The sequence below is a fragment of the Berkeleyomyces rouxiae genome, assembly GCF_048999995.1.
Source record: "Berkeleyomyces rouxiae strain 22BRR77 chromosome Unknown BrBRR77_ptg000001l, whole genome shotgun sequence".
Taxonomy (NCBI): Eukaryota; Fungi; Ascomycota; class Sordariomycetes; order Microascales; family Ceratocystidaceae; genus Berkeleyomyces; species Berkeleyomyces rouxiae.
This window is the reverse complement of record NW_027396491.1, coordinates 4,690,258-4,915,193: the sequence shown is the minus strand read 5'-3', so window position 1 is coordinate 4,915,193 and position 224,936 is coordinate 4,690,258. Positions and strand designations below refer to the sequence as shown.

At 52.1% G+C, this 224,936-nt stretch overlaps 64 protein-coding genes across 64 annotated transcripts; 30 read left to right on the top strand and 34 right to left on the bottom strand.

The window, feature by feature from the left end:
• Nucleotides 1-4,397: 4,397 nt before the first annotated feature.
• On the top strand, nucleotides 4,398-6,323 carry BROUX77_001375 (uncharacterized protein; the record flags this gene model as incomplete). Its single annotated transcript, XM_073745797.1, has 3 exons — nucleotides 4,398-4,402; nucleotides 4,499-4,551; nucleotides 4,714-6,323. The coding sequence occupies 3 exons, from the start codon at nucleotides 4,398-4,400 to the stop codon at nucleotides 6,321-6,323; spliced, it is 1,668 nt and encodes a 555-aa protein (XP_073609610.1).
• A 991-nt stretch (nucleotides 6,324-7,314) lies between these two features.
• On the bottom strand, nucleotides 7,315-9,417 carry BROUX77_001374 (uncharacterized protein; the record flags this gene model as incomplete). Its single annotated transcript, XM_073745796.1, has 1 exon — nucleotides 7,315-9,417. One exon carries the CDS (start codon nucleotides 9,415-9,417, stop codon nucleotides 7,315-7,317), a length of 2,103 nt encoding a protein of 700 aa, XP_073609609.1.
• A 751-nt stretch (nucleotides 9,418-10,168) lies between these two features.
• BROUX77_001373 (uncharacterized protein) lies at nucleotides 10,169-13,191 on the top strand (the record flags this gene model as incomplete). The annotated part of the gene is made up of 2 exons (XM_073745795.1): nucleotides 10,169-10,726; nucleotides 10,798-13,191. The coding sequence occupies 2 exons, from the start codon at nucleotides 10,169-10,171 to the stop codon at nucleotides 13,189-13,191; spliced, it is 2,952 nt and encodes a 983-aa protein (XP_073609608.1).
• Nucleotides 13,192-13,668: 477 nt separating this feature from the next.
• On the bottom strand, nucleotides 13,669-14,794 carry BROUX77_001372 (uncharacterized protein; the record flags this gene model as incomplete). The annotated part of the gene is made up of 2 exons (XM_073745794.1): nucleotides 13,669-13,776; nucleotides 13,847-14,794. 2 exons carry the CDS (start codon nucleotides 14,792-14,794, stop codon nucleotides 13,669-13,671), a joined length of 1,056 nt encoding a protein of 351 aa, XP_073609607.1.
• A 521-nt stretch (nucleotides 14,795-15,315) lies between these two features.
• BROUX77_001371 (uncharacterized protein) lies at nucleotides 15,316-17,798 on the top strand (the record flags this gene model as incomplete). Its single annotated transcript, XM_073745793.1, has 6 exons — nucleotides 15,316-15,466; nucleotides 15,755-15,875; nucleotides 15,953-16,141; nucleotides 16,240-16,621; nucleotides 16,684-17,283; nucleotides 17,349-17,798. 6 exons carry the CDS (start codon nucleotides 15,316-15,318, stop codon nucleotides 17,796-17,798), a joined length of 1,893 nt encoding a protein of 630 aa, XP_073609606.1.
• A 1,292-nt stretch (nucleotides 17,799-19,090) lies between these two features.
• Nucleotides 19,091-20,479, bottom strand: BROUX77_001370 (uncharacterized protein; the record flags this gene model as incomplete). The annotated part of the gene is made up of 4 exons (XM_073745792.1): nucleotides 19,091-19,247; nucleotides 19,307-19,925; nucleotides 19,992-20,252; nucleotides 20,323-20,479. 4 exons carry the CDS (start codon nucleotides 20,477-20,479, stop codon nucleotides 19,091-19,093), a joined length of 1,194 nt encoding a protein of 397 aa, XP_073609605.1.
• A 797-nt stretch (nucleotides 20,480-21,276) lies between these two features.
• BROUX77_001369 (uncharacterized protein) lies at nucleotides 21,277-24,074 on the top strand (the record flags this gene model as incomplete). The annotated part of the gene is made up of 2 exons (XM_073745790.1): nucleotides 21,277-21,348; nucleotides 21,408-24,074. 2 exons carry the CDS (start codon nucleotides 21,277-21,279, stop codon nucleotides 24,072-24,074), a joined length of 2,739 nt encoding a protein of 912 aa, XP_073609604.1.
• Nucleotides 24,075-24,115: 41 nt separating this feature from the next.
• Nucleotides 24,116-25,183, bottom strand: BROUX77_001368 (uncharacterized protein; the record flags this gene model as incomplete). Its single annotated transcript, XM_073745789.1, has 1 exon — nucleotides 24,116-25,183. One exon carries the CDS (start codon nucleotides 25,181-25,183, stop codon nucleotides 24,116-24,118), a length of 1,068 nt encoding a protein of 355 aa, XP_073609603.1.
• A 1,788-nt stretch (nucleotides 25,184-26,971) lies between these two features.
• On the bottom strand, nucleotides 26,972-27,264 carry BROUX77_001367 (uncharacterized protein; the record flags this gene model as incomplete). The annotated part of the gene is made up of 2 exons (XM_073745788.1): nucleotides 26,972-26,981; nucleotides 27,053-27,264. The coding sequence occupies 2 exons, from the start codon at nucleotides 27,262-27,264 to the stop codon at nucleotides 26,972-26,974; spliced, it is 222 nt and encodes a 73-aa protein (XP_073609602.1).
• Nucleotides 27,265-28,576: 1,312 nt separating this feature from the next.
• Nucleotides 28,577-29,776, top strand: BROUX77_001366 (uncharacterized protein; the record flags this gene model as incomplete). Its single annotated transcript, XM_073745787.1, has 1 exon — nucleotides 28,577-29,776. One exon carries the CDS (start codon nucleotides 28,577-28,579, stop codon nucleotides 29,774-29,776), a length of 1,200 nt encoding a protein of 399 aa, XP_073609601.1.
• Nucleotides 29,777-31,040: 1,264 nt separating this feature from the next.
• BROUX77_001365 (uncharacterized protein) lies at nucleotides 31,041-35,590 on the top strand (the record flags this gene model as incomplete). Its single annotated transcript, XM_073745786.1, has 2 exons — nucleotides 31,041-31,511; nucleotides 31,583-35,590. The coding sequence occupies 2 exons, from the start codon at nucleotides 31,041-31,043 to the stop codon at nucleotides 35,588-35,590; spliced, it is 4,479 nt and encodes a 1,492-aa protein (XP_073609600.1).
• A 590-nt stretch (nucleotides 35,591-36,180) lies between these two features.
• On the bottom strand, nucleotides 36,181-37,308 carry BROUX77_001364 (uncharacterized protein; the record flags this gene model as incomplete). The annotated part of the gene is made up of 1 exon (XM_073745785.1): nucleotides 36,181-37,308. One exon carries the CDS (start codon nucleotides 37,306-37,308, stop codon nucleotides 36,181-36,183), a length of 1,128 nt encoding a protein of 375 aa, XP_073609599.1.
• A 1,061-nt stretch (nucleotides 37,309-38,369) lies between these two features.
• BROUX77_001363 (uncharacterized protein) lies at nucleotides 38,370-39,537 on the top strand (the record flags this gene model as incomplete). The annotated part of the gene is made up of 4 exons (XM_073745784.1): nucleotides 38,370-38,405; nucleotides 38,564-38,585; nucleotides 38,856-39,223; nucleotides 39,367-39,537. 4 exons carry the CDS (start codon nucleotides 38,370-38,372, stop codon nucleotides 39,535-39,537), a joined length of 597 nt encoding a protein of 198 aa, XP_073609598.1.
• Nucleotides 39,538-44,740: 5,203 nt separating this feature from the next.
• BROUX77_001362 (uncharacterized protein) lies at nucleotides 44,741-46,204 on the top strand (the record flags this gene model as incomplete). The annotated part of the gene is made up of 1 exon (XM_073745783.1): nucleotides 44,741-46,204. One exon carries the CDS (start codon nucleotides 44,741-44,743, stop codon nucleotides 46,202-46,204), a length of 1,464 nt encoding a protein of 487 aa, XP_073609597.1.
• Nucleotides 46,205-47,216: 1,012 nt separating this feature from the next.
• BROUX77_001361 (uncharacterized protein) lies at nucleotides 47,217-49,309 on the bottom strand (the record flags this gene model as incomplete). The annotated part of the gene is made up of 3 exons (XM_073745782.1): nucleotides 47,217-48,536; nucleotides 48,640-48,878; nucleotides 49,021-49,309. 3 exons carry the CDS (start codon nucleotides 49,307-49,309, stop codon nucleotides 47,217-47,219), a joined length of 1,848 nt encoding a protein of 615 aa, XP_073609596.1.
• Nucleotides 49,310-51,319: 2,010 nt separating this feature from the next.
• BROUX77_001360 (uncharacterized protein) lies at nucleotides 51,320-52,089 on the bottom strand (the record flags this gene model as incomplete). Its single annotated transcript, XM_073745781.1, has 2 exons — nucleotides 51,320-51,684; nucleotides 51,756-52,089. 2 exons carry the CDS (start codon nucleotides 52,087-52,089, stop codon nucleotides 51,320-51,322), a joined length of 699 nt encoding a protein of 232 aa, XP_073609595.1.
• A 546-nt stretch (nucleotides 52,090-52,635) lies between these two features.
• Nucleotides 52,636-53,342, top strand: BROUX77_001359 (uncharacterized protein; the record flags this gene model as incomplete). Its single annotated transcript, XM_073745779.1, has 2 exons — nucleotides 52,636-53,088; nucleotides 53,172-53,342. The coding sequence occupies 2 exons, from the start codon at nucleotides 52,636-52,638 to the stop codon at nucleotides 53,340-53,342; spliced, it is 624 nt and encodes a 207-aa protein (XP_073609594.1).
• Nucleotides 53,343-55,691: 2,349 nt separating this feature from the next.
• On the top strand, nucleotides 55,692-56,597 carry BROUX77_001358 (uncharacterized protein; the record flags this gene model as incomplete). Its single annotated transcript, XM_073745778.1, has 1 exon — nucleotides 55,692-56,597. The coding sequence occupies one exon, from the start codon at nucleotides 55,692-55,694 to the stop codon at nucleotides 56,595-56,597; it is 906 nt and encodes a 301-aa protein (XP_073609593.1).
• Nucleotides 56,598-60,623: 4,026 nt separating this feature from the next.
• On the bottom strand, nucleotides 60,624-62,232 carry BROUX77_001357 (uncharacterized protein; the record flags this gene model as incomplete). The annotated part of the gene is made up of 2 exons (XM_073745777.1): nucleotides 60,624-62,080; nucleotides 62,169-62,232. 2 exons carry the CDS (start codon nucleotides 62,230-62,232, stop codon nucleotides 60,624-60,626), a joined length of 1,521 nt encoding a protein of 506 aa, XP_073609592.1.
• Nucleotides 62,233-62,938: 706 nt separating this feature from the next.
• Nucleotides 62,939-65,277, top strand: BROUX77_001356 (uncharacterized protein; the record flags this gene model as incomplete). Its single annotated transcript, XM_073745776.1, has 4 exons — nucleotides 62,939-63,215; nucleotides 63,332-63,657; nucleotides 63,728-65,106; nucleotides 65,172-65,277. 4 exons carry the CDS (start codon nucleotides 62,939-62,941, stop codon nucleotides 65,275-65,277), a joined length of 2,088 nt encoding a protein of 695 aa, XP_073609591.1.
• A 344-nt stretch (nucleotides 65,278-65,621) lies between these two features.
• On the bottom strand, nucleotides 65,622-66,779 carry BROUX77_001355 (uncharacterized protein; the record flags this gene model as incomplete). Its single annotated transcript, XM_073745775.1, has 1 exon — nucleotides 65,622-66,779. One exon carries the CDS (start codon nucleotides 66,777-66,779, stop codon nucleotides 65,622-65,624), a length of 1,158 nt encoding a protein of 385 aa, XP_073609590.1.
• Nucleotides 66,780-68,622: 1,843 nt separating this feature from the next.
• On the bottom strand, nucleotides 68,623-71,061 carry BROUX77_001354 (uncharacterized protein; the record flags this gene model as incomplete). Its single annotated transcript, XM_073745774.1, has 7 exons — nucleotides 68,623-68,679; nucleotides 68,797-70,361; nucleotides 70,427-70,511; nucleotides 70,597-70,645; nucleotides 70,770-70,791; nucleotides 70,872-70,908; nucleotides 71,053-71,061. 7 exons carry the CDS (start codon nucleotides 71,059-71,061, stop codon nucleotides 68,623-68,625), a joined length of 1,824 nt encoding a protein of 607 aa, XP_073609589.1.
• A 637-nt stretch (nucleotides 71,062-71,698) lies between these two features.
• Nucleotides 71,699-72,189, bottom strand: BROUX77_001353 (uncharacterized protein; the record flags this gene model as incomplete). Its single annotated transcript, XM_073745773.1, has 2 exons — nucleotides 71,699-71,941; nucleotides 72,142-72,189. The coding sequence occupies 2 exons, from the start codon at nucleotides 72,187-72,189 to the stop codon at nucleotides 71,699-71,701; spliced, it is 291 nt and encodes a 96-aa protein (XP_073609588.1).
• A 715-nt stretch (nucleotides 72,190-72,904) lies between these two features.
• BROUX77_001352 (uncharacterized protein) lies at nucleotides 72,905-74,780 on the top strand (the record flags this gene model as incomplete). The annotated part of the gene is made up of 2 exons (XM_073745772.1): nucleotides 72,905-73,142; nucleotides 73,237-74,780. 2 exons carry the CDS (start codon nucleotides 72,905-72,907, stop codon nucleotides 74,778-74,780), a joined length of 1,782 nt encoding a protein of 593 aa, XP_073609587.1.
• A 523-nt stretch (nucleotides 74,781-75,303) lies between these two features.
• On the bottom strand, nucleotides 75,304-76,639 carry BROUX77_001351 (uncharacterized protein; the record flags this gene model as incomplete). Its single annotated transcript, XM_073745771.1, has 3 exons — nucleotides 75,304-75,678; nucleotides 75,744-76,427; nucleotides 76,493-76,639. 3 exons carry the CDS (start codon nucleotides 76,637-76,639, stop codon nucleotides 75,304-75,306), a joined length of 1,206 nt encoding a protein of 401 aa, XP_073609586.1.
• A 1,104-nt stretch (nucleotides 76,640-77,743) lies between these two features.
• BROUX77_001350 (uncharacterized protein) lies at nucleotides 77,744-78,963 on the top strand (the record flags this gene model as incomplete). The annotated part of the gene is made up of 7 exons (XM_073745770.1): nucleotides 77,744-77,773; nucleotides 77,892-77,945; nucleotides 78,087-78,182; nucleotides 78,275-78,454; nucleotides 78,569-78,613; nucleotides 78,673-78,775; nucleotides 78,854-78,963. The coding sequence occupies 7 exons, from the start codon at nucleotides 77,744-77,746 to the stop codon at nucleotides 78,961-78,963; spliced, it is 618 nt and encodes a 205-aa protein (XP_073609585.1).
• A 2,529-nt stretch (nucleotides 78,964-81,492) lies between these two features.
• BROUX77_001349 (uncharacterized protein) lies at nucleotides 81,493-83,038 on the top strand (the record flags this gene model as incomplete). The annotated part of the gene is made up of 4 exons (XM_073745768.1): nucleotides 81,493-81,702; nucleotides 81,773-82,582; nucleotides 82,642-82,683; nucleotides 82,763-83,038. 4 exons carry the CDS (start codon nucleotides 81,493-81,495, stop codon nucleotides 83,036-83,038), a joined length of 1,338 nt encoding a protein of 445 aa, XP_073609584.1.
• A 661-nt stretch (nucleotides 83,039-83,699) lies between these two features.
• BROUX77_001348 (uncharacterized protein) lies at nucleotides 83,700-85,085 on the top strand (the record flags this gene model as incomplete). The annotated part of the gene is made up of 1 exon (XM_073745767.1): nucleotides 83,700-85,085. One exon carries the CDS (start codon nucleotides 83,700-83,702, stop codon nucleotides 85,083-85,085), a length of 1,386 nt encoding a protein of 461 aa, XP_073609583.1.
• A 174-nt stretch (nucleotides 85,086-85,259) lies between these two features.
• On the bottom strand, nucleotides 85,260-87,521 carry BROUX77_001347 (uncharacterized protein; the record flags this gene model as incomplete). The annotated part of the gene is made up of 2 exons (XM_073745766.1): nucleotides 85,260-86,647; nucleotides 86,702-87,521. 2 exons carry the CDS (start codon nucleotides 87,519-87,521, stop codon nucleotides 85,260-85,262), a joined length of 2,208 nt encoding a protein of 735 aa, XP_073609582.1.
• Nucleotides 87,522-88,063: 542 nt separating this feature from the next.
• Nucleotides 88,064-90,684, top strand: BROUX77_001346 (uncharacterized protein; the record flags this gene model as incomplete). Its single annotated transcript, XM_073745765.1, has 2 exons — nucleotides 88,064-88,231; nucleotides 88,306-90,684. 2 exons carry the CDS (start codon nucleotides 88,064-88,066, stop codon nucleotides 90,682-90,684), a joined length of 2,547 nt encoding a protein of 848 aa, XP_073609581.1.
• Nucleotides 90,685-94,552: 3,868 nt separating this feature from the next.
• BROUX77_001345 (uncharacterized protein) lies at nucleotides 94,553-94,753 on the bottom strand (the record flags this gene model as incomplete). Its single annotated transcript, XM_073745764.1, has 1 exon — nucleotides 94,553-94,753. The coding sequence occupies one exon, from the start codon at nucleotides 94,751-94,753 to the stop codon at nucleotides 94,553-94,555; it is 201 nt and encodes a 66-aa protein (XP_073609580.1).
• Nucleotides 94,754-102,935: 8,182 nt separating this feature from the next.
• BROUX77_001344 (uncharacterized protein) lies at nucleotides 102,936-103,874 on the top strand (the record flags this gene model as incomplete). Its single annotated transcript, XM_073745763.1, has 1 exon — nucleotides 102,936-103,874. The coding sequence occupies one exon, from the start codon at nucleotides 102,936-102,938 to the stop codon at nucleotides 103,872-103,874; it is 939 nt and encodes a 312-aa protein (XP_073609579.1).
• A 766-nt stretch (nucleotides 103,875-104,640) lies between these two features.
• Nucleotides 104,641-105,345, bottom strand: BROUX77_001343 (uncharacterized protein; the record flags this gene model as incomplete). The annotated part of the gene is made up of 1 exon (XM_073745762.1): nucleotides 104,641-105,345. The coding sequence occupies one exon, from the start codon at nucleotides 105,343-105,345 to the stop codon at nucleotides 104,641-104,643; it is 705 nt and encodes a 234-aa protein (XP_073609578.1).
• Nucleotides 105,346-110,744: 5,399 nt separating this feature from the next.
• On the bottom strand, nucleotides 110,745-114,722 carry BROUX77_001342 (uncharacterized protein; the record flags this gene model as incomplete). Its single annotated transcript, XM_073745761.1, has 3 exons — nucleotides 110,745-110,848; nucleotides 110,936-113,909; nucleotides 114,048-114,722. 3 exons carry the CDS (start codon nucleotides 114,720-114,722, stop codon nucleotides 110,745-110,747), a joined length of 3,753 nt encoding a protein of 1,250 aa, XP_073609577.1.
• Nucleotides 114,723-115,975: 1,253 nt separating this feature from the next.
• On the bottom strand, nucleotides 115,976-117,127 carry BROUX77_001341 (uncharacterized protein; the record flags this gene model as incomplete). The annotated part of the gene is made up of 1 exon (XM_073745760.1): nucleotides 115,976-117,127. The coding sequence occupies one exon, from the start codon at nucleotides 117,125-117,127 to the stop codon at nucleotides 115,976-115,978; it is 1,152 nt and encodes a 383-aa protein (XP_073609576.1).
• A 1,617-nt stretch (nucleotides 117,128-118,744) lies between these two features.
• BROUX77_001340 (uncharacterized protein) lies at nucleotides 118,745-119,499 on the top strand (the record flags this gene model as incomplete). The annotated part of the gene is made up of 2 exons (XM_073745759.1): nucleotides 118,745-119,046; nucleotides 119,337-119,499. 2 exons carry the CDS (start codon nucleotides 118,745-118,747, stop codon nucleotides 119,497-119,499), a joined length of 465 nt encoding a protein of 154 aa, XP_073609575.1.
• A 611-nt stretch (nucleotides 119,500-120,110) lies between these two features.
• BROUX77_001339 (uncharacterized protein) lies at nucleotides 120,111-120,918 on the bottom strand (the record flags this gene model as incomplete). Its single annotated transcript, XM_073745757.1, has 2 exons — nucleotides 120,111-120,587; nucleotides 120,709-120,918. 2 exons carry the CDS (start codon nucleotides 120,916-120,918, stop codon nucleotides 120,111-120,113), a joined length of 687 nt encoding a protein of 228 aa, XP_073609574.1.
• A 902-nt stretch (nucleotides 120,919-121,820) lies between these two features.
• On the top strand, nucleotides 121,821-122,916 carry BROUX77_001338 (uncharacterized protein; the record flags this gene model as incomplete). Its single annotated transcript, XM_073745756.1, has 3 exons — nucleotides 121,821-121,915; nucleotides 122,115-122,695; nucleotides 122,777-122,916. 3 exons carry the CDS (start codon nucleotides 121,821-121,823, stop codon nucleotides 122,914-122,916), a joined length of 816 nt encoding a protein of 271 aa, XP_073609573.1.
• A 578-nt stretch (nucleotides 122,917-123,494) lies between these two features.
• Nucleotides 123,495-124,011, bottom strand: BROUX77_001337 (uncharacterized protein; the record flags this gene model as incomplete). The annotated part of the gene is made up of 2 exons (XM_073745755.1): nucleotides 123,495-123,692; nucleotides 123,826-124,011. The coding sequence occupies 2 exons, from the start codon at nucleotides 124,009-124,011 to the stop codon at nucleotides 123,495-123,497; spliced, it is 384 nt and encodes a 127-aa protein (XP_073609572.1).
• Nucleotides 124,012-125,066: 1,055 nt separating this feature from the next.
• BROUX77_001336 (uncharacterized protein) lies at nucleotides 125,067-125,839 on the bottom strand (the record flags this gene model as incomplete). Its single annotated transcript, XM_073745754.1, has 3 exons — nucleotides 125,067-125,241; nucleotides 125,309-125,435; nucleotides 125,509-125,839. The coding sequence occupies 3 exons, from the start codon at nucleotides 125,837-125,839 to the stop codon at nucleotides 125,067-125,069; spliced, it is 633 nt and encodes a 210-aa protein (XP_073609571.1).
• A 996-nt stretch (nucleotides 125,840-126,835) lies between these two features.
• On the top strand, nucleotides 126,836-127,350 carry BROUX77_001335 (uncharacterized protein; the record flags this gene model as incomplete). Its single annotated transcript, XM_073745753.1, has 3 exons — nucleotides 126,836-126,838; nucleotides 126,904-126,948; nucleotides 127,039-127,350. The coding sequence occupies 3 exons, from the start codon at nucleotides 126,836-126,838 to the stop codon at nucleotides 127,348-127,350; spliced, it is 360 nt and encodes a 119-aa protein (XP_073609570.1).
• Nucleotides 127,351-127,688: 338 nt separating this feature from the next.
• Nucleotides 127,689-129,221, bottom strand: BROUX77_001334 (uncharacterized protein; the record flags this gene model as incomplete). Its single annotated transcript, XM_073745752.1, has 3 exons — nucleotides 127,689-128,229; nucleotides 128,312-128,684; nucleotides 128,753-129,221. 3 exons carry the CDS (start codon nucleotides 129,219-129,221, stop codon nucleotides 127,689-127,691), a joined length of 1,383 nt encoding a protein of 460 aa, XP_073609569.1.
• A 2,750-nt stretch (nucleotides 129,222-131,971) lies between these two features.
• Nucleotides 131,972-134,911, top strand: BROUX77_001333 (uncharacterized protein; the record flags this gene model as incomplete). The annotated part of the gene is made up of 3 exons (XM_073745751.1): nucleotides 131,972-132,017; nucleotides 132,098-132,279; nucleotides 132,362-134,911. The coding sequence occupies 3 exons, from the start codon at nucleotides 131,972-131,974 to the stop codon at nucleotides 134,909-134,911; spliced, it is 2,778 nt and encodes a 925-aa protein (XP_073609568.1).
• Nucleotides 134,912-135,157: 246 nt separating this feature from the next.
• Nucleotides 135,158-138,611, bottom strand: BROUX77_001332 (uncharacterized protein; the record flags this gene model as incomplete). The annotated part of the gene is made up of 6 exons (XM_073745750.1): nucleotides 135,158-137,316; nucleotides 137,374-137,602; nucleotides 137,683-138,066; nucleotides 138,127-138,323; nucleotides 138,399-138,517; nucleotides 138,598-138,611. 6 exons carry the CDS (start codon nucleotides 138,609-138,611, stop codon nucleotides 135,158-135,160), a joined length of 3,102 nt encoding a protein of 1,033 aa, XP_073609567.1.
• A 693-nt stretch (nucleotides 138,612-139,304) lies between these two features.
• BROUX77_001331 (uncharacterized protein) lies at nucleotides 139,305-140,132 on the top strand (the record flags this gene model as incomplete). Its single annotated transcript, XM_073745749.1, has 1 exon — nucleotides 139,305-140,132. The coding sequence occupies one exon, from the start codon at nucleotides 139,305-139,307 to the stop codon at nucleotides 140,130-140,132; it is 828 nt and encodes a 275-aa protein (XP_073609566.1).
• Nucleotides 140,133-140,912: 780 nt separating this feature from the next.
• Nucleotides 140,913-144,382, bottom strand: BROUX77_001330 (uncharacterized protein; the record flags this gene model as incomplete). Its single annotated transcript, XM_073745748.1, has 3 exons — nucleotides 140,913-141,491; nucleotides 141,559-143,476; nucleotides 144,378-144,382. 3 exons carry the CDS (start codon nucleotides 144,380-144,382, stop codon nucleotides 140,913-140,915), a joined length of 2,502 nt encoding a protein of 833 aa, XP_073609565.1.
• A 5,055-nt stretch (nucleotides 144,383-149,437) lies between these two features.
• BROUX77_001329 (uncharacterized protein) lies at nucleotides 149,438-150,654 on the bottom strand (the record flags this gene model as incomplete). Its single annotated transcript, XM_073745746.1, has 4 exons — nucleotides 149,438-149,671; nucleotides 149,753-149,911; nucleotides 149,972-150,178; nucleotides 150,268-150,654. 4 exons carry the CDS (start codon nucleotides 150,652-150,654, stop codon nucleotides 149,438-149,440), a joined length of 987 nt encoding a protein of 328 aa, XP_073609564.1.
• Nucleotides 150,655-151,063: 409 nt separating this feature from the next.
• BROUX77_001328 (uncharacterized protein) lies at nucleotides 151,064-152,380 on the top strand (the record flags this gene model as incomplete). Its single annotated transcript, XM_073745745.1, has 2 exons — nucleotides 151,064-151,469; nucleotides 151,671-152,380. 2 exons carry the CDS (start codon nucleotides 151,064-151,066, stop codon nucleotides 152,378-152,380), a joined length of 1,116 nt encoding a protein of 371 aa, XP_073609563.1.
• A 118-nt stretch (nucleotides 152,381-152,498) lies between these two features.
• Nucleotides 152,499-153,692, bottom strand: BROUX77_001327 (uncharacterized protein; the record flags this gene model as incomplete). Its single annotated transcript, XM_073745744.1, has 6 exons — nucleotides 152,499-152,882; nucleotides 152,942-153,077; nucleotides 153,141-153,269; nucleotides 153,330-153,405; nucleotides 153,480-153,520; nucleotides 153,589-153,692. 6 exons carry the CDS (start codon nucleotides 153,690-153,692, stop codon nucleotides 152,499-152,501), a joined length of 870 nt encoding a protein of 289 aa, XP_073609562.1.
• A 901-nt stretch (nucleotides 153,693-154,593) lies between these two features.
• Nucleotides 154,594-157,934, top strand: BROUX77_001326 (uncharacterized protein; the record flags this gene model as incomplete). Its single annotated transcript, XM_073745743.1, has 2 exons — nucleotides 154,594-154,603; nucleotides 154,663-157,934. 2 exons carry the CDS (start codon nucleotides 154,594-154,596, stop codon nucleotides 157,932-157,934), a joined length of 3,282 nt encoding a protein of 1,093 aa, XP_073609561.1.
• Nucleotides 157,935-158,311: 377 nt separating this feature from the next.
• BROUX77_001325 (uncharacterized protein) lies at nucleotides 158,312-159,184 on the bottom strand (the record flags this gene model as incomplete). The annotated part of the gene is made up of 2 exons (XM_073745742.1): nucleotides 158,312-158,999; nucleotides 159,078-159,184. 2 exons carry the CDS (start codon nucleotides 159,182-159,184, stop codon nucleotides 158,312-158,314), a joined length of 795 nt encoding a protein of 264 aa, XP_073609560.1.
• Nucleotides 159,185-159,805: 621 nt separating this feature from the next.
• Nucleotides 159,806-165,994, top strand: BROUX77_001324 (uncharacterized protein; the record flags this gene model as incomplete). The annotated part of the gene is made up of 3 exons (XM_073745741.1): nucleotides 159,806-160,012; nucleotides 160,089-164,081; nucleotides 164,195-165,994. The coding sequence occupies 3 exons, from the start codon at nucleotides 159,806-159,808 to the stop codon at nucleotides 165,992-165,994; spliced, it is 6,000 nt and encodes a 1,999-aa protein (XP_073609559.1).
• Nucleotides 165,995-166,238: 244 nt separating this feature from the next.
• BROUX77_001323 (uncharacterized protein) lies at nucleotides 166,239-168,146 on the bottom strand (the record flags this gene model as incomplete). The annotated part of the gene is made up of 3 exons (XM_073745740.1): nucleotides 166,239-166,495; nucleotides 166,597-167,759; nucleotides 167,827-168,146. 3 exons carry the CDS (start codon nucleotides 168,144-168,146, stop codon nucleotides 166,239-166,241), a joined length of 1,740 nt encoding a protein of 579 aa, XP_073609558.1.
• A 7,906-nt stretch (nucleotides 168,147-176,052) lies between these two features.
• BROUX77_001322 (uncharacterized protein) lies at nucleotides 176,053-179,083 on the top strand (the record flags this gene model as incomplete). Its single annotated transcript, XM_073745739.1, has 2 exons — nucleotides 176,053-176,291; nucleotides 176,590-179,083. The coding sequence occupies 2 exons, from the start codon at nucleotides 176,053-176,055 to the stop codon at nucleotides 179,081-179,083; spliced, it is 2,733 nt and encodes a 910-aa protein (XP_073609557.1).
• A 621-nt stretch (nucleotides 179,084-179,704) lies between these two features.
• BROUX77_001321 (uncharacterized protein) lies at nucleotides 179,705-180,434 on the bottom strand (the record flags this gene model as incomplete). Its single annotated transcript, XM_073745738.1, has 2 exons — nucleotides 179,705-180,089; nucleotides 180,223-180,434. 2 exons carry the CDS (start codon nucleotides 180,432-180,434, stop codon nucleotides 179,705-179,707), a joined length of 597 nt encoding a protein of 198 aa, XP_073609556.1.
• Nucleotides 180,435-180,989: 555 nt separating this feature from the next.
• Nucleotides 180,990-182,249, top strand: BROUX77_001320 (uncharacterized protein; the record flags this gene model as incomplete). Its single annotated transcript, XM_073745737.1, has 1 exon — nucleotides 180,990-182,249. One exon carries the CDS (start codon nucleotides 180,990-180,992, stop codon nucleotides 182,247-182,249), a length of 1,260 nt encoding a protein of 419 aa, XP_073609555.1.
• A 254-nt stretch (nucleotides 182,250-182,503) lies between these two features.
• BROUX77_001319 (uncharacterized protein) lies at nucleotides 182,504-184,060 on the bottom strand (the record flags this gene model as incomplete). The annotated part of the gene is made up of 1 exon (XM_073745735.1): nucleotides 182,504-184,060. One exon carries the CDS (start codon nucleotides 184,058-184,060, stop codon nucleotides 182,504-182,506), a length of 1,557 nt encoding a protein of 518 aa, XP_073609554.1.
• An 8,035-nt stretch (nucleotides 184,061-192,095) lies between these two features.
• Nucleotides 192,096-194,033, bottom strand: BROUX77_001318 (uncharacterized protein; the record flags this gene model as incomplete). The annotated part of the gene is made up of 2 exons (XM_073745734.1): nucleotides 192,096-193,595; nucleotides 193,695-194,033. 2 exons carry the CDS (start codon nucleotides 194,031-194,033, stop codon nucleotides 192,096-192,098), a joined length of 1,839 nt encoding a protein of 612 aa, XP_073609553.1.
• Nucleotides 194,034-194,555: 522 nt separating this feature from the next.
• Nucleotides 194,556-196,644, top strand: BROUX77_001317 (uncharacterized protein; the record flags this gene model as incomplete). Its single annotated transcript, XM_073745733.1, has 2 exons — nucleotides 194,556-195,897; nucleotides 195,959-196,644. The coding sequence occupies 2 exons, from the start codon at nucleotides 194,556-194,558 to the stop codon at nucleotides 196,642-196,644; spliced, it is 2,028 nt and encodes a 675-aa protein (XP_073609552.1).
• Nucleotides 196,645-199,000: 2,356 nt separating this feature from the next.
• Nucleotides 199,001-201,311, bottom strand: BROUX77_001316 (uncharacterized protein; the record flags this gene model as incomplete). The annotated part of the gene is made up of 2 exons (XM_073745732.1): nucleotides 199,001-200,074; nucleotides 200,139-201,311. 2 exons carry the CDS (start codon nucleotides 201,309-201,311, stop codon nucleotides 199,001-199,003), a joined length of 2,247 nt encoding a protein of 748 aa, XP_073609551.1.
• A 3,799-nt stretch (nucleotides 201,312-205,110) lies between these two features.
• Nucleotides 205,111-206,012, bottom strand: BROUX77_001315 (uncharacterized protein; the record flags this gene model as incomplete). The annotated part of the gene is made up of 4 exons (XM_073745731.1): nucleotides 205,111-205,263; nucleotides 205,343-205,493; nucleotides 205,558-205,669; nucleotides 205,796-206,012. The coding sequence occupies 4 exons, from the start codon at nucleotides 206,010-206,012 to the stop codon at nucleotides 205,111-205,113; spliced, it is 633 nt and encodes a 210-aa protein (XP_073609550.1).
• A 3,441-nt stretch (nucleotides 206,013-209,453) lies between these two features.
• BROUX77_001314 (uncharacterized protein) lies at nucleotides 209,454-210,920 on the top strand (the record flags this gene model as incomplete). The annotated part of the gene is made up of 1 exon (XM_073745730.1): nucleotides 209,454-210,920. One exon carries the CDS (start codon nucleotides 209,454-209,456, stop codon nucleotides 210,918-210,920), a length of 1,467 nt encoding a protein of 488 aa, XP_073609549.1.
• Nucleotides 210,921-211,711: 791 nt separating this feature from the next.
• On the bottom strand, nucleotides 211,712-214,333 carry BROUX77_001313 (uncharacterized protein; the record flags this gene model as incomplete). Its single annotated transcript, XM_073745729.1, has 3 exons — nucleotides 211,712-212,816; nucleotides 212,874-213,273; nucleotides 213,337-214,333. 3 exons carry the CDS (start codon nucleotides 214,331-214,333, stop codon nucleotides 211,712-211,714), a joined length of 2,502 nt encoding a protein of 833 aa, XP_073609548.1.
• A 1,273-nt stretch (nucleotides 214,334-215,606) lies between these two features.
• BROUX77_001312 (uncharacterized protein) lies at nucleotides 215,607-217,017 on the top strand (the record flags this gene model as incomplete). Its single annotated transcript, XM_073745728.1, has 2 exons — nucleotides 215,607-216,362; nucleotides 216,484-217,017. The coding sequence occupies 2 exons, from the start codon at nucleotides 215,607-215,609 to the stop codon at nucleotides 217,015-217,017; spliced, it is 1,290 nt and encodes a 429-aa protein (XP_073609547.1).
• Between the last annotated feature and the right edge of the window lie 7,919 nt (nucleotides 217,018-224,936).

The window sequence follows — 224,936 nt, the reverse complement described above, 5'->3', positions numbered from 1 at the left end:
TACTTAGAAAAATGAAGAAAAAAAAAAGTTCCGACAATTGTTCATTTTCCCGCAGTGCGACACGGACGCGGGCGCCACGGACCACACGGGTTTACTTTTACTTTGACTCGTGGGCAGCCGAGGCGGAGTGTCAGAGTCTCAGTCGGCAACGGGCGGGCGCAGAACGGGCACACGGCAAAAGGGATGACGAGGGGGCGGTGGTTGAAGACCAAGTAGGGATCGGAGGGATATTGTTGGACGTCAAGGGAGGGCATGTTGGAATGGACTAGACCGTGGAGCGGGGGAGACGGAGGGCCTTGGACAAGGGGACAAGCATGTGGTTATATATTTCAATTTCACGCTGGCGTAGGGGGAGAGTGTTTGGTGTCGCGGGGGGGGGGGGGGAGCATAGAGAGAGAGAGAGCCGGAGAGAGGAGAAGAGGGGATGGGAGAGGAGAAACATGCATATGCGGGCAACGTTGACGTGCGGAGCGGGCAAAAAGAGAGACTAAGACTCGGACCGAGACTCGGGCAAAGGAGGGGAGAGGAAAGGCATGGAATTGGCAGGCAATGAACGGCCGTGTCGAGATATGGAAATGTGATGTCGGTGTCAATGTCTAAGCCGTCGGGATCACTTTGGGCGCGTGGCAGGTGAGGGAGCAAGGAAGGGCATGTTGTGTTGTTTCAGAAGAAGTGAGATGCCCAAGCAGGCTAGCGAGCATGTGCTGGGTGGTGAGTGAGTGATAGGAGGCGAGCCGGCAGATAAATAATGTGCTGCCTCTGGGTAATTTGCATTTGCATCTGCAGGTAGCATTTCATGCAAATGCAATGTACATATGTACATGTATGTAACTATGTACTGTGCGGACGGTACATGGAAGGCTGTACCAAACATGCATGCTACCTGACCTGCAGCGCACATCTGTCTATGTCTATACTTGTGGGGAGAATGATTAGGAGAAAACGGAGTGGAGGAACGAGACGACCGAGAGGAACGAGTGCTTCGGTGCCAAGGTACGAGAGCCGCCTGGCTGCAGATTGTTTTGGGGCAGAGGCAAAACAAGGGCCATGGCAGCAGGCTGAAAGCAACCACCAGAGCAGAGCAAAACAGGCCAGACGGAGTCGTGTGGTGCCGACCGAGGTGCATAAGACGGCGATCGGGGCCTGTCGGATCTCGGGGGCCGGACGTCGGCGCGGACGACGCAGATCGGCGCAGCGGCAGGTGGCGCCACGACAGTGCCAACAATGAAGTGCCAACAATGAAGTCAGGAGGCCCATTTCGACAGACGGGTTGGCTCACAAACAAACGGCCATGCTTTGAATCACTGAGCCGATGTCCGTCTTCCGTCTCGCAGCATGACAATGCTGACAGCGTCGATGAAACACCTCCGTCGTACCAGGTACAGGTACCCAGTACCTGCCCCCCGCCCCCCACTGCCCTGGCCGCTACCAGAGTCCGCCGTACCGAGTACATGTGGCTTTGGCCGCCTGTGAACATAGTTCCATTACTGTGCAACGCCAGCACAACCAACGGCGTCGTCTGATTGGTCGAGCGAGAGCAGCGCGCCCTGGCTCTTTGTACGGGACAAAGAAGTCAGAGGTACGCCAAATGGGCCACCCGCTCACAAGACAGCCACAGATGGCATGGGGCTCGAAAGATAAAAAGAAGAAAAAAGAAAACAGGGAGCAGAACAAGCGGCTTCGTCGGCAAAGAAAGAAAGAAAGGTAGCGGGTACTTGGACAGGCACACCAGCCAGGAGCAGGGCAGCGCATGTATACTCACATACTACAGACATACTACAGGTACAACGGGGACATGGGACAGGGGACAACAGCACAAACTAAGCACAACCTCATTCGCCTTCCCTCTCTTGCGTGGCCATGTGTTTGTCATCTCCGTCGTTGGACCCGTTCTGCAAGGAGATCTTCATCTGCTGAGAAAATGCCTTTGCCGCGTCGTCTTCCGAGCAAACTGGGTGACGCTGCTAGTTCAGCCCCAAGACAAAGAAGAGCCTTTACGCGCTGGCCCGCTGTTCCGTTGCCGGCTAGTAGCCCTCTCATTGTGCAATGGTGCTAGCTGATAGTTAGCTCGCTAACTGGTTGTAGTTGCTGACTACTAGGCAGCTAGTTAGTCGACTATGTAACTATGTAGTTAGGCATACTTACCTCGAGTCTTACAGTGGTTGCTCTTGTCCCCTGACTAAGGAGACTTAACTTACAAAGACTGCAGACTTGGTGGGTGGCAATCAATCCCCTTCGGCCCAAGAAGCCATACTCGGATAAGCTAGACCACGTCAGCCAGGCAGGCTAGAGCTAAGATGCGGTGCCCTATGTCAGGGTCAGGGACAAGTAGCTGTACACCGGAGCAGGTAGAGACGCCAGTAGCAGTACAGGTACAGGTACAGACACAGATACAGACGCAGATACAGATATAGGCCCTGTGCTACACAAGGGAGCCCCCAGGGCTACACTGGAGGCGGGCCAGGCCAGGACAGGCCCAGTTACAGGTCAAGCTGGATAGCGCAGCCCAGTGCAGACCAGCGCAGATTTAGCATGGCTTTTGTGTGTGTTAGTGGCTAGTGCGCGCTGCTGACAGCAGCCAAGCGGTGCAAAGCAGACGGTCTGAGACTCGGTGGTCTGCAAGCTGAGCGGATGAGCCGTCCCTCTCGTATTGGGCCTTGGGGTTATAGTGATATATATCCAGACACAAGGCGATTTTCCGTTCTTCACTATAGCTAGCTGTAGGGCACATGTACAGGCGGCTGCAGAAAGAGGAAAAGGCCCGCATGGGGCATGGCATGATCACGATGCGTGTGTGTGTATAATATAATACGGGGGGAGGGGGATTATCTGGCATGGCCGGCAGAAGAAAAGCGAAGACTAAGAGAACAAAAAAAGGGACAGGCCAAGAGGCTCTTTTTTTTTTCTCTTTTTTTTTTCTCTTTTTTTTTTCTTTTCTTTTTCCCATTTTATCTCCATCAACCCCCCCCCCCCCCCCCCCCCCCCCATCACCAAAAAAACTGCAGCTTTATTTACATGCTGCGCCGCTCTGCAAGAATTCTATGAAGAAGAACATCGGCATCCTCCTTCTGCTGCTTGATGCCTGGCTTTACTTGACCCTTCTATTATTGACAAGGGGAAGGGGGCCGGGAGGCAGGCACAGACACCAGAGCAGAAGGCACGGACGTCGACAGAGGCAGGTACGCATCAAATGTGTATGTACAAGTACAAGTAACTACAAGCAACTACAAGCAACTGCCCAGGTACCAAGGTACCAACAATTGGTTCATTCTACACCTCTAACCATCCAAATTCCACTGCCCCCATTTACTTGCTGGCAGTACTTACTCGACTTGCACACAGATGCTTCCCTCTCCTTCCACCCGGAGGCGGCGTGGTGCCCGCGTAGCAGGAGTCTCCTCCCAGACCACCGCGCTCCAGTTGGTTATGTGCCCTGGATCGTAGGCTTTTAGTGAATGCTGGCACAGTTGCATCTCTCCTGTCGTCTTCCCTTCGCTTCCCTTCTCTCCCCCCTATCTGCAGGCATCAAGCCCTAGCCGGACCCCCAAACCCTGGGCCCACTCCACCGCACTTGCTGTCTGGTAGCTGCTTGTACAAGTACATCTGCACTTCTGCACTTCTGCGCTAACGCCCGCCGACCGCTCTTTGGCTTCGCTGTTTCGCGCAGGTGCAAACGCCCACGCTCGTAGCTCGTAGTCGTAGAGCAACTGCCCACCACGACGGCTTCTTCCACACAAAAATTGTGCCTGCTATAATTCTCCTCTCACGAAAACCTCAGTCCATCTTCAAACTCTCCCTCCTACTTTTCTTTTCTTCGTTTTTTAGGTGCCCTCGTCCACCGCAGAAGTCGCACAACTCACGCTGCACCGCGGCCACCACGACAGAATCCCGCCTTCTTGTTTGTTGCTGGTCTGTTACGCTGCGCTATACATAAAATCTACCTGCCAACCACATTCTGCCTACCTCCATTCCCAATTTATCCTTTTTCATCCTCTGTTTTTGTTCTTATTTGCCGTTCCTCCTTTTTTCTCCCTCTTCTTCTTCTTTCTTCTCTTCTTCATGGCCGACACTTGAACTTCTCTCTTCTCTTCTCACGCCGCAACGCCGTTCTTCACTTCCTGTCATTCTTTTCCGTGAATTAATTTTTTACTCTTACTTTTTTTATACTTCTCCAAAGCTCTCCTTCTATTTTCTTATTCTATTCTCTTCTCTACTCGACTTTGCTCTCATCTCCGCCATCCACGCCTTTTTTCTTCTTCTCTTCTCCCTTCTCCAGCTAGTCTTCATCTTCTCGCTGCAATACTGCACTGCACGCCAACATTTTGCTCAGCCCACGGAAACCTGCTTGATCTACACGAAAAGACACGCGTTTATAATACTCGCTCACGACTACCAACATGTCGTAAGTCACTGCACTATCTATACATCAGCCACTCGGCCCTTTGACCCTTCGACCCGACACAACAAATCGCGCCTGCTCACACATCCCAATTTTTAGATTAGGAGACGCCTTCAAGTCCTTCTGGCATTCTATGACCAGTTACGACCGACGTAAGTTGTATCCCCTTTTCCCACTGCTCTGCATCACTTTCCTATACTACTACCTACTCACTTCTCCTGTCTTTCTTATCTTGCATTGCCTCCCCCCTTCTCCACCTCCGCTCTATTTGTTTACCCATGAGTGAAATTCTTACTTACGTCTCCCCTCGTCAGACTCAAATCACGATTCACCCTACAGAACTGGACGCCATGTGCCCCTTGACAGCGCCCGTGGCTTAACCTCTGTGGCAACTGGTTTCGAATCTCGCCATGACCTCTCCTACCACGATGACCGCTCCGACTTCGACTCTCGTCCGCCTTTCTCTCCCGCTTCTCCCTCTGGCTCCTACTCTCCTGGTCTCCGCTCACAATCCGCTCGCACCAACGGCGAAGGATTTGAGGTTCAATCCCCCGGGGATGTCCCCATGCAGGCATTCCGGGATGGCCTGCCCCCAGCACCCCCTGTTTCCCACTCTTGGCACCGCATAGATGCCTGGGCTGAAGAGCACTATCCCGAATTGTTTGATCAAGTGTGTGAAGGTGCCACTCGCAACGATATGAACGATCTCGAGCACCAGCTCGATAGCTCGCTACCTGCCGACGTTCGCGAGTCTTGGATGTGCCACGATGGCCAAGAACGTGGCGGCTTGCCTACTGGTATTATTTTCGGCAACATGCTTCTCGATTGTGAGGAAATTGTCCAGGAATGGGAGAACTGGCGCACCGTCAACACTGAGTTCCTGCAACGTCAAGCCGCCATGCCCCCCACGCCCCCGAAAAGACATTCCGTGTCCGAAGATGGCGGTGAGCCCTCTTCTTCCAAAACCAACTCGCCCAATGCCGCTTCACGCAACAACCCCAATTGGCGCAAGGACCTCATTTCTCGCCAGGAGTGTGTGCCCGCCGGCGCTATTCAGCGTGCCTACTCTCACCCAGCTTGGATCCCTCTTGTGCGTGATTGGGGTGGCAACAACTTGGCTGTCGATCTTCACCCTGGTCCTACCGGCCACTGGGGTCAGATTATTCTCTTTGGTCGCGACTACGACACGAAATATGTTGTTGCTCGCTCGTGGGCTCATTTGCTGGCTATTGTGGCCGACGATCTCTCCAGCAACAAGTGGTTCATCAATGAGGAAACTATGGAACTAAAGCTGCGCGAGTTCAAGTCCAGCCGTGTTGAGCCTAGCTACTTCGATATTCTCCGCTGGCGTATGGACCAAAAGTACAACCGCCGTCCTCCTAACCGCAAGTCCATGGCGCCCACTCCCCGTGGTAGTGCTCCCCGTTCAGCCGCAACCTCGACTCACACTTCTCCCACTGGTTCACCTTATATCTCGCCCGTCGTTGACAACGTTTCCAGCGACTCTCTCCGTGGCCGCAGTTTGCAACGCCTGTCAGTAGCTTCGCCTCTTGCCAACTCCCCGCTTGCTAGCCCCAGTCGACCTGGATATGCCAAGGCGTCTCCCCTTGCACGGGTGACAGAAGAAAACGACGGTAGCAATTCCACTATCAACAACTCTCTTGGTGTCAACACTTCCACATCAACAACGGTATCGCCCAAGCTTCTTGAGATTGACAGCCCTGTGCTCCTCATGGATGCTGCCAAGAAGACCAAGATTCCACTATCATCAACGGGGAATGGCAGCGAGACCGCAGCTTCCATCAAATCAACGGCTAGCAGTTCATCTTCGGAGGAGGAAGACTCAGATACCGAAGACGAGAAGAAAGTGGCCAAGAAGGTGGTCAATGAGATTGATGACGGCATGAAGACCATTGAGATTTAGATTTTGTTTCTTTTCCCATTTTTCTTTTCTTTTTTTTCTACCTCAGCTGTAGTAATGTCTTTCTTCTTTACTTCCTCACGTTCCAGCAGTTCTTTTTTTTTTTTACTTCGTTCTTCTTTTTCTAGCCTTCGGCTTGCTGATTTGTCGCGCTGCCTTTGGTTGTATTTGCCTGTTGCATTTCGTCCTGAATAATGTTCAACATGCCCTACAATGTCTACCTCGTTTTTTCTCTTTCCACTCATACAACTTGTAATCCTAAAATTGTAAAAAAAACAAAAAGGAAAACCTCATCGAGCCTTTCTCAAAAAAAGTGTTTTCTCATGAACTGGTGCATTATCTATCAACTTCACTTGTGCATGTATTTTGTTGTCGGAGAAGCAAAGGTTGTGGCTAAAGAACCTAGAGTTTCTCCTACACACGTAATACCACACGCTTAGGTGAGGGTTATTCAGGGGTACACTCTTTTTTCCTAACCCAAAAAGAAAAAAAAATACACATGCAGAACTGAATGCTGCAAGGAGTGAGTGCGTGTCAGCGCTTAATTTTAGCGACACGATTTTCTAAACTAAGCTTAAAGAAAGAGTTTGATTAGGGTCTCTCGTCACCAGGGGGCTGGCTGGCTTGATTGGCGTCTGGCAATGGGGGGAAGAGGAGCAGGATGGGCATGGTTAGACGGGTATGTATGCGTGTACATAATACAAGTTCACGGTAGAGTCGACTTTGACATGTGCTAGTAGTGGCAGAGGTGACTTGGGCGTCGCTTCATTTGAGGCTGGTTTTGTGTGTTGGGCCATGTGCTGGCCAACTCTTCTTGCCTTGCCATCGTACTAAACTCGAATACCTGGCTATGACTTTTTTATACCGTGTGGACAATGTTGAACAGTCGTCTTCCTAGTAGTATTTGTATTGTGTGTAAAAGACAGTGCCACATCTATATCCCGGCTCCTCCCCTGGCCTCTGGCCTCTACCTTCCCTTCCCGTCCATCCTCTCCTACTGCTTACTCAGCAGCAGCTGCCACAGGGCATTCGGGTCGACAAAGTCGTGGTGAATCACATTGACAAGGTAATAGTCTCGGCGGATGCCTTCAAGCAACTTCGCCGACGCCGTGCCGGGCGGGTATACGCGCGCCCACTCGCCCCAGATGCCAAAGGCTTCCTCGCCCCACGCGCAAAACGACACCTCCTCGATAATCGTCGGCGTGACAATCTCCTTGCCAGGGAACACGCCCCAAGTGACCGCGTTGGTGCTGGGCTGCTGCGGGCCGGCGCGCGCCGGCGCTGCTGCCGTCATGCCAGAGCCAGAGCCAGGGCCAGCGTTGGCGTCGGCGGCCACAGCAGCCAACCTATCCGACGAAACAAAGTCTCCGCGTGCGTTGCTGGCATAGAAGCAGACCTGATCCTTGACGCTGGGGTCTGTCAGGCGCGCGAGCAGAGTCTTCCACGCGGCGCTGGGCAGGAAAAACTCGACAAAGGCCTTTTGGAAGACGAAGCCGTTGGGTGGGCCCCAGCCAAAGGTGGCGTCGCTGCTCTTGGCGCCGTTGACGGCCGGCTGCGACGCGACGGTCCACCAGCCGCGTGTGTCGAGTGCCTCGAGGTGGTGCTGGATGGCCGACGACTCGGGCCGCAGCTCCTCCTCGCTCCACGGCAGCGCGGACAGGTCGCCGCGAATGTGGCGCAGGAACAGCGTGTTGATGTCGTCGGGCGTCACGGGGTAGCCCCAGTGCTGCAGGGCCTGCGAGGGCGTCATGTGCAGGCTGACGCCGTAACCGTCGATTTCGCCGTAGGCGGGCGAGCGAGCGTCGCCCCAGCGGCCATTGGGGAAGTCATCCCATGTGACTTCGCGGCCGAGCACACCTTCGCCTTCCGATGCGGCGAGAGTGTTGGCACGCGTGTTGATGGGGTTGGATAGTAGGGAGGCGTCGCGTGCAGACACTACGTACTCGCTGTTGCCGACGGATCCGGTCGAGACAATCACACGGTTGCGCGGGTCAGAGCCGATGGAGGACATCCGCCGTGCTACGGCATTGGACCGGCCATTTAGGATAACAGGCGGCGCTAGGCTGCTGCCGTTGGCGCGGATGGGCATAGAGACTTCGTCGTCGCCTATTATGGCTTCTTCGTTGTCATCATATTCATCCCTGTCAGGAATCAGACCTGTCTTTTCCAGAATAAGGCTCACGGACTTCTCCAGGTTGAGCGTGTAGAAGTGGAAGCCCTGGGGGGTGGATGTGTCGGTCTTCATCCTCTTGATCTCGGCAATGATTTCGCTTAGTATATCTACGCCAACAGACTTGACCTGCTCGTCATCAGCTTGGACAGCATCTAGCCTTGACATCAAGGCCTGAGGCACCTTGGCGTGACTCAGTTTGGTGGTTCGTTTGATCATTTGGTAGCTCTGGATGGGCATTAAGCCAGGGATAATGGGGATGGAGTTGAAGATGCCGCTGGGATGGGCCCTTAGCTTGGCCTCAAAGCTGGCATATGCAGAGACATCGAAGAAGAGCTGGGTCATGATGAAGTCGGCACCCGCCTGTACCTTTTCGACCAGCATTGGCAAGTCATTATCGAAGCTCTGGCCGGTGGGATGGCTGCCGTCGGCGTGGCCCTCGGGGTAGGCGGCAACACCAATGCAAAAGTAGTCGCCATGGTTTTTGCGGATGTAGCGCACAAGGTCAAGGGCGTAGTTGAAGTTGCCAGCATCTTCGTCCTTAGCGTCAGCGCCCGCATCGGCATACTCGGCGGTACGGGGCGGATCACCGCGGAGAGCCAGAATATTTCGTATTCCAAGCGCCTTGGCATCCTCTAGGGCCTTGTCAATAAGCCGCGGGCTCATGTTGGTGCACGTCAGATGCAGGCACGTGGTGAGACCCAGCTCTCTCTGGCACGTCTCGGCCAGCTGCATTGACTTTTGCGCAGTCGAGCCGCCGGCACCCCACGTGACATTGACAAAGAGCGGGTGAAGCGCGCGCTCCATTCGGTCGAGACGGTTGCGTAGATTGGAGAAGCCCATGTCGGTCTTGGGCGGGAAGAACTCGAGGGAGAAGTAGCAGGCGCCGGCCGGCAAGGCGGCGATTTTGTCTGTGATTTTGTCCATTTGGGCAACTGGCGGTTATATACGGCTGGGAAGCAGAGGGGCTCGAGTGGTGGTGATGGCAGAGGGAATAACGGGGGAGTCTGGGGTCGGGATGGTCGTAGAAAGCCAATCGCAGAGGCGCTGCCGGAAGGGGAGGACGAGCCAAGGGAGATGGCTAGAGGATTATATAAGCAGTGCCAAGTCAACAGCCTTGCAGATAGTGGTAGTGCACGAGGTGTCGTGATGTATTTGTATATAAGTGAGTATGACTCTGCAGCAGGATGCGATGACGTCTCGCAGTCTTACGCAGAAGCACAGACAATTGGTGGGCAGAAGCTCCCAGTAGAAGGCCGGCAACGGACGGGGAGCAATTGCAGGCCGAGGAAGAACGGGATGACAAAGAGAAGAGGGCCGGAGTTGGTCGCGACTGGCGGAAAAAAAAAGCGCGGGCTTCTAGCTCGGTGATGCAGAATTTTAGGTGGTTTTAGATGATCGGCTTCGGTGGTTGCGGAGGGGCTACTGGTTTATTAGAAGGCCGGGCCCGCATTTTCTGACTCGGCATATAGATGTTGTGTGATCTGGAGGCGCCAGCTGGCAGCCAGCTGGCCATAAAGTGAATGGTCATAGGTGCTCTTCACGACAGCTGCCGGCAGCTTCCCAGCAGCTGCCCCTACAAAAAACCCCCAAGCTGTGCCCCGCCGTCCGCCGCGCTGTCCCGTCTGGAGAGTCCACCAACACCGATTGCCGGACTGCCTCCACGTCTCGAGCCGCCATGCCGATACCCTCCCGCCCGGCTACTGGGACACTGCCGGCAATCTGCGCCGTGCCCAGCCGCCGCGCGCCCTCGCAAATGGCGCTTCCGCTGCGCCAGAGCGTCTACCGGCGTCTCGCCCAGCTCTCACAATGCTCGGCTCTTCACCTGCAAGCTCGGCGGCACTATGCGTCGCAGGCGCAGAAGAAGCAGCTGGATTTGGCTAGCATTGACGAAAAGTGGCGCAAAGCCTGGAAAAAGATCCTCCCGAACGGACCCAAGGCTTCGGGTCCTGGGCCTGCCAAGGGCTCGCAGCTCGTGCTGCCCATGTTTCCCTACCCGTCGGGCAATTTGCACCTGGGCCACCTGAGAGTCTACACCATCGCCGATGTCATGGCTCGGTTCCGGTCTATGCAAGGCTACGAAGTTGTATTACCCATGGGTTGGGATGCCTTTGGTTTGCCTGCTGAGAACGCGGCCTTGGCCAGAGGCATCCCGCCTGCCGGCTGGACCAAGTCCAACATCGCAAAAATGAAGGAGCAACTTGAAGTCATGAACGGCTGCTGGAGCTGGGACCGCGTGAGTTTCTACTACTTGGAAGATAAGTCCCGTATACGCGCGCGCCCACTAACGCTGGCTTGCATATCCAGGAACTCGCCACATGCGACCCCGAATTCTACAAGCACACCCAGAAGCTTTTCCTCATGCTGCACGAAAAAGGCCTTGCCTACCAAGCCGATGCCGAAGTCAACTTTGATCCTGTCGACAACACCGTCGTGGCCAATGAACAGGTCGATGCCAACGGCTGCTCGTGGCGATCTGGCGCCAAGGTCGAGAAGCGCAATCTGCGCCAGTGGTTTTTCAAGATCTCCGAGTACCGCGACGCGCTGCTAAACGACCTTGAAAGCCTGTCCAAGGACGATGCCTGGCCTGAGAGAGTGCTCGCCATGCAGCGCAACTGGCTTGGCAAGTCCCACGGCGCGCAGGTCCGTTTCCCTGTGTTGGGCGCGCCTGGCTCTGACATCGAGGTTTTTACCACGAGGCCCGACACGCTATTTGGCGTACAGTACGTGGCGCTGGCAGCGTCACACCCCATTGTTGTTGATCTGGCCAAGAATAACCCCGAGCTTCAGGCCTTCATTGACACCCTGTCTGCCGAGCCCCCCGAGAGCAAGGCCGGCTTTTTGTTGGACGGAGTGCGCGCTATAAATCCGTTGGCATTCCATGAAGAAACCCCACAAGCCACCAAAACATCAATCCCCGTCTATGTTGCGTCGTATGTAATCGGCTACTACGGTGAGGGAGCTGTCATGGGTGTTCCCGCTCATGATACTCGTGACTTTGCCTTTTGGAAGCATCACCACAAAGATGCGCCAGTACGTGTTGTTATAACATCAGAAAACGCTGAAAGCCAGCCTTCAGACCCATCGGAGACTACTGAATCTACCGTCTCTATTCAGGTCCAGCCCCTGACTGGCCACGGTGTCATGGCCGAGACGAGTGGACCATTCACCGGTATGCCTTCCAAGGAAGCGGGACAAAAAATCATACAGCTTCTCGAGCCCGCCAAGCTCGCTCAAAGCGTCGAAAAGTGGCGGCTGCGCGACTGGCTCATCAGCAGACAGCGCTACTGGGGAACCCCCATTCCCATCATCCACTGCCAGAGCTGCGGCCCCGTCCGCGTGCCGGACCAGGACTTGCCCGTCACACTGCCCGAGGTTGACAACCATTGGGGATCAGGGAAGCCCGGAAACCCGCTGGAAAGCGTCGAGGACTGGGTCAACTGCAAGTGCCCGTCGTGTGGGGGCGCAGCCAAGCGAGATACCGACACCATGGACACCTTTGTCGATTCTAGTTGGTATTATGCCCGCTTTGCCGATCCACATAACCCCGATGTTCCCTTTACGCCTGAAGCTGTTAAAAAATACTTGCCCGTTGACCTTTATATCGGTGGAATCGAGCATGCTATCCTGCATCTTTTATACTCTCGCTTCATTTACAAATTCCTCTCTACGACCACACTCTTTTCAGAGTCGCCCTTGTTGCCGGAGGAAACCCAGGCTGAACCCTTTAAGCGACTCATCACTCAGGGCATGGTCCATGGCAAAACATACACAGACCCTACGAACGGCCGCTTTCTCGAGCCCGAAGAAATCGACCTTTCGAACTCTAAGCAGCCGCGGGTCGTGGGCACTGAGCGTGAAGCAAGCGTCAGTTATGAGAAAATGTCCAAGAGCAAATACAACGGCGTCGACCCGACCGGCTTTGTGGCCAAGTATGGCGCCGACGCCACTCGGACTCACATGCTCTTCCAGGCGCCTGTGGCCGATGTGTTGAACTGGGACGAGACCAAGATCTCTGGCGTGACGCGCTGGTTTGCTCGTCTTTACGACTACATCAACACGCTCCCCGCCGCCGACCCAGCCGATTCCGCCATGACAGCCGAGCAGTTCCTCGAGAAGCAGCACACCACACTCGCCTCGATGGATGCCGACGCAAAGGCCACGTGGGACGCCAATGTCGCGCTCTGGCGCCAAGTGCAGGCCACAATCCAGTCAGTGACGGCGTCGTTCGCCAATGTCTACGCGCTAAACACCGTCGTCTCCGACCTGATGGTCCTGACTAACACGCTGACGCCCAGTGCCAGTGCCAGCACGTTAATCCGCCGCGAAGCTGCCTCGGCGCTCGTGCGCATGCTGGCTCCGCTGGCGCCTGCGTTTGCCGAGGAGTGCTGGAGCATTCTGTGCCCTGCGGCCGGAGCCATCTTCGGTAAGGCAGCGTTCCCGGCGCCGGATAACTCGAAGCGGCTGCTCGCTGTGTCAATGCAAAAGTGCGCTGTGCAAGTCAATGGGCGGCTAAAGGCGGTCGTCAGTGTGCCGGTGGCGGGCAAAGAGGTTCGCGGCGAGGCGCTGCAGAATTATATCGTTGGGGAAATCATGAAGACCGACGAGGGTCGGGCTAAGGTGGCGCCTGTTGTTGATCTGGCGACAGTCAGGAAGATCATCGTCGTCAAGAACGGCGCTACGGTCAATTTTGTAATGTAGCGGGAAGAGACGTGTACGAGTAAAGATTTTGTCAGGTCCGTGAGAATGACCATGGCGTGTACCATTAATGTTTGTAATACATACACAACAACATCATAACATCAACTCATAAAGTCACAAGGATTCAGCGGTTCACCGAATAGCGTTCTTGTCATCTTCACATTCCCATTCCACACCTAAAAGAAAAAAAAAAACAACACACACACCCTAATGTACACAGTTGAGACCTCAACCCACGCCTAGCCCTCGTCGTTTTTTTTTTGAGAAAAGGAAAAGAGGAAGAGTAGAAAAGGAGAAAAAAAGAAATGGGGGAAAGGTGATATAAAAACAGCAGAGAAAGAAGTTGAGGGAAGCGTGAAAAAACTAGTGGGAACTGGGCGGTATTACTCTCCCTCTCTTCCATGGGTATACGCAGTGAAAAAGAGAAGATCGCGGCATCAGCTTCCAAGAGTCATCCAAGCGGTTCAAGCGGCAAGCTTAGAAGGGGACGTTGGGCATGGGAGGGGGGCTGCCAAGTTCGGCAGCAGCCTGCAGCTCCTCAGACTGAGACTCGACAGACAGACCGAAGCCAATCTTGGGGGTTTGCTGTAGAAAGAGGAAAACATGATGTTAGCAAGCACTCGAAGACGCATAAATAGAGCACTTTGAAACTTACAGTCCAATGGTCAAACTCAGCAGCAAAGGTTAGTGACACGGGGGCCTGAGTGCGCTTCTCGATCAAGCAGCCGATCTTGCCGCTGGAGTCGATCTGGGCACGGAAGGTGGCCATGCGGAAGTCGTACTTCAAGCCAACAGTGGTCAGGCCCTCCTTGGAGATACCACCACCCATCATGGCAGGCGAGGGGGCTAGCGACAGCTGCATGTCAACACCGGCTTGCACCTTGTCGGATAGACGCTTCCAGTAGGTGGCGATGAAGGCGCCCTGGGCCTGCAGCTGGGCGGTGGCAGCCCAGTCCTCGGCCTTGTAGCGACCCATGAGTGACACGGCGGTCTCGGGGCCCTGGGTCATGGCGGGGCGCTGGTAGACGCTCTCAAAGCCAAGGGCCAGCTTGGGAGTAATGGACTGCAGGTAGCTGCCCAGGAAGATGCCGGTCAGGCCGCCGCTCAGAGCAGAGGGGTTGATCATCTTGAGCGAGGCAGTGAAGTCGCTGCCAGAGTAGTCGTGGTCGAACTGGGCCATGTTGCCGTTGGGGCTCATCTGCACCTGGGCCTTGGTCATGAGTGCGGGCGTCCAGCGATAGTTCATGCGCGCGCTGCAGGTGCCCTCGTTGTCGAGTTGCGACTGCATAAAGACGTCGTCGGTGCCGTACAGCGTGGCAAAGGCGTAGGGGCTCTGGCGCTCGCCCATGGCGAACTGGTGCGACACTTGGAAGAAAGGCGACGTGCCGACAATCTTGGTGATGTCGGCCTTGATGCCTGAGAACATGTAGCCCGAAGGCAGGACCTCACGCTGCACCTCCTTGGTCAGTAGCTCGCTGGTGCCGGGGTTGGGCAGGCCCAGCTTTTGTCTGCGTTCCGAGTAAGACTCGAGGACATCGGCCACGCTCTTGGCGAGCGGGTTGGTGGCCAGGAAGCCGTTGATTGAATCCATGATGGTGGCCATTGTGTGGGGGAGGAGAGACGGAGCGGGGGATGTCTGGCGGATGAAGCAAGAGACAGGCGGATTGCCGGGAGGATGTCGCTGTGGCCACGGAGAAATGCGGGAAGGATGGCGGAGGTCTCGGTGGAGGGCAGACGATGCAAGAGACAAGAAGACGGCGTCGAAGTGGCTTTATCGCTTGGAGGCCAGGCCAATGGTGATTGATGGAAAGTAGAGAAGCAGACGAAACCCTCCAAAAACTCAATGACACGAAGACGAAGTCAATAACACCAAAAGGGAAGAGAAATAAAATTACAAAAAAAATCAATTAATTTCTTTCCGGCCAACGAACAGGCTCGCAAACATGATCCCAAAAGAAAAATATTCCAAGCACAGGCACTCCAGGCGATGATGGGCCCCAAGGCGGTGATGGCTGGCGGATGGCAGAAAAAAGCGGGCTTGAAATTTTCTGTCATTAGGGTTAGTCGGCGGATTGAGGCACCACCCACTCTGCTCTGTCCAACGGCGGGCGCGCTAATTGGCCAATGGGCTCTGCTTACTGCGCCGATGTTCAGCCGGTGGTTGCATGGATCACGTGTAAGCAGCACATTCCGCATCGTACCGCCGCCCCCACTTTTAGCCTAGCCGGCCTGGACTTGACCTGGAATTGGATGTATGTATGGGCACAGGTATCAGGTACTGCTGCAGCCAGCGCCTCGGCGCTGCTGAGTCCGATAGCCCGGACTTTGCTTTTTCCCTCCACGTCTTCTTGGAGCTCCAGCCTCCCCTTAACCCTTGCCCCCACGGCAATCACCCCTAAATCCAAACCATCCACGGCCCAAAATCGCCTAAGCGCTATCGAGCTGACAGGCAGCTGCAACGCAACAACGGCTTTGATCCTGGTCATCAATCATTCTAAGCTCCAGATATACAAGTGACAAGCTATACCCCACCGCATTGTCGTCGCCGCTTGTGGTGCCACAGCCAAAACATCGTGTGCTTCCGTGTTCTCGGTGCTGCTCTCCAACTGGCTCAACGTCGCTGCCATCCGCTCCGCCATCCGCCTCATATCTTTGCAGCCCTTCGTCAAAATGGACACTCTACTGTGAGTCCACGTCTTCTCCTCACATGTCTTCTCACGGGCTCTGGCTAACCCTAGCATCTCCCCTCGCCGCGTCCCAGCACGGCTGAGATTGCTCTCAATGCTCCGCGGTACCGTCGCCGGAGTTCGACGTTTCTCGATTCCATCCATGATACCTCAGATGACCAGAGCATGGCCCCGGCCCAGCTGTACAGCACCATGTCCGGCCGGCTGTTCCACTCGGGCCGGATCGCCATAGTCATGGTCGGCCTGCCGGCCCGCGGCAAGACGTAGGCCTTCCGCTCTTTATTGCCCTGCGTTTTCCTGGCTTTGCCTACTTTACATGATTGCTGCCTCTGCTATAACCCCGTCTTCTAACTTTGCCTAGTCACATCTGCGTGTCCATGTCACGATACTTGCAGTGGCTGGGCGTCAAGACCCGCATCTTCCATCTGGGCGACTATCGCCGCGCAACTGTCGAAGGTGGAAATGTACCAGAGGATTACTTTTTCCCTAATGCGTCGCCAGCCTCTGTTATTCTGCGCCAGAAGATTCTCAAAAAGTGTCGTGAGGACATCTACAACTGGCTAAATCACGCCAACGGTCAGGTTGCCATCTATGATGCCGTAAATCCAACGAGTGCTGGCAGAAGAGCCCTCGCCAAGGAGTTTGCCAAACACGACGTCCAGACGCTTTTCATCGAGTCCTTTGTTGATGACGATTCAATTCTTCTCGAGAATGCGCGCAATGTCAAGATTTCTTCGCCCGACGTAAGAGTTGCTCCACGCCCATCACCACGACGTCAATAACTGACTCTGACGTACCCCGACAGTTTAGCGGCATGAATCCTGATGAGGCTGCAAGCCTGTATCTGCGCCGTATTGAGGCAAAGATCCCTGCTTTCGAAACCATGGACGAGAGCGAGCTCAACTATGTTCGGATGATCAATGCTGGCCAGAAGTTTTTCTACAACAACGTCAGCTTTAACTATCTTTCGCATCGAATTGTCTTTTACCTCACCAACCTACATATCAAGTCACGCGCCACCTTTTTCGTGCGTGCTGGTCCTACCAGCGAAGGCGAGTCATACCTTACTGATTCGCCGCTCTCTGAAGAGGGCCTCGACTACTCGCGCAAGATGGCGGACGAGATCCTCAAGCATCGTGAACAAGAACACGCCGAGCTTTTAAAGACACGCCCTGACGCAAGAATGCGCGGCTTGACTGTGTGGACTTCGACGCGCATGCGCACTATCCAAACAGCCGACTACTTAAAACAACTGGGCTACAAAGTGCGCCAACGACCGCAGATGTCCCAGATCAATCCTGGTGCTTGTGAACACTTGTCTGAGACCGCCATTCGTCACCAGTACGCCGATGAAGTCGAGAAGCACGAGATAGACCCATATCACCACCGATACCCACGTGCCGAGGTATGTCTACTTGATCGTGGAGCTAAAATTCCCCCGGTATTGCAAGATTCTAACTATCTACATAGTCATACCATGATCTTGCCGTCCGTCTTGAGCCTATAATCCTGGAGCTTGAGCGTGAGCAAAATGATCTGCTCATTATCGCCCACGAGTCCGTACTACGTGTTCTCTATGCCTACCTCATGCACTGTTCTACGCGCGACATCCCCACGCTTCACTTTCCCCGCGACGAAATCATCGAGATCATTCCCGCCGCGTATCAAAACGAAGCTCGCTGCATCCAAATCACCGGCGTCAGCGAAAACATCATGGCCGGCACTCGCGTTGCTTCACCTGTCGCCATTTCTGCTGCAACGTCTGACGACGGCTCTGATCTTCAAGACAATGATGACGCAAAGGTTAGCCCTGGTGCTAGCAATAGTCTTTTAACACCCCCGACGGCAGTCTCACACACGCATACAGCGAGTGGCATGGATACCCCGGAGCTGGCGGATTCGTTTAGGGATGACGACTAGATGGCGCGGATATGCTGCGGTGCTTGTTATAATTTAACTATGTAATACTGATTCTTCAACATGGCAATATGTGTGGTATGGAGTGATTCTCATTTCATTTAGTGGAAGACGAGTTTATGGCTATAGAGATCAAGGAGAGACAAAGGCTGATGAAGGGTGGTGGTCTCAAGTTCGGAGGGTTTCTGTTGGTGTAACATGAAGTTTTCATAACTAGCGAAGTTGATTTGTCGCAAAGACAAGCCCTGAAAGCGGACCGAGAAAAAAACCCCCATGCTCACAACTTGTGTGGCGGCGATGCCAGTGAGCTTTGCCAGATTAGACTAGGGCGTTGCCAGCCTTGGCGAAGATATCCGGTGGCGGGGGCGAGGGTGGAGACGGAGGACGCGGGTTCCTTTCTTCCTCGGGGTGAGCCATGAGCATGTAAAGCAAGACGAAAGAAAGTGGCGATGAGATGCACGGTAGAAAAGACGAGAATGGGGCTGGCGAGAAGACGACCAGCGGAAACAACGAGTGTGCAGAAGGTGTATGGCAGTGAGGCCCATGAACTACTTACAATGCGGCTGCAAGCACAAGGGCTCTTTATATACTCGTTGAGACTGTTGTCCTTTGTAGCGCATAGCCGTGTGACGCTTTGGGTATCTACACATAGAGACAGTAGGTTATCACATGGCATAATGTAGAGACATTACACGGCTGGAGACAACGTGGAAGGAAAGCCCAATAGTTAGTCAGTTAGAGCAGTTTGGCGCAAGTTCTGCCCGTGTGGGCTGATTACGTATGATGTGGATGATTCTTTATGCACATCAAAACCCTTGGAGCCCTTGCGAGATGCGCACTTTTGGCAGAAAGGACTTGATTTCTTCTTTCAAGTTACAGTCTATCTGAAACGAGTACAGCGCTTGGTCTCGAGTACCCATCGTTCTTTTCTTCCAGCCATGAAAACCCCCGAGTTCACTCGGTAATCAGAGTCACCCTTTTCCCCTTATTCCATAGACCAAAGAAGCCTGCGATGTTTCAAGTGCGCAGCCATGATTCCTGGGCACGAGCAACAGTGCCATTCGAGACATGCAGGAGGCCAGTCTCCTCCTTGCAGTGGCGCCCAGCCCAAAAAGACCGAGCTTCAGTCACATTTGCTCAGGCTCGTCGGCATGCCACATGTAAACTGGGCTCAAAACCTTGTATACCTGCTCGTTTCCATGGCGCATGCGTATTTTGACGCCAAACAGAAGAAAAAGAGACCAAGGCATATGACAAAAAAAGCACACACACAAAACAATTACGCGTCAGCACACTCAGTCGGTTCCAACATACTTGAACCAGTTCGGGCGGCAGTCCTCCTTGAGTAGGAAGTTTTCACCATCAAACATCTTGCCAGTCGTGCAGCCCTTGCATTTAGGCGAGTTGGGGCAGTTGAAGAAGGGGATGTGGCGGTATCCAATATCACGGAACCTGTGGGTTGCTGTTAGTATACGAGTGATTGAGTAGTAGCGATAATAGAAGTGACATACCAATGGATGCGGCTAGCATCCTCAAACAGGCCAAGGGCAACACTATGTACGGGAGCATCGCCCCAGCGCTCGTAGAAAAAGCCTCCGGCACGGTCGAGATGATTGAAGTAGTCTTCGTAGGCCTTGCTGCGCCAAAAGTTCAGGTTACCAATCTCAAAGTTGCTCCAGAAGTGGCAGGTGGAGTAGCCGCCGGTGCCAGCGGCATGATCGGGGCGCTCGGTGTCGTCGGTCAGCCACTTGATAGCGTTGTTGTCGTGGATATATTCAGGGTGGTCGGCCATGAACTTGAGCGTCTCAGGCCACAGAGTGCGGATGGTCTTGGGGTCGTCGTACAGGTTGATAGTGAAGCCGTAGGTCTTATTGTGGTCCTGCATCCAACGGAACACATCATAGTCGACGTCGCAGAAGAAGTTGACCTTGGGTTCCACGCGCCAGTAGAACTCCATGTCTTTGAGCGCCTTGTGGCGGTAAAACATGCCCGAGTTCCAGCGGCACATCTGGTGGTATGAGATCTTGGAGGCATATTGCACGTTCTCAGACTCCAAGTTGGAGGAGGCGTCGTTGAAAAGGCTCTGGTCAATCCACGAGGGGGTGTCCCAATGCTCCTTGGGAATGGTTTCTGTTGCAAGCAAGGGTGTTAGTCTGAAGCTTCTTATACCCGAAAACTGACTGGACATGTACGTACCGTATCTGCACTCGGCCTTGGTGACAGCCTGAGTCCGGCGCTTGAACTCTTCGGTGAACGGGACGTCATTAAAAAAGGTCCACGGGTAGTTGAACTTGTGGTTCCACGTCCGCTCCAGGTCCTCCATCGACGAGACCATATCCTCGACCTCTTCGTTGCGAACAAGGGCCAGCAGCGTGGCATTGATGCGATCCGAGTTGGCCGCGTCGTGGGCATAGTTGGGGCCTGTGCGGTGGAGGGGCCCTTCTGGTTCGTCATAAGCTATTTGAGGAGAAGGTGTTAGTTGATTGGGCCAGACAGCAGCCAGTCAATTGAAGCGGAAGAGACTCACGGTCCAGCATGGGGTCGTCGAGATGGTATTCTTGTGAGTTTACGCCTTTGTTCTGGCCAGGCAGCGAAACGGACGGCTCAAAAACGCTGAACATGATGTAGACCCAGGCGATGATGGCGAGAAGCGCCAAAACGCGGACTGGGCGCGCCAGGACCATTTTGGTGGTTGTGAAGCGGAGCGAAGGATAGAGAAAAGGGCCGGCGGCGGCTGTTGGAGTGTGTGGTGGTGGGGCGATGTGAAGACAGTCCAGGCGTGCAACTGGGAGCCCGAGCCGAGAAGAACAGCTTTGGGGTCGCGAGATGTCGAGGTGGCTTTGTCGGGAAAGCCGGCGACTGGCAGGCAGACAGACCGAGGTCGAGGTTGATGTCAGGAGAGAGGCGAAAGCTACATGCAGGGTGTTCCTGAGAGATCGGTAAGGGGGATTTGGGGAGACAGGCCAAAGGTGACAAATAATCAAGACAAGGCTGGCAGCAGGCGGTAAACTACCATTTAGTAGAGTAAATGGCTATGGGAGAATCCGCTTGGGCTGAAGTTTGCCTGCACTTGGATGTACGCGTTCTCCTGAAGGCGGAAGCCGGGTGATCCTGACGGAACAGCGCCGGCAAATAATGGTGGCCACGCCTTTACAGTTGTCAGAACATATATACACTGTGTTTGCTCGGGCAGGTGCAACTCTGCACTTGCCTGCAAGCTCCCCTAGAGCTGGTCCCCACTCCGTGCGGCGCACTGTCTCTATCGTTATCAGATCTGCCAGTCCAATGTTTGCTCCTTTGCGACGTTGGCCATGCCAAACTTCAGCTTTAACTGAATAAACACTCACGGCCTAACCCCGCGACTACAACCGCAGTCCCGACTGCCCCGTTGCTACTCTCCTCCCGCCGATTCCTCCCCCAGTCGCGGCTTCCACCAACCCTTCGCCGGGCCTCCGCCCCAAGCCGGGACTCTTTAGATGTGATGGCCTATGCGGCTGAGCTTGCGGCGCTCACCGATGGGCTCGTCGAAGCCATTGCCGGATTCTCGCCAAAGGTGCCGCTTTCTTGTGCCCTGACTCTTTTTCATCTGCGCCTCTAACCCTATTCGTGCAGACCCAGCCAAGACGCTTTGAGGCTCTTCGCGACGCCACCGCCCGCAAGCTCCGACACCACACTTTCCTCCGCACAAACCAATTCGACGTCGCTGCCCAGCTTGAGGGCCTCGAGGAGCGCTTCCGTGTTCATTGCCGCGATGGCCTTGCAAACTCGCTAAACCGCAGCCGTCTGGAGCTGGACGAGATCGAATCCAAATTTCACCCCGATATCCTGCACTTCCTCCTTGAACTGTGCGACCAACCAGTCTCCAAGACAAATCTCGACGACGTCAGGGCCCTCGCTAAAGACGAGGAAGAAGAAATCAAACCCCTCCGCTGGGAAGACATTGCCCAGGAAGATGGCTGGGATCAGGACGATCCGTCAATTTGGGATACTATCCAGTACAGTGATGGCTCAGACGACGATGTTTCAACTGTAGCCGACTGGCCCAACTCTGATCACGACAGCTCATCCTCACCGGACTTTGACGATGGAATACTAGAGGCCAAGAGAGAAGGCTTCTTGGTTAAACCTGATGATGGTGGTCAGCATATGAGGATCAAACAGGCCCAGCAATGGCGTTGGCTCCAGCCTACCCTGAACTCTACCGGCCGCGTTCGTAAAGCGCCCATATCTGAGTTTGCTATGATTCGCGAGGTGCTCTTCATGCTTCGTGGGCTTCCCACAACCCTCTTCCGGTCCGACTATGGACCCGATCCAGCCTTCCAACTAGAGAATATCGCCTGGGAAACTCACAAGAACCTGGCACAGATATTCTCCGAGTCTGGCTCCAAGCTGGCCATTCTCCGTCAGTTTGTGCAGCAGCAGCATACAGCGCATCATCTGCAAGTCTTGAGTGACGCAATAGCAAAGCGCTTGCGAGATCTGGATATTCTATTATCCGCCATAGAACAGCGACTCATAGCGCCTACTTGTGATGTCACGGTCAGTCTGCTACAGATCCAGCACGAGCTTCAGGACCCTCTCCAAGGTCTCGAAGTGCTGGGAGAAATTCTTAGGGAACTTAAACACGTCCCTAACATGGGCGCCTTTCGCTACATTGAAATGCTTTTCCATGAAATCGCTACAGCCCAGACCATCAACCGCCCTACAGTCGCGGAATTTCTTGCTGGTGTTTTTCTAGAATGCTTCCAGCTCTACTTGCGCCTGATCCGAATGTGGATGGAAGAGGGCCGGCTAATGCCTGGGGATCAGGTGTTTTTCATCTCCGAGTCCCCGGTCCAGATGCCGCTAAACCATCTTTGGAGAGAGCAGTTCAAGCTGCGCCAGACTAGAGACGGCAAACTGTATGCGCCATCATTCGTGAATGCGCCTGCTAAGCAAATCTTCATCGCTGGAAAGAGCATTGTAATTCTGAAAAACCTCGGGCGCTCCGAATCCTTTAGTGCACATAGTAGTGAGGAACCGCCGCTCACACTACAAGAAATCGCTCCCGATGGCCTACATCTAGCATCCTTTGCAGACCTTTTCATGCATTGGTTCGACAAATGGATCAGTAGCAAGCTTGGACGGACATCAAATACTCTCAAAACCGTGCTTCTGGAATCCTGTGGTTTAAGATCGTCATTACTAGCCATGGAGTCTATCTACTTTATGTCTGATGCCACAGTCTCTGATGCCTTTTCCCTGGCTCTCTTCCAAAAGATTGAGGCTCTCAGCCCTGGCTGGAATGACCACTATATGTTGACATCTATAGCCCAGGAGGCTTACGCCTCCACCACGCACGCCAACCGAGTCAAGGTGTCTTGTGGAAGTCGCGCCCAACATCTCTCTGTGCGGACCGTCCGAGATTCCATCACCAAGGGTCTAGCCGAGATCAAAATCACATACCGCCTCACATGGGCCATCCAGCTCGTAGTCTCTGAGCAAAATATCGGCGGCTACCAAGCCATCTTCACCTTCCTTCTCCAAATCCGCCGCGCCATCGACCTTGTCACACGAACCCGTCTCTTGCCTCAACAAGCACAGGACAAAGACGCATGGTTCGAGTATTCTGCATACTACAGTATCCGGACGCGTTTACTTTGGTTTTGCACCTCACTACGATCGTACCTCACTGGCTTCGTACTCAACCCCGCCTGCAAATCCATGCATCATGACATGGAACAGGCTTCGGATGTCGATGGAATGCTGCAGGTGCAATTTCGCTTCATGCGCTGTGTGCTCAACGAATGCTGTCTCGGCCCCAAACTTCAACCCATATATGAAGCCATGGTCGACGTTCTACAGCTGGCCGTAGCTCTCGAAAAGGCCCGCGCCCAATTTGCAGCTCGTGAAGCTCAGGAACAAGCCGAGATTTCCCGGGTCTCTCTGGCATCCACGCCCCAACGCGGACCAACGCGATACAGAACCCCTGGTCGCGGAGATAGTCACACACCGGGCTCTATCAAGATAGTCGCCAAAAAGCAGCGTCATCCCGATAGTAGTGACGATGAAGCAAGCGATAACGGTCCTGCAGAAGCTATGGTAGAACAGGAACCGGAAAATACTTCGTATTTGGCGCAGCTGCGTGACATATCGGTCAAGTATGAAGGCAATTTGCGGTTCATTACAGATGGACTACGGGCGGTAGCAAGAGCTACAACAGACGCAGCGTCTACGAAGTGGGACTTGCTTGCTGAAATGCTGGAGATGAACACCAAGACAGACCGTGTATTTGACTGATGTCAGCAGCAGGAGTTGATAGTATTACAGTGCTCTCCTATTCATGGTTCCGTGATGATGAATATACACCGAATGTTTCCACTCCCACGACAATTAACGAGCCAGCTTTCCCCACTGGCCTTTTGAGTTTCCAGTACGTCACTTTCGTCTTCTTGTCTCTGCATGTCCGGATAGTCTCGCCAGACTTCTACTTTGCTGTGCTCTTGTAGTATTCCACTCCGGTCCACTAGAGTCAACACACGGCGCGCCTGGTCCGCATCGCCCAATTCCAAAAGCATAACGCCGCTCCGAAGAGTCTGTGCCACCTTTAACAATCTCTCGTAAAACGCGTCCTCATGCCGGCAATTCACTGAATGCGAAATTCCGTCTCGTGGCACAAGGGCCAGCTTCGGCTCAAACTTGCGTGTGGAAATGGATAGCCCGCGATTACCCTCTGACCAGGCCTCGCGGGAGATGTACGGCGGATTCGACACGAGGACATGCCACGGCCCAACATGCGCAAACTTCTTTATCGCGCCATCATCAAACAAGTCAGCCTGTGTGAAGGATAACACTGACTCCGGCGACGGCGCCGGAATCGCTTTCGTCACAACACCATAGCGCAGGTTTTCACCACTCAGCTTAATAGCTGCCGGGGAGATATCAACTCCGCGCACCTCGGTAGGCGGCTGCCCTCCGCGGCGCCGCAGCTCTGCATACAGCAGCAGTGGTATACACCCCGTGCCCGTGCAGAAATCCACAATTCGCATGCCCTGCACTCCCAGCCCTCGCCGTAAAAGCCCTGAAAGATATAGCGTGTACGCCTCTGTCTCCGCTCGCGGGACTAGCACACCAGTGCGGCACTGAATTTCTAGGTCACCGAATGGCTGCGAACCCAGGATGTACTGCAGCGGTTCGCCGGTGCGTCGGCGCCGACACAGGTGGCTGAGCCGCGCGGCTTGGTGGGCTGTGAGACGCGCAGATGACGTCTGCGTCTCTGTGACGTGTTCTGTTAGCCAGCGCAACTCGTTGCGGGCTGAGGCAAGGTCTCGGCATATGGGCAATAGACGAGCGAGGTTGGGTGATATTCGGCTGGCTTTCATGAGCAGTTGCGGAGGAATACGGGGCATGGTTGGTAGGGAAATATCGATTTAGTTCTTTAAAAAAAAAGATGATAAAAAAGGTCTCTTCACGGTTTCATATAAACCAAGTCATTGAAGTGCCATATAGCCACATGGAGAGTTGGACTATACTGAACCCGATAGTATCACTCTGGCTCTACGAATACATGGCAGTTGTGCCTGGACTCTGGCGTCAATGTCTACCGTCTACCGTCTACCGCAGTTGTACAGAGTTTTCATGGTAGCACAAACTGTCACGGAAAACTTTTGGGGGCCCACATATGAGATTGGCTCTAGAAACAACACGGACTTCTTCGAAACTCCATTCCTACACAATGGCTTATTTACTTTGGAAATACACACTGGTGTTCAAGGATATCAATCTCGAGAAGCAACTCAGAGCTGGTATTATAGTAGCAGTCTGTTCCATGATACTAAAGTAATCTACACAGGCATCAAAGCTGCTCACAATATATATGCGGCTCCCGCAACTACATAAACTGCTCTACTACCAAGTATCTAGCCACCTAGATTCTCCAGTGCATCATGATATTGCATAACTCAATTTGATTACTATAACAATCATTTATCACCCAATTCAATGAAGTTTAATTCAATCACCAACACGGAGCTAGACACTCGCCTGCCTTGTTGAGTTTTTGAAGTTCCAAAATACAGTGTGTGGGTTATCACAACCCTAACAAATATCAACCTGCAACTTTGATGGTTTTAGCGTCTATTGCGCTTTATTCTAACGTGCGATATCACATCAAAGAATGGAATAAAGGTAATAGCAGACTGCATATGAGCGAAGAGCTGTATAACCTGCTCATTTGTAATATCTAGTTAGTTGTCATGCAAAACCTGAACAAATGTCAACACTACGGTGCCACAATTTGGATGCTGAGGTCCATTCTTTTCTGTGGACGCCACGTCTAGCAAGGCTCGTAGAGTGGTCTGTGGCTTTTTCCCAACCTCGCCAATAGCGCAGAAGAAAATTTATAGTATCCACTTGTACCCCACTTGACTTGGTATAAATATCTGGCTTTCCACCGTTGAAATTTCTTTCTCTTCTTTCCTTCTTCTCTTCTTTTTTTCTCTTCATCAAAAAGCAATAACATAGTTTGCCACGACCAGCATTCAGTATAAAAGATTAGCATCTTTTCCCCACGGTGCTGTGTTGCCATTTCTCCTTGCTTCGGCTTGGGGGATATACTTAGAAGAGCAATGTCCCTGGAACTAGGAAGTCTCGCCCCGCTGGCTCAGTCGGGGATGAGATGCCATACGATAGGGCACATCATATAACCAGTAATATCATTTGTGTAATTTATGCAATGTGATTCGATGTAAGGACGTCGTATTCAAGACTTGAATCAAGCGACCTCGTACATGTTGGTAACCTGACACAGAATCGTAGCTGATGACGTGAAGGCTTCGTTCAGGGGGATGGCCCTATTTTGCATGACAGGGCTCGCTTGAAATGTGAGTCGAGTTCATATGCGTTGATATCTGGATGAAAGTGCCTGCAGATCAACTCTCCCTGCCGTCGTATTGATACAACAGTAGGTAGACGTTAAAGAATACAATCGATCAACCCTACATGGGCATTAGCCTTGATCAAGGTCACATATAGACCAAGAGGAAAAAAAACGTGCTGAGGGTCACAACTAAGTAAAGGACTCGAGTTTTGGTTGAAGATTCACGTATTTACTACTCATCCATCGCCAATTATTGACCAAATCCAACTAAATTCCGTCCTAGCATACACCAAAATCAACAAGTGTTATGCACATAACGCTACAACTGCCTACAAAATCCACGTTAGTCACAGAAACTTTCACATAAAAGAACATGAATGAACGGGATGTGCCAACTTACGGACTCTCAGGCGGGGTTTCGCCTCGACACTCAGAACAGTCCTGAAGAGGCTCATCTTCCTGGAGAATATGAACGCCTTCACGCAGCGCACATACCAGCCCGTTCGCCTGGGCCAAGTTGCAGCGGACAATGTGCTTGAGCCGGATGCCTTCCTCACCACAGGCTTTATGGAAGATAGCACAGCGAAACTCGGCATATACGTTATCGCACATCTGTTCAAATGAAGGAGGTTAAGGAGATGTTAGGGACTAGTGTAAGAGATAGACGACGATGGCAGGTAACGGACAGAAAAAGGGGAAACGAGGTCGAGGCTTGGACTGAGACATACCTTGTGTATTGTGCTCAAAGCTGTCCCCGTACACTTGTGTATGCAATGTGAGTGTATCGAAAAAGAACTTTAAGGTCCAAGACAAATAGATTAGTGACATCCAGATAGACGCACCTTATTGATATAGAGATTAGAAGGTGACCCAACAAGAAAGAAACAAAAGGACATTATGTGAGTCAGTGTGATCAGTATCAAAAGTCTATTCTATCCATATTCCGAGCGGTTGGGATATGACAGCCTCTGACTCGCCACGAAGAACAAAGCAAGGCGGAAGTATGCGTTGGCTCAAAACAAGGAGGCAGAGCTTGGAACCAAGCATCCGAACTATCAAGCAACAGGTGACCAAGCCGAGCGGAAAGACACTTCTAGGGCCACAAGGAACAACAGAACGAAGCATTGTTGTACTACACTACGTTGTCCTTTTAACGTTACACAGACTAAGCTTGGTCACTCGCGTTTTACTGTCTTGATATCTGTAATCCCTCTTATATCAGGCCACCCAATGGAGGCAAGTACTCAAAAAGGTTTTTGAAGCGTAGGGGCCAATGAGATCACAGCGTGCCATCTTTAAAAAAGGAAGAGGGGAACCAATCGTGCGATGATATAAACAGCCGGATATTAACCGTAGCGAGTAACTATCACCTAAACACTAACATCAGCAGTTTGTGTACGACCACGCTGAGAGAAAATCTCTCTCAGTATCTGACCATGACAAGACACCACTGCGCTGGTGGTGGACCTGCATCTACACACGTCCATTTCTTTTTTTTTATCTCTCATCTGTTGGCCTTTTTTTTTTTATTTCTCCTTCTGGCTGTCGCCTTCACATTTGCTCTGTGTTTCGGCTGCTTTATTCTCCAACATTCACTTTCCTCTTCTGGTGTAATTGCTGCCGATCTCTTTGGGCCCGGTTGCCCTTTGCTACACACACTATCACTGCTCTTTTATAAGAGGCTCTTTGGTCAGTAGACCATTTTGCGCCGGTCCGCCTCGTTGGTCACACTGCTTAAGCATCACGCTAGCTTGTACGAATGCTCGCTTGATCTTTTGTTCTCTGATTGGCTTCACAGAGCTCGTCCCGTTTTCCTAGAAAATATAGGCCAACGGCATCGATCGACGTAACATAACTTCCACACCGAAACAGGCTTAGAGAAAACAAAACAAGTCAACCTGCTAAAAAAGGGAATACTTTCAGTATGACTGTCACAGTTCCTGCGTCTGCCTCTACCCCGGCAGCACCTGCCAGTGAGGTTGGCTCTGCGCCCATTCCGATTACTATCGTCACTGGCTTCCTGGGTTCGGGCAAAACCACCTTGGTTCTCAACCTGATTCCTCAGCTTAAAGCTGCCAACCCAGATTACAAGCTGGCTCTCGTCAAGAATGAGTTTGGCGATCTAGCTGTTGACTCGCAGCTAGCCGCATCCAGCGCCATTACCGGTGTACAGGAACTTCTCAACGGCTGCATCTGCTGCAACCTGGTGGGCCAGTTGGGCCCTGCGCTTGAAGAGCTCACCGCTTCTATCCGGCCAGATCGTTTTATCATCGAGACCTCCGGCTCGGCCTTCCCCGCCACGCTAGCACTGGAGATTAACCGTCTGGCGCGCGAGACCGGCCGCTATGTGCTGGATGGAGTAGTCAGTGTCATTGATGTTGAAAACTGGAAGGGTTACGATGATACTAGCTACACGGCTAAGGTCCAGGCACGCTACACTGACCTGGTGGTGTTCAACAAGTGGGAGCTTTGCGACGAAGATCGCCTGGATGAGTGCCGCGACCGTCTTGGGGATTTGGAAATCGATGTTGCATGGTGCAAGAGTAACAAGGGCTGGGTGGCCATGGGTCTGGTGTTTGGTGTTGACGGCGGTCTAGCCCAGACCCTTGACGACGCTGAACTTGCCAAGAGCACTCTGAGCGATAAGCACAAGCACACCCATGACGCTGAAGGCCACGACCACTCCAAGTGTGAAGATGACCAGAAGGCACACAATCACCAGACCGAGGTCGAAGTGCTTTCTGTCGAGCTGAAGGGCGGCTCTACTTCATCTGCCGTTGCTAGCACTGCGCATCTCATGCGCCTGCTTGAGGCCGCTCCCAAAGACGAAGTCTACCGCATCAAGGCAGTCATGAGCCTAGATGCTGCACCCCACAGCTCTGAACCCATGCAGGTGCAGCTGGCCCCCGGTCGGCACATTCTCAACTGGGCCTTTGGCCGGTGGACATTCACGCCAGTCTCTGCCCCGGCAGAGCACGAGTCTAGCGAGAACTCTGTGTTGCGCATGACTGTCATATTAGCCCGCTATGAGGCAAATCAATGGAAAAAGAAGCTAGAGGCGGGAGGATTCATAGAGCTGGCAGGCGAAGCGAAGGGTGAGCTGGCGGTCTCGCGTATTCTTTAGATGCTTTTCATGGGTTAGAGGTGTTAGGGTCTAGACTTGCACACGTAATAATTATAGAAAGATGGATTTCAGCTAGCCTTGAGAAGACTCCATAAATCCTCCGTTACTACATTAGGAGTAGGAGAGATGACAGGCTCCATTTTTATTGTTAGCGGGGAACAGGGTCTGATAGGCCTCCACGTTTTGCCAAGACGGATTGTCCGCCTTCCGCACGTCACTTGTCAGGCTTTTCTTGTTATAAATGTCTAATACTGCAAAGATCTGTATCACACAAACTTGTGTTGTATGGAGACTCGATGTTTTTGTTCTGGCATAACATCAACTATCTCCTTGTGACGTCAAGAAAGTATACGGGGCAGTTTCTATTTGGCATCAAAACAAGAAGTCAAGTCCGCATACGAGCTGCTCGGCGCCTGGACATGCATGCAATCACGTGTTGGAGATAGCCCTCGCAAAAAATAGCCCGGTTTGTAAGTGACCTTTGTCTGGCACCAAAGGCCCACGATGACCAAGCCAGAGTTTAGATTTCAAAGCAAACCAGGGTCGGCACCGAGTCGGCGCCGCGATTAGTGGCAACATTCCAGGCATGGCAGGAAGGGTAACGGAAGTTTCTTGTTATCTTAGATTCGGGGGGTTTCACACGGCCTGTCGCACTTGCACTTGCACATGTGTATACATACGCGTATAAAGCAATGTAAGCGATGCCCCGTGACTTGCCATCGCATATATACAAAGAGAGAATCTTTGGGATAAGAAGCTACTGTTTCTAGACCTTTACAGCCCCAAGACCGAACAGAGCGTAACTACTCTGCTAGCTACATCAAATCTGCGTTTTATGTGCTGTAGTTGCGTCTGACTGACCTCAACCAGCCAGAGTAGCTTCCCTCTTTGACATAGACCAAACGCAGGAAGCTCCAACTAGACTGCTGGGTTTGTCATTCGCCTTCCACTTCGTTCTGCGCTCTTCTTGACTGCCTTGCCTCGTTTTGTCCATCAGCCACTTCTTGTTTCTATATTCTTATAATACCAGCCATCTTCCTGTTGTTGTCTTTAGTGTCTCTTGGAATTATTTTCTTTTAATCTACTACTGGATTTGATATTTGGCCGTTCGTTGGCCCATTGAAACATCCTGGATCCCCAATGCTTGGCAAAGCTCCGTCTTCTCTGTGACAGCCATTTACGACATCAGCCAATCACCTTGAGGGTGTTTTAAACACATCATATTTTCTCCAATCACCAGCTTAGCCTTTATCTTGTCCTTTTTATGGAAAACCGCAAGACAGTCCTGGGCTCGGAGTCCGTTACTCCAGTCTCAGGGATACCACAAGAATCTCCGGCTGCGAGATCTCCGTCTTATGAGTCTTCTACACAACACAATACTTCTGTTTCTTCGACTCAGTCACAGCACGGCGAGGACTCAGATAACACCGAAAGTTTCGGCGGAACTCGAGCTGGTACCACAAAGAATGGCAACAATGATAGCACAGACGCCATTGATAATGCGGCGCCCATCTTGACCCATACTTCTACTACTGAAAAAACAGCATCGGCTGTTGCTACCCAAACAACATCTTCTCGACCTCTTACACTAGAAAGGAAGCCTTGGTTCAAGAGACTCAATCCATTGAAAATGGGGACCACCCCCTCAGTACCAGACTCAAGGTCTCCATCACCAGAATCGTCTGCAAGCTGGCTCAGCTTAGTATTGTTTCACTGGATGACGCCCATGATGAGTGTAAGTCTTCGACGATATGCCGGCAGCTCCCTCTTGACTATCCCTAACGTTGCTAACATCATTGCATGTAGGTTGGTTACAAACGATCTCTGGACAAAAACGATATTTGGACTGTCAACCCCAGCCGCGCTGTTGAGCCTATGAGTCTTAAACTGAAAGAGTCACTCAAATCCCATGCTGCGAATGGCTCTAAATACCCACTGGCCTTTGCCATCTACGATACCTTCCGCTTCGAATTCATTCTGGGAGGTCTACTACAACTGATATCCTCTGTTCTGCAGGTTGTGTCTCCATTCTTGCTTCGCTATCTGATTCGATTCGCAACAGATGCTTGGGTCGCCAACAAGACAAATCAGCCTGCACCCTCTGTTGGAAAGGGCATGGGATATGTCATTGGAGTGACTGTCATGCAGATAGTAATGAGCCTGGCTACAAATCATTTTCTCTACCACGGAATGATGATTGGCGGACAAAGCAGAGCCGTGCTTATCAATCTGATTTTCGAAAAGTCCATGTCCTTGAGTGGCAGGGCCCGCGCTGGTGGTTTGATTGAAGCTTCAGAAAATTCGACAGATGCACCGCAACTGGAACCAACGGATAAGCCAGTCAAACCCAAGAAGTCCAAGAAATCGAAAAAGACTACTTCATCTGGTCCGACTGAAAAGCCTGGCGTTAATGGAGATGGTGTTGGCTGGCCAAATGGTCGTGTTGTCAACTTGATGAGTGTTGATACCTACCGGATTGACCAGTGTTTTGCGCTGTTCCACGCCCTTTGGACAACTCCTATTCAGTTGCTGATTACACTCGCGCTTTTGCTTGTTAATCTGACATACAGTGCTCTTGCTGGTTTTGCCTTGCTTGTAGTCATGATACCGCTGCTCTCCAAAGCCATCAAGTCTTTATTTTTGCGCCGCAAGATGATCAACAAAATCACCGATCAGCGCGTTTCCCTTACCCAGGAAATCTTGCAGTCAGTGCGCTTTGTCAAGTTCTTTGGCTGGGAAAATGCCTTCATGGAACGTCTAAGCAGCATTCGCAACGTGGAAATTCGCAGCATCCAAACTCTGATGGCTACTAGAAGCGCTATAAACTCTGTTTCTATGTCGGTTCCAGCATTTGCCAGCATGCTCGCATTCATCACTTACACGCTGACCAATCACAACATGCAGGCTGCCGAGATCTTCTCATCTTTAGCCTTGTTCAACAGTCTTCGAATGCCTTTAAACCTGTTTCCCATGGTTCTTGGTAATGTCATTGATGCCTGGTCGTCAGTTAAGCGAATTCAAGAGTATTTGCTTGCTGAAGAAATGGAGGAGGACGTCCGCATTGACAAAGTGAATGAACATGCTATGGAGATCAATAATGCAAGCTTTACGTGGGAACGAACCCAGACACAAGCTTCGGAGACCGTACCCGACAAAAAGAACACTAAAGAAGAGGCTAACCACCCCCAAGACCATTCCGGTGATCGCAAGGCCTTCCAATTGAACGACGTTAACATTTCCTTTGGCCGCAACGAACTTGTTGCCGTCATCGGCTCGGTCGGCAGTGGGAAGACATCTTTACTGGCAGCTTTGGCAGGTGACATGCGCAAAACGAGCGGCGAGGTTGTACTCGGGGCCGATCGTGCCTTTTGTCCACAATACGCATGGGTCCAAAATGCAACCTTGCAGAACAACATTCTGTTTGGCAAGCCAATGAATAAGGATTGGTATGACAAGGTTGTTTACGCTTGTGCCCTGCAACCCGATCTCGAAATGCTTCCCAATGGCGACCAGACCGAAATTGGTGAGCGCGGAATCACTATCTCTGGTGGTCAAAAGCAGAGACTCAATATTGCCCGTGCCATTTATTTTGACGCCGACATTGTTCTGATGGACGACCCCCTGAGTGCTGTAGATGCACACGTGGGTCGCCACATTTTTGAACATGCTATTAGAGGGCTTCTCAATAACAAGTGTCGCATTTTGGCAACCCATCAGCTTTGGGTCCTGAGCCGCTGCGATCGTGTGGTATGGATGGAAAAAGGCAAAATCCAAGCCATCGGCACCTTTGAAGAACTGTCAGCTGTCAACAGTAGCTTCAGAACTTTGGTCGAAACTACCGCCCAGGATGAAAAGAAGAACCAGGACGACGAATCCGGAGAAGGTGGCGACGAAGAGGCCGAGGCTGATAAACAGAAGAAGAAAGCTCTGAAAAAGAAAAAGCTAACCAAAGCACTAGGACTCATGCAGCAGGAAGAGCGAGCTGTAGCTTCGGTTCCTTGGTCGGTGTATATTACGTATGTTCGTGCATCAGGAACGTTGTGGAATGCCCCATTACTGTTGGGTCTGTTGTGTCTTGTTCAAGGAGCCAACATCACGATGGGGTTGTGGCTATCTTACTGGACCAGCGACCGCTTCCATATGACTACTGGACAGTATATTGGCGTGTATATCGGACTAGCTCTTGTGCAGTTAGTGCTCGCCTTTGCCTTTTCTGGATTGTTGGCGGTTATTGGGACACGTGCTTCCAAACACATGCTTGCACAGGCCATAACCCGTGTCTTGAGGGCTCCGATGTCTTTCTTCGACACTACTCCCCTGGGAAGAATCACGAACCGCTTCTCACGCGATGTTGATGTCATGGATAACGCACTGGGTGATGCTATGCGCATGTACTTTTTCACAGTGTCCATGATTATCGGTGTATTTGGCCTCATTATTGCCTACTTCCATTGGTTCGCAGTGGCCTTGGTCCCACTGACAGCTATTTTCTTCTTCTCCGCAGGATACTACCGCTCGTCGGCTCGTGAAGTCAAGAGATTTGAATCCGTGTTGCGATCCGACGTGTTTGCGCGGTTTAGCGAAGGCCTTAGTGGTGTCTCTTCTATCCGCGCATACGGGCTGAAGTCCCGCTTTCTGCAAGAGCTTCGCTATAGCGTTGATGAGATGAACGCAGCATACTTTATAACATTTTCCAACCAGCGTTGGCTAGCAGTTCGCCTGGACTTTGTAGGCTCACTGCTGGTTTTCACTTGCGGTACCCTTGTTGTCACTTCACGATTCAGTGTCTCGCCATCTATTGGTGGCCTAGTACTCTCCTACATTCTTAGCATTGTGCAAATGATTCAATTCATTGTGCGCCAACTAGCCGAGGTCGAAAATGGAATGAACGCCGTTGAACGACTAGATCACTATGGCACGCATCTAGAGGAAGAAGCCCCGTTGCACACAATTGACGTGCGTCCATCATGGCCTGAGAAGGGCGAAATTGTGTTTGACAATGTCCACATGCGCTATCGCGCTGATCTGCCTCTGGTCCTACGGGGCCTCAGCATTCATGTCAAGGGTGGTGAGCGTATCGGCATTATAGGACGCACGGGTGCGGGCAAAAGCTCAATCATGAGCACTCTTTTCCGTTTGGTGGAAATCTCCAGCGGAAAGATCACGATAGATGGGCTTGATATCAGTACACTGGGTCTGTACGAGCTGCGCTCCCGCATGGCCATTATTCCCCAGGACCCCACGCTATTCCATGGCACGGTCAGGAGCAACCTTGACCCCTTCCATGAGCACACAGATCTTGAACTATGGTCTGCTTTGCGTCAGGCCGGCTTAGCATCCGAAGCTGGAAATAAAGACTCATCGTCTGTATCCAATCCCCATTCCGAGGCTGAGGTTGATGCCGAGAAGGCGGAGCCAACACACAAAGACGCCTCCAACGGAATTCACCTTGATACCGTTGTCGAAGAAGAAGGCCTCAACTTTTCTCTTGGCCAGCGTCAGCTTATGGCACTTGCGCGAGCATTAGTACGCAACTCTCAAATTATCGTGTGTGACGAAGCCACATCTAGCGTCGATGTCGAGACCGACGACAAGATCCAACACACCATCGCTACGGCTTTCAAGGACCGAACGCTATTATGCATTGCACACCGGCTGCGGACGATTGTTGGCTACGACCGCATTTGCGTTATGGACCGTGGTCAGATCGCCCAGCTTGATACGCCGCTGAATCTGTGGAAGGAGGAAGGTGGAATCTTTAGAAGCATGTGTGACCGCGGTGGTATCAGACTCGAAGATATTGGACGAGTGTAGCAAGTCGGAGAAGGCGAAGAGAAATGATATAAAAGGAAATGAGGTTAATCATGTAGACATTCCACTTCAAAATGGAAACTTTGACACTAGTTATTTGCAACTAACTATACTTGTTAATCTGTAGGTTAACTACTTTCTTTCTCATTTCAGCTTGACTTTTTGATTCATTTGTTTTGTTTTGAAAAGATAGTTATCACTATTAGTTACGTCACGTGCAAAACGAAACGACAGTGAGCAGTGGTCAACCAAGCTACACAGAACAAGAAATAAAAAGTAAAAAAAAAAATAACCAAGGAAGGAGAAAGGGGGACATGAAAAGCTAAACCATCAGTAATAAACTCAATTCCTCCCTCTTCCTTTTCCTGCTCGTGAGTGACCCCTCTCGCAGCAGTACACACATTACAACAAGCCAAGACAACAGCAATAAAGCCAATGGCCAAAAAGAAGAGCCGAAAGGGCAATATGAGATCATCAACAGCATAGGTACATTACCACGCCAGAATGCCTATGAGCAGTCCAGGCTATACGGTAGCAAAAAGAAAAAAAGAAGACACAAATAAAGGAATTCACAACGTCCTGCCTAGCCTATTTCAAAATCGGTTCTGGCCCGGGCTCATATTGCCCTGGCGGGGCGACTGGCCCGGGGCCTGTTGCGACGGGAACATGTGCGGATTCTCGTCGAGCAAGTCATCGAGGTAGGCGCTGGGCGCACGCACCGACGACGGGCGGTTCAGGTTTAGTGTGCTGGAGCTCATGTTGCGGCGCTGGGGCGCAAAGTGCGGCGAGTTCTCGGGCGACGGCTCAGCCACGAGGTTGGAACGGCTGTAGTTGCGGGCGTCGGGGTGCAAGTTGGACATGCTAATGCTCTGGCCGACGCTGGTGCTGCCCTGGGCAAAGCCGACGGGCGGCGCAGGCGAGTTGGACGAGGCGTAGAAGCCGGCGGGCAGGAAGCGCGATTCGCGGTTGGCGTTGAGGCCAGCGCTGGGCGCGGCAGTGGGCGAGTAGAAGAGGTTGGTCATACTGGGCGTGCCGGAAGGAATGGGGCCACGAGTCGTGCGGCGTACGCCGCGGCCATTGGCGGCAGCAGATCCCTCAGGGTTGCGGGCGGCAAGCGATGGCGACGAGTCGTGGTCGGTGTACTTGTAGAAGGGGGCAGCAGGGGGGATGGGGTAGGCGGACTTGTCATTGCTGAGGGCCTGGGCACGGGCGGCACGCTCAACGGACCGGTGCAGCATGCAGGCTACTATGCCACGCCACAGCAGCACGGCCAGAGCAAAGGTGCCGAGGATCGCACCGACGGCAATGAAGACGGTGCCGTCGGGGGCACTGGAACGGTGCATAAAGGGCGCCTCGCTGGTAGGGGGCACGGAAGCGGCAGGGTACGAGGGAATAGCAGCAGTGTTGGTGAGGGTGGGGAGACTGTTGGAGGTTGTGGCGCTGCTGGTGGTGGAACTGGTCACGACGGATGACGAGACGGACGACGTGGCGGAAGTCTCGGTAGTGGCAGTCTCGGAGGCAGAGGAAGTTGAAGAGGCGGAAGACGTGCGAGAAGCCGAAGACGCAGATGTGGAGGACGAGGCCTCTTCGATTGTTGACGAGGCGTCAGCCGAGGAAGCGGCAGATGATGAGTCCTGGGCAGCAGACTCGTCCTGGGCTAGGACGCTCTGGGTGAAGGCCGCCAGAAAGACAGCCGAGAGCAGGAACTTGGAGTTATCCATGGTGTCGCTCTACAAACCAACAATCGGAAGCGGCTACTGGGCAAGAAACAGAAGTGTAGTCTGGAGCTCAAAGGCCAATGTGGGCGGCGTGGCTGCTGTGTGACGTGACGAGGCCGTGCACGCTCCGGAGTTCTTGCTGATGCGTGATGCGGGCTCTCGCGTACCGCGACGCGAGCTATACGGGCGGGAGAGGAGGCAGAGATGCTTGGGGCCAACGGGGAACTGGTGCTGGTGAAGCGATATCCCGAGGGGCAACGGCGCGCGTGTTTTGGTGGTGGGTGAAGAAGCGCTGAGAGGACGAGAGTGGCTGACGATGGGGCGCGAAAACGAGGGTCCGAAAAAAAAACAAGATCAAATAATCAAAAGAACCAGAAATGGCCAGCGATCGTCGAGATTTCGATTAGGCAAAGAACAAAAAAGCAAAGCGTGAACGAACGGGGGGGCCGCGGTGCGAAGAAATCGGGATGAAGATGCTGAAATGAAGTCGAGGCAAACACGAAATTCGTCAAGACGACCGTCACAGTTGAGACAGCGACAAAAAATAGAAGCAAAGCCCCTACAGAACAGAACCCCTAGGGCCAAGCCTTCATTCCAGTAATTCTAATGGGCCTGCTTTGCCTCCGAGTTGCAGGGAGGCCCCTGAACAAAGGAAAAATAGAGCCCTGAGAGGGTCGTTGTTGTGGGTGATGGAGATACAGTGCCACACAGGGTCTTTGCACGGCCTACAATACACTAAAATCCACTACATGCTGCCGGTTCATTACAGTGCAACTACAACTGTGTACTTCAGCCACCGCAACTGTGGCGTCTGACAGTACCTTTTTCTTATCGACAAGCTCAAGCCCCACTAAATTTTGGCAAAGCGAACCAAGAAGCCATCGTCAACATCACCACCGCAGCAACAACCGCCCTCCAAGCTTCAAGGCCCATCGCTTCTGACCGCCACCCTTCCACGTCTTCTGAGTCGCCGCTCTCTCACGAATCCAGTGGCCCTACTACACACACGACCCCTCGCCCACCTTCGCCGCGCCACCGCCGATCTCACGAGAAACAAAGGAACAATGGGTGTTGCGAAACGCACAAGAAAGTTTGCGCAGGTTCGTCTTTTTTTGCCCCAGTCGCCCTTGTCCCGTAGTTCAATAAAGCTTTGATTCTGTGGCTGTCGAAAGGACTTGTCACTTCCACAACAGAGGCATGCTAGCTGTAGCCGGCCAGTTTGCATGTCAAGGGTAATCGCTAACTGGAGATACTATAGGTCAAGCGCATCATTGGCAAGAGTAGGTGCTTCATTTACTAGCAATGCAGGTCTTGTGCTAGGCTCTTTTCGTTGGACTATTCTGCATAGTATTTTAGAGTGGGAGCGCCTGAGAAAGATATCTGACCATCTCTATCAGTCGCATACAAACACGTTCCTCTCTTGGTGGCATCCTACTTGCATCAGCTCTGCGATACACCTGCCTTCCTTTCTTCTCTCCTTCGCCTCTCAACGTCCCTCCTCACGTAAAGACATAACAAGCTAACCACCAGTCTCTGCTCCCCATCAACAGATGATGCGCGCCTCAAGGAAAACAAGCTAAAGGCCGACGAGGCCAACAAGAAGAAGACGGAAGAATCCAAGACGGACGAAGTGGTGCGCGAGATTGCGCAAATGCCATCCAACCTGTTCTTTCAGCACAACACGGCCCTGGTGCCGCCTTACAACGTGCTGGTCGATACCAACTTTGTCAACCACTCCGTCAGCCGCAAGCTCGACTTGCTGGGCGCCATGATGGACTGCCTGTATGCCAAGTGCAACATTATCATTACCGAATGTGTCATGGCTGAGCTGGAAAAGCTGGGCCCGCGGTATCGGCTAGCACTCAAGGTGGCGCGTGATGAGCGCTGGGATCGGTACAGATGCCAACACAAGGGAACAGTAAGTTTTCTCGTCGCCTTGTTCTTGTTGTTTCCAGGAGATGAGGTGGGAGGTTCATTACCTTTGTCCGTCTCAAGAAAACCTCATTGTTTCTTTCTTCCATGTGCCTGAGCCTCGGTTTTGTTAACCTTATTACATTCTAGTATGCCGATGACTGCATCGTACAAACAGTTCAGGCGGCGCGTGTGTACATTGTGGCCACCAACGATAAGGATCTCCAACGCCGGATTCGCAAGATTCCAGGTGTGCCTCTGCTCAAGGTCGGCCGGGGCAAGATGTTTATCGAAAGACTACCCGGAGCTCCCGACTCATAAACCAGCGACATGTCGGTCGGTCGGTCGGTCTGGCACCCTTCTGTTCGGAGTGTCAGTTTTGGGAAGCCCTGCCCTACGTCTCTCAGCCAAGGACATCATTCCGGCCAGATTTGTCTACATATTGTATTCCCTCTGTCATTTCTGCTCTTTTAGTCTTTTTTTTTGTTTGGCTTGGTTTCTTTCTTCCATTTGTGGTTCATATCTGACTTGTCTTGGTGTCAGCTAAGACAAGTCAGTAATGTTGGCGTTGTGTGTTCGTTACTTTGGGCGCAAAAAAAGAAGGACGATATCTTTTTTCTTCTTATCTACATATAGTTATAGACAATATCGCGTACTTGCAATCCAGTCATACGTGTATGTACATCTCGTCTTGGGGAGCGGGCTCTCAACAGGTTGACTAGGTCAAAGTGACGTGTTGGGTTAGGGTGGTACAAGCACAGACAACCATGTGTGCTTGAGTTTCTCTCTTAGGGTTGGGCTGACTGGGCTTGGCCATGAAAATTCTTGCTTCCAGACCAGAGAATCGGAGCGAAGCCATTTCAACATCATGCGATATGAGTTGACTTGTATAAAGCAGTAAAGTTGCTAAAGGATTCGGGGAGTAGGGTTATAGCGGAAGATCATGTCTCTAGGGTTCCCATGAGCCTCCTGTTCTTCTCTCCGTGTACGTAATAGATTGCATGATTTCTGCGAAGGAAGACGAAAAATGGACAAATAGCGAGAGAATTGCACAGCGCATTTTTTTCTTGTTGTGAAAAACACGGGCGCCCGTGCCGTTGCATCCATGCAATTTGGTGCAAGAAGAATGAGGCTCGGCGATATAGGCCGAGAGGAGAGAAAGTGAAGGGGAAATGGAAAGCGGCTCAAGGATGGAGACTACGTCTGGAAAAGAAGCATCCCAATATGTACTGCAGACTTGTAACTAGACGTGAAAGATAACTAGTTAGTTACTACTACAGACTTGTAGTTAGTCAGTTAGCACACGTTCATACAAGCCTCCCTCCCTCTCCCAGAGATGGCGACCGAGTCTTCTTCGGCGCCTTCTTCAGCAGCCAGCTTACGAAACGCCACTTGCTGTGCCGGAAAGACGTCCCGGATACTACGCTCTGCAGTTTTGACACTTGGCTTTGTTCCGTGATTTTAAGTACTTGAATTTCTTTCGTCCTTTTTTTTGTCGTCATTTGGGTCCCAAAGCATGTAAACCCTGTAAACCCGGCAAACTTGGGATCAGAGCAGAAAAAAAAACGTGAGCCGACCAGCTGATGGAGCAAAAAAAAAAAAAGAGAAAAAAAGAGAAAAAAAAAAGAAAGAAAAGGCCCATGAGCTAACTTCTGTGGTTATCCTAGATATTAATACTCCTAGTTTTATCTGTGGCTCCCCGTACTCTCCCGCCTATTGTCACACAGTAAAAATACCTCCAGTTGGTTGGGTCAACCTCAACTAACTAGCTGATACATCTCTCATCTCTCTCACATCTTACATCGCCAGGCTGCCCTTAGATCAGACCAACCAGAGAACCCCGGAAAAGAGACAATGGCCCAATGGGGTTGGTGTTTCCGGTTGTGAGTACCCAAATCAATCTCATAATCATGTATCACAGCCATAACACTTTACACATTGTTATCATCAATCAGCAACTCGGCTGTCTGTCTGTGTGTGTTCTCCAACATCTGACCAGAACCGTGGACTGCGACGCTACAAGTGTGTACGTACTTGTACATATAAATGTACTTGCATAGACATGGACGATAGAGACACCGACTTATACAGTCCTGTCGTTCTCCGTTTTCCTTTTCTCTCTCCCGGCCGTGGTCTGATAGGGACGCTACAGCATAATATATGCCCTTGTATGTATGTCGCATGCAGCCTCTGTCAGCTCACCTGTGGCCTCATGTGAATGTATTGTATGTTGTATGTTGTATGTAGCCAGCTATGGACATTTTGCAAGCCCCCCTGATGCAACGCTCTAGGCCATATTCTTTTACCCCAGACAAACTCGGACGACCACCCAACCACGTCCATATTCCAACGGTACAGGCGGACAAGACCAAGCTATTAAATCATCACCAGAAAATAAGAGGCCAATACTGGTAGCAATACACCGGTAGAATGGCAACATCAAGCCGTAGGGCCACACCTAGAACCCCACGCCTAGAAATACCGGCTCCTGATTGGCTTTTGGTTTCAAGCCCAGGAACAGAGATAACAGACAGCCCCATGTCGAGACAGACTGAGAGACATACAAACAGACTGATTGACTGACAGGCCAGACTGCGCCGTCTTCTCGGCAGCAACGCGAACTCGGGACAACCAGCCAGTCTGCCAGTGTCTCGGTTTCTTATCTCTGGTGTTTTGGTTTTATCTACACCATATCACTACAATATCAATCCGGGGCTACTTAGGGTTGATTGTAGCTACCGCTCTGCATAGTATAGCATAGCTAACATAACATGGAGAAAAGGTTCTGCTTGGTCTCGTCTCGAGAGGGGAGGGACTGTTATCTCTGGGTTACCCCAAGGCCTAGGATGACAGGGCAAACCGTGCGGACACAAGACTATTCAAGCCAGAGGAGGGAAAGTCGAGAACCAGAGCGACTTATAGTTGGTTGCAAGTACATCCATACTGGTGCATGGTTATTTGAAGAAGCATTAGTTAGCACAGAATTGCATCACACCAAGGACCGGCCTAGAAAAAGACAGGACCCGGGCCAGGACAAGGAGGACCCCATCATTTAGTAACCTTGAAATTTTTCATGGCCAGGGCGGGCGATTGATAAGAAGAACCTGCGCTCCTTTTCCTTCCCTCTTGCGGCTGGCTGGCTCCCCCATCCCCTGTGACCTTCCATGCCCCGTTTTCTTTGCTGCCACCAAGCGGGCTTGCTTGCTTGCTTGTATAAAATGGCTGCCTCGCTTTTCAAGAAGCTGGCCAGCAATCAACCTTAACCAAGCTCAGCTTACACTAGGGCACGTGCGGCGTTCTTGTCCAGCACGCAATCAGGTCCAAGAACAGGACAAGCAGAGAGCGTGTGTGTATGTGTGTGTGTGTGTGTATACCTGGAGGCCGTAGATTAGCAAACGGACGGACAATAAAGGAGGCAGATCAAGGGCGCAAAGATACGAAGCCCACCAACACATGTATTCCGGTGCAGAAAGGCCGGCGGTCTTGTGGCTGTTCATGCAGTGCAGAGCAATTCCCGGCCTGCTTATGTAACTATTACCGCTGCTGAATTTACAGCAATTTATCGACGAGATCCGTTTTCTCTCCGGGTTTTGCGCTCGCTTGTGCTTTTTTTTTTCTTCCTAGTGTAGTGCATGTGCAGGTCTTTGTTAACCAACGGACGACAATATGGGGCAAGGCATTTATATGTGCAGAGGCAGTTGTTGAGGAGGGAGAGGGATTGGCGTGCTGACAGGTGTGTGAGGGCCTATGAAGATATGAAAACGTGAGAATGAACATGTGAATGTGAAAAAAAGCGTAAGATAGGCGGATGTATCAACTAACTATGCACTTGTGCCCTTTTCTTTTTCGGGCGAGCTGTTATCAGTTCCCGGTCATGTGGCCACTACCACTGCCACTATGTACAAGTCCAGGCTAGCTAGCCAGGACTTGGTCTTGGGCTTTGGCCGTGCAGTTTTAAGGAATGCGCTTTATCGGAGGAGGTGCCATGCCATGGTAGTTATTGATTGTATTGCCGGCGTTTGGAAGGTCATGCCGTACGTAGGGCGTGTGTTTTGTGTTTTGATGTTGGGGCGTTTTGGACAGCCAGGAAGGGTGGCGTTTTCCCTGTGCCGGCCGGCGTTTTAGCTTTGGCTGCGTTTTCGCGCTGGCTGCGTTTTCGCTTTGGTGGCATTTCTTTGGTGGCATTTGCCTCCCTCCCCGCGTTTGCCTGTCGTCCCTGCGTTTAGCACTGACATTGACGGCGTTTGGCTTGGCCGGCCGGGCTTTTGTGCAGCTGTGCTACGCCGCCTGGATGGTCTTTACCGCTCGCTCTTTCTGCTTTCTGGGGTTCCTTATCTTCGTGCCAACGCCAACAAAGAAAGAGGCAACTACTGGAAATGAGTCCCTTCTCCTTCTCCTACTCCTTCTCATTCTCTGTATCTATCTTGTTCCCATCTCGCTGATATCTGGCCAACTTGGCTTTGTAAAAATTCTCCTGGCTCTTGTTTTCTTGAATTCTTCTTTTCATCGTCATCGCATCATCCCCGAAAAACCTGTTGAGCCGTCTTCTTCTTTTCGCTGTCCAATTTTTGCTGCTTCTGGCCACTTACAGTCGCGTTTGACGTCCAAATAGAGCACAATTATTCCCCGCCTTTCCAGTCTGCATTTTCTTCTTTTTTTTCTTTGATATTTTGACGCCAACTTGCCTTGACACTCCCAAATTCTCCTCCGTCGATAAAACCTACCGCTCCTGATAACACCGCTGCTGCTTTGGTGTCTCAAGTTTCTGTCTCTCGTTGTCTTGTCCTGTCGCCGTTGAAGAATATAAAAAAAAGGACCGCTGCTTCACCAGGGGTCTCGTCTCCCCCTTGATCAATACTTCCCACGATACTCGGTCCTGTGGAAAATATTTATGTTTTCCCTCTTTCCACTACTCTGTCACCGCTCACTCAACCATTTTTTTTCTTCTTCTCCCATCCCAGCTCCAGTCAGCCAGCCAAAGTCCAAAGGCCCAGGCCTCCATCATCGCAAGTCAAGCCTGCCGCACCCTTGGAATTTGGCTTGGAACCACTTTCAACCCCACCGCCTAAACTAAGAGCCTCGATTTTTTTTCATCTTAATTTGCCTTTTCTTCCTCCCAGCTTGATTTCAACTTGATTTTTGCTTCTTTCTCCGTTCTGCTATTCCTCTTACTCAAGAATACGACTGCAGCACCTTCAGCGCTTCTCGCTCACCGGCCAATCTCATCCCCTCTCTCAGCTTCCTTGTTTTCTCTTTTCATCACCGAACCGGCCAAGATATATCAATCCTCGTCTCGTCCGTCTTCGCTTGTCTTCTCCTCACACGTCTTTTCCCACTTCTGTCGTCTTCTCTTCCACTGCTGCCTTTTAAACGCACGCACGCACGTACGCACAGCACACATACACCCCGCCATTCCTTTTGACAGCATACCTTGTAGCGTGCGAAAAAAAAAATCACTAGTTGTATTCTTTTGACTTAACAAGCTTCTTCCAAATTAAGAGTCTCGAAAATAATACTCGAAAAAATGCCTGCCCAACTCTCCGGATTTGGTCTTCCCATACGGCCTGCACCCTCTCGCGAAACAATCCGTGTGTCGACCGTTGCTCCCATAAATGTTCCTCTGGCTTCCAAGCCTCGCACTCACAAACATTCGAGATCTTCATACTCAGAATCCTCGCCTCTTGTTAGCCGGAATAGCTCCCACGCTTTTCGCCCATTCAAACGTCAAATGTCTACCCCCGACAAGACCATTGCCGTCATCAACGCCAGTGGCCGCCAAGCGGCTTCGCTGATTCGGAATTGCACTGCTGTTGGCTACTACGTGAGAGCTCAGCTGCGGAATCTTGAGGGCGTTGTCGCGACCGAGGTTTCTACCAATCCCAACGTCCATTGCATTGTTGGCGAGCTCTACACCCGTACCAAACCCACCACCGATGCGAATCGCGATGTCACACAAAACGGCCCCATCTCCGGCGTCGGCATCAATCACAACATTATCGACGATGTCTTCCGCGACGTCGAATTAGCTTTCATCAATACCACCTTTTACGGAGATGAAGTTAATATTGGCAAGGCCATTGTCGATGCTGCCAAGCGCGCTGGTGTTCAGTATCTAGTCTACTCGTCTATGCCCGACCATTCGAGCTACAATAAGAACTGGGAAGCTCTCCCACTGTGGGCTACCAAGCAGAGAGTAGAGGAATACATTGTTGAGTCTGGAATTCCCTCCACTTTTGTCTACACTGGCATCTACAACAACAACTTCACCTCCCTCAAGTACCCCCTCTTTTGTATGGACCTGCAACGTGACGGCTCTTTTGTGTGGCAAGCTCCTTTCAATCCCAACGTTAAACTCCCATGGCTGGATGCCGAGCATGATGTCGGGCCTGCAATTCTTCAGGTCTTCAAGGATGGTCCGAAGAAATGGGGTGGTAAGCGAGTTGGACTTGCTTACGAGCTTCTGACTCCCATTGAAGCCTGCCAGGTCTTTTCCAAAGGAGTTGGCCGCCCTGTCAAGTACATTCAAGGTCCCATTGAGGTTGAAGTTCCCATCCCCACCGGCTACCGCGAGCAATTGGAAGCACTTGGCCGTCTGTTCAGCCTGGGTAAGGAAGACCCCGCCAAGCAACCCCCTTACTTTGGCGATGCCATCCTCGAAAAGACCTGCATCGATCAGTCAATGCAGCTTTGGGAGGGCCCTCGTGGCCTTGAGGAATACGCACGTGAAGTTTTCCCCTTGGAAGAGCAGGCCAATGGCATGAGATGGATGGACGAAGAAGAGTCACTGTCAAGAGCAACCAGTGCCCTCAATATTAATCGTGCGACAATTCCCTTTAATGGCGGTAGCAATGGTGGTATTGATGCTACCATCCAACAGCCGACTGCCGACGATGAGGACCAGGATGACGACGAGTACTCAGATGACGACGAAGACGACGGCCTGGTAATGAAGGCTCGCAAGCGGGATGAAGAACAATGGCTTGCTTAGGCTACGATTCCGTGTTTTCCGAGTTCCTGATGTGAGCTCACACGTCATGGAAGCACTCAATCGACTTTGGTCGAAACGAGTTGCGATTGCCCTTCATCTGGGGTTGGGTCTCGAGCCACGAATGGTCATGCCATCATAGCTGCTATATTGACGGAATGAGGCCCCCCGCCCAGCTCTCCCTGGGTCTTGGTATGAGTTATGAGAAGAGCCAGAGCCAACATGTTCTTCTTATTTCTGTGAATTCTGACTTCACGCTGTGTTATTTATTTATTTTTTTGGGCTGCTTGTGCCTCCCCGATTTCTACCTCCTGCTCTTCCTTTATTCTCCTCTCTCTACCATTCCCCCCCTCTCCCTCATATCCTATCATTCTGGAGTCGTGCATTGGGTTTTTGTATTTCTGGCTGTTCTTTTGGTCGCCATCATTGCTTTCTCTAACAGTTTTTTCTTTTCTTCATTTTATTTAAACCAAGCGAGATTTTTAACAAAGGCGTCGGTCGGTCACCGGCAAACAACGAAAAGCAAAAAAGTTTGTTTTATGGGGGTTGATTTCTTGTTTTTTTTCTTTTTTGGTGAAGAGGGAAGCGAGGACCTTGTGAAGGTTATCTTTTGTTTTTTTCTTTTCTCTTTTGTGCCTTGTCTTTCGAGAAGTTGGACAACTTGGAAGTCAGGCCTAGCATTTTTCCTCCTCTCATTGAAGTAACCTTCATGTACTCTATCTTCTTTATTGTATTACAGCTCAACGACGAAATGACATTTAACCTAGAATCAAACCTAGTGAGACTATGATCATCACTATATGTATGTATGCACATAGCAGCCGATGAACCCCAACCCAACCCCTGAATCGTAGGAACTACACATGTTCTTGGCTTTGAGGCATCTTCAGATACAGGAATACACACTCATGGGGGATGTTGATTCTTGAGAAAAGATCTGTTTTATTAAGTCATTATCAAACTACGGGTATCATTTATCACAAAGCCCAGACCAAATTTTCATTACCCGACACTCTTACGCGTTGACTTTTTCAGCTTGTGATTCCACTGGTGCAGAAGGCTGCTGGTTAGCCTTCATGTTGCCCTCGCTCAGCTGGTTCAGCTCATCTTCCTGGTCATCCAGATGACGGAACTGAATCCAGAACAGAATACCCGCAATGAAAGCCAAAACACCAACCGAGGCGTAGTTCCAAACCAGCAGCGGGTCTTCGGACAGGGAAACCCAGGCCTGGCCAATGGCAGCGGAGATGGCACTCATAAACAGCGCGATGGCCTGCACCATGGAGCGCATGTTGGCCGGGGCCTTGGAGTAGGCGTACTCGAGCGACGTGATGGAGGCAAAAATCTCGGACAGGGCAATCAGCACGTATGCGCCAGACTGGGCCCACACGGAGATGTTGGGCTTGGTGTCGCAGGTGGACGGGTAGCGGCCGCAGTCACTCTGGCGGTAGATGTAGTACTGCAGCACGCACGAGTAGACCATGGCCAGGGCGCCGGCCATGAAGCCGGCAAAGATCTTGCGGATGGGCGTGAAGCGGATCTTCCAGCGGCGCAGGGCGGGGTAGAAAAACATGTCGCAGATGGGGATGAAGATGATGAGGGCCAGCGGGTCGAGGTTCGAGACAATCTCGTTGGGCAGGCCGCCGAGCTGCAGCGTGGCCGCCTGCGACACCAGGTTGTTGTTGAGCTGGTTGTACGTCAGCCAGTAGATGGGGTACCAGCAAAAGACGGAGCAGGCCGAGAATCCACGGCGCAGCTCGTCGACCCACGCGTCGTCAAACGTCATCCACTGCGGCTTGGTGCCGGGCGCAAAGGAGCTCGGCTTGACCTTGTCCCAGAACGTGCCGTCGTGCATGTTGCGCCAGGTGGCGAAGGGGTTGATGGACCAGCGGCCCTTTTGCGCAAGCATAAACGTCTTGAGCGCGGGGCCGAGCACCGAGCCGTCGGGCTCGCGACGCACGTAGCGCCGGCGGCCCCATAGCATGACCAGCGGGCAGAAGGAGAGCATGACGGTGGGCAGCAGGAAGGCGAGCCAGAAGCCGACGTATTTTTCGGCAAAGGACATGGAGATTTGGCCCAGCAGCGCACCGACGTTGATGAACATGTAGAACCAGTTGTACACGTGTTCAACGGTCAAGGTCGGGTCAACGATGACGCGCTCGCCCGACTTGGTGGTCTCGACGCGCATGTGTTGGTTGGGCAGCTGCTCGACGATCAGAGGCGAGATGTTGGGCTTGAAACCACCGGTACCAAAGCCAATGGTGATGATAGCAATGATCATAGCAGCCAGCGAGCTGTTGGGTTTGGTAATGACGGGAGGCAAAGCAGAGATGATCTAGATGGTGGATGTGGGTGTTAGTGGTGTGAATGAAACTTGTGTAACAACGCTTTCTTCGTGTAACTGCGTGTGTACCAGTAGACTGGTAGTATTAACTCACCAAAATCAAATGGCCGATCAGATCAATACTAAGAGCCACGCAGATCGTCTTGTAACGACCCCAGTACTTATCGGCCACCCACGAGCCAAAGAGCGGCATGGTGTACTGCCAAAACTGGTTGAAAGTAGTGATACCAGTGGACGCACGCTGGGACATGCCGAGTGCACCGGGCTGGCCATGTTTGCCGCTGGCACCGGTGTTGGAGCCCGGAGGCAGGGGCTGCTGAATGAAGTTGGTGACTGTGAGGAGAGCCGGCGGCGTTAGCAGGGGCAAAGGAATCCGGGTGGGCGTCGGGGAGTGGCGGATAGGTCCTGGCAGGGCGGAGTCTTTTTTTTCACTTCTTGGCGGGATGAAAGAACAGAAGCGGAAGAGACTACTTACAGACAATTACGGTTCCGTAGTAAGAAAAGCGCTCGCACGCCTCGACAATGGCAATGGTGAACAGCGACAGCGACACCTTGTCGGCAACACGGCGCAGCGTGGCCAGTTCCGCCTGGGTGGGCGAGTCGTCAAAGATGCGGCTCTTGACAGACATTACCTGCATGTCCTTCTTATCGTCCGACACGGTCTTGACGACATCGTGCTCATCGACTTGCTGGTCATCGACTTGCTCATCGGCATCCTGAGCGACAGGGACCACCCGGCTGTTGCTGACGCCGTCGGGGGACATGGTGGAAGGACGAGAGGGAGGTATGGAATGAAGGCGGGTATAGAAGGAAAGGGCAAGGACGGAGCGCGACCGGTGTTGTGTGTTTTTCTCCTGTTTCTTTTCCCTCTGCTGTGACAAAAGGGCAAAGGAGAATACGAGATAGGAAGGAGACGAGGTTGGATGGGAGCACAGCAGCAATTATATGGGCTCTGCGGCCTCCTATGGGGTCTTGAGGTGATAGTGTCTGCAAGATATTGCACTACTTTAGCCGGTTTCTCGATGAGGGCGGGCTGTCGCCATGTCCAGATTAAGGCATCATTTTTTTCGGGCATAGTGGAGGCACGAGAAGCCGGGGATTTCAATCGATACAATATTATTTGTCCCTCACATCCACCGTACATCGACGAGGCCCTCGGCAGTAGTGTGCGAGTGCATCCAGGACAAACTAACCGATCAACTCTAGCCCGCTAAGCTTTTCTACTTACAAGCACATGTTGATTTAGTGTCCATCAGAATCCCTGTAAGCTGTCTCGGCATTACCCAAAGAAGCAAAGCCAGGAAAGATAGGCGCGGGTTCCTTTGTTGTTGTTTGCAACGTTGGATCTGACATGGCATGGCTTATCCTAGGAACTTGTGAAACTTGGACCAAATCAAAGCTTAGTTATTTCTTTTTCCCTTTTGGCTTCTTCTTCTCCTCTCTTGGTCCTCGCTCATCCGGCACTAGAGCGTGAAAGATTTGTTAGTGCTCGCTTTAGACACTAGACCCCAGCCCAGATAGGCCCTCCAGCCAGGCCCTCGGCATATAGACCAGCACTGGGATACACAATCACAATATAGGTGCAAGCATATTTCTTCAGAGAGCGAGCGACGACTACCAAGACAAAGCAGAAAGGATCCGCTGTACAGTACGCTAGCCGGCTGCCAAACGCTGCACGGGCTGCGGTTAGTTATATTTGCCTGGGCCCTGGCCGTCAAAAGTTCCGCCGCCATTATGGAAGTCCCCTGCCGCTGGGAAGAGGGAGAAGGAAACCAGAGAAGGAAAAAAAAAAAAAAAAAAGGGTCGCGGTTATATCGTCTAATGATGCGTGTGTGCGTCGCATACCTGACTCTATTGCACCGTTGAGCGTATCTCGCCCCTGTTTAGGAAGGCCGTCGTGTAGCTGCTGATCACATCATTCTCTCGGATTACTTATCGCCGGCTGGACGTGCACTATCGCCGTCCTTAAAACTTGGATAGATAGACAAGTGACAGGCGTCACCTCACGTGTAACTGTGGGCGTGGTGGTATGTCGGTATCGCCATGTAAGCACAGACGAGCTGGCTGGCCATAGCAAGATAAAGGTATTACAGCTAAGCAGGAGAAGAGACGACGTCTTAAATGTCATGCCAGAGAGAAAAAAAACATCAGGAAATGGGAGACGCCAGCCCAGCACGACTAACATATAGCTAGCATTTCTAGCTACGGGGACTTTGCGGGGCATCGCCGGAGTAAGAAGCAATATGCCGCATTGGGAAACACTGAGAATCTAGCACCCAGCTTGCACAAGCTTTGAACAGGGTAGCAGCGCCAGATTCACACCCGGCAAACCTCCAGCGCCAGTCCCACCACGATTCTTGGGCCGACATGTTTCGATCCTGTCGAATTCCAAGTGCCATTTTCATTTCCCTTGGCCCCAATTGTGTCGCGTGTCCAGCTGCGGAGAGAATGATAAGCCCGCCATGGTGGCTAGTCGCAAATAGGAAGGTGAAAATGGTCTTATGAGCACGGCAGCAAGCTGCAACACGATGAGAAGAGCATTGGGGAATCATTGTATGATGCTATTATGTTGCATATAAGCTACTTGTAACTCCTGGCTAGCGCCCTCCCCCCACCTCTCACAGGCTTCCAATTACCACTGTCTTGACTGCTAGTAACGTGAATACGAGCCAGTGACACCCAGTCTATCTGTATCTGCCATCCCAAGCTGTGCTATATGTCCATATATACATGTACAAGAGTGCAGCATCGCGCCTTTTCAACGACACGCTCGCTTAGAACTTGAGCTGCATCAAGTTTCCAATCATCTCGCGGCCAGTCACCCACGAGGTGGTCCACAGCGTGGGGAAGTCGAGCGTCGACGACAGACCGTCAGCAAAGCCAAAGAACAGCATGGGAGGGATCCATCCACGCGCGTACTCCAGCGCAAAGCAGTTGCCGGGCATCTTGTACTGCTTGACGGTGCCACGGCGCAGGTGGTGCACGCTGCCAGGCGCGTATACTTCGGGGACAAAGTCGCCAGCCGTGTATGCCTCCTGAGTGCCGGTGAGAATGTGGAAGTAGTCATCGGCGGTGTGGCGACCGGTGTGGCCCTCGGTGCCGATCGTGGTGCCGAAGATGATGAGATACTCGGTGATACCTAAGAAACAAGACAAGAATAATTAGCAATTGGTCTTTATCACGACGCGATTGCAGAACCTGTCTACTTACTAGCGTGGATGACATACATGCCGCCCATGGCTCCGCCGGCGTTGTTCATGAACCAGTCCTCACTCTGACTGACATAGGGGCCAACCTTGTCGTCGGCACGCAGCTCCGAGACAATGTAGTCAACAATGGCGCGGGTGTCATTTCCGTGCTTCTCAACAGCAGTCTTGGCCACCGAGTGCAGACCCTCGGGCGAGAAGACATAGAACTTGTCCAGGTTGGCGTCGAGCAGGTAGTACAACGGCGACAGGAATCCAAGCAGGATGGCCAGCATGGCCAGGAGTCCACCGATTCCGGGGCCCTTGGAAGCGGCAGGCTTGGACTTTTTAGGAGCCATTGTAGTCGAATCAAGCGAGTAGAGTTAGGGAGTCAAAGAGACCGGAGATCAGCAGCGCAGTCGGAAGCAGCAGCAATGGCACAGCAATTGAAGAGCCAGGCGTTTCGGGACAGCAAGGAAGAGCCGAGAAGGACAGACTGTGCAAAGAGCGCTTGACGACAAGACACTAGAGTGGTACACGTAACAAGGTCAACAAAAACAAGATTGGCAGACCTACGCTTCCGAGGCCAGGTTCAGTTCTGCCGCGACTCACCGCCTAAATCTTCGCGTCTGGAACCATGACATTTAGTACTTAGTCGCGATAGCCGCTGAAGATTAGATAAGCTTAGCCGCGATAAAGAAAAAGTTCACGGCTGCTTTGGTCAGCGTGTCTGTCAAGCTGTTGCCCAAGCTGCTGTCCTCAAAGTCGAATCTAGATCTTGTTGCAACAGCTACTCTTTGGCCTTGGAGCTATTTCTTCGCATATTCTCAGACTTAGCCTTTGTCTCACCTTTTTTTCCGAATACCTGCTTCGCCACTTTCCAGCCCCGCCGCCTCCTCCTCGCCATGTCTCCGGTCCCCGAAACCGCCATGCCCGGCACCCAGCTTGGGCCTGTATCACACTACAACCCAGGCCCGGGAACATATGTGCACAACGGCAGCATTGTAGCCTCTGTGCTGGGGTGCGTCAGCGTCCAGCAGCCCACCAAGTCACAGGGCCTGGTGAAGCGGCTGACGAAACTCAGCGTGCTGGCGCAGCCACACGAGTACCCGACAATTTCCGTGTTCCGACATGCGCAGCGGCAAGACCTGCTGCCCGAGGTCGGCAACACGGTTCTATGCCGCGTGCTGCGGCTGATGCCCAAGCAGGCGATTGTGTCGATCCAGCAGGTGCAGAACTCGGTGCTGCAGACCGAGTGGCAGGGCGTGATTCGCTCGCACGACGTGCGCGCGACGGAAAAGGACAAGGTCAAGATCCACGAGTCGTTCAAGCCGGGCGATGTCGTGCGCGCGCAAGTGGTGAGTTCTGTGGAATAACACGCGGGCCTTGGGCCGACAAACACTATGTGTGTGTGGCATGAGACTAATAGCTTGTTCAACAGATTTCCCTCGGCGACCAGGCAAATTACTACCTTTCGACAGCGTCAAACGAACTGGGCGTCATTATGGCCACCAGCGACGCTGGCAACGATATGGTGCCCATTAGCTGGAAAGAGTACCGTGATCCTGAAACCGGCATTGGCGAGCTGCGCAAAGTAGCCAAGCCGTTCTGAGTCCTCCTGATACGGTGCAAGAATCAAGTTCTCTGCCGTACTTTTTTTCGTTTTTCTTTTCTTTCCCTACAAACCCCGGACAGACCATGGGCGTGTGTGCGCCTTGTATACAGGCGTATTCACGCATTAGAACCACATCAGGGTGGCCATGCGTTCATGATGCACAAGAACGCAGCGTTTTTTGAAGGCTTTGGCCAGAATCTGTTTTGTGAGTTGAAGGCCAGGTGATGCAGACAATGCATCTTCTATGCCCCAATGCAATCAAGCTTATATTCGGCTATATTTAGGCTATTAGTCGCCTGGAGTGAAGGGATGGCGATATTACAAGTGTGTACACACATACACACAAAGTACGACGAGCGCCTGGTCTGCTGTACATGGCACACGCTCTGAGCAGCAAAAAGGGAGAAGCCTAGACTCTGGATAATGATAGTTGAAGCGGCATTACTTGTATTCATTGGCAAGCTGAAATTGACGGTGGGAGGGAGGCCTTGGCCCCGGCGGCCAAGACGATGAATCGATATCACGGCTTTTGGGGCCTCCAGATATGGTGGTGTTTATATTCATTGCCCGCCAAGGGACTTTTACCAGGGCTAACTGGATCTTTGCAATGAAAATGATACTTTTATGGAAGCCGAGAGAAAAAAAAGACAAAGGTGCCCCGAGAGAGGATCACACCAAATCAGTGCTCCCTGGCTTCTTTTTTTTTTCTGGTCATAAGCACAGACTCGGCTGAGGATCCCATGGCGGTGCTAGCAGAGAGCACATACATAGATAGATTGATACAAGTGCATTTCATTTCAGTCTTCCTACTCCACAACACCAATTATAGGAGGCTGCTAGTATTGCAGGGTTTTAAATTCTGCATTGTGAACCTGAGGTCTATACGCGAGCGACGTTGTGGAGGATGGCCTGACGTATTGGATATTTTTATAGGTGCATTGTGAGCTGGAGATGAGGTAATTTAGCCCCAAGGGAAAGCGTTAGGGTTAGTAATACCAGACCCTGGAGTTGATCCGCCATTCGAATAGACTCAAAGGAAGAGGCTAAAGCACGTCGAGAGCAGACTATCAGGGACAGTAATTTCAAAGCGAGCTACGTGGGCTTGTTTGGCGTTGCAGCGCTAAGCTAAACGGGAGACAAACAGCAAAGGGCTGCAGCGGTTGTGGGCGATGAGGTCGTGTGGCGTGGAGAGGTGTCGTGTTTTGGTGGGAGAAGGAGGGAACAAAACAGCGAGAGCGGCAAGCCACGAGATGAGGAGAGGCGATAGTGTGTACTGCTAGACGACTGCGACTGCTCCTCGCTTGCGTCTGCCAGTGGACAGCAGTCAGTCGCCGGGGAACCTGGTGCCACGAATGCTACCAACGACCGTCACGCTGGGAGCTCCCCTCCCCTAGTTAAGCTCCGAAACACTCCGCATGCAGGCCTGGCGACAAAAATAGACGTGCACGTATACGCGGACATGGGGATTTATTGTGCGTTGTGCTTTGATACGCAGGCTCGCAGGCTCGCATGCAACGCGAAACATCAGCAGCCACATATAGACCTTTGTTTCTGGGCACGCCGTTCCTGGGGCCGCAGCAATGCAACGCGTGGGCGTGTCCGTGTGTCGTGGGCCAATATATGCCGGCAAGTGATAAGCCGTACGCGAAGGCCATGGAAGCGTGGAATACATGCCTTGCATCCCAGATACATAAGTAGTGGCATGTCTGACGTAGAGTTCCCTCCCGCTCGCTCCTCTCCTCTCATTCCGCTGCCCACCTCGCACTTCTCTTTGGATCTCTGCTCCCTTTGTCTGGCTGTGTGCCTCGGTGATCTCTCTCTCTCTCTTCTATCCCTCCCCAACACCAAAAACCCTGGACGGCCGAGACACTTCCAGCATTCCAGAGAACAGTTGGCAGCCATAAAATTCAAAAAGGTTCTTTGTCCCGCAGTACTTTTGCGTTCGTTTCAGTTTCTGCCGAAGAGCGTCCATCACTCAATCGCTCTCTTTGTTTGAGCTGCGGATTTTCTTTTAATTCCCATAACCACTTACTTAATCACTCTTAATCACCGCCATATCCTTTTTTTCTCTTTCTTCTCAGTGGCGCGTTTTCTTCATTCCGAGTCCCGTGCTCTTTTAATCCTCGCAAGCGCTTGCTTTCTTTCTTTCACGGGCCCCGCTGCCTGCCAAAATTGACCATCCGCTTTCGTAATCTCGCGACTGCCCGCCATTTCCCGCTTCTGCTTTCTGCTTGGGCATCTTTTGTGGCTCATCGGCGCACCCTTTTTTCTTTTCCTTGTTTCTTTCTGGTCTTCCACTTCTTCATCATCGTTCCTCCCCTAATCCCCCCTCCATCACAAAAAAAAATGGCCGCCTCGCCCACCCTCGCTGCCCCCCCGGTGTTGCTTCCCCTGCCTCTACCGGCATCGGCCACCTGCTGCACCAACTGCGGCGCCAAACTCGAGCACCACATCGACATCTCTGCCGCCTCCGAAGCCCAGGTCGCCCTGATCGAGGCCCAGCGCCGCATTGCCGAGCTTGAAAAGCGCATCCTGGGTCTCCAGAACCAGATCGATCGCTCGTCCGTCTCCAGCGCCGGTCTGCCCGACTCCCCGCCGCACTCGCCCTACTTCCACCACCAGCAGAAGCTGTCCACCTCTACCTCGTCGTCCACAGCGTCTACTCTCAACTACACACACCACAATCAGGCCTCTACCGACTACCTGTTGACGCCGCCGCCGTCGGCCTCGGCTCCTCGCTACGTCGGCGAGCCGCCCGCGACCCCTACTCCGTCCCGCCCTACGACCTCTTCGTCGTCGTCCTCCTCGTGGAGCTTCAGCGCCTCCCGCTTCACATCGCTTCTCTCGCGCAAGAGCACACCCAACATGCGCATTGCATCCTCATCGTCCTCCGCTTCCTCCGCCCAGCCGCTTCCCAGCCCGCCGCCCACGGCCAAGGGCGTCGACGACCTGATGGCCGCGCTCAACAAAGAGCAGAACCTGCGCGCCAAGGCCGAGGGCCGCCTCAATGCTACCAGCAAAGAGGTCGAGGAGCTCTCAGTCGCGCTCTTTGAGCAGGCCAACGAAATGGTGGCGTCGGAGCGCAAGGCCCGCGCAAAGCTCGAGCAGCGCGTGGCGGTGCTGGAGCGTCGTGATGCCGAGAAGAAGGCCCGTCTGCAGAGCCTTGAGGGCGCCATGGACCAGATCCAGCGTGTCCAGATGTTGCTGGAATCCAGCGAGCCGGCGCCGCTGCCTGCCGTGGCCGCGGTGTGAGCCAACTGGCTCGTGTATTTGTACTGGTGAGGGTGTTTTTTTTTCTTTTTCTTCGTGTTTCTGTCTGTCCTTCACGATTTTTGTTTGATGTGATACCCATCCTTGGTTGCTGTTTGCCATGTCTTTAGATTTTCCTTTGTCTCTCTCTCTCTCTCTCTTCAAAAGCGGCTCTTCTGTCCTGCCAAAACCATCCCCATAGATCCTACTGCATGATATCTTTATACAAGTACACAAGTACTCTTAATACGAAGTCTACCAACTTTAATCTTCCTCCATACGATCATCTTCTCTTGCTGGTGGGGCAGTGTGGGCGCATGTATGTTTCATGCAGTGCACAAGCATGGACCGGAGGTCTGTTTGTTGGTTATGTCTGTTTCAGACGGTCTGCTCTCGCCGTCTTCGCTACCAGACAAACGTTGATCACAGTCTCTCTGTAGATCACGCTACAGCAATTCGCTTCTTCGCAGCCCAGGGCAAGCCTGTGCAACAATGAAAAAAAAAAAAGTTCGCGTCTCCTGGAGGCAGTGTAATACCAGGGACACTATGGTCAATGACATGTGCAAGCACAGCGGCCAAAGTCCGGGAGCCAAAAATAGGTATAATCACGATTGTGTTCCTTAGAACACTTTCAGAGATTAAACTGAAAAGAACAGATACTACACTTGATCTTAGCCAAAAGGCAAAGAGAGCTGAAGAAGAAAAGGAAAGAAAACTAACCAAACGGAGAGAGGTCTCGCTGCTGTTTTATAGCTCGAGCTCAGAGGGCGGTGTGGCCCAGTGGGGCGGCAGAAAACATAATCAGCTGGGGCACACGACGTGTGATTGGTTGCTTGGTGCAAGCTTGGTTGGGAAAAAGGGGAGACTGAACGAGACTACTTTCGCTTAGGTACTTGCATACAACTATAGACGATAACTTCTGCAATTATCTGCAGTTACGTCCTGCTCAACAGACTCACACAATTGGAAGCTGGCGCAATGGGGAATGAAGAAACACGGTTCCCTGTCCCTGTAGCAAAGACTATCAAATCGATTAAATTAATTAATTAATGATATCAATCAAATCAACGGTCCCCTGTCTATTTATGATTATGGAGTTTTTTCAGATATTTTCACTCCCGTGTTTTCTTGCCCTTGGATCAATGGCAAACACCCATCCACAAAATTAATATAATGAAATGAAAAAAAAAGCAAAACAGTGGGTAGGGTTATCAAGGATTAGGGTTATACCGCAACAAACAACAATACCGATTCACGACAACACTCGACTAACGCGCCAACGCCAACTTGCCACGAAATTTTGACTGCCTCTTTACTTCTTCTCATCTAGTTGTATCCTATCTAAAATGTCTTCTACATTTATTTGGTGCTCAAATTGCAAAGTTTTCCGCAACCCAACCGAGTTGGGGCACTTACTAAATGGCAAGCCTCGCAAAACTTGCTACCGCCACAACAAGAAGCGCCACTTTGCTCAAGATTTCAGTTCATGGGATGAGTTTATCACCGAATTGAAGATCGCTAGTCGTTAGTTCGTTAGGGTTTTCAATAGCACGTTCATGGAAATGGGTGGTTGAAAGATGCTGGTGTGAATCCTTCATTTTTCGGCATGGATAAGGACGCATCCGAGATCGCTGCCGTGGGGCGGGTCTGGCCTTCAGCTACCCACCAGCTTTGTTGTTGGTATGCCAAGCGTGCGGTTCGGAAAAAGCCGGACAGCTCAGAGCAGGCGAACCACCATGCCCACTACCATCCAGGTGAAGCGTTGAGGCTCATTTCATCGCTGGAGGTGTGTTGGGGATCATCAGCAGTGCGGCGACCGCCCGGTGATCACAGAAACCAGCGATGCGAGTGTCCATCCCGAGACGTTTCGATCATCGGTCTGGGCAGATTGGAGTCAATGACCAATACAGAGAAGGATAAGGTGTTGAGCTTGTTCTTGCGGCATTTCAATGCTCATTCTCTCATCCCGGACGCATGTGGAAACGTCTGGTCTCCGGGTGAGATCCATCAGCAAAGCGCACTGGAGATGTATCGGTGGTGCAAGGGTAAATATTTCCCTCGTTTGTGGGCATACCTGTTTACAAACTGGTATGCTCCTGCAAAGTGGAGGCTGTGGGCCAGGTCGCCAAATCCCCAAGAGATCCCAGTTCTCAAGACGACCATGGTCGCTGAGTCTCATTGGAGAAAACTGAAACAGGATTTTCTGAATAGATTCCACCGGCCCCGCATTGATCTTGCACTCTGGGTCATCATCTCCATGGTCGTTCCGGATTCAGTTCGACGCATGAATAACATTCTGGAGGGCGACCATTGACTAGGATTTGCGCCGTGGCGGAAAGACTGCAAGAGAATTTGGACGGAGCTGGAAGGGAAAGAGGTGGATGACGAGAGTATACGCAACTATCACACTGATCCTCAAAAATGGACATGTGGCTGTATAGCTTTTCTGGAGAGCAGATTTTTGATCTGCAAACACCTTGTGCATTGTCATGAAGGTGTCTCCGATCATTACGAGTTCTTTCGGACGATTCGTCGCAACCGCTCTTGTCCCTTGTGGGCAGACCCGCAATTGGTTATTCTTCCCCAATATTCAACGGCAAATGAGCTTCTTGAAGTTGAGGAAGATGGACCTGGCGGGCCCCCTCAGGTTGACTCTTTTCCCCGCTCCTACCCAAACGAGCCATCCACCTGAACGACGACGAGGGTGTTCTCATTGACGACGCGGACTCTGAGAATGTTTCTTCTGCTGCTCAGCATTCAATCAGAATGAATGAGGTTTTTGACATGATGGCAAAAGCGATCGAGATTGGGAGAGCTCAGCATGCCTTGGGCAATTTACGCTTTGACCAAAAGTTCATGATCTCTCAATCTTCGACCATGTCTTTTCCCCTCAAAATCTCTCTTACTCGTGGCCATAAGGGTTACAACATTCACCGAAATGCCTCTGACCCTGCTCACGAGTCGGTACTAACATTCAGAAACCAACCATGGCTTCGTGTAACCCCAGATCAAGCTTTCAGGATCGTTAAGGTTCTGGATATTTCATGTCTGATGTCCCCTATATAGCACTCACATAGCTACAAAACATTTGCACACAACCATACAGTGGGGGGACAAAAGTCTCCGTCCACCCTAAAACTACACCAAGACTACATCACGACAATGTAAACTTGATTGATGCATTTCTCAACCAAATGAATATCAATGTGGTTAAGTAATATGTCAAATGAAAGCTACAGTTTTGTTGTTTAATAATCTATACATAACATATGGTGTCCGATGCATTCACATAGCCTTTCTTCCATCAACATCTTACACCCAGCAATCATGCCCTGGGAGATAGCCCTCCGCGTTTCCTCGGCGCACCTTCGAAGTTTGACCCTTTCGGCCTCATTATCTCCATGGTCCTAGAGGTGAGAAGGCCCTGATTACAATGTGCCCTTTAAAGCACTTCAAACGACCTTGTGGTAATTTTATCTGAAAGGTTTGACGGTCAACCTATCGCCTCGGTTCTGCACTTGTTCACCAACACCTACACAACCTTCAACCACGATTCAACGACGACGACTTTTGAGCAAAAAACCTTGCAGGTCATCTTCTTCAGTGTCTCTTATATCATAGTCTTAGAAAAGATCAACAATTACTGTGCCCTGTTTCATGTCTCGGCGTCAAGAATGAAATGGTCGAGGCACCATATGTAGTCTTGGTGTAGTTTTAGGGTGGATGGAGACTTTTGTCCCCCCACTGTATTTGTACATATCAAGCCACAAGGTGTGAGCCTCAAGACACTCGGCAATGCGTGGAAATGAAACATGAAGTTGACATGGACAGATGAATCACTCAGAATGATTCGGCGTCAAGCTGGATTGCGCTGGCAAAAATATGAATGGTAATAAGGCCATGCGTAACTCCTAATGTATTGAAAATGCCCTGCTTTGCGAGTTCCTTTTTGTAAACCAGTACGTAAAATGCAATATCACCTACCCAATAAAACCACCCCGCTAATTTAAAGCTTCTGGGCTTGCTTACTTAATCTTCAATACCGTTCCACGACTTTTCATCGTCCTGTATCACCTTGGGCACACTGGCGGTATCCACCGTCACGGCCGTGGTTGCAGAGAGAGGAGTTTCCTTCTTCACGGGAACATCCTCCTTGACAGCCTGCTGAGGTATCTCAGCCCGTTGCTGCTTGCCCGGTGCCATCTTGGGGCCCGACGGGTGCTTTTCCTCCCACTGCTTGAGCATAGCCTCAACCTTGGGCGCCCAGACCTCTTCGCCCTTGGCCAGATCAGTGTATTCCAGCACCGACGGCGTGTTGAGCTTGAAATCGCTCTGGCGTGACCGGCAAAGCTCCGACATCAGCGCAACAGAGCCTAGCTTGATGCCAAGATCATGGCAGAAGCTACGCACGTAAAAGCCGGATGTGACAGTCATCCGGATGCGCGCCGCGGCGGGTCCCTTGCCCTCCCACGGCGGTGGCAGCGACTCGTCCACCTCAGGGACCAGGTTATGGCCCCGACGAGGGTCGCCGTTCTGGTTGTTGGAGATGCTCTTCTTGTCTTTCTTATCCTTCTTGTCCTTCGTACCGGCCTCGGGCGTCTTTTCAGCAGCCTCGGGGTGTCCATTAAGCGCTCCGCTCATCATGGGCACCTGTGACTTGGCGTTCTTTTCAAAGCGACGCTTTTTGCGGCTGGGGCAGTCGCGGACTAGTTCGTCCACAGTCTCCTCAAAGCGGCGCTTGGTCGCCTCGTGGGCAGCAAGGGCCTCGGACTCCCGGATTTCTTCCTCTGAAGACGCCTCAGATTCTTGCGCGGCGGCAGCCGCTGCAGTCATTTCTTCGCCCTCAATCTTCCAGACCTGCTGAGCTAGCTTTGTCTCGGCTGCATCGGCTTCCTCGCGCGGCCAGCGGAACTTGTGGGTGCCGGGTTCGTAGTATTCGAGCAGTTCCAGCTCCTCGACGCTCACCTCGCGAGTGGGAATCTCGCGGGGAATGGGTTTGCCCTCGCGCGCATACTCGTACAAAGGTTTTCCCTCCATCTTGAGAGCCGAGTATAGCGGCGGGACCTGTTTGATAGTGCCGCGGAAGTCTTCCATGGCCTTGAGCACGGCATCCTTGGTGATGTGCTCGTAGGGTCTGCGCATCAGCACACGGCCGGAGCGGTCATAGGTGTCGGTACTGGCGCCAAAGAGTACAATGGTTTCGTACGTCTTGGTGCATTCTAGGAATGACTGTAGCGACTTTGTCCCGTTGCCAACGCCGAGAATCAGGACACCGGTAGCCAGCGGGTCGAGCGTGCCGCCGTGGCCAATCTTGACTTGTATTTCACGTTTTGCGTGTCGGCGGCGCTTCTGCTGTGAAGATGGCTCGGCGGCGCGGCGCTCCTTTTCTTGTTGGATCCAGGGCGCAAACATCTTGGAGGGGTTGAAGTGCTCCTGCGCATCGCGAATGACCTGCGCAGAGCTCATGCCAAGCGGCTTATTTATGCCTAGGATGAGCAAATGGACGAGTTAGTAGCTGGCTAGACTGCACTGCCGAAGCGCTGGCCACTTGTGACTGGCTCGTAGCTTACATACCGAAGACACCCTCCACAACCTTTTGGGTGGTCATTTTGTAGATGGGGCGCAATTGAAATCTCATACAAAACGGAGGGGGAGGAGAAGCGATAGCAGGCAGATAAAGGCGGTCGTCGGTGAAACTTGAAAAGTTTCTGAGAGCCCAGGAAGTAGACGGGCGGAGTGAGACGGGGAGAAGAGCGAGAGATGGCCGGCAGAAAGAAAGAGGGAATCGGAACGCAAACAGCACTGGAGATGGAGAGAGACGCAAGCGAGGGAAGAAACGTGGGCAACGATCTGAGACAACGAGCAGCGAGACGGCGGAGTCTAGAAAAAAAAAAGAGGAAGGATCCGAATTTTTGCGGCTGCCGACTGGGGAGAGCTATCGATAACAATGCTCTTATCGATAAACATAAATCCAGACCCTTGCTTTGGAGTAGGCCGGTAGCTGGTACATGCAGCATCACAGATGGCTGCCCAGTTCCCATGGTACCCGCTACTTGCCAACATCGCCGTTCTCTCTGTGCCATCTCCGCTGCTCTAACTATCTATTCTATTCTATTTCTCGTTCTCCTTTCCATCACCCAAACAGCCCCTCGGCCGCGCTTCCATCACCGCTACTCCCGCTCTCTGAATCTGCTCCCGACCGGTGTATCAGCTCATCAACGCCTGGCTGGTGGTACTTCCGTCATCCGCTCTTTTCTTGATCGTGTATTACAGAACCTCCCGGATGCCCTGAAGTCCGTGGAGCCTCGGCCTCAATTGACCATCGCCGCCTCCTACCCGCCGTCATGGCCCCATCGAAACGCCCAAGCGCCGCCTCCCGGGCGTCCATCGTGCCGTCTGTCGAAGTGCCGTCCCGGATTATCCCAGAAAGCCAGATCCTCCGTCCAGCCAACGCCAAGGCCTCGGACGCTGAATGGCCCGTCTTTGAATTATACGACGCCGTGGTCATGGACAAGACGCGCTCGTTTGTGCGCAATCTACTGCGCGTCGAGGATATTGGCCCGTTTGTGGTTCAGGGGCGAGTGTGCTGCGACACCACCAACAAGGCCCAGATTGCACAGTGTGAGTTGCCCCTCAGTCCGCCCGGCTCACATGATGCGCCTATACTTGTTTGCGGGAAACGCGACTCGGCCTATGAGAACGCATGCTGATTGTCACATCCGCTACGTCATATTTAGTGCTTCATCCCAAGAACTTTCGTCCGGTAGAAATCGAGATAGAGGCTTCCAGCATGTCTATTGGCTTGGACAGCGCTGATATCGGAGAGGATGGTGGCGAGCCCTTGTCTGGCCCTGTTATCTGGGCCAAGAGCTACTACGGCTTCTTTAGAATCGCATCTCCTGCCCCGTGCTACAGGGCCATGTTCAACCACACATTAGAAGCCATTACACTCTACTATTCTATCATGGGGGTTTACGAGGCCCATGACATGAGCATGAAACGCCACAGCAAAAAGGGCAAAGCGCGTATAACTGACATCCCTTTAGAGGAAGTTTTTCTCAAGGTATGCCACATCACCCATCTACATCTACAGTTGTTCCCACATGCATTGACTGTTGTTAACATATTCTTAGTATGCCGTCATGATTGGCGATGGATGTGTCCTGGAGGAGGTCAAAGAGCGTTGCATGATACACGCGGCGTTCTTGGCCTCACATTTCAGATTCGAAACAGACTTTTCTTGGGAGGGGAAAGCCTTTACCAAATACATCAAGGGTCTTGTGCCAACATCGCGGGCCTGGGAGAAAAAGAATCTCGATGTCACGTCTGTCCACGATGACGGTCTTGATGATCCAGACCTTGAGCCTCAGGCATATGTGCCTCCTCTGGCAAGCGATGGCTCTCGTTCGAGATCGCCAACAGGAGCTTCTGCCTCAATATCATCTACCAAGTCCTCGCCTCCTCCCCGTTCTAGAACACTCGCACAGTCTAGTCGGATCTCGGCCGTGGCAAGCAGTGCCAAGGAAAGTTCCAAAGAACCAAAGCCTGTATGGGAAACAGACGTTGCCTCGAGATCTCGTCCGAAAAAGACAACCCCCTCCATCTCTACTACCCGCGAAGCGAGCCAAACACCCACTGCAACCTCCAACGAACCACAGAGGCCTGAAAACCCAGTCGCTCGAGAGCTCTTTACCATTTTGCCTGACCTGATAATAGACCGCGCGCCTGGCAGAGTATCGCTGAAGAGTCTCTACAACATTACCTTCATGAGTCTTACGATCAAAACACGGCAAGGAGGGCGAGAGATTGTAAACTATGCTGCTAAGGACCTCATTCCACTCATGGAATCCGACACAGAGTCAAGAGAGTGGTGGCTACAGACCAAGCTATGGACCGACTTACAAGAGACGCCGCCGTTCCAAGGGCCCCTGCGATTCAACTCTTCTGTTGAATCTATGGTAAAGCAGCTTCAGAAACGGCAGAAGCAAGTGCCCAGTCGGGGCCAGAAGCGGCCACATAGCGACATCCGAGCGCTGACCTCGGGAAAAACGTCTTTGCTGCGACCACACAAGCGCTCCGTGCTTGGCACCGATACAGACAGCAACTCTACTACTTCTTGGAGAAAGAGCCCCACAGTAAGCATGGCATCAACTCCAGTCGATGCTGACCTGGACATGGTGGATGCTTCAGACTATGATGAATTTACCATGGCACGTCGAGACGAAGATTACCAACATGAATATGAAGAGTCAGACATACACAATGATAGAAATATCAACACGCCGCCAATCAACCCGATTAAACTAGTCATCAGATCCGAGCCCATGCCTACAACAACCCCGAACGGTCCCAACGGCACTTGGCTATGCGGTGTCAAGGGGTGTAGATTTATTGAGAGAGATGCCGAAGATGATCGAGGACAGGAGTCCATCAAGCGGCATATCCAGGCCCATGGTACCGAGGCGGCTCGCATTGACCTGGCCATGACGGAAAGCCACGGACACACGATAGGGTACGGCTTGTGTCAATCTCATTTCATCTTGGTACCGTGCTTGCTCACTAACACATTTCCTCCAGTTACCTCCTCGAGAAGCTGAAAAATACGCATAACGATCCAGGATCAGACGACGGCAACCCGAAGCCGCCATCGGCAATCAAAAGGCGCTTCTTTGGCTACGTTTGAAAGAAAAGGATGTACGGGGGAAATAGCCAACGGTGAGTGGGAATATGGTTGCACTTCAGCTCACACATGACGTCAAGATGAATTAGCCGCTGTTATTTATTTCGACGCGGATATAAACACTTCTGCTAGAGATAGTAGTATATGGTGGTGACACAAACGCCTCAATCCACACAAAGACAAAGATCAAGGGAAGCAAAGTCCCAATATGATGAAGAAAATGCAAACAGTCCTCTCCAAACCCAAACTAAAAGGATTAAAAAAACCCCCAAAAAAAAAACCAAGCACCAAAAAACGCCTTCGCTCCCGGACCAGTAAATTCCATTCTTTCCGGCTGTTTGTCGCCACTACCTGCCAGAACGCCGGCTTGACCGCCGGCTCGGTTCCTTTTGCGACTGCCGGTGATGTAGTGGCATAGCCGTTTTCTTAGATTCCTCGATGCGCTTGCGACTGGTGCCACGACTGGTGCTGACGCTACTGCCGCCAGACTCGGCCAGATCGCCGGCTATGGCTGCGACAGAGGATATGTCTTCCTCTGGCTCCTCGTCGCCAATCTCCTTTTCGTCGACGCGGGCCTTGTTAGTGCCGTCCTGGCTTGTACCAATGACGCGGCGCTCGCCGAGCTTTGGACCTGTATTAACGAGGCCCAGGCGACCAAAGGCCCACATGAAGAAGCCGGGCGACGGCGGCTGCCACTGACCGATTCCATCGCAGTAGTGGCGCTGGTCGTCGGGCAGATTGAACCAGACAAAGTTCTTGTTGTTGTGGATGCGGCCCTCCATGACAAAGTCGCCAATTTCCTCGGGAATCCGCAGTGGCTCGGCAACCAGAATCGGTTGGTAGGCGGGAATCAGCAGGTGGATGCGTACGGGTAGCGGAGCGTGGCGGCGGCGGCGGGCATGGCGGTCCCGTTTGTCGGCGAGCCGGCGCGCGGCCAGCATGAAGAGGAAGCACGTGTCGATCTGGTTCGTGTAGCCACAGAAGGCTGGGCCCAGCGGGTCCTTTTCTAACAGCTGGTAAAAGGGCGGGTACCAGTCGTTGTCTGGGTGGAAGACGAAGAACCAATGGCTGGCGTGCGGGTCGCCGGCCGTCTGGCCGATGCGCTCGCACAGCATGGCGTGCACGTATTGCGGGAAATCCTTTTGGGCCATCAGGGCCGTCTGGGCGGCCAGCGTGGTCGAGATGCCCTCGAGCTTCTCGGCTATCAGCTGCAGAGCCTGGATGCCCTGGTACGTCAAGACCATGTTGGAGCCAATCTGGGCCGCCATGGCGGCGGCGTTGAAGTAGCCAAACACGTGGCTACTGTCGCACATGGACTTGCCCATGACCTGCATCGAGGGCACGAAGCGGTTGATTTCGCGAATCGTCTCGCGCACCGTGCCGAGCGTGTCGCCGGCCTGGATGCACTTGACCAGCGGGCTGTCAGATAGTCGCACGGCCGTCTCCCATGCCTGCCGGCGTACTCTTTTGTCGGCGATGAGCTGCCATAGTGCAGCGCTGGCCATGGTGGAAGCCGTGCTCGGAGCCGGAGCGGGGCCGGGAGGTAGTAAATGTTTGGATGTCGTTGGGAGAGGAAGAAGAAATAGAAAAAAGTACGGCTCACGAGCAAGTCAAGTGAGCTTGATACCGGGAGACCGAGTAAGAAGAGTAAACGAACGGCTGAGAAAACAACAAAAAAACACACCCCAAAACAAGGGACAGCCTTTGCGATTCAAAAGTCTTTGTTTGGGAGCCGAGTAAAGCAAAACAATTCGCAAAGAGGAGAGTCCTTCAATGCGTCCACGCTTATATAAAGTTGTTCACACGGCAAACAGGCAAAAACGTCTCTCAAGATTCCAAGCAACACTAGACATTGGAGGTGTTGTCAGGGAAAGAAGGAGAGACTTGGAGCTTTTGTTTGTTTTTTTATGCGGAAGGCACGCGGTTAGTAATTTGGGCCTTGCGTATTTGAGAGCTTCTTTCCTTTCCTTCCCTCCCCCCTTGTTTCTCAATGCATTTACTTGACAGAGGGAAAGAGCCCTTTTTTTGTCTTTCGTCCCTTGTTCGTTTGTTTTCTTTTGTCTAGTTAGTTACTTGGGTTCGTGGGATCCACTTTTTTGTTCTTGCTCTCTTCTCTTGCTAGCTTCTTTTGGCAGTTGCCTTGTTGGTCTAATATCTGCCCAACCTCCAAAGCAAATGCACATGTATACTCAGTCCTGGCTGCCTCTCAATTTTCCTTTGTGTAAAGTTCAGGAGAGAGATATTGTTTTCTACAACTAACTACATAAAAAAAAGACAAGCTGGAGTTGACGTGGCAGTAATTTATTGTCTCTGGTTGTATGTCAGTCTTCCGAGAGGAAGAAAATGGCTATTTGGCAACTGGCTCCTGTTTTTGGGTTCTGCCATGTGAATAGACTGAGCAGGACTCATATTTACTCTGCGTTCATTCGCCTGCAAGCTCTCTAAAAACGAGGCTGATTCTTGAAACCCGGACAAGCCAGGCAAGCGGGGACACAAGAGTCATAGCACGGGGCCAGAAAAGCGTCTTAGCCGACTGGTTGGTGTATGACTGTTGTTGTTGCTCTTGCTGTATGCATGCTGTCCCCCCTCGCCCCTCAGTTCCGTATCTCCATGTCTGTCTCACTGTACAATACACTTTTATATACCGCTCGCCTTACTTTGCCTGGCTGTTTAGGTCATATGTCTTCTTCCCGCCCATCCATCTGCCTGCACTCAAATGCGCGGTGTGGCATAACATGGGTCACTCCCAGGCTTGCGTTGATCCGCTCCCTTGTCTACCTGCAGTCTTCGCATCCTTCTTCTATGCTATTGCTGTGGCCCCTCTTTGCCGTGACCTTTACATTCGCTCTCCTCCACTCTTGCTGTTCTTCCTATCCAGGGCTTCTTATCTTGGGGCATGTTGTAGTTTTTCTGTTTATTTGTTCTAGTGTGTTGATGTGTATGTACATACGGTTCTTCCATCGGACAAACAGACTTGGTAGCTCCTTATCACTCTTCTTTGTTAGGCACTAAATGTCACCACCTGCAACAAGGCCTGACACGGAGATGTAGTTGGCCTCATTTACACCGTCATCCTAGGGTTAGGGTATACACATAGGTAAAGTCACGACTGACAGTTTGGAGAGCAAAGGCAAGAGGGCATCCCGTTGATTTCCGTCTCTAGAAAAAAAAAGAAACAAAACCACAGCAAAAGATATCAGGCACAAGCAATATGCAGGCAAAAAGACAACCCAAGTCCAAAAGCGAAACACAATCATCAGCAAAACAACGAGACAGCCCCAGTCCACCGGAAGGAGAGAGGGTATGGGGCAGGGGAGGAAGGTGAGGAAGAGACTGCGGCGTGCTTGCTTATTCGTCCATGACGGCAGCAAACTTCTCCAGCATCTGCTGGTAGATGGTTTCGTACTATAAACGCTTGTTAGCAGCTGAATTGGTTTAGGGAGATCATATGGAGACACAGGGGTTCGTTCTTGCGAAACAAGAACATGCAGGCCCGAGTAGCGCCGCATATTGACTTCTTACCTTCTTGCAAATGACATCCTCGCCTTCTGTGGGAACCTCGAACTTGAGCTGGCGCAGTGCCAACTGCTGGTCGGCAGTGGCCTCGCGCACCTTGGACCACACCTGGCCCTGGGCAATGGCCTTTTGCGCTTCGTCGTGGAAGCCAATCATCAACTTCATCATCCACTCGGTCTTCCACAGAGGGCAGAACTGATCGTAATCCGAGTAACCGTTTTGCTGCAAAAAGTCCTCCTTGAGTAGGGCGGCAATATCCAGAGTGATCTTGTCGGGATCAGACAGAGCCGATTTACCAACCAGCTGCACAACCTGGTCCAGCTCTTCCGAGTCGGACAGAAGCTGCTTGATGCGGTCACGTAGTCTGGGGAAATCGGGCAGCTCCTTTTCGTACCACTTGTCCAGAATCATGGTGTACTTGGAGTACGAGACTGCTGTGTTGATGGAAGGGAAGTGCTTGCGCTGCGCGAGCTTCTTGTCCAGACCCCAGAAGACCTGCACAATACCCAGAGTTGAGGTTGTGACGGGGTCAGCGAAATCACCACCGGGGGGACTGACGGCTCCGACAATGCTGACACTACCCTCGCGCTCGGGCGAACCCAAGGTAGTCACCTTGCCGGCACGCTCGTAGAACGAGGCCAGCTTGGCACCCAGGTAGGCGGGGAAACCCTGGTCAGCGGGCATTTCACCCAGACGACCGGAAATCTCACGAAGAGCCTCGGCCCAACGCGAGGAAGAGTCGGCCATCATGGCAACGTTCATACCCTGGTCACGGAAGTACTCGGCAACAGTAATTCCAGTGTAAATGGAAGCCTCACGGGCGGCCACAGGCATGTTGGATGTGTTGGCGATCAGAGTGGTACGCTTCATGATGGGCTCGCGGCGACCATCAACCTCAATGGTCAGCTCAGGGAAATCCTTTAAAACTTCGGCCATCTCGTTACCGCGCTCACCACAACCGACGTAGACAATGACATCACTGTTGGAGAACTTGGACACGGACTGCGAAATCACAGTCTTACCGCAGCCGAAAGCACCGGGAATGGCCACGGTACCTCCCTGAACACAGGGGAAGAGGGCATCTAGAACACGCTGACCGACAATAAAGGGCTTGTCAGCAGACAGCTTCTCGGTGCTGGGACGGGGCACTCTGACGGGCCAGGTCTGCATCATGGGGTACTCGGTCTTGACTCCGTCAAACTCGAGCTCCAGAATGGGCTCGGCAACAGTGTAGCTGCCCTTGTCGGCAATCTTGGTGATAGTACCACGGGCGCGGGGAGGCAAGAGAATCTTGTGAACAGAGATGAAGGAGTTCTCATACACGGTACCCCAAACATCACCGCCCGAGAGCTGGTCGCCAACCTTTGCGACAGGCGTAAAGTCCCACTTCTTTTCGCGATCGAGGGCAGCGGTGGAGATACCACGAGGGATGTAGATGCTCTGCGAGACATGGGAGATCTTTTCGAGAGGACGCTGGATACCGTCGTAGATGTTGTCGAGCATACCGGGTCCAAGCTCGACGGAGAGGGGCTTGCCAGAGCGGGCAACAGGGTCGCCAACCGTGACACCGGCTGTTTTTCAAGACTAGAGTTAGAGGAAAGCTGGCGCGGAGAGACGAATAGACAGAGGGACCTACCGGTTTCCTCGTACACCTGAATAGTGGCCTGGTCACCGTTGATACGAATGACCTCACCAACCAGGTTGTCGTGACCAACACGGACCTAAACCAGCCAATGAAAGCAGCGTGCGGTCAGGCAAACTTGTACATTATATTACGGGTGTACTTGGAGCGGGATAAAGACATACCAGCTCGTACATGGCAACACCAATCATGTCCTCGGCAACAACGACGGGACTATAGCGACGGAGCAGTGTTAGTAATCAGAACCGACGTCTGGCTTTCGTTGCACCGCTGGCAAGGGAGGCGGCGAGCGACCTCGACGGTATGAGGGACTTTTGGGAGATGGCTTCGCACGCACCCAGAGATGGAGTAGATCTTGCCTAGAAGACAGAAGAACGGCCGATGGTCAGCTTTGGTCCAGGAAACATCACGGCCCGCAGGCATTTTGTCCCGCACTCACCATTGTGGACAGCGTCATGGCCGTTGGAGCTCGATTTCTGGAGGGGAAATGTGGTGGTCAGCTACCAATTCGTCATGGCTGCAGATGCTGGTGGCTTGCGACAGAGCCTGCAGCCAAGCCAAAGCTCTGGCTGCCACCAGAGCCAGCGAGGTGTAATCGCGCAAGCGGGAATTCAGCGTACCGAAGCCATCGTGAGCTAGACTGGGGAGGAGATGGGCAATATCAGTGTCGAGAGGGCCGAGAGCGGAAGCAAAGGCGCAGCACTGCAAGCGGGCACGGCGTCGAATTGTGAGGATGTGGAAGAAGATCAAAGGCAGAATCAGCAGGGCGCCAGAGTTATAAAGCGTCGTCGATGAAGCAGAGGGCAGGCAAGAGAGGCGAAGCAAGGCTACAAGCAGGCTTATTTTCTCATTCCACGCTGTAATAACTCGCAAGGCCGAGCTCTACTAAGCTACAAGTACAAGTGCACAAGAGGAGCAGCCATGTCCGCTATTGGCCAGCCAGTCCTGCGCAGCATCGCAAAAGTGGGGGCCCCTGATAAGAGCCCAGGGAGACTTATCCGGCCAATCACGGCCCGAGTCGCCGGCCAGCAACGCCACCCTGAAGCGGAACCACTGCCCGTCGGTCATGTCACTACGTGAAGCTCAGCCATAACGCCTCGACCTTTTGGACGCTCTGCCGGCTATATGGAACTTCCTGTGTGTTCTGGAGGTCCTGCCGGGTCGGGCTATACAAAATCTTCTCCATCACCACGCCGTTCACATCCACCTGCAAAACGACTGGACCACTCTAGTCATGAGGCCGTGGCCCTAGTGATCCGTGTCGATCTAGTATCCGGGCTCTTTTCTGCTCGTAGATATGTCGTCAAAGTGCGTGATCCCAATGACAGAACCGGTCAATGTGTCGACAGTGGCATAGCTGCCGGGGCTATTTCCAAAGGCTTCCGCGATGAAGCAGATTGCATTTTTGCGCGTGTATGACGGCCTGAAGTTTCCGCTGAGAAATTTCGCAATGCGCGCGTCGTTGGCCGAGCGTTGCAACGAAGACATGTCGAGATCACTGTCGCAGAACTACCGAGCGGCAATATCGCTTAAATCAAAGAATGTCTGTCTGGTTGTGCAACGTCATGTTGGAAGTCGAGTCGTGTCCGTGGTAGGCGTTGAGCAACAGTTTCGCGAGATAATTGACCGACCATTGTGGTATTTATATCGGGGGCACCAGCCCATGAGTCTTTCCAAGGCCACAGGTGTAGAAACAGCAGCTTACATACTTGCATGTGTGTTTCTGTTGAGTACTTGTACTCATGAACTTGAATCATGGCGGAGCGGAAGAGGCCCTTTCGATGTTACATCCACCAGGTATCTGACAGCTGTCACCAAATGCCTCAGATGTCAACCCCGATGCTCTCTCGTTCCCCAAAACCGTCCCCACAGGCTTCCTGGCTTAGGCCTTGGCCCCTGAAAGTGCCGAACGGAACCGCCTAATGTAGCGTCTTGAAGCCCATCACAGGGGCCACCACTGCTACCAACAGAGCCCCGCGACCCCTATAGCAAACCTTGCTGCCCCCATCAGAATCTCAGGTATGCACACACCACACAATGCTTTGTTGTTGCTGCACCCGTGGCCCTTTACGCGTGTCTTGTTGCTATTTTGCTTGCCTCGAGTCTTGCATTGATCTTGGGCCACAGCCTCGTAGTGCCACGCACGCACGTCCAAGCAGCTCGTCGCGCCCACCGCGGTTTGTTGTTTCCTTGAGTGTCTTGCTTGACGAACAGTGGCATCTCGCCATAACCACTATAACCAGCCACTAACTAGTTATAAGCGCCATAGCCCGCGCTGCACTTTCTTGACTGCCGCCTATCGGCCACCGCGACCGCTTCCTTCCGCCACCCACTTTGCCAATTTCCACCCCTGGCTAGATTTTGATCTCTGCTTACTTGTGCTTTGTTCTCCTGGCCCGCCCTTGGTCAGCACTTCTTTTCTTATCTCCATAGCAGCGAGTTGTTGCTTTTCTCGGCGTGTCCTCTTTACATATGAAGAGAACTCCCCGCACAAAGGCCAAGACGACCACCAGTGCCTCCAGCGCCTCCCATCGCCCCGAGAAGCCCACACGCTCCTCTGCCACGTCTCCCTCGACTCCAGCTTCTTCTACCACCACCATGGCTCAAGTACAGCGAGTCCGGTGGATCAAGACCACCGCTTTGATCCTGTTTGTTGTGTTGTTCTTCTACTGGCTGTCACCACAAGGCGCCGAGATTGCCAATGACCGAGGTGAGAAAGCGTCCATGTCGCCATTGGCCCGAATTCCGCCGTGTCTGGGCCCCGTCGTCTACGCTCATGCTAATAGTTCTGTTTGGTGATTTAGTTGTTGCGCCTGCCAAGCAGCCTGAGGCGGCCGCTCCCGTCACGCCCCCTGTCGCCCCCAAGCCTGCCGTCGAAGCACCGCCTAAGGCAGATGTCGAGGCCCCCAAGACTGATGTGGATGTGAAGAAGCCTGCCACTGACTCGTCCCTGTCTCCGGCCAAGCCCCAGGGCCAGACTCCCTCCGACTCAACCTACGGCACTGACAAGTGCACTGTCTCTAGCTCCAAGGACAAGCCCATTGTGCAATATGTCCTGATGATTGATGCTGGCAGTACTGGCTCGCGTATCCACGTCTACAAGTTCAACAACTGTGGCGACACACCTGAGCTCGAGGGCGAGGTCTTTGAGAAGGTGAAGCCCGGTTTGTCTGCCCTGGCGAAGGACCCTGTTGAGGCTGCCAAGAGTCTGGATCCTCTGATGAAGATTGCCATGGAAAAGGTGCCTGATGCGCTCAAGTCGTGCACTCCCGTTGCTGTCAAGGCTACTGCTGGTCTCCGTCTGACTGGAGCCAAGGCTGCCCAAGACGTCCTGGATGCCGTCCGCTCGCACCTTGAGACCACCTACCCTTTCCCCGTTGTGTCCAAGGCTGACAACGGTGTTGTGATCATGGACGGTTCTGATGAGGGTGTGTATGCCTGGATCACCACCAACTACCTCCTCGGCAAGATTGGCGGTCCCGAGAAGACACCTACTGCTGCTGTCTTTGACCTTGGCGGTGGCTCTACACAGATTGTCTTCGAGCCTTCTTTCCCCGAAGTCAACGGTACCCCTGAGAAGATGAGCGACGGTGATCACAAGTACGAGCTCAAGTTTGGCGGCAGCAACTTTACTTTGTACCAACACTCCCACTTGGGATACGGCCTCATGAGCGCCCGCAAGGCTCTGCAGGCCACTTTTGTCGAGGAGCTGTACGAAACCCACAAGTCTGACCCCAAGTTCGTCGACACTCCTCTTGTGCACCCGTGCATGCCCCCTGGTCTCGTTGAGGAGATCTCCGTGACACTCAGCGAAAACCACCCCTTGGGTGAAACTGTCAACTTCACCATGAAGGGCCCCACCACTCCGGCCCCGGCTCAGTGCCGCGCTCTGGCAGAGAAGATCCTCCACAAGGAAAAGTCGTGCGCCCTGACTCCTTGCTCGTTCAACGGCGTACACCAGCCGTCACTTGCCAAGACCTTTGCCACTCAAGATGTTTTCATCTTCTCATACTTTTACGAGCGCACCAAGCCGCTGGGCATGCCCGAGTCGTTTACGCTCAGTGAGATGCACGACCTGGCCGCCACTGTGTGCGGCGGTGAGGAAGCTTGGGCCAAATTCAAGTCCATCCCCGGCGCGCTCGACGAGCTCAAGAACGAGCCCATGTTCTGCACCGATCTCAACTTCATGCTGGCTCTGTTGCACACGGGCTACGAGATGCCGCTGGAGCGCGAGGTGCGTATTGCCCAGAAGATCAAGGGCAACGAGGTCGGTTGGTGCCTGGGCGCCAGTCTGCCGCTGCTATCGGGCGAGGGTTGGACATGCAAGGTCAAGGAGGTTTCTGCCTAGGCGATACCGCGTATTGTGTGATATTGTGTTGGCTTTTTCCTTTTCCGGTATCAAACGTATGCTTTTCAAGACTTGTTTTTTTTCTCTGTTGACTTTGTTCCTTGTATGTTAAAGTTTGCCCTGGCTTAAATGTGTGATGATTTTATTTGCGCTTTTAGGATACTCGTATTTGCTTGTTTTCTCAGCCACTGCAGAATTGCAAGATTTTAGACCATCTCAATCTCAAAAAAAAAACCTTCAAAAAAATACTCACTTCATCGCCCCTTACAACATGAAGATTAAAAAAAGTAGTTTATAGTCAGATTGACGGATAGTCCGTCAAAAAGGACGGTTGACAAGAACGAGATTCGAACTCGCGCGGATTGCTCCACTGCGAAGGTTTTCAGAAGAGATAAACCTGAACACAGCGCCTTAGACCGCTCGGCCATCTTGCCCGGGTATTTGTTGAAAAGAGAGAGACCATCGGAGATTATGACAGCAATTCCGAGACGGGGAGCCCCACAAAAATGATAAATACGGCCCGTCACACAGGGGCCGACACCATTTCAATCACATCTTCAATCACATCCTCCGGTCCGAAATCCTCCAGATATGCACCAACAGTTTTACTATCGCTTCCCCACTGCATGCTTCGTTCCTGCTCTGTGGCGGCCATGACGATGCGGTGCGGATAGACCTTGCGGGTGGCAAGCACCACGAGGGCTGGCGTGACGAAGTCGATGCGGTGCAGCGGCGCCAGACAGCAGCACAGCTTCTCGAGGTGCTTGGTTGCGGTCGGTGAGATGCCCGAGGCGACGGCACGATGCATGCGCAGGAAAGCGGCGATGTTGAGCTGGTATCGTAGGACTTCGGTGTCGGTCTTGACGTGTGTGCTGAGGCTACTGAGCGTTGATATGTCCTGGGGTGAACTTTTAGCAAGGGGGCATTACTAGGCAAAGGGCGGGGTGAGTAAGAGTGACGCACGAGTTCTGAAAAGGTTGCTTCGTCCAGGCACAGGTCGCTTGTGCTGCGCCTAACCACGCTGGCGGTGGATTTTACAGAGTCGGTGTCGTTGTGCAAAGCCTCGGCTTCCCCGTTGCCAAGATAGACAAAGCCATCCTCGGGATCATAGAAGTGGGCAATGAAGAACTGGTCATTTAAATGCGTAGTGAGCTCTTTGCTGTTTCTTTCTGCGACGAGCACAGGGATAAGCATAAACTGCTTTGGCGCAGTCTGTATCGTTCGTGTAAAGATGCGCTTTGTCCGGAGCAGCTCCAGCGCCTGGATTTGTACGACCTGCGGTGCCAGATTGAGGTCCTTGGCAATGATGACATTGGGTATCTGTAGAGTAGCTGCGGCCACCGTAGATGCGACTGGGACCATATTGCTGCTCCCCGGAGTAGACGGCACCGCAGCATGCCCAGGGGAAGATGACGCATTTGTGGAGCCAGGAACGGTGAGTCCAGACGCCGAGTTGGGATATCGCGCTGTCATGTAGCCGTCGTAGTCGAGTCGGGGCGAGAATGGAGGTGGGGAGCGTGGTGGTAGAGGCTGTGGTGACGGCAGCGGCGGCGGGCTGCGCAGGATAGACGTGGTGAAGCTTTCAACGGTAGTTTGGGGTGAGCATTGTATAACAGCACATGTCAGGCCAAAAGTTTTTGCGGAAATCTAGGACCAGCAAGGGGTTAGAAACTTAGATCACCGGAGAGCCTCCGAAACAATGAGGGCCTTACTAGTTGCAGCTCTGCTATCAGGTCATCCTGGACTGCGGCCGGCGTGCTGATTATGGGATTTTCGCGGGCTACGAGACTCAGAAGGAGAGCAAGCTCAGTGTCGCAGAGGCCATGGACCTTTGCGATGACGTCGTCGTCATTCGACATTGGATAGCACGCGATCGAGGGGGCAAGTGTTTAGCGGCCATCAAGACTGCATTGTGGCGGTCGTGTAACCAAGTTTAAATAGTTGTGTAGTTATCGGCAATAGGGTTTGCTGGTGGGCAATGACGATGTTGGCGGATTTAGTGGAGACAGTGTGGCTTAGTCATTGCATGTGAGTGATGAAGGAAAACAGACGGATATAACAGGCGAGGTTTGAAGATAGTTGGAACTACGCGATGTTGGGGCGCGAAAGGATGTGCCAGCTGTTCTGCAGATTGTAAGCGTATGCTGTATGCATGTATACATATATGCATGTAACTACATGAAGAGAATTATCGAGAGCTACATATTTGTGAAGCTCCTATTATGAGTGTTGTTGCTGCTGATCACAGGTCTACAAAGTCCCAAGCCAAACAACCAGCCACTCCCGATAAGCCTTATCTGCCCAATCGTGTAGCTTTCCAGGCTCTGTTGTCCAGGGCCATTATATACACTGGGGGAGGTCGCGGACGAGGCTTTGATAAAGCGCTGCACCAGCAGAAGCTTGTGCACCGGATGCGGCTTATTCAAGACATAGAAGTGCGTAGAAACAGACTTTGGATGCCTGAGATTATGAATGTACGTTTGGATGTACTAGTGCAGACGCCGACGTTGCTGCCGCATTCCGTATCACCAAAAGATTCGTGTGCATGCTAGCAAAAGACTGCTAAATCATCCAGGCTAAAGCCCTGAAGGGGGCATTAAGTGCGCCAGTTTCAGGGCGATCAGCGCAAACTGCCACTGAAACAAAGGCCTAGACCCGCCTGTAGCGGCCTAGTGCCAGCCCAGTGTTAGCACCTTGGCCACATTGGCTAGCCAAGCCACTGCTTCTCACCAGATCCCAGCCTTTCAACTCTCGCCTCTGCTCTTTTTACTGCTCAGGCTTATCTCTTCCCGCCCACGCCTTATTGCCATCTAACGCCGTGATTGCGATCTCGATATATTTTTTTTCACCTCCCATCTGCGCGGCAAAATACGACGCCGACATTTCCTGTGCATATTTGTTCCGCCCCTTTGACTTTCTGTTTCTCCGTTGTTGACCGGCTCCTCCCCCCCCTCGACGTAAAGATGTCAGCTGGAAAGAAAGGCCTCCTCAAGGTGCGCAAGTCCGGGCTCCCTCTGCCGGCGTCTCCATCGCCAGAGCTCTCTGCCCGACGAGACCTGTGCTCCTACTGCCCGAGGGACTATAGAGCTAACCGCGATTCTTTCCTCTCAGGTCATCATTCTGGGCGATAGCGGTGTCGGCAAAACGAGTCTGATGAACCAATATGTACGCAACGCTCCTCTTCCTTCCCCGTCCGCCGGCCGACCGATAGCGATTACTGGAGATGTCCCGAGAACCATCCCGTGGGCCCGACGCTGCACGGCATGTGCTTGTACTGTATTCTGACTGTGTCTTGTGCTGCTATAGGTCAACAAGAAGTTCAGCGCCAGCTACAAGGCCACCATTGGCGCCGACTTTCTGACCCGCGAGGTGCTTGTGGACGACCGCCAGGTCACCATGCAGGTGAGTAACGAGAACTTGGCAGCCCTGTTTCCTGTGGCCATGCGATGCCAAACCGAGGCATAACTAGACCAACTTGCTAACATACTTTGAAGCTTTGGGATACTGCAGGCCAGGAGCGCTTCCAGTCACTGGGCGTTGCCTTTTATCGCGGTGCCGACTGCTGCGTGCTGGTATATGACGTCAACAATCCTAAGAGTTTCGATGCGCTCGACAGCTGGCGCGACGAATTCCTGATCCAAGCTTCGCCTCGCGATCCCGATAACTTCCCCTTTGTGAGTCTACATGGCTGGCGCATAGGACTGGGCTTGTCCTTCACAACGGCATGGCTTACGTCGAAAACGATAATCCTACAGAGCCGCCTGTGCTAACCATCTGCTATCACATAGGTCGTTCTCGGCAACAAGATTGACGTGGAGGAGAGCAAGCGCGTAGTAAGTCGATGGACACCGCGAAAATGCCAACATGGCCCGACTAACCAGGCGCCCTCTAGATTTCAAACCGACGCGCTATGGCCTTTTGTCAGGCCAAGGGCGGTATCCCTTACTTTGAGACTTCAGCAAAGGAGGCCATCAACATTGAACAGGCCTTTGAGGGTAAGTAACTCCAGCTCCCAAAGACAACCGAGTTTTGAGACCGCAACAGTACTAACCATATATCTACCATCCCCGTAGTCATTGCCCGCAATGCCCTAGCCCAGGAAGAGTCTGAGGAGTTCAGCGGCGAGTTCCAAGACCCCATCAACATCCATATTGACAACGACCGTGACGGTTGCGCCTGCTAAGCTTTGCTATTCTTTGCTGCTGTTAGTGAAAGGGTGTACACAAGACGTATTTCGGGATGCGAAGGCGACGATGTACAAGGCGTTGATGACTTTTGGTTTTTATTGTTTTCTTTTTTTGGTTCTTTTCGATTATTTCATGTCCTTGCGGCTCACATTTTTTTGTTTTCCTGCTGTCCGCCGTCGCTTTCATTGCTTTCCGTCTTCATTTGTTTTGTGGGGGGGCAGTGATTCTTTTGTTTTCTTCTTGCTTTTCTCTCATGTATCCTTTCTTGGTTTCTCAGTCTCGTCTTCTGTTCTCTGCCGCCTTTACTGGCATTTCTTATATCATAAAGGTCACATCTGGTCTTCCTTTACATACCTGTGATAGTATAAACCCCCGGTCATGACCTGGCTCTTTGGATGGACAACTTGATCTTGTCAGGCCCAAGAGAATAGACTACAGTATAATTCATTATTGATACCAAGCAGCTTTTGAACAGCATTAGCAAAGACATGGATAGATTTGAGCAGATCTATTGGTTATGAGTAAGGGTCTTTATTACATAACTATTGGCTCATAAGTACGGAAGGGCAATCGATGGCTCCCTTTATGAGAAACTGTCATCACTTTTATACACTTTCAAGGTTCGGGATAAATGGCACTCCCCTCGCAATCTACAAACATCACAGCCCGCCACTCGTCATTCCCGTCTACGGCCTTCAGTCCCTGATACTGCCTCGTGATGCGAGGTCTAAGCAAGCAAGTGGTCTCAGCTTGACAACTCGGCAGATACTTATCCAATAATGGGAGGAAGTGGACGGTACCCCCATCAGGGCAGATTGTTTTGCATAATGACACTGAACGCTTTTTATTTTTCGAAAACAATTCACTGGATGTATCAGCTGCTTTGACTACGTCGCAGAGAATGCCATACCAAGGTTCCGATGGGTCGGGATTGTCGCTGGCGCTCCCGTGAGTTGTGTAACAGTGAGCATAACGCCAGGGTGAGGAGAGAGGGGAGAGAGAAGAGGGGATAGGAGAGGTTCAAAGCGGAACCTTGTAGGGATTGTTGAGGTCTCGCAACTTCTTGGAGTATTAATATGGGTTTAACATCAAGAGGCATGTCCGACCGGGGGCTGTCGTTGGCGCGGCTTGAAGCTAACTTGGCATTCCGTGATTCTATTTTTTAATCCCTGGCCTTTGGAGGCTTTCTTTGTGGGCATGAGAGTTCAGCGGCAGGGTTCCTAAACGTAAATCCGACTTGAGGGTAGGCTGAAGAAAATACAGTTCGTCAATGATCAAAATGTCTTTCTGTCAAGTTGGCAGAATGTAGTACTCAGTTTGACTTTTTTGTGTTACGTGCACTGGAGTTGAAGATCTTGTAGGGTTTTTTGGAGCATAAACTAGGGTTATATTGGGCACTTGTTCACATGTCTATATTACGGCGCATTATACGATGCCAAGAGCAGAGAACGCGCATACAGTCACTAAGAATCAGAATGATTCATCAATCAAGCTGCTGACGGGTGTCTCCCACGACAAGATGCAAGGAGAAGGGAGACAGCTCACTCACGGGTACGTATGCGTGTAAGAGCTGAAAACGGAAGCATCGCCAGGGTATGCTAGGGTTGTGTCGTTTTTCTCGGGATCTTCCTGCCGTCCTCCTCTTGGTTCTCTCTTCACCTGGCCTCATTAGCATTGCCGGGTTCCCCGTTTGCGGACATAGAGGCAAGCAATACGCAGAGACGCACGCGTGCACCTGGTCCGTGGCCCCTTCTTTTGTTCTTTTGCCGAATCCTTGCCGCAATGCGCTCTGGCCAATGGGTCTCTGGCTGGATCTGATACACCCTCTTGTTTCATACGCCTCACGCCCAGGCTGCTGGCTTGCTATGTGAAGTGAAGCTGTCTCGCAAGTGTCGTTCGCCGAGGGTCTTGTCTCTTCTTTTGTTTTTTTTTCTGGCCAACTCCTTGAACCGAATATCGCGATACCAGCGCCGCACATAAACGTACTGCGCGTCCAGCAACCCCGCCCTTGAGATACCAAGACACACATCACATCACAACATCACGTCACAAGTCGCCCCGCGCCCACACAAAACACAGCACGCAGCCGCTGTGGCGCCCGTTCTTTTACCAAGCGAGACTGGTCTCGTATCTGGTCTGCATCTGTCCTCTCTCGCCGTCCCTTCTCTCTCTCGGCTGCTCACACCTTGTATGGCCTCACCGCCCGTCAACCGCCAACCACAAAACCGCCCATCGACGAATGGCCCACCACGTACGACACGGAACCTATAGCACAGAATATAACTGCCCGCACCGCCCACCAGGTGCTCCTTTTGACCATCGCCGATCTGTCCATGGCAACTATCGCAATTCCCTGTTGATCCCTCTTTCTCTCTCGTTATCCTGGCGGTGTTGAGTTCTCGTATCCGCAGAGTTTTGCCTGTGCCGCATTGATACCCTTGTGCGCCTGCTTCTTGTCCTTTTCTGTGGTTTTTTTTTCTTTTTTTGAGGGGAGGTTTCTTACCACATCCAGCAAAACAGCAATCATGGCCGATGCCGATATCCAGCGCACTGGTCGCTTGACCGACTACGAAAGAACCCTTCGCACCAGATCGCCTTCTGTGCTGTCTGGCGGCTCGGAAATTAGCGCCCTTGCAGAGGCGGTAGGGCTGGGAGGCTTGGGTCGCCGGACCCTGGGAATCTCGCTTCTGATGGTGACTGTCATTCTGTGGACATGCTCGAACTTCATGGCCAGTGTATGTCGCAATATCTGGAGCGCAATACCAACTTGGCCCCCACGCTAACAGTTACCCTTTGATTCTCTAGTCTATCTTTTCCGATGCGACATACGACAAGCCGTTCTTTGTGGTATATGTCAACACCTCGATATTCGCACTCTATCTTGTGCCATCCTTTGTCAAGTTTGTTTACCAAAATGGGCTCTCAGGCCTTCGCGTAGAACTCCGCCATATCTGGGCCGAGTATCAAATGTCCAAGAGCTCCAGCTTGCGCTTCCACCAACACGACGACTCATCCAACCACAGCCTTCTCTCCAGCCACGGAGACGACGATGGCCGCGACAGTCTCGACCGCCTTCCCAACGAAGAAAACTCAATAAAGTCCGCGAAGGAGCAGAGTAATGCTCGCCTGTCCATGTTCGAGACCCTGCGACTTGCTGCCGAGTTTGCTCTCCTGTGGTTCTTTGCCAATTACTTTGCCTCGGCCTGCCTACAGTACACAAGCGTGGGTAGCGCGACGATCCTTTCGTCAACCAGCAGTGTATGGACGCTGGCCTTTTGCGCCTTGTTCCGTGTCGAGAGCTTCACTAGAAGAAAGCTTTTTGGCGTGCTGACATCGTTGGCCGGCGTCATCCTAGTGTCAACTGTTGATCTAACTGGGTCTCGCGACGAGGACCGTGGCAGCTTTCCGCACAAATCACAGTCGCAGATTGCTATTGGTGACGCCATGGCTTTTGCCAGCGCTATTGTCTATGGCATGTACGTCACGGTGATGAAGGGCCGTGTCGGAAACGAAGAGAGGGTCAACATGCCGCTGTTCTTTGGATTTGTAGGCATCCTGAACCTGCTGTTCCTCTGGCCCGGCTTCTTTATTCTGCACTGGACTGGCATCGAGACTGTGAGTAGACTGTTCCCTCATCTTAATTTCGTGGTACTAACTAGAACACTTGTTGACAGTTTGCACTTCCTCCTACCGGTCGGATCTGGACCATTGTCTTGGTAAGCTACCTGTTTTATGTCTTGATGTAGTTGTTTAAAAAAAACACCAATGTCTAACGCGACCATTTTCAACAAACAGATCAACTCGACCACGTCTTTTCTGAGCGATATTTCCTGGGCCTTTGCCATGCTTCTCACGACGCCACTTGTTGTCACCGTCGGCATCTCCCTGACGATCCCGCTTTCGCTGGTTGGCGAGATGTTCCAGTACCAGCAGTATGCACCGTGGGTGTACTGGGTCGGTGCTGCGGTTGTGTTCATGTCGTTCCTGTTCATCAACAATGAGAGTCACGACGACAGTGCAAAGGAGAGTGGCGAAGAGTTTATGCGATTGCAACCAGACTCGCGAGTTTAAAGAGACGACGCGCGGGTCACTAAGGGGGAAGGAAATGATTTGGGATTGCGGCGGCCGACACAGATTCCTCAGAGGAGAAGGAGCAGCCCGTGTAACAGGACTTGCACGACAGTGCGAGGAACATCAGATTAGCATAGCAAGAAATAAGCGCAATGGATTTGGCGTGTGCAAAGCATGCCGCGTACAATTCACATCTGTAGTTACGTCCATGTACATACACATATCGTGCTGTCCTCTAGAATCCCGTAGCTTCGCCTGCATCTCCAGCGCCACAGCCGCCGTGTGGCAACACACACCAGACATGCGGCGTCATGGCCAGCTCGCCCTTGCTGTTTAGTTGCATGCCTCACGACTGTCTTGAAGCCACCAATCCCGAGGCGTGCCGTCGATGGTCGCGGTAGTGATTACGGTATAACTGACGCCCCCGCTTTTATGTGGTGACGGTGCAAGTCGCCACCCGGCACTTTCGCTGAAGTTCGCTTGCGTGACGCCTTGAGAGGAGATTGTTTATGGTCTCTGTTGTTCATTGGACACGTGCTGAGTCTCTTCTCACTGATTATTTCATCTGGCCGTAACCCTCTCGCTCAAATTCTCACACTCTCATCCTCACACTCTCTCACATTCATACCCTTTCGCTACACATTACATCGCGTCTTTCACCATGGCATCACCAATTCTTCGCCAAGAGCCTGTTCGCCATGGCTCTCCCCAGCAGCCTTTGGCCTACAGCCCCAGCCAGGCCTCCAAAACGCTGCACGACATCGACGCCTCGACGCACATCTACCTGCGCAACCTCGCCAACCTCGCCAGCAGCCGCCTGCCCAAAGCCTTCCCGCCCTACGCCTCTGATCCCTCTCTCTTCGCCACCGGCCTGCTCTACTTCATGCCCATATTCTCTGCCGTGGTCAACGCCTGGCGCCAGCAGACCAGCGCTGGCGGCCAGGACATTGGCCCGACCGACGTGTCTGCGCCCTATGCCGCTGCGGCTGCTGCGAACCCGCTGATTACGCTTCTCGCAGCACACGAGCGCGACATGCGAACTGACATCTCTGATCTCTGTGGCTGGGACACCGACGATCTTGATCGCGAACTAGCCGCAATGACCGCTGAAAACACCTTCATGTCCGACATCGTAGCCCACATTACCCGCACCTGTAGTACCGACCCCAATGCACTGCTGGGCTACTGCTACACACTCCTCGAGGCCATTCGCCTGTCGTCAGACCAAATGCGCCCCAAAGTGCGTCCCGCCGCACCACACGGCTCCACTAGCGCCGCAGCCGCAGCCGCAGCCGCAGCCGCAGCCGCCAGTCCTCCAGCCTCTGGCAGCTTGACGCCTGCGACCGCAACAACTACTCTGCCGCCGCCCGAATTCTGGAAAAAGCACTGCAGCACGCTGCGGCCCGTGGCGCCGAATCTACGCAGTCGGCGCACGGGCCACTCACGCGCACAGCCCATGTTCGCCGCCGGCATCACAGCCGAGCAGAGCACGGCGCGCCAGGCGCAGGTGGCTGCTGCACTGCAGACGGCCGACGGATTGCTGGACGGCACGCAGATCGCGGTTGTCGCCGAGGAGGCGCGCTTCCTTGCGCAGTCGCTCGTCGAGGTCGTCCAGGAGCTCGATGTGCTGGCCCGGGGCTTGCGCGCGGGCTGTCGCGGGGACACGGGGACACCGGTGGGGGCGGCTGAGGCGCGGGAGCAGGCGAGCGGTGGTGGCGCCGGGATGCAGGGGGCGAAGCGCAAGACTCACCCGCGGCGCGCGGCCAGGGATAGCGTGCAGTTGAATCGCGAGCGTAAGTGGTGCGTGGCGGGCTTGGATGAGCTGGGCTTGCGCACAATGTATGATTTGCAGGCAGATGAGGGGCTGGAAGATGGCGAGCGTGCAGTCCCGCGATTGGATGCGTGCCATGTAGCAGATGAGGGCGATGACCCGCAGGCGTTGACGCCAGAAGGTCTGCAGATGGTTGATAGGGGCGGGTGCGGGTCTGAAAGGAGGGAGAGGAAGATCAAGTTTGATAATGTGATGCCGCACAGAGACTCGGAATAAAGGGGGACTGGGTTAGAGCCCTAGAATCCATAATTACGAACTACAAGCGCGGAGATGGGAACAGTTAAGCATGAATTAATAACTACTTTGATACAACTCTGGAACAAATACCTTACCTAGATATCTCACATTCAAGCATGCATACTGTGATCTGACCTTTGCCGTACTTCTACCTCACCGCCTCGATTCCCTGAACTCCATCAAACTTGTTGCTTGGCCATCATCCTCCGAGTCAAACGCAGACAGATGACGCGGTACATCCGCCCAGCCATGCATAAACCGAACCGGCGCATCAGCGCGCTCCGCACGCAGCTGAGCGGCTAGCCTATCGTCGTGTCTCCAAAAACGAACGCGCGACTCGTCATCCACCGTGACTAGCGACCCGTCCGCCTGCCACGCCACCGACGTCGTCTCCGTCGTGGCGCGGTTGTCGTTGCCGCTGCGCAGCACAACGCCGTTCATGACGCACGGCAAGCGCCGCGTGTTGTTGGTAGCCTGGGACTCGGCGTCGGCAGAGGAGGTGGGCAAGAACCTTATGCGCGCCTCGGTGCACTGATGCTGGGCCCGGTGTGTCTTTTCCTCAACGTTGAAGACGATGGGGTGTATGGCGCTGTTGCCTACAGCGAGCATATCGCCGGTGCCGGTCACGGATACAGATTGGATGGAGCTCTTTATCCAGAAACTGTCAATATGCAGGCTTTCGTGGCGTAAACTGTACAGTGGCCCAAGACCAACGTGATCTTGGCCCTTGTGGGGCAGCCTTGATTTATGGAGGGGCTCCAGTTCTAGGGCCTGGCCGAGGATGAGGTGCGGCAAAGAGTATGCGTAGATACTGTTGTTGCGACAGGTAGAGTAGACACGGGTGCCGTCTGAGCCGAGAGACAGCGATGTTACGCCAAAGTTGCGAGTGTAGTGCGGGTCACCGGTGGGCAGTTGGGTATGCGCGAGCGGTGCCGCCTGATTCCGTGGGATATATCGCGAGTCCCAAAGGCTAATAGAGGCATCCCCCTCGCCCGCAGAGATAAACAAGTGGTCCCGGTTAGGGAGCCATTGGACGGCAGTGATGGACGAATGAGAGGCTGTGGTTTGCTGTCCCTTGGGAGCTGTGTTGGCCCGGCAAATGGTGTAAATGGACTTGGCATGTTGCACCTGGGCGCTGGGGAAGAAGGCTCTGGATAGGCGTGGGTTCATGAAGGTGACCTCTGCATCGTCCATCGCATTGGTAGGCTGCTTATGGCGGATATCAAAGATGCTCATGATGCCTCCCCGAGAAGACGTCAGGACAACATGCGGGTCGCTAGGCCGGAATTTGATGTCGCGGAGGGCCGCTTCGTTGGGGCCGAGGTTGATGACTGTCTGCCCCGTTTCAAAGTCGATCACGCGTGCAGTCCGGTCACTGGATGCTGTTGCTATGTGAGCGTCCCGCAAATCAATGGCGGTGATGGCGTTTTCATGGGCGCGCCAGAATCGATCCACGTAAGGGCCTTCCTCTGGCGAGCGCCGAAAGACCTGAACCGTTCCGCTAGAGTCTCCAATTAAAGTCAGGTGCGTCGATTGTTTGTCTATGCCTTTGTTAGTGTACATCTAGTAGTGCTTTAGTAGATGCTGTTCCTTACCGACACCGGTCGTCATACTAAACGGAACAACAGTCTCTTGCGCAGGAGTCAGATCGTGGAGACTCCATACATTTGCTGCTGTTGAGCACAGAGACGTCAGGAAGGTTGATTGATAAGGCAGAGCCCGAGCCAAGACAGACGCCCGGCCTAGCCGCGGGCTGTTCCCAAACTCTCGGTGCAGCATACGACCGCGGAACGACATGTTTTCGAAGCGCTTGATAAGAGGGGCTGGAGTTGTGCGCTCAGTTACAGGCCTTGACTTGCTGGACGCCGCATAAGAATCCAGCTCGAGATCTTCTACATCGTCGTCTTCGATGGCTTCCAGAACAGACGGTTGCCGGAAGCGTCGCATACACGGCGATGACATGGTGGGCAGCCAGTCCATATCCGAGCTCGGCTCAATGCCGACACTTGCATCTCGCTCCGTGCGTGTTGCAGATTGGGGGTGGGGCGGCAGCTCCGGCTCCGCATCCTGATCCGCCGCAACCGCAGCCTGTTTCCCAGCCGCCCGGTCTACCGTAGTCGGAAATAATCGCCGCTTCGTAGATCTGTTGTTCAAAGGGTCTTCGTCCACAGCATCGAGCGCACTCCGCTTCCGGCCGCTTTCTGCATTGGAGTTTCCGAGTGACGAACGCGGCGTGAAGAAGCGGGCAAATCGTTTGGGCGTGACGGAGGCATTCTTCTTTGGCCGCGTGCTGCCTGAACGCGGCGGAGAAATCGGCGTAGATGCTTCTCCGTGCTTGTCACTCGGGCGAGCGGGAGAGCTCAAATTGATGGCGGGCCGAGTGGGACGCGGCCGTGGTTGTGAGCGGGAAGACATGATTCGGTGGCTAAGACGTAGATGGAAGTGGTAGCATGAGAAAATATAAAATATCGTGCAATTCTCATCCAAACAAAAAAAAAGAGCGCTGCCGTTGGGCTAAATGATGCTGGCCGGGCGCTCTGCAAAATGCTCATTCCACAATCAAAACAATGCCGGCACCGAATCTTCCAAAACTCCGTTGCCAGGGCATGCCACTCAACGCGTGAGGCGACGCGTCAGCCAATCACAGGCGGGCTTCCCACGATTGAGGATTGAGGAGCCGTCTGCACCACCAGCCAATCACAGACGAGTGTCAGCATACTTACGGCCGGAATAATTCCTTATCGATAATGTTTTTCTCTGTCTAACACTCCGAAAATTTTGTGAACTTTTCGCATCGACGTTTGGCGACCGCAGCGAAAAAGGGCGATCGTGGGGTTGTTGAAGTCTGCGCTTTTAGACGTGACTCTTTTTGCGCACTACACTGGCCGTCATTTTTCTTTTTACTTACCTCTCGACGACGTCTTTCTCGCTGATATCCAACACACTCCTCCAGCGCCATGGCGATCCAGAAGAAGCACGGCAAAGGCCGTCTGGATAAGTGGTACAAGCTCGCCAAAGAAAAGGGCTACAGAGCTCGTGCTGCCTTCAAGCTGATCCAGCTGAACAAGAAATATGGCTTCCTCGAGAAGAGCAGAGTCCTGCTGGATCTTTGCGCTGCTCCTGGTGTACGTGTTTTCTCTCTATTGCATGCGTGTGTGGCAGGCTACCTAGTTTGCGATTGCTAACCCGAAACTCTCAGTCATGGTGTCAAGTTGCCGCCGAGGCCATGCCCGTAAACTCCATCATCATCGGTGTCGATCTGGCTCCCATCAAGCCCATCCCGCACGTTATATCCTTCCAGGGCGATATCACGACCGAGCAGACCCGCGCAACCATCCGCACCCACCTCAAAACCTGGAAGGCCGACACCGTTCTTCACGATGGTGCGCCCAACGTCGGTACTGCCTGGAACCAGGATTCGTTCAACCAAGCCGAGCTGGCCCTGCAAGCCATGAAGCTGGCGACCGACTTCCTTGTTGAGGGCGGTACCTTTGTCACCAAGGTTTTCCGCTCCAAGGACTACAACTCGCTCATGTGGGTCTTCAACCAGCTCTTCACCAAGGTCGAGGCCACCAAGCCCCCGTCTTCGCGTAACGTTTCCGCCGAGATCTTCGTCGTTTGCCGTGGCTACAAGGCCCCCAAGGTCGTCGACCCCCGTTTCCTCGACCCCCGCTCTGTCTTCGAGGAACTGGCCGCTCCGACGCCCAACAATGAGGCCAAGGTGTACAAGCCCGAACTGAAAAAGCGCAAGCGTGATGGTTACGAGGAGGGTGATTGGACGCAATACAAGGTCATCTCTGCCTCCGAGTTCATCAACACGGTCGATCCCATTGAAATTCTCGGTAGCACCAACAAGCTTAGCTTTGACCAGCCGGCTGGCGGTGATGATGCATTGACCGCCCTGAGCAAACTTCCCGAGACAAACGATGATATCCGCAGACTCTGCGCTGATCTCAAGGTTCTCGGCCGCAAGGAGTTCAAGCAGCTGCTCAAGTGGCGTCTGCGTGCCCGTGAGCTGTTTGGTCTGGCTGTTGTCAAGAAGGCCACCATCCAGGAGGTTACCGAGGGCGAAGTTGCCGAGGTGGCGCCCATGGATGATGAGCTCCGCATTGAGCAGGAGCTCCAGGCCCTCAAGGACAAGGAGAGCAACAAGCGCAAAAAGGAGCGCCGCAAGGAGAACGAGAAGAAACAAAAGGAGATTGTGCGCCTGCAACTGCACATGACTGCGCCCATGGACATTGGTGCCGAGCAAGAGGGTCCCCGAGGCGAGGGCTCCATGTTTGCCCTGCGCACTGTGGCCAAGAAGGACGGTGCCCTGGCCCACCTCAGCAAGGGTCGCATGCAAGTCGTCAAGGAGTCCAAGCAGCCGGATCACATCAACATGGGCGATGATTCTGACGACAGCGATCCCGAAGAGGACCGTCTGGAGAGAGAGCTTGACAACATGTATGAAAGCTACAAGGACCGCAAGGCCGATGCCGACACCAAGTACCGCGCAAAACGGGCTCGCGAGGAACATAAGGACGGCGAGTGGGAGGGCTGCTCTGCTGACGAGGGGTCTGGTGATAATTCCGATTTCGAAGAGGAACAAAACAGCGAAGACTCCGACAGTGACGATGACGACGACGCCAAGACACCCAACACCCTGCTGACCGACCTGGACAACGAAACCCCTGGCCCCGACGGCAGCGGTCTTTCCAAAAGAGCACTCAACTTCTTTAGCCAAGACGTCTTCCAGGGCATGGACATATTAGATGATGCTGATATGGAGATGGTCGACGCCACAGCACCTGTCGACAAGAAGGAGGCCAAGAAGGAGAAGAAGGCAAAGAAGGAGGAGGAGAAGAAGAAGAAGGAGCAGACCAAGACCGACACAAAGGCTGATAAAAAGGCCGATAAGAAGAAGGCTGCTGCCGCTGCCGCCGAAGAGTCTGACAGCAGTGACGATGATGATGGCATTGAGGTGGTCAAGAAGGCCGAGGATTGGGAGGAAGAGAAGCGCCGCCCCGACGGACGCCTTGATATCGACATCATCACGGCCGAAGCCATGACCTTGGCCCACCAGCTCGCCACAGGCCAAAAGTCCAAGCACGATCTCCTGGACGAGGGCTTCAACAAGCACGCGTTCCGCGACCGCGACGGTCTCCCCGAGTGGTTCATGGAGGATGAGGGCAAGCACGACAAGCCGCTGAAGCCCATCACCAAGGCAGCTGCGGCGGCCATCAAGGAGAAGATGCGTGCGCTCAACGCCCGGCCCATCAAAAAGGTGCGCGAGGCCAAGGCGCGCAAAAAGTACAAGGAGGCGCAGCGCCTGGAGAAGCTGCGCAAGAAGTCGGACATGCTGGCCAACGACGAGAACTTGACCGAGAGCGAAAAGGCCACGACCATTTCCAAGATGATGGCCAAGGCGGCCAAGAAGAAGCCGCGCGCGCCGCTCAGGGTCGTGGTGGCCAAGGGCACAAACAGAGGTGTCAAGGGCAGACCGACGGGTGTCAAGAAGGGCCGTTACCGCATGGTGGATCCCCGCATGAAGAAGGAGCTGCGGGCCATGAAGCGGATATCAAAGAAGAAGAAGTAGAGTGCGGGTTTGTTTTGTTGTGTGAGCGTTCACTATTTCGCGGCGTTGGTTATCATGAGTTCGTTAGGGCGTATCGAAGGCGGCTCAAAAGTTCTACTTCTGGATGGCTGGCATACTCGTATATATGATGCATAACTACCATGTTATTTTTTTCTTTTCTTGCATGATTGTTCTCACGATCGCTTACAATAGCGCCATTGCAGCTTGCAGCCTGCTTCATCATGGGGCGCTTTTCTGTGGCATTGTGATGGAAGTCCATGTCACCCCGGCTGCAACGTCTGAGGTTCTTCTCCGGCTCCCTCTAGCAAATCCTAGTATGTGTCCAATACCGGCCTGCTTCACAACGTCACCATCTCGGGAGCATTTTGGCGCTCCTAGTCTAGACTCTAATCACCACCCACACACGCCACATATTGCAAGTTATAGCATGCCGCGCTCTGCCCTCCTCGAGTGCCACGGGCTCTATATTGGTCTGCAAATATTTCTATGGGGCATCTTGAAAATACTTCTCGGTTAATTAAAATGGTTTCTATGTGCGCGCCATGGAGCTCGAGCCAGCCGTATACCCTCTGGACGAATCAACAGCCGTGAATATGTCCGACTGCAATATCCAGCGCATGCGTGTATGTTGGCGTTTAGCCTTTACGGGCCCAGTAGTGTAAGTGGTTTGCCGGCATCCATGCGGCCTAATCTCGCAGATGAATACGGGCAACACTAGACCAAGACAACGAATGCTGGTAGCAACCAACGGCGGTGTCGTTTCACGCTTCGGCGGCAGCAATCTAACTGTGCTTTTGGTTTGGAGAATATCACCAGTAGCCTCAACTTACAAAAGCTCCACTCGACAATACTCTAGCTTTCAGTGGCCATTTTCTCCCAGTTCCATGAGTGACTCTATGGATCGCCATCTAGCATCTTTCTGTAACCCCACGCTGGCATCTTGCAGTCATTGCTTAAACGTTTATACATGCTGTGCTTGGGGCGGAAAATCGTCCACATGGATGATAACGGCGAGCCCGTTCAAGAAAAGGATCCCGTCCTAGCTAAAACCTCTCCCATAGACCACCAGCTGGATGTTGCGGCCATGGATACGTCGCCCAATGGCGAAACGGTGGTACATTCTGGTCTCGACCTCTTGATCCAGACGTGGGATGACTGCACGTGCTTTTATGGCCATCCCCTCTGCCGAATGCCCGACCAAGGAAAACCCCGCTGCGACATTCTTCCAGACGGGCACTGGCCACTGGCTATGGTTCCAAATGGTTCCCTGTGCAAGCTTGTACATGTGAAGCTACTTTGACGATGCACAGGATCGTGATTTGGAATCCAGCAGAACAATGGTAGGAGCCGCCTGTGCCCATTGGGCCGCAGAGGAAGTGGCAGCTTGCTTTGATTCACGATCTACATGCTTGAGAACGCCGTTTACCGCCTGTCATTGAGGCTTTTGGGAATAGCCAAGACGATAGTCTGGATGGAAAGTCCAGCTACCACACCATGTAGAGATCAGATTGCAACTCGCCTGACAAGGCCGCCCGATCTTTTCACCTGTGCCGTCACAATCACTATGAGTACACTCGCTCTACCTGCAACAGTCCATCAAGCCTCGGCCGAGCAATAACGGTGTTTTCTCCACTGATACAAGTCGACATGAAGAACCTGTGCTTTTGCCACACGTTCAATCTACACCACACCACTCTATGCGCCTGCAGAACGGCCCATTCCAGTCCGCCGCCGGCTTCACTGTGGGTCGAAGCGAATTCCCTCGCTGGTCCTAGCAGCTTGGAAGGCGAATCTGTGGGCTGCGATTTAAGACATTGTTATCCTTCCCGAGGTTGGCTACATACATGACTAGTGATGTGTCAAATAGGCATCTGACCTGCTACCCAGACTTGACGCGCTGATTAGAAACATAGGCTTCTCACGGCTAGAGGTACCGGAGCTTGGCAAGCCGATCGGTAGGTCTCAAAGCTTAGCAGAACGAGCCCCATGGTCATAAAAGTGTCTATAAGTTGATTATTCTCGACAACATTTTCTTCAGCAATGGAAAATGGCCCAGGCACACTCTGCGATTTCGCAGCACACGCAAGGACCATGGCAAACAAGCAGGCCAGAAAGGCTCTGGAGCTACTACGGCGTCATCTGAGTGCTTTTTTTTTTCTTCTTCTTTTTTTGTTCTATTTAGTGACAGCAGAGAACAATGGGAAGCTTGGATGTCGTTGCAGATTGGGTGGCAGACCAGAGATGCGACTTGCGTTCTGCATCCAGACGTATCAGATGGAATTGTCTGACAAATCGACAGTCTGAGCATATCGGCAGAGCAGACACATTACCTGTGTACATCGATCACTATATAGGATGCCAGCCATGTAGCTGTGAGTATGTGCTACCAATCCTAACGGAGGTGGACTATAAAATGCCTGACCAAGGGATTGGTATCAAGACGATTGGCCCAACAAAGCAGACGGATGCATCAGACACTGCGAATACATGCAAATCAAGCACGACTGGGGGCTAAACAAAACTTGCGGTCAGTGACGTCACGTGAAGAAAGAGGGTTTATAAGACGGGGAGTGCCCAAGAAAAAAAAAAAGAAAAAAAAGAAAAAAAGAGGTTCTTAGAATGCCAGATATCCTGCCAGTGGGGAGAGGGAAGAGGAGACAAGGAAGATGTGAGATGTGATATCGTGGCCTGCAGGATTTTTTTCATTTTTTTTTTTTTTCATTCTGACACCAAGACGTGCATATGGGAGATTGGGCAGAAGAAAAGACACTTTAACTTGTGGCGGTGAGCAGCCCGCGGCACCAGGCATGGGAGACAGGACCGGAGAGCCATCATGGAGATACAGTCTCGAGTGGTCCCAGGGCTGTGAAACACGGAAGACGGAGGAGGAGCAGGATGGCGTGGTGGTTGCGGCTGGTGGTTGCTACCTAGACTACAGAAAGGTCGATAGGACACACGCCGAGGCCCAAGGGATGGGCCATGGTGTCTTGAGTGTCTTGATGTAGGCTCAAGCTGGAGGTGTTTGGGCTCGGCTGCTGGGCTCGACGCAGCAGAGTCTCACACATATTACATGCCAGAGCCCGTGCTTACTCTGACTCCGGTGTATATTGCATGCATGTATGCAACCAAACTTCCCTGCAGACAGCCAGTTGTGTGGTGAAGGTTGTGTGTGGTTGATCTCGAAGGAAAGCCCTAGAGATGCGCGGGTATGCAAAGTACTACGGAAGTTCACAAACACAAAGAAAGGGCAAACATGTGAGTAATGGAAATGAATATCTTGAATCTAAGTGGCCGTCTAAAGATGATTGGCCCTAGTAATATTAAAACAACAAGAAAACAACCCACAGAAGCGTCGCATCGCACAAGATGGACGCCCCCAATTACACGACGATCTGCAGTCACGTGACCCCGAGAAAATGAGGTTCTGCTGGTAGAAATGTGGGATGCTGGAACTGTGATCCTCCCGATGATTTTTTGGTGGTTTTTTGTGGGATAATGAAGGGCAAAAGGAAGAACGCCGTCTAATAAGAGAGAAAAAGATCAAAAAAAAAGTCTATGAATGATGCAAGCCAAACGAGATAGAGCGCGAGGCAAGTGAAGCGGCACTGCTCTAAAGAGGTATAAAGAAAAAAAGAAAAAAAAAAAGGTGTGATAAAACACAGACGATCGCTCGCTGGGGTGGATATGAAGGGCCGAGAAGAAACGAAGATGAAAAAGAAATCAAAAAAGGCTCTGGCTGGGAGTGCTGCTGCGAAGCATTACGGGTTGAGTCCAGATCAAAGAGCAGGCGGAAAAGTCTAGAGAAAATGCGAGAGAATCGAAGCAAGGGAATCAAAGCAAGAAGACAGGGCTGGCGTGGCCTCGTTGCTTAGATGCGGCCCATACGGCGGCGGGGGAACTTGTCGGGGAAGTACATGGTGCACTCTTCGCAGGCATTGTCCATGCCAATGGTCTGCCAGATCGACCGGTCCTGGCACGGGGTCTGGATGAGACCGGCGCGCTCGCAGTAGCGGGCGAAGCTGAGGCTCTTGTGCTTGCACACAAACTGGTGGGCGTAGTACTGGCACATGGTGGAGGTTTGTGGAGAGTAAAGTAGAAGAGTAAAAGAAGAAGATACGGCGAGGAGCGTAAGAGCAAGAAAGATGAAGAGTGATGGAGGTATGATAAATGCGCGTGAGTATTAATCGTAGATGCAAAGAGATCAAAGCAACAAGTAGAATCAAGTGCAACGCTGGTGTGATGGATGAGAATGGTGAAGATGGGATGAGGAGAAGAGACCAGGAGGAGAAAAGGCGAGGGATGTAGTCGGCTTCATATATACTCGACGAAACGAGAGCTTGTTTTGCTGTTTGGCCGGCCGGCACATTTGGTTGGGTCTCACTGACATCCTGGTAGAGAAAAGCAACCCTGGCATTGGCACACAACACCACCCACCGTCCCATCCCATCCCATGCAGATAGATGCAACAACATACGTACACACCGTTACGGAGACCAGACGACAGCAAGAGAGCACAACCCTGTCGTGTCGGCCTTGCTGGCTGGTACCAAGCTTCCCTCTCCAATTTTGGGATCTGTTCGTCGACACATACAGCGACCGGGTCCAGGTTCCATGTCAAGTCTATCTTTGTCGGTGCGGCTGTGGCCTGTGCCAGATTTGAGCAGCAAGAGTAATAAAGGCAACGAAAAGGACGCCCAGACGCCTAAAAGGGTGGAAGAAGAGCCGGAGAAAAAAAAAAAAGAGAGGCTCCCCAGAAGTCGCTCTGCTCCAGTTCCTCTCGCTCTCATTCTCACTCGTTCTCTCGCCACTAATTTCCACCCATTAGTTGTCCTCTTCTCTTCCATTCCAGAGGGATGGTCCACCAGACCTTCATGTTACTTGATGGAAATGCCAACACAAGTTCATGGTGGTAGTAGCATGGCCGCGTAGCAAGGATGACCATGCTTCCACTAGTTGGTGTGGCCGAGAACAGAATCCCTATAACAGACGAAAAGTAAAATAATAGAAAATATCTTATTATTATTGTGCACCGACCAATAAGCCCATGGCCCATAGGCTTCTTGGTGTCCAGGGGGACTTCCCTCCCCATCGCACCAGGCCTAAAAAGGAAAACGTATAGAAGCATCTGCCGGACAGAAGAGGGAGAAAAAAAAGGACATGAGAGAGGGAAAAAGAAGATCCTCGCCTTGACCAGGATGTTGACCCGGGCTTGGGCTGCGTCAGGTTACTGTAGAGTAGTAGCTTGTATGTAAGAATACAAGCCAGCCAGAGAGAAACGCCGAGCTTTGCACTATTGCCCACTGGACTACGACTACTCATGGCAGGACATTATTCCAACGAGGAAAAATACCCGGCGAAGGAACATGGTTGATTACGGGACTTGCCATTGGCCTCGCCGTAAAGCTCTTTTGTGAGGACCAGCAGCTTGCCCCCCTCACAAGAAGCACATCAAACACCAGCATGGCCACCAGAAAAATCAAAGAAACAGAGCCGGAGACGAAAGAGGTATGAAGTCTGGGGCTCGACCTCTCCTCAATTCGCCTACAAGATTATTGGTTTTGAAAGAGGAGGGGGGACAAAAAAAAGCACAGAGCAAAAAACAAGGTCTAGAATCCAAGGACGAGGATTCGCCAGGCAGGATTCGACCAGGACTCGAGAAGTCAAGGACTCGAGGACTCGGTGACGACTCGGCAAGCACTTGAAGAAAGCCAAATGGGAAAGAACCTCGCATCACATGGCACATCGCCAAAAATGGCCATCACAAAGCCCACAGTCGTTATTTCTTTCAACATTGTCATTTCTGGTCGTGCCGATTAGTTGCGCGCAAAATAGAAAGCGGGAAGAGTGCGTGGCTGACTATCCTCTACGGCGTAGCTCAGTAACTAACCACTAGGAAGACGGACTGAACCAAGGAACACAGAGAGGCACACTTCCTAGCCCCTTCCATGACAAGACAGCTTATAAAAAGACACCCTAAAGGAAAATAAAGAGCAGGCTGGGTTAAAAACAGCCAGGTTATAAAATTATCCGCCCGCTTCTGTTTCGGAAGTAGAATGAGTGGCCAGATTCCATCTCAACCTCCTGGCTGGCTGGCTGGCACACAACAGAAGGGGCCCCGGGGTTTAGACGACTTCAGACGGACACAGACTTTGATCGACACTCTAGAAATAGACAATGAGACATGAGCACTGGGAGCAGTTGACTGTAATCTAAAAACTTGTCAGAAACAAGCCCCCAAAAGACATAGCCAGTCCATCATCACCATCACCATACCAGGTGAGGTTGTGACTTCACATAACTAGTTGTATGTAGCAAACATGTCAAGTACTTGGACGCACGATAATGCTTCTCTCCCTCCCGCCCTGCCCCCACTACGACTTTACGCTTGTACGCAGTGGAGACTCCTCTGAACCCAACGGCCCAATAGTCACGATTCCAATTACTTCACAGGAACTGCAACCGGAGAGCAACGACTAATAGCAACGTAATTATTGGTGCAACATCATTAGCCAATGCTGGCAACGATACAGTGACAAGATAAATTGGCTTCCATCTTTGCTCTTGGAGGCTTTTTTTTTTCTTCTCTTTTTCTCAAAGGATTGCAGCATAAGCATATGAGTCCCATAAAAAAAAACACAAACGGTTACTTGGCTCAAGACATCTCACGATAGTTGGCCGCGTGTGGAGTCTTTTCTTGATGCCCCTCCTCCATATACATGTGTACATGCTTATCTACATCGCCGTCGGGTCGTGTATACTTGTCTACTTGACCCGACTAGCCTCGCAGAGTATCGGTTCGTGCCCCCTCATTTTACCCAGCACCCTGTAGCCACTGCCAGATTACTAGAGCCGTTATTACTACTTCTACTGTATAGGGCCTCGGACTGCCAAATACCGTTTAGCATAGTACTCAGATCATCAGACGAGCCTCTTTCGAACACTAGAAACACCATATACCAGGGACAGTAATGATTTGAGGGGGGGAGAGCCCTACAATGCCTCGGACTATCTCCTACCGGCAAAAATAACCAGGGTAAAGAGACAAGTCGGCACTCCGGCAGCTTTTCCCCTTCCCTCGTGTCCTCCTTCCTCTCCTTTCTCATCTCTCTAACATGGCATGGTATGGCAGTCAGTGTATCATCCTGTCTCTTGTCTACATGGGATCGAAGTTCCAGCCACCAATCTGGCTCTATTTTAACGCCCATGTACATACATACACATACATACACACCTGTAGATCAGATCATAGTTTATTTTTGCTTCTGACTTTGCCTTGCAACCGAGAGACCCAGAAACAAATGCCCTGGTTGTTGTCTCTTGTTGACCCCCAAAAAATGACGATGACATTGAAGGAGCATCTACCCACGGGCCTCATGTGGCCTAATGAGGCATTTGTGGTGCGTCTTGAAGCTCTTCGCCAGCAAGCGAGAAATAAAGATAGTTTGGGGGTGCGCTAGAAAGACACTGGAAGCGTGAGAGGGCTGCCAGATCAAGAACAGGACAAAACGGACGCCGCGGGCTCGGATCCGGCCATCCGGTGATTAGGAGCAGCTCCCACGCTGGTGGTGCTGCTGCTGCTCCTACTCTTCCTGTCTGGTGTCTGGCCCTGTGAGAGTGCGGCGTCAATGATCTCGGTGAGGCCTTGATTGTCGACGAGTGGAACGAGCGGGCGTATTTGCACATGCGCATGCACGCGCGCAATTCAGTACATCATGCCATGCGCCAGGACTGGGCTTGTTGGGTTCGTCACGACGTGTGTAGAGGTATACTCGCGCAAGTCCATACATATCGCCCATATGTCGATTCGGCACTCTTTGTCGGCGCTCGAGGCGGTGACAAGATGCAATGCACCCTCTGCAGACTGGCCTGTGCGCTTGTTACTGTGCTTCCTTTGGGCTTCTGGAAGGTCTTCTGCTTCCTTTGGTCTATAAGTGCGTACCGATATAACGCATCTGCTTTGTTTCCATCGGTGAAGCCAGGCATGTCCGCGCCAAGTCCTAGTCACTCGGCCGTGAATAAGCAGCAAGATAGCAGACCGGGAGGGCCAGGGGAGGAGCCATCCCGGTGAGCAGAGTGTCTATTGTATGTGCAGTTAGTTAGTTAGTTAACTATACATACTACACACTTGTGCGCGTATGGCTGGCTCATCTTCTCGGCTCGTCCTCGACTTTATCTCGTCGCCTGTTCCTGGCCTGCCTTGCACGTTGCGCCATCTTTCGGGGTCTCCTAGGCTGCAAGCACGCACTGTTCTGTTTAGAGCTGCTGTGAGCCCGTGTCGTCGCCCTAGCTTCTGAGCGTCAGCATCGTCCATAACAAAGGTAGTTATTTGTACTTGCAACTATAGATTTCATCGCATTCCTCAGATTCCCTGGTCTCGCCTGTGCAGAACACCGTCTCTCCGCTCACCCGGTTTCTCCAGACCAGGCCCAAGTCATCATGAGGGTCGTGGGCAGTGGAAAGTGGAGGTGGAACTTTCCGGGGAGACTCTTAGCCGGCCGGGGGGTTATTTTATGCTTGTGGAGTCAGTCCTAGTATCGGTTTGATTTGCTTGTTTAGCCAGATGGAGGGCGGGCAGCTTCTTGCTAGCTGGTAAACCCTCTACCCTCTTCCTCCTGGACCAGTCTCCTTTTCTCTCTATGACCCTCTCTTCTCCTCTCCCTCCCCTGTCCCCTTCCCTTTCTACCCGCCTTCAAACCCGCCACTCTGCCACGCTTGCCTCAAGGCGCCCTGATTTTAGCCTCATCCTTGCTTTGTCTTGTCTTGTCTTGTCTTGGCTGGTCTTACAGTCCGAACAAGGGTGCTCCCTCCTGGCTGTACATATTCGGAGCCGTGGCGCTTTAGCTTTCGCTTCTTGCTACCACCCTTGTCATTCTGCTCACCTGAATCGCTTTGCCAGTGGCCCGTCCCTGATCGGTGTCCTATACTAGGCCACGCTTATGCTAAGCATGTACAAGCATATTGTGTGCCATGTTATTGTACTACGCTCTAGAGTAGCTTTTAATTGTATGGACTCGCACTCTAGAGCCCCTCCAACCCACGCCTCACGTACTCGGTGCTCCCGAGCCTGCTGACGGTACGCTCGGTGTAGGCTATAGAGCTTGCCATTAAGCACCATACACGAGCTGTTGGCTGATCACGTTTTCCGTTCCATTATCTTCACCGAGCCCGAAAAGCAGGGACCACAACGAAGTGACGCCGAGATTCTGATAAGTTGTGATACGCGATAGCAATTGGTGATGTTGATTGGGTAAAGGATAATATGTGTTAGGGTTAGATGTGATCCTTGGGTTAGAATCCTGACGTGACAGTCGAGGAGGATAGAGGCAGCCGGCAGCACCTGTCAATGATAGGGCCCCTTCTTAGACAGGCCCCTTTTCATCTGATGTTAATCTTCACGCTTTGTCAAAGTGATAGTTAACTATGTGATTCAAGCTTATGTGACAGAGCCATAGGCAAAGGGCAAGGCCGTGACGGGCAAACTGTGTCTATTAATATGCACATGCAGACAAACCTGCCAGCCTCCTGCAAACGTCAGCCTTGTGCTGTCTGCACTTTACGTGCAGTTTGTCGCGTAGCTTAAACCCTTGCTCGCGATGCGCGTCATTGGATTTTCAGGCTGGTTCTCGTGTGGTGGCAAGCTTGATATTGGAATGTAAAAGTAACAGGATACACGCAACGTTTGCACAGTACAACCCAGCGAATCTCGTACAAAACGAGACTAATAGCTGCGCCCAAGCTGGCGGTTGCAGTGGTGTCACCTGCATGTAGCCTGCATGTACCTTCGGGTACTTTTAACTACGTGTAACTACTTGCATGTACTTGCAATTGGGTGCTCTCGTGGTGCTTCCTTAAGCACTTGCAGCGTGTCTCGCCCGACCGAGGTTTAGGGAAAGTGCGTGAAAAGTCTTCACCACCTTCTCTTTGTAGATGCGTGTCCGGTTGCCCTCTGAAGCCACGTGATTTATGATAAAGAGATGTGGCCTCTTGGATATTTGTCTTTCTTTTGATCAAGTCGCGGCAAACTATCACCACTCGCAAGCTGCCCGCCATCATTTCGCCATGTGAAGGCCGCAATTCTCACACAACAATAAAACCCCTGGCCCACTATACTTTTATCCCTTGTTCCAGCCAGTCACGCTCGTCGCGCGTCGGCGCAGCTCCAAATTCAAGGTCACACCGTTGCCGCAGCGCACGCCTATCAGCCAAATTGTGCTGAATTTTGCGCTTCCTTTCTCTCTCGCACACGCTTTTTTTTTTCCTGCCGTGGAATCTCCCGTCGAACCAGTTGCGCGCCTGGGAACCACGCCCATCAAACTTTGCCGCTGTGTCGTCACATTTCACGGAATATTTGCTATTTTTTTGTCTGCTCCTGTTACTTCACTTGAGTTGCGAACATCGTCTACCGTAGTGCGAGCTCTAATCCCGCGCTCCTTTTCTCGGCCCCTCAACGACTTTCTTATGCCTCTACTCCTAGGCTTTCCAACCTCAAAAAAGCAACCGAATACGACTCGCTGCAGGCCCATTGCAATATTTAATTTTTAATTCCAGCAGAGCTTCGTTGACTTTGTCTGAGACTGCTTTCCCCAGCCTCGTCTGGTCTTGTCCCTTTTTGTGACCTTCGCGCCCGCCTCCTTGCAAAAGCTTCTCTTTGCTCCTCGCCTTCCTATCAACCTTCGCCGGAAACCTTCTCACGACACACAATCGCAGCCGCTTGTTCCTTAAATACACTTGTTTTGGGCTGCCTGCGTGTATCTAAGTCCCGAGCCTTTCCCTCTAACTGCCCGCTTGTCGCTCGTTTACCGCTCTCGCACCCATTCGCTCGTTCATTTGCATTCCAGTGCCTCAAACTCCTCCCCACTGGCTTATTTCGACGACATCTTCTTTCGAAACCGCCCACAACCGCCTGCTTTCGCGCCTAGAATTCGCTGGCGCCTATCTCGCCTATACTTCCTCGGCCGTAGCAACCATCCTGTTTTGTGGAAACAGAGGCGCCCCTTCGTGATCGGTAAACCGCCAGCCTTGCCACTGGTAGCTAGCTAGTTTTCAGTGTATGCACTAAAAGTAGCTATCCGAACTTGTAATAAGGCGCTCTTAAACGGCTGAGTCCAGCACACAGCGAACTGTTTGTGCTACTTAAGCAAGCTACTTGGCTGATTGATTCGAGAAATTCACCTACTCTCGTTTCCTTACCCCCTTCTTTTCTGACCACATTATCGAACAACTTGCAATATCCGACATCACATCACGATACCGATTACTCTCCGCGTCGACCTTGCAGCTCCTGGTAAAGGTGTTTTGTTAAAGAAAGCATCGAAAGCCTGGAAGCTAAAACATAACTTCGGGCTTGGGCCTAAGTTTGCATAGGGGGCTTCCTTTTTCTCAAAAGCAACTCTCTGTCAACTTCACCACCAACCTTGAATCTGCAACACAACTATCTACGTCCTTTGCAGTCTTTGCATGAGACGTTACCAGCCCAAAGACTCTCTTTAAGGCTCCGATACAAAACCTCTTTGGTCTTGTTGAAAAGTCCTTTGCCCACGCTGCTTTTGCTGCCATATACATCATTGTTTGCCATTGTTCCATCCAGTCTGATGTTTCGTAAATGACGATGTGCAAGGAATAGCCAGTTACAACCTTCAGCCCCGTTTCTTCTAAGATCGTACATATTCCCCATATTGCATATTCTGAGGTCTACTCTGTCCTGAAGCCAGATTTTCGCCCCATACGCTTCCGTATACCCTACCATCTTGGCCCAATCGCGTGTCGTGGTAGCGCTGTGTTGAAAACCGTGTGGCCCTTTGGGTCCGAAATTTGCTTTTTAGCCCAAGTCTTGTTAGGAACCCAACCATTTTATCCCGTTCTCGCGGCTAAACATCAACACCTAAAGCCAAGAGAAGCGTCATACTGATTCTTTGCGACCCGACACGTTGGAAATTTGGAACCCGCGAAGGTAAAAAGGCTTAGGGCATCTTGCTTTGCCTGCTATTGGTAAGCTTCCAATCGATTCCTCATGACAACTGAACCTAATCCCATTGTTTGGGGACGTTTCTGTTTTACATCAGATCTCGTCTCAAGAAATCTGCGCCGTTTTTTCAAATGTAGACGGGTCTCATTTACACATGCTATAATGTTCTAATGATTCGTGTTCTCATGGGGCCGATGTCACTTTCATTGTAACGGACTTGCTAACCAGTTTTCAGGCCAGGCGTCCAAAAGACCCACAGCTCGATCAAGGTCTATTTGTTCTGATCATGGCATCCTCTGAAGTCGATCAGAAGTTTCTCGGGCGACTAGCCAAGGCAGTCGAACCAGAAAATCGCCTACTATCCGAAATGCTGTTCAAAATCCTTGGCTTGTCCCTGAATTTAGCAGAGCAGCTTGTACTAGCCAAAAAGCAGAGGCGGCAAATGGCACTAAGTTCACCAGACTACCTCAAGCGGGCATGGCACATCCTTTGGCTTTCGCGAGAGGGTCTTAAAATGTTAGAGCAATATGTTTTACCAATGGTTGGCCACTATGGAGAGCTCAAGGTTCTGGCATACAAACTACGGGCGTCCTTTTATCACATTTTTGTACTATTCTATAACAACCCGACAGTCTCCGACATGGGCATATGTGAAGTCGTGATATCACATCCATCCAATCAACAAAAGCGAGATGCAAAAGGCAAAGGAAAAACCGTGGCACGTGAGGATGATTTAGAATCACTGAACTCTTCCATACAACCGACACATCCACTGGAAGGGGGGCCTTCATTACGCCCCCCGCCTGGATTTGAGCTCGTAAATCCGAAAGCGATAGAGTTCTCACCCGACTTCCTCATCTCCGCTACAAATTACCTGCCTTTGGCACAACGGTACTTTATGGAAGCCGTCATAATAGCGGAAGAGCTACTATGGGGGTCACATTCCCTACGGTTATCGGTCAAGACCGAGTATGCGGCATTCTTATATGAATGCATGCACGATGTCGAGGGCAGTCGACAGCTAGCAAAGACCACCATTGCCGAGGTCTACGACGCCCAAGAGGGAATGGATGATGATATGTTTTCCGATGCCTGCGAGCTGGTCACTGTTTTGGGCCGAATGATGAAGCGCGGCCTTGAGCCGAACGGCAGCGTGAGGCATAAAACAGTACCACTGGCGTCACAGGTCGCCGTCCCGTTGCCTGGTATGGAAAATCCCATCTGAGATGAGACGAAAACCAAGCTGGGCTGTACGAGATACCCTTCGACACCACGGTCCTTTAGTCACTTTCCCGACTTTTCCTGGTTTTACTAGAGCAAACTCTTGAACTGGCGCTGTAAAAATAACCAACTGCTAGCAATCACACACACCTTCACAGCAGCGTTTCTTATTTCGTCTGATTGCATTTGTTTAATCTCTTTTGCCATTTACCCTTCATTGGACTACATGTTCTCCTGCTTATCTGTATCTACATAATACTGGGCGTTTTTTTATTGTCTTGTTTGGTCTAACTAGTTTTTTGTCGTCGTTTTTAGCTGTGAGCATATGCAGTTTGATATCGTGTTGTTCCAGAGTTTACCTTATTTTTTTTTTCTTTTCCCTTTCTGCGTTGCTAGAGTTTCACCTCAGGTCCTTTTTCTTTTGTTTTTATTTAATGCTGTACAGAGCATAAGAGAGGTTGGCGATGCTCCATGGCATTTGGCCTTCACTAGTTAGTTGGGCCATGACCTTCTCGTGATGGATGGTACATTTACTCTTCACAGAACTTTATACAAGGCACATTTTGTACTTATATAAATATGATTCATTCCAGTCTATCCGAATTCTATGAACTACAGGAAAACGTAACGCCAACTCCCTAACTGTCTAACACAATACCGAAAAAAGTCCAGGCGGCGGACAGTGATATCGCCATGGACGAGACCCAGATGAATCCTAAGATGCCGAAGACGCCGAACATGCCGAAACCAGAGCGCCACGCCGAGAAGTCTTACTCCCGCTCCCGCTTCACGCGGACCTGTGGCGCCCGCGGTCCCAGCATCCAGTCCTGCATAGCTAGCCACTCGCTCCAGCTAGCCTCGGCACCCTCAATCTCTTGTTCCGTGGCGTTCATGGGTCGCATAAAGGGGATGGTTTGGCCGTCTTCCATGTCGTAGTCGGCCTTGACATGCAGCCAAGTATCGCTCTTGGCGGCAAACAGGTAGTTTTGGCGCTCCGCCTCGTGCAGCGGGCCGACGCCCTCGCGCCAGTCATCGCCAAAGAAACCGTGCAGCACGCCCGGCGCATCGAAGCCCGTTGCTACTAGGCGACGGATGTACGGCAGCAGCGTGACGGTGGACGAGGCGCAGGCCAGCGTGCCGGCGGTTGGCGAATCGGGAGGCATGGACATGGACATGGACATGGTGGTACGTGCAGACGGCGACGAGCCGGCGAGCGCGGGTGAGCCGGTGTGCGGCAGTACCTGGGACGACGAGAGCACGGGCTGGCGCAAGCGCTGGCTCGGCAGCTGGATGTTGACGTAGGCGGCAACGGCCTGCACGGGGCTGGTGTGCTGGGCCACGTCGATAAAGTAGCGCACGCACGACTGGAACTTGGGGTGCCAGTCGAAGATGTCGCTGTTACCGAGAAAGGGCTGAGACGTGCCGAGAAGACTGTTAGCGAGCACGAGGGCGGGCGGGGAGTTGGAGAAGAGCATTGTGGGATGGATGATGGGGAGGAAGTGGAACTGGGGGATTTGGGATAAAAAGTGATAGAGAAATGGCGAGGGTGAGCCGGGTTTCAGTAGAGCCAGTGGACGTTGGTCGAGGGATTGGTCTCTCGAAGTCTTCATATCATGCGATAGGCTTTATACGCGATATTCAGCTGTAGAAGCCAGACTTGGCACGACTGAGAGGATAGTAAAAAAGGACAACCCTGTGTAACCAGGAGTTTCCAAGGCAGCCACTCGACGGCTAGATCAGACACTTGCTCTCTATTGGGCTTTCATATCTGCCACTCAGTAGGGCAATTGCAACGTGAACATAGCACAAATGAAAAAGGGAGTGTTACACAGATGCAGCCAAGACAAAGCAAGAGCAGATCCATGACAGGGCAGCTACGGAAAGTAGCATTTGAGATGGACAGGCAGGTACGGCACACCAGGGCAAAAAAAAAGGCAATTGCCGAGTTGGGAAAATACTTACATGCGACATCAGGTGGGCTGAGCTTGCGGCGGCCATGATGGGACTTTGAGGGGTGCTTTTCTGAGGATCGACGCTGGCTTGGCTGATGTGAGAGCGTAGGGTGGGGAGGTAGAACCTGGCTGGAGAGTGATGATATGGATGGGGCGTGGGTTGAATGAAGAGAGGGAGGTGCAGATGTCGGCGATATCACACGCGTGGACCAAAAGGAGCGAGTTCTTGGCTGTGAGAGCTGAAGAAAGAACGTCGAGGGCGAGGGAGGGCAGATGTACTGTGCGGAAGATGAGAATGCCTTTGTAGCAAGAGAATGGGGGAAGGGGGGCAGAGGGGAGGCGAGAAGAAGCGGCAGGCCAAAACCAAGACTTGTTTTTGAGCCAGACGGTGTAAATAGAGAGGCAGACGAAAATAGCAGGAGAACAGCAAAAGCTACACTGTAGTAAACCTTGCCAATGCCATGTGTAGTAAGTCGAGTTGGACCAGAAGGTTGCAGAAAGGCCTCCGAAGCTTAGGATTTAGTAGCTAAATGACACAAAAGGAGAACCCAATACGGGCTGTTTTTTGTATTGACCGTAGGAAGGAGAAGGGTGAGTATAGCTTCCTGCGAGGCAGTATAAGTGAGCACGATGGGACAGAGAATCGTGATCAAGAGCAATCAGGAGCCGGGAGGATGGGAGCTGGATACTGTAGTTCAGCGAGAGAGGATAAGGGAAAGAGGGAATGTAGGTCGGAAGGAAGAGAGGTAGGAGTAGGTATCTAAAGGTTGATGTAGAAAAGGCAGAGCAAAGTAGTGATGATGTCGTCGAGAGGGGGGTAGGATGTATGGTTATATAGTCGGCCTAGCATGGAAGCAGGCAACTCCTAATGCGACCACTTCCTATAGGGCCTACTCCTTCCAACTTGATGGCTGTTTCCAGCGCGTCTTGCTGTCCTATGGAAGCTTCCCGTGTGTCAGTATGTTTTGGGCCGAAGAGATTGTGAGTTAAACGGGGATTGGCTGTGCAGCGGACAAGAAGACCCAGCATGAGGTTCTCGCTTGCGCTTAGCCCTGATCACCGCAGGGCTCTAGCACCAGCATCAATGGACGGAGACAAGAACAAGAACCCCAGCAAGGCAGAAAAAAAAAGCACGGGCCGTGCAAAAGTAACGAACATGGTAGTGTGTTCCGGGGGGTAGTTGATTAAAATAGACGGGCACCCCAAGACGCGCGAGGTGAGACACATGGCACTCGGCGATATCTTGGGAGTGCCCAGCCCAGCCCAGCCCAGAGGAGAGGACAGGCAACACCCGGGTTGACTGTCTGGAAGCGAGCTTGAACAACGAAACCTTGAGGGTTGTCGCGGGATAGGAGAGTCCAGCGCGATATTGCACTCACGGGCCTGCCATCCTGGCCAGGCCTGATTGTGCGAGCTGAAGACATCTGATGACAGGTCCCATAAAGCGGATCTGCTATATTCTTATGCTGCTATTACTCGTAGACAGTTTGTGTTATCTGGGGAAACCTCATAGGCTTGTCTTTAGCATTGTCTCTGTCGCCCCAACGGGCTGCCAGGCTACAATGTAATGTAGTAGTAAGTATACAACATGTGTATTCCAGGCAAGCTGCTCGTACCAAAAGCCACCTACCTACCCAATGGCTTCAGCCCATACATAGCCTATATTAAGCATCTCTCGTCCCGCCCCCCAGTCTCTTGGAGTCTTGGGCTGGACCAGAGTTGGACTTTCTCAGCCCAGTAGCTCTGACGCTGTGTCCATCTATTACACCAGGTGGTGTGGCCGGCACAGACTAGTCTGGCGGATGTCTGCGCCGAGATCTGTATAAATAGGAAAATAATACGGCGGCCCTGCGTCTTGGCTTCTCGGTACTCCTAGTGTTCTTGGCTGCGCGGATCAAGAACGCGTGTACCACTCTTCTTTTCTGCCAGGCTCAGCCGTCTGACGGGGGGTAGCCCCTGTTCGAGAGCTGCGCTTCGGTTTGCTGGGTGGAATCTCTTTTATTGTATGGTTTAGCTCTGGAGAGCCTATACTTGGGCCCTGTCGTCGCGCTCACTGGTTCGTCTTGATTAGTTATGTATGTACATGGCAAGATCATGAACTGATGTGCCGGCCTCGAACCAAGATTGCTCTATTTCGAGTGCCGATCGACCATTGTTGCCGATCTAGCCGCCCCCTTCTTTCCTCTGTACCTTGTACATACACATGTCTCGTTTCCTCTGTCTCGTACTATACGTATGTACATGTGTATCTATCTACAACACCTGTGCCCTTTTAGCACAGCGCCGAGTGGCTGCTCTGCACTTGGCAAACCTGCCTAAGAGCGATCAGCCCGAGTATTCTTCACACAACCCGCCCGTACCACCAGCCAAACCCTGGGAATTTGTCTCTTCCTCCGTGCCACGGCTGAGAGAGCTAATACTAGGGCTTAGTAAGTTGTGCCACCATCATCTAACGACAATGGGAACAACTATGACCCATTTATTGTCTTGAGTAGCGAGCGAGTCAAGACAAGGACAGGAGAAGAAAAGAAAAAGCCGGCATGTGCCTGGTATAACTACGTTTATTTGAGTTTTTGCACGCCGTGTGTTTCAGCTTTGGATGGATTTTATTCTCCTGTAGCCCAGTCTTGTTGATGCCGGATCATTTGCTATCGAGTGCTTAGTTGCTGGTTCTGGAGTGCATGAAGTGTTGGAGACGGATATACGGCTGGGCGTTTTGACTGGTGTCTTGGAAAACTCTAGGTTGCCAAGAAGCCATCCATGATCATCGTTTCTCCATCTCGCATGGCTACGGCTTGTATAGCATATTGAACGCTCGAACCACAGGCATCACCTCGAGGTCCACGTACGCATCGACTTGGCACATAGATTCAAGCCCCACTGCTTTTACTTGGCACCGTAAAAGGTCGCTTTCGTGAGTCTTCATCGCGAACTGAGGCCCTTGGTATTATCCCCGAACAAAGTCTCCCTGATCTAGCGCGAAGGCCCCTTCAGACAACTCGCCGTGCACAGCATCAGCCGAGTCGTCAAGAAGGCCTTTTTTTTGCCGGGCATCTTCTTGGTCTGCGCTTGAACGGAATGCCAAGATACGCCCTGCCTGTTTAGTACGAGAACTGCCTGAGCGCCAGGAAGCCTCACGCTGCCATATATATCGAGCAGTTAGTTGCATGTAGAACCCGTACGAGTAGTTAACTATTCTGAGCATGATGTCGGTAGTACACATAGTGCCGCCAGCATGGGATTGCCGTTCAAGGTAACTGCCCTTTTAGCCCCCGAATCTTGGATCGAGTCCTTAGGCTTTCTCTTAATTTTGAGCAATTTCTCCATTCCATAAACCGTTACACAATGCATTCCTTGACTCGACTCCATACATCAACTTTTGTTCGTTTACGAACCACCACGATCCAAGAAATGCTGCGACACCTTGTCTTCTTTGTGTGTTTTTATTATTGAGAATTTGAATGTATACATAGCGGTTTCTACAAGACAACCAGAACACATCAGAAAAAAAGAGTTCGAATATGAACGATAGACTGTCTGAATATCTAACGAGACAATCCTAAGCTATCAAGGTGTATTGGTGTGTAACAGGCATGAAGAACCACCGGCCGCCGAGAGGGTGATGGGATATCAACCGATTTCCCACAAAGCAGTTTCCTTTATAAATGCACTTGAAAGTGCCACTTTCAACAACATCCAGAGCCTTCATAGCTCAGTTGGCAGAGCGCGACACTAGTAATGTCGAGGTCAGCGGTTCAAATCCGCTTGAAGGCATTTCCTTTTGCCGATCGGCGCCGCAATTCGGGCAGCCTTTGTTTTTTTTTTTTTTATTTCCATCGTCCGCGCCGAGGTGCACGACGCCGAAGTGCTGGCCATTGCCGAGGCCATAACCGCCGTTTCTGTTTGCATGATTCTGGGTTTTTGGTTCTTTAGCTTCTGTATGTATTTCTTGGTACTAGTTTTAGTCCCCCGTCGTATGTCGAGAATACCTCGCGAGTAGACAGGTAAATAAAGAATCAATCAATCAATCAATCTCGCGGACACCGCTTGTCCAGCTTTTTTTTTGTTCTGTATTCGCGAGTAGCTCTTCGGTGGGGGCCGGTAGGCCCTGATGATCAGGGTCTTTTCATGTTTGGGGGGCCCGAGAGGGCCTGTGTCCTCCTCACGGCGGACCGTGTAACACTTTTTTATGTAGCTTAGTTACTTGCAATGAAGTCAAGTCAAGTCAAGTATTTGCGAGTAAACAGGTTAGTTAACCATGCCTTTCAACTCATGTTTTGTTCTGCTTTGTTTTGCGCAGATCCCCCTCGTCCTGCTCCTGCTCCTCCCCTCCTACAAGACCGACGACCATCGTGATTCAGACACAGCCTGCGTGACTTGGCAAACCCCGCAGTCCCTTTCCCCCCTTTCCCCCCAATGAGGTAGTCTTCACGCAAGGCAGAATGGGAACACCAGTCACGCATGTAGCGGTCACGCATGTATAAGCATGAATCCTACCCGATCGACCTATCCATGTGTTCGTGGGTTTCGGAAGTGTTTAACTAGTTAATGCGTAGCTATGTAGTAGGAGATTAGTGTTTATTTGATAGTAAAAGCTTTCCCTAATGTTTATCCAAGTCTAAATAATGAAGCAATGAAAAAAAAAAGAATCCCCCCCTTCCTGAAGAACTGACAACACTAGGCAGAACTCCTTAAAAAACACAGCCAAAAGGAAATAATTGCTCGATAGTGAATCCGAGCACGAAAAGAGAAAGACAAAAGAGACACGGGGAAGAAGAAAAGAGAGGCGGGATGGCTCTGTAAAACGGATACAAGAGGTTTCACGTATGCCAATATGTAAACTCCAAGACCTCAAACCCGCCGAGAGAATGGTCCAAGAGACCAAGACCAAGCTAAGCAACAAGTTACGTTGCCCTTTTTTTTCAGTTGAGGAAGCCCTTGCAGGCTGCAGTGCCACAAAGACAAGGAATCCGGTCAAGAGCGCCAATTTCTCTCTCAAACTTGTAGTCATACGTCAACTCTTCGTCTAAACGCAACATGTTAGTCCTGATATCCTGGCTTTTTGCCTAGACACTACTCGTATCAGCCAAGGAGGGCGGGAAAAAAAACTTACTCAATCCAATATCGCGAAGAGCGTAAATGACAATGCGCTTGCTGCCTTCAACCTTGATGATCTTGGCGGTACAGTTCGGCATGCAGCTGTGGTTGATGAAGCGGGCAATGCCGCCCTTTTTCGTCGCATCAATGACGGTGTCGTCATCAATACGGAACAGATAACTGCTTCCAATGCCGCTCTTGAGATAGCGTTTTTCACGAATCTCTGAAATCTGCTGCCGGACCTCCTCGCCGACGTACTCGATAATCATGTCATCCTTTGGAATCTTTTCCATGGCGTACAGGCCCCAGTTGTGGATAGCTGAGCGTGCAAACTTGACAGGCTTTTTGCGCTTCTTCAGCTGGTTGAACTTGAACACATCCGAGTCCTGGCCCAGTGTCTTCTTTTGGTCGTTCAGGTCCGCCACGTAGCGTCGGTTGTTGGCACGATTGGCGCGCGAGTTTCCTTGCGATATCAACTTTTCAGCTGCCAATTTAGCAGCCTCAGCCGCTGAGGCTGTTGGATCCTTGCCGTCCTTGGAAACGCGAGCCTGGCGCTCTTCACGAGCCTTCTGCACTTTAATGTGATGAGGCAAGTACTTGGACTTCTCCGAGTTGAGAATCTTCTTGTATCCCTCGGTACGTGCACAGCCCGTAGGGTTGGGAACATAGTAGCCTTCAATGACAGCCGAACCATCCTCTGAAGATTCTTTCGCGTTGAGTGTGCGAATGCAATCACGAGTCCAAACCCACAGACTTGGTTCACCAAGATCTGTAGCGTTCTTACTAGATCCAACAAGACGAGAGACATTAGGAGCGTCATTTGCGCCAAGGCCGAGGTCATTGAAGACCTTGAAATCTCTTAAGATTGCGCTTATCGACAAGTCAACAGCAGGCATCGGCTGAGAAGGAAACAACTTGGGGTCCAGGTTCTTGATCACCTTCTCTTTGGGTTCCCTCACTACGAGCTTCGCTGCCGATTCAGGTTCCACGTCGGGTTTAGCCTCGATAAGTTCCGAAATCGTAACTTCCGCCAGCCGTTTAGTTGCTTCAGCTTCTTCCGCCAGCCGTTTAGTTGCTTCAGCTTCTTCCGCCAGTTGTTTCTTGGTCTTCCTCTTGGGCTTTTGTGGTGCCTTTTTCTTTGGAGCAGCCTTGCCAGGAGCTGGTTGTGGAATTGGCGTTTCCGCGCGGGACTGTGCATCAGTATCAACATCCTGGATTCCATCGTCTGTGGGGGCTATCGAATCGGTTTCCATAGCATCTTCATCAAGCTTTTTGTGTCGCTTCATCGCCACTTCTTCCAAGAGCTCAAGCTTGCGCTTGCGCACCAAGTTACTCTCTGTAGCAGCGAAGCTACGCTCTGTCATCGAGTCTTCCTCTGCGGCGCCCCATCCACCGTGATCCTCCTTGTCTTCATCGGTACTCATACGGCTCCTCGGTCTAGCCTCGTATTCCTCAGTATCGCGCGCGATAGAACGATGGTTTCGAACTCGAAAGTCATCGTCAGTTTCAGAGTCACTATCGTAAAGACGGTGATGCAAAGACCGGATAGCACTCCGGCGGTTGGGAGCTTTTCGGGCTGTTTTAGCAGAGGACGGTGGTGCAGCATTTTTGAATTTCCGAATCCGTGGTAGGGCAGAAATATCGAGTTTGCTGGTGCGACTCTCAATAGGGTCAGCCCTTGAATTGGGGGTGCCTGCTCTTGATGGCTCCTCACTATCCTCCAAGAATGCCGAGGGGACTTCCGTGGTTTCTAGGTTGAGTTCACGACGCTTGGCAACATGGTTTGCGGGGTCCATAAAGTCAAGAACAGCCGGTGTTGCTACTTTAACTCTGATGTGTCTGATCAGGTGTTCGAGCAGCTCACGTCTGATGACTTGCACTGCTTCACTAACAGGATCAAAGTTTTTGGCGCGTTGTCTTTTTTCTTCCTCAATATCTTCCTCAAGCTCTCTTTTCAACTCCTCTTTGTGCTCTCTCTCTTTTTGAACGGCTCTAGCCTTGATCTCCGGAGTCGAAGGTCTGCGATGGCGCGCAGAGGAGCTGCCGATATGGTTGAGGAGGTGTACAGGCAGGGAAAGCTCCATAGTCATGTAGTAAGTGAAAAGTTCAGCTTTGTTGCACTGACGATGACATCTCTCAGCTTCGATCCGTCCATAGTTGGATGATTCGAAAATGATGAAATATCCGGTTCGGTCGAGTTTGATTTCGTCGAAGGTGAAGCTCTTGAGCCGTCGCTTGAGATGGGGAATTGTCGTCACCATTACAGGGACTGCAGTGTGCGGGATAAAGATGTATGGCATTTCTTTGAGGGTTGTCGTGAGTGGCTGGATTTCGGTCGGAGGAGGCGGTCTTGATGGGGGTGGTCTAGAGTCGCTCTGTCTGTTGGAAGGGCCCTTGGGCGCTGTTGACGGAGGCCCGTATCCCGACCGCGGTACTGGTGTCTGAGAACCTCGAGTAGACTTGGTATACTGAGTTGAAGCTGCCAGTATTTGAGCAGCTTTTGCTTGGTTTTCCTGTTCCACTGCGCGCATCATCTGAATACTGCGTTTGCCATCGGCATCAAACTCTACCTTGATACGGTGAGTGTCAATGCGGCGACCATTGGCATCCCGCACTGCGCGGCGGGCGGCATCAATTGCAGCGACAAAAACATGGCGCACCGAGTTTGGTGGTGAGTCGCGATACCTGAATGTAGCGAAGCCCAGGTAGCTTCCGTCTTCAGGGTCAAGCTTATTGCTACTTTCTGCGATATCGCCGAATTGCGCAAACAGGGCGCTAAGCTTAACAAATGACATGAGTGGGTTAAAGCCAGACACGACAATCTGGGTTGGCGGGCCGGGGCCAATGGATGTCCGGGAGTCGTATGGATAGGGCTTGAGGTTATATGGAGCATGTCGCAACCGCGACTTTGGTAGATGAAAGTCGACATTGATATACCCAAGCCGACCCCCCTTTGCCAGGCGTGGATCAGCAGGAGGGATGTCATCGTTCTAGCCATGAAAAAGAATATTAGCCATGAGTTCTCAATTGCTTCAAGTGCAAGCATTCACAATGATGACACCCCTCCTCCCCAGGTGTGTGTATTTTGTATAGCACGTAAGTGTGCGAGTATAAGTATAGGTACGTACCGGTCCAAATTCTTTGAACCGCGGTTCGAGGTCTCTTTTCGCGCCTTTCGCGGAGGCGGAGCGGTCGCTGTTGGGATCGTAGATACATCGTAGACCGAGTATGGAACGGCTTGTGTCTCGAGCAGGTATAGGCGTAGTCTGAGCTGGACTAGGAGAAAGGGGCAAATTTGAGTTGATATTGTTGTGAGTGTTATGAGACTCGGATGATGGAGTCATTGTTATGAGTGAGTGGGAGTGTGAGTTTGAGATGGAGTTATAGGGGGCGGGATACAGGTCCTGGTCCTTGCTGTCTGGGCCTTGGTTGAGTGGCTGAGGAGAGTCGGAACTGCTCAATGGCGTAATCGTCGCAACTGCCGAGGACTGAACGGCGGCATTAGCAGCCACAGAGATTTCGGTAGAGCTTGTATATGAGCCGTTCAGTGGGTCGCGATGGGGGGAGTCGCTAGGGTCTGGTAAGTGAGAGCAGGATTCTGAGTTGAGCTGGGCCGATGGAGAGAGTGATGTGGAAGGCTCAAACGGAGTAGCAGTCGTGTTGGCACTGTCGGCAGATGCTATATCAGGCAGAGTTTGTTTTCTTGATAGCCGCTCGCGCTCGCGCTCAGATGCTCGATCTTTGGCTTCGCGTGAAGCAGCGGGGAAGAACTGGGCGAAGCTCGCCGCCAAGGAGCGGGTCATGGTGCAAGTTCAGGGAGTCTCTGTGCAGGAGGAAGAAGAATCCAGAAGGCGCACGGCGAAGAAAAAGAAACACAAAGAGGTCGCTCACAGTATTGTTACTGCGTTGGCGAGGCATGTACCATGACAGCCAGCAAAGGGGACCTCACAAACCAACATGCATGGGCAGACTCTGGAGCAGGCGGCTTTAGGATGCTTATAGGAGGACCAGGGATAGGTATGTGGTATGGGATAGAAGTTGCGGCGATTATTGTAGGCACGAGGAGACGGCCCAGCAACCACGCAGCCAGAGAGTCGGGGAGCTGTTGTACTAAGGAGACCACGATGCTATCGGAGAGCACGGAGCTGTCCAATTGGGCAATCGCGGAAGCAAGCTGACGCGATGGCGACAGCGACGGCAGCAGCGCAAGAACCACGAGGCAAGCAAGACGGCTTCGGTCGTTCAGATCGGCAGCAAGCAAGGCACGGCGGCAAATGGATGATGAGGATGGGCGCAACCGAGCGCTGCGGGATAAATCTCGTGCCAGCTGCGAAAAACAAGCGCGTCTATCGGCAAGGCTGCGAGTCGAGTTGGAAGGAAACGGCACGACAAGAAGGACGATGCGAAGGCTTGTGCGTCGGCGTTGTTTGGTGGTGATGACCTTGTCCGAAGTTTGGCGGCGGAAAAATATTGAGGCACGTCTGGAGAAGGCTGAGATTAGGTGAAGTCAGCACGAAAAAGCCCAGGCAAAAATAAATCAGCGTGATCAATAGGGTTAGGGGTTATGCGGACGTGCCAAGTAGGATCAGGGGCCAACTTGTGTGTATGTACATGCAGACTTTTGGCAGTGCATGGGCAACTGCGGCGGCCTGGGGCACAGGCATTATGTTACAAACATGGGCAGCACGACATTCAATGGTCCAGGCACAGACAAAATGATATGCAGATGTTAAGAATAGTTGAGAGTAGAAACGACGAGAAAGAAGGCAGATGGTTTCATATGATAACGCCAACACTGCCAAACAAAAGAAACCAAGCAAGACCGACTCACAAAGACACCAGATAGCGATCTTGACGCCCAAAAACAAACATATGAAAAACAGACAAGCGAGAGAAACAAAACAACCCAGTTTTGCGTTACCTTGGGCCAGATATCCTGTGGCCACTATCTGGAAAATTGCGCCCCAGAGGAACCAGTGTGAGGAGCGTGGGCTTTGCACGGAGCCGGGCCGTGCGTCTTACCGGGGGCGGGGGGGAGAGAGACTAGAAAGACCGACTACAGCTGGAAGTCGTCGTCATCGTCGTAGGCAATGGCCTGGCTGCCGGCCTTGAAACTGCCCTCGTCGTCAGACGCTTCAGGAACGTCGAACATGGAGACAAACTGGGGCCGAGAGGCACGCTTGCGAATAGGCGAAGGAGCAATCACCGTCTCGCCAGAATCTATGGAGTCTGTTGCTGTATCAGAGGACTGCATAACAGCGTTGGAGGCACTGCGACCCTTGGTGTAGCCGATGGTCGTCCGAGAAACGGCAGTCTTGACGGGGTCACTGGTGTCTGGTGAAGACGACTTCGCTGGCTGGAGCCAGGCTGGCATCTTGCCGCTCTTTTTGAGGGGTGCAGCTGATCTTGTTCGAGGCAATGTATTCGCAGGTGCGGAGCCGAGGGCCGAGGCGGCCGATCTGGAACTCATGGACGAAGCGGCGCGGGTTTGGCGTAGCCTGCTTGCACTGGCGACGCTTGCTGGTCTGGCCGTGACGACCGTCTTCTTCTTCTGCAGATGCTGGTGTGACTCGGGGACATCGACTACAGTCCAGTCGATGTTTTCGATGTCGTGCAAGATATCGCGCTCACTAGCCTTGAGAGCCTTTTCAAAGTCTTCCTCCAACTTGAGGTCAAGGAAGCGCCGATCTCTATCGTTGGCAGGATTCACAAAGTGGTCATAGTAGCCGCCAAATAGATTCTCGGGCTTGAGGCAGTCTAGGGAGAGGCCACCAAGGGGCAGGATGTCGGACTCATAGGGGATCTCGGGGGCGATGGAAGCGCACTCGATCTCAAACTCGGGCTTTACCGGCTTGGGGTCACTGCGGATCTCGAGCTTGGAGGCAGAAGTCATCGGCTTGGGCCGGGACAGTGTGTTCTCGGAGTTGTCTTTGAACACCTGTTTGCCACCAAGCGGATTCCGTGCCTTTGCATTGGTGGTCTTCATGCCCAGTGGTGCGCGGTTCTGGCCGCCGCCAAGCGGAGTGGCAAAGCCTGTCTTTTTGCCCCGAAAGATAGTATTTTCCTGGCCCTGGCCCCGAGCCGGGCCTCCGAGAACCTTTTTGCCCATGGTCACGGCATTTTCGTCGTGCAAAAGTCTCCGGGCGCCGGGTGTTTTGGGGCCAAGGCCACGGTGGCGAAGGAGATTGTCATTATGGGCAGACAGCATGTCGGCAAGAGATGGCAGAAACACTGCAAGCTGAGGTGATATTAAGAGGCCTTCGACTAGACCTGAGTATAGCGTGTACTAATTAAATCGTGAATGTTTTGGTGATGTGTTTTTTCAGTGGACAGTATAAAAGGGTGCAGCAGATAAGAATTTGCAGGACGCAATGATCAACCGAGGCAGGGTGACGATAATGGCGGTTGATGGAGTGATGAAGGGGGCCGTTCTCTTTTCAAGGATGGATCACAAGAGCAAAGGGAGGAAAGCGGTACACAGGAAGCAGTGTTAGCCAGTGAGAAATTCGGGAGGTGAGGCAAAGAGACATCGTCACATTCCAAACAGCGTCTGGGAACGAAATGGGCGGAATTTGGCTGAAGTGGGCCAGAACACCAAAACAAGGGTTTCCAAAAAGCGAAATTTGTTTACTTGGCTCGCGACGTGGGCCATGGCTGGAAACCCAGCTAATCAGAACGTACAAAAGGCATTTCTGTCGCTACGGCAACGCTTCGGGGTGGACTCACTGTGGTACTCGCTGAATCGCCCTAGAGCACACTGAAAGACAGGCCTCTCTAGTGAAGAAAGTGGGCTACCAGATTACCTCAGCACAAAGACCCCAGCTCCCTTGCTTCTTTACTTGGACAAAGCAATAAAATCGGCCCCTGACTAGCACCAGGGAAGACCTACGGCCGGCTCCAAAGCCTGCTGAAGCCCGCTGAAACTCAGGGGAGTGGAAGCTCCCTTCCCGTGGTCTTTGCTTCTATTCCCTATGATTTACTCAGAAAGACAGACGACTGGCTGCCTGGTGGCTTGCAGATGCTTGCTTGGGCAAAAGCTCCCCGCTGCCCCTCCTCCCTCGACTGATTAACCCAAACCCTTCCGTTCTCCTCCCTACCTCTCTTCTCCTGATGCCTCCTGATCCCTCCTCTGTCGTTAAGGCCCCGTTGTTCTCCTGCTTCTCCTGGTTTTATTTTCTCCCTTTCCTTCTCACCCGAACCCCAACTGCATCTTGCTTTCCCTCCCACCTTTTTGCAACGCCATCTTTTGTTCTTCCTTTTTCTACCTCCTCGTTTTTCTGTCCGTTCGCAACCACCACACTCTCAACCAAATCACGTTCTCGACACCCACACAAATCATTCACAATGGACCGTATCAAGGAGGTACTATCAATCACCTATCCTGCCTCTCCTTCTGCCCTGCCCATTTCCTGCGTGCTGCCCAACATCTGAAGCCGAGGACAGCTCTATCGACCAGAGCCTACCCCACCATTGCAACATCACTGCCAGAAAACTGCCCCTTTTGGAGGGGTTGAGCAGACGCTGTGCGTACGGCAACACGACGAACAAAACATTGCCATCATAACCTGCCATACCCCGCCTTCTCGTGCTGGCAATGGCGGAACGCCAGGCACCAACCTTGACTGCGAGCTTCTAGTCTTCCACGAGGTTTTACTTGATTTGCCCTTGTTCGATCGATGCCCTTGCCGGCTGCATGATTTATGAATCAGATATACCCAAAGCAGTAGAATAGCTTTCTCGACCATCCCCCGACCTACCTCCCAACGACGGCTATCGCCTGGGTAAACATGTACTGACAATTTGCTTTTTACCCCCTTTATAGAAGATGAACCAGCTCCGCCTGGAGGCTGATGAATCCACCGCCAAGGTTGAGGAGCTCCAGTCCAAGGTTAAGACTCTCGAGCAGGAGAGCCTGGCCAAGGAGCAGGAGATCACCTCGTTACAGCACAAGAACGGCGTCCTCGAGGGCGACGTCGAGAAGCTCGAGGAGGCCGTCAAGGACCTCAAGAAGTCCGCCGAGGAGGGAAGTAGCCACAGCACTCAGAACGAGGCCCTGCAGCGGAGACTGCAGCTTCTTGAAGAGGAGGCCGAAGAGGCTGACAAGACACTCCGTGAAGCTAACGAGAAGTAAGTCGTCCTACCCCACAACATGACCAATATTGGCTGTCTTGATTTGACATCTGCATGTTCCATTTTCTCCATTCCCATTCCACCCACTCTGAATATCAGGTCGAACATTCACATTCACTGGCTAGTGCCATAGCTGGCCTTATTCCCCGTTTTAATATCTTCCCCGCTTGGATTCCAATTGCAGTCATACCCTGCACATTGCACTATCCTGGTCACCTCCTTTATACAGCCGTTTTTGGCCATTTACATATAGCTTCCACATGCTAACAAGACATCTTCTATCACAGGCTCCGACAGACCGATGTCAAGGCCGGCCACTTCGAGCGCAAGGTCCAGGCCCTAGAGGTTGAGCGCGATCAGTGGGAGTCCAAATACGAGGAGATGGCCAAGAAGTACGCCGAGGTGCAGAAGGACCTGGAGGACTTCCAGCGCGAGATTGGCAACATCTAAGTATCCAGCGTCCGCCGTGCTTTCAAGTAGTCTTCCGTGTCTGGTCGCGCGACGCCCAGTCCAACATCCATTTTCACAAATCCCCCGACAAGCCCGCCAAACATGGCTCGCACATTTGCCTTTGTTACTTTCGTACTCCTATTAATCGATCCGACAATGTCGCCATGCTCTTCTTTTCATTTATTCTCTTCTCTTGTCTTTTTTTTCTCCCAGAAGAGCCATGTTCGCCCGACTGGGCAGCATAGGAAACCTGTCAATACATTTGAGGAATTATTCAACCAACAGCCTCTTTTCAAAATCATGCGATGAGACTTTTCATACAGTAGTATTTTCCACGGCTTGTATAATCCAACTAAACGAAGCTCTGTTACATCGGGTGTGATATGTGGCACTAACGGATGGGAAACCTTATGTAATTGCTGTATTCGTATCAAAGTTTGGTGAATCTCGTTGGCTTTATATCATCTCGTAGTGCACGAATTTTGTGTGCATTCCATTCCTTTATATTCAAGCTTCACAAAATAATCTGTAATTTTTATCTTGGGCGTTACCCCTGAAAAACTCGTGCTCCCCTCAAGCCACACCTGAATACCCATAATGATACACCTGTGTTAATCATCGCTCTTCCGGCGCTTTGCCTTATTTCGAGCTGCTTGTCTCGCGCGAACCTCTGAACGGTCTATCTTGTTCTCGTAGCGAAACTTTGCCTTTTTCTCCTTCTTGGGCCATTGCTTCTTGGGCTTCTCGTTCTTCTTAGCCTCTTCGGCCGCCGCTAGCGCCCGCGCCCGCTTCTCTGCCGCCTCGACAGCTTCGGCGCCTGGTTTTTCCAGTCCATCGCGCGTCACTAGTACCGACTCGACCTTGACTGTGGTAAAGCGGTCTTCGTCGACGTATTCCTCTTCAATATCGACAATCTCGTCGCCGGGGGCGAGGGCGTCGGCGTCGGTAGTGTCTTTGTCGGCGATGCCGTCCCATTCTTTCTCGGCTTCCTCGTCACTATCGAGGTTACCGGCCATGTGGTGCTCCATTAGCATCTCCTTGACGGTGCGGACGTGGTCTTCAACTTGTTTCTGGCGGTCTTCCTTCAACTAGACTTGGGGCAAGACACAGAGGACATAGAACCATGTTAGCAATCTGACTTTCCCTCTCTTCTACGGTGGGTTTGCGGCCTAGAGTTGGCCCACTACAAACGGGAACGGACTGACTGACCTGTCGTCTAAATCTAATCTTGTCTTGTCTCTCGCGCTGCGCCGCCGCTTCCTGGGCAATCTTTTGGCGCTGCAATTTGCGCTTATGGAAGCCCGTGAGAAACTCTTGACGTGCCTCCTTGTCAAACACAACTTCCTCAACGGCCGACGGCTTTCTGCGCTTCTTGGGCGCCGGGCCGAGGCCCTTTTTCGGTCGTGGCACGGCAAACATTGGTAGTGTTTGTAGTTGAGTCGGAATGCGGAGTGTCTACCGTGAAGTGTAGGGGATGATAAATGGCGTTCGGGTTGGTGATGGGCGGGCTGTCGAGATTGTTCTTGAGCCGCAAAGGTTCACATCACAGGTTGGTTTGGCCGTCACAACTTTTTTCCTTGTACTGCCCAAAGCGGTATAGCGTTATCGATAGCGGGAGACGCGCCCTGTCTTACTTGAGAAGAGAAGAGCAGGCGGATACTCATGTAGTGATATACATAATTAACTACAGTATTTTTCGACACTGCTCCATATGTGCAGGGAGTTTCCATTATGTCAAGGCTATGAGGATTTGTGCTTTCATTTTCGAATGTCATGCTGCTTGGTCGTGCAGCAACGCTTTGAGCGATATCTTTGAAGCACTGGGGCTGTGTTGCGGCTTAGGGTAGAGCGACCTTGATATTCTGACTTGGAAGATTTGAACACAGGATACCTACAGCGACTGCACGGCCTACCTCAAACCATGAATAATACACCATTCGGAAAGTCTAAATGCTAGGATACAAGCTCGTGCCGACGTTATAGAGAAATCACAATCACTTGCCAACACATCGCACAATCACGGCCTTTGAAAAACATGCCATCGGTGATTAGCCACCTCTAACCCTAGGCTGCGTTGCACTGCCCACAAGCTCTGACGTTATTTTTTTTTTCGTGTCTGAACGAGCTCTAACCCTGGCCCATTCTTAGTGCTTGAAAGCTCTCACTTTCCCTTGGCCCAGTCGTTCTTCCAGCCCAGCACGATTTGACGAGTCTACGAAACCGCTCAACGCTTCGCTGAATTCCTGTTTTCAAACTATCGCGACATTTTTTTTTTTCTCTTTTTCTCCTTCCGAACCCGTGGCCCGACGTTCTCTGCTGCGATGCGTTTCTCGACTCTTGCTGGTGGCTTTGCGCTCTGCGCTACGGCGCAGGCCTTCCCCGACACTTCGCCCTTTATCCTGTCGTCGACCGCGGCGTAAGTATAGTTGAACTCTCGTGGTGTTTCGTTCATCCTGGCCTCGTCGTTTTGGAGGCGAACGATTGCGCCTATTGAGGACAGATCTATGTGGCTATTTACAAAGGCCTTTGGTGTACTGCTACAGTCGTGGCTACCACGCATGACACCGGTGATGATGGACACACAAGGCTAATTAATTTCGCGCATCGCTGTATAGACTAGACATTCCCGCCACCACCGACCAGCTCCAGAGTAACACCCACGTGCTCAAGACCGCAAAGGAGCTGCTCGCCAATTGCCCGACGGACAAATACGTAGTCATCTCCCAGCCGAAGCTGCACTCACAGGACCTGGCCTCGGCCTCGGCTTCGCCAACACTGTACCAGATGGTCAAGGGCCCGGCCATAAAGAGCACTTACTCGGTAGCCGGCATGTACGGCGAGCTCGCATCTGAGGACATCCTGACCTACATACGCTCGGCCTGCGGCGCGCGCTACGACCAGGGCGCCATCTCCATCAGCTCGCTGCCTCTGCAGGCACTGCCGCAGGCCCTGGCTGCCGAGCGCGACGATGCGCTGCTTGACAACGATCGCATCATCGCTGACGTCCTGGCTACCTCGCCGCTGGGCGACTCGTACACGATTCTGTACCTGTCAGATGTACGAGACGTCAAGTACGAGGCGCACTTTGAGTCGGCTTTTAAGTCGGACCTGAAGCGTGACGAGGCCTCAGCCTTCAAGAGCAACTCGAGCGTCGATAGCCGCCCGTTCTTTGAGAAGTACGAGCTGTTCAATGCCGGTGAGTCTTTGGTTGTCGTTCTGCTGCTGTGCCTTTCCGGGTACTCGCCCCCCATGTTGCATGTGACTAACTGGCCCCTAGGTATCTACATGGCTCTTGTAGCCGCCTCAGTCCTGATGACCATTCTCTTCGTTGGCCTGAAGGCCTTGGGTAGTCTGGAGGTCTCTGTCGCCGCGTTTGACAAGGACATGGGCCCCGCGGCGCAGAAGAAGCAGCAGTAATACGCTGGAACATGTATGCATAGATGGTGATATAGGAGTGGTGAACACTGTTTGGTGTAGAGACCCATGCAATCTTCGGTAGTCGTGGGTGGTTTCTTTTTGTTGTATTCTCTTTGTTTTGATTTTCACGTTCGTCGTTTTTTTTTTGCATACGTAACTATTATGCAAGTGCAGTTTGATAGGGGACGAAGATGGGTACGGGCTTTGCGAAGGCCGTGGCTAAGCTTGGCCGGCAAATCAAGGCCGAGTTGCTTGACTCGGCTGTTGTTGGGAACTGGGTAGATTTACATGCTACAGTACAATGAGATTTTGTATGTGCATTGATACGCTGCCACTGCGGGAATGGCGTTGGTATGTATTTCTTTTTTCTCTCTATCAAAAGAACACCAGAGATCGCTGGCAAGCAATAAAAGACCGAAACCCAACTCCATAACGCCGTCATGTTTTCTTTTGAAAGTGTCCCACAACCCCCCCCCCCCCCCCCCCCCCCCGAGCACTTTGTCTCCTGATTTCCTTTCCCTCTCTCATTGTCGTGGGTCGCAGACTAGATGTTTGGGTCAGACTCTTTACTTCGCTGCTTACACTAAGTGACTGGGCAGCAAAAAGGTGGCAATGCCCTCGCGCACAGCGTACTCGTGGCTGCAGTTCTCGCAGACCAGTTTGCCCTCGACCATCTGCGTGTTGATCAGCAGGTTGTGCAGGTCCTCCATCATCTTCTCGTCACCCTGTAACTGCTCGGCCGTGGGCGCTTCGGCAGGCAAATCAGGAAATCCCAGCTGAATTGAGGGGTAGTAGCAAGGTTAGCTGGAGGAAAGCTCTTGTTCAAGCAGGGAGCGGACCCAGTCCAGCGGCTAGGCATCCTGGCTGCCGGGCCACCGGGCTTCCAAATGCTCTTTGGGGCTGTCTTACCTCGGTCGCAGTTGTGCGTAGAGCTTCCCAGCCAATGCGAGGCAGCAGGTTGAGTAGCAGAGTGGCGTTGACTTCGACTTCGTCCTGGACCAGCTCAGCGTCCTTGGGGTGCAGAGGAAAGCCTTTGTTAGAAGCCTTGCACGCCTTGGCTGCGCAGCAGAGGAAGTTCAGGCTGAGAACCTTCATTTTTGTGACTGTGTATGTATATATGTGAAGGTGGGTGGGTGGGTGTATCAAGTTTTTGGAACAGGGCCTGTCACAAAATGCAGCACAACAACTGGTGATAGCGAAGAGACAAAAAAAGCCGTCCAAGGTCAATGCAGAACTCTAAATCTAAATAGACCAAAAGACGTTATATAGAGCGGGCAAGTATATCGAGATTTCATCACCGTCCATGAGTTGACGTCTCCAGCGGCGTCGAGAACGCAAACTTTGATATCATATTTACAGTTCTTATCACCACGTGACCCGATAATGTACCGTGTACTGCTGACCATAGCTTTCAGAACATGATCGCCAGCTTTCAGACTTTATGGCTAACTAACTATTTAATCTGAGCTACAAGAGACGAAAAACAAAAGAAATAATCTTATTTACCAAAATCAATCGCTTCCGTGCTGTAAGCCCATCCCAAAAAGAACCAAAAAGCCGAAACATTCAGGCGAGGTCCTTGTGGTGAATATCGTTGGCTGTGGCCTGGCGTCTCATGCGCACGTAAGACACCGCAACACCGACAAAAACGAAAACGAGGAGAAGCTTGGTGGTGGCGGAGTAACCAGTGTTAGACTCGAGCTTGAGGCCGGCCTTGAAGTCCTGGGTCTTGAGGACCTCGTCGGCCTCGGAGATGGCGCCGTCGCCGAGGCCTCCGAAGCCCTCGGCAAAGAGGATGGTGCCTTCGATTCCTGTAGTGGTGGCGAGAGACCGAGACGTATCAGTAAGATCCGGACGAAGTAGCAGACATGCCAAGTTTTGTGTTTTTTTTTTGTTTTTTGTTGTTTACAAGAGACACGCAAAGAAACAGCGACATGGAACGCTTGGCTTTTCTTGTAGAGTCGCAGCTGTCATTCACTACAAATGCGTCGCGCAAGATGAGGGCAGAGAATGATGGAAGTGGAAATGGATATGGCGTTCACAGACACGTGTATCAGGTATGGTTGTCTTGGAGAGAGTGGGAGTATTGAATAGATGTCATTGACATGGAGAGGTGGGTATGCTGTGCATCTAATCTTTGCGTGCTCTGTTTACAGTTCCACGTGGATACCTTCGGGAGGAACATCGGTGATTTCGCCAGACTTGAAGATCTTGACTTCCTCAACGGGCCTGTCGCCGGGGTGGGTGGCAGACGACTGAATCTTTTCGATAATGTCGTAGCCCTCGAGGACCTCGCCAAAGACGACGTGCTTGCCGTCGAGCCAGCTGGAGGGAAGAGGAGGTTAGCAGAGATGTTATACCAGAGTGTGTTCGCCAAGGTCTGTACACATACCTGGTCACAGAGGTGGTGATGAAGAACTGGGAGCCGTTGGTGTCCTTGCCGGAGTTGGCCATGGACAACACGCCCTTCTTGGAGTGGGTGAGCTTGAAGTTCTCGTCGGGGAAGGTCCGGCCGTAAACTAGATATGCCTGTTAGAATTGGCCCACCGAAGACGCAGAGCCGCCGAGTTGGTCAGCAGAGGCTGTACTTACTGGACTTGCCACCGGTGCCGTCGTGGTTGGTGAAGTCACCGCCCTGGATCATGAAGTCCTTGATGACGCGGTGGAAGATGGAGCCCTCGTAGCCAAAGCCCTTCTCGCCCGTAGCCAGCATGCGGAAGTTCTCAGCCGTGTCACGGACGGTCTTGCCGTAGAGGCCCATGACGACACGACCAAGCGGCTTGCCGTCTTGGGTCAGGTCGAAATAGACCTTGTGGGTGATCTTGGGGCCCAGAGCTGCCTCGGCAGGCTGGGCGAAGAAGAGCAGGCCTGCAAGGAGCAGGAAGAAGGAGAGGAAGACGCCTCTGAAAGAGAAACCAGTCATCTTGAGGCGCAATTCAATTGGATGGAGAGTTGGATGAACCAGGAGAGAAAAAGAAGAGAGAGAAAGCGCACAGCTGGCGTCAGCAGGAGGCGAGCCTTTAAAGAGAAACGGATTGGGGGGCTTTGCTGTATCAAGCTTGCCCCTCGATTAACGCTACGTTTCCTTGTCCAGCAGAAATAGTTCCCCCAGCCCCTGGCCTATAGTGCAGCGGTGCTAAATAATGGCGCTTGCGAGTAGTGTACATAGAATCCCGGATCGATTAACCCTTAACTATAGGAACCCAAAAACACTGGAACAATCTATCATGCCAAAACCTGAGCACTCCGTATGTATGCGTGTAAGTTATCGTCCTCAGTCCGCATTATTACTAACTCTCCGCCTAAACCACATATTCAAGCAACTTAGAGAAAAGGCCTTCTAGAAATGTAAAGGGGCCGAGCAGTGTTAAAAGCGTCACAGGCTCAAGCAGTGCTTAGAGAGTGGCAGGCTCACTCAATACTAGGAAAGTCACAAGCTCACTCAGTGCTAGGAAAGTAACTGGACCACGCATTGCCCAGACGTTACGTGACTGATCATCCCCACTTTTCTTTGAGCTTTTTCCACCACTCCCCCCCAAACTAACTTAATATGTCACTTGCTGCGCAAGCGCCACTAATTCGTCAAGGGACAAGCTCAGAAACTCCAAGAACGTCGTCTGAGAGTTTGGCACCCGTTAGGAGCCCCAGTATAGGCAGTAGCGGGTGCTTAGATCGCAGGAGGTGCGTGCGCGCCTGAGATCTAGCACCCACCCAAAATGGGTCAAGGCCAGCCAATAAGAGGCGTTTCCGGCTAGGTGTCGATTTTTGAGGCCGTGAAGCGGGCGGGTGGACTTGATGATGCGAGAGCTTATGCGCAGTCTTCCGAACCGGTGGTCGCCTTCCCGAGTGCCAGTGCCATTTTTTCTTCGCTGTTTTTCTCCTATTCAAAGCACCGCAAGGTCGCAAACCACCCGCCAAGATGGTACGTTCCGGTCCGGCGGAGAGCCCAGCCCGCAGCCCGTAAAAATTGCTAACTCGTGCCTACAGGTCTTCGTTATGAGTGTCAACTTTGCCGAGAGCAAACTCGTGAACGTACGTTTCTCCCTCCTCCCATACAAAGCGCCTTCTCTCGTCAAGGCTGCATAATAACACCGCTAACGCGCTACCTTTCCCCTACGCCAGAAAGTCCTCACCTCGTTCTATGCTCTCGGCCCCACCACCGCCAACCGCCTGATGGCCAAGTACTCAATCCACCCTCTTGCCAAGATCGGCTCGCTCTCGGCCAAGACGGTGACGTCGCTGACGGCCGAGCTATCCCAAATGACCATTGAAAACGACGCGCGGCGCCAGCTGCGCGAGGGCATCCAGCGGTTGAAGGACATGGGATCGTACCGCGGCCGTCGTCATGCCATGGGCCTGCCTGTGCGTGGACAGCGGACACGCAACCAGATCTTCAATGCGAAGAAGCTCAATCGTCTAGACCGCAGAGGCTAAGCCATGGCTGCGGTATTGGTGTAACAGGAAGACGACATCGGCCATGTCAAGTAGCGATGTGATGTTCCTTGAGATGAACCTGTTGGTATAACAGGGGTGTTTGTTCTGCCTTGAACGGCACATCAACCACGAGGATGAAACTCCTCATGTATCTCCCAAATGCAAGCCTCGGTGTTTGCTGGGACTTGCAACAATACGTGTACATGGCTATTTTCGCGATGGGAAACCAAGACGGCGTGTGGTTTGGGCTGTTGGCTTGGGATTGATTATCATGTGTTTTACTTTAAGCAATTGTTTTTCTGCATTTAAACTTTCTTTCTAAACAGTCCGCCTATCCACTACCACTGTAGATTGTCCAAGTCGTCCTCTAGAACCGGAAACCCTTCTCTCTGCAGCTTGCGGGCTACGGCTTCGACATCCCGCCAAACACGAAGCAAATTACCACCAACAATCTTCCTGGCATCGGCATCAGATACACCATCTTCCAGCAAAGCAGCCACCAAGTTGGGGTACTTGGAGACATCCTCCAGGCCGTCGGGGACACTCATGATGCCGTCAAAGTCGCTGCCGAATCCGATGTGGTCGTAGCCGATACGATCTCCAATGTGCTTGACGTGGCGCACAACTTGTGCCAAGTTGCTATTCTCGGGCACAAGCTCAGGTAGGTCCAACGGGTTGCCCGGGGGCTTGCATGAGATGAAGTCTGGGCTAAAGTTGACCATGACAATTGAGTTGGTCTTCTTTACGAGATCTAGCACGTGGTCCTTGACATTGCGTGGGTGGTTGCAGATGGTGAAGGCCGAGCTATGACTGAAAATGATTGGGGCTTTGCTGCCCTCCCAGCCCTTTCCACCGAGTACATGCATCATGGTATCTTCGCTAGATGTTGTACACGGCAGTCAGTAAAACGGAACACGGTCAATATTTACGCCAACAGAGCACATAAATAGTGACAACTTACCTAGTGTGGGAGAGATCAACAATCATGCCAATGCGATTCATCTCATGAACCAGCTTCTCGCCGCGCGGGCTCAGGCCATGCCACAGCGGCTCTGCTACACGGAACGGATTCTCCAGCAGCGCAGCATCGGCAAAAGCATTGTGGCAGTTATGTGTCAGAGTGGCATATCGCACGCCCATGTCATAGTACCGCCGCAGGTTAGCAACCGAGTTGCCAATTTGGTGCAGACCCTCAACTCCCAGTGGTGAAATCAGCTTGCCACGGTAGAATGAGGCTATCGCGAGAGTGCTGCCGCCGTTGGCGGCAAAGTCGTTGGGATACCCCTTTTTGAGGCGTGCGACCAGGTCGATCTGCTGTAGAGTGAGCTGTACGGCTGTAGTGGAAGGTCAACATGGCGTTTCTCCTGGGGGGGGGGTACAACATGTGTATAACTAGTCTTACAGGCGGCGTAGTTTGAATCTGAAAGATCGCTTCCATTCGATGGGCACGGTGTGAAAACACTCCAGAAGGCGCCCCCGTTCTGTCCCTCTCGGAGACGGGGGATATCAACATGGCCCGGCAGCCCACCCTGGCTGAACGGCACGGAGAAGCTTTCGTTGTAAATGTGGTTTCTGTATTTCTCCAGGATCCATATCGGGAGATCGTTGTGGCCGTCAATAAGCGGCGTTGATCTCAGGATGTGGCTTACGCGCTGCGTGGTATTCTTGGGCCCAAAGATGCTATCCCAGATGGTGTCTATGCAGCCCCCATTACCTGTGTTGGTGTTATAAAGAACCCCCAGCGCTACAGCACTCACGAAGAGTGCCTTGAAGGCCTTGGAAAGCCGAGACTTGGGAGACCGGCGGGTGCCTAGAGCAGTGGGAAGCAGTTCCTTTCGAGGGACGCCGTCGAGTAGCGGCTGAGACGACATGGTGTTTTTCAAGGTCTCAATGATGTCACAGGGCGAGAAGATAGCTGATGAGTTATGATGTAGATTATGTGTAAAATTGAATGCATGTATGTATTAATGAGGGAAACGGCCGCAAGTATCAAACATGTCCCTGAGTTTTAAGCCTCACGAGACAAGCTCTCTTGTAAGGCCATGATTTATAATGAGAGCTTTCGGAAATCACGGCTTACCAGGTTGGAAACCGACAGGGTTAGGGTAAGATGCACTTCATACCCTAAGTTAACATCGCCAACAGCAGACATCTAACCCTCTGGTACAAGTTGCAAATCGCCCGTCTGGCATGTCCAAGGTGGACGGGCTAACGGCGGGAGAGACCACTAATGTTTCGTTTTTGCTAGTTGACGTGTAAAACAAAGAAGACTTGTTCACAGGGGAACAGATCCAGGTCTATTTGTATACGAATACCCGCGTTTCATGTAGCTTGCTGGTTATGTTGATCTTGCCGGGGATAAATAAAGGCATAGTTAGCATGAGGAGAAGACCTTGGATTCATGAACAGCCGGACTGCTTGTATGATATGATACTCGCTCCAGCGATACATGCAGACATGGGCATCAGTGTGTCTTCAAGCTTGGAACCGTATTAACAAGGCAACCTCTTCGCTCCCAAGGCGGACTGACCTGCACACCAAATAGAAACTAGAGCCAGAACCGCAGATCGCGGATCAAAGGCGTGGACAAGGACAAGGACAAGGGCAAGGGGCTGGTAAGAGGGCTACTGTGGCTCAAACCATCCGACCTTCTGGAATTTCCCTCGTCCCTATTCCCTGAGACAAGAGTTAGCATCAGTGTGGAGACTACTAGGGTTGTTTGGAGCAGACGGCTAGCTGCTCCCCCTGGATCTTACAAGCGGTTGAGTTTGGTTGTGCTGGCCCAAGCCTTCTGTTGGATCGTGGGAAGGAAGATGTTGCGATTTAGATTGAAGGCATTGAGGATGGAGGAGGCGAAGCGGACGGTGCTGTCCGGTATGCAAAAGGAAAGCTTGGCCAATGGCAATGATGGACAGTGGCTCCTGCTCTTCGGATTCGTATGGACTTTGTACATGCTGGAATGGGGGCGGTTATGTAGCCGCTGGGCTCAACTGAACCCTAGTTTCATAGGCCAGAGGACTGATATGTATGACACTTGTCTTGGTACGAGTAAAAAGCACAACATAACAGACGGGTAAACAAGAGCGCGTGGACTGGTTGCTTGTGGCAGCGAGTTGGTTCTTGTTAAGACATGGGCTTTGCTGTGACAGACGTAATTAAGATGAGATGATATGCACGGCAAAAGGGGCACACAATGCATGATTAAGTGGTAGTGGCATTGAAGCCGAGGAGACCAAGGCACCGGGCATGAAGAGGCAGCGCAAGGTGAAGCAGCGCAAGGACAAGCAAAGCTGGAGAGGAGCAACAGAGGAGTGGAAGAGGGACTGACTGCTAAAACCATGTGGTGCAAACTGGGAAGAAAAAAAGACACATGGGAAGGAGGAGGAAAGGAGGGCAGCTGAAGGAGGGGATTGGCTCCAATAGGCCGAAACACTATTGCGCATGTCAGCAGAGAGCCAACTAGCTACACACAACGAAGAGCGTAGGTGCTAGTTTAGGCTGGGCCGGCGAGCCTGGCCAGCACTTGGGTGGCCGACGACGGGCTGGTCTCGAGGAGGAAGAAGGGGGTTGGCAGTATAGAAGAATAGAAGAGACAAGTTAGGATGGGACGACGCATTGCGGCAGACGAACTGGTTACGACATCCGTAGTAGCAAGGTACCAAGGGCCGCCGCCTTGTCGATTCTCAGCTGCCGGCCAAAGAACAAGCAAAAAAAAAAAGAAAATAGCAAGGAACACTTAGTGGCCTCGTGCCCAGTGATGTCGCACGGCTGGCCTGGAAAGAACGACCACGCAAAACCAGCAATTGCCCCCGCCATAAGGTTTTGGTTCGTTCCCTTGTGTTATAAGGAGGCAGTTGCACTTTTGGCACAATCTGATCCTGAGGGTCAAGTGTGTTCTTTCCTTTTTTTTCTTTTTTTCTTCTTCTGCTAAATCCAATTTTTAATACGCCTTCCTTGTTTTCATCTCTTCCTTCTTGAAGAATTTCGCTTGCTGTTTTTCTTGGGTAGTTGCCTGACTTGGGGTGGCTTTTTCGTCCCAATCGTTCTCTGGCAATTGCGATTTTTGTCCTTCATCGACGACGACATTAACTAGTTAGGCCTCGATTAAGCCACATTTTATTTCTCTCCATCTTTCTACAGTTTCGAGCGTCTCCTGCCTCGATCGACAACATCCCCTTTCCCTCTTTCGAGTATCGGGCTACTAGACGACCATTTTTTGCTTGAAACAAGAGACGTGATACTTGGCTTTTTCGGTGTTTTCTAGGTCCCTCGACGTCCTTGGGCGAGCCTGTATACGACGATAACACAGCTCAAAGCTTTGATCTTTTCCCTATTCGCATATATTCCAACACACATATACCGCCACGCTTTCCTTCACATCGCGACACTGCGACCAACGAATACTTTTCCATCGGCCGCGAGGTCTGCTTCGCTTCGCTATTCCGAACTTGTATCCGCTGTCGCCGGGGTCCCTTCACCAGTGAATCCGCCATCTACCAACGCGCGATTCTAGACTCTCGTTTGAACGACCAGACCGCAGCCTTTGAGCTAGCCTCTAGGCTTTGCCATCGCTACAATCCACATCTCTTAATCTATACTACACCTTTTGCATCCCGTGACCATGCCGAGCTTCACGGACTCGTTCTGGTCTGCAGACTACGCCTCAGGTGAGAGCCAGCCAAGTCGACCTGGGGTTCCCCCGCTATGGCTGGGACAATGTATAACTAACCCTACATGCAAATCGTAGGCCTCCAGGTGCTGTTTACCAAGCTGGAGCAGGGCACAGCAGAAAACCGCCAGATTCTAACCATTGCCCGGATGCGGGCTGAAGCTGAAGAGCTTTATAGCGCCAAGCTGGGCGATATTGCTGTTGCCGCCGAAAAGATCAATGGCGGCTTCTCGCGAGACGACGGCGCTACTATGCGCAAGGTATGCCTGTGGTGCCTTGTCTATCCTTTGATGCTCTTGTCGCAGCTACACAACGCTAACCACTCTCCGCCCGCTCCCATAGGCCTACGAGGGTGTCCGCGGCAACATGGAAGACGGCGCCCGGACCCACAAGCGCATGGCACAGAGCATCCGCGATCTGGTGGTCGTGCCGTTCTCGCGGTGGTGCGACGCCCATGATTCCCGTGTACAGGAGTGCCAAGACGAGCTCCAGACCCGCGTCAAGGCACACGAAGCGCAAGTCGAGACCGTCAAGAAGCTCCGTAGCAACTACTTCAACAAGTGCCGGCTTGTCGAGGATCTCGAGGAGGAAAATAAGCTGGCCTTCCAGGACCCCGAAACGAGCCCCAAGAGCCAGATCCCCGAGATTAAGGTCATTGAAAACAAGGAGATCAAGGACGCCGTCGAGGAGGCCGTATATGAGATTGGCGACGATGTCTATCACACCGAGCAGCTCAAGAAGATCCTATCGCACGCCCTGACGCACGTCAAGCTTGGCGAGACCAAGGTGCCCATCCTCGGCACATACCCGAACACCACATGCGGCTCCGACATTGTCGAATATCTACACAAGCACATGAACACCACAAGTGTCAGCCAGGCCGAGCGCATCGGCCAGGACCTCGTCACCAACGGCTTTCTGCGCCTCGTCGGCAACGTTGGCAACACATTTGCCAACAGCTCGAAGCTATTCTACCAATGGCGGTCCAAAGCCTTTGAGATTGCCGGTGTGCCCGAGAAGAAGCTGCCCTTTATCCGCGCCTTTTCGCTGCCGGCTACGGGCAGCGACGACGGCACTAGCTCGCCCGTCGTCGGCGCTGTCAGCGAGTACTTGTCTGGATGGAACGTGCTCAACAATGCGCACCCCGGCGAGACGCCTGGCGACAAGATGCGCCGTGAGGCCCGCGAGAGCGACGATAAGTACCGCGCAGGAGTCCGCCGGCTCGATGATTTGCGCTGCGATTTGGAAGAGGCTATTATGGTGTACCTTAAGTTCCTTGAGCGCTGCGAGCTGGACCGCCTCAAGGCGCTCAAGACAGTCCTGCTGGATTTCTCCGGCGCCATTGGCAACGTCATCCCCGCGCTGCAGTCGACCATCGACAACATGATGCTGTTCCAAGAAACCATCCAGCCCAACAATGACCTGCGCTACCTGCTGGAGAACTACCGCACCGGCAGCTTCATCCCGCGCGTCGTAGTCTATGAGAACTACTACAACAAGATCGGCGACCAGATCTTCGGCATCGACCTCGAGGCTCGCGCCCGTGCTGACAAAAAGCGCGTCCCGCTGATCATCACCACCATTCTGACCTACCTTGACCTGCACTATCCCGATCTTGAAGGCGATGAAGCCCGGCGCGGCGTGTGGCTGGCTGACGTACCGTTGGCCGCCACTCACAAGCTGCGCAATCGACTGAACGACGGCAAGGTCATCGGCCCCGAGGTGTTTGCGGACTTTGACATCCCAACTGTTGCTAGCCTGCTGCGACTGTACCTGCTCGAGCTGCCCGACTCCCTTGTGTCTTCGCACGTGTACGAAATCATCCGCACCGTGTACAACACGCCCACATCCGAGGGCACCGAGATCGCCCGCATACCCGTGCTACAGCAGACGCTCTCGCAGCTGCGCCTGACCAACATCGCGACTCTGGACGCCTGCATGAACCACTTCACGCGGTTGATTGATCTGACGTCGGCCGACGAGACCTACATCACCGCGTTGGCCACCTCCCTGGCACCGTGCATCCTGCGCCCGCGTGTCGAGACGTCGCTGACCATGGAGGAGCGCCACAGCTACCGGCTAGTGCGCGACCTATTCGCTTACAAGGACGCCATCTTCAGCGAGCTCAAGCGCATGGCCACGCAGAACAACAGCACCAGCAGCGCCAGCGTCCTGCGCCCGCGCGCCATCAGCACCAACGAGAGCAACCGCAAAACCCTCGTCGAGGAGCGCAACCGCCTGCTGATGGAAAAGGCCAGCGGGAGCCGCAGTCGCGCCACATCGCCCGCGCCCGGCCCGCGCGGCAGCCACCGCCGCGACCGCTCCGTTGGCGGGCCCGAGACTCGTTTCCCCATCGCTTCGCCGACCGTTAACTCGGAGCGCCACCGCAGCAGCCTCGGATCGCTGACGGCTAAGCGCCAGTCGCTCGAAGTGCCGCTGGCCGGGTCGCCGACACAGAAGCAGCAGCAGTCGGCAGCAGCAGCGGCAGCCAGCCCGCTGAACGGCAAAGACACCACCACGTCGACAGCGGCGTCGACAGCCACGCCGCCCGGCTCAGCCGGCTCAGTGTCCGGCTCCAACGCGGGGTCCGAGTACGGTGCGCCCGCGCGACACGCCGAGCTGATGGACTCGCCGCTGCAGAAGCGCAACTCGCTGGGCCGCACAAACGCGGCGCGCTTCTCGACGAGCAGTATGGCCGCGGGCTCGACAAGCTCGGGCGTTAGCGCGCCGAGACGGCTGACAGTCACGTCGCAGGGCGGTGTGGCGGCGGCTATTGCGGCCTTTAAGGATAAGGAGATGGCAGCGTCGGGATCGGTGCCGACGACACCTGTGGAGTCGACGACTCGCGGGGTGCGTGGCGTGACGCTGGAGGATAAGCCGATGGAGTTGTAGATGGGCGTTGAGTTGTTCGTCGTTGTCTTGGTTGTCTCTTCTGCTTGATTTCTCTGTTGTGAAAGGCCGACGCTCGGGCGTGTGATGTATGGCTTGATTTATGTCCATCTGTTGATGATTATGAATACAAAAACGAAAATGCTTAATCTTCTTGTAGATCCTTCCCCTATCCTCGTAGCTCGTGACTGTTCCTCTAGTAATGACCAGCGCAATACGTGTGGCTGTTTATTCGACATCTTAACTCTGTTACTCTGCCGGCCTTCCAGCTTCTCCTTCCAGCTTCTCCTTCTTCTTTTTCTTCTTCGGCTTGACGACTCCGTCCTCAGCCCCTTCCATCACCACCGTCTTCTTCTTCTTCTTTTTAACTACTGCCTCACCGCCCGTGTCCGCCTCATCGGCCTCGCTCTTCTTTGTCTTGCTCTTCGCCTTGGCCTTGGTCTTCTTCTTGATCACAGTACCCTCCATGTCGACGCCCTGCGCCACCTGTACCCGCTCATTTGCGCGCTGCATTTGCAGCCGCAGCTTCTCAACCTCCTTCATCGCTTTGATCATCTCAACCTCGTCTTGCTTCTGCTTTTCGTACTCGTAGGGGTTGATGGAGGCCAAGCCTGGAGTCGAGCCTGAAGGGGGCGTTAGGCTGAGTGTAGCTAGTGAGCTAGAGTCAACTCCTAATAGAGACTGCTTAGTCTTTGACTTTTTGCTTGTAGCCGCGCGTCGATTCTTTTGATCGCTATCATAGTTGTTCGGCGAGGAAGCCCCAGAGCTACCAAGTGTTTCATCGGCGGCAACGACAACAAGTGACTTGGTTGGTGGAGCAGTCCGGGACTTGGGCGCAAAGACCGACGACCCAGATCCAGAGGGCAGCTTAGTAAGATCCAGTTGCATGACAGGAATGGCGTCGATATCTAGACTATCACCGTTGGAATCGTGAAGAATGTTGTGGATTGGCGTGGACGTCCTATTTGCACCACTATCCGCCCCAATATAGAACGGGTCGTCCTTGTTACGCTCAGCTCGTTCAGCCTTGCGTCGAGCCACAATATCGGGATCTAGGTAGTCGTCTTCGCTTTGTTGGTATGACCCTGAGTAGCTGTCATTTGCATTGGAAAGCTTGCTGATTGCAGGGGCGTTCAAGTTGTTGTCGGAAGAAGAAACGAACTTCGGTGCTGTCCGTTGGTAGTAGTATAGGTCGAACTCATCGGCCTCGGTATCGTCGACATTGATAAAATCCGCGCGTGATAACAGCTGTGCAAGGTCGGGGTGGATAGGTGTATCCAAGTCAAGATCTGGAGGTAAGGGAACGTTGAGTTGGGCACCTGGAGCCATGGACTTGATTTCCCAGCCATTGAATAATGAGGGAATGGCTTGTGTCAGAAGCAAGGGAGGGTCTTGCTCTACTTCGTCCGTAGTGGGTGGCTGTTTATTGACAGCTTCAGATGCGAGTTTGAGAAGCTCTACAAATTGGACGGCTCGTTCTTGGATCTCAAGGTTGGGATGGGAAGCCAGCGGCTCAAGCGTGTGCAGAACTCTGGCCAATAGAAGCGATACTCTAGTCTTACGCTCTGGCAACCATTCGTCATTTTCGTCTGATGTCATTGAAGAAAGGACTTTGACGACTGCTTGGATGCAGTTCATCAGGATGTCGGGGCAGCTAGTGCGTGAAATCACTTGCAAGAGTGAGCTTAAAGTCACGTCATCAGACAAAAGATAGTCAGCATATTCTCCTAGCACCCAGGAAATAGATCTTAGCGCCGCACATGCGATTTGATGACCAGCTATAGACTCCTGTGTAATTTCTGTGAGAATGCGTTCGGCAGCCTGAACAACAGCAGGACGCAGTGCCTTGACCTTGACAGCGAGATTTCGTATTTCGTCTCCTATTCTCCTAACGACAATACTTGACGGAGATTCGGACAAGTCCTGTACGTCAAGGTTGCCCTCCAAAGGTTGTGGTGCAGGTGCTACTCGAACCAATTGTGTGAGGACGTCCATGTACCACTCAAAGTCGGCAATGTTGTCATAGTTGTTTTCTGTGCACATGTTGAGAATTTTGCCAATGACGTCAACCTGGTAATCTTGAGGGAGTGACTGCTCCTGCTTTTTGGCTTTCAGTTTCCGTGCTTGGGGCTGGGGCTCTTCCTCATCATATGCTTCAGAGGCGGCCATGGGTTCCAACTCTGCAGCTTCAGCAACATCTTTTGATGACTTGAGCTGTCTCATAAGACGACTAACAATTGTGATGAGGTTGTCGGATTTGACCATGCCCTGTACGAGGTCAAGGGCTTTGACGCGGATCGTGATATCAGGACTGTCGATGCATTCAAGGATGACATCTTCTTGTTGGGCCACTAAATACGCGTGTGTGACGACGATTTTGTTAAAAGCCAGTAGAGCAACGTATTTCACTGTTTCTAGTTAGTATGCTTAGATTAACAAGCATGCAGGAAATAGTCGAAACTTACGGTTTGGGTCACCATCCACCATAATCATGCTCCTAAGTTTCTCGACACACAAGGTGGCAATCTCCTCGCGTCCAGAGTCCTCGCCCTCACTGCCGAGAATGCCACCCTGGATAATGCCATTTATACACTCGTAAAGAAGTGACATGGCAGGAGTCGTGCGAATAAGCTCAGTTAAAGGCGGAAGTAGTTTGCGAACCAACCTGGGCTCAAGCGGTGTTAACGTTGCAAACTAAAAACAAAATCAGAGTTAGAAAATAGAAGCATACCACGACAGCGTCGCTGGCTATTGTGTAGGACTAGTATGCTCACCAGCTTGATTAATTTTATGGCCATCCAATTATTACCGGCATCCACCAGCAGCTCAAACAGCCGCGGTGCCAGCGGCAAGAAATCGTGTGGCCTGCGCCAGCCCAACTCGCAAATGACGCTAACAATAGCCGCAGTAACGCTGGAGTCTTCGCTCTTATCCATAAGCCGTTCCTTGATCTTGGGCCAGGCTGCAACGAGCGTTTCAGGGTATACCAGCGCCATGCGGTACAGCGTAACAATGGCTTTCTTGCGGATATTCGGATTCGAGTGGTTGAGGCGGGGCATGAGATCCATTTGCGTGGACACGGCAAGAGATGGATTGAGGACATGTGGAAGCGTTACAATCGGAAGCGTCATTACGGGGCCGGCAGTAGCTCCTAAATCCTGAAGCAGCGAGACTTATCAGTATGGCTACATCGCAAGTGATTAGACTAGGCGTTTTACCTTCTTCATTAGATTGGTAGCCAGCATCAACACTTCTGTGTCTGAGTGGAAGCTCTGCGCAGCAGCCAGATACCCAACACGCTTCTGGCGGTATTTTGCCGAGGACATGACTTCCAGCACGTGGAACGAGGCCCATGACATGTCAAAGCCAATCATCTCAAGGTAGACCAGCTTTAGCAGAGCTGTGGCCTTGATGTCTACGGCTCAGGTCAGCAGCAGTCCATGCCTGGTGATGGACCATGGCAAACGGTGGAATCGGGACACGGACTCACCTAAATCAGGGCCTTTGATCTCGGCTCGGCATTCTTTCAGACAGTTCTGGATGTACTCGCGCTCTTTGCCCTTGTGGTTCCGCAACCCGCGGATGAGGTCGTACAGCGACTTCTCAAACCTGTAGCATGAAGGATAGTCAGCTCCCAAGAACAGGCGATGTCGCTATCTCTCCCCACAACCATTGTCACCAGATCGTACGGGGCGGATTGCATACATTGTGGCGGTCGGTCTGCCAGTGAGTTTGCAATGGCAGTCTTGTAGTCTTTTTGCGTACTGTGGACGTCACTGTGGTCTGGGTCCATGCAACAAGTCCCCCGCGGCGGGGACACTGAGGCGAGGCTGAAGATTGGCAGGGTGCGAGTGATAAATGCCGAATCGTAGCTGAGGTAGCGAAGAAATGCCGCTCTGCTCTGGGTTTCGAGGATTTCTGAGAGAGCCTTTCCGGGGTTTGCGATGTGTGGCCGATGTGCGCTGGTCCGACGACGGTGGAAAAAAAAAGACGCCGTGACAAGCAGCTTTCAAAGCTATGGCTGGATTGACCGCTGATGTCAGATCCGTGTGAGTAATAGGGCACACGGTCAGGGATCCATTTCTGTTGCACAGTTTGTGCACTGTGAGGCTCCCGCCCAGGAACGACCTTTCATTATCTTTGTCTTGCATAAGAACACCAAGAATTCCATCACGGAAGGCGCTGACATGAATACATCTCCAGCTCCTTACAACTTTATTCATTCCTCTCAGAAGTTGGACCAACCATAAATTAGCCTGTGCCTTCTATTTTCGACCGAAGCCCTTGTCACACACACAAAACACAAAAGACAAAAACCGTTTTGTATGGCCATTGTGACCCAGTTCACTTCTTTCAGACCATCTTAAGCTTCACCACGCCGAACCCATCATCCACCATGGCTACTCTCCGTCCCTCATTTCGGCTGTTTAACCTGGCGACTCAATCATTCCCAAGAGTTGCATCGCCTCTGGCCCATTCATTCTCCGCCGCGCGCTGCAGGCCATTTCTCAACATCGCCGGCCTCGCCTCATTTCTTGACTCAAGCCCCGTGACCATCTCCGTTACACGGACGCTACCCTATGCTCCATCTGCACTGTACCAGCTAGTCTCCGATGTTGACTCGTACTCTCAGTTTGTACCTTTTTGTGAAGAGTCCAAGGTAACCAAATGGGAGACGAAGCCGCCGCAGACGCCTGCATCGCCCGATGCCACGCCGGCCCGTGTTCCGGTTGAAGCCTATCTTCGCGTAGGTTTCTTCGGCGTCAATGAGATTTTTACCTCGCGCCTGCGCTGTACACCGGGAGTCGCCGTCGAGGCTCTCAGCGGTGAGGCCGCAGTGGAAGCTGGTGGCAGCCCAGATACGCGCTCCGGTCCCCTTAGAAGCCTGGTGACCAAGTGGACTATTTCCCCCGCTACGGCACCTGGCTCTCATTCTGCCTCAAACACAACTACAACTGCCTCTGGTACAGATCCTGAGCCTACTCACTCGGTTATCGAATTACAACTGAAATACGACTTCCGCGATCCTGCCAAGAATATTGCTGGTCGCGCTGTCTCGGATACTATTGCGGCAAAGATGGTGGAAGCCTTTGAGGCACAGGCCCGAAGAGTCATTGTCGGTAAGGACGTACCAGTGGCCAAGGGCCTGTCATCTAGCCTTCCAGGTCCCATCAAGGCATTTGCCAAGAGCCAGCTACAGAAAGAGCTGGAGAAAAGACAGTAGTACACCTCACAGTTAGAAACGTGAGACCCGACCGGAGAGAAAACAACTGCTTAGTTACCATGTATCACTAGTGCTATGCTTGACACATGCTCTTGTGCCCCTTTTGTACATTATCTTATTCGCACTTCATTTAGCTCACCACTACACATAGACTAGATTTATCAAGAACAATTCATATCTTTTGATTTTCAAATGACAGGAAAATGGCACAATATAAATCAGGTGTATAACTAAAACAAGATACACGCTCAACAACACAGCAAACTTTCAAGTAGACTAAATGTTATCAAGCAAAACAAGCAGACATCGACCAGCAGCTAAATCAAACAGTCAAAGGTGAAAACAACACCGATTCGATACTCGAGAAAAAACAGGACAGGATATTGAGCAAAAAACAGCAACAACAAAAGACAGCCAACAGACTGGAAAACAAGCAAGTCCGAAATAAGCAAGAGAGTCGAGAAGAAAAAGAAAGAGAGAGGGGGGGATTCCGGATAATCAAAGAAGGTTACGTGGGAAACCAGGAAGCAGAAACACAAAACTCAGAGCCAACTCTTGTGGCTACAGATGCAGGCATAAAAGCACCAATCCTCCCCTCCTTACCATACCATAGCGTCGTGAAGCGTGTGTTGATCGTTAAAATCGCGTCCGCCTTGACAAGGGGAGCTGGGACAGACAAAGTCCAACAAAGTAATACTAGAAAGGTCTGAAGATACAAGTCAAGGAAAAAAACTGGCCCAACTATGTATCCGGTCACCAGACAATTCTAGTGGCGCGTTCCTACTTTTTAGCGGACTTCTTTTTTTTCGGAGCGCCACCGATGATGAAGTTGAGCATCGGGTTGTCGATGGCATCCTTGCGACGACGCGATTCCTTTTCCTTCTTCTTCTTCTTTTCGTGGGAGTGACTGCTATGGTGTTTGTGAGGCTCAGGAACAATCACCGGTGGCACCATGCCTGGCATCATTCCGGGCATCATGCCAGGTTGGTGGGCGAATCCTGGGGGCATTTGTCCAGGCGGCATTTGACCCATTGGAGGTGGCGGCGGGACTTTTCCGTTGTGTGGGCGCATAGGAATACCTCCATGCATGGCTCCAGCCATTCCCGGTCGGAGGGGGAGCCGGGCACCAGGTGGAAGAGCGCCAGGCGGGAAAGCACCAGGCGGAGGTTGTGGGCGGGCTTGAGTTTCCAGAGGCCACATAACCATGCTGATCTGCCAATCTGGCTGGATTACGGAATCCCAAACAGCAGGCAAGATGATTTCTCCATCGGGACCGATCAAATCGTAGTGACCAGCCTGAACCTCCGGGCCGATAACATCAATGTGAAGAAAGGCTTGCTTGATAAGTTCCTCCATGCCCTAAATGATAGATGGTGTCAGCTATTGAATATTCCTCAAACGTCAAAAGTCCAAGTGAAAAACTTACCGACCAGGTCTTGCAAATGTTGAAGGGGAAGTTGTACTTGCGGCTGACCGCATCCTTGAATCTGATGGGCGCCTTCTCCTCCTCAACCTTTTTCTCGGGGACCATACCAGCCCGCGCCTCCTCGATGATTTTTGCCTTAAGAGCAGCGGCCTCGGCTTCTGCGGCGGCGGCTGCAGCGGCGGCGGCCTCTGCAGCAGCTTTGGCAGCTTCCTTTTCAGCCTCAACTTTCTGCTTGGCAGCAAGCTCAGCAGATGCCTTGGCTTCAGCCTCCATCTTGGCGCGCTGGGCCGCCTCTTCGGCAGCTTTGGCAGCAGCCGCTTCCTCGGCCTCTTGTTTGGCACGAAGCGCAGCTCGCACTCGCTCCTCGGCAGCCATTGCTATCAAGCGTTCCTCTTCGGCCTTCTTTGCTTTTGCCTCCTCTGCGGCCCTCATTGCCTTTTCAATTTGAATACGAGTGGCCTCTTCAATCTGAGCCCGGGCTTCGGCCTCACGCTGCCTTGCCTCGGCAGCAGCCTTGATTTCGGCTTCATACTTTTCGCGGGCCCGACGTTCGGCCTCTTCCATGGCTCGAGCCTGTTCAGCAGCACGTTCGGCAGCAGCGATACGTTCAGCCTCAATGGCCTCCCGAGCGCGCTGTTCAGCCGCAGCTAAAGCTTCAGCATGAGCACGTTGACGTTCAGCTTCTGCCTTGCGCTCAGCTTCGATAGCCTCACGGGCTTCACGCTGAGCTAAAGCCATGGCCTCAGCAGCTTTCTTTTGACGTTCCTCTTCGGCAAGGCGCTCTCGTTCAAGGGCCTCGCGAGCAGCCCTCTCAGCATCGAGTCTAGCAGCCAACATTTTGGCTTCAGTTTCTTGCTGCGTCTTTCTTAACTCTTCCATTCTTAGTTGGATCTGCATTTCAGCTTCCTTTTGCGCCTGAGCCTTGAGCTCAGCATCGCGACGGGCTTCTTCTTCTTTTCGTCGCTCTTCATGGAAGAGAACGAGTTGCTGCTTCATGGCCTTGACCTCTTCTGACTCCTTGGGCTCCTCCTTTTCCTTGGGTTCTTTAGGCTCTTTGTTGGAGGCGCGCGAACGGGCACGCGAGGGAGCATCGGTCGGTGGTGGAGGAGGCGGGAACATTTGATAAGGTGCCATGGCACCTGCGGGGCCACCCATGCCGAAAGGAGCACCATTTGCATAGTATCCGCCATGGCCATTTTGGTGGACTTGAAGCGCCTGGTGACCCATTTGACCCATTTGACCCATTTGGCCCTGATAAGGATACATGGAGTTTCCGCCGTAAGGATCTTGAGAATATCCGCTGTAGCCGTTATTGTTAGGGTTGTTGGCATGAGGGGCGAACGGGTTGTTGTATTGATTGCCATACTGGCCATTTGCATAATGCTGGCCATTGTAAGGCTGGCCATTGGGACCATAGTTTTGTTGTTGCTGCTGCTGACTGTAGGGGACAACTTGGTTGTAATTATTCATGCCATAACCGTTGGCACTCTGAGCGTAATGGGAAGCAGAGGCAGCGCTTCCATAAAACTGGGCACCGGCTTGGCCCCCATAGCCGTTCTGGTTGTACATCTCGTCGGACGGATCGAGAGTTGTGGTCTGTGGAGTGGTTTGTGGAGTATGCTGGTAAGAGGGAGATTCGTATGCACTCGCGGGGCCACGGGTAATTTGAGCGTTGTAATTGTGGTGGGAGCGAGAACGAGAGCCTGACTTGGAGCGCCTTGTGTGGCTACGACTTGAGGATGCTACTTCAGAGCGATGAGCGAAATCTCCAGAGGATTCATCACCAGATATAACGTCTTCTTCTGAGATGTAGGAGTCTTCGCTTTCGGATATGTCTGATTCGCTTTCATCAGAAGTTGTGCTTGGCTGGTACCGTTCCTGACGCTGATGCGATTGGCGGTAGGGCTGTTTGCTGCTTCTAAAGCGATGTTAGTAATGAGGATGAGGTAAAAGCGCAAGGGACAAGTAGAAGCTATGGAAGAGAAGACGACAAGAAAGACAACAAGGACAGGCAGCGAGCATAAGAGAAGGTCGGACTTTTATAAACGGAAAGTGATTCAAGCACACAAGAATGTCTGGTAGGATGGCGCGGAGGGTAATGATGGTAAAACTACCCAGGCGAGACTTGGAGAAGAGGAATAGCGGGGCGTATATAAGTCCTTGTCAACTGGAAGAAGACAAAAGCTATGATACAGAACAAATAAAATAACAACCAAGATGGATATGTGTGAGACGTGAGACGAAGGTGCAAGGTGAAGGGGCGGGAGGGGTGTGCGGTGAAGGGTCATGGGACGAAGGAATAGGGAAAGGATGGTGGAAAAGTTGGCATGGGCATAGGAAGGGAACAAGACTGGAGGGTGGTGGTGTGCAGCTGATAACAAGCAGGCTCTAACCATAGCAGGGCAATGTGAGACCAAAGGAAAAGGCGGGAACAGCAAGGACTAGACCCAGGGCCAGAGCCAGAGCCAGAGCCAGAGCTGGGAGACTTCGTATGTGGCTGGGCCCATTTCCATAGACTAGAACGGCCTAAGAGACAGACGAATAGATGGTATTGGCGGACAGGCAAGTCTCTGGTGAGGCATAGACAGAAGTCTAGCTGGACTAGAGCGGGGTGGGCTTGCCTTGCAAGCACAAGAAGGCCTACTGAGAACAAAAGAAGAGTACAGGGAGCACAAAGCAGAACATGTAAATGACAGAGAGTGTGGGCGAGTATCGCGAGAGTGAAATAAATGTCGAGCGAAGATGGTGAAGATGCCATGTCACCAATGCGACCAAGACGTTTGAAAGAAAACAAATCCAAGAGCAAAAGTTATACTTACGGCATGGTGGCGGTAGATGATTCAAAATAGCATCAGTAAAAAGTAAAGTAGAGGAGAAAGAAAAATGATAGAAGGGACAGCTCTTCGTGATGTTCAAATATCACGTAGCTTGTGACGATTTGATGCTCGGAGGAGGCTCCCTGGGAGAAAGCGGAGAGAAGAAGAGGAGCAGAAAAAAAGAAGAGCAGGTTGGGTCAGCTTGGTGCGGTGAGTGGCAGCGAACGGGGGCCAAGGGAACAAAAAGAACGAGAAAAAAAAAAAAAAAAGAGAGCTGAGACGAGACTGGGGTTCGAATATGCAGCGAGTGGGCTATCGGCAGTGAAAGAAGTCAAGCACGAGGGGTCTCGAAGGATCGGAAACTAAGTTAGAAGGAGGGAAGAAAAGAATGCGCCGATGCTGAAGTTGAGTTGGTTGAAGCTGAGTCCATCCAAGACCGTGTGGGCGTTAGTTTAACTAGTTATAGTTACAAGTAACTAACTAGTAAGAGAGGGATGGATTCTCAGGCTCCCAGGCAAGGCTTGGGCTGAGTTTTTCTCAAGACACTGAATCACGCCCAATGGTCAATGTGGCCGTTGAACCCTAAAAACGACTAGAAATGACGCTCTGTCTGCTGCCTCAAGCCAAAGGGCAGAACCCGGGACGACCAGGGCCTCAAAGTAGGCAACAAGTGGCTGGCTTTTTGCTGACGCTCACCGAGGCTGCGCTCACGGAGCTACTGACGAACGGCGATGACGCCAGGATTTTGCAAATATGAACGAATTTAGAGGGAAGCGAAGCCGATGGGCGCGAGGGAGGCCGTTCGTGTGAAGCGGCGGGCGATTGAACTGGTGCAAATCCAGGTATCTAGGTCGGTCTATTTGTGATTTGTGTGGGTAGCTGTGCCTGGGGCCACTAGTGGGGGTGACAAACAAATCAAGAAGCTCCAAAACAAGAGCAGAGGGTGTGTGCGTTAGCGTCTCTCGTTGTGAAGGATGGACATGTGGTGATGTGATGGCGGCGATCTAACAAGCTGCTGACACTCAACAAGAAGACAAAGACTGTTCAGGGAGTGCCATGCGGATCCAGCAGCCACTCAAAGGCAACTGGTAGAATGCTGTGTGTGGAACAGCCCAAGGAAGGAAGTGCAATTTTTTCTTTGGTCCTTCCCTGCTGGAACGAAACGAATTGAATGGATCCCTGATCATGTGAACGGGAACCGGGGCCAATGGCACTTCTTGCAGGCCATAGCGATAGCCATAGTTACAGAGTCTAGAGTGACAGAAGATGATGGAATCTCGGTATCTGGAGGTGGTCTGGCCTCATCATGCGTCTGCTATTGGCTCAGCGGCTACAGGAAACAAGTACTCGTGCTTTGGGCTTGAACAGTCAAGATGCACCTACAGATGTAACTGTGTATGTATGTGTACACATACGGCTTATGCCTCCTCTGCAAGCCCGTGAAGCAGGGTCATTTCGTGCTTTGGTGGCCTTGACGGATCCTGAAAGTTGACTGTTGTCATCGTTATCTCATTCTAAGTTTCGGCTCACACAGAAGAAAAGTGGGGGGTTGGTGAGGAGGGGAGAGAACAAGAGGGGTTCTAGCCCATGTATGTATGTACATATGTACATACCTGGTACCTTGTACCCCATCTAAGAGACGAGGTTGCACACGAGCATCCTACTAAAAGACAACCGTAATTGGCTACAGAGTTTCTTGTATGGCCGCCTAACCACCATATCTTGCATTCATGCAGGAATAAACATGACTAATCATCAACACTACCACCCAAATCAGCTCTAGCAAGCCGACTGCGCTAGTGTCAAATTATCATGCTCCCGCTTGTGTGCATGCTGTATGATAATCAAATAAGCATCGCATCCATCTAGCTCTGGCTCGACAAGTCAAGGCGGTGGCGCATATCTGGGGTGCATAGAGTAGATCCCATCATCTATCTCCCTCGTTATCATGGCTCACGAGTAGACAGGTCAATAAAGACTCTCATATCTCGGACCTTTTATTATGAGTGAGCACGCCGGTCGAGACAAAGTCAAAGGCCCTGTCTGTTATGACAAGTATCTGGAAAGTTGGAGGTCAAGACCTCTGGAAGGGGTTTTGGGTCGTGGCAGCCCAACGTAGTTGAAGTAGACGTTGACTTGATTATGGAAAGTCCCAGAGTCAGACACTAACGTATAGTTAGTTAACTAGGCACGCTCATATGGCTCTAACAATGGGCTTCAAGTCCACTTCTGGATTAGCCTAAAGTTGGCGTAACCATCGTTAGTTCTCTAGGCACGTCACCCCGCGGCCAGCATGTCTTTCAATTGACAAGCATACACCCACTACTTGACCATAACAGGTCAGATTGCCATTGACTCCTTGACCAGTACATAAGATGGCCTTACCCGAGTGTTAGCCTCTATAGTTTTTACATGCCGGTGCCCGTTGAGCTACTACTCCAGACTCGGGTTAGAGCCAGTTCAGTGCTGTGCGTTCAGTGTCGCCCATGCATCTCTACATTGCTCGCGTCCGCCATTGTGTCATACAATGTAAGCATGTGTTCTATTCTAACACAAGATCTGCTGGAACCATTTACCAGTATGTGACGGATGTACATACATGGCGTGCTTAGACGAGTGGCTTCTGTGTACTGGCCGTGGTTTGGCTTCCCCTCCAGCTCCGCCATCTTAGATTGCATGGAGGCAGTGTTACCCTACCCGACAGGGCGCGCGAATGTGCTTCGCTGCACACAGCTAGCCAATAGACATGAACAAACTTTGGCCTGTGCTACTAAAAAATCTCGGTCGAGCCATACTACCATTCGTCTTGACTGCCACGGCTTCTTCATGCTCGCATCGGCTGGGTACATATTATCAGCTGCCACGTACATGTATGAAGTTATACAACGTCATTGTGTCAAAATCATATTCATGGTTTTAACTTTGCTCACTTGACAGGCTCTATCGTCTCATGAGTCATCGGATCTTCAAGAGACTCATTCTCCGGCGCCCTCTCCATGTTGGTTCATACAAGCTAGCACGTGAATTGGGCATCAACGGATTGGGAGGGTCTGCCCGATTTGATTATGCGACTCTGTGTTCTTTATTGGTCAGCCGCGCCTCTCTATAACTTCGTACGCGTCTTGCAAGAGTTTTCGTCTGCGAGCTGCAGGTAGTTGGTGAAGCTGCCAGAGTTGCATTGCAAGACAAAGTTTCCTGTGACCAATGGAAGAAACAATCGAGGCAAATGAACTCGTCGCAAAAAAACACCATCACTAACCCAACTCGACGCAGTACCAGAAGTTTGCCTTTATGCTTGTCTCGGAACAATCGAATTGTTTGTAACAATTATCTGTATTTTGCATGCATCACGGCCACTTGAGGTCAAGACCTGTTGGTCCCTATATTACAATGATCTACATCTTGTAGACCCCTTCTACACACTGGTGTGAACGAGGAATCACTATTTGATACGTTGATGCGCTGGCAACATGCCTGGTGTAGTTATACTTGAGAAGCCGCAACCTTTTCAACTCAAGACTCCTTTCAAAATGTCGGTGAAGCAGTCTGCAAATGCATCGCTGCGAGAGAGCCAGCCAACGGTCATCCCGGATTCAAAGGCCACTATTCTAGGGCATGCGTGCATAGTTCTCACATGCACTTACTCGCATCTTACGGTAGACTAGGGGCCTTTCCAACTTGGGAGAAACATGAATCACGGTGAGACTGCGTACGGGACTGGGGGTTCTCAAGGTTTTCACCGGGTTTCGGCCAACCACAAAAGCCATCGGTAGCCATGCTCATACCGCCCTCACCAACTCCCCCTAACCCGGTCCCAACCTTCCAGCCGTATATCAAGAGCCACGGTAGCGTAGCCAAGCTTCACCAGCTCATGCACATGTAGGCCAGCGGGGCATTTAGATGAAGTAGAGCTATGCTTGCTCCCGGTAATTGTACCAGGAGTACTCATCTAACTATTACTTGTCCCTCGCTAGTTGTACATGCACAGCAAAATAGTCGAGCACACGCATACACTGGACAGGGCCACGTTCGTCTTGATTGGTTACTTTTAGCATGTATTGAATATTGCACAAGTACATACATAGTTACATATGCATGGTTACATACATACACATCCTCTTGATATTGGTGTTGTGACAGGTTCTTCAGTAGCACCCGGGCCAAATGACTCCCTGAAAAGAAGGATCGTGAGTCTCCTTGGCTTGCATTGTCTTGCTTCTTCTGCACTCTCGCTTTACCCGGTAGCGTTCGACAGCCAGGCTGTAGGGCAGTATCTTCAGTTCAACGACGACAATCAATGCAATAGTAGAATATTCCTTGGTGATGTATAAAGAAATACTCCGACGTGTTTGTCGGGAAACTATACCGTAATTGTACGGTATAGTCACTAAGTGACAGTCACGTGAACATCTTCTGGTGCTACTCCGCATGTAGATGACGAAGAATAGAAGAAAAACCAATCTCTCGTCCATTTACTTGTGATCTAGCACTGTACGATGTCTGTTCCGTCCGTATCTTTCACCACAACCAGGACAGGAGCCAATCCACAGTATTACACATGCTCTCGAAATAAATAGCCCTGCCTATAATTCATGTTCCTACAGCGCTTGGTACATGACTTTTCTCTGTTTTTGCCTATTGATTCACCTCCAGCACACCATCCTGCCGTTTGTCATGATGCCACTGGGCCCCAAGACGCGTACTTTCCGGCTTCAAATTCTATCCCAGTAGGCCGGAGATTGAGCCCATACGCTGACATCCTGTACTTTCTCTGTCATCTTCCCTTGGTGCCTAGTCCCCAAAGCCACGCACTGTTGACACCTAACTGACACCATGTTTCCAATGTTCAAGCCACCCTTCTCCCACGTCACTCATCGTGACATCGGCCAGATGTGAGATGCAGGAGTTTGGATATCCTTGAAAGGATCTTCGCCCACCCACAACGGCCCGGAGCCCACACACACCTACTGGAACCGCTTTTGTACTGCCATTGGCCTCTGCGGCATCGTACATGATGGCTGCAAGTGACTGATTGAAGAAGCCTCCATAGACTAAGAAGTTCTTCACCTCACTATAGTCTCTGCTGAAGCTTCAATGAGTGCCTTGGCAGCAGAGATTTCAGCACTGTTGTACCCAGCCCACCCCTTCTCGCCAGCACTATAGCGGCGAACTATCTCTGATAGCTTGGCGGTAGCTTTTTCGTTTAGCAGGTTGAGTGTCTTGGGTCCCGGCGGGCTCATTGATTCCTCGTTTTTGCTTTTCACAGTAACGGGTACTTTGATGAGGTGGTCGGTAACCTACGACTAGTTAGCCAGAATGTTGGGCCGCCAGCCATGGATTCATGGGGTGTATGTAAATTGCAAGTCACCATCGCTTACCGTCTTGAGTCCGTAGTAGCCACGTAGGTAGTCATCGCATAGTTCGATACTACGACAGAAACGTTTAATAGACTCTGCAAAGTACCTCGAGGCCTGAGTTGCATCTGAGCCTTTGGCCGTAGCTCCCATGAACAGAACTTCTCCAAGACGGGCGTACATCTATGATGAAGTCAGTACACACACCCTTCCTCTCCATTCGTCCAGTTGCTTTAAACTTACATTCCAGGCGTTAGGGGCCAACACAAGTACCTCTTCCAGCGCATAAACAGCTTGGCTGTATAAACCTTGTGACAAATACATATCTGCCAACTCAGCCCATGCCTCGGCGTCTGTAGGTGTGATTTTCAAAAGTTCATTGATGTAGCTAATGGCTTCCGAGACCCGTCCTATTGACCGGGAAAGGGCGATTCTCCGTTTGGCGATTGGCTACATATCAAAACAAAAACAACATATTAGCTACTTGTCCATGACAGTTTCAATACATGTCTGTATCAAAAGGGGACTTCAGCACTTACAATGTTCAAAGATGAGCCCTGGGATGACTTGAGAATGGTCAAATACTCATCTAAAATGCTCTCTAGTTGCGCTGGGCTTTTTGCCTGAGCTTCCTTGAACAACCCCTCGAAGGCCATGATTCTCTCGTTCTCGTCGCCGAACCGCAGCATTAGACGCTCCAAGATTTGAAGCGCTGACTCATTATCGCCTGTTCGCAAGCATGCCACCAGAAGGTTCTCATATGTAATCCAGGTTTCACGACTTTCGGTAGCTCCCAGAAGCGCTGCCAGTGGAGATGATGAGTAGGTCTTGGGATTGCTGGCGAGGAACTTCGGAGCTTGTTGGGCCAGTTGGAGGGTTTCTGCGGGCGACAAAAGCGCCTGAGGCCAAACCAAAGAGAGAGACATTTCAAGCTTATGGTGATGCGCGTGTGAATAAACACTTGGTTTATGCGGATAAATTGAAAGTGAAGCTTGAAAGCGGACGTTGCGATGTGTTGTCCGGCAGTGGTGGTAGAACAGGCCAGTTGCGGCTCGCACAAGCTTGGATCCCTTGGCTGCTTATCGCTGATAAGATGACGATGCCATGTTGGTTTCTACCGTAAATTAGCCGGTGCGACCCACAGCCCACTTTATCGGGATCCACGCCTTTTACACATATAAATTTGCAGCCGAAGCAAATTTTCTTATCCATTCTCTCTTGGTTCTGTTCTAGACTTTTCTTTCATTCTCTTCTCTTCGTGCTGCTATTTTCTCTCTCTTTCGGAGCGAATTTAGCCATGATAGTTGGAAGAAACCTCCTTTTCTTTCTTCCGAGATGAGCACTCCGGCGCCTGTTGAGGATAAGAATACCGCCAATGCCACCGGCTTAGAGGCCAGTACTTCGGCGTTGAGCCTTGACAGCTCTCCCGCTGCTGCTACCACAGCCTCTGCCGAGGAGCAAAGCAATGTTGCTCAGGGCTCTTCTGAAACGAAAACCTCTGATGCCGCTGCCCCTGCTGAGGGAGATTCCCCCTCGGTCCCCCCTCACAGATCGCACGACCCCAACAACAACCTCAAGCGCAGCGACCCTTTCCAGTTCGGCAGTCGCTACCTGAACGAAGGAGACGACGTCTTCGAGTTCAATGCCTGGGACCACGTCGAGACTGATGACTCGTACAGAGATTATGCTGAACAGCAGATCGAAAAGCAGCGTCAGTCTCCGGTCTCAGAATTTGACAAGAGTAAGTTTATACATATCACCTTACATACCTATTACCCCCTTTGATGTTGTGATGATTTCACAAATATAGCATAGTTCATCTGATATAAAATGATGACAACTGCACCTTTTAGTCTTTCGCTCCCATCTGATTCATCATCCCCTATCCTTTAAATACCATCCACTTGTGGTATATGAGCCAATTGCTAACAGCCCGGCTTAGGTAGATTCAACAACGATCCTGCGAAGTGGTGGAACCTGTTCTATAAGAACAACACGGCCAACTTCTTCAAAGATCGCAAGTGGCTGAGACAAGAATTTCCTGTCCTGTCTGATGTGATTGCGGAAGATGCCGGGCCCAAGGTAGTCCTGGAGATTGGAGCTGGCGCTGGAAACACTGCCTTCCCTCTTCTTGCTGCCAACAAAAACCCGCAGTTGCGTATCCACGCTTGTGACTTTTCCAAGAAGGCCGTCGAAGTAATGCGCACTCAGGACACCTACGACACAGCCTTCATGCAAGCTGATGTCTGGGATGTCGCCAGCGAAGCCTTCCCACCTGACTTGGAAGAGAACAGTGTTGATGTCGCCGTTCTCATCTTCATCTTTTCAGCTCTCTCGCCTGAACAGTGGATCAAGGCTGTTGACAATGTCAGCCGCCTGGTCAAGCCTGGTGGACATGTTTGCTTCCGTGACTATGGTCGTGGTGACCTGGCGCAGGTGCGCTTCCGCAAGGGCCGCTACATGGAGGAAAACTTTTACGTGCGCGGTGATGGCACTCGTGTCTACTTTTTCGAAAAGGAGGAGCTAGTCAAGATCTGGGGAGACCAGTTCAACATTGACAACCTTGCCGTTGACAACCGCTTGATTGTTAACCGTGCAAGCAAGCAGAAGATGTATCGGTCCTGGATTCAAGGTCGGTTCACCAAGAAATAAAAGCACACATTTAAAAGAACCCTACTTGTATACAACCCGAGACATTTGTCAGTGACGAGTGAACGTTGAGGATCTGTATGAACCTTGATGAGTGCCATGAAACAATCGCATATAAGCCTCAGTCCTTTGCCCCCATTCCCGCCAGTAACACTTGTCTTAAGCTTTCTACCTCAGCGTCTGTAATCCCAGCCTGGTACATGAAGCCACGCACGCCGCCATACTGCATAGCCAAATGCTGATCCAGCGCCGGCACCAGGTCCGCAGCTGTGTGTGCGAAATCCGGCGTCAGCCCCTGGAGGTGCAAAATCGCCACCTTTTTCTCGCGCTCCTGCACGCTCTCGACATCTGAGGAGCGATAGTCATACTCAACAGCGGCCAGCGGGCATCCGACCAGCAGCAGTACAAGCGCAATCACGAGCCCAGTGCGATCTTTGCCATGCACGCAGTGCACGAGGACCGGCGATCCCGTCTGCGCAGGTGGGCCGAGAATGGCACGAATGGTCTGCGTGATTGGTGTTAGTTGGAAGCAGTGGAAGACAGGGCGAGGACAACGGGGTGTACCTTGGCAAGCTCGCGTTGGGAATATCCTAGGCCGTTTAGGGTAAAGCGGGTGAGGCCCATAGGCGCAACAACCTTGCGCGAGACGAACTCCTTGGCCTGGTTGATGCCGCTGAACACGGCGATCCAGAGGAGACAGCTTCCGAGGGTTAGACCAATCTTAGGTAGGGTATAGTTACTAGTGGAGGAGAGACAAGATTACAGAATATCAACAAACGAAAGCTGCAGAACAAGCTCAAACTTGTGGCGAAGTGACGGCATGGAAACTTTCACGTGCTCGACATGGGGAATCTGCACGGGCAAGCCATCGGCTCGCGGCAATTGTTCCGATCTAAGAGAAAATTAATACTCAATGTCTCGGGCTGCTGTCATGGATAAACAAGAATCCGACCGTGAGCGCAAGTCAATGACTCTCTTGATACCCAGAGTTTGAGAGATCAGGACGCGATCGTCAATAGAAGCAGCATCTGTTCTTGGTCGAATAAACTATGAGTTAGATTTTCAACACCAACTGAGACATTGCAGCTGGCAGCAGACGGACCAAGCTGAGCAGAGCGGAAGAGAATGCCCTCATTCAAAAGCCTGGCGTGTAGGGTTAGCCAGAGTAGGGTTGTCATCACCGTCAGCAGCATTCTAGAGGTAGTACATACGGTTCTTCCAGAAAGGCGTTCACCGAGACGGCCACATCACGGAAATTCAAAACAGACTGTGGCGCAGGCGTTTGCCGATTTGCCTTTGAAGAAATGACAGTCATTGTTGCCGAGACTGCCAGAGAGTGAAGAATACAGACAGAGAGTGAAGAATACAGAATGTGAAAAAGGAATCAGGTGTTGTGGTACCTGTGCGTGCATATTTGTACATGTGTACATATCTTTTGCCCTTTTTGGTGGACCCTAACGTGGGTCAGGGCGGGGCTTACATGGATGTAATAAAACCCTAGATCCGGCGATGACATCACACACTTAACCCTAATTTATAATCGGCTAGACCTCATTCGCTTTGGCTGACAGACTGGGTCTTGGGGCAGATCTGCTGATACACACGCCAGTGAATATGACATTGGTCTGGTTCTTCTGCTTAGATTCAGGTCCCCTGGCGTGTGAAAGCTGGAGAGCTACTAGCGGTTCACGCCCGCAAACGGAAGCCATGGCATGATAGCAGGCTCTTGACTTGGGCCGCGTACCCAGAAACCAAGATTGAGCGTAACAGTGTGGAAACAGAACAGTAGGACCACCCGGGGCAGAAGAACGGCCTGACGTGAACCATGTGTAGCAGCGAATAAAAAAAGAACTGTTAAGTGATAATATTCATAAAACATAACCTGAAAAAAAGACATGGTCGCCAGAGACACCTGCGCCTAGCCAATCACAGTTGGTGCGCGCAAGTGACGTCAGCGCAGCAATGGCTTTTGGGCGGCGGCAAAGCCAGACCTTATGAGCTTCTGGCTATTTCTTCCGCTCTAAGCTAGAGAGGCAAAATAGAGCTACAGGACGGAGCCAAACTCAGCAGTACTGCTTATTTCATGGCATCTCCGTCGTCCCCCTTGTTACTCTCCCCCTTCTTCTTTCCTCTAAACTTACACGTCCCCATCTTCCCCTTCTTTGCTTTCACTTACACGAAGCATTCATTTCTTTTCTAGCCTTTCAACATTCCATATGGCTACATGTAAGTGAAATCCTTCCCGACTGTCACCAGGATCGCAAGTTAACCATTGGCACGGCCAGCACAATCTAAAAAAACGCCACCCTTCACAGGCGCCGGCGTCACAATGGACCATTGCGCTGCTGCCGCCCACCACGGCTGGCACAATACCAAAAGCCCCGTGGTCCACCGCCCGCCCAACGATGACTTTTCCATGACCGCTGCCAGTCTTGTGCTCAGTCGGCCCGCTGCAACGGCCGGATCGGCTCCCGCCTCCGCCTCTGCATCGGCTGCCGCATCGGCGTCTGTCCTGGCTGCCACGCCACGGACTAAACCTGACCGGAAGCCGCGAAGCATGGCTGCTCGGCCGCGGTCTGACATCTACAGCGAACGCTCGACGGGCTTGCAGCGCCAGAGCGTTGCTAGCATACAGTCGTCTCCTGCTATGCTTGGCAAGGAAGCTTGGTCCATGGCAGCTGCGCGCGGCGCACTGGAGCAGTCTTTCATCAAGCCCAAGGCAGACAAGGAGCACCAAAAACAGCAACAAAACACCCAGGTTTTGGCCCAGGCCTTGCCGCTTCGACTAAAGCAGCCCATGCAGCAGAAGCGCATCTCGGTGCAGCCGCGTCCACGTCCTCCATCAGAACATGCCCTGAGTGCCGCTACCATGGCCCATGCGCCGTATTCCAACAACGTGTCGCGGAGAGCGTCAGCGCCGCCGCGCTTCTCGGCCAAGCCGCATAGCATGTACTCTGCCTCGGGCAACGACAAGGACCACGAGACTGATCTGCACGCGACGGCCCTCGCCATGGCACAGCAGATGTTTGCCGAGCAGCAACTTGGCAACAATGGCAATAAAATCATGAGAAAGAGTACCGTGGGCTCCTCGGGGCCGGCCCAGGACCCGCTTCACGAAAAGGCATGGAAGCTTGCGCAGGCGCGCTTGGCACAGATGGACGACGGCTCGCTAGTGGTCCGTGATAGCCAGAGCTATTACATTGCCAAGGATCGCACTAGCAGCCGCAGGTTCTCGCGTCTCAGCCAGCGCAACAAACAGACCGGAGACCAGCACTCGGACGCCGCTGAAGACGATGGCGCAAGCAGCGAGGATATCGACGGCCAGCCGCGCTCCATCTTCACCAAGCGTCTTTCTGGCACGCAGCTGCGCAAGCGTCAGGATGAGCGCGATGCACTGTTGGCTGCCGCGCGTCGCAATGTCGAGCACAAACTTGCCGAGATTGACGAGGAGACCATGAACGCGACTGGTAGACTGATGCCCCGCCGCACGGCCGCTTGGGATGCCAAGGCTCAGAAGGCAGCTGTTAGACGCAGTGCCGAGCGCGCAGAGGCCGAAAACGGAATTGCAGGCACGGCTTCCTCTGGCCAGTACAATGTTGGTGGCGGCCTGATGGTTGACAAGGCCGATGTTGAGGCGCGGGCGAACGAGAACCTGGAACCATTGTTCACCGACATCAAGGAAAGTGCGGTCGCGGAGCATGAGCGCAAGGAGCAGCAGCGCCTCGAGGAAGAAGCGAAGAAGAAGGAGAACACGGCTGACAAGGCACGCAAGGGCAAGCTGAGCGAGATTGGCAGCATCTTCAGTAGCCAGAAGAAGCAGCAAGAGAAGGAGGAGAAGAAGCACAAGAAACTCGCCGAGAAGAAGAGAAAGGAAGAGGAGAAGAAGGAGAAGCAGCCCCATGGGGTTCTCAAAGACAGCATCAGCTCTCCTGTAGCAATTACTGGCCTAGGAATTGCTGGCGCCGGAGCCGGCGCCGCTGCTGCCGAGACTGCCCCCCATGGACATACAGACACAACCACAACCCCGGCCGTCATCGGGCATACACCTGTCGCCGCCAAGTCTGTTCCCATGGCCCCTCCGATTGATCAGCCAGTCGCCACTGGTACTCCTGCTGCTGAGCTTGCCTCTCCTGTAGCAGGCGATTCCTCCGCCGCTCCGGTTCTTGCAGTAACCCCGGCCTCTCCCTCCGAGCCTGAACTTGTGCCCGAGGTCCCTACTAAGAGTGTCGATCGCGACCTGGGTGCTGCAACTTCCGATGTGCCCGTCATGTCCGCAACCGTGTCTCCCGACGAGCTACACGACTTTCCGACTAGTCCCACTGCGGGACTGTCTCCAATCAACGAGTCCTCGACGCCGTCGCCTGATATCACAGCCGCGACTGCTGCCCCCTTCGCCGATGGCAGTTTGGGCGAAAGCACCCATGCTACTACTATTGAAAACGGAGTTCCAGCTTCAGGCTCAACCCAGGACAAACCCGATTCTGATGCCCGTGCCAGCGGCCACGGCTATGAGACCGCCGTCCCTGCAGCCGCAGGTGCTATGGCTGGTGTTGGTGCCGGAGTCGCCGGCGCAAACCTAGAGAGCCCGCACCAGACTGTTGTCGACTCCACTAGCTCTGCTCTCCATCCGCTGCAGTCAAACCCGCCTTTGCTGGGACATGAGAAGAAGCGCATCAGTGACAACGTCGACGTGGACTCTGGGTATGACCATACCTACGACCAGAACCGTGTCAGTTCCGTGTACGACCAACAGCCGCAGGATAGCCAAGGTGTCTCTGCCACTGGCCAACCGGTCCAGGAGCAGCCAGTCCCTAATCCCGACCTGTCGCAGCAACATCAGGCCATCCCCGCCATAGCGCCCGCTGCGGCCGTCGGTGCCGTCGGTGGTGGTCTTGCCAACTCGGCACTGACACGCGATGCCGCCCGCTCAGGCCCCACCCCTGCAGTGCACCACGACATCCAAGGCGTGCCATCGAGCCAGCTGACCCGCGACGAGCGGCGCGAGGCGTCACTTGAGCGCGCGCGCCAGACGCAGCTCAACGCTGCAGCGGTGCTGCCCAAGCAGGAGCAGCAGAAGCACGCGCAAGAGCAGGATCCCACGAGTCTAAACTACGACATCCCCGTAGAGTTGGAGACGTCGCCGGCCGATCGTGTGCGCAGCTGGTTCCGCACGCATGTGCGCTCGCGCAAGGACATTTCGCACGTCGGCGGATTGGATAACAGCGATATGCTGGTTGCTGGAACCGATCCAGTACCGCACGCGCTGGCCAACGGCACAGATGCCGGCGCTGGCGGCGGCGTTGAAAGCTTTGAGGATGCTGAGCGTAGCAAGCAGAAGAAGCGGTCCAGCTTTCTAAGCAAGTTTACTTCGGGTACGAAAACGGCGAAGCCAGAGGAGAAGCGCGAGTTTGTGCATGAGCCAAGTTTGGCCAGAGACAGAGCTAGCGAGGCTAATGGCTTCGGTGTGCCGCCCGTCCCGCAGCATCTGAAGCAGAACGGCACAGGTACTTTGGCGACAGATGAGCGGGCTAGCCGATTCAGGGAGGTGATGCCGTAAGTGTGAAGAGACTGGCAGCTGAATGGTGAGGGCTGAAAACGATTATGGGGGAGTTATCGAAAGCTTGTTGTATTGTGGGAGTCGAAATTTATACCGTGTTAATACTGGCTCAGTTTGGGCACCAAACTTGTCCTATTGTTAGCTCTGAGTTGGCGGTTTCGCCTTTCTGGCACAAGACGACAGTTCTTAATATTTCATGTACATAGCATGCAGTTAAATCAATGACTTATAGTAACACACTCTACTGTGACTGTGGGCCGTAGTTATGTTGGCTTCATTAAACGTCATAAGCAGCCTGCCTCGCTGTGGACCATTTGCTCGAAGTGCCTATCCATTCCTAGTCCACCATAATCACACCATTCTCCCGTTGTCATAATTTAATCCTTCTTCAGCGGCAATACCACCTCCTCGATGCCGTCCTTGGTAATGATGAGCATCTGCAAGCCGTCGCCAACTTCGATGTGTCTCTCCACAGCGCCATCAAAGGCATCCTTGACCAGACGCTCCACGGCATCGCGCGGCAGCGGCTTGCGCTCACGCTCTTTTAGACTGAGACCCTCTCCGCTGCCCGGGATGTACTGATTCTTGAAGTTGACCTGGTTGTCGAGGAAGGGCATAATCAGCGAGCCGGCCGCACCACCAGCACGGCACTGCTCGCGTTCGTAGGAGCCGACGGGGTCGTATGAGTACACGGCACCCTTGCCCTCCTCGTCCAGACCGGCCAGGATGGCGTGGGTGTAGTAGGGGAAGAATCGCTTTTGGTACAGCACGGTCGACAGGCGCTTGGCGCAGGCGTTGACCGACATGGGCTTGCCGTGGCGGTAGCGGTACATTTTGCAGATCATGTCCATGCGATCGCGCAGGGCTTCGCCGTCAGCAGCGAAGCCAACTACGGACAGCACAATGGTGGCGTCCTCCTGTGATGCTGTGGTACCGCCAATGCGGAAGACCTTTGGATGTGTACGCGAGTTGATGTTGTAGCCGGCCGTGTGTCGGGTGTCGCCGGCCACGATGGCAAAGTCGGCGCCGGCAATGGCCAGAGTGGTGCCGCCGTTGTCAGTGTACCTAAATATCAGAAGTCAGTGGTGGGCCGGGACGCGAGGGGCGGGCCGGGAAGCCGGGCGTTAGGGAGTTGCGTCTTACGGGTAGAAGCCGCGCTCACGCTGGCCGGAGGCAGCCTTCTGTGGCGTGTCGGAGAACGAGTAGTTGGGCCCGTTCATAATCGGGTTCTGGCTGAACATGGCAGACATGGTGAGCTGCTGAGAAAGAAAGCTGTAGGTAGTGGCGGGGGGAGCGATGGTGATGTGAGTGATTATGACCTGCAAGAAATGAAAGCTAGACTTTGCTCTAGAGGGAGGAAGATAGGCAATGCAGCACTGTAGATCTGGTGCAAAAAGGTGGACGGTTGATTGATGGTGAATCTGGCTGCCCTCAATCTTGGCCAAGCTCCAGCAAGCCTAGCTCTCGATCACGGTGACGATTGCGTTGACGGCTGGCAGCCTTGCCAGGCGGATCCTCTACTGTCAGCTGGCGGACAGCTGGGAGACTAGGCTTAATGAGCTACCCCCTGTCGATGGCGGAAAGGGGAAGGAGGCACTAAGAAGGGAAGCACTGACGACGTCCCTTCCTGCTTTCCTATTTGTGCAGCCAGTAGGCGCGCCTGCCAATTTGTCGTGAGGCTAGTCTTTTATCGTGGCTTCTTTGCATTTTTCCTTTCGCTTCATTGTCTCTGTTGCGCAGCCTTGATTGTTACCAGCGATCGCATATCAAAATTTCTTTTTTTCTTTTTGGTTTCCTGAACTCCCAGAATTGCTGTGTCCGCTTACGTTGCTTCCTGCCTGTTGCTGCGCTGCTGCCCCCCGACGGCCGCCATGGTTCGCGACATTCGCCAGCGCGCTCTCGAAAAGATCGCATCTTTAGCCGCAGGCTCCTCGTACTCGTCTTACGACCGCTCTGATCTCGACCGGCTTTGTGGCGCCTGCTCGACTGCTACTCGTGCCAAAGATGCTGCCAATGGCTTTGTGCCCAACACCCGCAGCGTGGCCGGTGCACCGACGCCAGCTGCCCGGGTTCCCATGGTATAAATCCCCCACTATAACAAGCATCCACGACTCTCCATGTTTAGCCATCTAACACTCTATTCTGCCCCGACAGACCATTCGTGAATTCCAGGTCCTCGTTTCCCTCTGCAGGGCTGCTCCCAGCATCCGCTCTCTCCAGAATGCCCAGCGCCTGGCTTACCAGCTGGCTCCCTACATCCAAGAGGCCCACATGCAGCTGTTCTCTCCTTCGCCCTACTTCCGCAAGGTCGAACCGTCGCCCTCGGAGGCCCTCACTTTCCATGTCTCCGCTGCCCTGCTGCATCTGGGCAAGACTTTCCCGGAACTCAAGGACAAGATCAACGACAGTCTGTGGGTCTACCTGACCTCATGCGCAAGCGCTGCCGAAAAGATCGAACCCCCCCAAGACGACGACGAACCAAACCTCGACGATGCCATGCACACAGCGACTATTGCCGTCTCGCTCCTGGGTTTCCTGGATGCCGTGGCTTCACAGCCAGACTTCTGGATTGCTTCGGCTAGGCTGACCTTGGTCCAAAACGTGCGGCGTCTGCTCTCTGATCGCTTCCTTGTCGCTATGGAGACTGCCTTTTCAACTCTGCGCGTCGCTCCCACCGGGCACCGTGCGGTCAAAGAATGGAAGCGCTACCTCAAGCACTACACTCTGTCGGGACGGCCCTTGAGCTCGATGCTAGTTCAGCGCAACTTCACCTGGCTCCTGATTTCAGTCACCTCGATTCTGATTGTGCCTGCCAATGAACTGCGCGGCTATCACATCCTAGATGTCCTGATGGACGGTAAAGAGCTGCCCAATCCTGTTGGAATAAAGACAGGAGATGCCAACACCGACACAGTCTCCGTTTACACAAAGATGGCCACTGCTTCCATGCTTTACTTTGAAGCGGGAGCCGACTTTGTCGTGCAGCTTGGATCTTCTTTGCAGCAAAGGCTGGCCTTTTCCGTCAAATCTGCTGCGCTGATTGCCTACGTCAACTGTGCCGTGTTGAATGACGATGCCGCTGACCCGGACACCATGATGGCCTGGCTGGAAGAAATCCTGTCTGACCCCGTACAAATGGCTGACGAGCTCCTGGCGTCTACTGTGCTGCGCAGTCTTGCAGTCTTGTGTCGCCTGTCACCGGACTATGCGCTGGGCGTCAGCCGTCTTTTGCCCCGCTTCATTTTCCAGAGCACTCCCAATCAAAACATCATCACTCTGGCTTCGCATAGTCTGGCATATGTGCTTCAGATTCTTTCCAAGGATGCTGTCATCACCACGCTCTACTCACTAGGCAATGTGCTTAGCCCGGCTTCCGAGCGCCCTCGTACCAAGGACCTGGCCAATGATACAGGTCCTGTTCCAATCCTAAGCTCTGAGACCACACCTGAGCCTGTAGCTGCCAATGGTGGTTTGTATAACGGTGGTCTCGCCACCGGTAGCTTTACCTCCTTATCTGGTGACATGATCGAGGAGAGTGGTGTCGTGCATGCCAACGTGGTTCAAGCTATCTGCGGAATTGCGCAGGACTGCAACGACGAAAAGATCACAGCGCTGGCTCAGTCAATGCTCCTACAAAAGTTTGGCAAGGTTAACAGCCAGGTGGATGCTCAGCTCATTGCTGCTGCTGGTGCTCTGGCCCTCACAAGCGGTGCTTTGGAGTTTCGCTCTTTATTGAAAGTGTATGCACGCATCTGCCACCAGGGCGTGTCCGAGAATAATGAAAATCTATTAAATGCTGTCATGAAGGCCCGCACACACCTCTCTACCCACCTCAATCGCGACTCGCCCTTGTACGGTATTTACTGGGAACATCTTCTGGACAGCGTCATCGCCCTGGGTGACGTCAGTCGTCAGGATCACACCAAGGAAGCTGATATTCAGCTGGCTGCTTACGAGATTGCTCAACTGCTAAAGCCTCTTGCCGTCTTCATGTCGACTAGCAACCCTGCTTTGGCTACCGCCGAAGGCGACAAGTCCTTTGGGCTGCTGCGTGATGCCTGGTTCAACATCGCCGTTCATGGCTTCTTGCTCTCAACCGACCGCGGCAAGGAGCATCTGGATGACCTACGTACTATGGCCCTGCATTCACCGCCTCTTGTTGCAGAACAGCCAGGTGAAAAGATTGAGAGTGATATCGAACTAAACACTGTTCTTCGCCGTGCCATGAGCTCCGAGCGTGAAGCTGTGCAAAAGAAGTCTCTTTCCGAGCTCTTGCCAGGTAGAGCCTCAGATATCCGCAGCTTGAGTTATCGCAAGGTCATCTTCCTTCAGGCTGTATACCTTGTAGAGAGTCTGCGCGCCGATGCCGGAGATTGCACCAAGGCTCTATCATATTTTGTCGAACCTAGCATGCGCAAAGGTGACCTCAGTGGTCCGATGGATGTCATTGCAGCCACTGTTGTAGACAAGTATCTGCACAAAACCCTGCAGGCATCCGATCCTGCTTTCTCCGCTCAGTATGTCGCGTATCAACTTGCCAACATCTTTTGCTCGTGTTGTCATCGTGTTGAACGTGTGCAACAAGCTGCTTTTGCTTGTGCTGACCGCATCCTAAACGATGTTCCATCGGCGCTGTGCTACCGCTCGTCGTTGTTTGCGCTGCTCGAACTTCTCTCGCTCATGTGGACAGGCTGTCTAGAGGCCGAGACAGATGTCTATGATCCCCGTTCTGTTTTCTCGTCTTCTCTAGGCAAGGTCACCATTGAGCTATCGCAAAACTACACCCACCGTCGGTCTACAATGGATCTTCTATATCGCAAGGCCAAGACTTGGGTTACTGCGGCTCTTTCGCTAGCTCCGGCTGATGTCAAGGGCTTGCTCCAGACCTATCTCTCAGAGTATGATGATGCTGGTGTCTATGGCCATATCTCGCTGGGACGTTCGTTTGCTCTGGAAATGGGCTCTCTACTGCCGGTCACTGACCAGCGACTACACGCCATGGACCGCATTGGCGATATTTCAGTGAATATGGCCTCGGACTTTATTTCCCAGTATACCACACGCCAAGAGTATCGATTTGGTGAAACCCTGCCTGTTCGAGGAACTGAGCTGCTGAGCTACATGAAGGTGCACAACAAACATGAATCCTTCATGCCCGGTAAAGGCGCAGAGGCGGCCGCGGGTCTCAACGAGAGCGCGTCAGCTGCTACGGCGCTGCAGCACATTGAAGCACGCATTCTCAGCCGCAAGCCAACTCCGCTTAGTGAGGTACGTGAGATCTTGCGTAGAGCAGCTGCGCTTCTGTGCCGCAGCCCCCATGACGAAACAGCTGCAGCACATTACTTGGTGTCCATTCCATTTGCCATGTTTACTCGTCGCTCGCTCAAGCTTGGAGTCTCGCTATGGCTAGGTGTAGTCAACGAAAACCCACGCCTAGAACCTCGTCTGCTCAATGAAATTGCCCACCACTGGGAGGCTACTGTGCACAAGAAGCAGGGCATGTTCAACCCGACACTAGCCCATCCAGATCCGTTCTTCTTGCGCTGCGACTTCAGTCCCACGGATCTTGAAGCCTTGTCCCAACGCAAGCAACTCGTACACAACTTGCTGTCTCCACACAATAGCCTACTCAAGTTCTTCACGTCGCACTTCAATGCAACACGCCTAGGCTCCCCCGATACGCAGCGCATATTTTTGCGACTTCTTGATGTTACGCTAGATGCTCTGCGCCATACACCAGCCCATCCACTGGCCCGTGATCTCCACTTCCAGATAGTCTTGTTTGGCCTGCGTGTTCTCCGTCTGTCTTCCACCATTGGAACCGTTGCCCAGTGGCGCCTCAAGGACAAAATTCTCTCGGCGGCGCTTGGATGGTTCCGCTTTGCTCCCCGCTGGTCCTTTGGCAGCAACTTGCTTCAAATGAAAACAGAGCTGCGCCTGTTAGCAGATGTCATGACGGCACTCCATGCTGTCAGCAGCATTGGTGTCAATGGCGCCGGCAATACTCGTTCGCTTCAATCCAAGGAGCAACTATTAAATCTTTTGCTAGAGAATGAACACCAGAGACTTTCTGTGTGGGTTTACCCACTGCCAGATACCGCGAAGCACGCTGGAGTTGGATCAACCCGTGCCCGCAGTGTTATCGAGGTAAGTTTATTGTAATAATGAAGTGACATGCTACTTGTGGTACTTGGTCGCCAAGTATTGTTCAGACTTGTGCTCTGTATCTCTTACTAACTCCATGTTTCTCTTTCCTCTAGGCCGAACTGGTCCCTCTTATTCGCACAGCCTGGGCCCAGGATCCCTCGATTGCCATTGAGCTTGTCTCGCGCTTTAACTGGCCCCGTGTTCACAAGGAGGTCCGCTGGCTGCTGCTCAATGTGCCCTCCAAGGCCATCAACGAGCCCGAAGCTCTTCCAGTGCTCTTTGGGGGCAAGCTCCCAGAGGATGTCACGTTCCTGCAACTCAAGCATCTCCTATTCTGGACCCCTGTCAACCCTCTAACTGCAGTCACACTGTTTTTGCCCGAGTATAAGAACAACCCGTTCGTGATGCAATACGCCATGCGTGCGCTGGAAAGCCATTCGATCAACGTGACCTTTTTTTACGTTCCACAGATTGTACAAACACTGCGTTACGACAACCTTGGCTATGTCGAGCGGTATATTCTCGAGACAGCGCAATTCTCACAGCTGTTTGCGCACCAGATCATCTGGAATATGAAGGCAAATGCATACAAGGACGATGACGGACAAATTCCCGATGAAGTGAAACCGACACTCGACAGCATCATGAACAAAATGGTTACATCCTTCTCGCTTGAGGATCGTACCTTTTACGAACGCGAGTTTGCCTTCTTTGACGAAGTTACAGGTGTTTCCGGAAAACTAAAGCCCTTTATCAAAAGCAGTCGTGAGGTCAAGAAGCAAAAGATTGAAGAGGAGCTACGCAAAATCAAGGTCGAAGTGGGCGTGTATCTACCCAGTAATCCAGATGGCGTAGTGATTGGAATCGATCGCAAAAGCGGAAAGCCTCTTCAAAGTCACGCAAAGGCTCCTTACATGGCAACGTTCCGTGTGCAGAAACGCGATATCGAAGAAGGAGAGGATGATCTGATGGAGCTGCCGCTGGATGATTCGGATCCTCTCCCTAGTAACGGTGCTGATGCCACTATTGCTCTCAACAATAACATTGTGCCCAAGGCAAACGGCGTCAGCGATGCCAACTCTGTGGTCCCGGCTAATGCTGTGATTGCCCCAGTCCCACCGCCTATGGAAGTCTGGCAGTCATGCATTTTCAAGGTCGGTGACGACTGCCGCCAAGACGTCCTTGCACTGCAGATGATTGCAGCCTTCCGCGGCATCTTCAATTCGGTTGGCCTGGACGTTTTCGTCTACCCGTATCGTGTCATCGCCACTGCACCAGGCTGCGGTGTCATCGAAGTGCTGCCCAATTCTATTTCCCGTGACATGCTGGGTCGCGAAGCAGTCAACAAGCTTTACGACTACTTTGTCAGCAAGTACGGCAACGAGGACAGCTTGCGCTTCCAAACGGCGCGGGCCAACTTTGTCAAAAGCATGGCAGCCTACAGCGTGATCTCGTTCCTGCTGCAGTTCAAAGACCGGCACAACGGCAACATCATGATTGACGACCACGGCCACATCCTGCACATCGACTTTGGCTTCTGCTTCGATATTGCACCCGGCGGCATCAAATTCGAGCGCGCGCCCTTCAAGCTGACGACAGAGATGATGGCCGTCATGGGCGGCTCACCCGACCACCAGGCTTTCCGCTGGTTCGAGGAGTTGTGTGTCAAGGCCTTCCTGGCCACACGGCCGTATGCACACAAGCTGGCGGAAATTGTGCAGTTGATGATGGACTCGGGCCTGCCGTGTTTCAAGCCCGAAAGCGTCAAGCACTTTGTCGATCGCTTCGTGCTGGACAAGTCGGAGAAGGAGGCGGCGGATTTCATGCGCGATTTGATCCACAAGAGTTATGCTAGCTACTCGACTGGTATCTACGACCACTTCCAGTTGCTGACGAATGGCATCCCGTACTAAATGTGTTGCCTGGTAGGGAAGTCCACGGGTGTTAATGGTATAGCTGAGATTATCCTTTTTTTTCGGTCTATGCTGTTTTTATTGATTTTGTCTACCTGTACATCTTCGTGCTCAATTATTTATCGTCGCCTACCTTGATTCGACTAGATTTTTTCTACTATAACATCGTACATCTTTCTTTCTACAGCAACCTACAACTAATACTAACGTTTATCGACCTTTCCCATTGCCATCGCCCGTGAGCTTAGTTCAACCGACTACCCGAAATGTGTGTAGGCTGGTGGTACGGCAGGTAATCCACATGCACATAAGCGCGGTCGACAATCGGCACACTCTCGAGGAAGTACGTCAGCACCTCGCTAAGGTCGTGGCTATCTTTGAGCGGCGTGTGCGAGGGCAGGACAATGTCGACTTCGACGGCCAGTTTGTCGCCGGTGTGGTAGGCACGGAGGTTCTGGATCTGCTTGATGGTTGTAGCGAAGCGCATAGTAAGGTAGAGCACTAGAAGCGGACAAGTAGAAAACAGATTAGCATGGCGGGGCGGGAACCGCAAGCTTGTAAACGGGGCGGAGCTAGCACGAATAGGCAAAGAGCAAACTTACGCAGGTTTCGCTCGTCGGGGTCGGCGCTAAAGCCCGTCAGATTACGTGCGTGGTGCATCGCAGTGTCGCCCCAGTTGTAGACTACATAGAACGACAGCAGCAGGCCGCCAAGGGCATCCAGCCACCAGAGCCTAGCATAGAAGCCAATGATGGGGAACAAGATCGAACCGGTGTTGAACACTACATCGGTGATTGCGTCGTCGGCCAGCGCCTGCACGCTCGAGTTCTTCACCATGCGGTACCACAGCCAGACGGCGCCCTTGATCAGGATGGTAGTGAACATGATCAGGATGGCGGGCAGGCCGAGCTCAAGGATTGAGTGGTCGGGCGCGAGCAGCCGCGAGACAGACTCGAACCCGACCTGGAAGAAGGACATGACCATGATGATGGCAAAGACCAGCACGCCCAGCGGTTCCAGCTTGCGCCGACCGACGGGATATTGCTCGTTGTCGCTCTGCGAGCGCGCAACCAGGCGCGTCGTCGTCCACACGATGAAGGTGCTGAGGAAGTCGAGCAACGCATCGACCAGCGAAGCCAGCACCGACATGGACGGCACTGACAGCACGACAGCCAGTTTTCCAGCGAGCAGGACGGCGTTTGCGATGAAGTTGACCCAGATGGCCATCTCGACGATGGGGTCGTCGCTGTCAATCTCGGCGTCCTCAACCCACGGGATGGATGCCAGCGGAACGTCATCGTTGGCGGCACCAGCTGTCGCTTCAATGTCTGGCATGGTATTTGCAGCGGTGCCGTCGCCGTTGGTTAGACTACCATCGTCGCTGTGCTTCGGGGCAAGCAGGGACCGTTCCTCGGGCGCACGGAAGATGTCCTTGGGCGTGCGCTTGCGTGGGGCTGTTGGCGAGTGTGACACGTTGGCGGCGGAAGCCAGGAGGCCAGTGGTCTCGGTGGCGTTGGGGGAGTGATTGGGCATGATCTGCATGGGGGCTTTTTGGTTGATGCTGCCATAGGAATCGGATGTGGGAGACTGCTCGTCGCCCTGGTACTCGGGGATAGTATCGGGAATGTCGACCGAGTGAAAGGCCGAGGCGTGCATTTCAGTTGAATACTCATCCAGCATCTCGTAAGGCGTGGTCGAGTCGAGCAGCTTGTCAATAAAGAGATACTGCTGGATCAAGTCGTTGATGCGCTCGTAATACTCGCGCCTACGCGTCGGGGGGTTAGTACTGCCGGCCGTGCACAAACACGCCCTGCCTCGCCAAAACAACTCACAGTGGAGGGCTGTATTGCTGCAGCTTTTCCTGCTTGGTCCAGTACTGCTCCCAGTTGTAGCGCGGGTTCTCGTTACCTCCGATCATGCGCATGCTGCGCATCCCAGACCCAGCAATGATCTGGCTAAGACGCCGGCCGTCGAGGGCGATGCGGCGCGGGTCCTCGTCCGGGTCTGGCGTGCGCATCACGACACGGCCGGCGGCCAGCTGCGCCAAGGGCGACGACGGGCTTCCGGCTACATCCTCGTCGTCCGAGTGGTGCCAGAAGACGGTGCGCGAGTGGACGCTAGAGTTGGAGCGCGTGCGCTTCAGGCTAGACATTGTTGCAATTGGCGTGGTGAGCAGGACAATGGCGAGATGTGAGGATAATGCAAGCAGACCGGACTGATGGAGGGCAGAGCAGGCATGTAAAAGAAGCAGCCCATATTGGAAATCGAGTCAGGCCTGTCAGAACCGAGCCACGGCAGCACGTGGGAGTCGCCTGCGCGAATAACTGGAGAATCCTCCTCTGTCGACACTTCGTAAGTCCGCTAGAGCCGCCTGTAGATCCACTAAAGCTGTCGGACAAGGCCCTATAGGCACTCGGGTAAACACCTGTTGCGGCTCTGTGGCGCCCCGTGAGACCGCCGGCTAGCGCCCTGTAGACCCTGCTAGGGCCACCTGAAAACTCTTACTGCTGCGATAAGCCCCAGCGACTCTACCGCTGGCTGGCCTCTGCTGCTGCGAGAGCCAGATCAGTGGCTTTATGCTCCTCCAGGCAAAGGCTTCTCTTCAGCCCGGCCAAAGCTCCTCTCTCGTCCGGCAACTCTCGAGGCACGCCGAAGAAACATTACGCGAGACACTGTGAAGAGCCCATGGACGCTTCTGTGGGTGTTAGTTGAGATGAGATGAGATGCCAAGCTCAGGAACGACAAGCAGGGGCTGTGAAGGCGAAGTGGGAATGGGTAATAAAAAAAGCTTGGCTCCGCAGTAGATATGTGGTGATGCGAGAGGGAAAAAAAACGGCCCCAGAGTATGCGGAAAAAAGAACACGGCGCAGGAAACCGACAAAGGAGAAGAATACGTGATTTTTTAGGTAGCGATCTGTATTTGTTGACGTCATGACTGCGTACCTTCTCATTTGTGTCGGAGATGATGCTCAGCCTTGCTAGACAGCCTCGTTCCTCTTGCCCTTCGAGGTATTTATGTGTAACACATGTGCTTATCGTGTACTACCATCAACCTTCCTGACCCCGCATCATCGTAAAGCCGGCGCTCTCCGGGAAGCAAACTCCTCCGTCGCGGAGAGTGCGGGGTTGTCGGGACGATGGTTCTCCGCGGAATGCCTACTTCCGAGACAAAACATTGTACTTCTCTAACTTCGCTATGTTTCTAGCGACGTGGCAGACAACTGGACTGGCTACTGTCAAGCCCGCACATCTGTTCCATAAGCCCAAAGGCCGAGTTCTTGTCTCTCTGTGCATCACCTAGATCTCTTCTCCCTTTCCCACCACTCCACCTTATTCCTACCCATCTCCTTCCACCCCCATCTACCACGATAACGAGTTTCACTCAGCCAGTTCCAGGTGGCTTACGCCTTGTCGTCTATCACATGATGCCCCAACCAGCTACAATTCAGTTTCAGGTCAACTTGCGACCCGTGACGAAAGCAGCCGATAGAGAATCCCAACCAACGGCTCGACAGACACATCCGGGTAAGAAGGTGTCTGTGTCAACAATAGCATGTCTGTGTAACAGGGGGGCGTTGACGCATTATCGGATCTCCGAATCAATGAGTGGTTCGGGCCCTATCAAGAAACCTCCAGTAGAAAGCGATTGCAGGGCATACTGCTTGCGGCATGGTTTGATTACATGTGTTTGTAGCTAATACTGGCACGCAAAAATCAAAAACTTTGTTCTTCAACAAGTGAGACTCGGCCATGGTTAGACTGCGACATTGTCTTTTCTTTTAACTACACAACTGGCAATAGACAGACAGGCACACTCAAAATTCCGCCTGTCGGAAGCACAACCACATTAGCATGATTTACATAGTTACATATCTCAGAGTACTTGCTTTTTAAGAACGGACACAAGTAAGTATCTAAAGCCCCGATCGACCAAACTCTTGTCTCAACAGCCTACCCATCGTAAGACCTCATTCGTAGTGTCAACCCAGACGCAGACGCATCACCCTCATACACACACGATCAAGGTCGATAAACAATCGCGCTCTTGGACAATATCTATGTGTCCACGTGTGTACATATGTAGCTCTCCTGTCTCGGAAAGGCCTCTGTCTGACAAGTACGCGTGTGTTACAACCCCCGTGCACAAACTTTGGCCAACATCATTAGACACTCTCCCTCTCTGCTGGTTCCCTTCGAATAAGGTCCGCCTGCGTTTAAAGGCCAGTCGACTTTCGCCATGCGCCACTTATGCAGCCGTTACGTGCGACGCTGTAGCGTAATTTTTGTTTGGCCAGCAACTATCTGAGTTTGTGTCCAAATGTGTGTAGCATGCACCTCTATGTGCCGTACTCGTACTATAGAGTATGTGTGTTTTACCCGTGTGTACTTGTAGTATGTACAGTCAGGTCTGCAACTATCCAACATCCAGAGCATCAGAAGCTGATGTAAGAAAACGGCTAGTAAGATGCTCCATATGAGCATATGCAAGACCAGGACCAGAATGATATCTACTCGAAACCTGCTATACCCAGACGCCCGCTGATTGCACAAGTCCGATTCGATGCCTATTATAGGCATAACCCTAACTTGGCCATGGTCTGCGTTGCTCTGGTGTCAGTCTGTTCCCTTGCTTCCCTTGCACCATGAGCCAAAGAAAAAGGAAAAGTTGACAAGCCTGTTTTGCTTCAACAAAAGACTGGAATTGAATGATTCACATTGAATGCAAGGGCCTTTGACATGGACTCTGGCGTAAAAGGAGGAACAAGTCCTGGGCGGGTTTTCAACATTATTTGGTGGCGGATATTGGATGCCAGTGTGACGGTGAAAAAAAAAAGAAAAAAAAACATGGGATTTGGGGAAATCCATTGATCGCACGGACCTTTTTTTATTTTTATTTTTATTTTTTTTTATTTTTCCTTGTAGTTACTCTTATCCAAGTTCCGGATTATTTTCAAGGGCGGCAGTGAGAGGGCGAGTCCAAGTGAGACTGTGGCGATGATGTTCAGATATTGTATGGACCGCAAGCGTGTTATTGATATCAGGGTCCTGGAGATCAGGGGAAGAGTGTGACATTGCAAGCATTACCAGGCCTCAGACGGAAGACGACAACTGACAGAGAAGGAAATATGCATTCATGAATAAGAGACACTACAACGAGTCCTAGTAGTGATATTAGCATCGCTCGCAGGAGCATGATGTTCATTTGGCCATGCACCCATTGTTATCCTCAGGCTTATGTGAGTACTACACGCAAGGGCTTACCCAAGACATTGTCCGATAATTTCTTTTTTCTCTTTTCTTTTTGCAAACATGTCGCCATTGACTTGGACACATTCCAGACCAGTCTATTCTGTATCAAGGAAAAAAAAGAAAAAGAGAGTCCGCCCTTTTGTTCACCTGCTTGCTTCTCAAAAGACAAACCGGCGACAAACAAGGGGAGCCGCTGCTTACAGCAGGATTTAGACATTGGCGTAGACTGGAACTGGGAGCGGCTCCGTCCAGCTGAAGGAAGATAACAGTCAGGGAAGGAATCAAGAAGAAAAAAAACACGAACAAGTGGCGATGAAAGAAGTCCAGATGGACCACTAACACAACATAGCACCAACTCCAGTCTGCATCAAGAGACTAACTGCAAGGACTTTGGCCAAACTAGTGGAAATGACGCTCAACTAAGCTTGAATCCCGAGGTTGCCGGGTATACGTGCTTAGGAGATCAAAAAAGCATTTGAAATAAGGTGCAGTGCTCGCACGTACTTAGGCAGCAGAGTCTGTTGGTGTGTGCTTCATTATGGAAACGACAACAAGACAAGCCGAAGCAGAAGCATGGACAGCCGCATCTCTTTTGTGTGGGTTTTCCTGCAGTTTATATGTATGCAGACAAGAGAATGCCCTCCATGGCTTTAATAAAGAAGGCTGATGTGGCCCCGGCAGATTGGCCCGGGAGTTGGTGTGTGGGTGGACTTTATCTCTCGGCCGTGAGAGCCAGAAGACGAGCCAGGCCTCGAGGCTCATGTTCGCGGGTTTAATATATGCATGTACAGCTACTTCTGGCTCTCGGGGCTATCATCTGCCAAGCGGCAATATTCATGTGGCAGTGCTTTGGGCGGCAGCTGTCACAAGGGGCAAAGAAAATATGAATCGCGTAACTAAAACCATGTACCCCCCAAGCAAGTAAACAACAACATGACACGCAACCAACACGAAGTTGAATGAATCAGACGCAAAGTGAGATTCAAAGGCAGTGCAGGCTCAAGTACGGTTGCAATGTGACGATTGGGACAAAAATAGCACGAGAGAGCGTGAGATTGAAGATTGAGAAGCCAGCCCTGGTGGGAGGGAGATCACTGTAAGCGATTGGATACGCGCCATTACAGACCGGAACGATCGCGAACAAGGACGCCTGGTTCCTGGCTAGTGGCAAATGCAGGCTTGACGTGGCAATAGGGTTAACTAACTAAACAACCTCAGAGCGAGGAGGGTTGGAACCGCAATCTCAAGTTCACTTGCATTTGTTACAGACGAGTTCCACCAAAAACTAACCGGTCCGTAGCGTGTTTAAATAACCTTTTTTTTTTTTTTTTTTTTTTTCAAAATTCTCTCGCCCCATGTCCTTTTGGTGTTGGGCTCTCACCATCTCTCACCCGCCCATCCAAGCGCCCCCATCCATCCAACTCATCCACGTTCAGCTGAAACTAGACTTCCTTCAGGTGCCGATCGTTGCCTCAAAGTTGGACGTTGGTGCAAGTCCAGCAGGCCAGGGGTGTCGGGCTTGTTCGCTGTGAGTGCTTTCACGGACAGGACTTTGTATTTGCCTGGCGGCGTGATGAGGAGGTTGTTCGAGTATGTACTTATGTACAGAGTCTTCGCTGGTGGTAGCGCCAGAGTGGCAAAATGAACTACGTAGCCCTTGGGTATGGCAGACAGGATTTGTTCTGGAATGCAGGGCAAGCTGACTTGGTATGATGTCAGTCTCCCTGATCAGGCGAAGCTGGAGGCGGGAGATGTCATGGAAATAGAGTGGTGAGCTGGCTGGTGAATAGCGACGACGGACATGAAGAGAGGAAGCGAGATGGGCACAAATATCTGCAGGAGGTTGATTGATAGATGGATAGGTGTAGACATGCCTGGGCTTGCCGATGCTTCTGAATGGCCGCAGATTAACTTGTACAACGTAGCATATGTTTGACGTTCTTGTTACTGGCCAAATAGTTGGTTATGCTGCTACTTGTGGTTCTATGCACTGGTATTGAAACCCTCTCGGCAAGATTGGCGCCGGAGACGATCCAAACACAACGGAATAACCGACTTGTCTGAACGACTGAAGCGGGCAGAAACCAACCAGCCCAGACTTGCATAGCATATATTGGATTTGCTGGGGCGGGGGAGGAGGAGGAGGGAGGAAGGGCAGGGAGCAGAGGCCTTGTTGTCTCTTTTTCTTTTCTTTTGTTTTTCTTGGGCTGTGTTAGCTGAAGTGAGGCTGAGATCTGGGTTGCGTTCACGGCCGCAGAAAGCGAGATGGAGAGAACCAATGAAGCAGTATCCAGGGAGAGTGATGGAGAGAAGGGCTATAAAGGTGGGTGGGTGTTGGTAGTGGCCGCTGAGACCTGGGTTCGATTCGATGTCCCAGTGCAAGCAAATACAAACCATCCATGCTGCACACCTCACTTGGACTTTGTATGTGCACCCGGGGCTGAGCTGTGATCGTGGGTTCATGTTTGTGCTGTCTTCCTGGGTCTTGTGCAAGGGTTGTGGTGCATGGGACCGGCGTCCCTTGCGGCGCAAAGGAGGCTTCTGGGCATGTGGGCACATTCACGGGCCAAGAAGAGCAGAAGTCAAGTCAACACCAGATTACAGGTGTGTAGTGGGCTCAGCCTGCAGCCCGAGAAAGAGCCCCCAAGCCTTCAGAGAAGACGCCCAACAGCCGCGGCCAGCAGAATCACAACTCGCAGGGCGTGGCCTCTGCCTTAGTCTTTGCAGCGTGACACCAGTCTTATTCTTGTTCTTTCTTGTCTGTTGTCTGTCACTGGTGTCTGTCATGGGCTGATGTGGGTTTCTAGTTTCCATGTTTACAGTGTGTCTGTCTGTTGCTAAGTCGCCCCCTGTCCGTCTTCTTCCGCCCTCGTATTCCAGAGTCTGCTAAGCTGGCGCCAGAGCCTTTGGCAATACAACAACAAGCACAGCAGTACCAGTACAACTGCGTGCTGGCATCAGGTGGGCAGCTGTGGACGGAGGGAATGTACTTGTACTTGTACTGGTCCGCCTGTGCCTCTGCCATATCTCGATTACTTCCTCTGGCAATCCTTCGTGCCCTGCTTCCTCACTTGGTTTCTCTCCTTTTTTCTTATTGTTTCTTCGTCTTCGCACCAAGACTTGTCTTTGTGCTCCGGCTTTTCTGTGCAGTCGTTTTGCGATCGTCCTTTGCTCTCGTTGTTGTCGGTCTGTCGATTTTGTTGTTTTGTTCTCGCCGTCATTATATTCATCTGTACTCGTCTTTAATTGTACTCATCTTTAATTGCCGTGGCCTCTCTTCCGCCCACCGCCATAGCTTGCCGCCCCCTGATAATAGCGCGAGCTTCTAATCGTCTTTGGCCTCTGTTTTTTTTTTCCTTTGCCCTTTGGCCTCTGCCCGCTGTCCCTCGTTCTTCCGGCCTCGTCGTTTGGCGCCAGTAGCTTTTGCATATTCTCACCGGCTTCATCTTGCGCCCATCACGCTGTTAATCTGCCGGAACTGAGTGCTAACATCATCACCGCCCATCGTGTAAGTCAGACAACCCCTCCACCGTTTTGAGCGACCAGGCTCGCCCGTACACAAGCATACATCCATACCCCCTTCAACCCTCGCGCAGCCTCGGCTCCCATCGGGCTTCATTCCAGCCCAAAGGCCGCCGCCAAGGCACAGACAGCCAGGCCACGACGACGGCATCTGTAACTATACCACCTCCATAGCAGCCAGCATCTCAAACCACACCAAACCAAACAACACCGCTCATCAAACGGAGCGAACCGTCGGGTCAGCCGTGGAGAGTAGTGGCTGCCGCCCAAATCCCCATTCCATACACGCCACTGTTCTGCCCGCCGCTCGTCACTTTGGCTGTTCTTGTCCAGACTATTTCCTCACCATCACCACCCCCGAGCCTCTTATTGTTCCTGTGTCCGCTTCTGGCTGTCTTGTCTTGCCTGTGTTTCTCGTCCTTGTTCTTGGGCATGTTTGTGCCTTTGTCGTCTTTGATGCGCCGCTCCTCTGCCTTTGATCCTCTTCGCCTGTCCTCACTAGTCGCCGCGCGCTCTCCCTTTGCAGAGCTCGCCTACCCTCTTGTCTTCTGCCCTTCTGCCCATTGTCTTGCCCGAGCTGCTGTCTTGTTACTGGATGCGTGTGTGCCCCCGAATCCTTGCGCCCGTCACTTGTCGTGTATTACATCACGCGAACGAGATTCTGCCTGCATCTACCAACTGCCCTCCGCGCGATACATTGGCTCTCGCTTAGTCGCCTTGAGCCCTCACTTCGACGCCTCTTGCTCCCGTACTGCAAGCTCCTACTGACCCCTCTCGTTGTCTCGTTCAGCCTTTCTAGTCTTCAACTTCTGCGATACCCGTTCAACAAAGCCTCTCTGCTGCTCGTATCGTCGCCTGCGCTCTAGAACACCAGGCACTCCCCAATAGACCAAAAAAAACCTTCCAACCCCATTCTGCCCTTTGATCGAAATAGACTGCGACACTCACACGAGCTGGTTGTTTTCATACCGTGTCTCAAGTCTCTCCTCGTCCAACTGTACAAGTACAACTGGTAGGTCAAGAAGGCCATAGCTCAGCCCTTTGTTTTCATTTGTCTTTTTTCGGCGCTTTTTTTTTCTTCCCCTGGCTCGTTTTTTTCTTGATTACTTTATCACCTCCTGGCGCCATCCTATCCCCACCCTTCCGAGTTGCAACCTTCTCACGACCATATTAAACCCGAGACACTCCTCTGTCGCCGGCCTGCCTCATACTGGACGCCCTCGCGGTACCTGTGGACTAATATATGACAGCCTTCTTAGTCAGAACCCTCCATAAAAAGCCTCACCATGCCGAGATTCTTCACTAAGCGCAAGCAGTCCGTCCCCGAGGACACGCCGGCCCCTTCCTTCAGAGTGCTCGACAGATCCGAGGTCAACTCGGCCTCGCCTGCTCCGCCGGCCAAGTCAGCCACAATGCCCGACGGCTTCAGAGGCCTGACTGGCGCCGGCTCCCGGTCCAGCACCACACACTCGCAGCTGTTTGACGACGACGACCACAACATTTTCTCCGCCCTGAAAATTAACAGGTAAGGCTCCTTGTTGGCCCCCCTCGCCCCTTAACTTCCTTCTCGTCCCACAGACTGGCGTCTTGGGCCGGTCTAGTCCTTCCCATGACAGGCGCAAGACAATGCCCGCTAGTCGTACTGGACTGGCCTGGCCTGTACCTGTACTTATACTTGTACCCCCTGGCACCTGTTCCTGGCCACCTCGTTTAGCATAATAATGCCCCCCGGCTCGTCAAGGGTCGTGCGTGCGTGCCTTTTCTGGCTGCTTTCGTTACTTTTTTTCTTCCAACCTGTGTGCCATGCTAACCTTTTGAGTCAGGGGCAGCGGCTCGTCCAACACTACAAAGACCGTCTCCACCGACACTTCATCCAGACACAGCGGTGCCTCCACAGCTCCCTCCTCTGCTGCTCACAACTCTGACCACGACGACACGAAATCCCATAGACCGCCCTTGACCAAGTCGTCCACCACTAGCTTCCTCGGACGTGCCGGCAGAACCTTTTCGTTCACCAGCACCAAGAAGACTACTGAGGAGGACTTTACTGCCCCTCCCGTCCCCCAGATTCCCCAAGACCACCTCGACAGCGGTCGGTCCCGTGGACTCACCGTGTCTACTACTGATACTGGGGCCTCGACCTCTACCAGCAGTACTGCCACCCCCCCTCGACTCGGCGACCGCAACTCCCAGTTTGACCTTGGCGGCGACTTTGGTTCCATGTTCAACACCTTTGACAACAAACGCGGCAGTGTTGCCACTGTCACCGGCCGCTCGCTGACGGCTGCGCGGACCCATCAGCCCAGTCCCCTCAACTTTGACACCATCAGCAGAATCGATGCTCCCCCGTTTTCTGCTGCCGAGAGCCGCACATCACAGGACGGCTTGCTGGGCGGCCACAGCCCGATCTCCCACAACGTGTCTCCCGTGAACGCCATGAAGCCCAAGCCATTGACTCCGTCTCCTGACCGGGAACGCGAGGACACTGCCCTGCTGGAGGACTCCCGCGTAACCAACATCGCCCTGAATGAACCGCGGAACGTTGCCGTACCTCGGATTGTCCGCGATCACAGTGTTGATGTTGTCAGAGAAGAGGCCGACGACGACAACATGTTTGACCCGGCCTTGATGAAGTCCTCGCAAGTCGCACACAAGTACGTCACTGGTGCCCCGAACTCGCCACGCAGCAGAGTCATGACGCCGGCCCAGTTCGAAAAGTACAAGACGGATCGTGAACAGGGAAACCACCCGTCGGTTAACAACTCCGACCAAAACGACGACGATGATGAAGTTAACTACGATGACGATGAGGATGACCTAGCCAAGGCAAAGGACCTGGCCAAGCAGCGCAAAAAGCAAGAGGCGCACATGGCCGTGTACCGCCAACAGATGATGAAGGTCACTGGCGAGGGAGCCTCTGGCCCTAGACCAGGCATGATGTCCTCGATGAGCACCCCCAACCTGATGAGAACCGGACCCCCGAGCCCCAATGTTGACGACATGTCTGACGAGGACGAGGAGGTACCACTCGCCATCCTCGCTGCCCATGGTTTCCCCAACAAGAGCAAGCCACCCGCACGCCTTAACCAAATGTCATCGAACCCCAATCTCCGCCAATCCCTTCAACCATCCTACCAGCGCCCCAGCTCTGGCATGGGCAACGGAACCGAGACCCCTCCCAACGGTAGCGGCCGCTCAGGACCCCTGCCTGCCTTTGCGCGCAACCTGCCCCAGGACCCCTTTGTTGGTGCTGGTCTCGTCAGACAAGCTCCGCGTGAGTCCATGGCTATGGGCGGTGGCATGCCCCACCCGCCTGTTCCTCCGGTCGGCGCTACTCCTGGAGGCCTGGTCGGCATCATTGCCAGCGAAGAGCGTTCTCGTGCGTTGCGCCGTGGCGGCAGCCCCAACATCGAGGCGAACGCTGCCCGTAACCCCAATTTCAACCCCAGTGGTCTCCTGGGCCACCAGTACAGCAACGTTAGTGGCGGCCTGCAAAACAGCATGGGGATGAGTGGTGGTGGCATGGGTATGGCCGGTGGCATGGCCGGTGGTATGGGCGGAAGTCCTACAAACCTGTACAGCATGGGCGCTTCTCCTTCGATGCCCCAACTCGCCGGCATGAACCAGGGCAACGACCAGATGGCCCAGATGCAGCAGTTGATGCAGATGCAAATGCAGTTCATGCAGATGCAGATGCAGATGAATGCCCAGTCGACCGGCATGCGTCCCCTAAGCACCATTGGCTCTATCTCCGGCGTACCCCCCATGATGGCTGGCGGCAACGGCATGGGAATGGGCATGGGCATGGACAACCGCGCATCCTTCATGGCGCCCGATGCCGGCTCTGCTTTCATGGACAACAGCATGCGGACCATGAGCATGGTCCAGCCCAGCTCGGCCTCCTGGGTGCAAAAGGGCGCCTTTGTGCCGTCCATCCGCATGCAGGGCGACTACACTCCCTCAATCGCGCCCTCGGAGCGCAGCAACATTGGCCTGCCCGGCCGCTACCGCCCCGTGTCCAACATGCCCATGTCAAAGACGATGGGCAACATCCGCCGCGTCTCGAGCATGGCCGGCCTGGCCAACGAGCTGGATCTGCAGACTGGCACGTCGACGCCCGACAACATGAACCGGGCTGCGTCGGCGTCGCCCAGCAAGTTCCTCTCGCCGCAAACACCCACGCGCACGGCCAACTCGGACGACGATGAAGATGATGACGAGGGTTGGGAGGCCATGAAGGCCAAGCGCGACAAGAAGCGGTCGCTCTGGAAGTCCAAGAAGGACACTTCACCGGGCCTCAGCGCATTGATCCTGTAAGCCATGTGAGACAGGAAGCCCCTCCGGCGTGCGCTTTGTGACGGTATGGACCGTGCACTCATGATATCCGACCATATTGGGCTTGTTGCTGTTCCACGGTCAACTCATTTTCCTTGCTTCTCTCTACACTCTCTGCTGGTTTGTTTTTTCTATCTTGATGGATACAATGATTTCTGTGACATTCAGTACAACATTTGTCTTTATTACATTTCCGCTCCCTCCCTCCCCTACGCCTACCCTTCCTAACGTCTTGAATCCACGCATATTTCCCGCACTTTTCTTTTTTTCTCTCTCTTTTTTTTTTTTTTTTCTTTACCCTTCCTTTGGGCTCATCTTTTTGAAAGGGATATAATGCCGCATTTTCATCTTCTAGATAAACTACTTCCTTTCTTTTCTTCTTTTCTTGTTTCTGGCTCAAATTTACTATCACAATAATCTCAAAAAGTATTTTATTCATAACCTGACTTGACAAGTGTGTGTGCGATGCGAGAATTGCCAGTTGGGGCATGATATGCACGAGGTGAATTGGGATAATCATCACATGTGCAAGATCTGGATATCCCAAGTAGATTTCTTTGTCAATCAAAATTCTATGTGCCCATATAAGACTACTCATCCTGTCTACTCAATGATACCAGCCGCCCAATTTCTACGCTTGACGCCCATCTCCACCGCCGCCAAGCCCCAATCGTTGCCGTGGTTATGGCTGCCCGGCAGCAAGCCGGCGCGTGCCTTTGCCTGGTCGTCGTTCAGTACCGTCAGCACGCCGAAGATGACCGGGATCCCCGAGTCGAGCCCCACGCGCATCAGGCCCTGTGACACGGCATCGCATATGTATTCAAAGTGCATGGTCTCGCCTTTGATCAGCACGCCGACGGCGATGATGGCATCAAACGCGGCACTTGACGCGGTGCTGCCGGTGGCCTGCGGCGAGAGCGTGCCGGAGCTGAGGAGGTCGCCGCCCGCGGCGGATGTGGAGGACTGGACTTGCGAGGCAGCGTAGAGGCTGGAGAAGACGAGTGGTGGCTGTTAGCGGTGTGGTCCAGTAGAGAAAGAAGGTGCCTCGTGACAACGAGGAACCGCAAAAGCAATAGGCCCGATGAGTCTCGACTCAAAGAAAAACGCAAAGCTAGGCTTACCGCTGCACGGCCGACGGGAGCTCCCACGAGCCCGGCACGCTCTGCACGACAATATTCTCGGGCTTGACGCCGCAGCCCAGCAGCTCCTTCTTGGCGCCTTCGACAAGTGGGTCGATAATGGTGCTGTTCCAGCGCGCGTGCACAATGCCGACGCGTAGGCCGGAGCCGTTGAGCTTTTGGGCAGAGGGGCCCTTGATTGTGGTGGGAGACATGGTTGATGTGGTGAAGGGGCGGAGGAGATGGAGCTATCGAGGCAAAGGTATGAAATCAAGGACTCTACGCTTGGTAGACAGAGCAGACAGATAGGTATGAGTGCCTGCTTAGCAATTGCTTAATAACTGATGCAAAACTGTGATTGAATACAGAGCTCCGGAGAAACAAGGCTACAAGGGAGAATGAAAGCTCTCTGTCCTCCCTTGGCCAATGGCAAGCACGCTACGTTGTTTGCGGAAGGAGGGGGTGGAGCTTTGTCTTCAAAGCTGATAATTGCGGAGACGTCCTCGACCTCGACCTCGACCTCGACCTTAACCTCGAGGCCGAGTCCTGGTGGAGATAGGAGCTGGCGCGTCAGACCCTAGTCTACTAGGGTTTGTCTTACACGCATATGTTATACAGTTGACATCAGCCCGGACGGCTTCCCGTTCCGTTGAAGGTAATGTTTGACGAAAATTAAGAGCGGCAGTACTTAATCGAAGTACTGCAAACATGTAACAGCCTGGGATATTCCTCCCTTTTAAATCCCCCCAGAACCACTTCCACCCACCGCAATGGCTTCGAAAATCATCCTCGCTATCAACGCCGGCTCAAGCTCCGTCAAGATCTCCGTCTTTAATGCGACGCAGACTTCCAAGCCGAAGCTAATTGGCGAGTTTCAAGTCAGCGGGCTTACAGCGCCTCCTTCTTCGACCAGCTTTGTGCGAGATGGGAAGAAGCAAGATCTGAAAAGCCCTGATATATCTTCTCAGGACGAGGCCTTTGCTTTTATCCTCAAGCAGCTCACCGACAGCAAGGAAGTGCCGGAGATCAACAGCGAGTCTGACATTTCCATCGCCATGCACCGTATCGTCCACGGCGGCGACTACGCGGCCCCCGAAATCATCCGCAAGTCCACCTTCCACCGGCTCCAGGAGCTGACCGACCTCGCACCTCTGCACAACAGCCCTGCACTCTCCATCGTCCACACGTGCGCCAAGCAACTGCCGGACGCCACCAACGTCGCCTGCTTCGACTCGCAGTTCCACGCCAGCCTGCCCGAGCACGTGCGCACATACCCGATTAACCCGGCCGTGGCGCGCGCAAACCATCTCCGCAAATACGGCTTCCACGGCCTGTCGTACTCGTTCATTGTGCGCGCCGTGGCTGCATACCTGGGCAAGCCCACAACCGCCCTCAACATTATCGCGCTGCACCTCGGCAGCGGCGCCAGCGCCTGTGCTATCCGCGCTGGCCGCAGCATCGACACCTCCATGGGTCTGACGCCGCTGGCCGGGCTCCCGGGCGCCACACGATCTGGCAGCGTTGACCCGAGCTTGGTCTTCCACTATGCCAGCAACGTTGGTCGGCTGGCGCCGCAGGCCACGCGCGACTTGCACATCTCGCGGGCCGAGCAGATCCTCAACAAGGAGGCGGGCTGGAAGTCCATGACGGGCACGACGGACTTTGCGAAAATTGCGGCGTCTGATAGTGCTGAGTGCCGGCTAGCCTTTTCGCTTTTCGTAGACCGGGTGGCGGGCTTTGTGGGGAGTTATTTTGTGGCGCTTGGTGGCGAGGTTGACGCGCTAGTATTTGCGGGCGGCATTGGCGAGCGTTCGCCAAAACTTAGGGCTGCGGTTGGAGAGGCTGTAGCGTGCTTGGGCTTTACGGTTGACCAAGGCCGCAATGAGCAGCTGAACAAGGTGGCGGGAGGTGAGGTGGTGGGTATTGGACGAGAAGGAGCGGCAAAGCAAGTGCTGGTTTGTGGGACTGATGAACAGCAGGAAATGGCTACGTTGTGTGTGGAGATGGAGGAGTTGTGGAAGACGTCTTAGATGGGATGGACACAGTAACAGATGCACAGAACAGATGGATGTGAAGAGTATAAACAAGATTTGATTAATCCTCAAAAAAAAAAAAAAAAAAAAAGGCAACACCAATATAAACGCCAAGGGACCTAAGCCGTCCCCAAAAAAAGAAAAAGGCCCTTGCGGGCAACCCACACTATAACAAGATATCATCATGAAAAGGCCGTCAAGCTCAAAATAAGATACAAAAGAAAAGGTCGAAGCTTCTACTCCCTGATTATCTAGCGCGACGCCCAAAGTGCCGTTGACTGGTGCTGTTGTGCGTAGGAAGACGCCTGCTGGTAGTTTGGTGTCTGGAAGTGTGGCGCTGGACCCAACGGCTCGACAGGCCGGCGCTGGCTCCAGGCTACAGGCGACAACTCCGACGCCGAGAGCTCATACTCTGAGCCCTGGAACGATGCGTGCGACATTGAAATGGACGGCAACTGGCGATGGTGCGCGCGGTGTGGCGCCTGCGAGTATCCAGACACAGAGCCACGGGGAGTCCACGTCAGCGGCGGCAGAGTGATGGGCGCCGAGCCGGCAGCAGGCACTGGTGCGGTGATGGCCGAAGCCGGCTCAGGCGAGCGATCGCCACACAGGAACACCAGCGAGTGGCGGTAGTCTGGGCGCGTCGGCGGGCCGCCGTTGGATGACGACGACAGAGCAGACCGGGCGGCAGCAGCGGCAGAGGCCATGGGCGCGGTCGACAGCGCGAGCGAAGTGCGACGCGTGCCGACGCCGGGCATCGCGCTCTTGTCAAAGCACCACTCGGACGAAGTCGCCGAAGACATGGACGACTTCTGGCGCGAGTGACCGGCATTTTTGCGGTTGTTCCGGCGGGTTTTAAAGGCCTCTTCCTCGGCCAGAGCGCGGCGCCACTCGGAGCCGTCTGGGTCAAAGCCGGGCGTATCCAAGTCCAGGTTGTGCCGCGTCTTCTCGTGCTGAACCTGGTTGTCGTGGCGCTTAAACCCATGCCCGCAGTTGGGCAGCCTGCAGGTAAACGGCCGTTCAACCTCGTGCACCGTGTTATGGTGGCGTGAGGCGTGGCCCGACGTGCTAGCGGGGTAGCCGCAGCGCAGACAGAGCCAGCGCTTCTTGATGGTGCCGCCCTCGCCCTTGTAGCTGACAGGTACGCTGTACTTGCTCTTCTTGCCCTTGTTGGTGCGGGCCTTGTCACGGAGCAGCGAACGGACGAGCCGGCGGCGAGCGGCGGGCGTCAGGCTTTGTGGCTCCTGCGAAAGCGGCAGCTGGAACTCTTCGTCATCGCCAGTGTCAACATCGTCATTGTTCTCCTCGTCGGCGTTGAGTGACGAGACCGATGCGTATGACGAGAGTGTGCGGGGAGGCGAAGAGACCATGGCGGTGTCACTGCTGCGACGGGTGTGGGTTTGGTGCAGAGCGAGGCGGGAGGGAGACTGCGGCTGTGAGAGAGACTTGGAATGGGCATGGGTATGGCTGCGACGGCCGAGAGTGTGCTCGCTAATCGAGCAAGAGTCCAGTGAGAGGGCTCCAGAGTCCTGGGAGGGAGAGGGGGTGTTGTGGGAGAGCAGGAGAGAAGAAGAGGAATTGCTTTCGGCGCTGTTGTAAAAGCTGGCCGAGACTGGTGTGTCGATGTCCATTCTGCTTTTGTATGTGCTAGATGACCAGGCTATTGTGCGCGGTGACGGGTTGTGCACGTAGTCTCTGTCAGGAGTGCTGGTAGTTGTGGAAGCTGTTGGAGGCGGAGACACATAGCGGGGGACCCGTGATGGAGGCATGGAGGTAGAGATATGGATAGGACGAGACTGGCGCTTCATACTGTTCACACAGAGGAGTACAAGAGGAGAGGGGAGCAAAAATGTAAAGATAGTAAAGGGATGATGCTCAAAGCAAGTTCAATGTTTGTGTAGTCGTCAACAAGACGTCTTGGATGGGGAATTGTCAGAAACCAGGAGTTGCGTTAATGAGTAGCAAGGAGGAGTTTCTTCTTGAACGGAAAAGAAGAGGCTTGATAAATATATAGAACTGGTATTGATAGACGGAAATCCGTAGCAAGCATCCTGAATACTCAACCTGCAAACAGCCTGGTTTTGGCGGAGGTTTGAGTTTTGTTAGCCTCACGCCCCTAAGCTTAGTGTGTACCCACACCCGACGGGCGATTAAATGCAGTTGCAATTTATCAAGCAGGATCTCGAGTCCTCGAGTCCTCAATGTCGAGTCTCTAGAGCGATTTCCCCAAGATAGAAACGGCCATATTTCATCAAATCAGATGCAGCGATTAGGACAGAACTTTTTTTTTTTTTTTCAATCACGAATTTTCCTGGTGCAAAGCTCATGAATTGAGTATTTCAAACCTCGTGATCCGGATCCACTGATGGACATTTCGCGTGTAGCCGGAGGAGGGTTCAATAGGATAACCAAGAAAGCCACGCCTAAACAGTAGAAAAGGGCACAAGGTGCTAAGCAGCTTGGCCGACTATATCGGATCAGGACGCCCAGTCCATTTTTTTTTACAAATTTTTCTTGTTAAGTCTGGGCTGAACAGAAGAGGTAAGACAGGGCCGGACTAGTATCAAGTTCACCAAAGGGCATAACTTGCAAGTAGAAGTACAGATACACAGGTACAATTTGTACCTGCAACTCAACAGGCTAGGCCCCTGCTCACTCAGCGTTGTCAACCGCTGTCAGCCCGCTTTATTTCCGTGACATCCTGAGCACAGACGATGCAGCGAAGGACGAACGAACGAACGAACCATGAGCAAGAAAAGACCACCGACAACGCATACGATTGCATAAAGGCTTGTAGAGCGGGCGATAAACGAGGATACAAACTTACAAGTACAGATGCTAGAAATCCGAAAAAAAAAAATTAGGCACCTGTTAAAGCCATCTGAGAGAGGGACCTCGCCACTAGGCATACGATGAGCCGTAAGATAAAGCCAAACCTGCTCCACGAGCGGCCCAAAGGCCTCATCGAGGTCCTTTTCCTCTAAACTTTCTTTCTCTCTGTGAATATCTCCCCGCTTCTTGCGGAGCTATTCAATTCGCTATTCCCTGGCCCTTCTTTTCCCCGCTGCCATCATCATCATCGTGCTCTCTAGCCAGTAAGAGACCCTGAGCTAAGGGCCTGTGGCTTGTTGCCACTCTATGCCGTGCTTACTGATGGGTCGCCCTGGTAGTTGAGAGACCAAGACCAGGCCAAGGAAGTCCAAGAAACAAGATGTCCCAGCAGACTTTTTTACTTCTCTTGTGCAATAGCTTTGTCTATGTGCTACGGACGTTGCAGGGCTATTCAATGACGTCTTGTCTACTATTTGGGTTCAGCTGCGGCGCGTTAGAGGACTCTAGGGCCATTCCCAAATACCTCGGCTTTAGGTCTAGCATAGGAAAGTCGCTAGCACTCGAGCATCTCGGCCTCTTCGCAGTTACAAAAGGAGCCCCATAGAAAAGCCAAAAAGGCCCTTCCATGAATCGATCCCGTGGCAGATGACAAGCTGCTCTATCCTGTGCTCTATTCTCGTCATCCTGTTGTTGGGAGGGAGTCCAGGCTATACAAGTACACAAAACCAACCAACCCTCTTCTTACAAGCCTAGAGTTAGAGTGACCTTTGAACAAATCACTCTCTGACGGCTCCTCGTGCTATTTCAATCCAACATCCTTGACTCCCTAAGGAAGAAAAAAAACAAGCGAGAAAATCTAGGTCGGTCTGGATGCGGGAGAAAAGGGAATTCAAGTGCTTAAAGCAGTTTAGATCATTTACATAGTTGGAGAGTACAAGGAGCAGCCAAAACGGGAATAGGACAAGCCCAGTCTCTATACATATGTATGTACGTGACTTGTGCTTGTAGGGCCGCAGCTACTTTCTGCCATGGCCGCCATTGGCCCATGACCACATATCTTAGTCTTTGGCAGCACGAGAGACCCTTTTTCTTGTATACTTTGGCCACAGATGGCAACGCAGACGAATCAAAAAAGCGAGCCAACGAGAACAAGGCTTGGTCAGCAACGACCCCAAGGCCCAAAAGGTTGGTCGCGTAGAAGAAAATAATGAGTTGAATGACGCTAGGGTTATGCGCCCGACATGTTGTATGTGACTAACTAGTGTTTGTGTGTGTTTCTTGGGTTTTCAGTCTCTTGTCTGGTACCTGACTGCTCTTCCCGCCGTGCAAATCGTTTCATGTCGGGAGGAGAAAAGGGAAGCTGGGAACAAGGGACATGGGCAGCAGCCCAACAGGCCATCGCACAGCTTAGAGCTAACGCGGCCCCTCTTGCTTCGATGGTGCTGCTACTTTAATACAGTGAGTGAGTGGTGCATTCTGGGCTGGGCACCTTGTCTGGCGTGCATGGACAAGCCGTTGTTGAGTGCTTGGGCTTAGTCTTGTGTGCCCAAAGGAGACATATAAAAGCAGCCAAGCTTTAAGCTTCCCAGACGGTGGATCCTTGGCTCAGGTGAGGGTGAGATGTTCGAGTTGAAGACGTCGTTTTTTTTTTGTTGGCGTTTTTAATTGTGCTCAGAGAGAAGTGGGCAGTAACAGGGGGTCACAACCTCTGTATCAAAGTGTCAGTAGCCTGTAATAAAGCCCTTTGCAGCAAGCTTATAGTTGTTAAGCTATAGTCAGTCGTCCTTGTAGTGTCCCTAAAATATAACTCTAGGTGCCCAAGAGACAGTGCTACGGCATGCTCTTTAGAGTGTGTCCGGCAGGAAACTACAGCATAGGAGCACTACAAGTGGCCACACTTTGCACAGCACTCTACGCCTACATGGCCCGCACTCAACATAGACCTCCAGCAGCCCATCGGCTCACCCTAGCCCTAAGCCTACTTCATACTCATCTTCAGAGCTGTCATTCCTCTGCCATGCCACAGACTAACCTCTTATGCGAGTGAGTGGCCGAGATTAAGCCTTCTCTTATCACACCCGTAGCAACTGGCCAGTGGAGGGCTAGAGCATCAACGGAACGGGAAGCATCAAACCTAGATAGAAGTGCGGAATCAATCCAGGCCCCAAGCCACAGCCAAGATAGCCGCTTGCTGGCAAAACCAAAGACCCTCTCTTTCTTTCACATTTTGAGCCAAACTGCCCCGAGACCACGGCCAGCCTAGTGGCTCTGTGTGCAAGGTTTGGCTCCGATCAACCAGCATACGCTATGCACTCTATCTCCCAAGTGCTTAGCACGGTGGCAACGGCCTACTACCAGACGCTGTGCGTACCAGGATGGGAAGCCAGGCGGTCCTTGTTGCGTGGGTGTTCCTGGGCGTGGGTGCGAGAAGCTGCATCATGCATGAATGCTGGGGCGGCAAGGCGGGCAGAGCTGGTGTATGACCACTTATCCCGACAGAGGCTTCGCTAACCATCCTGCCGGGAAGTGCTCCCAGTGCCATGGCTCAGATGCACCAAGATATCTTCATCCCTAAGAGCGCGACGGTCCCATCTTACAGCTGTATTCCTTGCTTGTTGGACTCGTGGACTCCGAACAACATCCAGTGTCTTCCCTGTCAGACCCAAGGATAGGTGGAATTACCTTCATACTTACTGCCATAGGCTGCAAGCAGCTGTGTACGTATGTATGTATGTATGTATGTATGTACATACATAACTACATCCATACATACACAACCAACTAATGATATGTACAACTAGGCCTTGTTATCCTGCTGTAGCTTCTCCCGCTACCGCCACAACAAACTATTGCTCCTCCACGTCCTACCTACGCGCTACAGCTTCAGCCTCGGCTCTTCGCTTCTTTTCCCTGTGTCCCTCCCCTCTCTCTCCTCTGGCCTAAGACCCTTCTGAACTCCTCCGTGCCTAATCCTGTGCGTCGGTGCTGGTCCTGGGGCTTTGGGCTCAGGAGACAAGACGTTTCTCGGCGCTGACTTTTCGGCCCCCCATCAATGATCTGCAGACGTGAGTCGGCATGGCCAACTGTGGTTGAACCCTGAGAAAAAAAGGAAGACTGGGGATCGTCCAGACCCGGCACGGACAACGGTCCCACCTCCAAAACACCAAGGTCTAGATCAAGCTGCTTTTTTTTTCTTCTTCTCAGGCCGTGCTACCGTGCGTTTTCTCTCTAACCACTATGTCATCCATGAACAGATAACTATGGGTTTTCCTAGACTTATTTTCTCGTGTCTCGTGTCTATCTGTTGGCTCTTGAGATGTGCTGCGTTTCCTCTTAGAGCCATCTGCCCTGTTGCCACATGAACTGGTATAGATATAACAACTGAAATAGGCGTGCACCAGCAAGAGACGGGAGTGTGGTGTTGGGGCTGGACTCAAGTACAAGTACATAGATGCTTGTACAGGCAGAGAACCACTTTCTATGCCATATGCTCGCTAGATATCACGAAACCCCGAGCTGTCTAGTCGTGTTGGCCCTCCCCCTGAGCCTTGGCCCTAGTTCTACAACAAGTAGCCCAGTCCTTGTCTACACCCTTGCTGTTGGTGTTCACGCCCATGTCTCACTTCTTGGTCTCAATGTGCCTTTTTGCAGCTTGCCTTTCTCCATGTCTTTCCCGTGTCTTGCCCACACACCGGTGTCTCTTTAATCATGCACGTATCCCGCACCTCATAAAGACGGGTCCCTTGGCCCTTGCGGTTCTGTTCCGATCTCGACCAACACGTTCATCTCAGTGTGTTGTCTTGGAACAACACCAGCACATCGTTTTTCTACTTTCCTTTTTACCTGCTTGCATTAAAGAAGCCCCGCTGGAACCCTACAACTCCCTGACAGAAGCCTGAAAGCTCCCTTGATTTGCACAATTCGCTGTTTGCGATCATACAACCAGTGTTTGCTTCCGGCCTCTGTTCCCTGGCCATTCCATCCATTGACTGTAACTAGAACAGACACATCACAAGGGAATAATCCAAACAGGGTACACCTCTCAGACCACCCAGTTGAGCCCCGCCAATTTTTTCCTCGACCATTTTTGTCTCTTCCTCTCTCACTCTCTTCCATGCAAGCGAGATATTGACTATCAACAGAGAATCCTGAGCCCTGCGAAATGTCTCAGTCCATATCCCGTTCCGGCACTTATATCGAACCCTAGTACAACCCTATATATCGATTGGGATCTCGTGTGTCTTATATGTATAGGTACAAGCACTCATGGCACGGTTTGTTTATGTGCCAACCCGTAAAAGACCTCTTTGATGTACGAGGCTTAGCAAAGGGCATGTCATGCTCAAGTAAAACAATGACAGACCAGAGTAAGAGGGGGCCATATGTACAGTACCAGGTAGTTCCTCCCGGAGTAAGAGCAGCACTCCCTGAACCCTACAACCACCGTACCACCGCCGACTCAGATTGTGTGAGCCTGAAGTAGATTGTCAGAGCCATATGCACAACATCATTGTGAAGCTATCAAACGAATCTGAGCCAGACTCACCCTTACGCGTTGGTAAGCACCGGACATCTGGATATCGGACATCCACAGCCAGACTGGGCCCAGTACACGATCGCAATCTTACAACAACCCGTGCAGTAGATGCTGCAAGTAACGCCCAGACCCAAGATCCGATCCTAAACTCGAAGACAAGGCCTAAGCGACTTGCCCCGCCCCTGTACACGCGTTCTATGCGCCCTACCGATCTGCTAAGGAGGGAGCTTGCAGTGAGGTGCATTATCTTCCGGAGCTTAGTCTGAGCAGCGTACAATGCCAAGAAATAAGGTAATGTCTTGCAGCTTCCGAAGAGCTCTTATTTTGCCTTCAGAGAGCTTGCAAGTGACATAGATGGTTGCTGACATTTGTTAGCTTGCATGAACTGAGCATGCGATATCTCTCCTCTAACTAGTACATAGCTAGCCTTCACACGGGAGAGACGGGGACGGCTGTCGGGGCTAGGATACACCTCATTCCACTTCTAGATAATGAAAGGACTACCGTGGTGGCGGAGTTCTATGCAGCGTCCGAAAAGGCATAGGGCCATGGCAATTGCTAAGCTAGTAGTCGATTTGTGCCTGGAATCTTATATCGCGGGGGGGCAAGATCTGGCTCGAGTGTAGGTCAGGAAAGAAAGATCTGGGAATAGACAGATGCTTATTTTGAAGATGTTGTCTTGGTAGCATGTTAATTTGCCACAACTACTCTCAACTACTCTCAATTACTCTCAGCAACACTAAACTGAAGGAAAAATGCCATGACCATCTTCAGCTCTCGCGAAGACCCTTGCTGGAGACTGTGGCCAACTTGGGTTTTGCCCGGCTGTGGTGCTAGGAATAGCTGATTCTCATGGCTCATGATACCTCTAGATGATGAGGTGCCAGGTCAGTGCGTGGCCAAGCATCTCCGGCCATGCCCTGTTGGAGTGCTGATGCTGGCTTAGGGCACGAGTTGGCAATTCTAAAAAGTTAGAAGCCAGTCCCTTCGTCCGTTGGGGCCAATCGAATTCAACATGAGCCAGAGATACGAAACGGAAGGACTTGGCTTACTTGAACTTGACCATGTCGGGCTGGAGTTTGGACGGGAGTTCTATATGTCGGATGGCAAAGAGATGATTTTGAAATCAAATTTCGGGTTATTTCCGGGGTTGTTTCTGCTCGCAGCAAACGCCTGAGTATTGATATAGGTTATGCTCGAGCGAGTAGAGGGTGCTAGTCGACAGCTTTTGATACATGGATGTACTACTTGGTATTTTAGCGATAGATAGATATAAAACTAGGTTGGTGATTAACACCTGCGAAAATCATCCACCACATCATTTGTTGGCAGGTAACTAAATCCTACTGTAATGAAGATGTTCCTCTCGCATCTAACCTGCACAGCTGATATGTTCATACAAATTGACCTGACGCATGTGTCGTTGTTCTAACTGGATCCAACAACTATGCGCTGAACATGAAAACAAACGTACCGCTACAAACTACAGTCTCATTTAGAGATATCCTACTAAGTTTAGTGTACTCGTTGTCGGTCCTTTGTTGTTGCCACCCTAGAGCAGCCCAAAAATTATGTTGATGAAGGAGCCCCACTTGCGTTGTGTAACGGTTGCTTGGTGCCACAAAACCCGGGGTAACTGGGATCTTCTACTAGAGAGCAATTGAGACAGGCCGCAAGATGGAAAGTCCTGACAAGAAGTTTGCTATGGCAACAGAGCATATGCACTAGAGTAGACTTGGTGTTTGACATTAATGAGCCATTGTCCGTGAACTATGGCGACAGCTTTTACGCTGCCTGTTTAGCATGATCAACGGGATAGAAAAGGGGATAGAGCGAAAGCGCGGAACCAAGAATCACCAAGCGAATATCCAAATCGGATGATGTCGTCATTGATTCACTTGATAGGTATTGTAAACTCAGCACTGCCATAATGGAAGTAAATTTTACCATTACCAGCACTACGTATGTACAAGCCCGACACCCGCTAAGACCAAGAGAAGCAAAAGGGAAAAAAATAGAGAAAAAAAGGCCAGTGGCTTGGGATACTAAAACGCTAGGCAATATGTGACGAATGATAGGTGCTGCTGAGTCCTGGGATGCCTGGTGTTGAGTCAAGTTCGTAATAGGCATAGGGTGAGTGGTATGATGTCATTGTGTTTAACAGGGCCATGACAAAATTGCGCCAAACTAACCATTATGTAATACTGGACAAGAGACTTCTCTAGATGCAAAGGAAAGTAGAGAAAAAAAGGAACGACTTTGATTTTACATGGGACATATTCTAATAAAAAAATTGACAATAGTAAATAATAGTTAATAGTGACCCGCCAGTGAAACGCCGCTTGCCTTGAACATACCAATGAACCAAGAAAAGAAGGAAAAAAGAATAGACAAATATCAGGGTAATGAGAAAGAAGAGAAAAAAAGGAAAGGAGTAGCGGGGCATGTACCACACATCTCAGCTTTGGCCACGTCTATCGCTTGGGTTGAGGTGGACCCATCTTGCCAGCCCCGGTGTCAACCCTCTTGCTTGCCGGCACCTCCGGTACCTTGAACCCGCCGTTACTGCCGCCGACCTGAGTGAATGTTCCGCTCTTAAACCAGCGGTCCTGCTCAGCCTCACGCTTGCGTTTGTTTGCCTCGCGGATCTTGGGATCAACGAGCTCCAAGCCCTGCACAGGCGTAAACGCCAGACTCGACTGTAAGCCGCTTGCGCCGACGCCCGTTGAGCCGACAGTTGTGCCAACGCCGGACGTACGCAGGCCGCTGGAGCCGGGCAGCTGGATCCCGCCGAGGTGGCCGGGGCGCAGCGACGAAGCTGCGCCGCTGTTGATGGACGATGCCAGGCCGCCCCAGCCCTTGTGCTTCTGGCTGAGCTTGGCGCGCGTGCGCTGGTCGACTTGCAGACTGCGGATGCGGCCGTCGTTGGATGCGCCAATCATACCCATGCCGACGGTGCCATCGCCTGTGCCAAAGCCGGCCTCGCGTTCTTCCTTGCCAAAGACCATGCGGTTCTGGGCTTTGCGCAGGTCTGTCATGGCGGTGGCCTCCTTGGCCTTGCGCGCGCGCCGGCCACCACGTTTGCGGGCTGGCTTGTCGTCAGGCACCGGAAGTGCGCGCTGACCCTTGTTGGGTGGTGGGATGGTTAACTTATCAAGGCGCTCGAGGCAAGCCTCGCGTAGGGTCTCACCGAGAGAACCACTCGGGCTATTGTGAATGCGGTCGGCGCGCGCGGCGAGAACGAGCTTCGCGGAAACGATGCGCATGGCTTGACGTTTGAGATCGCTAGGGATGCCTTTGATTATAGGCGAGTGAAAGAGGAAGCCTTGCTGTCTGATGCCAACATTGGTGGCCATTCCAGGTCCATTCTGCTTTTTCGATCCCCAAGCAGCAATGTTGCAAGCTGGGGTCTTGGACAGCCCAGTCAGCCCTCCGGCGGCATTGAGCAACTGAGCGGCGGTTAGAGAGCCGAGGAGAACTGTCAAATTGGGCGCAAAGATGTTCATGCGCGATTGCACATATTCGGTGAGCGTGGTCTTTGCCCTGTCCAGTGTGATTTGGAGTTCGCAGGCGCTGAGAACACGGTGAAGCTGCTCGAGAGTCATCTCCTGGCCCTTGGACTTGGTTGCCTCCATCGTGACGACCAACAGAGTCGGGCCGTCAAGCACTTGTCTTAATGTGATTTGTAGTGGGTTGTTGGTCGAGTTCTGTAGCGTCTTGATGTTGTCGGCATCCATGGGACCGTTGCCGAGAATGGCGACGACTTTGGCGTACTCAAGAGGATTAGTCACAAGCGTTTCGAGCTCCGGGAAGCGCACTGAGTAGTGGTCGCGGATGAACTTGTGGACCAGCGCAATTTCACCGTCGATGTGTGTAGACAGGCCGTTGGACTGAGTGAGCAGATGGTACTCGGGGTGGTCCTCGATGTTTCCAATCATGTTGGTCTGCGGCTCAGACTTGAACTTTTCGATTTTCTACAAAACAAGAGTCCGCATGGTCAGATTCAGGCCTGTGGTTCAATGTGAATGCGGTTCAGGCGGGGGAAGGGGGGCAGGCGCATAGAAAGAACATACCTCAAGAACAGGCTGCAGAGTCTGGACCAAGTTGGCAACGCTGCGCACATCTTTGACGCCGCCCAGCTGCATCTTCTCGATCTTGACCTTGGCCTCTTGCTCATCCTCGACTGGCCGGACAGTTGGTGTGTTATCGTCTGCCATGTCGGTATCTTCATCTTCCTCATCGTCCTCCTCCATGTCATCCAGGCCTCTGGATATCGGCTTTAGACTGCCTCCTCCGAGAGACAAAGACTCAGGACCATCGTTCCTGGCGTCAGTCTCCTCGGTAGGAGCCTCCTCGTCAGACGCAAGATCATCCCCGAAGTCCTGCAGCAGCTCGTCGGCAAGGGTGGCCATGACTGCGCTAGGAACCTGAGAAGAGGAGGAAGGACGGGCTGGTCGTTTGCTGGTTTAAAAGTATCGCAAGTGAGCACAAAGGCAAGAAAAGGCACGCAGAGAAAAGGATAAAGTGGTTGTGAAGCTGGTGATCATGGGTGAAAGTGATGGGTGTCAGAGAGACAAGGCTGAGAATCGCAGCCAAAAAATGTAAGTCATCAAGATTAGGCGAGTAAAAGTGGGACTATGTAAGATTTAAAGCTTATCGATTGGTCAGCCAAATTATTAGGCTCGACGCAAGCCTCAGCCTTGTCTGCTACTTTTTCCGAGCTTGGCCAGCTTGATGGGCTCCTGCATCGCATCAGAATAGTCTTCTTCTTTTGTTACGAGTAAGGCTTTGCTAAGCGCTGCGACATTGATTTTATCCACTACTAACGGCGCTTCGTTGGACCGAATCTTCACTTCTGATCTCTGAGCGCCTTAAACGCCCATCCGAACCGAACCATCCCACGCCTCTCGATCTCGACACAGCACCCGCCCGCCATGGAATCCCGCGGTCCTCCTCGCGTCAAGAACAAGGGCGCGGCGCCCGTGCAAATTTCGGCCGAACAGCTGCTGCGCGAGGCCGTCGACCGGCAGGAGGTGGAGCTAAAAGCGCCGACGCAACGCTTCGAGGATCTTGAGGAGCTACACGAGTTCCAGGGCCGCAAGCGCCGCGAGTTCGAGGACTATGTGCGCCGGAACCGCATGAACATGAACAACTGGCTGCGCTATGCAGCCTGGGAGATGGAGCAGAAGGAGTATGCGCGCGCGCGGTCTGTCTTTGAGCGCGCCATGGACGTGCACCCCAACGACGTGCAGCTCTTTGTGCGCTACATTGAAGCCGAGATGAAGACACGGAACATCAACCATGCCCGAAACCTACTTGACCGCGCCGTCACACGGCTGCCGCGTGTCGACAAGCTGTGGTACAAATACGTGTACATGGAGGAGATGCTGGGAAACATACCCGGCACACGCCAGGTCTTTGACCGCTGGATGCAGTGGCAGCCGGAAGAGGCTGCGTGGAGCGCGTACATCAAGTTTGAGAAGCGCTACGGCGAATTCGATCGTTGTCGTGACATCTTTGAGCACTTTACCACCGTACACCCCGAGCCGCGCAACTGGATCAAGTGGGCCAAGTTCGAGGAGGAGAACGGCACGAGTGATCTTGTGCGTGAAGTCTTTGGCGCTGCTGTTGAGGCGCTGGGCGATACGTTTGTGGATGAAAAGCTGTTTATTGCATATGCTCGTTTCGAAGCCCGACTCAAAGAGTACGAACGCTCGCGTGCCATCTATAAGTACGCCCTTGACAGATTACCACGGTCCAAGTCGCGCCAGCTGCACGCAGAGTACACGACCTTTGAAAAGCAATTTGGTGACCAGGACGGACTGGAGAGTGTAGTGTTGTCCAAAAGACGAGCACTATACGAGTCACAGCTAAAGGAGACGCCATCCAACTACGACGTCTGGCTCGATCTCGCTCGCTTGGAAGAGAGCGCACTGGACATTGACAGGGCACGGGATGTCTACGAGCGAGCCATTGCACAGATTCCACCGATTGAGGAAAAGCGCTACTGGCGGCGGTATATCTATCTGTTCATATTTTTTGCACTTTTCGAAGAGGAGATTGCCCAGGATCTGGACAGGACACGCGAGGTATACAAGGTAGCATTGCAAATAGTGCCACACAAGAAGTTCACATTTTCCAAGCTGTGGCTACTCAAGGCGCAGTTTGAGATTCGCCAGGGCGACCTAGCAGCAGCGCGCAAAACTATGGGCACTGCCATTGGCATGTGTCCCAAAGACAAAAGCTTCCGCGGCTACATTGAGCTGGAGCTGAAGCGTAAGTCGAACATTCTCTATCCTCTCTTCTCTGAGCACATCGCTAACCACCCCTGTTATAGTATTCGAGTTCGTGCGGTGTCGTCAACTCTACGAAAAATACATCGAATGGAACCCCTCCAACTCCCAAACATGGATCAAGTTTGCAGAGTTGGAGCGTGGTCTAGACGATATCGAGCGCTGCCGTGCCATCTTCAACTTGGCCATCTCACAAGAGTCCCTCGACATGCCCGAGCTCATGTGGAAGGCCTTTATCGACTTTGAAGAAGAAGAAGGCGAATACGAAAACGCGCGTGACCTGTACGAACGTCTCCTAGAGAAGACTGGTCATATCAAGGTCTGGATCTCGTACGCACAGTTCGAGCTCAACATCCCCGAGGACGACGAAGACGAGGACGAAGACGGAGACGATAACGACGAGCAAAACATCAGTGAAGAAGCCAAGTCGCGCGCGCGCAAGATCTTCCAGCGCGCCTACAAAGCACTGCGCGACAGCGACCAAAAGGACGACTGCGTCACGCTACTCAACGCCTGGCTCTCGTTTGAGCGCACGCACGGCGACGCCGACGACCAGGACAAGGTTCAGAAGCAAATGCCGCGACGTGTCAAGAAGCGCCGGACAGCCGACGACGGGTCCGTCGAGGAATTTATCGACTACGTCTTTCCTGAGAATGACCAGCGGCCCAACAATCTGTCTAGCATCATGGCAATGGCGCAGAAGTGGAAACAGTCCGGCGAGGGGCTTTGAGGCGGATGATGTGGCAAAAAGCCATGGACAAGCCGAGGAGGGAATGGCTGTATTTGATAAAACGGGGTTCAAACACGGCATGGACGGAACAGCAGCTCATGTGGCCGTACTGGTGGCCCCTGTGGTATGTCGACGCTGGAAGTGTTCCTCAATTTACGTAGTTCACAGCGGGCTTAATAACGAAGTATTCTCCCATCCAACTTCTTGGTCTTTTTCCATCCAGAGATAGTGATCCCTTGACTTGGTTTGCCGGATGTGTAAACGTACATGGAGCATCTTCAAATACCACTATCCAGAAGTTTAATCAACAAGCATGAAGATCCTAGTCTTGGGATGAAGTCATATTCAAGTGAGAAAAGAAAATGGTGTAGCAATCAACATATTCACTGTTCTCACCAGCTACAAATCGGCTCTTCCGACAAAGTATGTCTTTGAAGCTTTTTTTTTTTTTTGATTCAACAGAGCCGTTAGTTACCTCAAAGAAAAAAAACAAGACAAATCACATATTATAAACAAGCAAGAAATACAGGCAAATAATCTAGAAACAAAACCCAAAATCGACAGGAGAATAAAAAATTACAAAATAGCCGACACGAGCAATCACGGGAAACCTGTGAAAAAAAACAGCCGCTTATTAGTCTGGGGCCCTTCCAAGGCATGGTTGAGTTTGGCCATTCCAAGTATCTGGTTAGTATCGGTTGTAGATGGACGGGCTAGAGTAAGCCACACTAGAGACATAAGGGACAGACGAAGTAGACAATGAATGAGGAGAAGAGGGGAGAGCCGTCTCTTTTTTTGGTGTTTTCCGCAGAGGGGGGAAGGCTTGCTCTTCACTCCCCGAGGATGTACGTGGGATCAATGATGAAAATAGGAACAGTTTTTTTAGCGAAAAAAAATAACTTTTTGACTGACTGAGGTTTTTTGTCTAACGATCCAGGAAAGCGTTGACGATACACTTCCATTTGGGCCATTGACGAAATGCAAAACAAAATTCAAAAGGAGGAAAGGGGAGAGTCAAATGGACATGAAGAAAGAAAGATGATTGCAAAAAGAAAGAATATGGGCATGGGCGTCGGGTGTGTATATGTATGTTCGGTACAAGAACAAGACAAAACAGCAAAGTGAAACTCAGGACGCAAAGAGACAAAAAACAGAAGGATGGGCAAAAGAAGTCAAACAGTAATGTCGGGAAAATAATAAACGAAAAGAAGAACAAGACCAAATCATGCCCAGCACACAAAGGCCACACACGCGCCTATAAACGCCAAACAAGGACAATAGACAACACAATAGGCATCGTATGTATGCCTCCGGAAGGGAGAAAAGAAGAAGAACAAGAGAAGGAAGGATAAGTAGTCCAGTCCATTTATCTTGGCCGTTTGCGAGAAAAAGAGTGCCGGCGGCATAGGCATAAGATCGCCATAGCTCAGGTCTGTCCTTCACTGTCACTTGGTGTAGAGTGGCTCTAGCCCTAGAGGCTAAATCAATACTTAAAGTACAGAAAACTGACAGTAGACACCAGGAACCGTCCTTGCTGTCGTTCTTTGCCATAATGGAATACACAGCCAACCACTCAGGAGTTTCGTTCTCTTCAAGGAAAAATGAACAAAGAGGACTGGTGGTGTCAAAATTCATCTCGCCTCAGAAGAGCGGCTATCATGATTTAATTGAGTTCATGAACAAAATTCGTCAACTTTTGTTTGGGTGTTTAGGTAACGTTGAGCAAGCCCATGGGTAACGCCGAAATAAAGGGGAAAAAAACCACTACCAAGGGGGTAGAAGACATGGTAGAGAACGAAAAAGAAAAAGGGAAGGGATGTATCAGTGAAATCAGGAGCGAAAAAGAAGAACAGAGATGTTGTGCGTGCAGTAAATTGAAAAATGACAAGCATGAGGAAGAAAAAAGGAAAAGTCCGTAAAGCAGCTTCTTGGCATCAAGATGCGATCATGATGTATGAGAGGTCGTGATGGTGAGACTGTTGTTGTACACAGGTTTTTTTTTTGGGGGGATGGGGGAAGAGTGCTTGCCAGGCCGAAAACCACAAAGCATGATGGCAAGTAGAAACATTTTAGAGTGCTCTAGGACGGCAGATAAAGACATGGGACACATAAATTACCAGTCTGTAGTGCTTTGTTGTCCGGATGTGCAATACACACGCCCTCAAAGAACATGCAAACAAGCCAAGGTTAAAGCTTTGGGATGCGGTAGGGTCCAGAAAAATGCAATCAAGAGACCAGCTTACAGACATAGGCAAACCTACATGGCTTGCTAGTGGGAAATCTAACATGTCGGTTTCATTTCAAGACCCCGTTACAAAGCACTCTTCTCTAGAAAGAGGCAATGAATGTTGCCATCTTACTCAGAGGAGGAAATAGCAGCATCAGCAGCAGCATGCTCCTCAGTAGTGGTGGTAGTCTGCTCGACAGGGGGAGGGAAGGAGGCAGCCTGGGGAGAAAACTCAGGAACTGTGGCAGACAGTTGGCTAGTGTTGAAGCTGGGCGCGTAGACATTGTTACCAGCATTGGCGGGGTAACTATAGCCGTTGTGGTACACGGGGGCACTGTTGCGGTAAGCGTGTTGCTGGGGATAGCCTTGGTACTGAGAGCTACCGTTGGAGACAGTAGGAGATACCATGGAGTACATGGGCACGAACTGGTTCATGTAGGCGCTCATGCCAATCCGGGGATGGGGAGTGAAGGACGCGGGGCCGTTGTTGCGGTAGGGCTCAGCTCTCTCAGACACATCGAGGACCCACTTGTCCCAGCCCGAGCTGCAACGCAGGCGCTCGACGTTATCGTCGCCAATGACAAACTCGATCAAAGCAGTACCATCAGGGCCGGGTGCAGCCAGTTGGGCACAGGCCTCACGGAAAAGCTCAAGGGGGTCAGTGTCCATGGTGACAGTTATATCAGTGATTCTCTTGAAGTTGGAAATGACCTGGATAGGGACAAAACCTTGAGAGTCCATGTGCTTCCTCAAGAATACGTCCTTGCACAGGTTGTTAACCGAGAAGTAGTAGCTAATCTGCTGGCTGAGGGAGTTGAGGGTCCAGAAAGCCTGGTTAGGGTCATAGTAGTTCATGACTGGGTAGGCAGGGCTCATTCCCTGCATGTTGTAGTCATGACTGTAGTTACTGTTCTGCCCTGACATGCGGGGACCATTACGCATAGAGACAGAGTGGTTGCGACCTCCACGGCCGTGGCCACGAGACTGGGAGTTGTAGTTGTTCCCCGCATATGAAGACTGGCGTGAGGGGCTCACAATGCTTTGACGAGAGGCGCTGTTGGGAACAAAGCCGTTCGTGTAGGGTTGCTGGGTGTTAATAGGAGCAGGACCGTTGGATCCATGGTAGCCACCGCGCCCACGGTTTCCGCCACGAGTTCTCTCGCCACGAATCTCGGTACGTTCACGAGGAGCGAAGGAAGGTTCCTAGAGTAAAGAAAATTCAATTAGATATGATTGCAACCCACGAAGTGGGGCTTTTATAACTTACAGTAGAAGTAGAGGCATCCTTGGAAGGAGACTGAGCAGTGGCGGACTGAGGAGCACTAAACCCGGTGGTCTTGCGTTGCTCCTTAGGAGCAGCCTCGCCGGACTTCTTAGGAGGCAGTGAGTTGGTACGAGGGACATTGCTATCACGCGACCGCTCCTTGTGCTCTCCAGACTTGACACCATGAGGAGCACCAGCAGAAGTCTTCTCGATATCCTTGGAAGCGTTGGCATGACCACGAGAAGAGCCCTCGCGACCACCGCGAGCACCACCACGGGAGGCACGAGCTCCGCGGGTGCTGGGCATTTGAGTCTCAAATCTGGCAGTGGGAGTGAACTCAACCTTCTCCCAGACCTTCTTTCCAAGCTGCTTGCCCTTGGCATAAACAGCATTAGCCTCGTCTTGTGACTCCTTGTCAGCGACCTCGACAGGCTTCTCAGCAGTCTTGGTGTTGACCTTTTCCTTAACAGAAGTTTCCGGAGTAGGCCAGTTGACAGGGTCATCAATCATCTGCTCAACGTCCTTGTTGTTAGACTCTCTATCAAAACGGCCGCCACGTGACTTGCGAGAACCGACCTCAGAATCAGTAGACTCGGAAGTCTTGGAGGCAGGGGTGGCTTTGTGAGCCTTGAAAGTGGGCTCAGTAGACTTGGGCTGCTCAGCAGCAGGCGCGGGCTTGGTGGTGGAAGCCTTCAATCTTTGTTGCCAGATGTTGACAGGGGGGGCGGGGGCCTCGTAAAGTTCAATCTTGGTAACTTCAGGCTTGGCTTCAACAGCGGCTTCAGCACTGGAAGACTCCTTCGCCTTCTTATCTTGACGGGCCTTCTTGGGCTCCTGACGACGAGTAGCAGATCCAGCACGGGGTCCGGTCTCATTCCGGCGAGTCGAGGCCTCGGTATTTTGTTCATCCTCATCGCGGACGGACGCCGTCGAGCAAGTGGTAGCATCGTTAGCTGAACTGCTAGTTGAGCCAGAGACACTAGCTGCGGTATTGGAGTTGAGGGACTCGATCGTGGACTCGATGCTAATCTTGGCGTTCAAATCGTTGGAATCGCTTATGGGCTCGGTAGTTTTTCCTGGCGTAGGAGAAGCAGTACCGCTGGTGGTTGTAGTGCCAGCAACGGGGGTGGAACCCTTGGCTGCTTGAGCATAGGAGAAAGGAGCGGGAGTAGCCATTTTGATGGTGTGACTAAAATGTCGAGAGAAAACAAAGGCCGGTATGGAGGAGTTTCTGCTCTGGACTGTGAAAAAACTAAACTTGAAAGCCGACGAGCTTTCTAAAGTCAGAGAAGGATAGTCGAAAGGACGACGGAGGAGAATGAGAAAGGATGCCTAAGAAGGACTCCTTTCAATGACCAAATCCCGATAATCGACTGATCTTTGAAGAGACAGTCGTCCTGAGAAGGTAGTCGAGTTCAAACCCTCCCCGCACTCGTAGAGGCCGACGGGACGATGATCCGATCCAGACGGTGCTGCTGAGAGAAGCAGGAGGTTTCGGCAGGGTTAGCAAACAAATCTAGTCGACTGTTTACTGGTGGATAGAAAGGTGGAATAAAAAATGCGGCGGGGACAGCGGGCAGCGAAATTGAAGACGTCAGAAGAGGCTGGAGTAAACCAGGGCTCTCGATTCCAAGTTGTGGGGTTTTTTGAACCAATTCTCGGAAAGAATTTTTTGAGAGCCAGAAACTTTGAGAAGAGCGACGAAGCAATACCGAGGAAAAATGGTCGTCTTCAAACAGGAAAAAGAATATGAACACTAAACACAAATAAACTGGCCTGTTCAGGGAAGACCTAGAGTCAGTCGTTGTTTTAGTCGAACAATTGACGATTTTTGAGCAATACAGAGGAAAAGAAAAAAGGCGGTGGTTTTGTGTGGGAGGAGGTCTGCCTGCGAAATAAGAGGAGAAAAAAAATTGGTGGACGGAGCCCATAAGAAAAAAAAATGAGCAAACTAGTCGGAGGAAGTGGAGGGTGTGGGCGCATTCAAACAGAACTTTGGCGTGGGTGGCCACTAAAAATCGAAGGTGGACAACCACACAAAAAGCTGAGCCAAAGCAGAGGGATGGGAAAAAAAATGGAGGATTCCCAACTTGGATATGGATGGATGGATGTGCATGTGTGTATGTATGTACGTCACGGTGAACATGTGCTTTTTTGTAGGAGACATCAACACAGGCTTCGTCTTCTTCAGGCTATTATGAGGGCGCACAGCCTGAACACGGAAAGGCTGGATGTGGTTGGTTGGGTGACGCTCTAACACCCAGTTGACAAGGGGACCAGCCAGGTAGCTGTTAATTATGCACAACCTCCAGTTGCCTGGTGAAAACACTCACGCACCTTAGGTAGGCTGTGAGGTGATGATGTAGGAGTGCCTTCAAGGTCCTGCCAACCAGGCCAGAACAAGGAGACAAAGGGCAACGGGAGTACAGGAGCAGAGGCAGGGCGAGCAAACGCCAGGGCGGCAAGATCTGGAACAGGCCGGAGGGCAGCAAGGGGACCAGGAAACCATGGGCTTGTGACAGGGCTGTGATCACAAGAGCCGGTGCCTTGATAGCAGAGATTAAGGGTAAAGAACAAAGTGAGGGTTGGCGGCACAAGTCACAGGTATCGGAAGAACAGAAAATAGGGAGTATCAGGCAAGCGCCTTTGCATGGCGGGATGCTTCAGAAGACAAAATACAGGCATTGAATAAGTATAAGCTTACTGTGAGTTGGGTGTTGATAGTCAACGGAAGACTTTTGATGTTGGTGGGGATTGGTATGGTCACAGCAAGTGAAAAAGCCAGACGAAGGGGACAATAGTCGCAGAGAGGGTTACAGAGGATGCTGTGGACGGCGACAGAAAAAAGAGATGATTTGGAGGATGTGGTGATCCCTTTGTTTTGATTTCGTCGAGAGTGTTTGGTCCGTTTAACGTCACAGGTGAGAGCCCACAGCAAAGTCGAAAGATATTTCACAGGGGATGAAGAAGAGGGGCACCAGCATCAAGGGCGGAGCTCAAGCGGGGCAGCGGAAAGCGGAGGGGCAAGAGCGTTCCATAGAGGAAAAGAACTTGGAAGGGCTTTTGGGAGGGCGAGTTTCGTGCTGGGAAACTCTTGATGTTGATGACGATGGCGATGAAGAGCAGTAGGTATGTATGTATGTCATACATGCGAGTCCACGGTGCACACAGGTCAGGTCAGGGCATATAGTTATATGCTTGGATTAATCCAGGCACAGGAGGCGGACCAAGCAACAAAATGCAAGGCACACAACCAGCAGGGCGGCATATTTTCTCTACAACTACACCAATACAAAGATGTGCATATTCTGTTTCTAGCGTGTGGTACATACTGCGTTCTACATCATGGCAATCACTGTCTTTGGCATCTTGGGAGCTTGGTGTGGTGTTCAGTTTGTATGTGTGTGTATGTGGCGGATCAAAGGGCACTTAGCTGGGCTAGTAGTGGGTCTCTGGAGGTACATGTTCTTATTACCATGGGCCCTGCAAACTTGCACGTACTTCGGTTGGTGCATCTGTCGGGCCAGTATGTCACTTCAAGACAAAAACAGTCTTGTATGTATGTATGTACCTACGTAGTGACAGCCCAAGATGCCGCAGGGTTTTGGTGCCTCTTTACTTTCATTACTTGAGCATGTTCGTGAAATGTGGCAGTATGTGAGCATCAAAAAAGGCAGGTACTCCAGGGCAAGTTCTTATACTAGCCCTGGCAGCTTTTTCGTGCGCACAAAACTGAACACGGGAAAGGCGCTCGGCAGGCAGGGTCGGCGACTCCAAGGCCTAAAAGCACAATGCATAATGCCCAATGCACAAGAATCATGAACCGAAGTCTAGCGACAAAGTGAATTTTGCAAGTAACGTGATACGCTCAAGTAGTTTTTCTGTCCGGTGGGCGTGGTCTTCCGGCAAAATGTGTTGCCGGAAATCATCTGTCAGCCACCATGACTCAGAAGACCCATCTCATGCTTAGTTGTCTCATTATGGCTGCTCTTTCCATCGGCTAATCATCGGCTGGGTCTCAGGGCTTCACCAGGAGACCCTGTTTACAACTTCCTTAGTTACCTGGGTTGTGTTTATATAGTTTTAGCCTCCAGCTGTGGGAATCAATAGTCAACCAAATGTCATTTCGAAGTTATGGCAAACGCACAAAGAATGAAGCCAAGAACACGCAAGAAAGTTTAGCCAAGGCCGTGACATAGAGCTCAAGAATTTGTAGTCGAGCATCTGAAGCTTCTTTTAGGGATCCGTCGTTGGCTTAATCTGCTGGCAAGCCCTTCATCTTCTATTTCTCCATGATTCTCATCGGGGTTGGAGGTCAGGTTGATTAGTCCGCAGGAAAATAGGTGTTAAATACATGCAGCACAAAACTCAAAAAGAATGTCGATGTTAACGCCTGTCCCTTCTTCCCCTCCCGTTGCCTCGGCCTTCGCTTGCCAACTTGTTATCATTGGTGCATGTGTGCCGATTAACCCCTAATCCCCCGGTAAGCCCTACAGATCACCCCCTCTCTTCAACCCCCTACAAACAAGTCAATGTCTCTATGGTGAGAAGTTGGAAAAATCATGAATTGCCCCACCATATAACCAAGAGTAAAGGATTCACCAATGACTAATCGTGTGCTACCTGACAGAACATGTCTTCATCCTGTACACGCCGAACAAACTACACGACATATCGTCATGGACTACACAAGACCACAGTCTTTAAGTTAAATACAAGTATTTCATGAAAGATGCAAGTTTGTCTGTATGTAATAGGCCTTCGAAGCTATAAGCGTACCCTATACTTGCTACATAGTAGTTCACGTCTTGCAGTTTCCCCAAACATTGTACCTAGATTTTGAGGACTCTCGACCCAAATGTATATTATGTTTAATGTAAGGCTTTCTTTTCGGGTAGCCATATAATATAGCCAATAGCGAGCTTGTTTTATAGGCTGTATGCATATGTCCCATCTTCCCTCTTGCTTTGGGTATTCAGCCAGCCATCCAAGAAGTAGCCTGGCGAGCACCAAAGCTTGAAAACATGCGCAGGCCGGCGCTACCCATTGGGAAGTAGCTTATAAGATACCATAGAAGAGCTCCAATCTGGATAAAAGCTGAGAAGAGTGTGAGAATGGTGCTATGAAGCTATTAGTCATAAAGTGGTTAGTACATTTCACGGTTTACACAGGGCGATTTTAGTTTCCTAAGTCAAGAGCGAGCTTACCCCCATGGAAAAATAGAGTGTCATGGTAATAGAGCCAAAGTACGCAGCCGTGAATGGTAGTCGAGGGCCGGATAGCAAATGGCGTAAGTACGCCATAGGACCCATCATTGCGGCAAACGAGGCCATGAAAAGAACAGAGCCGAAAGTCCAGCTAGATTGTTGTGTTAGTATACCCTAAAGCCCTCCATATTACACCAGCATCTGCCAAGACTTACAGAATCACGAATTTTCGAGGACGTAGTGTAATAACAAGGAAACTAAGAGAGAAACAGACAAGAGCAGCGATGTTGCAGACAGCAAAGATCAGAGTACGATCCCAAGCGCTTACTATAAAATTAAGGGCCATGTAAAAGTTGATTAGCATATATACATTTGCAGAGTATGCGGAAGCTGAAATCACAACCTAGTGATTGTGATTATGGTGTTTCGTGGTTCGTTGGGTTTGCGACTCACAGTTCAAGAAGCCCTCCTCTTGGCGCGCACTCTGCACAGGCGGCGGAAGTCCTTGATCCGCAGGGAGTTGAATATATCCCGAGTTCCCAAAAGGGTTTATTGACTGGAGCGACGACATGAAGCCACCTTGGGCCGGGGCCGACGTGACGATCGGTGCAGCCTCGCGCCGGGACCAGCCCAGAGAATTCATGGAGTCGCGAAATGAAGCAGACGCCATGGCGGTGGTTTTTTTGCGGTTAGGTTCGGTGTCGATGTCAGTATCGGAGATGAAAAATGTATTAGAGCAGAGTAAACTGTGTCGACGGGCTGTTGACGGTGTAGTGGAGTTGGTATTTGCCAATAAACTATCAAGTATATGCGGCAGTCCTTATCTATCACAAGAACTAATATATTGGACGTTGATGGGTGGCTGGGAGGTAAACTGCTCGGTTGGTTACGTGATCTTGGTCAATGTCGTTGATAGACTCAGCTCCTAACAAATGGCTACTGCGGAGCACTGCGATCGAGGCTGGTGTAGGTGTTCTTTGTCGCGAGAAAATGTCGCAAGTCGAAAAGGCCGAGATTTTTCGTGTAGTGCCAAATGGGCAAGTATCAATGGAAAATGGATCTTTGTATTGAATTGTTAGATATAGTGTTCATTAGGTAGATCGAATAAAATGCAGCAAGAAATGTCAGCCTGCGCGTATTGAACGATCCATTGCCAACGAAGCCACAGCAGCATAGATAAGGGTTGTAATGTGCCACTAGGGTCTAGATTAGTCAGCTGTCACATGCGAAGAATGCTGATTGATTGGCTGACTGCCTGGGAGGCTTCTATCTAATGAGAGGGAGATGAGATTCATTTGAGTATATTTGTTCTTATAGCAAGGTCACGTATGCAAGGCACCGGAATGATAATGATACATAGTTTATGTATGAAGACGCGCGAAAAGTCCTGAACACAGGCGTGCTGGCGCAGGGCTGATGTGGGAGATGTGGGAATACGTCATTGCACCTGATCGTTAGCGTGTACAGTTGTATTGAGGGAGGCAGAGCAAGGAGGGATTCTTGAACAGTTACATAAGCTTGTGCCAAACGGAACAGTCGGAGTCCTTGAGCAAAGCAGGAATGAAAAAAGAGAGAAGTGATGTAGCTTGTAAGGATAATCTCGTGCACTTGTACGAAGATTGAGGGTGTTCCCGGGACCGGGAGCGGAGGGATGGGTGGATATTGAGGGCCCGAGGGCTCCGGGGGTTTGTATTAGTTTTATGTTTATGTGACAAGGACTTGGAAAAACGAGTCGTGAGACACGGAGAACTGTGCATGTTTTATTGTCAAAGAAGACATGAGGGGTCTGTTACCCTCGGGACTCTCAGGATTTCAAGAAGGTATCCAAGCAGAGCCGGCGTATTCGTTATAGAGTGAACGTGGAAATGGATTTTCTAATGTCGCCACAAAGGAGCTATGGTTCATTGTAGAACCAAAGCAGAGGCTTAGGATCCTGCGGGGCGAGGGAGTTGTTCTGTTCTGTGGGGTTTCCTGTTTGGTGAAGACGGATAGCTAACTAACTATTGTTGAGCATTCATTGCCTCTACAGACTCAAGTGCATGGCATATGCCTGGGTGCTTGTGCTTTTTCCTGTTCCGTCGTGCTGCTTGATGCCAACAGCCCGGGCGATAAGACGTGTGTCTGGCGATCTCCCAGGAGGAGAAGCTTCTCTGGATGGCTGTTTTGTTGCCGCACCGCCACATTTGCCGTTCCTCTGAGACATTTTGCTGTAGTTAACTGTAGTTATCGTATCGTACTACAAGTACATAGGCGTGTAAGTATACAACCATGAGAGGTGCAGTTGACTGCCTACTGGCACGCTCTCGGGCGTATCTCTCTCTGGCGTGTAGCTTCGTTGGCCGGACGCGAGGGCACGCCTTGACTGCACATATCCAGCATCCGGGATATCACAGGTGTGCTGGTCTTGTCTTCCCCCTCTGGCAGCATTGATGTTTGGCGCATCTTGCGTCATCGTCAGGCACGTCGCAGTAGCCAGTGCGACTTTGTAGACTGCATGGTGGTATTGTTTCTCTTGCTCTGCCTTGTTGTTTCGGTGGAGGAGCTGCCGTGCCGCCTGGCCGTTGTCATGAGGATGTCTGGGCTTTGCTTTTGTCACATGCAGCGGCAGATACAGGAGATGTGTATCCAGCGTAGCGATGGTGTAGCAGCCAGTGTGCGTATAGTTCCCAGTACTCCTGCGTTAGGCGAGCATGGGGTTTTTTTTCAGCTGGGCAGGAAGCGATGGGATGGCATGGCCGATATCTGTCTGTCTGTCTGTATGTATATCCGTACAAGGGCATAGGCATACACATTCTGGTGTGCAAGTAGGAGAGATGTGTTCTCAGCAGCTGGCCGCTTTCTCGGAGTTGGCTCTGGTGTTTCTCGGGGCAGTGCAGCAATTGCACAAATGGCAAGTTGTAGGTGCAGAGAGTTATCGATATCTGTATCTGTATGTATGAATGTGCATAACTATGTGTATGTAGTTAGATCCATCCGTATGGAACTATCTGTATTGTAGTCAGAGCCATCTCCATCTCCAGTTGTATAAGTATCAGCCGCATTCCCGCCACAGTCACGCCTTCCTGCCGCTTCCGAAGTTCCCTTTTCTTTTCTTTTACCTCCTTCTCTTTCCGCATTTCTGTCTTGCTTTCTGCCCTTTGTTCGCTGGCCTTTGCCGACACCGCCTTTTCTCTGATCGTGACATCCCCCACTCTGCGCTGTTTTCCCGGTTTCTGTTGTTGGACTACGAGTATCAATACCACGTCTTTTTAGCCTGGCTTTGTTTTCTTCTCCTTTGTTCCTCTTTCTTCTCCTCTGGAATCGCATTCAGGCCCGCTCCTGTGCCGCCTTTCAATCTCTGTAAGTTGCACTTTCGTGCTGTACTCCCTGGCTTGTTTCCCCTCCGCTGCCGCTTCTCTTCTCCGCCCCATCTCCCCTTTTTTTCCGCTTCCCGGAGTCGAGGGGCCCAGGGCTAGGGCCCAACGAAGCATAGAAAAACAGGCGCTAGAAGAAAAAAGCCCAAGCCTCGAGCCTAGCCAAGTCTTGAGTTGCCTCTCGGCGCATTCCCCCTCCCTTTTCTTTTATCTTTTATGCTCTTGATTTGAGCCCCCTCGCACTAGGCAAAACAGGGCGGCTTGGTTCTTGGGTCTCTGGATTTTGCCCTTTCTCCTCTTCCCTTTGTTCATGGCTCGTCATTTTCCTTCTTTTTGTTGCATACCAAGCCATCCTTGTCGTATCTTGTGCGATATCCTCTGACTCTTCTCCTCATCTCGTATCCCCGCCCATGGCTGTTTTTTTGTCTGTCCAAGTTTATACTAATCCGTCACTGCTCCTTTGCTACAAAGGCGCAAGCTGTGCCCATCTTTTTTTTCTTTTTTTCTTTCCTATTTCTCTGAAAAATATCTGCCCCGCGCCGAACGAAACCGAATTTAATCCATCAAAAACGCCGCATTCATCTCCGACCACCGCATCTCCACCCACTCCCCACCCACCGACGGCCTTGTTCTTTCCCCCCACCAAGGCAGACTCGTCGTGATACCAATAAACCCCAGCCTCAGCTGCTATTGCCTCTGCCTCCCCCACTACTGGCTGTTGATATCCTGCCCATCTCGACTTCTCGCTGTTCTCAGCCATGGAGCAACAGTACACCTTTTCCCCCAACGCAGGGAACATCGACCCCTCCGACCTGATATCAAACACCTTCGGATCACCATACTATACTGCCCAAAACGACGGCTTTTCCGGCAGCGCTCTCTTTGGCGATGACGAACTTCTCGATGGTCTACAAGACAACTCTGGCATTCCTACCAACTCAAACGACTTTGCCAACATGAATATAGCCTTTAGCCACCCACAGACCATCTTCCCCAACATCGACCAACAGGTCCACGGCTACCCAAGTACTCCCGAGGGCGACCCCATCCGGAGCCCCTATGCGCATTCTCTCAGTCGCCAGGCCTTCCAAGCCAATATACGCAACATGCAGCCCGACGACACAAACATGCGGAATGCCCGCATGCCCAAGCTCTCGTCCAGCGCCCGTATCCCCATGGCTAGCGAGCGGCCGATACCGAGCTTCGGGCCTCAGTCTATGGCTAGCCCTGTTGGTCCGGAACAGCCGTCCACAACAAACCACCCCATCCCCACCCCGACTGCCCCTCAATCCGCTAACAATAGCAACAACAACAACAACACCGCCACCACCAATACCTGGATGCAGCCTGTTGTCGGAAGCTTCGGTCAGTCCTTCAACTCGGGGCTCTCCTCACCACCGCCCATGGGTCGTGCCCAGATCAACGAAGTCATGATGAAGGCCGGCACGAGCATGCCCGCCAAGCTTGGAGCCACCGGCCAAAACCCCCAACTGAACCCTCAGGACCTAAAGCGTAAACGACGACGCGAGTCACACAACCTAGTCGAGCGCCGCCGCCGCGATAACATCAACGACCGAATTCAGGACCTCAGCAAGCTTGTCCCAACCCACCGCCTCGAAGACGACAAGATCCGCAAGCTTATCCAGAGCGGCACCCCACTATCGCCCACGCTCAGCGGCAGCGCCGGCCCGGGTGGCAGCGGCAGACGGAGCGGAAGCGTCGTTACTGGCCTGCCGCTCGAGGACAAAGATAAGGGCCCCAATAAAGGCGACATTCTCAACGGCGCCGTCGGCTGGATGCGAGATCTTCTGTGGATGAACCTAACACTCGCCCGCCAGCGCGAAGAGCTCGAAAACACCATCCGAGAAATGGGAGGCACCATCCCCTTTGAGCTGTCTGAGGACGAGTCGCGCATGCACAGCGAAATCATCGACATCATGGGCAAATGCGACCTGTCGAATTTTACCTATTCGCGTTGCACTGGTTCCGGCCTGCGCGTGCCCAACTTCACAGACTACAAGGGCGATCCGGTGACAGCTGGCGGCCAGGGCAACCCGCTGAGCCCCGGCCTGCCTGGTACGTCGGGCGCGCCCGGAGGCGGGGGCACAGTGGTCTTTGACGAGACCCCAGGCATGTGGAATGATCTAGAAGACGGCTCGGGCAGTCGACGCAACTCGCTGAGTCTGCGTGAAGAGGACGAGTACATGGAGTTCACAAACTCATAATTTTTTATGTTCCAGTCCCTGCTCACGTCATTTGCTGTTCTCTTTTAAATATCCTCCTGTCCTGTTTGTCTCGTCTACATGAAACTGGCAAAACGCATGTCGCGCTGGTTCTGCCTTCTCTTCTCTTCTCACTTATGGCCTCTGTCAGTTTTTGTTTTGTTTTCTTTGGGATGTAGGTGCACACGGCAGATCTGGATTTTATTTGCCTTTTATTCACGATTTCTTTCGGCTCGCGCTTTCTTCTTTTCTTCTCTGTTTATTTTTCATTCCGTTCATCTTTTTCTCTTGTCTGCTTCCCTCCAGAGTCACACTGTTTGATATCTATCACGTTCTTACATCGCCTCTGTTTTCTGCTACATCCACTCGAGCATTTCTCCCCCATCACCCTTCCACGCTATTCTCTTGTCCCTTTGCTCGTCGCCATATCCAGTTGTTAATTTGTCTTGGCCTTCTCTATTTTTTTTCCCTCTTGGTTTCCTTCTCTGTTACTCTCTCATCTCATGCCTTCCTCTCGCTCTGCTTCTTTCTCAGCGTGATGGATCTTTATTTTCCATTTGCGCTACTGTGCCTTTTCTGGCTTTAGGGCCCTTTTGTATGGCGAGATTGATTTCCAACATGATTTTTATGAGGCCGAAATACCCGGTGTTTGCTTGTACTGCGTTGATTATTAATCTTTTACTTACTTGTTTTCTTGATGTTATCTATGGCAATGAATGAACTGTCCATGTCTTTAATCTCTTTACAAATATGAACATGCTCAGTAAATCGTACATTTTGCATCTCATGCCCTCTCACCAATGCCTAACACATAGCAAATACTCCCCCATCTCGCCAATTCGGTGAAACGCGTCCTTGCGTCGCATGCCCTCCTGCAACGAAATCCGCTCCAGCGCATACTGCCCATTGAAGTACTTGACAAACCGCTGCCACGCATCCGCCGTTTTCTCCGATGCAAACCGAGTCTTGATCGCATCTAGATACTCTGCCTCGTTTCCCGTCGCCCGCCGCGGATCGAGAATGATGTGCGGCTCGATACACGCCAGGTGCGGCGCATTGTTTGTCGACGGGTGTGGCGTCGCCATCGGCGGCGTCTTGCGCGCGTGCGCCGTCTGCTTCTCTGCGGCCTTGCGCTGCGCCGCGGCCGCCTGCCGCGCAAGCCGCGCGTGCTCTGCAATCTGGTCTGCCATTGCGCTGTGGTTTGAGCGTGCGAGCGCTGTGGCCGACGACGCGGCTGAGTGCGGGTGTGATGTCGCGCGAGAAAACGACGCGGCTGCCATCACGGCGGCGGCGGCACCCTTGATCGGCCGCCCAATCTGCGGTCGCCGTTCAAATGTCGGCGACACTGGTCCGGGGGACAGGTCGCCGGCGCCGGCGCCGGGACGGGAAAGGTCGGGAGACGATGAGAGCGGCGATGAGGAGGCGGATGCAGAGGCGGATGAAGCATTGGCTGCAGCTTCACTGCGCTCAAAGAGTTCGCGCGCGGCGCGCAGTTTGGCGGCCTCGCGGGCGTACCGCACCTCGTAGATGATCTCAGGCCAAACAACGACGTAAGCAAAGGTGCATAGCTGAGTGACCCAGCCGCCACGCATCAACCAAGCAAGCATCTTCATATACTCAGGACGCTGCGCCTTGGCGGGGCTCCAGTGCTTCCACTGGCGCGGGGCTGTCGACAGCTCAGACAAAAAGGCCGGCAGTGGGGGCGCCATGGGGAACTGTCGTTGCCATTCCTGGCTGGCGCGCGGGAGCCGCGACGGGCAGAGGTTCGGTGAGGCAATGTAGACATCGCGCGCGAAGAGCGGTGGGATTGCAATTCCGCGCCGCCAGAAGATAAAGTGACTGGCAAATTTACGGACCTGGCTGAGGGTCAGTTTGTGGGTGTCGGCCATCTGCTGGAAGCTGTAATGAGAGTTATTAGATGATGAAAACTCGAGAGAATCATGTTGTCAAACTCACGTGTTGTTGGGCTGTGCTGCAAGTCGCACAAATTCAACCATGGCAATTGTGGTCGGGTCTGGATCAGACTCCAGCTCTGTAATGACCTTCTTGTCACTACCCAGCAGCAATAAGCCAAAGGTGCGGTCCATCATTTCAGGCTCATCCGCATTGTCTTCGTTGATGGCGTCGTGCGCTGTAGTGAGCCAGATACCCTGCTGTTGAACAGCTCCCTCGGCCGGCAGCTGTGATATAGAGTTTGGGAAGGGAATCTGGACAGAAGGCGACAGCGTGCCACCGGCCGTTTCCAGCTGCAAGGTTGCGATGCGGTTATTGCTGACAGCTGTGTAGAGCTCGCGTATTGCGGCAGCCAGAGACGAAGTCCGCATGATCTCAGACCAAAGGTCGTTGACGGAGGCTCCTACATGGGCAATATGTTAGCAGGGCGTAGCAAATGGAACAAGACAGAGTCGGCCAAACATACTCATCTCACGACCCTGTTCTTTCATGGCCAAAATACGTTTAGACTCCTTCCACACAAAGTCGCTCTGTTGCTGGCTATACTTGAAGATGCGCGTAGTCTTTTTGAGCACATGTCTGTAGACTGTCTCGACTAGCTCGTTGGTCTCGTGCTTCTTGGGCGTGAGGAAGAAGACTAGGTTGAACATGGTCATGGAGCTTGGCTTTTTCTGTGGCCGGTCCTTCTCTCGCTCCCGTTCTGTATCTTTGTCCTTTTCTTGGTGTTCTTTTTCTCGTGTTGTTTGTTCTGTGCGTCCCTCTTGTGCCTCATGTTTGTTATCATTGCCTTCTCTAAGTCCATCGGGTTCATCTTCTTCATCTTCGTCTTCATCCTCGTCTTCGTCGTCTGTGGCCGGCACTTCCTGCCGCCCCACAATAGCCTCTGCTAGCTGTACAGCTGGAACCGCCTCAACAGTTTCGGCGGTGGTCTTTGGTGACAATGACTCCTCCTTTTCCTTCTCCTTCCTGCTCGTCATGTTTGTGGCGTTAGTTGAAGCGACCGACTTGCCCTTGTTCTTCTTCTTCCTCGTTCTCCGCCAGATGCCGCCCTCGGGCACATGCGTTGGACACGCAATGCAGTGAATTGGATCCAGAGACAAATGGAATAGCTTCTTGTGGAACGAGCGCTTAGGTGTCAAGATACTCGCTAGGTCGCGTGTGGGTAAGCCCACGAACGTCTCCCATGGCATACCGTCGACATTGCCTGGCTGCAACACATCGTCTCGCAGCCACTGTAAGCTCGTCGACTTTTTGTGGCCGGCAGTCCCCAGAGCCTCTTCCTCGGGTTGTGACAGCCGTTCAATGATGAGGTCATCGGCGGCGGCCTTCTCCTCGTTGTCGTCAAATGGCGATACTTTAGGCGGATAGTGAAAGACAAAACTAGGCCCATCGTCGTGAGACCGGTTCATAACCAGTGCCACGGCAATGAGCGACGATGAGTTTGGCAGCACTGGAAAAGACATTGGGAGCCTGTGCCGGCAATACGGTGCGTCAATAAGCCGTCCTGGAGGCGTGGCTAAAGGGCTTGATCGCTTCCGGGTGGTTACAAATCGAGCAGCTGGCGGAGAAGCTGTCTGACAGCTGTCACAGCAAGAGCGACTTTGTGGCAGCTTGAAAAGCACTATGTCTTTGACAGCTGCTGCCAGCTGTCGGTCTCAAACTTGCTCCAGCCACAACTCCAGGTCTCAACCCTTGATGTGCAACACACACTCACTCTCTCATAACGTTAGACAAGAAAAAGCATAACGGCAAGACAGAAGGGGGCCGCCGATGCAGGGAGACGCTTGCAGAGAACCACTTTCACATGCATTTCCAGTGCCAGAAGCCGCTGGGCTCAAACATCTCATACAAGTACATACACCCCCCATGCGACCTCCCAATACGTAATGAATGGGGAGAGCCAGACGCTTTGAACAAACAGATAAGAGAGGAGGGGTTTTATAGTTTTCACAGCTCGTGGCATGTATGTACTTGGTTGTACATACATAGCTACATATATTATATTGTCGTATTGGGCCAAATGTGTAGCAACTCAACAAGTTGTTGAGGTAGCATGTGATAGCACCAGTGTGAATCTTGTTGCAAAGTTATGTGCGTTTTAACTGGTGGAAGCGTAAAAGGGGCGCCCATTTCATTCTCCCGCTAGGGTTAGCAAACTGTTGAGAGCCAGTGGGTTAACATCTTATCTCGCTCCTGAAAACTGGTCGCTGGCTCCGGCTCGCTGCTCACCACCAATTCTGGTGCCTTGTCTCGTGCCTCCTTTTCTGTTCTTGTTTTTTTTCCTAGCCGGATCTGCTCTTGGACGACTTTGACGACGCTCGCTTTTTCTTCCATTGACCACGCAATTCATTTCGGCCTCTGCAGCGCCGTGGACTCTTGCCATACACTCTACGAAAATACAAGCACAACACAACTCTAGGGCCTCCTTTTTTTTCTCGAGCTCTTCAGCGGCGGTATATTTGTTATTATTTTTATTCTTGCTATATTGCATTACGTCTTGCCTCTCTCACATCTGTCCTCTGCCGACACACGACATCACGACTTCATAAAAAGAATATTCTTCTTGTTCTTGGCCGATCTGCTCTCTGCCTGTACCACCAACTTGCCGGATCACGACTACCCCCACACCTAGACGCTCGTACACACACTACATTCAGATATACACGCATACAATATCGCTTCTGCCTCCATCGCCATTACTCTCTCCTGCTCCCAGATTCTCACACACCGCAAGCCATGACTGCCGACGCCAATATGCGCCATCCAGAGCCCGTGACAGCCGCCAATAATGGCCGCCACAAGAGCATACCCTTCCTGTCGCTTTCCTACGACAGCCACAACTCGGAAGCCTCTTCAATCGAGCTGATCAAGGCCATTGAACCCGACTGGGTCTCGGCCGATGGCACTGCTCTGAAAGACGGTGTCAAGATTGTGCGCTGTACTGATGGCATCACCAACACGCTGCTCAAAATCATCAACACTGCCAACGGCACCCGCTCTGCCGATGAGGCCGACAAGTACGCCTTTTTACTGCGCGCTTACGGCAACGGCACCGATGTCATCATCGACCGCGAGCGTGAGGCCGAGAACCACGAGCTGCTCATGCGTCATGGCCTGGCCCCTGAGCTACTGGCCCGCTTCCGCAACGGCATGCTGTACCGCTACATACGCGGCACCGTCACTCACCCCGAGGATCTAAGACAACCCGAGATCTTCACCGCTGTGGCCCGCAGATTGGCCGAGTGGCATGCGACCGTGCCGTGCATCGCCGCCAAGAATGCCCCAACCTCGACCACTACCCCGACCCAAGGCAGAGCCCGAAGTGCAACCAGCGGGAAGCCCGTCCCAAACATGTGGACGGTGCTGCAAAAGTGGATCCTAGCCTTGCCGACCAAGACGGACGACCAGAAGAAGAACCAATCGACGCTGCAGGCCGAGTTCGAGTGGTTGCGAGAGCTGTTGGGCGGCCGGCCGACACTGGGCGAGAATGGGGTAAGTAGCCAGATTCAAGGGACACGCCAAAGTCTGTGGTACATACCACCAGCACAGCCTGGGCCTGAAACCAGACGCTTGTAAACCAAACACATGCTAACTTGCTTCACTCTTCTTACAGCTGGTGTTTGCCCATTGCGACCTCCTACACGGCAACATCATTGTCGAGCCCAAGGATGTGACTGCGGCCTCTGGCTCTGGCCAGGACCTGACCGTCTGCTTTATCGACTATGAATACGCCACCCCGTCACCGGTAGCCTTTGACATTTGCAACCACTTTGCTGAATGGGGTGGTTTTGAGTGCGACTACAACGTCATGCCGTCTAGATCGCAACGCCTGTCCTTTATCCGTAGTTACATTGCTGCGTATTTTTCCAAGAAAGTCGGTGCCGATGCGTCCATGACGCCCGAGCAGCTTGAGGCTGAGAGCCAAAAGCTCTTTATCGAGGTCGACCTATTCCGCGGCATCCCCGGCTTCTACTGGGGCATCTGGTCGCAGATCCAGGCTGTCATCTCCGAGATCGACTTTGACTATGCCTCGTACGCCAATGTGCGCCTCGGCGAGTACTGGGCGTGGAAGGCCGAGTTCCAGGGGTCGCGACAGCCCGGCACCGAGTTGTGTTTGCGCGAGCAGCGCTGGGGCGCGGAGGAGTAGCCCGGCCCGACAAATTGCGTAAAAGAAGCGGCGCGCAAACGGTCCACAGAGAGAGGGGGGAGAGAAGGGAAGAGAGAGTTTTTTTCAGGCGGATTGACTACATGGCGCGTAATGTGGCTTCGGCGGAAACAAGAGTTGCAAAAGTATGAGCAATCGGATTCCAGAACTTGCCTGACTACAAGCAAGATTCAAAAAAGAAAACAAGGACAGCAAAAAGAAAAAGAAAAAAAACTTGTGTCTCCTGTCGCTGTCGGGCTAGGCGCCTACGCTCAGTGTGGCTCCAGATTTCGATGCTTTGTTCCGTAAAGTATATTGTCTCGTCTTATCTTGTTTTCTGGGCATCATCGGCCTTGAGTCTCTAAGGACAATTGTCTCTCCAGTGCTTGGAGACAAAAACACCAATTGTACTTTGATGCGCGTCTGTACGTTGATGTACCTCTTGTTCTCGACCAGCTTCAGTTCTTTTGGGCCGGGGTGGGGGGAGGGGGAAACCTTTGATGCTGCCCACACTCCTCTCCGCCTTGTTTCCTCGCTTAAGACACTCCCTTTTTTTTTCTTTTCTTCGCTTTCTCCTGGGGGCTTATGCCGGATTCCCTTCTCTTATTTTCTTATCCTTTTCTCTTCTTTTCTGTGTACATTTCTTCATTGCGTCTCATCCACCGCTCCGCCCCCCGCACGGCATCGTGGGAGTAGACAATCGCGCCATCCAAGAGCTGCGCTTCAGCGAGTGTGTGATTGCACAAGTTCACCATATGTAGTCTTGATTTTAATGAATACCTTTCTATTTCCCCCTCTTCTTCTTCGTCTTCTTCTCCCCAGCTGGTTTCTGCTTCTACTTCTATTGCTACTGCATGTCTTGCTCCCTGGTTCTCACACGCTTGCTCCTTTCCGCTCTCGCTTCGTCTATGCCACCGTTGTCCGCCTCTCCGCGAGGGCCTTTTGTCTGTTTACCGCCCTTGGGTTTGTTTCTCTGTATCCCATGTGCTCTCTATCGTTGGAAATTTTAGATTTTTTTTTGTTTTTCCTTTGTGCTTCTTTCAACTGTCTCCCTTGAGGCACATCTGCAGCCACCCGAACGAGAGAAAGAATTTTGCAACAATAGGTACGGCAGAAAGAAAGGCAAATATGACTTGGGAAAAGTCGAAGCAATGAATACCAGGTGCAAAACAGAGACATAGTGTAAACCACATGAACAAAAAGAACCAAGTTGCCATATGGCAGGCTGGTGGTACAAAGAACATTGAGGTAGTCCCCAACAGGAGTTGGTGATACCTTGGAAGAAACAAGGGGCTGGTATTTTGTTAGGGTTACGATGTAGGGAATCTCCATTCATGCGACGATCCGGAGTGCCGGTTCTGGATGCTGAAACTACCATGGCATAAATATTACAAGACGATATAGGAAATCAAGCATGTTGGAGAAAGACAGCGGTGAGGGAGGGGAGGAGAAGAGATGGTACTTGGAAACATGCAGTGTATAGTTAGTTATATAGTTAGTTAGTTACTAATTGCCTGTATGCTTGTTTGATGTATGGCAGCGGAGAAAACAACTTGTCAAAGCCGAAGAACAGATAGGCAGAAGTTAAAGTATCAGTCTAGCTATGGGGTCTCAGTGTCGGGTGGGAAAGGAGCCAACGGCCGTTACGTGTAGAAGCGAGTGTGGTGAAGCTTGCGGCCTGACGTTGACGTCTGGATCTACACACCCTTTTTCTTCCTTTTTTTATCCCAACAGTAATCCAAGTGTATACGTGTATGATTCAAAAAGACCAACTATCTTGGTTGTATATTTGTATGTATGTAAGTGTCTCGCCTCTCTGGGACAGACGCCCGAGAAAAGGCAGCATCAACAGGGGAAAAGAAGGAAAAGAAACGGTGACGATAAAGGGCGGGCATGTCGTTGTTTTGTTTCTGCAGCCCTCTTGACCTGCTTCTTGAATAAACATAACTACAAGCATTCACAAACCACATACATTCATCGTAATGATGATCGGCTTCATGCCAAGTTATACTTATAAGCTCTGGAGAGAAGCTGTGTATCTACAAACCAAGTGTATGATAGACTTCTACTTCTAGTTACCGATATTTCTTTTTTTTTCATTTCATGTGTTTCCCTTATTTTCTTCTTTTTCTCCCCCATGAACAGAGTTTGATCTTGGCCTAGACCAATGAACATGGCTTCAAGCTCCCAAGCCGTGATGTTGCAATGCATATAGGAGGGGGGAAGAGCGGCGGCAGAAGAATCTGAGAAGAAGCAGTGGTCACTGGTCTCTCCCATTGTTATATGTATCTCGCTGTCTTGGACCAGACTGAGATTCGTTTTCCTGTTTTGTCTATTGTCCTTTTCTTAATAGAACAACCAGACCTTGCGTATTGTCCAAGCCGATATAATGATTGTGGTACGTGTCTAGCCTGTTTGTTGTCCCTCATCCCCGACACCGTCTTAGCCTCATTTTCTGGGCCAGGGCCGGGGCCGAGTTGGGTGGGGGAGCAATGGGCTCCTTGCGTCCTGCTGTCTTGCATCTTGATGTTGTTGGATGTTTGTACAAGTATGAAGTAGCATGCGCATATGGTGTGTGTTATCTGTTAGGTCGGCGGCACCTTTGTCGGCATGCTTCCATTATCTTCCCCCTTTAGGGTATTCTACAGCACCACCCAAGAGGGATCTATCCTGTATCTTTCAAGATGGCTCCCTGTAAGTAACAAGCCTCTTTTTTTTTTTTTTTTTTGACTTTCTCTTGGCCTCCGGTTTGTTCTCTTGGTCTTCATATTGCCGGAATTGCCCGCAAGCCTTGGCCTGGTCCGTGTTGGAGACTGTCTTTTTTTTTCTTTCCTTTGTACATATCCGTCTCAACTAGTATCAACGAACGGACATTCTTTACAAAGAAAAAAAAAAGAGAGGCTGACAAAAAAGAGGCTATTCTACCTGGCATGTTCCGTTACGGCTTCATACCTACATAGAATATTGGAAGTGCTGCCCTAGTGCCAATTTCCAACAGCACCTATAAGGCAAGACACATTGGCATTGGTGTGTTACCGGAACCCTCTTATATCACAGGCGAGTATAGCCGCTGGGCAACTCCTATACATTCATTCGCGGGCACACCTGTAAATACATGCCTATCTTATGGTAATTCCGCGGACACACCAACTCTTGTAGCTTCTGGCATGTTGTTCTTCCCAGGTACACGGGGAGCGAATCCCTATTCCCGTGTATCGGAGCTTTAATCTTCTTCTTGCTATTGGGAGAATAAAATGAGACAAGAAAAATGGAAGCACAGCTCAAGAAACAAGGGGGGAGTGTGGTGCTGAGAAAAGCTGGTCCTTTACCTCTTGTCCAAAAAAGTTCATATTACACACACTCAAACAATGGCTCACTCCCCTGCCTCCCCCCAGTTATGGCTCGAAGCCCAGTCCCTACCAGATGTGGAAGCACAATAGCTTCCATTGTGTTATGTAAATCGAAGCCTGCCACGTCAAGTTCGAGATACTTGTGTAAGAAAGAGAACCAGGCGACAAGGCCCGGGCCCAAAGGTTCTGTTCTCTATCTCCCCTGACATAGAAGCAAGAGAATGAGTCAAGCACTCGAGACAGAGGCGCTGTGATTTTCAGGAGAGTAGCACTGCAATTTTGGAAGCCTTTGACCTGTATTCTTTCTTTTTTTTTCTTTTTTGCGAGCAGAGCAAGCAAGCGAGTCTTCCGTCATGGGGAAGACTGCCGGGGCCGAGAGACATGGAACCTTGTCCTGGCTCCTGTTCTTTTTTTTCTCGGGTCGGGACCCCTTTGTGGCTTCCTTGTTCCTCGTCGTCTGCGCTCGCTGCGTCTCTTGCCCTCCTTCCAAACAGCACCCAGTCTTCCAGCTCGTTTCGTTCCCACGTGTGAAGTTGGTGGTTCGCGAAGTTTGCCCCTTCTACCCGGCGGCTGAAAAGAGAAGTGCTTCCTCCTATGCCAGGGATTAGGACTCATGTAAGATTCATATTTGCATAACTATATACTATGCCGGCTTGCTATGCGCTTTCGCCAAAGTTGGCGAGTGACGAGGCAAGTAGGCTCTGTTGCTGCTGCTGGTGGAACATTGCCGCCGGCCGGAAACAAAGCAAAGCGCCTTGCGCCCCAAAACATTGCATTTGTGACAAACTGATTTGAGAGCGCCCCGTCCCGCTTTTGGCATGGAAATAAGATGGAACATACAAGACGCTAGGTGAGTGAGCTATATACGGCAGCACAATGTCGCCAGCGACAGTGGTGGCCACTCACGGACGGGGGGGTGGCCGTTGTGCAAAATGACAAAGTCAGCTCGGCTTGCAAAGAGAAGCCTTTTCCAGCTGGATATACCGGAACTACAAGCCAGTTGCACAATTGGCCGCTCGTTTGGATACATAGCTTCAGTTATACCCAAGTACAGCCCAGTGGCTACTTATCGCTCTCAAACATTTGCGTATGACAACAAGTCCACAGACAGCAGACCACCAGCTGTCGTGCTACGCTGCAGCTGGACGAAGCACAGCTGAAACCAGTGGCAATCAACGCTGGCCTGAGCAGGGCTCCATGTGGGTTGATGGAAAGCGCCCCCCAAATTCTCGGTCTCCATTCTGGGCCCTGTGGGCTCTTGGCCCAGTGGCTTCCACGTTTTTTTTCTCTGTTGCACTGTTTGTCTTCACGCTTGGGTTTCCAAACAAGGGAAAAGGATTATCGGTTCAGCTGTGACAAGTGGGTGGCTGGCTGCACCAGCAGCAGAGAGTGAGTGCAGTCCAAAGGATCACGAGAATGATAAAATGAGTGTGTGGCGGTTAGTCTAACCCTAGCTTATACCCGAAACCCAGACGCGTCTAACTCGGGCCAGTATTCACTCACATTAAGGGCAGGGTGGAGAGCCGATCATCATGGCCATATTAATTTATAGCTGAAAGCTGCGCATTGGTGATGTGTGGTGTTTTCTATTTTTTTTTTTTTTTTTCGCAATCCTGCTGAGCTGGCAGTAGCTTAAGCCAGCCACAAAAAGTTGGCAGACTTGGACGGACAGGTTCTGCTTCTTTTATTTTCCTGCATTGCGGCCAGAGGAGGATAAACGAAGAAAAAAATACTCCTCTGCATCTGTGGACCCGTTCCCCTCTCTTCTCTCCTCTCTTCTCCTCCCCTCTCCCCTTGCCTGCAGTTAACACGCGTATGCAGCAAGTCGAGCCGTGGAATTCGAAGATGAAGAGAGGCTGTATGGAGACATGATAGAGACTGGTGGTTTGTCTGACTAACAACAACAAGAAGCACGAGAGAAATATACAACAGAAGCCTTGACCTTGACCTTGTCTTCGTCCACGCCCGCGTCCCTTGCCCCAAGTTCCTAATAATGGTAGCGAGGAGGGAAACGTCTGAAACACTGTAAACAAACAAAGGGTCCCGGGACGAAGAGGGAGCAGGAAGGAGTTTGATGTGACAAGTTATTTTGCTCGCTATACATTGCCATTCCAAGCTGTCTCTCCTGTCTATCAACATTACTTGAACTTGTGAGTGGTATTGGATAATACTACGGCGGGTTGAGACTAGGGCTAGTGTTGACAGACCAGACCATTGCAGAGCAGGCACAGGTAGTACGAAGAAAGGCGTAATATCAGTCAATCCTTGTGTTTGGCATCTGGGATGGGATGGGCTGGCTGTCTCTCAAACCCCGGGAAACCCTAACATCCAACCAGCACATTTTTATACACAGGAAATCGTGTTGTACACACGTCGGTCGTACAAGTGACATAAACAATGTACATTGTCTGTATATAAAATGCGTACTTAATAATGCACGTCTCTGATGTACCTGTCGCTTCTATTGGCGTGACATAATTATAGAACATAACTCCATACCGGCCTGTAGTTATGTAGAGCACTAGCATCGGCTGAGCTGAAAGCTGACCTTGTTCCAACTCGGGCCCTTTTTGTCTGCGCAAAAACCAGGAGAAAACCTGTTTAACGCCGCGTGGTGGTGGTGCATGAGTTTTATGTGAGGTGAGCTTGTGCAATTTTGCTGTTAGTGTTCCCGATTAAGAAAAAAGAGAGAAAGCGAGAAACAAAAAGGAATTCCCAGCTAAAAGACATGCTATGAACTGGGTTACCCCTCCCCTAGTCACTCACCCACCCACAATCTCTACGCACATATAGGGCACATATTGAACAAGTACAGTACACTGGAGGAGCTCATGCGCGCCAGACGATCACAGCTCCACGAGAGAAAAAAAAAGAAAGAAAGAAAAAGCTTGGGCCTGATTAACATAACGCCAGCAACTATGAAACCAAGACCGTGGTGGCAGGCTGTTTTATTTTCCTGATTTGGCCGGCTTCCTGTAAGCTGGAGCCACGGGCTTGCTTGTTGAGAAGTGGGTGGCGGCGGCGGAGGTGGAGAAGGACGAGGAGGACTGCCAAAAGAACATGGAACAGAAGCCCAAACGAAGCCAGCATCCCTCGAGTCTTCAAGGCCGACTTGCCCTCCGCTGGGTGCTCTCTCCCTGCCTGCTTCGTCAATTCCCTCCATGCGCCACTCCGAATGCAACGCTCCTCCTCTCGAGTCCTAGTCTCCTGCATCTCAAGCATAACCCTGGTCCGCCAACCCTTGGTCTGGCTGGACGATGACCATCGAACCTTACTTGATCCAGCACATGCATGGCACCCGTAGCCTGTGTTCTTGTTAGTCTGCAGGACCCTGGATCCTTTCAGCGCTTTTGACTTGCGCTACAGAGGGATCTAGATCACTTCTCAGGGGGAAACGCATCAGGCCATTCTGGACGGGGAACAGAGAAGGAGCAAGTCGAACAAGGGCTTTGGCTGGGGCCGGTATGGCAAATCTCTGCCTTCTGGGCTGATGATGGAAAGATGAGACGAGAAGGGAGAAAACAAGATACAGGGATAGAGGACTAAATCACAAAAGAGCAAACTAAAGAAGCAGAAAAAAAAAGAAAGGCCGACTGCGCACACTACCAGAACAGCCGCGAGAGACTCCATCAGCCTGAAGTCAGTATCAAGTGTGCGAGTGATACGTGAGCTGTGATGATTGCCAATACCAATATATCCGGAATATCCCCAACCCACATACACAGACTCTCCATCTCTCTCTCGCTCTCTCTCATGAGGACCCACACTTCGTTTAATATCTCTATCTCCCCGTGCGCGCGCCATTATCAATATATATGGTGCTAGTATATGTGCTGCATATTGGCTACGGGCCATTGACGAGGGGTTCTGATATTGCAGCCACTACCAACTGTGATAAGACGCTTTTGCCTTTTTTTGATTTGCTGTTTAATACTTTGCTCCCCGTTGCTCGGCCGGCCCGAAGGGTTGTTTGTTCTCGTGATGCTGCGGGGTTGCTTGCTGTAAGTTGCAGATCTTGTTTATACCTCATAGCCAAGTGCTTCTTGTAGGACCAGCAGTGGGCTCTTGTTGGATGAGACTCTGTAACAGCTTGAACACCATACATCGCATCCGTGTCCATGGCGTCGTCTTGGTTGTGGTCCGCTTTCAGCCGCGGACTTGTTGGTGCTATGCTCGTGGCCGGATGTATATATATTTTTTTTTCTTGAATTTATCATGACCCCTCCACCCTCCAAGCTGCATTCAAAATAAACAATACGGTGAAGAGAGGACATGGCTGAGGGAGTACAGGGAACAAGCCTAATGCGCTTACAGACGTAGTAGCATAAATACACAATTGTGCTTCTATATACTCACGCGGTAGCTTGCTGGCTGACTGCTTTGTGGGCCTCGGTAAGCTGCCGTGATGAACCAAGCAGATGCATATCCAGACCAGACCGCATGGCGTGTAGCCAGTGGCAAGGCAAAGAGCAAGCACGGCTGGTCAGAGCAGCGCTGGTCGCGTTGTTTTTGTTTGACCGGCATGTTACCGATGCGGGTATCACCAAATTGGTCCCCTAGATCTCCGTAGTG